This window comes from Bubalus kerabau, chromosome 16, assembly GCF_029407905.1.
Source record: "Bubalus kerabau isolate K-KA32 ecotype Philippines breed swamp buffalo chromosome 16, PCC_UOA_SB_1v2, whole genome shotgun sequence".
Lineage (NCBI taxonomy): Eukaryota > Metazoa > Chordata > Mammalia > Artiodactyla > Bovidae > Bubalus > Bubalus kerabau.
Window position 1 is genome coordinate 72,931,556 of NC_073639.1, and position 288,358 is coordinate 73,219,913.

The 288,358-nt window shown below is 43.8% G+C and overlaps 3 protein-coding genes, 1 long non-coding RNA gene and 1 other non-coding gene across 19 annotated transcripts; 2 read left to right on the plus strand and 3 right to left on the minus strand.

Annotated features, from left to right (window-relative positions):
- Window positions 1–10,225: 10,225 nt before the first annotated feature.
- Window positions 10,226–142,540, plus strand: MTMR3 (myotubularin related protein 3). Of its 6 annotated transcripts, XM_055549460.1 has the most exons (23): window positions 10,226–10,472; window positions 77,561–77,640; window positions 80,740–80,792; window positions 83,828–83,913; window positions 92,600–92,689; window positions 93,096–93,212; window positions 98,935–98,967; window positions 103,078–103,160; window positions 105,138–105,304; window positions 116,120–116,216; window positions 118,008–118,121; window positions 122,731–122,936; window positions 123,455–123,586; window positions 124,948–125,059; window positions 128,377–128,572; window positions 129,333–129,518; window positions 132,438–132,608; window positions 133,805–133,950; window positions 134,704–136,105; window positions 137,201–137,311; window positions 137,768–137,856; window positions 138,580–138,606; window positions 140,440–142,540. In XM_055549460.1, exons 4-23 carry the CDS (start codon window positions 83,911–83,913, stop codon window positions 140,609–140,611), a joined length of 3,654 nt encoding a protein of 1,217 aa, XP_055405435.1. In that variant the 5' UTR covers window positions 10,226–10,472; window positions 77,561–77,640; window positions 80,740–80,792; window positions 83,828–83,910; the 3' UTR covers window positions 140,612–142,540. The 6 variants fall into 6 exon arrangements, with proteins under 6 accessions (XP_055405435.1, XP_055405434.1, XP_055405437.1 ...); XM_055549459.1 differs by lacking the exon at window positions 77,561–77,640; XM_055549456.1 differs by lacking the exons at window positions 10,226–10,472; window positions 77,561–77,640; window positions 83,828–83,913; window positions 98,935–98,967 and adding an exon at window positions 10,763–11,063.
- On the minus strand, window positions 139,270–171,606 carry LOC129629506 (uncharacterized). Of its 7 annotated transcripts, XM_055549471.1 has the most exons (8): window positions 171,387–171,523; window positions 154,896–155,044; window positions 152,992–153,155; window positions 151,932–152,036; window positions 151,489–151,629; window positions 150,140–150,309; window positions 149,546–149,652; window positions 143,600–143,983 (listed from the first exon to the last, which is right to left on the minus strand). In XM_055549471.1, the coding sequence occupies exons 3-8, from the start codon at window positions 153,030–153,032 to the stop codon at window positions 143,804–143,806; spliced, it is 744 nt and encodes a 247-aa protein (XP_055405446.1). In that variant the 5' UTR covers window positions 153,033–153,155; window positions 154,896–155,044; window positions 171,387–171,523; the 3' UTR covers window positions 143,600–143,803. The 7 variants fall into 7 exon arrangements, with proteins under 7 accessions (XP_055405447.1, XP_055405446.1, XP_055405444.1 ...); XM_055549469.1 differs by lacking the exon at window positions 151,932–152,036 and having other exon boundaries at window positions 151,489–151,720; window positions 171,387–171,606; XM_055549472.1 differs by lacking the exons at window positions 143,600–143,983; window positions 151,932–152,036; window positions 154,896–155,044 and adding an exon at window positions 139,270–139,403 and having other exon boundaries at window positions 151,489–151,720; window positions 171,387–171,601.
- Window positions 171,607–171,704: 98 nt separating this feature from the next.
- On the plus strand, window positions 171,705–239,082 carry HORMAD2 (HORMA domain containing 2). 4 transcript variants are annotated; one of them, XM_055549464.1, is made up of 11 exons: window positions 171,705–171,849; window positions 183,188–183,275; window positions 188,587–188,728; window positions 190,564–190,627; window positions 191,182–191,218; window positions 194,082–194,102; window positions 194,827–194,853; window positions 201,157–201,224; window positions 204,163–204,314; window positions 204,489–204,742; window positions 238,101–239,082. In XM_055549464.1, the coding sequence occupies exons 2-11, from the start codon at window positions 183,225–183,227 to the stop codon at window positions 238,203–238,205; spliced, it is 921 nt and encodes a 306-aa protein (XP_055405439.1). In that variant the 5' UTR covers window positions 171,705–171,849; window positions 183,188–183,224; the 3' UTR covers window positions 238,206–239,082. The 4 variants fall into 4 exon arrangements, with proteins under 4 accessions (XP_055405439.1, XP_055405441.1, XP_055405438.1 ...); XM_055549466.1 differs by lacking the exon at window positions 238,101–239,082 and adding an exon at window positions 236,636–237,710; XM_055549463.1 differs by lacking the exon at window positions 238,101–239,082 and adding an exon at window positions 223,574–223,723.
- Window positions 239,083–257,388: 18,306 nt separating this feature from the next.
- TRNAG-CCC (transfer RNA glycine (anticodon CCC)) lies at window positions 257,389–257,460 on the minus strand. Its single transcript has one exon. It is a non-coding gene; the product is annotated as a tRNA-Gly (tRNA).
- Window positions 257,461–258,991: 1,531 nt separating this feature from the next.
- Window positions 258,992–261,108, minus strand: LOC129629936 (uncharacterized). Its single transcript, XR_008703398.1, has 3 exons — window positions 260,786–261,108; window positions 259,955–260,538; window positions 258,992–259,104 (listed from the first exon to the last, which is right to left on the minus strand). It is a non-coding gene; the product is annotated as an uncharacterized LOC129629936 (long non-coding RNA).
- Between the last annotated feature and the right edge of the window lie 27,250 nt (window positions 261,109–288,358).

Sequence of the window (288,358 nt, forward strand, 5' to 3'; positions counted from 1 at the left end):
CCTATACTTGCTCCAGTTGGGTGGTTCAGCGAACAGGTTGGGTCTCTTTTGCCTCTGGGTCTTTGTATGTGCTGTTCCCTGTTCCCGAGCCATCCTTTCTCTTGACTTTCACCCAATTAATTCCTTCCTTTCTTTCCAGTCTCTGTGTCAGTGTTACCTGGACTCCCATAAGAGTGGGGTGGGTTCTCTACTTAACTGCAACTGTAAATCCTGTATCTTCTCCATCAGAGTACTTATTTGCATTCTGTTGACTTTGCTGTGTCAATCAGACTATATAAGTCCCTGGAGAGCAGGGACTGGTTTTGTGTTGTTCAGTGTTGCATCTGCAGAGCTTGGCATCATGCTAGACAAAGGGGGTACTCAACAAGCATTGCTAACAAACAAGAAGATCCGCTGTGAGGACTCCCCTGGTGGTCCGGTGGTGAGACTGTGCTTCCAACATAAGGAGCACAGGTTCGGTCCCTGCTTGGGGAACTAAAATCCTGCATGCCATGAGAGCCGCCAAAAAAAAAAAAAAAAGATTGAGTGTGTATACTTTTTGCTTCTCAGACACATTGGATAAACTGAGGCAGCTTGGCAGACTCTTTAGCAAGTCTGGGAATGGAACCGAGATTTTTTGACACCGGGTGAGAGATTCTTTTTCATACCCTTAGACCGCTTCTTAAATAACTTAATTCCTTTCCAGCAGAGCTTTCGCAGCCTTATTCTTGTCTTTCTTGTCATCACCTTGGAGGCGAAGACTGTTTCGGAGAATTATTTTATAACAGATGAGATCTCGGGGCAGAGGAAAATTTATCTAACTCTCAGGGGTAGGAGAAATGTGTGTCTTTTGGACCTTGAATTTAAATGAGCCAGCAAATCCCTGCTAATTCTCTTCCCTTGCTGGGTCCCGTCTGCTTCATTCTCAACAAAGGAGAAACCCAGCCTGTCACCCATGATTTATGCGCTGCTGTTTGCTCTCTTCCCCTAGAACATTAAACACCCTGAGCAGAGGGGGAAGAAGAGGTAATCTCAGGATGCCTGGCTGTCAAAGAATGTTTAGGGGCAGGCTCTCTGCTCTGGTGGGAGGTGGGAGGAGGCTGAAATGTTAGGGATAAAAGAAAAGACCAATGGGGCTTTTACATAAAAGGAACAAGGGAGTCTCTGTTTGCTCCAACCTTTGCGAAAACCATTGGCCTCTGAGCTGAGAGACCTGGGTACTTGATTTACTTGTTTACCAAGTGCCTTTGGGGAAGACTTGCCTCTTCCTGGGTCTCAGTTTCCCCGGCTGGCAAGGGAAGGCCTGCCTAGCTTGAGCTCCCACAGCCTCAGGAAGCTGGGGCGAGCTGATGTTTGTTGCGTGGAAAGAGGTGTATGGGCAGCTCCATGGTTAACCACGTGGACCCCTGCTCCCCCTCTCTCTGGCTCTGTGGCTCTGGGTGAGCTCCTCAACTCTCAAAGCCTCATGTGCGTGATGGGGTTGATCTCCTGGCGCTTCCTCGTTGGGTTGCTGACAGCTAGAGCTCCCCGCAGGACTGGCAGGGAGCCAGCATTTAATAAGGGTCAGCTATTACTGGGACTGTTGCTCCTGAGATGGTCCCTGGCCGTGGTCAGAGTGTCCCTCCACCTAAGTTCCCTGCTTGGGGCCTGTGGCTGGTGGGGGCAGGGCCTCCCTGGCAGCACTTGGAAACTCTGGGCAGAAGGGAGGAGGAGCTATTTTCAGTGGATTCTGGTTCTATTTGTGGCTTTGAGTTGGCCCAAGCTGCGGGGAAGCTTTGGGCAGAGCAAGCCGGGCACTGAGGGAGGTGTGTCGTCTTACAGCTGAGATGGTAGGGAGAGGAGGAGGGATGAAGAGGAGACGGAGGGAAGGTGCCCCTCCTCTCCTATGGTTCCCTCCCCAACACCCCCTTCTATCTTCTCCTTGCCAATTTCATCTTCTCCTTGCCAATTTCACCTTCTCTGCCTTCCCTGGGGGGAATTTAGAAGGGGCAATTGGCCTTTTCAAGGTGGATTTAGTTAGTAACACGAAGTGATCCATCAATCTGGTTAACACAGTGTTCCTGACCAGCCGCATTGATTTTCTTAGGCTGAAGTGGGATTCACATCCCCAGCAGAATTGTGCGGTATTTATTAAAACCTAAGTGGTGTCTAATGCTACCAAACATCTAAATCATTCATCAGAGTGTAGAGAAAGCACTCTCATTTCCCCATTGGACCCTGGGGCATTACCTGTTGACACCACCCCCCACTCCCCTCCCAGCAGGCTTTTTAACCTCTCTGGGCCTCAGTTCCCTCATTTGTGAAATTAATGGGGTGGGGGAGCACAGGAGGGGCTTGGCAGGGAGACTTGGAGCTCTTGAATCCTTTCCAGCTGCACTTCTGTGATTCTCTGAAGCCATAATTAAACAAGGAGAAGCTGAATCCTTTAATCAGAGGATGGTTGGTAGGACTGGGAGGCTCCACAGAGAGGGTGACATGCTACTCTGTCATTTTCTGGATGAGAAAACTGAGGCCCTGAGGGTGGGGTCAGGTCAGACAGTGAGTCAGTGGCTCAGCTGGGTCAGGAATCCAGGCCTCTGACTTCCTGTTGCAGCAGGCCTTCCCAGCACTGCACTGCTGGGAGGAGGACTGGAAGCACATCGATGCACCTGCTCTTTTATTTAACTCCCACCATAATTCATTTTCCATATGACATCACCCACATGGTAAGGTATGGTGGCAGGTCTGCCCTCATTAAAAACTGTATCACTATTTCAGTGTTCCCCAACGACCAGTCATTTGAGTGCTATCCTCATGAATTTTTTTACATCATCAGATTTGATTAATATATATGTTGCATTTTTCTTTCTTTTTTTCCTTCAATATTTGTTTATTTGGCTGTTCCAGGTCTTCCCTCACTGGCTCAGAAGTTGAGGCATGAGGGCTAAGTTGCCTCTTGTGGCATGTGAGACCTGAATTCCCTGACCAGGTACTGAACCTGAGTCCCTTGCATTGCAAGGTAGATTCTTATCCACAGGACCACCAGGGAGGTCCCTACATTTTTCTTTAAATCAGTTCCTCACTTTACATGAATAAACTTAGCCTCATCCTAAGCAAAGATACCTGTTATACTGAGTTTGATCTGCTATGTTTTCCCACATATATATTAAACATAACTATTTAAGTTAAAAAATTCATGTACTGACTAAAGATGTCTTTGCAGTTGAGAAATTCCAATGAAAATGGCAGTGGTTCTCAACCTTGTTAGTTTCCTTAAAAATAATTGAGGACCCTGGGACTTCCCTTGTGGTCCAGTGGCTAAGACTCTGTGCCCCCACTGCAGGGGCCCCGGGTTTGATCCCTGGTCTAGGGAGCTAGATCCCATATGTAGCAACTACAGATTGAGCATTCTGTGTGCCACAGCTAAGACCTGGCACAGCCAAATAAATAAATAGTATTTAAAAAAATTATTGAGGACCTTGAATAGCTTTAGTTATGGTTATGTTAATTGATATTTACCTTGTTAAGAATTAAAACTGACAAGATATTAAATTACTTGTCATTTATTAAAAGATACATGATTTAAAAATAATATTACAAACCCAAGACATGGTAATATAAATTACACATTTTCATTAAAAACTACTCTATGTTCCAGAATGAAAAATTTAGTGAGGAGAATGGCATTGCTTTACACATTTGCAGGTCTTATTAAGGTTTGACTTAAGAGAGGAATTCTATATCCTCCTATCTGCTTCTGCATTCAGTCTATGTCAGTTTGTTTCTGTTGAAATACATGAAGACTGTCCTGTCTCATACAGTTCAGACAGTTGTGGATATTCTTTTTTTGATACTACACTAAAACTTGAGGTAGTTTCTTAAAGTTTGGTTGCATAAATTCATTTGAATGAAACTTTTATACTCAGTCACACTAAACTCTATTGGTTTGTCCTGTACTTTGAATAGATCTTTTATTCATGCATGATTGGGTAACATTATGCATTGGTCATTTGGAAAATATTGGTTCACTGGGTTATGCAGCTCTTCCAAGTGTAGGCATAGTTTATTATGCAATATCAAAAGTTCACTTTTGTTACTATTACTACCCATCTAAGCAGAAAAGACATTAGGACATCAAGTACATGGTGGGACTTTCAAGTTTTCCAAAATTCCAAGGAAGCTCCAGTTTTATCACTGACAAAATAGTTGACTATTTTACTTAACGGGACAAACCCATTTCATACATTTTTGAGAAAACGTTTGCCAAATATCCAAGTCTAAATAACTGTATTTCGCGTGTTTGACCATTCCTTTCACATAAAGTGAAAGTCACTCAGTTGTGTCTGACTCTTTGTGACCCCATGGACTATATAGTCCACGGAATTCTCCAGGCCAGAATACTGGAGTGGGTAGCCATTCCCTTCTCCAGGAGATCGTCCCAACCCAGGGATTGAATCCAGGTCTCCTGTATTGCAGGCAGATTCTTTACCAGCTGAGCCATCAGGGAAGCACAAGAATACCAGAGTGGGTAGCCTATCCCTTCTCCAGTGGCTCTTCCCAACCCAGGAATCGAACTGTGGTCTCCTGCATTGCAGGTGGATTCTTTACCAACTGAACTACTAGGGAAGCCAGCCTTTCTCATAAAGTAAAATTTGCTTTTTAAAAAATCTTTCTTTTTCCCCCTAAAAAAGGCTACATCAGTGCAACTCATTGCGGAAGTGCTTTCCATTGAGACAACCATCCTACTTCTGCACCTAGCAAAAGTGCTGTATGTGTGGGAATGAACAGCGTAAGTGGTATGGAGCTCCATTCTAGAGCGATGTAAAGTGTTTCAGGACTGAACAGTGGTGGCAGCTGCACAATATTGTGAATGTACTAAATGCCACAAACTGTTCACTTGAAAATGTTTTTTATGTTACATGAATTTCACCTCAAAAAGAAAGTGAAAAAAGGTGCTTTGTGCATAATTTTTATTCATCATAATGTTAAAAAGACCTGTAGTCAAAGGTCTAGAGTTAATAATATTGACGTTTTGTTTTTGTGCTTTTTTTAACTGCTTTGTCAAGGACATTCTTAAGTGAAATCGGTATTTTGTTTACTATCAGTGTTTACCAGTTCACCACCAGTACATTCATGAACAATATGATGGCAACCAGTATAAATGGTGTCGCTATCTTAAATTGTGCCAGCAATTCTACCACCTCTGCTTTTGTACCATCAGTGCATATGTCAACATGGTAAAAAAGGTAAATGAGTTCTTAGCTTTATTATGAAAACAGTTTTAACCCATCTGGGTCCCTGAACAAGTTTCAGGGCTCCTGAGAACCCATGCACCACACTTGGAGAACCACTGATCTATGCTGAATTAGAGTTGAGCTGAGAATCCCAGGGATCGGGGAGCCTGGTGGGCTTCGGTCTATGGGGTCGCACAGAGTCGGACTCGACTGAAGTGACTTAGCAGCAGCAGCAGCAGCAGCTAGCTGGGTATGGAAGCCAATGAGATGCTGAAGGGTTACTGAGAGTTTGGGGATAATCTTCTCAAAGCGCTCACTGAAGGGGAAGTGACTTTTATCATTAAGCAGCAGGACCTAGCGTTGGGAAGGCTACATTTTAGGGGGTTGAGGGATTTCTGCTTTCCAGGGACCCTGTGTGACCCCGGGAAGCCTCCATCAATCAATCTTTCCATCTGTTCTTAGACTACTTCAAAGAGTCACTGAGCAGCTGGAAGAACATTTTCAGCTTTAAAGATAGCAGCGGGGAAAAGAGGCTGAAAGGGTAGCAGGAGGAGGGGAGGACGGTCAGGTGGGGTAGCAGGGGCCTCACATGGGAAATAGGGCAGTGAAAAGCTGTGACTGAGCCTGGATCAACTTTCTCTTTTCTTGAATTAATCTCACAAAGTATTATCAGCTGAAGCCGACAATAAATCTCACCCATTTGTTTGGCTTTTCATAAGTAACAAAGTTTTCAACGTTATTACTTTAAAGAATCCTTACACACCAAGTGAGGTGAGCAAAGTGATGATTGGGACCCCATGGAGCTGATGAGAAAACCGAGGCAAAGAAAAAGGAAGCTAGAAACAAGTATACAGAAGCACCAAGATTCAAATGTAAGTCCTTAGACTCAGAGCAGCTTCCTTTCTATTGTTTCTTCTTAGGCTCTACTCCTTGAAGTGTTTTCTCAAGGCCACACAGCAGTTTTTCTTTTTCATTTGGAGACAATTTACTGAGGTCTGCTGCCTTAACAGTAGAAGGTGGGTGGTAGTGGGAATGAGGTGAAGAATGGAGTTTAAAAGCACACTCTAGAATCAAATTGTCGGAGTTCAAATCCTGATTTATACCTCCTCATGTGTTCCAGAAAAGCATCTATTTCTGCTTTATTGGCTATGCCAAAGCCTTTGACTGTGTGGATCACAATAAACTGTGGAAAATTCTGAAAGAGATGGGAATACCAGACCACCTGATCTGCCTCTTGAGAAATTTGTATGCAGGTCAAGAAGCAACAGTTAGAACTGGACATGGAACAACAGACTGGTTCCAAATAGGAAAAGGAGTTCGTCAAGGCTGTGTATTGTCACCCTGTTTATTTAACTTATATGCAGAGTACATCATGAGAAACGCTGGACTGGAAGAAACACAAGCTGGAATCAAGATTGCCGGGAGAAATATCAATAACCTCAGATATGCAGATGACACCACTCTTAAGGCAGAAAGTGAAGAGGAACTAAAAAGCCTCTTGATGAAAGTGAAAGTGGAGAGTGAAAAAGTTGGCTTAAAGCTCAACATTCAGAAAACCAAGATCATGGCATCCGGTCCCATCACTTCATGGGAAATAGATGGGGAAACAGTGGAAACAGTGCCAGACTTTATTTTTCTGGGCTCCCAAATCACTGCAGATGGTGACTGCAGCCATGAAATTAAAAGACGCTTACTCCTTGGAAGGAAAGTTATGACCAACCTAGATAGCATATTCAAAAGCAGAGACATTACTTTGCCAACAAAGGTCCATCTAGTCAAGGCTATGGTTTTTCCTGTGGCCATGTATGGATGTGAGAGTTGAACAGTGAAGAAGGCTGAGTGCCGAAGAATGGATGCTTATGAACTGTGGTGTTGGAGAAGACTCTTGAGAGTCCCTTGGACTGCAAGGAGATCCAACCAGTCCATTCTGAAGGAGATCAGCCCTGGGATTTCTTTGGAAGGAATGATGCTAAAGCTGAAACTCCAGTACTTTGGCCACCTCATGCGAAGAGTTGACTCATTGGAAAAGACTCTGATGCTGGGAGGGATTGGGGGCAAGAGGAGAAGGGGACGACAGAGGACGTCCAGAGACGTCCATGCCAGAGACGGCTGGATGGCATCACTGACTCGATGGATGTGACTCTGCGTGAACTCCGGGAGTTGGTGATGGACAGGGAGGCCTGGTGTGCTTCGATTCATGGGGTCGCAAAGAGTCGGACATGACTGAGCGACTGATCTGATCTGATCAGCATAGGGAGCATAACAATACCTGGTCACAGCTCTGCTAAGATCACATTAGAGCTACATGTCAAGCATTCATATAGCATGAGCACGCCTTAAGGTTCAATCCATGAGAATGAGGACACGCAAATAGTGACTCAAAGTGCACAAATATCTCCTACGTCCTATAGACTAGTTGAGGATTTCTTCCTGCTGCTGCTGCGGCTGCTAAGTCACTTCAGTCATGTCCGACTCTGTGAGAGCCCATAGATGGCAGCCCACCAGGCTCCCCCGTCCCTGGGATTCTCCAGGCAAGAACACTGGAGTGGGTTGCCATTTCCTTCTCCAGTGCATTAAAGTGAAAAGTGAAAGGGAAGTTGCTCAGTCGTGTCCGACTCTTAGCGACCCCATGGACCGAAGCACGCCAGGCGGCAAACGGCGATACTCTTGCCTAAAAACCGGTCCACGTGCTATGCCAAAAGTCGGTCCTCTACTTTCGGATTCTTGGCGACTGTGAGATTGGCTGAGTGAATGCTAACACTCTATTGGCTGAGTATTTGCCACGAGCTACTTCATGGGGAGCTAGCCAGCCTGTGGGTGGCCAGTCCTGGAGTCAGGTGCTAGTTTCCATCCAATAAGAGACCATCAGCTATAGAACCCCAACCTTCAGCCTTGGCCTGAGCGGAGGCCTAGGTAGCAAAACGTATGCTCCAGAGGAATGAACTTGACGGGAACCTTATTTTATTGGACAACAGGAGAAACAGGTGGGAAAAGCAGTTTTTTGTTTGTTCATTAGTTCTTTGTACTTACTCTTTCCTCTCTCATTCCTTAAAGGCTATATAGTCATATAACAGGAAAGTGAAAACTGGATAGCAGAAATATAAGTAAAGTTACAGATTTGAGGCAGGAGGAAAAGTCACTATTAATGCATGGATCTGAGGGGCCAACATTAGGCCACCATTGAACTTCACAATTAGCATTGGGCTTTCTGAAAGCCAAGATAAAAAGATACAGGATCATCTGCCTAATACTAATTATCAGAAACGAAGGGCACCTGTATCTTTGAGTCTTGTAGGCAGAGAATATCCTGCTGTATCAGTAACAAAGGATATTGTGACCGTCTACTGCTAAAGTCACTTCAGTCGTGTCAGACTCTGTGCGACCCCGTAGACGGCAGCCCACCAGGCTCCCCTGTCCCTGGGATTCTCCAGGCAAGAACACTGGAGTGGGTTGCCATCTTCTTCTCCAATGCATGAAAGTGAAAAGTGAAAGGGAAGTCGCTCAGTTGTGTCCGACTTTTAGTGACCCCATGGACTGCAGCCCACCAAGCTCCTCCATCCATGGGATTTTCCAGGCAAGAGTACTGGCGTGGGGTGCCATTGCCTTCTCCATGTGACCGTCTAGCCATCAACAATTGGCAGCTGCCTCCCCTAAGCTGCACCTTGATGGGATTCAGGGGGCAAAATCCACAATACTAGCGCCCAAAGTTATGGTGCGTTTTGAAGGAATGATTTCAATGAGCCCAGATGGCTTGCATCTTCCCATACATAAAAAAGGGCTAAATTCATTAACTTGAGATGTCTGCTTTTTTCTTAAATTAACAGTGATCTTACGATGTTCTGACTACCTGATTTTTGGTGTAAAAATTCCTGTATATTCAGCTCCTCCCTTACCTCTTTGGAACAGTCCCTCAGAACTATCAGAAAGGTTGACTCTCGGGCTTAAGTCCTCCGTATGTTGGCCAAATGAAGCATAATTCTCAGTTTTTAGGTTGTGCAAAGTTTTTTCTTTTTTTAGCTGACAGAGTAAAGCAAAGCCTTTCCTAACTTTGAACTCTTAAATTTCTTACCTGGGATTTTATTTCAGGCAATGATGCCACAAAGTTGGCAGTACAGCTTGGTGGGGAGAGGAGTTTTTGTTATCAGTAGGATTGGGTTTGCTTTTTAAAAATTTTTTAGTGTATCTTATCCTAGACTGAAATTTCTTCAGCTGTAAAATGGTGATAATAACAGTATCTACCCATTTAAGCTGTGAAGATTGAATTGGATGTGTTGTATTGAAATTAGCTATTAATCCGAGAAAATTTCCCGCTATTTGTCATGACCAGTTCTAGGTGCTGGGGATAAAGTGATGAACAAAACAAATAAGATCCTTATCTTCAAGTAGCTTTTACTTAAGAATAGGACAGAAAGACAACAAACATTAAAAACAAGGATAAATAATTGCAGAGTGCTGTGGGAAAAAACAATACAACAAATGCAAGGATAGATTTCATTTGACTGATTCAGCCATTTTCCAGAAAAGTCAAAGACAAAACGTTAAAATGCTAATCTTACAGGTGAATATGTTAGGGTCTGAGGGAACTCGGTCCTGGTTTGTAGATTTGTTCTACAAGTTATTGTGTACGCAGAGTCGGACAGGACTGAGCGACTGAACTGAACGCATTACAAATTTTTCTTTTTTGCTTGTTTGTTTGAAAAGACTTCTTTTACCTGAGCTTTGGTGGAAGCAGTGTGAAATTGTAGAACCTTGAGCACGCTACATTTACTTGCATCACATTAAATTAGTTTTATTCTGAGCACAATTACAGGTGAAAGATACTACCATTGTTCGAGCATTGTCTTGCCCCTGGCCGTAGAGCTAGGAAAAGATGCCTTGCCCAAAGGTTGACTTCCTCGCCCATTCCCAGATCCTGTTTCTGTCTATTCCAGCTGGAGCGTCCCAGCTAACCCCTCGCCCGTTGCGGACGTACGGCTGATGTGTAGCCCCGCCCACCACCGGGGCGTGTCTACCGCTCCAGACCACGCCCCTTGCTCCGACCGCCGGCAGAAGGCCAGAGCGTGCGCGCGCGTCCCCGCTCGCGGCCCGGCTCGGCGTCGGGAGCGCGCTCTGTGTGGCTGGTGCCGCCATGTTGTTGTGGTTGTGAGAAGGCGGTGGCGGAGGCGCAGCCGGTCGAGACGCTCCAGCGGCCCAGGCGCTGCCCCCCGCCGGCCCTGGCTGGGCGCCTCGAGGGGTGGCGGAGGCCGTGCCGTGACGGGCCTCGCCATGTTCTGCACCCCGGTAAGGAAGCCCACCCCCCCGCCCCCCCCGTCTACTCCGGGGGTGAGGAGGAGCTGGAGGAGGGGCCGTCCTCGGCCCCGGCGCCGCGGCTGTCACCCTCTGAGGAGGCGGCGACCCGCGGGGGGCTGGGGACGGCGTGCGTGGCCCGAGGAGGGTGGCCCGGACGGCGGCCACGGCCGCCAGAGGGAGGCACGGGGAGCGGGAGCGCCGCGGCGGGGCTCGGCCCGGACCCTCGGCGTGGGGGAGGCGGGGTCCGGCCGGGGCGGCCTTTCCGGACCCGGTGGGGAAGGGCCCACGGGGGCGAGGGGTGTGAGGCGCTACCCGGTAGCGTCCGGGGAGATGCCCGCTGACTTCAGGAGGTGAGCGTGCGGCCCTCACCCCGACCGGGTCCGTGGGCGTCCTCTGCGGCGGGAGGTCGGAGGTCGGGGGCCTCGGAGCCCCCGGGGCGAGCGGAGCGGGCCCGGGACTTGTGGGAAGGAGGAGTGGCCGCCTGACTAGAGCAGGGCATGCTCCTGAGCTGGTCCTGGCGTGGGAAGGATGGCTCGGAGGTGCTTGAGAGAACTCAGCACTGGTCAGACTGCCTCACGAAAGGTTAGAGTGCTTTCTCAGGCGAAAAATCCTGCCGCTTAGGACCCCTAGGATAGTATTGTTGGTTGTACTTTGGGCTGGAAAACTTGCCTCAAAACAGTAAGGGTGAATTTTATGGCCATTTTAATAAACTCCTCCGGGGTCTGATAACCTTACTTGTGAGTTTTGCACAGGAGCTTTGTGGGGGGTAATGATATCCAGGTGTTGTCTCCAGACTGAGGCCTAAATTCTTACCTGTTTTAGTATCTTGACATACACTTTGTTGTATGACAGTGTCTGCTTCCCCCCCCCCCCCCCCCCCCCCCCCCCCAGCGAGGGAAAAAAGTGGGCTTGCTCTTGCAGTTGAGCTTCACCTTCGTTTCTCATAATGTGGGCGACGGTGCCATCAAGGCCTGCGTTGAACTGTGCGGGATGATTTTTGTTTTGGGTATAAAATAGTTGGGATTTATAGGTGTAGAGGTGTTGGGGACCTCCCTCTTTCACATCTAAGGCTGTTGCAGGAGGGCAAGAGACAGGATGCATGTTTTTTTTTCGCTCAGAGACCAAGTGAGGGGCACCAGCGTGTGTTGGTGTCCCAGCCTTCCCTTCTGAGGCTTGTGACCTGGGTGGGAAGAAAAGCTTAGAGAAGGACACTGTTTGGAGTAAACCCAGTACAGTTTGTGATATTTAACTAAATTTGGAGGGTTCCAGAATTGTAGATTGGCTCCGTATGAAGGCTTCTTTCAGCTCTAATTAACTCCCTTATTTTCAGGTGGCCCAGAGCTGTTCACGTAACCAGTATGCCTCTGTGGCCCCACTTGCAGTTAGTTAATAGCAAGCCATAGGAGAACCCAAGTTTTCCCAGTTTGTAAACCAGGTTTTCTAGTTTGGTGGTTAACTAATTAAATACCAGTTGTCAGAAATAGTACGGACTGCCTGAAATGCTTATTCCAGGCCTCACACGGGACCTGGTGAATAAAAATCTCTGAGCCTTACAAAGCTCCCTGAGTGATTCTAGTCAGCCAGGTTTCTGAATGTCGGCTTTAAGTCACCTCTGGTATTCCAAAGGATTTCCAGTAATTACAACTCCTGAGAGTGTTTTTAATTGTTTATATAATTTGAGAGGTATGGAAAAGAGGGGAGCCTGAGCATCTCTTAAAATACAGTGGATTTATGTACGGGAAGCAGATCGATTGCCAAAAATTATCTGTGCACATCTTCAGGGATGTGCTTCATAAAATTAGAGGTATATCCAGAGATATAATGAGCAATCCAGAGGACAGAAGCAGAGAGGGAGAGGCAGAAAGTCTGCTTGTGGGCCATTGAAGAGCTCCACTGAAGCTGCTTTTCAACATCACTGTTGCCCCTAAACTGTCTGATTGAGGTTTCTAGTAAAGTGGGGGTAGGGCAGGTGAATTAGCAGTCACTTGAGACTAGGGTTGTGAACCAGGAAGGTTTACTATGGATTGTGAAAAGTTCTTGAAATATGCCTAAGGCCTTGAGGAGTGGCAAAGTCAGTTCTAAAGTCTGATGTAGTTCTGGTTAACACTTTCGGTTGGTAAAGTGGAGTGCTGAGTTACCAAAGGAAGTATTCATATTTCAGAGGGGGTGTGGTAAGGTTTGTTATAACTTTGGAGGAGTTGGAAGAAAATGTTACAGTCGTAGAGAGCAGTGAAGGAGTTTGGTCAACATCCTGTTAAATCATAGTGTAGTACTGTTAGGGAAGCACACCCACCTGTCCACTACAAGAGCTGGAGGCCTTGTATGGTTTTTTCTTTGGTATCTGGAGTAGTTATCATAGTTCTGAGCATATACTATGCCCTCAGGTATTTGTTGAGTAAATGGATAGTATTGAGGTGGGAAAAAGAACAGTTTTGGTGGTTGATGACAGTGTTTGTTATTAAAAGCTATTTGATAATTTGCATTGAGTTAGAGTCAGATTTTTTAGTCCTTGTGGTTTGCCTAAGAGATTCTGTTTTCTAAAGACTGTCATTGGACACTATCCTGTCCCTAGTTTTGGGGTCTTAAATGTTCCTTGGTTTTTTATTTTTTAGATTGTGTTGTTAATTGACTGCTGCTGGGAATGTCACTTCTCTAGACCTCCATTTTCTTATCCGTAAAATTAAAAGGTTTGTAATTATTGACCTAAAGTAGTTTCTCCAGCCTGATTTTGCAAATCTTTATTAATTTGTAATTGTTATTTAGTATTAGTCTCATATAGGTAGATGAACCTTCTGTTTTGGATTCTGCTTTTGACTTATGGATTATAGACATTGTCCAAAACTGCTCTGGAAATTGCAAGCATGTTGCAAGTGTTATGCAGAAACAACATGCTTATGCTGTTGTAATTCACTTAGTGTTGAAATCAAAACGGATTTCACATAGGGAACTTCATAATTGAGTGTGAAGCCACAAGAGTAAGAATGGTTTGGTGCAAGTTTGTGTAATTTCTGTGGTCAGTTGTTTCTTACAGACCACCCAATTCTGTAATTTTCTATGCTGAATTTATATGTAGTTTTATAATCAGTCAAACTTAAGAAAATATGAGATCAAATCCATACCTGATTGAACTAGGATTCCCAATTTTAGAAGCTACCAGAATTGCTAACATTGTTATTTTTCATTTTAATTTTGTGCTTTTATCTTCACTTTTGCATCTAGAACCTTAACATAACTTTCAAGTTCATATCAGACATTTAAAGTGAAGACCGTTGTAGCATGACAGTGGTTGACTAGTAAGTCCTGAGTTCAAGTCTGGGTTGTGCTTCTCATTAGCTGTGTTTTCTGGCAAACCACATAAGCCTTCTGAGCTTCAGGTCCCTCATTAGTAAAAGGAAGAAGAGCAACTTCTCTGTGTATTTCACTGTGTCAGTGAGGATGAAATGGAATGGTGTATATGAAAAGCAGTCTAAAAATGTCAGTGGATGATGATGGAGCCCTATTGTATTAGAATCCTGTTTTCCTGGAAGAGTTGATTTGTGGAGCAGTGGTAAATCTGGTATTTGCTGTCAAGTGCGGAATTTAGTAATATCACTGATAAAGCAACAGAAAAGATTTCTGTTCTGTACTCTTTGCTTGGAGAAACCTTTGAGCAGCACTTGCATCCAGTCTGCCAATAGGAATAGTCAGTGTTTCAAGAAACTTCAGAGGGCCGAGATGTCTTAAATTTGTGCCAGGGTTTGCAGGCTACCCACTCCAGTATTCCTGGGCTTCCCTTGTGGCTCAGCTGGTAAAAAAAAATCTGCCTGCAATGCAGGAGACCTGGGTTCGATCCCTGATTTGGGAAGATCCCCTGGAGAAGGGAAAGGCTACCCACTCGAGTATTCTGGCCTGGAGAATTCCATGGACGGTATAGTCTCTGGGGTCGAAGAGTCGGACATAACTGAGAGACTTTCACTTCACTGGCCCTTATAGTAGATTTGCTGGATTTCACCCATTTTGTTATGTTGGCGTGGAGGTGGAAAGTGATAGGGTCAGGGAGTTTGGCATATTCTGTGTAATGTTTTAGGGCTGTGTTTTCTAAATGGCAGGTGGCAACATAATGAAATCAATGTGGTTTCTAAAAGCACATAGAAAATGGTAAAAATAATTATTGATTTGTGAAACTTTTGTTTTATTATACATTACTTATGTTACTATATGTGTACTGTTGTCACATAAAATGTAATTTTATAATTACAGTCCCCCCACCCCCCCAACGCTGCTCTATGCAACTTTTGGGATCTTAGTTTCCAGACCAGGGATTGAACCGGACCCCTGCAATGAAAGCGCAGAATCCTAATCACTGGATCGTCAAGAAATTCCCAAATGTATTTTTTCTTGAGTTGTAAAACTTGGAAGCAATTGCTTAGGGACACAGTACCCGAGCTTTGCAGTTAGGATGACTATAAAATAGTGAGACATAAAACAAATGAAAAATCACAAGAAAATTGTGAAGTTTGGTTAAATTTAAAGCTGTTTTGTTAAAGGTGAAATACTGTGTGTGTGTGTGTGTTTGCACGCGCGTGCACACGCAGTTATATCCGACTCTGTGACCCTTTGGGCTGCAGCCCACCAGGCTCCTTTGTCTGTGGGATTTTTCCAGGCAAGAATACTGAAGTGGGTTGCTGTTTCCTCCTCCAGGGGATCTTCCTGACCCAGGGATCAAATCCACATCTTCTGCTTGGCAGGCCGATTCTTTACCACTAAGCCACCTGGAAATCCACAAAATACCTCATAGCTTTGTTATAAATTGTTGACTTAATGAACATAGTTAAGACATAAACTTATGCTAATATTCTAACTCTTTTCCCTTAAATGGACTGTCTGGTAATTACAAAGATATTGTCTCATGGTGCGGATTACTACATCCAGCATCATCATGTTGGTTATATGTCCAGACCTAGATCTGTTACATACCTATTTGTTTCTTCGTATGTTTCAGTTCAGTTCAGTCGCTCAGTCGTCTCCGACTCTTTGCGACCCCATGAATCGCAGCACGCCAGGCCTCCCTGTCCATCACCAACTCCCAGAGTTCACTCAGACTTAGGTCCATCGAGTCGGTGATGCCATCCAGCCATCTCATCCTCTGTCGTCCCCTTTTCCTCCTGCCCCCAATCCCTCCCAGCATCAAAGTCTTTTCCAATGAGTCAGCCCTTCGCATGAGGTAGCCAAAGTACTGGAGTTTCAGCGTTAGCATCATTCCTTCCAAAGAACACCCAGGAGTGATCTCCTTTAGAATGGACTGGTTGGATCTCCTTGCAGTCCAAGGAACTCTCAAGAGTCTTCTGCAACACCACAGTTCAAAAGCATCCATTCTTCAGCGCTCAGCTTTCTTCACAGTCCAACTCTTACATCCATACATAACCACAGGAAAAACCATAGCCTTGACTAGATGGACCCTTGATGGCAAAGTAATGTCTCTGCTTTTGAATATGCTATCTAGGTTGGTCATAACTTTCCTTCCAAGGAGTAAGCGTCTTTTAATTTCATGGCTGCAGTCACCATCTGCAGTGATTTGGGAGCCCCAAAAAATAAAGTCAGCCACTGTTTCTACTGTTTCCCCATCTATTTCCCATGAAGTGATGGGACCAGATGCCATGATCTTCGTTTTCTGAATATTGAGCTTTAAGCCAACTTTTTCACTCTCCACTTTCACTTTCATCAAGAGGCTTTTGAGTTCCTCTTCACTTTGTGCCGTAAGAGTGGTATCATCTGCATATCTGAGGTTATTGATATTTCTCCCAATAATCAATCTGGCAATCTTGATTCCATCTTGTGCTTCTTCCAGCCCAGCATTTCTCATGATGTACTCTGCATAGAAGTTAAATAAGCAGGGTGACAATATACAGCCTTGAGGTACTCCTTTTCCTATTTGGAACCAGTCTGTTGTTCCATGTCCAGTTCTAACTGTTGCTTCCTGACCTGCATACAGATTTCTCAAGAGGCAGGTCAGGTGGTCTGGTATTCTCATCTCTTTCAGAATTTTCCACAGTTTATTGTGATCCACACAGTCAAAGGCCTTGACATAGTCAATAAAGCAGAAATAGATGTTTTTCTGGAACTCTCTTGCTTTTTTGATGATCCAGCGGATGTTGGCAATTTGATTTCTGGTTCCTCTGCCTTTTCTAAAACCAGCTTGAACATCAGGAAGTTCACGGTTCACATATATCTGAAGCCTGGCTTGGAGAATTTTGAGCATTACTTTACTAGTGTGTGAGATGAGTGCAATTGTGCAGTAGTTTGAGCATTCTTTGGCATTGCCTTTCTTTGGGATTGGAATGAAAACTGACCTTTTCCAGTCCTGTGGCCACTGCTGAGTTTTCCAAATTTGCTGGCATATGTTTAGCATGATTTTATTATGAGAGATAGTAGGAAGCTTTCCTGATTTCATTTATGTTCTAAATTTATTTTCTTTAGCTAATGCTTCTGTAATTTAGTTGCAGAAGATACATAAAACTATTTTTCTGAAATATTCATAGATTGATAATGTGGCAAATGTAAGGAGTTATAAGTATATTGATAAATCCTAGCATTTGAAAGAATTGATATAAAGACAGGATGGTTTACTTGAAATAGGGTCATTCTTATTTTTTTGTTCACGCCTCTCATGTTTCTATAAGATAAAACAAATTTATAATTGTAAAGTATTTAGACTGATTACACAAACCACATGGGGCAAAGTAGTGTGTTTATAAAAAGCTTTAGAAGTCTACAGAGCAATAATAAGGAGTTTTAATTTAATTTCATTTTAAATTTCAAAATGAAGTTTTTATTTTTGATTATGAAAGCTACAGTACATATTTGTGTGAGTGTGTGTGAAACCTACAAAAAAATGGAGATAATGTAGGGGAATGAAAGAAAGTAGAGCTGATCCCTAATCTCATTTAGATGTAATGTTTGGTGTTTTTCTTTTTTACTTATCTACTGAAATACTTAAAGAAGAGCAACTTCCCATGTCCAGTTGATGTTCCCTTAATGGGTATTCAATATTCTGTGATATGGGTGCAGCATAGTTTACAGCAATTCCCGGTTAATGGACATTTCAATTTTCCCGCATAGAATCATAAAACAGAGCTGTGATGAACTCTTTTGGACTTTTTTTTTTTGGCTGCACCAGATGGCTTGAAGAATCTTAGTTCCCTGACCAGGGATCAAACCCGTGTCCCCCGCAGTGGAAGTGAGTAGCCCTAACCACTGTATTGCCAGGGAAGTCTCTCGTTTGAGCTTTTTAAAATACAATTATGCTGCTATTTTCTCAGGCTAAATTCCTAAAAGTGGGCTTATCTGGCAAAGGGTGGTTTTTTAAATTTCAGTATACTCAGGGTATCCTCTAAATAGGGTGCTATTTTAAAGTCTCGGCAACAGTAGTATCATTGCTACTGCTGCTGCTGCTAAGTCGCGTCAGTCGTGTCCGACTCTTTGTGACCCCATAGACGTTAGCCCACCAGGCTCCCCCGTCCCTGGGATTCTCCAGGCAAGAACACTGGAGTGGGTTGCCGTTTCCTTCTCCAATGCATGAAAGTGAAAAGTGAAAGTGAAGTCGCTCAGTCGTGTCTGACTCTTAGCGACCCCATGGACTGCAGCCTACCGGGCTCCTCCGTCCATGGGATTTTCCAGGCAAGAGTACTGGAGTGGGGTGCCATTGCCTTCTCCCTGGACAGTCCCATGGACAGAGGATCCTGGTGGGCTGCAGTCCATGGGGTCGCTAAGAGTTGGACACGACTGAGCGACTTCACTTTCTCTTTTCACTTTCATGCATTGGAGAAGGAAATGGCAGCCCACTCCAGTGTTCTTGCCTGGAGAATCCCAGGGACGGGGGAGCCTGGTGGGCTGCTGTCTACAGGGTCGCACAGAGTCAGACACAACTGAAATGACTTAGCAGCAGCAGCTTGTTGGTGGGAATTTAAAACAGTTTGGAAATACCTTTTCCTTTGTTCTTTTTTCATCATCAGCCCTTACCCTCTACAGCTTAGCTGTGGAAGGAGCAGGTGAAAATGGAAGGGCAATGATAGAGACTACTTAAAAATTATTGAGTGTTAATCCTCAATCCTTAACTATTTAATTTACAAATAATATATATAGTAACTGGTTATAGTGTGTCTTATAAAATATAGAGAAAAAAATTAACGAGGATGAGAATTAAAGTTCAAGTATCTTTCTCCTTTACTGCAGTGGAGCATCTTGGGTACTCCTTGGGTGTACTAGGTTCTACTTTGGATATAACTGCTTTAGACACTTAAGATGTAATGTTGGGCTTTTATGGTTGACTATTTCAGAGCTTTTCCACTAGTTCTGCAGGTGGTCCAGCCTAGTTGGATTATGATAGTCTTCAAAGTGGCCCGTGCTATCGAGAGCCATGTCTGCAATAAGGGCAAACATAAACCTTGCGCATAAAGCACCAGTTGAGGCGCTTGTCTTTGTCTTTGTTGAGGTGCTTGATTTGAAAAGGGCCAATCATGGGATAGGAAGCAGTCTCAATAAGTAGCCTACTTCTCTTAGAGATGAAGAACTGATATTCTGTAGAGTATATTTTTAAAAGTCTCTGCTTTATGGAAAGCAGTTTGGTTGTAACATTTTTGTTTTCTAAGAGCTTAGGTCTTGGAGACTGAAAAAGATGAATAATTGCTACATACTAGCTTTCCTTTGCTTGCAAAATACCACAATTAACCTGTCACTCTTTAACTCCATTTGGAAGAGCCTGAGTCAGTAACTTAAAAAATGCTTTCTTGGGCCAAAACTTTCTCTGAGTCCTGGATTAAAAGGTGACTTTTTCTTAAAGTTTGAATATGTTCCTGTTTTTAAAAAATTTAAACTTTTTATTTTGTGTTGGAATATAGCCGATTAACAATATCGTGGTAGTTTCAAGTGCACAGCACAGTGAGCCAGCCGTTCATATGCGTTCATATGCATGCGCCCGTTCTCCCCCAAACGCCCCTCTCGTCCAGGCTGCCCTGTGACACTGGGCAGAATTCTTTGTGCTTAAGTTCATAAGTTACTTTTGATTTGCCCCTCTCCTCCCTGCTGCTTAGTTACGAAATCTGGAAATGGTGCTTTTACCCTACAAAAATGAGTCTCCCTCTCTCTTCCTATCATGGGGAGTTTAATTTCAGTAATTTTATATGGATGGGTCATTACTGGAGAAAGATGATATTGAAGTCTTTGAGATTGTGAAAAGAGCAACTTGTGATTATTTTTTGCCAGTTAAAAGATAATTTATATTGAAGGTGATTGCTGTATATAGTATTTTTGGGAAAAGGCCAGGTATTCCTTTTTACCTTAGGTAGCATGATTTATAAGGTGCTGTCACAGACATCTTAGATCCTCATAAGGGTTTGAGAGCATCATTTAATCACAGGTAGTATTGTGACTCCTTTGAGGCCACATGCCTCAAAGGAGTGTTTGACATCGTGTTTAAAGACTGTAAGCCTGAAGAAGTAGGTGGTATTTAGTCACTAAGTCATGTCCAACTCTTGCGACCCTGTGGTCTGTAGTCTGCCAGGCTCTTCTGTCCTTGGGGTTTTCCAGGCAAAAATACTGGAGTGGGTTGCCATTTCCTCCTCTAGGGAATCTTCCCCACACAGGGATGGAACCCTCATCTCCTGCATTGGCAGATGGATTCTTAACCACTGAGCCACCCAGGAAGCCTGCAGAAGTAGGTACTGATGGCTGTTCTCCTTCACTCCTCAGCATTTCATGTACTGCCTGGTATAAAGGAAGCTATCAATTTTATGGACTGTTTAAACTCTTACCTATATATTTACACGTGTAAATAAACTATAGTCTTGTGAAACCAACACATCACTTTCTGTAGTTAGATCGTTCCTTCATCTGATGTGCACAGAAAACATTTCTGGGGGAGAGGTCATTAATTTTACATCAGCCTTTCAGATATCCTCTTACTTTCTCTTCAGGATAGATGCATGGTGACAAAAAAGTCTTGATGTAATTCCTTTCATTGTGTGGGTTCCTCCTACTGGCAAGACTCGTGTGTGTGTGTGTGTGTGTGTGTGTGTGTGTGTGTGTATGTGTATGTATCTGTATTTATATAGTAGCTTGCTATTTAAAAAGGAAACATACTCAGTTTTTGTGTGTATAATGGTTCTTCAAACATGGACTGCAGGGTTTGCCATAGTGTGAATGAAAAGGAGCAAATATAATTTCTGTCACTTATCTTATTCTCTCCAGTTCCCTGTACCTGTGGTTTGGTTTATTCCGAAAAGGCTGAAAAAAAATTAGTCTTCTGAAGAAGTTAGTATTTTATTTCCCCTTTGATCTGCTGAACTTAAAATCATGTTTCATAAGTGAACTAATATACTTTTATACATAAGAGAGACTCTATAAAGACAAGAATGGAAATACTAATAGTGATTAATTTCTGGCTGGAATAGTGACCATTTTCTGCCTCATATTCTTCTGTAGTTTTCCAGTTTTCTGTAATGAACATGTGTTACTTTTTTTTTTATTACTATTATAATTAGGGAAAACCTGCTATTTTAAAGTACATTTTAATGTCCTTAGTTTTCATTGGCTGGCTTATGAAGATTTAAATCATAGCATTAAAAAAAATGGGTTGTGGACTTCCTTAGTGGTCCAGTGGTTGAGACTCCACACTTCTACTGAAGGAGGTATGGTGAGGAAGTTCCGCATGCCATGGGGTGTGACCCCCCCCCCCCCCCCCCCCGCAAAAAAACGAACATTAATCGAGTCCAGTTCCTAAGGAGAGTGGCAGCTGTAGGAAGCAGTATGGGAAAATGGGGCAGGCAAGCCGATTTGAACTTTCTTACTGTAAATTCCACTGTGGCACTGAGGCAGTCTGGGCGTTGGTCACAGTTAAACACAAGACCTCCACCTGATATTTCCCTTCCTAATGAGCTGATGGAGAATTATGAATGATATCTTGAAAAGTCAGATACTGTGAACTTAAACACAGAACTCGGCCAGAATTCCTAGTTTTCCTGCTGACTTGCCATGTGGAGTAAGAACTGTAGCCCTGTGTGTATTTAAAAATATTAAATGGGAAAAAAACCCCAAATAGGATTATAGCAGCTCAGATGTGATACTGATTTTGCACATGTAATTTGAACTGGAAGATACTTAGATAAATGACTTTTATTTTGACAGTTGGGGTTTTGGTGTTAATGTATATAGCTGGGAGTTGAGCCACTGTAAATTTATTTACTCATTCATCTGTTGATACTCTAGGAAGATCTATATAATATATCCAGAGTTTAAGTGATTAGGTAAAGCCTATCAGCTTTTGCTGTTTATTGAACATTATAGTAACTTCAGTGCTTGTGTAGATAGATGATATATCATTCAGAATGTTAGATTTCTGGGGTAGAACATTATTAACTGTCTGCCCTTACTTTATTCTTTTAAAGAATAAGATTAAAGTTCAAGGGCAATCAAGGTAATAAAGGTAGATACTAATATAAATTTATAGGCTTTTTTAGTTTAAAATTTTATAATAAAGATATATAGGTTTATTAAAAAAAATATCTTGTAGAAGTTGATTAAGCCCATTTTTCTGTTCCCAAATCCCACAATCTTGGCTTTCTTTTTTTAAAAGAAAATTTAAATATTTCAAAAATTCAGAAGAATATGGAGAATAATTTAACAGACACCATGTGCCTAAAAGTTGATTTAGATTTAATAGATGTTGATATCTTGTAAAATTTGCCTCAAAGAGGTATTTATATTTGTTTTTAAAAAGCAAAATATTACATCGTTGGAGTCCTTCCTGCATTCATCTTAAATCCTACTTCCATTATCCAGAGGTGGTTTTACCATTTTAGGCCATCCTGTGCTGTTTTATTCTTCCTACAGATGTCTGTGTGTGTTTGACATATAGTATTATTGTGTTTCAAATCCATATAGTACCTTAGTGTATATATTCTGCTGTTTGAAAAAGCTTGAAATTTATCTATGTTAATATATGTATGTTTGCTTAATAGCTATGTAGTACTCAGTTGTATGAATAGACTGCAATTTTAGTCCCATATTGTTTGTTTTTGATTAATATACAGATCTTAAAATTTCCTTTTAATATGATCAGGCTGTACATGGCTGATTTACAGTTTTTTTCTCAATGTATTATAAACATCTTACCCTATCGCAAAATCAGTCAGTTCAGTTCAGTTCAGTCGCTCAGTCGTGTCCGACTATTTGCGACCCCATGAATCCCAGCACGCCAGGCCTCCCTGTCCATCACCAACTCCCGGAGTTCACGCAGACTCACGTCAGTGATGCCATCCAGCAATCTCATCCTCTGTCGTTCCCTTCTCCTCCTGCCCCAATCCCTCCCAGCATCAGAGTCTTTTCCAGTGAGTCAACTCTTCGCATGAGGTGGCCAAAGTACTGGAGTTTCAGCTTTAGCATCATTCCTTCCAAAGAAATCCCAGGGCTGATCTCCTTCAGAATGGACTGGTTGGATCTCCTTGCAGTCCAAGGGACTCTCAGGAGTCTTCTCCAACACCACAGGTCAAAAGCATCCATTCTTCGGCGCTCAGCCTTCTTCACAGTCCAACTCTCACATCCATACATGACCACAGGAAAAACCATAGCCTTGACTAGACAAACCTTTGTTGGCAAAGTAATGTCTCTGCTTTTGAATATGCTGTCTAGGTTGGTCATAACTTTCCTTCCAAGGAGTAAGCGTCTTTTAATTTCATGGCTGCAGTCACCATCTGCAGTGATTTGGGAGCCCCCAAAAATAAAGTCAGCCACTGTTTCCCCATCTATTTCCTATGAAGTGATGGGACCAGATGCCGTGATCTTCGTTTTCTGAATGTTGAGCTTTAAGCCAACTTTCTCACTCTCCTATTTCACTTTCATCAAGAGGCTTTTTAGTTCCTCTTCACTTTCTGCCTTAAGAGGGGTGTCATCTGCATATCTGAGGTTATTGATATTTCTCCCAGCAATCTTGATTCCAGCTTGTGTTTCTTCCAGCCCAGCGTTTCTCATGATGTACTCTGCATAGAAGTTAAATACACAGGGTGACAATATACAGCCTTGATGTACTCCTTTTCCTATTTGGAACCAGTCTGTTGTTCCATGTCCAGTTCTAACTGTTACTTCCTGACCTGCATATAGGTTTCTCAAGAGGCAGGTCAGGTGGTCTGGTATTCCCATCTCTTTCAGAATTTTCCACAGTTTATTGTGATCCACACAGTCAAAGGCTTTGGCATAGTCAATAAAGCAGAAATAGATGTTTTTCTGGAACTCTCTTGCTTTTTTGATGATCCAGCGGATGTTGGCAATTTGATTTCTGGTTCCTCTGCCTTTTCTAAAACCAGCTTGAACATCAGGAAGTTCACGGTTCACATATATCTGAAGCCTGGCTTGGAGAATTTTGAGCATTACTTTACTAGCGTGTGAGATGAGTACAATTGTGCGGTAGTTTGAGCATTCTTTGGCATTGCCTTTCTTTGGGATTGGAATGAAAACTGACCTTTTCCAGTCCTGTGGCCACTGCTGGGTTTTCCAAATGTGCTGGCATATTGAGTGCAGCACTTTCACAGCACCATCTTTCAGGATTTGAAATAGCTCAACTGGAATTCCATCACCTCCACTAGCTTTGTTCGTAGTGATGCTTCCTAAGGCCCACTTGACTTCACATTCCAGGATGTCTGGCTCTAGGTGAGTGATCACACCATCGTGATTATCTGGGTTGTGAAGCTCTTTTTTGTACAGTTCTTCTGTGTATTCTTGCCACCTCTTCTTAAGATCTTCTATTTCTGTTAGGTCCATACCATTTCTGTCCTTTATCGAGCCCCTCTTTGCATGAAGTGTTCCCTTGGTATCTCTAATTTTCTTGAAGAGATCTCTAGACTTTCCCATTCTTTTGTTTTCCTGTATTTCTTTGCATTGGTCGCTGAAGAAGGCTTTCTTATCTCTTCTTGCTATTCTTTGGAACTCTGCATTCAGGTGCTTATATCTTTCCTTTTCTCCATTGCTTTTCACTTCTCTTCTTTTCACAGCTATTTGTAAGGCTTCCCCAGACAGCCATTTTGCTTTTTTGCATTTCTTTTCCATGGGGATGATCTTGATCCCTGTCTCCTGTACAATGTCATGAACGTCATTCCATAGTTCATCAGGCACTCTGTCTATCAGATCTAGTCCCTTAAATCTATTTCTCACTTCCACTGTATAATCATAAGGGATTTGATTTAGGTCATACCTGAATGGCCTAGTGGTTTCCCCTACTTTCTTCAATTTAAGTCTGAATTTGGCAATAAGGAGCTCATGATCTGAGCCACAGTCAGCTCCCTGTCTTGTTTTTGCTGAGTGTATAGAGCTTCTCCATCTTTGGCTGCAAAGAATATAATCAATCTGATTTCGGTGTTGACCATCTGGTGATGTCCATGTGTAGAGTCTTCTCTTGTGTTGTTGGAAGAGGGTGTTTGTTATGACCAGTGCATTATTAGTCTTTGCCCTGCTTCATTCCGTATTCCAAGGCCAAATTTGCCTGTTATTCCAGGTGTTTCTTGACTTCCTACTTTTGCATTCCAGTCCCCTATAATGAAAAGGACATCTTTTTTGGGTGTTAGTTCTAAAAGGTCTTGTAGGTCTTCATAGAACCGTTCAGCTTCTTCAGCATTACTGGTTGGGGCATAGACTTGGATTACTGTGATATTGAAGTGTGCCCTGGAAATGAACAGAGATCATTCTGTCGTTTTTGAGATTGCATCCAGGTACTGCATTTCGGACTCTTTTGTTGACCATGATGGCTACTCCATTTCTTCTGAGGGATTCCTGCCCGCAGTAGTAGATATAATGGTCATCTGAGTTAAATTCACCCATTCCAGTCCATTTTAGTTCGCTGATTCCTAGAATGTTGACATTCACTCTTGCCACCTCTTGTTTGACCACTTCCAATTTGCCTTGATTCATGGACCTATTTACCTGTTTTTTAGGACTGTAGTTTTTTTAAACTTCTTATAGACACAAGAGAGTTACCTACCCAGTCCTTTACTGATGGACATCTAGGGATTTTTTTTTGGGGGGGGGTACTTTTTCCCCGTATTGCAAAAAGTGCTGTCTCTGATGGATATTCTTGTGCTTTATACTTTTGAACAGCTGTAGGGTAATTTCTATAGAAATAATTCTGCAGAGTAAATTTTGGGGGAGTAGAACTGCATGCAATAAATATTGATGCTAAACCAGTATGTATATTTGTAACTTTCTTACTCCTGGTCTGTTCACTTAGTTTCGTTCAAAATTGGGTGCTGTGTAAGAGGCGCTGAGCTGGGTAGTTTTGCCATATAAAACAGCTAACATGTTAAAGTTGCATAGTAGAAATGAGGAGTTCAAGCTTTACTTAGGTAAGGCACAAAGAGCTATGTTTGGGAAATAGTTTTTGTTTTGCTAGCACAGAATAGAAGATTCAAAAATAAGTTTGTAAAGTGCTAAAAATTGAAATAAAATATTAAAGTACTTGAAATTTCTTTTACTCTCTGTACTGAGCCCTTGCAGGGAAGAGATGTCTTGTGGCAGTGTGCATAATTGAGAACAGGCAAAGATTGGAAAGCAGTGAAAAATCTGTCCTGTACTCAGAATTAGGTAGTAAGGACCTGAATTAAGGTGGTGGCAGGGTGGTAATTTAGCTTGCTAACTTAAGCATTCTTAGTTGACAGTCTGAAGGAAATACACAAATACTTGAATGAACTAGTTGAATGGGAAGTTTAGTGGCAGGGACTCAGAGTTGGTGGGTTTTGGGCCTCAGAGAGTAGTGATGGTACAGAAATGTAGAACTGGGAGGGGGAGTTTGGAAAAGGACAGAAATGAAACCCTTGACACATTTAACTTTGAGACCAGGGAATATTCAAGTAAAAATGTCTCGGAGGAGCTCGGAGATAAAAAATTTGAGGCAGGAAGAAAGGTAGGTCTTATCTGAATGAGATCTTGAACCTAGAAGAGCCAAAGATTGATCTTCTCCCACTCCCCTAAATGTGATCTCAAAATTTTAAAAAGCTGTTAAAATTAGGCTAATGAGGCCAAGGAGAAGAAATTTCCAAATGAGTGATAATTAAATTTGAGTGAGATGGAAAATAAGTTAGTGATCCATACTACTCATCCATCATCATTTTTTATTTATTTTTTTAAATTTCTCCTCTCCACCCCAAGGCCTTTTAACAATTTATTTATTTGGCTGTGTTGGGTCTTAGATGCAGCATGTGGGATCTAGTTCCCTCACCAGGCATTGAACCCTGGTGCCCTGCATTGGTAGCATAGCGTCTTAGCCACTGAATCACCAAGGAAGTCCCCATTTTCTTAGGATATGCATTCAGGATATTGTAAGGAACGAGGAGTGTGACACAAGACAGCATATATGGAACGTGTTGTTCAATATAAGTTTCTCTGATTCCTTCTGACATTTGATAACTGCTCTTCAGTACATATTGAGCACTTGAAATTTTGGCTAGTTTGAACAAGGAGCTAAATTGAGCATTTTAATTTTAAATAGCCACGTGGTTAGTGACTACATGTTGGACAGCACTGCTTATGGACTCTTTAAAATGAGACAGTGATGTAGATTCGCAGAAGGAGAGCATCTCAGGATAAAATAGAAGCATATACTTATCTAAAAATTTTGTTGCAGTGCTATCAAACTTGCATTGGAATTAAGTATTTTGGTGCAAACAAAATTTTGCAGTTTTGTATTGTTGGCTATAGTTGACAACTCTTTTTTATATAAAAGAGCAAAATTATTTTTAAGAGACTTAGAGTCTGCAATTTCTTCATGATGTCCCCTCTTTTTCTTCTGTCTTGCTTTTTAAAGCTTATAATTCAGTTTCATGGATGAAAGGATATTTATTGAGATATTTTGGATTTCTGTTTTCTCCTATTAAAAGTAACTGAAAGTTTCTTAGAACTCTCACTGGGGGGAGAGAGTACTAGTTATCCTTTAAATAAACCAATACCTTAGATATTTTATGGCTTGAGGAATGGTTTGCTTTCAGAATGATTGGTTTAAATTGAATATTTGACGGCAGTGAGAGAACCCTTTTTACTCCATGCTCTTCTATGCTCAGTTGAGTCTGACTCTTTGCAACCCTGTGGACTGTAGCCTGCCAGGTTCCCCTATCCACGGGATTTTCCACCAAGAATGCTGGAGTGGGTTGCCATTTCTTCCTCCAGGGGATCTTCCTCACTCAAGGATGGAACCCGTGTCTCTTGCGTCTCCTGCATTGGTAGGCAGATTCTTTACTGTTGTACCACCTGGGAAGCCTAAATGCACTTCGTCTGCAAGAAGAAAAATTAAGTGTATATGGAAGAACCCACTCACAAGGCAGTGCTAACTGTGTGATTTCATTTTTATAAAGTTACCAAAAAACTCCTGATAGATGGCAACAGAAGTCAGAATAATGGTTATCTTTGGTAGTGAGCACAGGGAGACTGGGGGGTTGCTAGTTATGTTCTGTATCTTGATCTGGGTGGGAATTTCATGGTTTGCTTTATGAGAATCATTGAGTTGTGTACTTAAAATGTATATACTTTTTTTGTATGTATGTAACACTTCAGTTTTAAAACTTTTAGCACCTCACGTAATTTTAGCGAATATAGTTTTCTTCAGCTTTTAAAATTTTCTTCTACCTCTATTCATACATGAATACACTTAATGAAGAAACCTATTTTATCTTTTCAAATTACAACGTTAAACATGTGGAAGGGTTCATAAAACAAATGTATAGCTTAATGAATTTTTAAAATGAGTAATATTGGAGGGACTTCCCTGGTGTTCCAGTGGTTAAGACTCCAGGCTTCCACTGCAGGGGGCAGAGGTTCAGTCCTTGGTCTGGGAACTAAGATCCTGTGTGCCTTCCTGCATGCTGTGTTGTGGGGCCAAAAAGTACATTGGAGGGTTTGGTTTTGTTTTTGAGTGTGTCATACCTGTGTGTCTGTAAGAAGGGGAGGGATTGGTAGAAGGCCAGAATGTTTGAAGAGAACAAAGTTTTGAGGACTCTCAGAATACCAGATCTGTGCCTTGGCTTTGTCTTCACTTTGCTATCTCTTTGGGCAAGTTACTTGACTTAATTTGGGCCTCAGATTTTTCTATACAGTAGGGATAATACCTAACCTTTGCAAGGTGACTGGTGCAACTGAGGTAAAATTAATAGGAACATAGAATAATATTATTAGGCCTTTAGGCCATTAAATTTTGGTCTCTGACGTCACAGAACAGAATTGTGATATGAAAAGAAAATGATTTGTACAAGGACACACAGTGATTAAGATCATTCATTTAGATTGGCTTAAAAATTTGAGACTTCTAAGTATGCCAGACACTATTCTAAGCAATTTGTATGTATTAAGTCATTTAATTGTCTGGGATTATTCCCAGCATGTGTGTGTGCTAAGTCTTTTCAGTTGTGTCGGACTCGGCGACTCCTGCCAGGTGGCTTTGTCCATGGAATTTTCCAGGCAAGAATACTGGAGTGGGTTGCCATGCCCTCCTCCAGGGGATCTTCCCGACCCAGAGGTTGAACTTGAGTCTCTTTCCTGCATTGACTGGGGGGTTCTTCACCACTGGTGCCACCCGGGAAGCCCCAATTATTATATTTAATTATAATTATTCCAGTTTTACTGACGAGGAAATCAAGGCAAAATGGGGTTAAGTAACTTGAGAGGTAGTTGAGTTCTTTGCCGTATTGCCCAGTTAAGTGAAAGCTCTTAAAGATTTTAGGCAAATGTTAAGATCTTTTAATAATCTTTTGCAGGTTTTGTAAAGTAAAATTTTGGGTTTTTGAACCGAAATTAGAAAAGGAACCTTATTTGTTGTGACTATCCTGATTATGGAAAAGATTGATATTAATATTTACTGTTTGAATTTTATTCCCTCCTTGACAAAGCTCATTTTCTTCTTACAATGCCTAGGATGTAAACACTAGTTTTCTTTTAAAAATGGATTTGTTTTTTAATCCTCAATCAGTTTGTTTGTGCCTGCAGATACCGTTTAGATTTGTAGGCAAAATGTTAATGGAAGGGAGCTATCAGACTCGGAGGCAGCTCTAACATGGTTTAGTGTTCTGCTGTTTTGGTATCTGGTCCCTGTTTTTCATAACTATAATACAGATTCTGTCACATCTGTGGTTTGAAAAAATTTAAGCCATGGTTTTTTAGTATAATAATAAAATTTAAAGTATAATCTGTATACAGGAAAAGTCACCCTTTTTGAGTACTGTTCTGCAAGTTTTGGAAGCATGTGGTCAGTACTCTCATCAAGATATAGAAGAGGTCCACCGTCTCAAAAATTCTCCTGGTCTTTCAGTCGGGGGACTCCCACTTCTTGTCTTTGGCAACTCAGGATGTGCTCTGTCACTACAGTTTTGTCTTTCCCAGAGTTTTATGTAAATGGAATCATGTGGCATGTAACTTTTTGAGGTTGGCTGCTTTTATTTAACATAATGCACTTGGAGACATGCGTAGTTTGTGTATCAGGGATTACTTTTTATTGCTGAAGCATCCCATTGTATGGATGTATCCCAGTTTTTATATTCATGTTCCAAGATCATTCAGGTTGTTTTCAGAGCTGGTATAAACATACTCACACACATGTATGTGTGTGCCCGTATTAATGTGTTTTCTCATGGTTAAAAAAAAAACCTGGTGCCTAGAGGTTTTTTAACTTTACTATGGAACTTTAAAAAGCTTGTAATATTCACAGAATTTTGTTATTTTCTTAGTAAATCCCTCCCAAAATTTCACTCTTAGAATGAGAGTAATTTGTTATATAAATAACCTTACAGTGTAAACTGTAAATAGTATTTTTAAAATTAAGGAAATAGGCACATGTACTTAATCACTGGGTATATTTACTTATCAAACTCCTTAGTGCATAATTTTTTTTTTTAAGTTTATTTTTAATTGGATAATTGCTTTACGATGTTGTGTTACTTTCTGCCGTACAGCAGTGTGAATCAGCCATAGGTATACCCATGTCCTCTCCCTCTTAAACATCCCTCCCACCTCCAACCCACTGCATAATTTCATATTTTGTTTTTAGTAGCTCTTGAATTGTGAGCCTTTGACTTTCTTTTGTTCCTCTAGCTAGCAGAATGGTTATATAATTGGTTGTGAAAAGTCTTAAGGAGAACAGGCTTAGCACTGTGGACTCCCCCAAGATGACTGGAAATACTAACATTGATGGCCTATTTCATGTGAACATGTCTTGACACTTACAGTTTATGGTTGATTAGCTACTTGAATTAAATTATCCTCTTTGTGTAGTGACTGACCTTTCTTTTTCTAATGGTGTGAAGCCAAGAAAAAGAGGTAACGCCTTTTTACCTTGGAAAAGAAATTGCAGGCAATTTTTGCAAATTACTATTGAGGTTCCAGTTCTGACTCTTCAGAGGACTACAGAGACCACAGGTGGTATGATTGAGCATAGTATGTGTGTATTTCTTTTGATTAGTCTCAGGGTCTCAGTTTGAGCCTTTCAGAGACTGACTGAGGTACTTGGTATACAGAGCTACAGAGCTTCTTTCAGCAATGTACATTTCTTCTGAGCTAGAAACTGAATGTTGTGTTTAGAACCAAGACTTATTGCACTTCAAATGTGAACCTTTGGTTAAGGGGATATCTCACGTGTGGGCTATCGTTTTCTAGCTATTTCCTGTGGAAATATCTACCTGGAGATGCCCAGTCTTGAAAGTAATGAGGGTTGAAAGTAACCATTCCTCTTTTGTGTGTGGTGGTTTGATAGGGGCAAGACTTAGGCTCTTCACTTTTCCTGAGACTGCAATATTGGTGATTCATGTTGAGAATTCCAGAATAGGGTTGCCAGAATTAGAAACACAGGAATATGGAGGTAGCAACTGTTATGGAATCAGTATTACAAATAAAATTTTAATTAGTTGTATTAGTTGCACACTGAATTTTCACTGCTACCTTGTGAAGTAGTCAGGGCAGGTGATACTATTAACTCTCCCTTAACAGGTGAATAAATTGTGTGTAAAAGCTGTCATTACTTGTCTGAGATTGCACTGCTAGTGAGTAGCTGAACTAGAACTTCAACCCAGATCCTCTGATACCAAGTTGGATGCTCTTTTTACTTTTCCAGTTGAGTTGGATGAAGAAGAGCTCAGGCTTAGGTTTGAGTCATGGTTCTACCACTAGTACTCTGTGATCTTAGACAAATTTAACTTCTTGCTTCAGATTTCTCAATTTTAAAACAGGGATAACAGTCTTCTTGGGGCTTTTATTAGATTCAGCAAGTGCTTTTGACAGCTAGCGCTCCATAGGCCTGTTGTGATTGTTGCTGCTGTTGCTGCAGTAATAACCCTGCTCCTTTCCCTGAAAGCGTTGTAACTGTCCAGCACTTTCTTTGGAGCTACGAACTTCTGCATTCCTGCTCTGTGGAAGTACTTCAGTTGCGCTGCATACACCCTTCCCCCATTCCCAACAGTGTTTTACCTTCTTAAAACTAGAATTCCAAAAATTTATTAGTGAGTTCCTCTAAAAAGGTACAAAAATAGATTTTTCCCCTTCGAGATATTTGTTGAGCCTTCAGAGAATTCCTGGGTATCTCAAACTTTCTTTACCTTGATAATTCTTCAGCTAGCTTACCTGATACAGAGAAAAATAATTTTTCCTTCCTCAAGAGCATAAAAAAACTTTAAAATATACCCATTTGCATAACAGCTACTTAAACCAAGTTACCAGGAGATTTTACAGGACATTTTTGGACACTTGCACTTAAGAGAATCTTTTAACATGATACTGTATAAACCTGCTTGGGTTATTCCTTCTTTTACTGAGATATGTGAGTGGCTTGCTTGGATATGTATCTGTGTCCTTTCTTTGATAAATACTTGAGGGAGCCTTTTGAAATGCAGTGTTTTGGCCACCCTTGCAATTCTACAGAAATACGGTTTCATGATAAAGTTAACAAAAAGCACATTGGCAGCAGTCCAGAAGCTGACTCACCAAGGAGTAATGATAGACTCTTTGAAGGGAATGGCCTATCCCAGGGTCCTATTTCAAAGCTTCATACTAGGATACCATCAGTGAAAGTCAGCCAAGAAATCAAGATGAGATCTTACTTGTATCTACTGGGAATAATGATAGGAAAGATTTCCATAGTAGGATGCAGGTAAGATTTTTCCCTGATGTTGTAAAACTTGGGGATGGACAACAAGGTGAGGATACAGAATGGTGGTGACCTTTGTGGGGCTGTGGTGCTATTTCCTTTTCTGGGACTGGATGAGAATAGTCTTGTCATGACTTAAGGTTAACTTAAGAAGCTCAGTGCTGGATCAGTTTTCTAGAGCTCAGGGAATATACTTAGCTCAGTAGTAAGCACAAGTATCATGTTCATGTCAGACACTGTAGCTACTGTTTCCTACTTGAACAGACTCGAAGAAACTGAAGCAAGACCAGAGTCAATTCAGTTTAGAGGAGCAGACCCTTGGCCTACTAGCACTGCATATTTTAGGAGTAAAAATGCTCTGAAAGTGGACTTGCTTCAGAGGCATGAAGTATCTGAATTATCAGCTGTCTCTGTGACTTGGGCAAGGTGACTTATGTTCTTGTGCCTTAGTCCCCCCCTTTGTAAAAAGGGATAATACGTTGTAGGGTTGTTTTAAGATTAAATGACTAATAAATGGTGAAGCATGTAGAAGAGTTCTCTTATGTGTTGGCTACTAAAATTGTTATGAACAAAGACCTTCTCCCTTACACTATTTGCAGCTCTCTATTTTTGTTATTTTTCATAAACAGTATGACCAGTAGAACTTTGTATTAAGGAATTTCTTTATCATAAATAAATTTGCTACTTATTAAAAACAGAGTACCATTTTATTCCCTCAAATTGAGCCTGAAAGATAAGAATTAGTAGAGTGAGCCTTTTTCTGTGTCTTATAGGTACTCAGATATTACTAAATGTAGGTCATCGTTTGAATTGAATTCTGAGTGCACATGCAGTTATGTAGAACAGAAACAGCTTGTGTAGGACTGGAAATGCTGGAAAGATAAAAACTGTAGAAGATAGCAAACTGTGTTGTTTAAACTGTATGGTGGATCAGCAAAGAATTTGGGGTTGCTGGGTTTTCTTTATAACAGTCGGTTGTTGTGAAATGATTAGCCCTGAAACAAAGTAATTTAAAACTTAGAATATGCTGCTGCTGCTAAGTCGCTTCAGTCGTGTCTGACTCTGTGCGACCCCGTAGATGGCAGCCCACCAGGCTCCCCCATCCCTGGGATTCTCCAGGCAGGAACACTGGAGTGGGTTGCCATTTCCTTCTCCATTGCATGAAAGTGAAAAGTGAAAGTGAAGTCGCTCAGTCATGTCCGACTAGTAGCGACCCCATGGACTGCAGCCCACCAGGCTCCTCCATCCGTGGGATTCTCCAGGCAAGAGTACTGGAGTGGGGTGCCAGTGCCTTCTCCGTAGAATATACTAGGAAATTTGATTCCTTTTCACTTAAAAAATGTCTCTTTAAGGAAGGAAGCTGGAATTCCCCAGCAGTCCAGTGGTTAGGAGTCCACTGCAGGGGGCCTGGGATGGATCCCTGGTCAGGGAACTGGGATCCTGCAGACTATATGACACAGCCAGAAAAGGAAGGACGCATTTCTCCAGAGATATTTAACTCCCCAAGTGTTGTATGATTCTTGGCTGTTGCTGTGTTGATTATATGTGAAAAGTGAAATCGGTTAGTCGTGTCTGACTCTTTGTGGGCCCCATGGACTGTAGCCTACCAGGCTCCTCCATCCATGGGATTCTCCAGGCAAGAATACTGGAGTGGGTTGCCATTTCCTTCTCCAGGGGATCTTCCTGACCCAGGGATCGAACCCGGGTCTCCTGCATCGCAGGCAGATGCTTTACCTTCTAAGCCACCAGGGAAGTCCGGTTGACTATATGATCACCAACAAATAAGCGTCTCAGATTTGTGCCATCAGAGAGTGAATTTTTAAAATGAGATTGTTTTGTCTTTTGCTAAACTATCATAAATATATATATATGTTTGCTCATTAAGTGGACCTTTTCCTTCCCCCTCTCTGTGTTTGGACTTTTTTGTAATTTTAGGTCAGTGATCTAGAGCCAAGGGTTAGATTTCCTTATTTTATACATTTTGGGTTATATCTGGAGGATTATTGCTAATTCCTGCATTGTGTCCTTAAGCCAACACTTGATTATACTAGTAGTGAAAGGAGTGGGGTTTTCATTGGATTTTTGTTTTTGAGATCCTTGCATTTGAGTTGTGAAATCAAGATAACTTATAGAGGCAAGTTGCTGCTTTTGATTTATTCAGCAGGATTTCTCATTACTCATTTTCTGTTGCATTAAGGGTTGAGCACGTGTTAGACCTGGCCAATTTTGTGTCTGTATCACTTGTAGTACTGATTGGCATTTGACACAAAGGGCCAATAGGTGTTCTTTACTGGTATTGTTACACAGATGACAGGAGCAAGCTGTCAGTTTTCTGGATTTGTGAAGCTGAGACTGCCTCTAGTGGGAGGCAGGAGGTTTCCCTGCAGTGGGAGAGAATGAGACCAAATGGGTCAAGAGGAGCCTGAGATAAAAGAAGCGGATCCGGTGGCATTGAGACTTTGAGGCCCTACTGCCTGATGTTCATTCTTTTTGTTTCTGTACACCACTTTCATATCCTTCTGTGAGCCAGGCAGTTCTGACTTAAAAAAAAGAGAAAAGTTTATTTTTGGCTGTGCTGAGTCTGTGCTGGGTCTTTGTTGCTGTGCAAGGGCTTTCTCGAGGTGAGGCGTGCTGGGACCACTCTCCAGTTGTGGTGCTTGGGCTTGTTGCGGAGCACAGGCTCTAGGCACGAGGGCTTCGGCAGGCGTGGTACTTGGGCTCAGTAGTTGTGGCTCGCAGGCTCTGAAGCACAGGCTCAGTAGTCAGGCACAGGCTTAGTAGTTAGTTTCTCAGAAGCATGTGGGATCGTTCCAGATTAGCAATCAAACCCATGTCTCCTACTTGGCAGAGGGACTCTTTACTACTAAACCACCAGGGAAGCCCAGGCAGTTCTGATTTTAAGTTAGCTTGAGTTTCTTTCACTTAAAAATTCTGATCAATATATCTAATATTAGTCCAATAACGTTTAAAGATAGTTTGGACTTTAATCTCAGGGTAAGCATTTAATATACATAGGTAAATTCAGTTTGTATATAAAACGATATTCAGAATCAGTGAAAATGATGACGTATTTTCAATTGTGTTAGGATGGGTATAGAATGGATCAGTGTTCTTTTCTGTTTATACCTGTACAATGTAGAGGTTTCCTTTAAAGAGATTATAACCATAAGTAGTAGAGCAAAGATAGAAATTAGATTATAATCATAATTTCGCTCATCGTCATGAATATCCTCTCTTGTTTTCTCAAAAAGAGGCCATGGTAATTGTATAAAGGTTGCAGAAAGAGGGAGGAGAGAAAAATGAAAAGTAGAACAGAATAAAGGAAGTGAAAGATAAGCTTCATATGCTGAGAATAGTGAACCACTAGTGATTGCTGTGGGTGCCGTGGACTGCCTACTTCTGAGTTCGATGTTAGACTCCTGTGAATGAATTGGTGACAGACATGAAAGGCTGAGGTTAGGATTCATGTGGTTGTTAAGTATCCAGAGCAATTTTCTTGTGTTTTAAAATAAGCTGTTGGCATTATGTTTCCTTACAAAACCTGGTTCTTTCATTACTTGGCCCTAATTGCTTGATTGTAACATATAAGGGGAGAATGAAAGATACAGTTACTCAAAACTTTGTTTGAGAATTGTTTTGGAAACCTTTGAATAATGGGATTAATGCGCAAGGCACTGCAGTGAACATGAAGAACTTGAAAATAATCTATTCCCAAAATAAACTTGACCACTGGTGAGAATGTCCTAAGCCAAGTATTTGAGAAGTCTATGCTACACTGTCCAACTTTTAGCCTAATCTGTTTTAGCTGGCTTGCCCCAAGTAAACTGAAACTTCCTTTACTGTTCACTGTGGGTTAAATGCAGTTCCTGGAGCTTCATCGAAATGGTTTCAGTTATACAGATTCTCATGGTCATCCCTAAAGCGTACATTCTGTGTTTTAGATTTACAATAAAAGGGTTTGTATCCCCAAACATGGTTTCACCAGTAATTGATAATATGATTTGGGGGCAAGACATTAACTTCTTAGAGCCCTATTCTAAGATTTAGGAAAAAAACTTGCCTTATCTAGAGCATATGTTTATACCTCTGACTTGTTTTTGCTGCTGAGTGGGGTCAGAGGGAGGCTTCAATGAGGTATAATGCACAAAATTCACTTTTTGTTTTTGCCCTGCTGCATGGCATGCAGTATCTTAGTTCCCTAACTTGGGATCAAACCTGCATCCCCTGCAGTGGAAGTATGGAGTTTTAACCAGTGGACTGGCAGGGAATTTCCAAAGTTGACTCATTTTTAAGTATATAGTTTGAGTTTTGAAAATTGTATACAGTCATAAAAATACTTTCTTATTACTCCAGAAAGTTTGGATCACTGTCCTTTCCCATCCCTGCCTGTGGCAGGTACTAATCACTTTCAATAACTATGGTTTTGCCGTTTTTCTAAAATGTCGTATAAATGGAATAATATTAACGCAGTACATGCTATTTTGTGTCTGCCCTCTTTGATTTAACATAATGCTTTGAAATTCACTCCTGTTGTTAAAAGTAGTATTAGGCTGTTCTATTTAATTGTTGTACAGTTGCTTAGTTGTCTTCAATTCTTTGTGACCTCATGGACTGCAGCACACCAGCATTCCTTGTCCTCTACTATCTCTTGAGTTTGGTCCAATTCATGTCCATTGAGTTGGTGATGCCATCTAACCATCTCATCCTCTGACGCCCCCTTCTTCTTTTGCCTTCAATGTTTCCCAGCATCAGGGTCTTTTCCAATGAGTCAGCTCTTCACATCAGGTGGTCAGAGTACTGGAAATTCAGTATCCATCCTTCCAATTAATATTTAAGGTTGATTCCCTTTAGGAGTGACTGGTTTGATCTCCTTGCAGTCTAAGGACTCTCGAGTGTTCTCCAGCACCATAATTCAAAAGCATCAATTCTTCGGTGCTTAGCTTTCTTTATGATCCATCTCACATCCCGTACATGACTACTGGAAAAACCATAGCCTTGATGAGACGGACCTTTGTTGGCAAAGTAATGTCTCTGCTTTTTAATATGCTGTCTAGGTTTGTCATAGCTTTCCTTCCAAGGAGCACATCAGATCAGATCAGTCGCTCAGTCGTGTCCAACTCTTTGCAACCCCATGAATCGCAGCACGCCAGGCCTCCCTGTCCATCAAGCGTCTTTTAATTCCATAGCTGCAGTCACCGTCTGCAGTAATTTTGGAGCCCAAGAAAATAAAATCTGTCACTGCTTCCATTTTTTCCCTTTCTGTTTGTTAATTGTAGTAGTATTCCATTATATGGATATTCCACAGTTTCTTTGTTCACTAGTTGTGGATATTTGAGTTTCTAGTTTTTAGTTAGATAATAAAGTTCCTTATGAATGTATGTATTATTTAGCTAGTAATAAATAAAGTTCCTTATGAATGTATGTTATAGGTCTTTGGGCATTTGTTTCAGTTTTTCTCATTTAAATACCTAGAAGTGGACATTACAGAGTCACACAGTGAATGTATGTTTATAACTTTATAAGAAACTGCCCAACTGTTTTCCAAAGTGACTACGCTGTTTTTCATTCCCACCAGCAGTGTATGAGAATTCTAGTTGTTCCACATTCTTTTTAACACTTGGTATTGTCAGTCTTTTGGAGAAGGAAATGGCAACCCACTCCTGTACTCTTGCCTGGAAAATTCCATGGATGGAGGAGCCTGGTAGGGTATAAAGTCCATGGGGTCGCAAAGAGTCAGACACGACTGAGCTACTTCACTTTCACTTTCATTGTCAGTCTTTTTTCAGCCATTCTTGTGGGTCTGTGGGCTTCCCAGGTGGCTCGGTGGTTAAGAATCTGCCTGCTAGTGCAAGAAATGAGTTCGATTCCTAGGTCTAGAAGATGCCTTGGAGGAGGAAATGGTAACCCACTCCAATATTCTTGCCTGGGAAATCCCGTGGACAGAGGAGCCTGGCGGGCTGCAGTATGTGGGGTCACAGAAAATCAGACATGACTTAGCACGCATGCATGTGGGTCTGTAGTGACACATTATTGTAGTTTTACTTGACAGTTTTCAGATGAGTAACACTGATCATCTTTCCATGTGCTTATTTGCTATTCATTTATCTTCTTTGAAGTGTTCTTTAAAATCTTTTGCCCAGTTGAAAAATCAGCAATTTTTTTTAAGTTGCAAGAGTCCTTCATCTTTTCTAGGTTGTTGTTGTTGTTCAGTTGCTCTAAGTTATGTCCAACTCTGCGACCCCATGGACCGCAGCACTGCCAGACTGTCTCCTGGAGTTTGCTCCAGTTCACGTCCATTGAGTTGATGATACTGTCTAGTCACTCTCGTCCTCTGTCGTCACCTTCTCTTGCCTTCAGTCTTTCCCAGCATCAGGATCGTTTCCAGTGAGTTGGCTCTTTGCATCAGGTGGCCAAAGTATTGGAGCTTCACCATCATTCCTTCCAGTGAATATACAGGATTGATTTACTTTGACATTCACCACCAGATACATCAATAACTGAGCATTGGTTCTGCTTTGGCCCCTGCACTTCATTCTTTCTGGAGCCATTGGTGATTGCCCTCTGCTCTTCCCCAGTAGCATATCTTTTTGCCTTTTCATACTGTTCATAGGGTTCTCGAGGCAAGAATACTGGAGTGGTTTGCCATTCCCTCCTCCAGTGGACCACATTTTGTCAGAACTCTGCACTATGACCTGTCCATCTTGGGTGGCCTGCACAGTATGGCTCATAGCTCCATTGAGTTACTCAAGCCCCTGCACCACCAAAAAGCTGTGCTCCGTGAAGGGGATTTTCTGGATATGAATCCTTTATTACAGATTTTGCAGATCATATTTTGTGGAATATGTTCTCATCATTTGTGGTTTTTCCCTTTTCATTTTCTTAATAGTATCTTTCAAAGATTGGAAATTTTAATTTTTAAGAAGTGTTATTTGCTGACCTATTATACTTAATATTCTTTACAGCCTATCTCAGGAATCTTCTGTAGGCCTAAAGTCACTAATATTTTCTTAAATTTTCCTTCTCCAAGTTTTGTGGTTTTATGTTTTACATTTAGGTTTGTGAAACTGAAGTGTTTTACAACTTGAAGTAGTTAGTCTGTTTAATGAATGAGCTAAGGGTTAAGGGTCATCATTTTGTATACAGATTTCTAAAATTTCCTCTAAGCAATGCTCCAGTTGCAACGCACAAATTGACGTACTAGGTCAGATATTTTCGAATTTCTCTTGTAATGTCTTTTCTTTGCTATGGATTATTTAGAAGTGTGTTGTTACTGATTTCTAATTTAATAACCTTGTGATCAGAGAACATACTCTGTAGGATTTCAGTCTTTTGAATTTGAGATTTATTTTGTGGTGAGGTGCATTATGGTGAATATGCTGTGTGTCCTTGAGAAGAATATGTATCCTGCAGGTAGACATCGGTTTTGGTTGATAGCATTGTAGGTCTTTTATATACTTAAGTTTTTTGGCCTGCTTGGACTGTCAGTTACTAAAAGAAGAGTGCTAAAGTCTCAGGCCACATCTGTAGGTTCAGGTCTGTCAGTTTCTGCTTCATGTTTTTTGAAGTTCTGTCTTTAGGTGCATATGTAGTTCACAGTTGTGATGTGTTCTTAGTAAGTTAACCCTTTTATCATAATGATTTGTCCTACTTTGGTATTATTTGCTCTCCCCGAGGCAGCTTGGGTAAGGAAAGCTATGACCAACTTAGACAGTGTATTAAAAAGCAGAGACATTACTTTGTCAACAAAGGTCCATCTCGTCAAGGCTATGGTTTTTCCAGTAGTCATGTATGGATGTGAGAGTTGGACTATAAAGAAAGCTGAGCGCCGAAGAATTGATGCTTTTGAACTGTGGTGTTGGAGAAGACTCTTGAGAGTCCCTTGGACTGCAAGGAGATCCAACCAGTCCATCCTAAAGGAGATCAGCCCTGGGTGTTCATTGGAAGGACTGATGTTGAAGCTGAAACTCCAGTACTTTGGCCAGCTGATGTGAAAGGCTGACTCATTGGAAAAGACCCTGATGCTGGAAAAGATTGAGGGCAGGAGGAGAAGGGGATGACAGAGGATGAGATGGCTGGATGGCATCACCGACTCAATGGACATGAGTGTGGGTAAACTCTGGGAGTTGGTGATGGACAGGGAGGCCTTGGCGTGCTGCGATTCATGGGGTCGCAAAGAGTCGGACACGACAGAGCGACTGAACTGAACTGAAAGGCAGCTTTATCTGACATGAGTATGGATAGCTCTTGTAGCTTTCTTTGGACTAGACTAGAATTTGGATGGTCTTTTTCCATCAATTTCAAGCTATCTGTGTCTTTTATTTACAGTGTGTTTCTTATAGTTTCATATAGTTTTTCATTACTAAAGTTTAGTCTGACAATGTGTGCCTTTTAAATGGGATCTTTAAAAAGGCCAGTTAGCATTTAAGTATTGTTATTGTTGGACTTCCCAGATGGTGAGAGTGGCAGTCCACTCCAGTATTCTTAGGGCAGAGGAGCGTGGGGGGCTGCAGTCCATGGGGTTGCAAAGAGTCGGACATGCTTGAAGCAACAGAGCACACATTGATCCTGGTTAGTTTAAGTTTTGCCTAAACTTGCTCCTTGTTTTCTGTTGTGGGGATCCGAGTGATACATGATTATTTTGAACTAAAGGCATTTGATATTCAACAATTCAGAAAGAAGCCTTCTTGGAGTTTCCTTTATCTCTAAACAGAAACTTCTGGATTGAGGCTCCCATAAATCCTCTCTCCAGAGAAATTTATGGCCATGAAGAAAAATGGGTAAGACCACCTTATACTTGCATAAACATTATCTCAAACTTTCTTCTGTTTATTCCTCTAGAAATCTATATGTTGTTCCCCATGGAATTCTTTTCATCTCCTACATTTTCTTTTAAATTAAGTACATAAGCCTCTGTCTTTCACTGTTTAAAGAGTCACTTCTTTTGTGCACTTTTCATATTGTTGTTCGGTTGCTAAGTCATGTCTGACTCTTTGTGACCCCATGGGCTGCAGCATGCCAGGCTTCCCTGTCCTTTACTGTCTCCTTGAATTTGCTCAGACTCAAGTCCATTGAGTCAGTGATGCCATCCAACCATCCCATCCTCTCTCACTGCCTTCTCGTCTTGCTCTTTGCCAGCATCAGAGTTTTTTCCAGTGAGCTGACTCTTCGCATCAGGTGGCCAAAGTATTGGAGCTTCAGCTTCAGCGACAGACTTTCCAATGAATATTCAGGATTGATTTCCTATAGCATTGATTGATTTGATCTTCTTAATGTTAAAGGGACTCTCAAGAGTCTCCTCCAGCAACCTGTGATCAGTTCTTAGGTGCTCAGCGTTTTTTATAGTCCAACTATCAAATCTGTACATGACTGCTGGAAAAACTGCAGCTTTGACTATATAGACCTTTGTTGGCAAAGTGATATCTCTGCTTTGTAATATGCTGTCTAGGTTTGTCATAGCTTTTCTTCCAAGGAGCAAGCGTCTTTTAATTTCATGGCTGCAGTCTCCATCCTCAATGATTTTGGAGCCCAAGAAAATGAAATCTGTCACTGTTTCTGCTTTTCCCCATGTATTTGCCATGAAGTGATGGGACCAGATGCCATGATGTTAGTTTTCTGAATGTTGAGTTTTAAGCCAGCTTTTTCACTCTCCTCTTTCACCTTCATCAAGAGGTTTTTTTAGTTCCTCTTCAATTTCTGCCATTAATGTGATATCATCTGCATATCTGAAGTTGTTGATACTTCTCCCAGCAATCTTAATTCCAGTTTGTGCTTCATTCAGCCCTGCTTCGCATGATGTACTTAGCATATAAATTAAATAAGCAGGGTGACAATATACAGCCTTGATGTACTTATTTCCCAAGTTTGAACCTGTCTGTTGTTCCATGTCTGGTTCTAACTGTTGCTTCTTGACCTTCATACAGGTTACTCAGGAGGCAGGTAAGGTAGTCTGGTATTCCCATCTCTTGAATTTTTCACAGTTTGTTAGGATCTGCAAAGTCAAAAGGATTTAGTGTAGTCAGTGAAGCAGAAGTAGATGTTTTTCTGGAATTCCCTTGCTTTTTCTGTGATCCAGCAAATGTTGGTGATTTGATCTCTGATTACTCTGCCTTTCCTCAACCCAACTTGTACATCTGGAAGTTCTCAGTTCATGTACTGTTGAAGCCTAGCTTGAAAGATTTGGAGCATTACCTTGCTAGTGTGTGAATTGAGCACAGTTGACCATTCTTTGGCATTGCCCTTCTTTGGGATTGAAGTGAAAACTGAGTGTTTCCAGTCCTGTGGCCATTGCTGAATTTTCCAAATTTGCTAACATATTGAGTGCAGCACTTTAATTGTATCATCATTTAGGATTTGAAATACCTGAGTTGGAATTCTATCACCTCCACTAGCTTTGTTCATAGTAACACTTCCTAAGGCCCACTTGACTTCACACTCTAAGATGTCTGGCTCTAGGTGAGTGACCACACCGTTGTGGTTATTTGGGTCATGAAGACGTTTTTTGTACCGTTCTTCTGTGTATTCTTGCCACCTCTTCTTAATGTCTTCTGCTTCTGTTAGGTCCTTACTGTTTCTGTCCTTTGTCGTGCCCATCCTTGCATGAAATAGTCCCTTGATATCTCCAGTTTTCTTGAAGAGATCTCTAGTCTTTCCTATTCTGTTGTTTTCCTCTATTTCTTTGCATTGTTCACGTAAGACATTTTTTTATCTCTCCTTGCTATTCTCTGGAACTCTGCATTCAGTTGGGTATATCTTTTCCTTTTTGCCTTGCCTTTCCTTCTTTTCTTTTTACAGCTATTTATAAGGCCGCCTCAGACAACCACTTTGCCTTCCTGCATTTCTTTTTCTTTGGGATGGTTCTGGTCACCTCCTCCTATACAGTGTTATGAACTTCTGTTCGTAGTTCTTCAGGCACTCTGTCTACCAGATCTAATCTGTTGAGTCTGTTTGTTACGTCCACTGTATAATCGTAAGGGATTTGATTTAGGTCATACCTGAATGGCCTAGTGGTTTTCCTACTTTCTTCAATTTAAGACTGAATTTTGCTATAGGGAGCTCATGATCTAAGCCACAGTCAGCTCCAAGCCTTACTGTGTAGAGCTTCTCCATCTTCAGCTATAAAGAATATAATCAGTCTGATTTCGGTATTGACCATCTGGTGATGTCCATCTTTTGGGTTGTTGGAAGAGGGTGTTTGCTATGATCAGTGCTATATCAGCTAATATCAGTAGCATATTGGACACCTACCAACTGGGGGGCAGGGGGGCTTATCTTCTGGTGTCATACCTTTTTGCCTTTACGTACTGTTCATGGGGTTCTCAAGGCAAGATGCTGAGTGATTTGCCCTTCCCTTCTCCAGTGGACGACGTTTCTTTATTCCAATTTTAGTATATGTGCTGCCGAAGCGAGCACACGACGTTTCTTCAGAACTCTCCCCCATGACCTGTCCTTCTTGGGTCACTGATTAGTGACTGCTCATTCTGTTCTTGTTCTAACAATATAATATCCCAATGCCTTTAGAAAAGGATTTTCTGTTGGTTTTCACCAGCTAGAATTCATTAGAATTTGGAAATAACTCAAGAGGACTAGCCTCTTAAAAGCCCACTTTAACCTTAGAAGAGGAAAGGTGATTCTAAGTGGCTTTTTTTCCCCCGCACTTGAGGGTGGCATTATGTTTTCATATTTATTGCTTAGCAAAAAAATTGTGTGTCCAAAGGTATCTCTTGTGGCTGGGTCATTATTTAGGACTGCAGGCATCAATTTTGCTTTCTTAGTAGTAGTATTCTCTACTCCCTCAGCATGTGAGAAAAGACCATTCATACAAGATTTTAAAAGTTGTACTGGGATTTGCATTAAAAGTTGCAACACATAGGTAGTAGACTTTATAATTGTAATGTGTAATTTTCACCTAAGTAGGGACCATCTTTGTTCACCAGAACTGTTATTTCTCGGGAACAAATATTGGTGTCAGTTTTAGCAGTGCTTGAGGACTGGTGCTGGCGTTTAAGCACTGACAGAAGATGCCATTTTGTCATCTTTATTTCCTGTCATTTTGTCGTCATTTTTTAGTTCAGTTCAGTTGCTCAGTCGTGTCCGACTCTTTGCGACCCCACACCAGGCCTCCCTGTCCTTCACCAACTCCCAGAGTTTACCCACACTCATGTCCATTGAGTCAGTGATGCCATCCAACCATCTCATCCTCTGACGTCCCCTTCTCCTCCTGCCCTCAATCTTTCTCAGCATCAGGGTCTTTTCCAGTGAGTCAGCTGTTCGCATCAGGTGGCCAAAGTATTTGAGTTTCAGCTTCAACATCAGTCCTTCCAAAGAACACCCAGGACTGATCTCCTTTAGGATGGATTGGTTGGCTCTCCTTGCTGTCCAAGGGACTCTCAAGAGTCTTCTCCAACACCACAGCTCAAAGGCATCAATTCTTCAGCCCTCAGCTTTCTTTATAGTCCAACTCTCACATCTATACATGACTACTGGAAAAACCATAGCCTTGACGAGACGGACCTTTGTTGACAAAGTAATGTCTCTGCTTTTTAATATGCTGTCGAGGTTGGTCATAACTTTCCTTCCAAGGAGTAAGCGTCTTTTTAATTCCATGGCTGCAGTCACCATTTGCAGTGATTTTGGAGCCCCCCAAAATAAAGTCAGCCACCATTATTACTACTAGATAAAAGAAAGCTATAAAAATATTGTGCATTATTTAATACTTTTTGCTTTTGTTTTACAATTTTTAAAGTCTCGGTAAAAAGTCATTTTATAGGTAAATTGACATATTGAGTCTCCGATAGGTGGATAGTGAGATCTTTGTGTAGCTTGAAGACAGCTTATGAGTAAATAATAGTTGGTAACAGTGGGATTTGAATAAGTGGCAGAGGATCATTTGATATGGAAATGTTGCTTACTTGAAATTGGAAAATACTTTTTCCCATCTGAAATCATCAGATGTCGTATTTGGCTAAAGCAGACCATTCAAGTGATTCATTTAGCAAAGATGAGTAAATACTGGTGTTATGTGGCATGAGATAAACCTTGAAGGAAGTGTTGGAAGCATGAACTGTATAGAGCTGTTGAGAACTTTCTTTAGAGCTCTATATATAGCGTGCTCTTTCTATGTATATATATATATAGCTCTTTCTTACACTAACCTTCTGATGTATGCCAAGATAAGGTCTTACTTCTTCTTGTATTGAGAAATAAGTCCATGATGTTAACCAGGCATCTTTAAATTGATCATATAATTTAAAATAACTTTCATGTAGTCTAGGTAACTTGGAACTTTAAAGGTTTTCATTTTGATAGCAGTTTTGAGTTCTCTGAAGCATTTTCTCTGCCTTGAAACATCTTCCTCTTTATTATCCTTGTTTGTTTTCTCTACAGGATTTGAGTGAGTGAAGTCACTCAGTCCTGTCCGACTCTTTGCGGCCCCATGGACTGTAGCAGCCTACCATGCTCCTCTGTCCATGGGACTTTCCAGGCAAGAGTACTGGAGTGGGTTGCCATTTCCTTCTCCAGAGGATCTTCCCGACCCAGGGATTGAACCCAGGTCTTCCGCATTGTAGGCAGACGCTTTACCATCTGAGCCACCAGGGAAGTCACGATTCCCTGATCAGGAATACGGGATTTGGCTTAGGTTTATTACTATAATAAACATTTACCAAATGCCACCTATTTACTGACACTGTTATGTCCTAGGCCTGTGGATACAGTGGGAACCAGAATGACCTCATTCAGTTTGTAGCCTGTAAAGGAAAGGAATAGGAATAGGAGTTGGGGGATTATCTTTTTTGTTTGTTTGTTTTTTAATAAAGTCTTCAAACTGATGAATGATTAGGACAAGTCTCCTGTCTTTTGTATACTAGGGGTTTCAGCAGAGTCAGTCTGGAAGTTCTCAATCGGCTGTTTATTTAAAGGGACTATATCATGTCATACGTTAAGAGTGAAGGGAATTTTAACTAAAATGATGCTACTGGTTGTGGATACTAAAAGGTAGAGGTGCACAGTCATATTTGCTTTTAAGAATACAAAGAATGGATAGTTGCTCTGTACAGTTAGTTTTCTTATTTCTTCTCTTCCCATAAGAGACAGTTTGTATCATGCTAAAATCTAGAATTATAGTTCCTGATGTTTGGGAAGATAGTGTCATATGGCTGCGTAGTTTTGGTGGTAGTCTCTGGGCAGCTGATTGTTTGCTCAGTCTGTGTTTCCTGTCCTTTTCTCTTTTACCCTCGGCGTGAAAACAGTTTGCTCAAAGCCCCCCTTCCTAATTCTTTTAGCATAGCACATTGCTATTCTTTATACGAGCAGTGTGCATACTAGAAAGTGAATGACATTATCTTGCCATGGATTTCTCACTGACACATTTGGTTTGAAGTGGTTTAAACTGCTTGATTTTATGTGTGTTGACTGCAAAAGCTAGCCAAGAAAGGAGGAAGGAAAGTTTTTATCAAGAGGTTAATAAAATTATTGTTGTAAAACAGTGATATATGCCCAGTAAGAAATTTGGCTCTTGAAAAATAATAAGTGTTTCTGGACTACCAATTTATATTGGCCTTTGGATGTTTCCAATCTTGGTTTTAATTTGTAGGAAATATTTTTCTAGGTTAAATTCAATCCAGTATAATTATGTTTATAATTTATTTCAGATATCTGACTTTATTAGGATACTGGTTGATGACTTTATGCTTGCAATTTATTTCACCTGTGCTTTTCTTATTCTTGAAGACAGGTAATTTGCTTTAAAATTGGAGAACTCGAGAAGTGGGGTCAGAGAGGGATGGACTGCGGGTTTGGGATTAGTAGTTTCAAACTATTACGTTTAGAATGGATAAACAACAAGGTCTTACCGTATAGCGCAGGGAAATATATCCAATCTCCTGGAATAAGCCACAATAGAAAAGAATATTAAAAAATGTATGTATGTGTATAAATGAGTCACTTTGCTGTACAGCAGAAATTAGCACAACATTGTAAATTGACTATACTTCATTTAAAAACATTCAAAAAATGCATGAGAACACTAAAAAAAAATTAGAAACTCAGTAGTTCAGTTTTTTAAAACATTATTAGGTTACATACTATGTTAATTTAGTGACGTATTTATGCTAATTAAACCATCTGTAATAGGCTAGAGAAAACATTTTGTTGGAGTCTATGTAAAACTAAGCCCAGTAAGTTCATGGCTAATCTTAAGACTTTAGGAATACAAGGTTCTTAAGCTGAAGTCTGAATGTGGGAATTTAGTTAACTTAGTTTTCATGCTGAATTTGTCTATTCATATACTTTTTTAAAAAGAAGCTGCAGGGTTTATTGTTTTTGTGTGGTGTGTGGGATTTTAGTTCTCTGACCAGAGATTGAACCCATGCCACCTGCATTGGGAGCTCAGAGTCTTAACCACTGGACACTGGGCAAGTTACAGTGGTCTATTCAGTGTTGATTCCTGCTGGTATTTAGAATATTCTGGTATTTAGAATATCGGAATGTTGTATTAGATTCATTTGGATATTTATTTTTTCCATCTACATAACAAAAAGGAAATGGCTGTTATTTAAACTTCTTGAATGCTAGGAAAAGAATCCTAGAGGCAAAGGAAATCATGTCAAGACCAGTGTGGTACATGTATTAGGAATAAAGATTTTTTTTTTTAACCTCATGTGTAAATAATTCTCTAGCATAGGGATTGTTCAGACTTTGATTTAAAGCACAGATACGAAGTGCATTTGATCTAAAGATTGTTGCTTAACCCATGGAGCCAACTTTGGCTCATCAAAACGGTGTCAGAACTGTTCCAACAGGAGGCGTGTCTTCTCTGCAAGTATGAAGCCAGTGATTTGTATCCACAAAGCAGCTTTTTGCCACCACTGTCATTGGGTGAGGATAGCAGTAGATTCATATGAAATCATTATTTTTGTTAGAATGTGATGGCGTGAACATAATTTCTACTAATTTTGTGATTTTTCTGCCAGAGTACTGAGGTGAATGTCCTTGAAGTCCAGTTTCTTTATAAGTGTCTGTATGTAGTGATAATAATTTCCCTGGGAATTGGAGTTCTTCTCTGCTTTTAGCACATCCTGGGCAAACCAAGTAATAACCTCACTGATGCCTCACCTTCCTTGCTCTTGAAAGATGCACATCCGTACAGGTGGGAGAAGGAACCAAGCTGTGGGCAGAGGTGGTGGGCAGGGGTCACAAGTCCAGGCTCAGTTTTTCCCCTTGTTTCTTAATGCACTGTACATTTCTCTCTACATCTTAAGCTTGCTTCAGTTATGTCTTAGAGACATTTGCTTATTATAACGTTCCCTATATAAACTTTGTTTTGTTGTTTCTGTCTGTTGCAGTGAAGGTTTTTCTCTCTCTCTCTCGGTGCATGCGTGACTACTTCTCAAATTTATCAAGAGAAATAGTTACTGGGTTGTATGTTATGCATGGCTATAGTTTTACCACACTGCCAAAATGGTGTTCAGAGGAGCTGTAACAGTTTTGTCCTACCAGAAGTGTATGCTAAAGTAGTCATTTTCCATGCTCATTTCAGAATTTGAAATTAAATAGTATCTTTTTGCCAGTCTTAGAGATGGAAAATAGTTATTGTTTTCATTTGTATATTTCTGGTTATCTGAGGTTGACCATATTTTCATATTTGTTGAACATTTGCATTTTCCCTGTGATTTCCTGTTATCATTTGTCTAATTTTTTCAGTTGGATTATTTTCAATCCATATGGATTATAGGAGCTTTTAAAAAGAATATGCTCAACTATTTTCAGGGTATTATAATCTAATCTCTCTGTTAACCATAGATTAGTTTTATAGACTTTAATATAAATGATCATTCCCAGATCTTTTATGTCGATTTCTGAACTTATGATTATATTCACTTTGTTATTAAGAAAGGGAACTTAGAAAATACTTGAGTTGTTGGCTAAAAAAATTTTGAAGTAGAGTTGAGTGGTTTCTGAGTAGTTACTTGGCAACTTCACTGTTTAACTAGAAAAAAATTTTTTTGTTTTAAATTGTGCAGTGGAAACACTGACACAGCGAGGTTAACAGTACTTGAATCTCTGAAATGAGATATAGCCCAGTGGAAGGAAGATAGCAGTAGCTGATCTCCCCTTATCTGTTTCCATACTTGCCTCTTAAATGTTAGTTTTGTGGTTCTCTTTACCATTACATACATTGATTTTGGTTTATATTGCCCTGTACATGCAGATATTGTTTTGAATAAAGGACAACATCCAGAGTGTAGTGTTTTAGTTTTTGCCAAAGCTATATTAAAAAAAATTTTTTTTATTCCCATAGTCCCCCCAAAAGGGGAAAAAAAAACTTGCAAGTTTACTTTTTCAAGCAGGCTAAGACAGAATAGGGGAGGATGTCTAACCTGATTTCTAGCCTTTTTGTAGCATAGTTTATGTTACAGATTAGTCAAGATTAAATGTTATTTGGTAGGAGCTCCTGAGCCATCTCTTCCTTCTTCCTTGCATGTGCCTTGATCTCATTGTGCACCCTTTTCTTAAAGTTCTGCAGTGTTTTATTTTTTTCTTTTTCAAAGATATCCATCTCAGAGCTCCACTCATGTTAACAAAGATTACAGGGACTGGTTAATGAATCTGAATGCCAGTGCAGTATAAGTTAGTCTGTTGCATTGTAGATTTTGTATTTGAGCCAAGAACTTCTCTGAAAGTACTTTTGGTTTTAATTAAAAAACAATTGAGATATGATATGCATGTAATGAAGTTTGTAACCCTAACTTTTGGCAACTTCTTAACCTATGTAACTACACTCGGATTAAGATGAACATTTGCAGCTCTTTCATTAAGACTCCCTCCCACCCTTTCACAGTCAGTTATGTACCCTAAAGAGATAACCAACAATTTTGACTTCTGTTACTGCACTGCCTTTACTTTTGTGTTTAATTCCTTGGTAAAAGTTCTTTTTAAATTGTTTCTTTTGTTTGGTTGTAAATTTAATAGAACATTGGCATGGTGGACCTAACTTGTTAGTAAAGTTATAATCAGAGATTGCTTGGAAGACATGGAAATGAGCAAGGCAGATTATGTGATTCATATGATTCATAACATCATTCTAGGGCAGTCTTATGCAGCCTTCCTTGTGTTCAGAATATACAACCTGTTTTCTTGTTTGGATTTTGTTTTTATCATATGAGAAAGAATGATGAATGTTTGTGTACCTACAGACTATTTATTAATCTTCTTTCACATTTGTGGCAAACTTAAAAATTTTTTGCTTTGATATTATTTCAGATTTAGTAAAATCTATGAAAGTAATATGAGGAGCTTACCAGTGTCCTTCATCAATTGTTTACACTCTGTTTCATATGTTTTATCATACTCTTGTTTTTTCTTTTAACCATTTGAGAGTAAGGTTGAGGCACTGTGTCCTTACGCTTCTTTAGGGTTTATTTCCTAAGAATCAGGTAGAGAATATATTCTTATATAACCACAGAGCAATCTTTTATGGGTTCTTTTTAAGTTTAATTTTGGGGACGATTTTATATCTGAGTTCCTGGATGTACCTCGCAGTTGGCAAAATACTCATGTTACGTCCAGTTCCTTTCAGTTCAGTTCAGTTGCTCAGTCGTGTCCGACTCTTTGCGACCCCATGAATCGCAGCACGCCAGGCCTCCCTGTCCATCAGGGAGGCCTGATGCATGGCATAGGCCTCCCTATACCATCAGAATTTTTAGTATGTTTTAACGTGTCTTGTAGTTGTTGCTTGTTTTGCTGTTAGTCAAGACATTTTGACATTTGAGAATCAAAATCTGTCTCACTCACTTCTGCTTATATTTTATTGTGGTGTTGTCAGCAGGTGTAGTGCATTCCAGCATCTACACATAATTTTTTAATTGAGAGGTGCTAATCAGACTTTCCACAGTTAATTGTGATCCACACAGCCAAAGGCTTTGGCGTAGTCAGTAAAGCAGAAATAGGTGTTTTTCTGGAACTCTCTTGCTTTTTCCATGATCCAGTGGATGTTGGCAATTTGATCTCTGGTTCCTCTGCCTTTTCTAAAACCAGCTTGTACATCAGGAAGTTCACGGTTCACATATTGCTGAAGCCTGGCTTGGAGAATTTTGAGCATTACTTTACTAGTGTGTGAGATGAGTGCAATTGTGCGGTAGTTTGAGCATTCTTTGGCATTGCCTTTCTTTGGGATTGGAATGAAAACTGACCTTTTCCAGTCCTGTGGCCACTGCTGGGTTTTCCAAATGTGCTGGCATATTGAGTGCAGCACTTTCACAGCATCATCTTCCAGGATTTGAAATAGCTCAACTGGAATTCCATCACTTCCACTAGCTTTGTTCGTAGTGATGCTTCCTAAGGCCCACTTGACTTCACATTCCAGGATGTCTGGCTCTAGGTGAGTGATCACACCATCGTGATTATCTGGGTTGTGAAGCTCTTTTTTGTACAGTTCTTCTGTGTATTCTTGCCACCTCTTCTTAATATCTTCTGCTTCTGTTAGGTCCATATCATTTCTGTCCTTTATCGAGCCCATCTTTGCATGAAATGTTCCTTTGGTATCTCTGATTTTCTTGAAGAGATCTCTAGACTTTCCCATTCTGTTGTTTTCCTCTATTTCTTTGCATTGATCACTGAGGAAGGTTTTCTTATCTCTTCTTGGTATTCTCTGGAACTCTGCATTCAGATGCTTTTATCTTTCCTTTTCTCCTTTGCTTTTCGCTTCTCTTCTTTTCACAGCTATTTATAAGGCCTCCTCCGACAGCCATTTTGCTTTTTTGCATTTCTTTTCCATGGGGATGATCTTGATCCCTGTCTCCTGTACAATGTCACGAACCTCCATCCATAGTTCATCAGGCACTCAATCAGATCTAGTCCCTTAAATTTATTTCTCACTTCTACTGTATAGTCATAAGGGATTTGATTTAGCTCATACCTGAATGGTCTAATGGTTTTCCCTACTTTCTTCCATTTTAAGTCTGAATTTGGCAATAACGCCAACAGAACTGGACATGGAACAACAGACTGGTGCCAAATAGGAAAAGGAGTACATCAAGGCTGTATATTGTCACCCTGCTTATTTAACTTATATGCAGAGTACATCATGAGAAACATTGGGCTGGAAGAAGCACAAGCTGGAATCAAGATTGCCGGGAGAAATATCAGTAACCTCAGATATGCAGATGACACCATCCTTATGGCAGAAAGTGAAGAGAAACTCAAAAGCCTCTGATGAAAGTGAACGAGGAGAGTGAAAAAGTTGGCTTAAAGACCAGCATTCAGAAAAGGAAGATCATGGCATCCGGTCCCATCAGTTCATGGGAAATAGATGGGCAAACAGTGAAAACAGTGTCAGACTTTATTTTTGGGGGCTCCAAAATCACTGCAGATGGTGACTGCAGCCATGAAATTAAAAGACACTTGCTTCTTGTAAGAAAAGCTATGACCAACCTAGACAGCATGTTCAAAAGCACAGACATTACTTTGCTGACAAAGGTCTGTCTAGTCAAGGCTATGGTTTTTCCAGTGGTCATGTATGGATGTGAGAGTTGGACTATAAAGAAAGCTGAGTGCCAAAGAATTCATGCTTTTGAACTGTGGTGTTGGAGAAGACTTTTGAGAGTCCCTAGGACTGCAGGGAGATCCAGAGAGTCCATCTTAAAGGAAATCAGTCCTGAATATTCATTGGAACGACTGATGCTGAAGCTGAAACTCTAATACTTTGGCCACCTGATGCGAAGAGCTGACTCATTGGAAAATACCCTGATGCTGGGAAAGATTGAAGGCAGAAAGAGAAGGGGGTGACAGGATGAGATGGTAGGATGGCATCACCAACTCGATGGACATGAGTTGGCGCAAGCTCCGGGATGGACAGGGAGGTGATGGACGGGGAGGCATGGTGTGCTGCAGTCCATGCGGTCGCAGAGTTGGACATGACTGAGCAACTGAACTGAATTTTTTTCTCTTGATGCCTAAGTTTCAGTGTTTTATTGTATGTTGTCATATTGGTAGAGTTTGAAAAATCTTACTGTTTTAGGGAAAACTCGATTCAGGTGATCATTCACATCATGGGGAAGTGTCTATTCTGGTATTTTAGAATATAGAAAGATACTAGCTCCTTGATTTGGGGCAAATTACTTAGTCTTTTGGAGATTTGGAGTCCTCTCTCTGAAATAAGAATCAGTTGTCCTACCTCAGCAGCCCTATGAAGATTAACTAGGATAATGTATGAAAAGTCCACAGCTCAGTGATTGGCACATAGTTCAGTAAATGTGTGCATGCCAGGTCACTTCAGTTGTGTCTGACTTTTTGTGACCCCATGGATTGTAGCCTGCCAGACTCCTCTGTTCATGAGATTTTCCAGGGAAGAATTCTAGAATGGGTTGCCATTTCCTTCTCCAGGGAATCTTCCCCATCTCTTAACGTCTCCTGCATTGGCAGGCAGGTTCTTTACCACTAGCTCCACGTGGGAAGCTCCCCAGTAAATACTGGCTCTTAAATATGAGGATAATGGTGTTTATTCAGAATGTGGTTTTGTTTAACAAAATGAGATATTCCTTTAGACTAGTTTGACTAAGGCTATATTACCTTATTATGATAGTATTAAATCAGAGCTCTGTGTTCAACATTTTAACTGTAGTTCTGAACTGTATGATTGATACTTCTGTAATTAAGACCTTTTAAGAGTTATTTATGTATATTAGTTTATTCTCCAGTAATTCATGTATTTGCTTGGTCAGGGGAGGTAATTAAATTTTGAGAGTTCAAGAAAGATCATTAGTGTGTGTGGTATAAGGAGTTATTGATACATACCAGGGCATTAGTATTAAGCTAACGTGTGTGATTACTAAGTGCCAGATACACTTCTAGTTGCTTCTGTGTATTAGATCATTTCCTTACAATAATACTTTGAGATATTGTTGCTGTCAGAAGCTTATAAATGAAGAGTGGCCTGTTCAAGATGACAGAACCAGTAAACGTCTGAGTTAGGTTTTGAGGCAAGGTTAGTTAGGTTGACTCTGAAGTTGTGTGGGAAGGCCTAAAAACTAACTTTATAAAAGTTCTGGAGGCTTTGTTTAAAACAAGAGATAATGCAGAGATACTACCCATTCAAGGGGGAACCGTTATTCCTTTGCTCTGCCGCAAGCTGTGGGGAGCAAACAGGAAAGCAGGAGAGGCAGTGTTAAATGTGGATTTTTGCAAAAAAAAAAAAAAAAAAGGAAAGATGCCTTTCTGGTTAGGTTTACTGTCTGGTTAAATAATCCTTTCTCTCCTGTACTCATTCCAGGGAAAAGTATAGAAGCAGAAGACAAAACTGTCTATCCACTCTGAAACCCTTTAAATGTGATTGTATCTCTTCTTATTCTATAGTCTGCAATTATAATTGGAACAAGATTAGATTTGAGAATAAAAGATTCTTTAACTTCTGTGGTTTTGTTATAGTACTCACCCTAACCCCCTGATAAATCTTCTTTAAAAATCAAATAATTTGGGTATACTTGGGAACTTTTAGGTAATTATAGTCTCATTAATACACAGATCACATGGACCAGATTCTCTAATCCGGTCAGCTTTTTGCTTCCTTGCCCTTATATTTGCGCTATTGTGCTGGTGTCCATAACAACACAAGCTCACAGCCCAGCAATGCAGGGCAAGTAGACTTCCTTCCTACCGTGCAGCTTTTTCCTGTACTAGATAGATGCTAGTCCAGAGGTTGGTGAGCTCAGGAGTTTAATGGAAAGACCTGATTCCTGACTTTCTCCTGTTAGATTAGATTGCCTCAGTGCTGAAGTAGAAAGTTGGTAGAAAGCAGTGCTCGGCTTGAGGATATCTAACAAATGTTCAGCTTTAGAGTGAATGGGTTTCTTGTTTTAACATCTCAGAGACTGTTAATGGCTTCAGTGTTACTATTGAATAATAATCTGTAGTAGAACATTATTTAGTGACACAAAAATTTCAACTTAATAGCCATTTATTTGCCTTGGTAAATTCTCTGCATTTTCCCATAGTCTCCAATACCTGTTTCTATTCAGTTTTCTGAGTTAATTTCTTTAAATAGAATATAAAATTGTATTATTAAAAAATGGCCCCCTTCATCCTTTGCATTGGAGTTTTTAAATGCTTTTTTAAAATATATATGTTACGGATGTGGCTGAAAGACATCCTGATAATTTTTTTTTTTTAATTTAAAGACATATTTTGTCCCCTTTCCAAAAACTTTGGTCAAGCATCCGTGAGTACAGTGGAAAAAACAAAGCTACTTCTTGATAAGTATTGTAAGTGAGGATTAAGCTTCTTTATTATACACCTTCTTATTCTGTTGCCTTTTTTCCTAATCATTTCTACTAAGTTTTCAGCCTCACCCTATTTTGTCTTCCATGGATTTGGAGTTTTAATATCCTTATCAGCAGGGCTGAATCTTTTTTTTCCTGAAGAGAGTGCTGACACTTTAAATAGTTGTAAACGTCAGATGTTTGAGTGCCTACTGATGCCAGGTTACCTTTTCGGGAGACTTCTTTCTTTACCACACACTGTCTCTCTTATTTTGTTTGTTTACTTTTGTTTGCTTGTTTACTTGTTCTTTCTTAAAACTTTAAAGACTTTTTAAAAATAAAATACTGGTTTTTAGAATATAAAATTTTGTGAATAATAGCACCCCATATATAAATTTTGGGTGTCAGTGAAAGTGAACATTGCTTAGTTGTGTCCGACTCTTTGCGACCCCATGGACTACCCAGTCCATGGACTTCTCCAGGCCAGAACACTGGAGTGGGTAGCCTTTCCCTTCTTCAGGGGATCTTCCCAACCCAGGGATCAAACCCAGGTCTCCTGCATTTCAGGTGGATTCTTGATCAGCTGAGCCACGGGGGAAGCCCATGTTAGTGAAGTACACATCAAAATGGATTTCATAAATGTGTATAAAAGGGCTAACATCATTGAATGGTGGAATAAATTAATCAGTTATGATGCTTCAGTAGATATAGACTTTTTTGAAATCTAAGTCTGTGATTCGGAACCATATGTATAGTTCTGGGCATAATAAGGAGGAAGAAAAATTTGTGTTAGTTTGTGAGCCCAGAAGTAAATTTTTCTTGGTCACTGGAGTACTGTTGTTTGTAAATTCGTTTCCTCTTTTCCCATAGAATTGTGGCACAGGACAGAATTTCAGAAATTTAAGATCCCCCCCCCCCCCCCCCCCAAAATTAAGAATCTCAGAATGGCTACAACGTAGCATTAAACCAAGTGTGCGTGGGTTGCAGACCAGGGAAGCTGGCCCTGGCCTGAGTAATGTGTTCAGTTCTCCAACAGGTGACTTAGAACCTGCATCTTCTAGTTGGGAATGCGTAGTTGTATATTTTACTGTCTTTATTTGGTGGAAATATGTCTAGAATTTAAAATAGCCTTAAAATGGTTTACATTAGTTTTATTTTATAATGTCAGATCAGGTTAAGGAATGTCACAGTTCTAATGTTCACTACAAGTTTAAACAAAAGTCTGCATCTAAAAGACGGGAAAGGGACTTTGGTCCTAAGTTGTGACTTGAAGTCACGTGCTTACCTCACTCCCGAGATACAACCTTATAAATCTTTTCAGGCATGCTAATTGAGGTTAGCTAAAACTACTTTTAGCAAAAGCCACATGATACTGATACTTTTCCTGTTGAACTACATAGCCTTAAAATCTAAGGATACAATTTTTAAATTAAAGTTTTCAAGGTAGACATTATTCTGGGATGATTATGTGTATGGAGGTATATCTTGGCTACTATTTTATTCAGAAGAATAACAGTTGATGTGGACTTTTAGATGGTGCTGTACTTTTGATGATGATACTGTATTTTTAATAGGTGAAAAATATTGATGGGAGTTGAAACTAGAACTCCCCTTTTTCTTCCAGATGGGAAATTGGAACTTTCTCAAAGATCCAACGTTTCTTTAATTGTTGCTTGTTGCCAATAGACTGCTGCTGCTGCTGCTGCTGCTGCTGCTAAGTCGCTTCAGTCGTGTCCGACTGTGCGACACCATAGACGGCAGCCCACTAGGCTCCTCTGTCCCTGGGATTCTCCAGGCAAGAACACTGGAGTGGGTTGCCATTTCCTTCCCCAGTGCATGAAAGTGAAAAGCGAAAGTGAAATCGCTCAGTCGTGCCTGACTCTTAGCGACCCCATGGACTGGAGCCCACCAGGCTCCTCCATCCATGGGATTTTCCAGGCAAGAGTTCTGGAGTGGGGTGCCACTGCCTTCTCCTGCCAATAGACTAGTGAGTGGTTAAACAATTTTCTTGATGAAAGATGCAGGGTAGCTGATGAAGCCGTCACATAGCACATGCCTTTGATCATGTCGTGAACTTGATCTCCTTGGAGGCAAGTTAACGTCATGGAAATTTCAGTACCTTAGAAGAACCTCAGACTTGACCCAAAACACTAGTCACCTGTAAATGTATGCTCTTTGGTTATAGGGGAGGTCAGGAGTTCATATGCATAACCTCAGAAAGAGTCTGGGGACCTTGGGAGGATGGTGCATATGAGGTGGTTGGTTTTTATTTAAATGTTGTCAGGTTCAGCATTTGTTAAACTTAGTTGTAAAGTCCTTTTAATTTGCAAATTTTAAATTAATTAAAAAAAATTTAAATTTATTTTTAAATTTAATTTTTTAAAATTTAATTAAAATTTTAATTAAATTTTTAAATTTAATTTTTAAAATTTAAGTTACAGTTTACTGCTTTTGATGTACAGTTCCATTAGTTTTGATAAATGCATACAGCAGTACAACCAGCACTACAATTCGGATACAGACCAGTTCTGTTGCCCCAGAAGTGTCCCTCATATTTATTTTTTTTATTTAAACCCTTCCTCCACCCCTCACGTCTGGCAGCCACTAATCTTTTCCCTGTTCTCATATTTTTACCTTTTCCAGAATGTCCTGAAGGTGGGATCATAATCATGTAACCCATGGATGTACCTATTAGAAAGCTTTTAGAGATGTTTGAATAACTCAGGCATGTGTATTTACTTTTTCAACCACAAATTGATGAAATCTAAATACAGATCATATATTTCTTATAAAAATATACAAATTGATTCTATTTGTTCACACTTGCTTAAACCAACACAAAATTAATGTAGATAAGATACCATATACAATGGCAAAGATCTGTGTACATATTAAAATTACTTATAAATTAACCAAGTGTATGACCTTTGCTAAAGACACTACTTTTGGATGAGGATTAGAGCCTCTGCTTTAGGATACTATTTCAGGATTTTTTTTAACAGTTAAAATAGATTTTATTTAGTGAAATACACAGATGGAAGTGTGCAGTTTGAGTTGCAATAAATATTTGCAACTGTGAAGCAACTGCCTCAATCCTAAAATAGAATTTATGCATTGCATTATAAAGTTCCCTTTTGCCCCTTTCTGGTTTCTTCTGCCTAAACTACTGTTCTTGTTTGTCACTACAGATGAGTTTTATCTGCTTTTGAAATTCATTTAAATGGAATGGTATAGCATTCTTTTGTAACTTGCTGCTTTGAGTCAACATAATACTATTGAGTTCATCCATATTGTTGGAAATATCAGTAATTTATGAAGTGAAGTGAAGTTGCTCAGTCGTGGCCGACTCTTTGCGACCCCATGGATTGTAGCCTACCAGGCTTCTCCATCCATGGGATTTTCTAGGCAAGAATACTGGAGTGGGTTGCCATTTCCTTCTCTAGGAGGTCTTCCTGACCCAGGGATTGAACCTGGGGCTCCCTCATTGTAGGCAGACGCTTTACTGTCTGAGCCACCAGGGAAGTTTAAAATTCATTTATTGCTGAGTAGTATTCCAGCAATATTTCTATTCCAGTAGAAATACACCACAGTATATGTGATGACCTGTTACTGAACACAATTATGCGTTCTTTCCAGTTTGGGGCTATTGTGAGTAAAGCTTTGGACATCTGTGTCCAAGCCTTTCTGTGACCACGTGTTTTTCACTTCTCTTGGGTTAATACCAAGGAGTGAAATTGTTGGGTTATAGGATAAATGTACATGTAACTTAATAAGCCGTTGCCAAACTGTTCTCCAAAGTGGTAATGCCAGTTTACATTTCCATGAGCTGTGTATGAGTTCCAGTTAACCAAAATCCTAGCCAGCATCTGCTCTTGTCAGTCTCTTTACTCACTCTACTGGGTGTGAGAGATTATCTTATTGTGGTGTTTTTATGTGCTTTTTGCGGATGACTGATAATGCACATTTTTATCTGTTTATTGGCTTTTTATATATCTTTTGTGAAATTTCTGTTAAAATCTTTAACACATTGAAAATTTTTTCTATTACTGATTTGTTAATTTTTTGAACACTTCTTAATTTTTAAAAATTTTTATATTTTGGCCACAGTGAGCAGTATGCAGGATGTTAGTTCCCTGACAGGGAATCGAATCCATGCCCTTTGATTGGGATTGTATTGGATTATCAATTCAGACTGAGAGAATTGATAATCTAGGCTTTGTGATTTATTTTGGTCTTCTTTACTGTCTTCCTTATAATCCATCTTTGATGGATTTAGTCCTGAGCGCTTGATGCTTGATATGTTTTGATGTTGTTATTTACATACATTATATCTTTAATTTCCCCCATTTTATATAAATTTTTCTTTTAGTCTTGCTAAATCTTTGTAATCCTATGCTTTATATATTTCTACATCAAACTTCAGGTTTATATACTATAGAATCATTGTTTTCTTAGCTTGAACGTATTATCTTTATGAAAGGTTCTATTTCTAGTAATGCTTCTTTCCTTAAGTGAAATTTGCTCAGTTGTTTCTGACTCTTTGCGACCTCATGGACTATACAGTCTGTGGAATTCTTCAGGGCAGAATACTGGAGTGGGTAGCCATTCCCTTCTCCAGGGCATCTTCCCAACCCAGGGATTGAACCCAGGTCTCCTGCATTGCAGGTGGATTCTTTACCAGCTGAGCCACCAGGGAAGCCCAAGAATACTGGAGTGGGTAGTATATCCCTTCTCCAGTGGATCTTCCCAACCCAGAAATTGAACCAGGGTCTCCTCCATTGCAGGCGGATTCTTTACCAGCTGAGCTACCAGGGAAGCACCCTTTCTTTAAAGTCTACTTTTTTTTTTGTATAACCCTAACCCTAACCCAGTTTTCCCTTTGTTAATACTTGCTTGACATCTTTCTTCATAATCTGTTTTCCAGATTTTTTGTTTCCTTAAATTTTCAGTTGTGTGTTTGTAACAGCGTGTAGTTGAATTTTTTCTTCTGGCTGCGCTCTGTGGCTTGCAGGATAGTAGTTCCCCAACCAGGGATTGAACACAGGCCACTGAAGTGAAGGTGCTTAGTGCTAACCACTATACTACCAGGGAATTCTCTTGAGTTGGAATTTTAAATTTGGGGGCTGCTGAGTTGGTATAACTCAGTTACTCTTCAGTTTCATCAGATTACCCCCAGGACAGATGCCAACCCAGATATTGAACTGGACTCTGAATCTCAGTTTTCTTTTATGTCTCAGGGAATTTGATTTTGATAATAGCTCATTGTCTGTTTAGGTCTTTGCTTTGAAGAGAATTTTAAATATTTTATCTAGCTTTTTAAGTTGTCTTCAGTATGACTGGTGATTTGAAGTATTGGGTGGTGTTGAAAGTATTTTAACCTTTGAGTTTTCTGCTTAGGAGTCTATGATAAAATTTTGTCTGTTCTCATTCTTTCCAGCTAAAAATTAGAATTAAATAGGTAGACTTTAGTGAGGGTTGCCTTGGGTTATGGAATTGGGGTTAGGGATGCAATATGAATCGATGTGTTAGAGGTGAAGATATAACTGTAAAATATTATGTGAAATTTGTCAGTCACATGCATTTTTGTGACTTCATCCTGGGATGAAAGCTGCTTTAACTTACCTGATACACTCCCATTGGTTTTATAGTGAACTGCAAGAAGGCTTGTTCCTTCTGTTGCCTGGTTGAGAAGCATTAGAATAAAGAATGGATGCAGGAGGGAGTTCTTTGGTGGTACAGTGGTTAGGACTTAGCAGTTTCACTGTTGAGGGCCTGCGTTGGATCCCTGGTTGGGGAACTACAGATCCCACAAGCTGTGTGGCCCAGCCAGTAAATAGATACATAAATTTTAAAAAAATGGATGCAAGAGAAACATGCAGCAGTGTTGGAATGAAAACCAGGGATGAAGGATCCTCAACAAACTTTGAAGCTCCTTGAAACTGCCATTTCATCCCAGTGTGATAATCTGAAATATTTTATAATGTATTTTAAAAATCTTAGCTCTGTTCAAGGTTGGATGAAAATGCAAGATGAATTAGAATTCTAAAGAAATCTTGAGTGACTCTTGGGCGAAGAGTTGACTCACTGGAGAAGACTCTGATGCTGGGAGGGATTGGGGGCAGGAGGAGAAGGGGATGACAGAGGATGAGATGGCTGGATGGCATCACCGACTCGATGGACGTGAGTTTGAGTGAACTCTGGAAGATGGTGATGGACAGGGAGACCTGGCGTGCTGTGATTCATGGGGTCGCAGAGTTGGACACGACTGAGCGACTGAACTGAACTGGGTCTGCCCACTGGGTGACAAAAGGAATAATTTTAAAAACAGGCTGCCAAAACATTAGGATGAAAAGAATTTAGAAAAAAATTTCTAACTGATTTGAATGTATGGGAAAGGTTAAAATCAGAGACGTACTAGATAAATTAGGGGTTAACATATTTTTCATTGGGAGGAGGACATGATTAACCTAAATTTATGCATCGGTATCATGGTATAAAGATCACTTGATTCTTTTAATACACATTATCCCCTGGAGCCCAGTTTTCTTTCTCTCTCCATCTCCTGCTTCCATTCCTCATTTTTCTTCTTGCTTGACTGATTCAGACACTGCTGGGGTGTTGCAAACGGGTGTTCAGACCTCAGTGGCTTGATGTTAAGTACAACGAGATTAATGAGTTCTATTTTTTCTTTAAATGTTTACTTAGAAAAAAATATAATCTTTTTCTTTTCTCTCATTTCATCTCTAGGCCTCTGGGAATTTATACAACTCAGTAGTCCTCGTAGTCCAAATGCTGTTTGTTGTTGTGAGTCATTCAGTCATGTCCGACTGTTTGTAACCCCATGGACTGTAGCCGCCAGGTTCCTCTGTCCATGGAATTCTCCAGGCCAGAATACTGGAGTGGGTAACCTTTCCCTTCTCTAGGGGATCTTCCCAACCCAGGGATTGAACCCAGGTCTCCCACATTGCAAGCAGATTCTTTACTAGCTGAGCCACCAGGGAAGTTGGTTTATATAAATGCTTTATCACAGGGCATAAAAATTGGCTGTAATTGCCCTTATTAATTGGTATAGTTTGGATTTAAGCTTTTCTCACTTTTGAAATGTTTACTTTTCTCTCATTTGCAATGAACGAAGTGTAAATTGTTCTTATTGCTGAAGTCACTGCTGTCTTTGATTAATATTAAACAGATCTTCATAAAGTAAATATGAGTTCTATATGAATTTATTTCTGGAAATCAATTTATCTCTGGAAATCAATTAAGTAAGAAGATATTTGACTTTTAGTGTTCATAAAATTGAATGTTTTATTTATTCTTTGAAGCTGTAACTTGAGTATAGTAGAATTTGATTGCTTAGAAATTTTCTAATTTCTAATGTGAGTTTGAAAGAAAAAATGTGGTATGATTTTTACTGTCATCTCATGAAAAATTAATTCAAATGGGTATTTTTGTCAAGCAATGTGCAAAACATTAAAACTAAATTTTAAGTATACAGAAATAGATGGGGAAACTGGAAACAGTGTCAGACTTTGTTGTTTTGGGCTGCAAAATCACTGCAGATGGTGATTGCAGCCATGAAATTAAAAGACGCTTACTCCTTGGATCCCCTGGAGGAGGAAATGGCAACCCACTCCAGTATTTTTGCCTAGAGAATCCCATGGACAGGGGAGCCTGGCGGGCTACAGTCCATGGGGTCGCAAAAAGTCAGACATGACTGAGCGACTAATACTAATACTAGACTCCTTGGAGGAAAAGTTAGACCAATCTAGATAGCATATTGAAAAGCAGAGACATTACTTTGCCAACAAAGGTCCATCTAGTCAAGGCTATGGTTTTTCTAGTGGTCATGTATGTATGTGAGAGTTGGACTGTGAAGAAAGTTGAGCACCGAAGAATTGATGGTTTTGAACTGTGGTGTTGGAGAAGACTCTTGAGAGTCCCTTGGACTGCAAGGAGATCCAACCAGTCCATCCTAAAGGAGATCAGCCCTGGGTGTTCTTTGGAAGGACTGATGCTAAAGCTGAAACTCCAGTACTTTGGCCACCTCATGCGAAGAGTTGACTCATTGGAAAAGACTCTGATGCTGGGAGGGATTGGGGGCAGGAGGAAGAGGGTACGACAGAGGATGAGATGGCTGGATGGCATCACCAACTCAATGGACGTGAGTTTGAGGGAACTCCGGGAGATGGTGATGGACAGGGAGGCCTGGCGTGCTGCAATTCATGGGGTTGCAAAGAGTCAGACACAACTGAGTGACTGAACTGAACTGATCTAACAGCATTCTTTGTTCAGTTGATTCAGGAAATAGTAAACAGAATGATTTATATTTGAGTTAAAGTAATGCCCTAAATTGGGGGGGGGGAACCCCACACACAAAAACAAGCAAACCCTGATCTACATTAGTTAGTGATGATTTTGCTAAGAAAATCAGGCGGAATGTTTGAATCATCTGATTTTGTTATTTAGGACTTTGGGTTGCTGGTAATAGAAACTGAATTAGAGCTTAAATAACCCAAAAGAAAGGGGTGGCTTTATTGGCAGAATAGTGGAGCCGCTCACATGACTGAAGAACTGTGGCAGGCAGCTTGGGGTCTCTGAGGACTGGGAGTTGGGATAGAGTGTCTCAGGTATTCTAGCTTTGCACCTCTCTAGGCACTGATGTGATTCTCCCAGGTTTCTCCTGGTTCATGGCTGCATAGTCCAAAGTCTCTTGTTAGCTGTCTCAGTAATATTTTCCATGGTGCCTGCCCATTGGCCAAAAAAACAGCTCCATTTGTTAAGTAGTTAAGAACAAGCAACCTAAGTATTTATTTCCTGACAGTTTAGTTATTTGAAAAATTGATTGATGCAGTTTGAAGGAGAATATTTTGATTTTCCATGTATGTGGCTGTTGGATACTGCACAGATTCTCAAGCCTTAGAATCAGGTCAGACATTATACCTCTATTTCCTGTTCCACACTGATTGTTACATGGTGCTTGCTTTTTATCATAGCAGCTGCTAAATCTCCTGCTTCTTAAAGAAATGATGTCACTGAAAGGAATGTTTTGTGAGTTAATGTTGAAATTATGAATGACCTCAGATAGTCATTTGTGTGGTCTACTAGATGTCAGTTATTGCTGTTTCCTTAAAAACTCAAAACCGTCCTTACTGTTTTGAACTCACTGTGGTAGGTCCAGGGTGACTCGGTGAACTGATTGTCGTTGAAGAGGAGTCTCATTGGTTCCCCCTTGGATCATGTTTGGATCATGTGGTTGACAGAATAGGCTGTGACTAACCCTAACCCTGGGTTACTCACCCAACTCCTGTGCTTAGAAGGGCATAATATTCCATTGTATGGTTATCAGTTTACTTATTTCCAATTGTTTAAAAATTATAAACAGGGCATAAATTAACATCTTCTATATCATTGACTGTTTCTATAGCATATAGATTCTGTAAGTCTCACAACACTTGAAAAAAGTTTTTATGAAATTAAAAACATGATTATTTGTGCTTTAAAATTATCTGAGTAATTGAGGATCAGAGACCTAAACCTGAGAGCTAGAACTATGGCACTTTTAGAAGAAAACATAGGGGAAAGGTTTCATGACATTGCATTTGGCATGATTTCTCTGGTATGACATCAGAAACACAGGCAGCAAAAGAAATAGGAAACACTATCAAGAGAGGGAAAGACAACCCAAAGAATCAGAGAAATTATTGGTAAATTACGTCTGATAAAGGATTAATATCTAGGTTATATAGAGGATCACAACGCCATAAAACAACCCAACTAAAAATGGGCAAAGGATTTGAATAGACATTTTTCCAAACAGGTTACACAGATGGCCAGTAAGCACATGAAAAGAGATGAGTATAACTGATCATTAGGGAAGTGTGGAATCAAAACCTCGGGAAACCACTTCATACCCATTATTAGGATAGCTGTCATCAAAACTTGGAACAGTATTGATGCAGGTTTGGAGAAATTAGAATCCCGGTGCATTGCTGATGGGAATGTGAAATAGTATAGCTGCTGTGGAAAACAATCTGGTGGTTCCTTAAAACATTAAACAGAATCATAATAGGATCCAGGAATTCCATTCCTTAGGCATCTAAGCAAAGAAGGTAAGTCAGGGACTCCTAAAGATATTTGCACATCAGTGTTCATAGCACTATTCATGGCAGCTGAAAGGTAGCAACAGCCTGAATGTTCGTCAGTGGATGAGTGTATAAACAGAATGTGGTGTGTATGACAGAGGGAGATGCTTAATATAAGTTGCTGCTGCTGCTGCGTCGCTTTAGTCGTGTCCAACTCTGTGCGACCCCATAGACGGCAGCCCACCAGGCTTCCCCGTCCCTGGGATTCTCCAGGCAAGAACACTGGAGTGGGTTGCCATTTCCTTCTCCAATGCATGAAAGTGAAAAGTGTAAGTGAAGTCGCTCAGTCGTGTCCGACTCTAGCGACCCCATGGACTGCAGCCTACCAGGCTCCTCCATCCATGGGATTTTCCAGGCAAGAGTGCTGGAGTGGGGTGCCATTGCCTTCTCTGCAGTATGTTAGCTGCTAATAAAAAATGCTTAACAGCTGCCACAATTGATGCATTAATGTGAAATTATATTTGTTTTGTTTGAGAGTATTTTCTCACCTTGTTCTTTCTGTCACTTAAATTATTTTTTAAAAAAGTTGGACTTAATTGTTCCAGGTAGTATACCAAATAGTACTTCTATATTTTTTGACTCTGTAGAGTCAGCTGTGCATGTGGGTGCAGTACTGTTGAGGATCTTTGCCAATGATTATAAAGCATTAAATATATATGATGGAAAAATTATCTTGGCTTCAAATTGGAAGAAACAGCTTTATAATCTCACCTCTGTCAAGAAAAAGTTGAGAAAAGGAAAGGGAGTCGAATTTTGGGGGTAGAAGCAGTTATTACACAAAGAATGGAACATGAAAAGGATGCATTAGGAGTGGCTTGATCAAAGAGTCCTACTTGTACAGTATTAGCAATGATAACCTCAAACCTCTTTAGGAAGATTATTTGTGCTTTAAGAAGAGAAATTTCATTGATGGATCAGAACATTTTGAGTAGCTCTTGAGGGAACTTGCCTCTGCATTTGAAAGAGGGAGAAAGAGGAGGAGGAGGGTGAGAAAATTGGGGGAGGGAAAGAAGTAGACCTAGGCAAAAGAGAATAAACGTTAAATCATGTATACTTGGAAAAATGCAGTGAAGGTTTAGTGGTTTGAATTATTAGTGAAGCTCTAGGGATCTGGTTGGTGGAGAAAGGGCCAGTCTGGGTATAGGAAGAAACATAAACAATGGCAAGGAATTTGGAATGAACATAGAATGTCCTAGAGGGGAAGAATAGGATGTTCGTTTGTGGGAGACCTTGTCATTAAGAAGAAAGATCCTCATTTTGGGGAGGCCTTGTTGAGAGGTATGTACTAGATCTTGACAAGTACTGTGAGAGTGTCCTGAGAGTTGAGAATGTGGAGAAAAACGGTTAATATTGCTTGGCTCCCTCAGTTATTTCTTCTTGGTTAGCCTCAAGTGCCTACAACTAAAATTTTTGCTTCAGCAAAATCACATTATTTTTTAAAAAAATTTTGGACTTAGAAAGTTTATAATGAATAATGGAAACGTATACATCTGTCAGTCCCAGGGGTTTCTTCTGTATGAAGAAAGGCAGGTAGAAATGTTGGATTTATGGTAAGAACTAGAATTAGAGGTTTTAAATGGGCATGGGTGTGCTTGAAACATTTATTCAGTGGCTAGTAATAGAAGGCTCTGGTTAATTTCTCGTATTGACTTAAATTGTGCCTTTTTTTTTTTTTTTAAATCCAGAAAGCAGTCATTGAGCATCTTTCTTGTCCTCATCAGAATTAGTATTCATTGAACACTGATTAGAAAACATATTGATGTTATCTCCATTTTACAGATGAGGAGACTGAGTGAACTTCCCAAAGTGATTCAAATAAGTTTGGAGCCAAAATTCACATCCAAAATGGTCTGATTCCAGAACCTGTGTTCTTACCTAGTAATCTGTATTGTAATGCATCTTGTTAACAGGTTGTGTATGGCCCTTGAGTTCAGATGTTGAGTAGGAAAATTACCTATGTAGGTAATCATAGTCTAGACAAATAGAAATGTAAATAATTATAACGGCATGTAGTGAGCTCTGTTATAAAATAGAGCTATGTTGAAACTGTACATTGAACTCTGAAGGGAAAACTTTGATAATGAAATTACTGTTTTCAAACCAAATATTGAAGGATATGTAGTAAAGTGAAAGTTGCTCAGTCATGTCCAACTTTGCAGCCCCATGGATCTACAGTCCATGGCATTCTCCAGGCCAGAATAGTGGAGTGAGTAGCCTTTCCCTACTTCTCCAGGGGATCTTCCCAACCCAGGGATCGAACCCAGATCTCCCACATTGCAGGCAGATTCTTTACCAGCTGAGCCACCAGGGAAGCCCAAGAATACTGGAATAGGTAGCCTATCCCTTCTCCAGCAGATCTTCCTGACCCAGGAATCGAATCAGGGTCTCCTCCATTGCAGGTGGATTCTTTATCAGGTGAGCTACAAGGGAAGCCTGGAAAGATATGTAGGATTTATCCAAATGGATTAGGTGGTATGTGTAAACGAGGCAGAAGTAGTAGCAGTGATAGAAGCTCATGCATGAAGAATCTTAAAAAAGCCTCAAGTTGTTCATTCTGGGTGTGTATGCCATAGGACATATCTTTTTTGAGCAGGGACATTTTATTAAAATGTCTGTTGACAGGATGGTTATGCCAGGTAATGTTTGAAAGAGGAATTGACCAGAATCATTTCTTAGCTGGTGATTTTGTTTCTTCAATAATAAGGTCTAAATAAATTTAATTCAATAAATGCTTGAGAACCAGTTTGCTAGACCAGTACTGGTGGTGTGAAATGGAAAGATGAAAACGGTGCATTTCAGAGAAGGAGATGGTGGCAGATGCTGTTGGAAATAGTGTCAGATAGTTTCCAGCCTTGAAGACCTAGGCTGACCAAGATTCCCAGTGGAATATTAAGAAAGAAGATACGGTGTGGAGAGGGAAGGGAGGCCAGTGGTGGCTTCTGTTTGGAACATGTGGAGTTGGAAGTGCTACACTGACAGTCCAGAGTAGGTCTGGTATTCTGCTACTGTGCCAGCAGTTGCTGTCAGGGTTGGGGAAGTGGTGGAAGTTTTCAGGTAGTAGTAGCAGAAACCTTGAGAGAGAGAGGCTGTCGTTTCTGTGGGGGAGAACCGGATGTTTGAGGCCCTGCTCAGGCCTGCTTTGAATGGATTCAGACTTTTAATGGACGGGAAAAGTAGGTCTTATGAAGCAAAATGAGAGAATAAAGCAACTCGAGGAGAGACAGGTAAGTAGCAGTTTGTATTATGAAGGATTTGAATTAGCATATAGTGAGATATGAGAGCTTCCCAGGTGGCTCAGTGGTAAAGAATCTGCCTGCCGGTGCAGGAGACACGGGTTCAGTCCTTGGGTTGGGAAGATCCCCTGAACTAGGAAATGGCAACCCTCTCCAGTATTCTTGCCTAGAAAACTCCCTGAACAGAGGTGCCTGTGGGCCATAGCCCGTGGGCTGCACGGAGTCAGACACGATGGACACACATGCACGTTATCAGGACACGCATGCAGCGTCTCCCAAACATCTGCTTAATACATTACTTATGTGAGGGTTTTTTTTGCAGTATCTGTATACCAAATGGTAATTCATTTTAAGATCAAGTTTTTTTTTCCTTCTTTGGTGATGTGTAAGTTTAATTATGTACCTGAATTCAGTGGCATTTCAGAGTCAATAGAATGAAGAATGGTTTTTCTAGTGTTCATTAACACAAGTATATTTTTTAAAAAAGGCATTTATGTTACATCTAAATCATCTTCTCACATATCACCAATAGTATGTGTACTATACCATGGAAACAATTGAAAAAATACCTATATATTGTAGAATATAAGTTTTAGGTTAGATGTTGATGTTGTTCAGTCACTAAGTCATATCCTACTCTTTGCAACTCCAAGGACTGCATCACACCAGGCCTCCCTGTCCTTGACTGTGTCCCAGACTTTGCTCAGACTCATGTCCATTGAGTCGGTGATGCCATCCAACCATCTCATCCTCTGCTACCCCCTTCTCCTCCTGCCCTCAATCTTTTCCAACATCAGGGTCTTTCTAGTGAGTCAGCTCTTTGCATCAGGTGGCCAAAATATTAGAACTTCAACATCAGTCCTTCCAAGGAATATTCAAGGTTGATTTCCTTGCTGTTCAAGGGACTCTCGAGTCTTCTCTGGCACCACAGTTAAAAAGCATCAGTTCTTTGGTGCTCAGCCTTCTTTATGGTCCAACTCTCACATTCATATATGACTACTGGAAAAGCCGTAGCTTGGCCTATATGGACCTTTGTCGGCAAAGTGATGTCCTCTTTTAATACGCTGTCTAGGTTTGTCATAGCTTTTCTTCCAAGGAGCAAACATCTTTTAATATCATGGCTCCAGTTACCATCTCTGCAGTGGTTTTGAAGCCCAAGAAAATAAAATCAGTCACTGTTTCCACATTTCCCCCATCTATTTGCCATAAGTGATAGGACTGGAAGCCATGATCTTAGTTTTTTACAAGTTGAGTTTTAAGCCAGCTTTTTCACTCTCCTCTTTCACCTTCATCAAGAAACTCTTTAGTTCCTTTTCACTTTTTGCCAGTAGAGTGGTATCATCTGCATATCTGAGGTTGTTGATATTTTTCTTGGCGGTCTTGATTCCAGGTTGTGATTCATCAAGCCCAACACATTGCATGATGTGTACTCAGCATATAAGTTAAGTAAGCAGGGTGACGATATACGGCCTTGATGTACTCCTTTCCCAGTTTGGAACCAGTCCATTGTTCCATGTCCAGTTCTAACTGTTGATTCTTGACCTGCATACAGGTTTCTCAGGAGACAGGTAAGGTGGTCTGGAATTCCCATCTCTTTAAGAATTTTCCACAGTTTGTTGTGATCCACACAGTCAAAAGCTTCAGTGTAGTCAATGAAGCAGAAGTAGATTTTTTTGTGTGTGGAATTCCCTCATTTTTTCTGTGATCCGGTGGATGTTGGCCATTTGATCTCTGGCTAGGTTAGATGTTGAAGAGTAAATCAATAGAAAAGTGTAAACTCTTCCCAAGGTCTTTATATTTCTTTGCATTTTAGCATATGTGTGTCCTGGATAAAAATGAAAGTAGTACAGGATATGTTGTCCATTCATTCATAGGCCTGATATTTACCACAGAGCTTGGGTAATGCATTATTTCTTAGACCTTTTTTAGACTTTAGTTTCATTGAACTTCAGTTCCTTTAGTTTCATGTTGGAAAATGAAAGAAACATGAGTGGCTCAGATTGATCTTGAAGGTGTGATATTCTTAGTAGTTATGTTCACATGCTTATTGGAAACTTGAGAATTCCAGTTACTTGTCTGTGTGGATTTTTTTTTTTGCCCACACCATGCGGCATGCACGAACTTAGTTTCCAACCAGGGATGAATCCGAGTCCCTTGCGGTGGAAGCTCTGAGTCTTAACTGCTGGACCACCAGGGGAGTCCTAGTACTTACATTTTTTTGATGTATAAGCAATATACTTAGACTGCCCACTGTGTTTAGAATAGGTTGATATTAGGCTGTACGTTTCAGCAGTTTTTAATTTTATTTTAGATAACTATTTTACTAATACCTGTATTTTAATGTGTTTTGTATAAATATAAGGAATTTAGCCAATGTGCTGTTTTAAAAAGCCCCCATCCCATTTTCTGATTAATGGCTTAAACGAAATGATAGCTTAAGAATTCTTAAAATTCATGGTTTGGTTTGTGTCTTCAATTTGAACCTATGACTTGTCTAAGGTTTTTAGAGTGGTTAAGTGCAGTTATTTAAGAAGAATCCTCTTTACTTAATAAGACAACTTTATTTCTTATTAGCTTACGACTTTTGCTCTCCTTTTAAGTAAAACATTTTCATGAATTCTACTTTTTGACTTTAGCTGAAAAAGTTTTTTCTCCCTATATATATTTCAATGGCAGTTACATGTTTTCCTCTGTTTACATGAAATAAATGTTACTAGTTTAAAAGGGTGGGTTGTTTTCTGGGCATCTGTTGAATTGTATTGGTCCTAAAAGGATTCTTAAGAAGATGGTGTTCTGGTTTTTTGGCTATTTAATAATTGAAGAGGACTGCTTCAGAAGAGTGGGTATTTGAGGTCACCATTTTAAATAGAGCCCACGTTGTCGTGTGTGATTGGTTATGAGAGGTTATTTGGGTCTTCACTGGCTTGTTTTCAAAAATATGAGTAGCCCCCTGCCTAATTGCCAGAAGAATATCACTTGTAGCTCAGATGATAAAGAATCTGCCTGCAATACGGGAGACTTGGGTTCGATCCCTGGGTTGGGAAGATCCCCTGGAGGAGGGCATGGCAACCCACTCCAGTATTCTTGCCTGGAGAATCCCTATGGACAGAGGAGCCTGGTGGGCTACAGTCCATGGGGTTGCAAAGAATTGGACACAACTGAGCAACTGAGCACAGCACACATATTTTAACTGGACCAGGGTAAGAGTGGATTCTTTTTGTTGCACATATAGCCTCCACTCTTGGAATTTTGTCTCTCTTCTCTGAATATGCCTGTTGGCTATCTGGAGTTGGACAGTTTATAATTGAGATGACAGCAGTTAAAATTAAAATCTGTTTCTTCTCTTTATTATTAAGTTGTATGCTTGAAGGATGGATTCGCATTTTCATTCAGCTTTCTGGTCCTTGTCCATTTTGTTGCCTATTACTCTGCATAAAGCTAAGTAGAGGAGACCACAACTTTTCTGAACAATCTGTTTGTAGATGGAGAGAAGACCATTAATATTCCTGTATATTGGTAAACTGATAAGCAGTATACAGATTAGCTAGGTTTGGAATGCTGATAGCTATTTTTTCAGTTCAGTCGTTCAGTTGTGTCCGACTCTTTGAGACCCCATGAATCCCAGCATGCCAGGCCTCCCTGTCCATCACCAACTCCCGGAGTTCACCCGAACTCACGTCCATTGAGTCGCTGATGCCATCCAGCCATCTCATCCTCTGTCGTCCCCTTCTCCTCCTGCCCCCAGGCCCTTCCAGCATCAGAGTCTTTTCCAATGAGTCAACCCTTCGCATGAGGTGGCCAAAGCACTGGAGTTTCAGCTTTAGCATCAGTCCTTCCAAAGAACACCCAGGAGTGATCTCCTTTAGAATGGACTGGTTGAATCTCCGTGCAGTCCAAGGGACTCTCAAGAGTCTTCTCCAACACCACAGTTCAAAAGCATCAATTCTTTGGCGATCCACTTTCTTCACAGTCCAACTCTCACATCCATACATGACTGCTGGAATAGCCATAGCCTTGACTAGATGGACCTTTGTTGGCAAAGTAATGTCTCTGCTTTGCAATATGCTATCTAGGTTGGTCATAATTTTTCTTCCAAGGAGTAAGCATCTTTTAATTTTCATGGCTGCAATCGCCATCTGCAGTGATTTTGGAGCCCAAAAAATAAAGTCTGCCACTGTTCCCATTGTTTCCCCATCTGTTTGCCATGAAGTGACGGACCAGATGCCATGATCTTAGTTTTCTGAATGTTGAGCTTTAAGCCAACTTTTTCACTCTGCTCTTTCACTTTCATCAAGAGGCTCTTTAGTTTGTCTTCACTTTCTGCCATAAGGGTGGTGTCATCTGCATATCTGAGGTTATTGATATTTCTCCCGGCAATCTTGATTCCAGCTTGTGCTTCATCCAGCCCAGCGTTTCTCATGATGTACTCTGCATATAAGTTAAATAAACAGGGTGACAATATACAGCCTTGACGTATTCCTTTTCCTATTTGGAACCAGTCTGTTGTTCCATGTCCAGTTCTGACTGTTGCTTCCTGACTTGCATACAGGTTTCTCAAGAGGCAGGTCAGATGGTCTGGTATCCCCATCTCTTTCAGAATTTTCCACAGTTTATTGTGATCCACACAGTCAAAGGCTTTGGCATAATCAAGAAAGCAGAAATATGTTTTTAATTCCAAATTTTTCTAGAATTGGTGTTGAACATCCCAAGTACCTAGGCCTAATAGGAAAATCATGTCATTTATACATGGGCGAACTCTTGACTTCCTATGGTAAGTTGACCTTCAAACTAAGTTGCTGTCTTCCTAGAAAAGAAACCTCTTATCCAGCTTGAGGGCAGAGGATTGGTGTAAAAAGGGTGGGGTTTGGAGAGTGTTCTTGCCCTTTTAGGGCTGGGTCCAGAAGCAAAGCATATTGGAATAAACAGTGTGAATTTGTAGATTTCAAAATGACATTGGTAGTTGAATTTTGCATAATATTTTAGTTGCCTTTAACAAAAGTAAGTTTTTGTTCTTTGCTACCTAGCTCATGATTAGTGGTCTTTTTCTGTTGGGGTACATAAGAAATTGGAGCTCATAATTTAAGCCTTATTAAAAAACCTTTTGAGAACCTATTGTAAAACTGCTCATCTTCATAGGTAGGAGTTGGTCATTTCGGTGTTTTGTCCAAGAAAATGTAGTTATAATTTTATTCTTTGACTTGTAGGAGGCATGGTCAGAGTCTGCAGGCTCTGTTGAGATAATCATATGATGTTTTAAGAGGGGCAGAAGTCATTATAAGGTTATAATTAGAAAATTTTAGTTTCCATGAGGTATGAATTTCCTGAGTAGGAATCTTTTTTAAAAAATGGAACATTTGTCCTATGATTGCCCATGAGAACTTCAATTTGGGACAGTGTAGGGAGAAAGGGGGACTGGGGAAACAAAATTACTTCTTTCCTCTTCAGGAAAAGATAACTGAGAGCAAGTGGCAGGACATAAATGACTGTGCAGGAATTTATTTTCTCTTATTAATTTCCCAAAGGTAGGCCTTGGAACTCGAAGAAGGCAATGGCACCCCACTCCAGTACTCTTGCCTGGAAAATCCCATGGACGGAGGAGCCTGGTAGGCTGCAGTCCATGGGGTCGCTAAGAGTCAGACACAACTGAGTGACTTCACTTTCACTTTTCACTTTCATGCATTGGAGGAGGAAATGGCAACCCACTCCAGTGTTCTTGCCTGGAGAATCCCAGGGACGGGGGAGCCTGGTGGGCTGCCGTCTCTGGGGTTGCACAGAGTTGGACACGGCTTAGCAGCAGCAGCAGCAGCAGGCCTTGGAACTAGTCAAAGAAACAAAAGTCAAGAAACAATTTTCCAACACTGGAGCTGGTCTTTCTGATCTTTCCATAACAGTTATAAATATTGAACTACCCCAGCACTTAGATAAAATGATCTTGCGTGTCTTTTAATTAATTTCTAGTGATTTGAATGCCTGGACTTTCTCTGTCAATAACCAAAACTTAAGTATTTGTTTTCTGATAGTTTGTTTTTTCTTTCTTAGGTGTTAGGGAACATCTCTCCATTTACCATGGTGAACGTAAATGTTGCCTCACAAAGCTAAATTTAAAATTCTTAATTTCAGTAGTAAAATACCTACCTTGTGACTTTTGGTGGAGGATAGCGTCAGAAGATAATACTACAAATTACTCATAGAAATTTATAATTCTATTAATAATTTAATATATCTGAGTAATATGAAGTGGATGTTTTCTTTATAGAAGTGATTGTAGAGCAAGTCAAAACAGTAAAAAAACTCTTGAAGTTATTTTTACCCTTTTTAGTAGATTGTATTGTATCTTCAGTTTTAATCTTTTCTGGTCACCACCAGAAAATGTCTTCACTGAACTTTTCAGGTCTACTATATCCTTCTACTTTTCTGTATATTCATTCTATTAATTTTTGAGAGTTTGATATTGAAACTCAAACTAAAAATCTTCTACTTAAAAATAATTGTAATAGTGGAACTATATGTAACTTTGTTCTGTATTTTCCAGGTTTCCTGTAAATGTGTTATCATACTTGCATAATTTAAAAAATAGAGGAAAAAAAGAAAATGTCTTCACCAAAACATCATGTATGAATTTAAAAAAGACATTATGTATGATTTACTCTTCCCCTCATCCTATCTTTTGTGTAAGGAGTAAGTTTAAAAGGGAAGCACTTATAAGAAATAAGTGATTAAAAAAAAAAAAAATAAGTGATTTTAAAAGGTACAAATCAAATTTGCTAAAGTTGATTTGATCACAGTTGATCTTTCTGAGAAGGTGGTCAGGGCTTCCTTTTGCCTTCTTGAGATGTGAAAAGCAAAAAGGTACATCTGAAATGCAGTCAGATCTTAATATATAAAAACACTAGAGGACAATTTCTTTGCTTTTGACTTCTCACATTTTGGGGTCCCATTTGGAAAAAGCAGCTGTCAATGTTTGTCACTTAAGTGAAGACAAATGATCTTAAGTATTGATCAGTAACTGAAATTCTGTGTGTTGCAGCACCTCCTTTGAGAAATGTATTCGGAACTTTTCCACATTTGAAAAAAAAAAAACACACCAAAACTGATAGAATGAACCACACTCTTGTACTACTAATGTATTCACAGAATTATACAAGATTGATATTTGGTTATTATCTATTGAAACAGAACTTGTTAGAGTGAACATTGCCTTATATTGCTGGTTCAAGAGACTTACTGCTCTTTGATACAGAAATTAGATTATAACAGAGTTCATCTGACCATTTCTGAACAACTTACTGGATTTTTGTTTTTCAAGAAGATGGTTGTTTTTTTGCTTAGGGAATGATAATATTTTAACTGCTTATCTGCAGCCTGCAGCTGGCAGAGGAATGCATACTCTCATCACGAACTTGTGTCTGGATCCCTGAAAACACACAGATCTTAATGTTTTTGAAAGAGGTGGGAAAGACATAGAGCATCTCGTTTGGAAGTGTCACTGCACCAGGACACTGACTCAATTTTACATTTAGTTGTTTTTTTTCACTTTTTAAAAAACACGATCCTTGTAAGTAGGGGGGAAAAGTCCAAGTGAGAGCGTTCAGCCATGCCTTTTGAACTGTTTCTTGGTTTTTATTATCATTTATAGTTGACTTCAGCAGCAAAAGTTTTAGAAAGCTTGAGGTTTGGGATATTGTACGAGGAGTAAGACCAAACCACAGTAGTTTTACTCAGCTGATAAGTTTTGGGATTTACTAGTGATTAAATCATTTCCCCACCATGGAATAATCTCCCCAACATGCCATGGAATCCTAGTTTGGGAAGGTCATGTCATCCATCAGATATCCAAAAAGTTACTAGGCATAAATGAGGAAACACTGAGAAATTGAAAAGCTCGCCCAAAGTGGTAGCAGTTGTAAAGTCACTTATTAAAAATTACCATCTCTTAATTACTTTATTTTGCCTCCACACTCAAGTTTTACTGTCAGTGTTTCTTACTATGCAATACACGTGCAAGAAAAGCCATTTCTTTCACATACAGTGAAAATAAGAGTCTTTTAAAATTACTCAAAGTTGTCTTCTTAAAGTTTTGAACTCTTAATTATTCTTGCATTTGAAAGTGAGACAGGTCTGTGGGGAAAAAAATGTTTCTTTTTTCTTTTGAAGTTAAAACATACTGTAGCCCAAAAAGTGCTGCTTGAGTTACCCTTTCTTCCCCTGAATCTCACCCCCCCACCCATATTATAGGAGGACTGACTTTGAGTCTCTGTTTTCCTTGTGTATTTGGTTTAATCTAATTGGTTTTTGTAGTTTAGATTCCCTTATTTTATTACAGAAATGGTCCAGATTGGTGTGCCTCTTTGCCCTGTTGAAGCTGATACAGTAGCGGCCTAAGATGATGACAGACTCTTCCATGTAGGTGTCCATCCTCATTAGCCTTCTTGGGGCCTCCATGCCCTTCCTCTTAATAATTTCCTCATTATCTTCCTGAAGGACCTTGTGTACAGTAATGTCTTATATTTTGGTATTTAATAATCAAGTATGTCTATTTTTTGTTTAGTTTCCTCTTAAAATAGATAAAATTCAATCCATAGTATATTACATGATTGTAAACAGTTTACCCTCTTAGATCAGGTAACTTCAGCAAGTTCCCCGCCCCTCCCTTTTAACACTACTCCCCAGGTGGAACATAAAAGTGACCATCACCAACTCTTACTCCACATTGCTGCCCAGGTTGTTCATCAGTGCTGTTCATCAGTGCTCAATGTGCTTAAGAATCCATGTTCTTAGACGCATTAGGTTATTGCTTAGATTTAACATAACCACTTTACATTCTACCTCTTCAAATGCATGGCTGCTATCACGGGATACTGCCTGGCTTCATGAGACAGTAGCTTGTGGCACCAGAGAGCTTCCTTCAGACTTACTCTACATGGCCTTTATCTGGCAGATAATCTGAAGAGCCATGGGCAGTTTTTAAAATTTGGTTGGCAGCGTTTCACAGCGGCATACTTGTTTCCAACTAAGGGGGTGTTTGGCTGTGGTATGAGGAGTCGTTGCTGGCCGTGAAGCGGACCTGCCTGAGCCTCTTGTTGAGTCATCCTGTTGTTTAGTCCAAGTCTTGGAGCTTTACACCTCTGGAACCTTTACACACTTTGGTATTAATGGACTTATCCTATCTTTGACAGAATACATTACCAAGTAATTTCTGAAATTGTCAGATGATTCTTGTAGTAGATAGTAATTTCTTGGAAATAAATGGAACACCATCAATTCATTCTTACCCCTAGATTTGACCTGTCTCCTGAATCTAATCCCATTTTACCCCTAATTACTGGCTGGACATATATTTACTTGTGAGGCCACCTTTAAAGCCAGTATATCCTATCTGGTGTTGCTTCCTTGGAAGCTGCTCTTCGGTTCTTAACAAAACCATTCTTTTTCTACTTACCACAGGGCTTAGAATTTTGCAGTTATCTTTGCCAACTTGCTCTGCCTCCTTTTCTCATTCCTAATTAATTACCAAGCTTAAGCAATTAATGTTTTCCACTCACTTTGGTGGTGCCTCTGTGCTTTTACTATCATTAAGATATTGGGCCCTTAGCAGTTAATATCTGATCTACTAGTCTGGAAACATCGTAAGTGACTTTTCCCCTCCAAACCATCCTGCTTGCTGCTTTCTCATACGACCACTTTCATGTTGTTATTCTCCTGCTCATGAAGCTTTTGGTTTTATGCCATCGAGTGAAATCTAAACTCGTCAGCCTGGCATCAAGGCCCACAGTGTGCGCTGTCTTTCTAGTCTCATTTCCCTGAAGGTGATTGGTATTCTCGCCTACTTTCTGTTGCTCAAAAATGTGTCCTCTTCCCACTGTGGCATGTGTATCCATCCTCACTTGGCTTACCTCCCCTCTTTCTTTTTATTTAAATTCCATGTAATCTGTTAGACTAAGTCGTTCTCCACCTCCTGTGAAGCCTCCCTGGTTGTCTCTTTCTCTGAACTCTGAGCACTTGCATGTCATTGGAGTTACCCAAGAAGTATCAGAGTACTACAACATTTACAGTGAAATGTCTCATCGTTTCTTGCATTTAGTACTTACTTGGAATGTGCCATCATATACTAATACATTGTCTTATCTGGTTGTTTTTTAACAGCTAAGGACAAAGAGACCCAGCATCTGTTCTTTTTGACAAATGTTTTCTTATTATCCTAAATAAAGTTCATAGATGATACAGTGTACCTACAGACATGATTTTAAAAAATCAATAATAACCTTACTGTAGTATAAAGAAAAAAATGAAAATAATTGTAATTTGTATTTCAATTTTCAAATACTAAGCAAAAATTATGCTTTAGCAAGAAAAGTTCCTGCAGATTTAAAACCTTTAAACTTTCCTGCTCTACTGTGTTGTACCTCATTAAACAACAGAACCAATATTGATAGTAGTACAATTTGTATCTCAAGTTGCGTATTATGAATAGCCTTAATTCCTGTATAGCATGTTGTTAATATGGCTCTGCCTGAGTTATAAAATTTAAAAGTTACTGGGAGACAAAAATACTACTTGTAAAGTGGTTAGAACCATTTATATTTACATATTTAGCCTCTTATATGGTTCTTGTATATAAAGTGTTTTCAGAGGTTATGTGAATAATGCAAAATGTTGACTGACTCCTTGATTTTAGGACTTTGATATTTTGTGCAGTCTTGTTCATATATGTGACTTTATGTCACATAAACAGATCGAAAGGGTAAGTTGTCTGCAAATACTGAGAGAAGTCTTTACAAAGGAAATCCGCCTGCAATGTGGAAGACCTGGGTTTGATTCCTAGATCAGAAGATTCCCCTGGAGGAGGAAATGGCCACCCACTCCAGTATTGTTGGCCTGGGAAATCCCATGGACAGCGGAGCCTGGGGGGCTACAATCCATGGGGTAGCTAGAGTCGGACATGACTTATGATTAAACAGTAGATTGACAAGGTCTTTTATCTCTGTAAGGGTCAGATGTTGCCTCTTTGTGACAAGAGGTTTTTGTGTTTAGACTACACTTTCCCCTTCTGATCTTTTTTTCTTACACAAAAAGATCCCTTGGTAGAGAAGCCAATAATGTGTACAAATTACCTTCAACTACCAAGTCCAAGTCTAGATCTCCTGTGATTTTCTTAGTTTTTGAAAGTACTTGTTCCTTTAGTGGCAAAGATTTACCTGAGAAGCCATCAGAAAAGTACATACAAAGTACATACAAAGAGGAGTATTTGTAGGTTCTGGGAAAGTTCTGTCTGTATGGTTCTGCAGTTTCTAAAGGCATGCTAAGGCCTGAATTGGCCCATTTTGCACAATTAAATATTCTAAAGTGTGGTTGACTAACTAGTTCACTTTGTAGCAATTTAAAAAATAATGTATTGTCATGGCATTCCAGCTTGTAGAGAAAAGTTTAGTGGGAAAATCTAAGTGGCTTAACTTAATACTTAGGATATTTGTCATTGTTAAACTACTGGTTTTTCTTCTGCAGATTTTCTTGTGAAACCTTCAAATAGAAAAAGTTCTTCAGACAAACTTCATTTGGTAAGTTTGTTCCCCCTACCCTTCACCCTCTACAACACTCGGCTGTTTTTAGGCAGCAAAAGACAATTGACAGATTAATTTTGGGGCCCTGTTTGTCTGTGAGCATTTAGGTGAACTCTTGTATATTCACTTTAATGTTAAATCTTAAAATTTGGTGGTCTCTCCCCACCATCAGGACTCAAGCCAGATTACTTTCCCCATATGTAATTGTGCCATAGTATAATACACTATACCTAGAAACTTGTATTAAAGTTGAGATTAAATGAGTTGTAGCCTTAATCATTTGTTTAAAATAGTTTTACACATGATCTTTTAAATTGCAACTTGATTCTTACTTTGAGTTTTCTTAAATTGTTAAATTTGTTTGAAAATCAAGGCCTTGTTACTAGACTTCAGTTCAGTTCAGTCGCTCAGTTGTGTCCGACTCTTTGCTACCCCATGAACCGCAGCACGCCAGGCCTCCCTGTCCATCACCAACTCCTGGAGTTTACCCAAACTCATGTCCATTGAGTCGGTGATGCCATCTAACCATCTCATTCTCTGTCGTCCCCTTCTCCTCCTGCCCTTAATCTTTCCCAGCATCAGGGACTTTTCCAGTGAGTCACCTCTTCATATCAGGTGGCCAAAGTATTGGAGTTTCAGCTTCAACATCAGTCCTTCCAATGAACACCCAGGACTGATCTCCTTCAGAATGGACTGGTTGGATCTCCTTGCAGTCCAAGGGACTCTCTCGAGTCTTCTCCAACACCACAGTTCAAAAGCATCAATTCTTTGGTGCTCCACTTTCTTTATAGTCCAACTCTCACATCCATACATGACTACTGGAAAAACCATAGCCTTGACGAGACAGACCTTTGTTGACAAAGTAATGTCTCTGCTTTTTAATATGCTAACTAGGTTGGTCATAACTTTCCTTCCAAGGAGTAAGCGTCTTTTAATTCCATGGCTGCAGTCACCATCCGCAGTGATTTTGTAGCCCCCCAAAATAAAGTCAGCCACTGTTTCCACTGTTTCCCCATCTATTTGCCATGAAGTGATGGGACCAGATGCCATGATCTTAGTTTTCTGAATGTTGAGCTTTAAGCCAACTTTTTCACTCTGCTCTTTCACTTTCATCAAGAGGCTCTTTAGATCATCTTCACATTCTGCCATAAGGGTGGTGTCATCTGCATATCTGAGGTTACTGATATTTCTCCCGGCAATCTTGAATTCAGCTTGTGATTCATCCAGCCCAGCGTTTCTCATGATGTACTCTGCATATAAGTTAAATAAGCAGGGTGACAATATACAGCCTTGACGTACTCCTTTTCCTATTTGGAACCAGTCTGTTGTTCCATGTCCAGTTCTGACTTGCTTCCTGACCTGCATACAGGTTTCTCAAGAGGCAGGTCAGGTGGTCTGGTATCCCCATCTCTTTCAGAATTTTCCACAGTTTGTTGTGGTCTACACAGTCAAAGGCCTTGACATAGTCAATAAAGCAGAAATAGATGTTTTTCTGGAACTCTCTTGCTTTTTCGATGATCCAATGGATGTTGGCAGTTTGATCTCTGGTTCCTCTGCCTTTTCTAAATCCAGCTTGAACATCTGAAAGTTCACAGTTTACGTATTGTTGAAGCCTGGCTTGGAGAATTTTGAGCATTACTTTACTAGCGTGTGAGATGAGTGTAATTTCAATCTAGTCTGTTCCCACCCTACAGCCAGAGCCATCCTTTACGTCACCTCATACCACTCTTCCAGTAACAACTGTATAAGGCTCTGAGCCCTGCTACTTTGATGGCCTTTGTTTTCTCACTTTCATTGATCATAAAGCATTTGCTTTGGATATTGAATCCCAGACTTCCAAAAATATGCTGTATTTGTGGAAGTTTAGTGAACTAGAAATGCTGGCTTTGTGTGTAATGTATCTACTTTATATATATATATATTTTTAGAAAGCTACTTATTAAAGTGATAGTGTTCTTAGTAGCCTGCGGTTCTTGTTCGGTATTCCTCCCCCACTGTTACAGTTGTTTCTGAAAACGAGGTAAAGGTATTAGCACAGTTTGAGTTTTCACTGAGCGTAGGATATTTGGGTAAAAGACTTTTTTCTTTCATATTTTGTTTACTAAATCAGTTTGGTTCCCACAGATGGGGAGATCCATTTTGAATTTATAGAATTTACAAAAACATGCTATATAATATTGTAAGAATTATATTGTTGTTATACTGTATTTGCATTCGCAGGTTGGTTTCAATTATTGCTTTATTATTTTCATCTAAGGTTTATAATATTTTTCATGTTGCTGTCAACTTTAGGAGCATAAGCTTTCGCAACTGTTTTTGCTCAAATAGGTTACGGCAAGGATGATTTTCACAGCCCTTTAAAGGAGTTTGGATTTGACTAGTGGGTTGGCTTGGAGAAGGCAATGGCACCCCACTCCAGTACTCTTGCCTGGAGAATCCCATGGACGGAGGGGCCTGGTAGGCTGCAGTCCATGGGGTTGCTGAGAGCCGGACACGACTGAGCGACTTCACTTTCACCTTTCACTTTCATGCATTGGAGAAGGAAATGGCAACCCACTCCAGTGTTCCTGCCTGGAGAATCCAAGGGACAGGGGAGCCTGGTGGGCTGCCATCTATGGGGTCGCACAGGGTCGGACACAACTGAAGCGACTTAGCAGTAGCAGCAGCAGTGGGTTGGCTGGGTGATTCTCAGGTTTTTCTTGGTTGACTCTGGTCAAGTCTTTTGGTCCTTGTATATGCAGTTCTTTTAATTAGGGTATGGCCAAATGGGAAAGTGGGCTTCCCAGGTGGCGCTAGTGGCAAAGGACCCCCCACCAATGGAGGAGATGCACAGGATGCTGGCTCCATCTCTGGGTTGGGACAGTCCCCTGGAGGAAGGCATGGCAACACACTCCAGTATTCTTGCCTGGAGAATGTCATGGACAGAGGAGCCTGGCAGGCTATAGTCCACAGGGTCACACAGAGTCAGACATGACTGAAGCAACTTAGCACACACATGGAAAATTACCAATTTTGTCCTTTCCCCCCCCAAGTTTCAGGCATAAAGGAAAGAAAAGTCTTGTCAGGATACTGAAGAAGGGACGGAGATCTCTCCTCCTAATCTGGGCCTCCTGTCATGGTAAGTACAAAGAAATAACAAGACAACTGGACTTGAACTCTGTCCTGACAGTTAAGTGAATACTAGTAAGTTTATAGTTACCTGTCCTCAGAACTCTTTTGTCTGTTTTCTTTTATTGTTTACTTAGTATCACTAGTAATAATTTGAGTATTCTAGTGTCTTAGAGCAGTTTTGCTTCTATTCACTTTAATCGTGTGAGTTAGATATTGTCTCTTTTTAGTCAGGTAGTATAAATAGATTCAAGACCAAATGTTTCTTGGACTTCAGGTTTTTCTTGCTTTTCTGGGAAGGAAGATACAGTAAGAAGCTTTTCTCTGTGTGTATGTGTTGCGTTGTGGAGAATTAATATGGTCATACACATATTCTTTATGAATTTTCCTTTCTGGATTAAAGCAGTTCCCTGTCTTCCCATTTTTTCCTCTTTAACATTGTTTTTATCCCAAAGAAGATGAAGTAGCTCTGCACAACCCCTGCCTGTGTCTGTGTCTAAAATGAGTGTATTTCAGTGACTTGTGAGCCATTTAGGACCCACTTTAGGCAGAGAAGTGGGAGCAATGAGCCAGCTACATTTCTATCAGGCCCGAAAATATGTAAACAGTGCTTCAAGGCTTAAGAAAGAAATGGTCCTCTGTAATATTGTCCTGTTTCTACCTTGGTGATGTTAGCTAGATCCAAACTCTGTCATGCTGGCACACAAAGAAGGAATTGAAAAGGCCGTGTTAATTTCAAGCATCATTAGGAACATGGGTGGAAAATGCCTTTCAACATTAAAAACAAACTAAAACAAAAAAAACTAGTTGTATAGAAGTGTCATTAAAGTGAGAAAGGTAACTGCTGTCATTTTTAACCTTTGCCGGTTTTTTTCTTAGTTTATGGGCACAACAGCTTTCTGATGTATCCTATACCCAAGTACTGATGAGCTTTTCTTTATAGTGTATTATTTTATTGGTTTTCACGAGTTTTTAATAAATTGAAGAGGTGTTTGCCTAATATTTATATGATATATATGCCAGTGCTAATGAGTCTCAAGTGGCGGGCTTATGAAAGCAGCTCTGTTGTGTACTGAAGGGTTGTCCTTCGCTGTATCCCGCACAGCTACAGCGGCGTGGTCCTTGCTCTGGTGCCGCTGGGGCTTCTGGTGCACTGCAGACAGTCTTCCTGGTGTGCTCTGGAGATACGTGTGTGTGTGTGTGCGCGTGTGCGCGCGCACGTGCAGTGTTCAGGGAGCCAGTGTGACCATGTGTTTAAAAAAAAACTCTTTCATTAAGCAGCTTTATAATAAGTTTTTAGAAGTACTCATTTATAATTCTTGTATTCTTTCTAACTAGTGTATGTGCCTATGTATAGTTTATGTAGTTGGAATTAAAACATAATTAAATTTCTGTTTTGCTTATTTCACTAAATGCATTAAACATTTTTCTTCGACTTGTTGGACTTCTAATGATTTTTTTTACTAGCTAACACTTTGCAAATTGTTGAACCATTGGTTTAAGTAGTATTAATTCTGTTTTAGCTATTTGTTTACGTGTTCTTAATCCTTATTTTTCTGTGTAGAGAATTCAGAAGCACTGATTTTTCTTGAATATCATCCTTTCATACTTTTAAAAAATTCTTGAATGAGATTGAGATCTTTTGGGGAGGTTAAGCATTAGGAAAATGTTTTTGTGTTTCATTATGGAAAATCTCAAGCCTATGCAAATTGAAAATAGTATGATGAACCCTCATAAGCCCCACATAGGCATCAGCCAGATGCAGTAATCAGTTCATGACCACACTTGTTTCTTCTGACTCCCCACCCCCACCTCTTTGGATTATGTTGAAAGAAATCATAAATATTATATCAATAAAAATTTTTATTTTTGATGACTTTTAATGCCACTCTTAAGAATGGTAACTAAAATTGACAATGAGACTGATAATCACTTTAAGCTTTTACATTTGTCAAATGTTTCTACACATATGTGACTCTAAAGAGTAGTTTTTTTTTAAATCCTGCAACGTTTATATATAAATTTAGTTTATAGACATTTCCACTGGTTAGCTTCTACTCCCCATGTTCTTTAAATATTTATCTTTAATGTTGACTTCCCCCTGACTTATAGACTGACCTCTGATACCTGCATAGTTTACCAAGTAGCAGAAGTTAGCCTGGAACTGTGGTGACTGATCTCCTTTCAAGATTTTATAGCAACTCCACATGGAGCTGGTAGGGATTAAAAAGTATGAGATTCCACTATGCCTGGTGTTCCTCAGCGATATCAGGAAATTTACCATGTGGATTATATTCTCTTAAACTACTGCTTGTAGCTAGCCCAGGGGAAATTTGTTTTCCAGCCTCTTAACAGGTTAACACACCTGCCAGACTTTTCTCTTCCTTGCCTTCGTCTCCTTCCAGCTCTTCCCCCATCATCCATCTCAAGTTTGGCCTCCCTTTTACCTATGAAACTCAGTAACTATAATAAATAAGTCAGTTGATTCAGCTTATGTTTAGCTAAGTAATATTTTTACCATTCTTCTTGGAAAGTCAGTAGTCTATCCTCAGTTCAGTTCATTTGCTCAGTCATGTCCGACTCTTTGTGACCCTATGGACCTCAGCACGCCAGGCCTCCCTATCCATCACCAACTCCTGGAGTTTACTCAGACTCATGTCCATTGAGTTGGTGATGCCATCCAACCATCTCATCCTCTGTCGTCCCCTTCTCCTACCCTCTTCCATCTTTCCCGACATCAGGGTCTTTTCAGATGAGTCAGTTCTTCACACGAGATGGCCAAAGTATTGGAGTTTCAGCTTCAGCATCAGTCCTTCCAATGAATATTCAGGACTGATTTCCTTTAGGATGGACTGGTTGGATCTCCTTGCAGTCCAAGGGACTCTCAAGAGTCTTCTTCAACACCACAGTTCAAAAGCATCAATTCTTCGGCACTCAGCCTTCTTTATAGTTCAACTCTCAGGATTAGGATTAGTCTATCTTAATCCTGTAGTCTATCTTAATCAGTAACCTCAGATATGCAGATGACACCACCCTTATGGCAGAAAGTGAAGAGGAACTCAAAAGCCTCTTGATGAAAGTGAAAGTGGAGAGTGAAAAAGTTGGCTTAAAGCTCAACATTCAGAAAACCAAGATCATGGCATCTGATCCCATCACCTCATGGGAAATAGATGGGGAAACAGTGGAAACAGTATCAGACTTTATTTTTCTGGGCTCCCAAATCACTGCAGATGGTGACTGCAGCCATGAAATTAAAAGACGCTTACTCTTTGGAAGGAAAGTTATGACCAACCTAGACAGCATATTCAAAAGCAGAGACATTACTTTGCCAACAAAGGTCCGTCTATTCAGGGCTATGGTTTTTCCTGTGGTCATGTATGGATGTGAGAGTTGGACTGTGAAGAAGGCTGAGCACCGAAGAATTGATGCTTTTGAACTGTGGTGTTGAAGAAGACTTTTGAGAGTCCCTTGGACTGCAAGGAGATCCAACCAGTCCATCCTGAAGGAGATCAGTCCCGGGTGTTCTTTGGAAGGAATGATGCTAAAGCTGAAACTCCAGTACTTTGGCCACCTCATGGGAAGAGTTGACTCATTGGAAAAGACTCTGATGCTGGGAGGGATTGGGGGCAGGAGGAGAAGGGGACGACAGAGGATGAGATGGTTGGATGGCATCACTGACTCGATGGACGTGAGTTTGAGTGAACTCCGGGAGTTGGTGATGGACAGGGAGGCCTGGTGTGCTGCATGCAGTCCATGGGGTCGCAAAGAGTCGGACACGACTGAGCGACTGAACTGAACAGAACCGAAATGATCTTCAAGAGAATAAAAGTGTTCTGTTGTAGTTGTTTAGTTACTAAATCTTGTCCAACTCTTTGTGACTTCATCATTTGAAGCCCGCCAGGCTCCTCTGTCCATGGGATTTCCCAGGTGAGAATACTGGAGTGGGTTGCCATTTCCTGCTCCTGCGGATCTTCTGACCTAGGGATTGAACCTGTGTCTCCTTCATTGGCAAGAGTGTGCTTTACCTCTGAGGAACCAGGGAAGCCCCCTTATGTGTTTCAGTTCAGTCGCTCAGTCGTGTCTGACTCTTTGCGACCCCACGGACTGCAGCACGCCAGGCCTCCCTGTCCATCACCAACTCCTGGAGTTCACCCGAACTCATGTGCATTGAGTCAGTGATGCCATCCAGCCATCTCATCCTCTGTCATCCCCTTCTCCTGCCCCCAGTCCCTCCCAGTGAGTCAACTCTTCACATGAGGTGGCCAAAGTACTGGAGTTTCAGCTTTAGCATCAGTCCTTCCAAAGAACACCCGGGACTGATCTCCTTTAGGATGGACTGGTTGGATCTCCTTGCAGCCCAGGGGACTCTCAAGCGTCTTCTCCAACACCGCAGTTCAAAAGCATCCATTCTTCGGCGCTCAGCCTTCTTCACAGTCCAACTCTCACATCCATACATGATCACTGGAAAAACCATAGCCTTGACTAGACGGACCTTTGTTGGCAAAGTAATGTCTCTGCTTTTGAATATGCTGTCTAGGTTGGTCATAACTTTTCTTTGAAGGAGTAAGCGTCTTTTACTTTCATGGCTGCAGTCACCATCTGCAGTGATTTTGGAGCTCAAGAAAATAAAATCTGTCACTCTTTTCCCATCTCTTTGCCAGGAAGTGATGGGACCAGATGCCATGACCTTAGTTTTCTGAATGTTGAGCTTTAAGCCAACTTTTTCACTCTCCTCTTTCACTTTCATCAAGAGGCTCTTTAGTTCTTCACTTTTTGCCATAAGCATAGTGTCATATGCATATCTGAGGTTATTGATACCTCTCCTGGCAGTCTTGATTCCAACTTGTGCTTCCTCCAGCCCAGTGTTTCTCATGATGTACTCTGCGTATAAGTTAAATAAGCAGGGTGACAGCATACAGCCTTGACATACTGCTTTCCGGATTTGGAATCAGTTGGTTGTTCCTTGTCCAGTTCTAACTGTCACTTCTTGACATGTATACAGATTTCTCAGGAGGCAGGTAAGGTGGTCTGGTATTCACATCTCTTTCAGAATTTTCTACAGTTTGTTGTGATCCACACAGTCAAAGACTTTGGCATAGTCAATAAAGCAGAAGTAGATGTTTTTCTTGAATTCTGTTGCTTTTCCGATGATCCAGCGGATGTTGGCAATTTGATCTCTGGTTCCTCTGCCTTTTCTAAATCCAGCTTGAACATCTGGAAGTTCACGGTTCACATACTGTTGGAGCCTGACTTTGAGAATTTTGAGCATTACTTTACTAGTGTGTGAGATGAGTGCAATTGTGCGATAGTTTGATCATTCTTTGGCATTGCCTTTCTTTGGGATTGGAATGAAAACTGACCTTTTCCAGTCCTGTGGCCGTTGCTGAGTTTTCCAAATGTGCTGGCATATTGAGTGCAGCACTTTCACAGCATCATCTTTTAGGGTTTGAAATAGCTCAGATGGAATTCCATCACATCCATTAGCTTTGTTTGTAGTGATGCTTCCTAAGGCCCACTTGACTTTGCATTCCAGAATGTCTGGCTCTAGTGTTGTGATCACAAAATCATGATTATCTGGGTCATGAAGATCTTTTTTGTACAGTACTTCTGTGTATTCTTGCCACCTCTTCTTAGTAGCTTCTGCTTCTGTTAGGTCCATACTATTTCTGTCCTTTGTTGTCCATTTCTGTCCTTATATTGCCTTTCTGTGTGTGCAAAATTCTCTTGGTAGCTCTCATTTTCTTGAAGAGATCTCTAGTCTTTCCCATTCTATTGTTCATCTATTTCTTTGCATTGATCACTGAGGAAGGCTTTCTTATCTGTTTCCTTGCTGTTCTTTGGAACTCTGCATTCAAATGGGTATGTCTTTCCTTTTCTCCTTTGCCTTTCACTTCTTTTTTTTTCATAGCTATTTGTAAGGCCTCCTCAGACAACCCATTTTGCCCTTTTGCATTTCTTTCTTGGAGATGGTCTTGATCACTGTCTCCTGTACAGTGTCATGAACCTCCATCCTTAGTTCTTCCAGCACTCTATCAGATCTAATTCCTTGAATCTATTTGTTACTTCCACTGTATAATTGTAAGAGATTTGATTTAGAAGTCAAAGCTGAGAAACCCTTAAAATGTTCATAAATTCATTTTTATACAATACCAATTTTGCATAACATTTTTAATGCAAAGTAATGTTTTTCTCATCCAGCAGTAATTAATGTAAAAGAGTGATGTTGTTTTACATTTTTACAGTTTTTAAAAAAATATTTGGCTTAATAGATGATAGCTGGGTTCTCATATCTACTTCTGCATCCATTTTGTTACAGTGTATTTTTTGAAATAAATGAAGTAAATCCAGCCTTACTCAGTAGTTAGAAAATGAAAGAGTACTTTAATAGTTTTTCCAGGTAGTTGTGTTCTTCTGTTACACATCAAAACTTGACAAGTGTTAGTTCTTTGAAGGTTAGTTGCAGTGTGGAATTTGAAGTCATGTCAGTGAACTTTTTGTATTATGTTAAAACCATCCGTTGTCTTGCACTTTAAATGGATCTTTTATCCATGCGTGATTTTGTAACATCATGAACAGGTCATTTTGAAAATAATGAATAGTGAGAAAATGAGTAATGCACGTCTTCCAAAGGTAGACATATTTTGCAATAAAATTTCTTTTAAAAAATCACACTTGGTAGTATTGCCACTGGGCATATCAGAAAAGTATTTGATACTGGAAAGCTGTAAAGTTCCTTGTGGCAGATGATAGCCTCTCAAAATTCTAATTTTCTCATTAAAACTTCATCACTGGCAGCTGATTGCACTTGAAGAAAAGATCTACTGAAGTCTGAATTACCATAGTTTGTCAGTTGCAAGTGGTGCTCATTCATTTGCAAAAGAAGTTGCTAGTTCAGCTTGTAACTGAAACAGTTGCACAAGTGCTTTACCTTGAGACAACCATAATACTTCACTGTGCAGCAAAAGGCTTTCATGTGTATTTTCTCTTTATTTATTTATTAATATTTTATTTTATGTATTTATTGGACATGCAGCATGTGGGATCTTAGTTCTCCAACCATGGATTGAACCCATGCTCCCTCCATTGGGAGCTTAGAGTCTCAACCACTGGACCACCAGGGAAGTCTCTATTTCCTCTTTAAAAAAGAAAAAGACTTAAGGGTTAGAATGTAATAAAATTGATCATTTTTCTCCTACTTGTTACCAAGGACATTCAAAGTGCCACTGCTAGATTATACTAAGGGGCCACTGAGTCTCTCTGTGCTGTTTGTACAAATGTCAGTGCAGAGAAAAAAGGCTTAGTATTATTACAGGCTTAGTATTAAAAAAAGTCTTAGTATTATTGTGACTGTGGTTTTGACCTCATAGAGGCCCTAAAAGGGTCTCAGAATCCACAGATCACATTTGGAGAACCATTCTATTAGGGTTTATGTTTAAAATTGCTGTTGCTCTTATAAAATTTGCTGTGTAAATAATTTCATCATAATTTACCCCTGGACTTTCCAGTAGATTGCTTTTCCCCCTGATCTTTGTATACCATACAAATTTATAATGTAAAAGACTTTTGATGTAAATTATGATGAGTTCAAGTGCCATTTAGATTATAATTTATTATCTTTTGAGATTGCCTTAATAGAAATAAATATGTAATACAAAGATTAAACTAGGGGTATGGTTCACACACATGTTTTCAGTTTGAGGATTCAGTTCTTCAGTTTACATTGAGAAGAAAACAGCTTTGTTATGGAAAGTTCCCATATAACCAGAGTAGACACTGAGGTATAGTGAACTCTCACTTAAAGTTCCATGTATTAATCCCCTCATAGGACAGTTGTTTCATTTATGCTCCATTCACTTCCTTGTTACCCTTCCCCCTCCAAATGTTCTGAGTCAAATTCCAGACATTGGTCACATCATTTAATTCTTTTTTTTTTTTTTTTAATTTTATTTTATTTTTAAACTTTACATAATTGTATTAGTTTTGCCAAATATCAAAATGAGTCCGCCACAGGTATACATGTGTTCCCCATCCTGAACCCTCTTCCCTCCTCCCTCCCCATTCCATCCCTCTGGGTCGTCCCAGTGCACCAGCCCCAAGCATCCAGTATCGTGCATTGAACCTGGACTGGCAACTCGTTTCATACATGATATTTTACATGTTTCAATGCCATTCTCCCAAATCTTCCCACCCTCTCCCTCTCTCACAGAGTCCATAAGACTGTTCTATACATCAGTGTCTCTTTTGCTGTCTCGTACACAGGGTTATTGTTACCATCTTTCTAAATTCCATATATATGCATTAGTATACCGTATTGGTGTTTTTCTTTCTGGCTTACTTCACTCTGTATAATAGGCTCCAGTTTCATCCACCTCATTAGAACTGATTCAAATGTATTCTTTTTAATGGCTGAGTAATACTCCATTGTGTATATGTACCATAGTGCATCTTTAAAAAATAAAGGTTATAACTTAAGAGAAAAAAGCCACTGTATCTTAGCTTCTCCTAAAAGTAATATACTAACAACTTACTAATGCTTAATAGAAATGTTCTTAACCTCTTTGACTTTCTTTGATATTGGTGTGTTTTCCATTTCGAGGCACCTGGATTTTCATTGTGATTATGCTATTAGATATGGCAGAAAAACCAAACATGGAGTAGGAGCTTTGAAATTATTTAAACATTTGGGTTTTTTCCAGGATGAAGAGACTCAGCACAGCCTTGAGTGCATCCAGGCCAATCAGATCTTTCCCAGGAAGCAGCTGATCCGGGAGGATGAGAATCTTCAGGTAATTCCAGGCCACTTTTGTTTGTGAAACAAGTATTAAGCATCATAGTAACAATGTAGCAGAGCCAGTGGATTGAAGTAATGGACTGCATATAGGAATACATATTAGAGAAATGTATTTTTTCCCTAAACCACACACATAATAGAAATGTACGCTGGAGAACATCTCTTTTAGAATGACTTTCCCACTGAGGTGTGGTCATCTCTGTGTCATTCCTTCTTTAGTCTTAAATGTGAATAACTAGGTTTTTTGCATCTTGTGGGTGTAAACGCATCCTCTTTAGGTCCCGCACCCATTTATGTCTTGTCTTGAGTGACAGTATTTATAGTCCATTCACCTGAGCTGTGTTTAAAGGCTTTGCTTTACTACTTCAGGACTCTGAAGCGTTTCTTCTTCCACTTTGAAGGTCCCTTTTCTTGAACTTCATGGAGAAAGCACAGAGTACGTGGGCCGCGCTGAGGATGCCATCATTGCCCTTTCTAATTACAGACTTCACATCAAGTTCAAGGAGTCTCTTGTTAATGTAAGTGCTGTAAGCTGTTTTTCCACTAAAGTAGATGGAGAAGGGAAGTAAAAAACCTTAAGTTTCTCACAAGAGCAATGTGATATAGAGTTTAGCATGAAAACATTGTGTACTCTGCTTTTTTCTCAGTTTAAGCACTGGGGACACTACGTTAGCAAGCAGCTCTTATGCTTGATTAAAATGATAACATGTAGTTGTCAGCTGAGGTGTCCATTGTTTAGTAACACTGCATGATTTGCAGTTGGTAATGCTGTATCATTAAGATTTGTAATGGTGCAGAAGCTGTGTAGGCTTTTATTTCTCAATATTTAGTAGTTACCGACTGCCTCAGTTGGAGAGAACTTCCTGGACCTTAATGTCAAATGCTAACAGAGTTTTGTCAGAAAAGTACAGTGGTGATAGCAAACATCCTTCACCAGCAACACAGGGAGATAGATGACTCTACACGTGGACATCACCAGAGGGTCAGTACCAAAACTGGATCGATTATATTGTTTGTAGCCGAAGATGAAGAATCTCTGTACAGTCAACAAAAACAAGACTTGGAGCTGACTGTGGCTCAAATCATGAGCTCCTTATTGCAAAATTCAGTCTTAAACTGAAGAAAGTAGGGAAAACCACTAGGCCATTTAGGTATGCATTAAGTCACTTCAGACTTGTCCGACTCTGAGCAACCCTATGGTCTGTAGCCCACCAGGCTCCTCTGTCAAGGGGATTCTCCAGGCATGATTACTAGAGTGGGTTGCCATTTCCTTCTCCAGGGCATCTTCCCAACCCAGGGATCGAACCTGCATCTTTTACTTCTCCTGCATTGGCAGGCAGGTTCTTAACCACTAGCACCACCTCCTAAATCAAATCCCTTACGATTATCCAGTGGAGGTGATGAATACTATAGACAGAGGTTTATAACATTGTACAGGAGCCAGTGACCAGAACCACCCCAGAGAAAAAGATATGTAAGGAGGAAAAGTGGTTGTCTGAAGAAGCTTTACAAATAGCTGAGGAAAGAAGAGAAGCAAAAAGCAAAGGAGAAAGGGGAAAGATTTACCTAACTTAATGAAGAGTTCCGGAGAATAGCAAGGAGACATAGGACCTTCTTAAATGAACAATACAAAGAAGTAGAGGAAAACAACAGAATGGGAAAGACACGAGATCTCTTTAGGAAGATTGGAGATAGCAAGGGAACATGCGAAGATGGGCATGATAAAGGACAGAAATGAACCTAATAGAAACAGAAGAGATTAAGAAGATGTGGCAAGAATACACAAAAGAACTATACAAAAAAGTTCTTAATCACCCAGATGACTACAGTGGTGTTGGTCACATCACCTAGAGCCAGACAGCCTGGAGTGTGAAGTCAAGTGGGCCTTAGGAAGCATCGCTATGAACAAAGGTAGTGGAGGTGATGGAATTCCAGCTGAGTTGTTTAAAATCCTAAAAGATGATGCAGTTAAAGTCCTGCACTCAGTATGTCAGCAAATTTGGAAAACTCAGCAATGGCCACAGGACTGGAAAAGGTCAGTTTTCATTCCAATCCCAAAGAAGGGCTGTGCCTAAGAATGCTCAAACTGTCGTACAGTTGTGCTCATTTCGCATGCTGGGAAGGTTATGCTCAAAATTCTTCAAGTTAGGCTTTAGTACATGAACCGAGAACTTCCAGATATACAGGTTGGGTTTAGAAAAGGCAGAGAACCAGAGGTCAAATTGTCAACATTTGTTGAATCATAGAGAAAGCAGGGCTTCTCTGGTGGCTCAGTTGGTAAAGACTCCGCCTGCAATGTGGGAGACCTGGGTTCAGAAGATCGCCTGGAAGAGGGCATGGCAACCCACTCCAGTATTCTTGCCTGGGGAATCCCCATAGACAGAGGAACCTGGTGGGCTGTAGTCCGTGGAGTTGCAAAGAGTTGGACATGACTGAGCAACTAAGCACACAGATAAAACAAGGGAAATTCTAGAAAAACGTCTGCTTCATTGACTATGCTATAAAGCCTTTGACTGTGTGGATCACAACAAACTGGAAAATTCTTAGAGATGTGAATACCAGACTGCCATAACCTATCTCCTGAGAAACCTGTCTATGGGTTAAGAAACAACAGTTAGAACCCTATATGGAACAGCTTACAGGTTCAAACTTGGAACAGGATTATGATAAGTCTGTATATTATCACCCTGTTCATTCAGTTTGTATGCGGAGTAATCATGTGAAATGCCAAGGTGGGTGAATCACAAGCTGGAGTCAAGATCGCCAGGAGAAATATTAACCGTCTCAGAAATTCAGATGATACCACTCTAATGGCAGAAAGCAAAGAGGAAGTGAAGAGCCTCTTGATGAAGGTGGAAAAGTTGGTTTAAAACTCATCATAAGGTCATGGCATCAGGTCCCATCATCTCATGGCAAACAGAAGGGGAAAAAGTGGAAACAGTGACAGATTTTATTTTTGTGAGTTCTAAAATCACTGTGGATGGTGACTGCAGCCATGAAATTAAAAGACGCTTGTTCCTTGCAAGGGAATGTATGACAAACCTAAGTAGCGTATTAAAAAGTGGGAACATCAGTTTTCCAACAAAGGTCTGTATAGTGAAAGCTATGGTTTTTCCAGCAGTCACGTATGGATGTGAGAGCAGGACCATAAAGAAGGCTGAGCACTGAAGAGTTGATGCTTTCGAATTGTGGTGTTGGAGAAGATTCTTGAGAGTCCCTTGGACTGCAAGGAGATCAAAACAGTCCATCCTAAAGGAAGTCAATCCTGACTATTCATTGGAAGGACTGATGCTGAAGTACTTTTGCCACCTGATGGCAAAGAGCTGACTCATTGAAAAAGACCCTGATGCTGGGAAAGATTGAAAGCAAAAGGACAAGAGGGCGGTAGAGCATGAGATGGGTAGACAGTATCACCTACTCTGTGAACATGAACTTGAGCAAACTCCAGGAGGTAGTGCACACTACCGTAGCGGCTCAGATGGTGAAGCTCTGTCTGCAGTGCCGGGGACCCGGGCTCCCTCCCTGGGTTGGGAAGACCCCCTGGAGAGCGAAATGGCAGCCCACTTCAGTATTCTTGCCTGGAAAATCCCATGGACCACGGAGCTTAGTAGGCTACCATCCATGGGGTTGCAAAGAGGAGGACACGACTGAGCGACTTCACAGGAGATAGTGTAGAACAGGAAAGCCTGGCTTGCTGTAGTCTATGGGGTCACAAAGAGACCCAACTTAGCGACTGAACAGCAACGTCAAATGATGAGATGTACTTTGAGTTCAGTGCAGGCTTCTGTTACAGGATGAAGTGACTCTCATCTAGTCTTAGTGGTATAAGGATAGATGTTAAATAAAATATTTATTTGCATAATATACTGTGTATTGCTGAAGAGAGGGAAAGCTCTCAACTTTTGAGTGCGTTTACCCTTTTCAATTAAGAGGGTATCCTCAGTGAACTGGGTCTTCCAGCACTATTGCCATCCTTAATATTTTTCAGTAAACTTGTCTTTCAGCACAAAAATGCCAAAGTTCATGTATTCTAACCAAACGAACGCTGCCTTCTTTCCTCACTGAACAGTGTTGTGGCTCTTTGTGCTTTGGTTCTACCACAAAGACGTGTACTATGACATCTTATAAAAGCTCATGACTGTCCCTTCATTCAGATAGTGTGTTTGGGAGCTCATTTTGGGATTCTTAGAAAGTTGTTTTACTCAGCCATCCAAAAGTTACCCAATTCCTTCATCATATTTTTCCTTGTCAAGACTCGAATGGCTGACATTTTCTTTGTGGTTGGCATTTATTGTTTTAGTGTTGATTACTGTTCTGTGCAGTTAAGCGTTTACATCTAGGAGTCACTATGGCCTGAATTCCTTCTGGCCTGTAGATTTGTGCTATGATCATAGCTCTTGTCTTAGTTTTCTGTCTATCAGCTAAAAATACACACTGGATTCATCAAGGCAAGAGGCATATTGTGCTTTCATACCATGTACCACTGTTCAGAAGGGTCTGTTTGGAATTGAGTAGCCCTGATAAGAGGGGACAGGATGGAATCTCCTATAACATCCCAGCAACCAGACCCTACTAGCTCCTGTGGAAGTAATGACAGCAATATTTAGTAGAATTACCCAATTTAATTTGTGTTTAAATGTCTAGAATTGGTGAAATTTAATTAAATTGCATGTGGAGATAATGTAGTTTTGTATCATTGCATTTTTTCATGCAGTCCCGTTTCTCAGCTTTTTGGCTTATGGCCAAGTATTTCAGAGACTGTTTTTAGATCTGTTGGGGTAAAGGATCTGTTGGAGAGAAAGCATGGATTGGAGCATGTCATTCACCAACCTAAAGGCCTTCAGTCTTTCTTGATTACTTCTAAAATGAAATCACTTAACACGGTGTCACCCTAAGTGGTGTGATCCTTGGTCCTTTACAGCTTTTCTGTCTCCCCCTCTCTCCCCTTCTCCCCTTTGTATTAGTAAAACCACCCTCTTTGGACTCAGACATACCTTATACCTCTGAGTTCTCTCTCCTCCTACCCAAGGAACTTTTCTTCATCTGTCAGAACCCAATTCAGGTGATGATATTCTTCTGTGAAGCCTTTCTCAGTCCCAGTTCCCTCCCTGACAGTTTATTACCCTCTCTTCTGGCTTTTTCTGTGTCTTGAACACAGTTTGACAACTTTTACCAGATATGTTGTAATTTTTTGTTTGTTCATCTTTGTATCTTTAGAATCCAATGTGTTTACTTGTGCCATAGTATTCAGTAAATATTAAGTGAATTGGAATTAATAATGGGTTTGAAATAGATATTAGACCATTTTAAAATCCTCTCTGGGTTTAAAGCTCATTTTAAGTCATCTTTTTCTCTAAGCCTGCATCATCTTTTTCTCTAACAATAGCTGTATGAGTAGGTTGCTTACTGGAATTGTTGGTCCCCCAACTGTGATTGAGATACAGTGCTTAAGAAAACTTACCCTTGTTTTTAACTTGTGACCCACTTCTTCACTGAAAAGTGTTTTCCATTTAGCATGATAACCCTCTAAGGCACAGAGTCTGCTTGTCACTTTTTTAAAAGCCCAAGATAATGGCTTTGCACTGAAAAATGGTTGTGCAAAAGTATTTTGTAGTTGCACTGATTTTAAGTAATTCAGATTGGGAGAGACTAGGACTTCTTTGTACAAATAAGTTAATGACATCACAGTTAGTGCTGGGTTCCTAAAACCTGTGGTTACTCCGGGAAACCATGGCTCCTCCTATTCTGGTCCTTCCTCAGCAGATGAGTATTTCAGTAAAATCTGTGATATTAAGAGACCCCTCCCGTAAAAGTTACTATATCTAAATCAAACATATCAACCATCAAAACGCAGATGCGTCAGTATGTATCGTGGCATGCTCCAGTTTGCATCATTTTGTGTTTTCAAATGAACACATGTAACTCTTAAATGACTTACACCATCAAGCTTGACATAGCTGTCTGATACCATATATTCTCTTAATCTCACAGCACATTGAAATACATCGTTACTGTAATGCACATTCATTATATCAAGTTTCCAATTTCTAGGGTAAAGAACCTCTAGTATAGTTCAGTTGTAGCATTTAAGGTATGAATTGCTCCTATTCCGTGCTTTTCCCAAACTGTATTTTTACATATGTATAGGTATATTTCTTTGCTCAGCTAATTTACAAACAAGTAAGTGTTCAAGTGAAGATAATGAAATTTTAAAACGATTTTTGTTGTGTAATTCAATAGACTGCCTCTCAGTCTGCTGCTTCTGAAATCCCAGTAAGTAGCATGAGAATTGTAGGTGGTTGTTGCACCTGTGCTTGAAACAAACTGGTTTGCGTGTCAGATGCTCCCCTTGCAAATCAGCAAGTGTGTCCTCTCTGCATGAGTCCCTTTCCTCCTATCAGAGACAGTTCTACTGGTTTTGTACATGAGGACAATTTGTGGGGTGCGGTAAAGCCCCATAGTCCCATGAGCAGATGGAATTGTGACTTTCAAAAAATGTAAACTGAATTTCAACCAGAAGTAAAGACAACATTAGTATTTGTTGACTGGTATTTCTAGACTGGTCTGTTAATGCTTCTTAGGAATAAGCTGGAAGTGTACCTGGAAACACCTTCCTTAGCATTTCCCCCATTTTTTACATTGCCTAATTGTTGTACATTGAAAATCTTTGTTACTCTCCAAGCATCAGAAGTAGGTTATTGTTAACAATGCCCTTTGGTCTTAGCATTCATAAATCAGAGGAGGCTTCTGAAAACCCGTGTTGGAAGAGTACGTTGTAAATACCAGAAGTGAGTAATAAAGAATTTGAGTCTTCAACCTGTGACCATTTTCTTCTGACTGGTTTTTAAATCGTTAGAACCCAGATAATCCACGATGTGTTATATAGATTTTAGGTTAAGACTCATTAAATTATTTTTACTCTGTTACTGCCATTTTTACTTGCCATGTGTATGCAAGGTTAATACTTCCCCATTCAGTCTATAAAAAGGGCATTTGTTATTAAAAAGTGTACATTATCCCACTTTTAAATTTTGGTGCTTAGTAATTCACACACATACAGACCCAGAATGAATTATGGTAAATACAGTAGGAAATAACATAAAATTCCTTCTGGAACGAGTACTGTGACTCTCTTATGCATGTCTATTATGTTTTTAAACTGCCGCTGTCCTGCTCTTTTGGATTGATGCTCTCGTGAGTTTTGGTGTATGTAATGTAACTTTTGACCTTTAGAGGAATTGATTAACAGCACTGGAATGTGTTTGATGTATTTTAAGCATGAGTTTGGTGGGTTTTATAAGGAGAAAAGCATTGTAATGGGAGAGAGAATTGCCTGGCAAGTAGAAGGCAGAGAAGAAAGGAGCAAAACAAGGATGAGTTGTTGCAAAGCACTGAGTCATTGGGTTAGGGAGGATATGATTGTGACTTCAAATTTCTTAGAATTGCCTCTGTAGAATCTTGGTAGGTTTACATTCTGTTTGCCGCTTAAGATCCCTGGTGAAGAGGCTGCTTAATAGTGAAAGAAGAACTAAGGTAGGGCTCACACAGAAGGGAATGGCATCCTAGAGGAAGAACGGAGCACCATGGATGTTGGCAGGGCCCTGAGCTGGAGGGCAGTCACAGATTCTGGTCCTGGCTCTGCCACTAGCTTTAGTGGAGTGTCTTAACCTTCCCGAGCTATCAAATGGTCTGCCTCATGAACCTGTATTTCTTTGCTTTGGGGTATGTCTAGTGACAGAAATGGTAAGGATCCTTCTCATATGTGAGGAAAGTTGAGAAACCTGAATCCGTGGACGTGCCTTTAAAGAAGTAGAGAAGCTTATATTTTGGTTGGCTGTATGAAGAGGAAAAGCCAGCTAGCTCCACCTTTTTCAAAGGGAAGGCAATCTCGAGGGTGGGGTGGGTGCATTGAAGAGTATCATTGAGATGAAAGGGGAAGAAAAAAGAGCTGTTCATTTGATACAAAATCAAGTGTTTCTCTTTTATGTCCTTGTTCTTGCTGCATATTAAAGTTCCTTGCATGTGATAATCTGCGTGATTATTAAAATCTGTATTCTGTATCTATGACTTGAATACACATGGTTGTTTCTTGTGATTTGGTAGGATCTGTATACTAGCAACCAGTGTTTTTATCCTTCTTTCTTAAGTTTGCAGTATTAAAATATGTGAAAAATTATATATTGGAAGCATGTAGGTAGCAAATGTTTTGCATGCTCTGAGGGGTTGCATCTTTGTATTTCAGAAGTCTGAACCTAGCTAGGCTCTTGGGCTATATCTAGTCCAAATAGTAGGGATGTAAAACTTTTATTCTTTGTAGCAAAATAGCACAGGCTGGTCCATTCCCTCCAGCATCTGGTAATAATGTTAGTTGGTTTTCAGGTTTTCTAGCTATAAGGTAGGGTGTTGGAGGGGACATGGAGCAAGTGATTGCTGTGAGAGCCTGTGGATTTGTAAAACTCACTCTCACTCCACCCCAGGCTCTTCCCATTCCCTGTGCCTGGACCTTCCTAAGCTGGGACCACCAGAAAGCACAGGCTGGTGTGGTGGCATGTGGGAAGGTTAGAGGATTGTCCAAGGAAGTCGGTAAGAAGGCAGAATTTTGGTTGATAAAGTTTTAGAAAATTGAAATTAGAACTCAGGCCTCTGAATTGCCAGTCTGGCATCTCTTTTTCTCTTTTTGTTTTTGGGGGAATATTGGGGGAGAATGGGGACTGTAGGTTTAAAAAACAAAAAACCTAACATGAGTGTTACAGGATATGCAGAGGACTGGCCTGAGGAAAAATCAGTGTCCCCGTCTGATCTCTTAATCTCCTATTCCCCTTCACAGTTTATCCCTACTGATAGGTTGTTGTTTTTCCTTCTTAGATGTACAGGTCTTAAAAGAATTTTTAACTGCTTCAGCTCCAGTTTCTCACAGCACCTTGGGGTAAAGGACTTAAAAACAGAGGGCCAAAGATCCTTTTTCTTTCTCTGAATACAGGCAGAAATTCTTAGTCTTTCTCTTACTTCTGGTCCTATTATAAGGGAATTTTGTAGATAAATCTAGAAGGCTCTACTCTGAGGTAGAACTCTCAGCCATTACTTGAGTAACACTATTTTGTTTTTTTCTCTTTTTGAATCCCTGCCCCAGTTTCTTTTTGTTCTTCTGACACGTCCATCATACGGGCTTCTTCTCGATCTCCACATCCTTGTTCTGAGAGTTCCCAGCCGACTCTGGCGACCACGGTGGGGCAGGGTTTGCCGGAAGCCTGCTTCTGAAGTGGGCTCAGCTTGCAGCAGGGCCGCCCTGTCAGGCAGTGTGCTCTTGTTTCTGTCTGTGCTGGAGGAGAGTGCCTCCTCCTTCTCATGCAAAATGCGAATTGCCGGAATGCTCCTTGCAGCTCCCAGAGCCACATTTTGATTGGGCTTGATACAGCGTAAAAAGATCCTTTTTCAATGAGTAAGAGTATCCACTACAATTTTTACCAGGTTCTCTTTAGAAGTTTTGGAAATTGGAAGTTTTTGAGGTCAAGGGTTGAGTCAGGAAAAGTTGAGGGACAGAAGGAGGATTCTAACGACAGCTTGAGGATTTATCACCCTCTTCAGATGCTTTCCCTCCTATCTGCCTCCCTTCTCTGATCCCTGTCCACTGTCATACTGATCTTGTTTCAGTATCCGATGACCAGATTGGCAGGGAGAGAACCATCCCAGCTTACTTGTACCTTGAGCCCTACTTGGCAAACAGGGCTCCTCAGCTTGTCTTTTGAAACACATTAAACCTACCCGATTAGGCCACTGTGAGAGCTGTCCCTCTTCTGCTGAGCAGAGCGCTTGACCAGCAGCTCCGTCTGCTGTCTTGGGTTTTCTGTGCTACCGCAGGCAGTTCAGACCTCCAGTCTTTTTCACGTTGCTGCTTTGCTGACACAAAGGCCCAGGCCCACCTTGTCGTTTGGGATAGGCGACAAGTATAGTCCCACTAGTATCTTGATCTGCAGCTCTTTTTTGTCAACAGGACAGGATTAACTGTTCTGATTCCCTTCAGCTTCTGTGTTACCACAAATCACAGCTAGCTGTAGCATCGTAAAGTAGTACTTTGAGAAAGGAGACTGTAAGTTTGTTGCCGGAGAGATGACACATTTCTGTATTTCCTTGTTCTTCTAGATGCGGTGCCTCCTCTTTGTTTGTTGTCCTTGTGCTGTGAAGTGACTTGAGGGCATTGATTAGAGACTGAGGAAGGGAAGCCTAAATCACCGAGTAAATCACTTGAGTGCTGTTGATTCAGATGAATATGCAGTTCTGTGCTACTTTCTCCTGTAGAACTCGCTGATCACTCTTGGACACATTGCAGAACCGCAGGGGCAATGCCTTTTTGACTAAGGGAACTTCATCTTTTTTTAATTGCAGATTCCATTGCAGCTTATAGAAAGTGTTGAATGCCGAGATATATTTCAGCTTCATTTGACTTGCAAAGACTGCAAAGTTATCAGGTATGTGACGTGTTTATGCTGTTGTTTAGTGTGGAAAATACTTTTTAAAGGGTGGATTCATGATTTGATAACAAAAACTGCTTTTGAGGGTCAGCCTAGTTACGAACATTTTCTGAGTAGTTAGTCCCTGAAATATTTTATCTTCAGGCTGCTTTGCTACTGGAAAGATATGTTTTCTTTTTTATTTGGATATAACTGTAAATTTGCAAAATAAGTACAAACATAAAAATCGTAAAGAGCACTAGTACTGTTAACATTTTACCCCATTTGTGTTATTTTTTGTGTGTGTGAGAAATTCTTGTTCTGAACAATTTGAAAGTAAATTATGTAATTATGGCTCTTTGCCCCAAAATACTTTAGTGTGCTTTCTTAAGAATAGGGGTATTTTCTTACATAACCACAGTATCATGATCAACTTCACAGTTTTACACTCGTAATACTTTTATCCAGTCTGCTACACATGTTCTAATTCTGTCAGTTGACCAGATAATGCCCTTCATAGCATTGCCCCTACCTCATTCAGAACAAGATTCAGTCAAGGTCACATACTGTATTTAGTTGCCATGATTCTGTACATTTCTTTAATCTGGAATGTTTTCCATCACCTTTATTTATCTTTTTGGCATTAGCACTTTGAAGAAAACAATCTTTTATTATAATAGAATGCTTATTTTGTGTCCAGTGTTTCCTCAGGAATAAATTGAGGTTGTACATTTTCAGCTGGAGTACTGTAACGTGAGGTTGTGTCCTCTTCAGGATATTGTATTACAGCTGGAGGCAAACAGTGCCCACCTGTTCCTTACTAGTGATGTTAGTTTTGATCATTCTTTCAAGGAATCACCCACTTTCTGTGTAATTCCTGTATTTTCTCCATTGCAATTGATAGCAGTCTGGGAGGCACTTTAAGACTCTACAGATGTCCTGCTGCTCATCAAACTTCTTCAGTGTTGGCTTTATCTGATCTAATCTTCATTATAAGGGTTGGAAAGGGATGACTGAAATGCATTTTAAATTTAGTAGCTCTCCCAGTTTTTAGCTCCCCCAGCTTTTGTTCTATTTGTACGACCTATTCTAGAGTGCCAGTAAACATCGTGTGTGGGCGTGTTGATAAGTCACACTAGTTGGGGTAAGAGAGAGGTTTAAGTGACCTCCTTGTTTGTTTTTTTCAAATTTTTATTGGAGTATAGTTGATTCCTCCTTGGTTTTAAGGTAAATATTTAAGTTGCTTTTTAGCCATTGAGATTTGGCTTGCTTTTGATAGATACTGCTTATAACTTACAGTTTAAAAAGCTTGTATATTAATTACTCAATTTTAAAGACTGCATTTGAAAAGATTAAGTATTTTTTTACACTTTGAATTATTTCAAATTATTTTAATCTCCTAGTTATATATATGCACTGAAAATTGCACTTGATAATAGAATTGTTTGGTCTCTACATGGTCACAGCTGAGAGTTTCAGTGTAATGTATCTTATTTTCAATCTAAAGTTGCTGATTTAATTGCTAAGTAGATTAATTTTGAAATTATTCCCTAATTGGCTAAAAGTAGTACTGTGAACTGTTTCTGAGTTTGGCATGATATGTCATAACAAAACAAAAACTGAACATATTTCTTGAGAGGGACAACCATAAAGCTTTGGTAGGAGAAGTGGAATGAAACCCCATTCCTGGAAGAGGGACTCCTGTTTTACTTTAATAATTTTCGCTGGTCAGTCTCAGAAGAGATTTTATTAATCTTGAAAAAAAGTTTTTCCACATGTCTAGCTTTCTTCTTCTCGACATTTTGCATCATTGACTAAAATTTGTTCGATGTGTTTTTTTCAAACTATAAATCATAAACATTAGACCACCTCTAGACTAATGCTTTTAACTGTAATTATTTCACTGTGAGTAGGCACTCTTGAAATGGTGGCTTCCCTTAGGTTTCATTGTCAGCTGTCTTCTGATTACATTTGTACTTGTTTGGCTTTACAAAGGTGTCAGTTCTCAACCTTTGAGCAGTGTCAAGAGTGGCTTAAGAGACTGAACAATGCAATACGACCACCTGCTAAAATAGAAGATCTCTTCTCATTTGCATACCATGCTTGGTGCATGGAGGTCTACGCCAGTGAAAAAGAGCAACACGGAGACCTGTGCAGGCCAGGTAGGCCTTTCTAAATGTGCAGATGGTGGCTTTACTGAATTACTGCTTGAGACACCCTTACATGAAATGAGACTCCTAAAATTGACATATTTATTAAGCAGTGTACTTTTCACAGTGCACCTAGCATGTGCTCATCGTTCTTCTAAGCTCATTATGTTTTCTACTTTTCACGGGAAAGAATTGACATCCCAATTTACTGAGCCTGACTAAAAGTACTGAGGGTATGGGTGTTATGGAAACCCACTGGAAAGGAGCCATGAGTGTTGTTTGTGAAGACTTCACGTTAGAAGTGGCATTTGAGTAGGCTTTGAAGATTGGAAAACTGTTATTGATGATAGAATGGGGAAAAGAATTTTAGAGCAAGTAGCATTAACGAAGGTAGAGGTTTGAGGTTAGGCCACAGAAGAATGGATTTCAAAGTGACCTTTTGCTGTCTTTGAATTTTCAAGACCTAGATTACCTTTTGTAGGTAATCTAGGAGTCTGGGTTCCAGACTTCCTGACTCCTTATGAAATTTTTGTCATATTCACCATGTTTCTCTCTCGGAAATGGCTCTGACCAAGTTTATGTCGTTTCTCTGTGTGTAATTTTCTAGAAATTGTGTGTTGCCATAAATAGAAGTTTGCTGATCTAGCACTGAGTCTTAAAAGATATGTTCAGCTTGAAAACAATGACTTGAATTGCTAGGCTGTGAAACGATGTGAGCTTCCTTCTAATACAGTTTACTTTAGAGATTTTTTTTCCTTTAAACCTGAATTTTCAATCCTGAACCTTCAATCTTAACTCCTGCTCTGGGTTGTGTTAAACATGGGAGGCTAATCTAACTAAGCCTGTATCCTTTTGTTTCCTGTCTCATTTACTGGTCAAAGCTTTTGGTTCATATGTTTAATTAAATCATAGCAAACATACATATTTTTAAAGGTTCTTTACGATATACTTTTGTTTGACCCTCATGACCTTGTCAAACGGTCAGAGTAGCCTGGTGTTGCTGTTTTGGGAGCCAAAGAAATGAAGACCAGAGGCGAAGCCTATTGCACAGTCCCACTCAATGAAACTATGAGCCGCGCCTTGTAGGGCCACCCAAGACGAATGGGTCACGGTGGAGAGTTCTGACAAAACGTGGTCTACTGGAGAAGGGAATGGCAAACCACTTTGGTATTCTTGCCTTGAGAACCCCATGAACAGTATGAAAAGGTAAAAAGATGTGATACTGAAAGATGAACTCACTGGGTTGGTAGGTGCCTGATATGCTACTGGAGAAGAGTGGAGAAATAGTTCCAGAAGGAATGAAGAGGCTGAGCCAAAATAAAAACAACACCCAATTGTGGATGTGGCTGGTGATGGAAGTAAAGTCTGATGCTATGAAGAACTGTATTACATAGGAACCTGGAATGTCAGGTCCATGAATCAAGATAAATTGGAAGTGGTCAAACAGGAGATGGCAATAGTGAACATCGACATTCAGGATTCAGTGAACTAAAATGGACTGAAATGGGTGAATTCAATTCAGGTGACCATTATATGTACTACTGTGGGCAAGAATCCCTTAGAAGAAATGGAGCAATCCTCATAGTCAACAAAAAGAGTCTGAAATGCAGTACTTGGGTGCAATCTCAAAATGACAGAATGATCTCTGTCTGTTGCCACAGCAAACCATTGAATATCACAGTAATCCAAGTCTGTGCCCCAGCCACTAATGCCAAAGAAGCTGAAGGTGAATGGTTCTATGAAGACCTAAAAGACCTTCTACAACTGACACCAGAAAGAGATGTCCTTTTCATCATAGGGAACTGAAATGCAAAAGTAGGAAGTCAGGAGCTACCTGGAGTAACAGGCAAGTTTGGCCTTGAGGTACAAAATGAAGCAGGTAAAAGGCTAACAGAGTTTTGCCAAGAGAATGCATTGGTCATAGCAAACACCCTCTTCTAACAACACATGGCCATCAGCAGATGGTCAACACCGAAATCAGATTGATTTTATTCTTTGCAGCTAAAGATGGAGAAGCTCTATACAGTCAGCAAAAACAAGACCAGGAGCTGACTGTTGCTCAGATCATGAACTCCTTATTGCAAAACTCAGACTTAAATTGAATAAAGTAGAGAAATCCACTAGACCATTCAGGTATGACCTAAATCACATTCCTTACGGTTATACAGTGGAAGTGACTAATAGAGTCAGGGATTAGATGTGATAGACAAAATGCCTGAAGAACTATGGATGGAAGTTCCTAACATTGTATAGGAGGCCATGATCAAAACCATCCCCAAGAAACAGAAATGCAAACAGGCAAAATGGTTGTCTGAGGAGGCCTTACAATTAGCTGAGAAAAGACAAGAAGCAAAAGGCAAAGAAGAAAAGGAAAGATATAAGCATCTAAATGCAGAGTTCCAAAGAATAGCAAGGAGAAAGATAAGAAAGCCTTCTTAAGTGATCAGTGCAAAGAAATAGGGGAAAACAATAGAATGGGAAAGACTAGAGATCTCTTCAAGAAAATTAGAGATACCAAGGAAACATTTCATGCAAAGATGGGCACAATAAAGGACAGAAACAGTATGGACCTAACAGAAGCAGAGGATATTAAGAAGAGGTGGCAAGAATACACAGAAGAACTACACAAAAAAGATCTTCATGACCCAGATAACCACAGTGGTGTGATCAGGCACTTAGAGCCAGACATCCTGGCGTGCGAGGTCAAGTGGCCCTTAAGAAGCATCACTACAAACAAAGCCTAGTGGAGGTGATAGAATTCCAGCTGAGCTATTTCAGATCCTTAAAGATGATGCTGTAAAAGTGCTGCACTCAATATTCGAGCAAATTTGGAAAACTCAGCAGTGGCCACAGGACTGGAAAATGTCAGTTTTCAGTCTAATTGTAAAGAAAGGCAATGCCAAAGAATATTCAAACTACCACACAATTATACTCATCTCACATGCTAGCAAAGTAATGCTCAAAATTCTCCAAGCTAGGCTTCAACAGTACATGAACCAAGAACTTCCAGCTGTTTAAGCTAGATTTAGAAAAGGCAGAGGAACCAGAGATCAAATTGCCAACATCTGTTTGATCATAGAAAAAGCAAGAGAATTCCAGAAAAACATCTTCATTGACTACGATAAAGCCTTTGACTGTGTGGATCACAGCAAACAGTGGAAAATTCTTCAAGAGATGGGAGTACCAGACCACCATACCTGCCTGAGAAATCTGTATGCAGGTCAAGAAGCAACAGTTAGAACCAGACATAGAACAATGGACTGGTTCAAAATTGGGAAAGGAGTACGTCAAGGCTGTATATTGTCACGCTGCTTATTTAACTTATATGCAGAGTACATCATGCAAAACGCGGGGCTGGATGAAGCACAAGCTGGAATCAAGATTACCAGGAGAAACATCATAACCTTAGATATGCAAATGACACCACCCTTATGGCAGAAAGCGAAGAAGAACTAGAGAGCCTCTTGATAAAAGTAAAAGAGGAGGCTGAAAAAGCTGGCTCAACATTCAAAAAAGGAAGATCATGGCATCCAGTCCCATCACTTCATGGCAAATAGATGGGGAAACAATGACAGACTTTATTTTTGGGGGCTCCAGAATCACTGCAGATGGTGACTGCAGCCATGAAATTAAAAGATGCTTGCTCCTTGGAAGAAAAGCTATGATCAACCTCAACAGCATATTAAAAAGCAGAGACATTACTGACAAAGGTCCGTATAGCCAAAGCTATGGTCTTTCCAGTAGTCATATGTACGGATGTGAGAGTTGGACCATGAAGAAAGCTGAGCACTGCAGAATTGATGCTTTTGAACTGTGGTGTTGGGAGAAGACTCTTGAGATTCCTTTGGACTGCAAGGAGATCAAACCAGTCAATCCTAAAAGAAATCAGTTCTGCATATTCATTGGAAGGACTCAAGCTGAAGCTCCAATACTTCAGCCACCTCACGTGAAGAACTGACTCATTGGAGATGACCCTGATGCTGGAAAGATTGAAAAGGCTGGAGGAGAAGGGGACGACAGAGCATTAGATGGTTGGATGGCATCACTGACTCGATGGACATGAGTTTGAGTAAGCTCCGAGAGTTGGTAAGGGACAGGGAGGCCTGGCGGTGCTGCAGTCCATGGGGTTGCAAAGAGTTTTTTGGACACGACTGAGCAGTTGAACTGAACTGCAGGGCATTGACAGAGCCAGAACTTGAAAGCAGTTCTTAGTTATTGGGAACTGATTGTAAGATGTGCTGTGGATATGAGGTGAAAAACAGGCAGCTGCCCTTGGGGAGCCTCAGGGAAAGTCTTAGGAATCTGAGCCTCCCACAAGCCTGGTCAGCCAGGGGAACCCACAGTGGTTCCCACAAATCACCGACAAGGGGCCTTGGAAGGTGATGAAAATGTACCTAAGCACTCTCTCACTTCACTTCTTTATCTGTTCCATCTTTCTTTTTCCTTCTCTATATGCCATTGGTTTTTTTTGTTTGTTAATGGGTCTTTTCAGGTTTTTTTTTTTTTTTTTGAGTTTTTAAAGTAATTTTAAATCCAATTAATTTGTGAATTTTACATGTATATTTGCTAAATTTTTAGCCATTACATCTTTTTTTTTAAGTTGTTTTTATTTGGCCACATCACACGGCATATGGGATCTTAATTCCCTGTGAAAGTCGCTCAGTCATGTCTGACTCTGCGACCCCATGGACTATACAGTCCATGGACTGAATTCTCCAGGCCAGAGTACTGGAATGGGTAGCCTTTCCCTTCTCCAGGGGATCTTCCCAACCCAGGAATCGAACCCAGGTCTCCCTCATTGCTCTGACCAGGGATCAAATCTGTGCTTCCTGCAGTAGAAGCACGGAATCTTAACCACTGGACAACCAGAGAAGTCCCCATTACATATTTTCCTTTTTTTTTAATGCACATTTCTCAGACTTTATTTTTTGGCTGTGGTGGGTTTTCATGATTGTGCCTGGGCTTTCTCTAGTTGACTGCTCTTCATTTCAGTGCACGGCTTCTCCTTGCAGTGGCTTCTTTCGCTGTGGAGCATGGGCTCCAGGCGTGTGGGCTTCCGTAGGTGTGGCTCGCGGGTTCTAGAGCACAGGCTCAGTAGTTGTGGTGCACAGGCCGAGTTGCTCTCTGGCATATGAGATCTTCCCAGACCAGGGAATCTGGGTGCAAGGCGGAGTCTTGTTTTTTTCTTTTAATATTTATTTATTTTTGGCTGTACAGGGTGCTTGTTGCTGTGCAGTCTTTCCTCTAGTAGTGGCCGGTGGGGGCTACTCTGTTGCAGCGTGCAGGCTTCTCATTGCTGTGGCTTCTCTCGTTGTGGAGTGTGGGCTTCGAGAATTCCAGCACCTGGACTCAGTAGTAGCGGCTCCCAGGGCCTGGAGCCCAGGCTCATTAAATGTGGTGCTGCGGGGTCAGCTGTTGCATGGCGTGTGGCATCTTCCCAGATCAGGGATCGAACCTGGGTCTGCTGCATTGGCAGGTGGATTCTTTAATCACTGAGTCACCAGGGAAGCCCCCCAGTACGTCTTAAGTATTGTTTAATCTCTGCTGTCTCCTTGGATAATGAAGTTATCGGGTGCACCTTGTTGTATTATGTTAAGTTATTGTGTGTACCTTGTATTATGTTATATAAGAACTTTGATTTATTTAAGGCTCTTAATTCCAAAAGGCATTCCCTAGTTTTGGGCTTTAGTTAACAGTATTTAGTTTTAGTTAACAGTGTTTAGTTAAGAAGGCTTGAATTTCTCCTAACCTGTTTCTCTCACAACCACAGACTGTAAATTCCTCATCGTTAGGTGATTCCTTATTTCCTTGATAATTTAATTTCTTTAGGATTTGAGTCAACTCTTAGAATATTCCTAAGATGTACCAGGTCAGAACTTAATTCCTGTTTATTATTTATAGATGGCTTTGTCTTGAGGTGAGATGATTTTAGTTCCCAGACCTTTCTTTCCTTGAAGATATTTGGTATTCGTTGGCCACCAGGACATCCACAGTTTCCTGTTTTTTTCATGGGTTTGTGGATGGAGGCATTTGGGGGGGCAAAATACTGATTTAGGGACTAGAAAACCGGAATTCAAACCTATACTCTACCATTTAATTTTTAAAACAGCGCCGGGCAAGCCATGTGTCCTCTCTTTACTTCAGTTTCCTGTGTTCTTCAAAGTGTGGGACATATTTCTTCTTCCTGCCCAAGCTGATCTGTATATTCTGAAAATCAGCTCTGTTTCAGTTCAGTGAATGCTTGAGTGCCTCCTAAGTATCATGCTTATGAAAACATTTTGGAAAGTATGAATATATAAAATGATACCATTGTAACTGATTGGAACTGACTCTAGGATTAAAGGTTGTATTTTGTTTTTAATATGTATGTTCCACACTGAAGTCAACCTGCTGCAGGTCATATGCAGTCTTACTGAACTTCAGTGACTTGGTTTGAATACGTATGTATATGTATGCCTTTTTCCTTTCATATATTTTCACTGTGAAGTACAGAGGAAAACTTGCCCTTGAAAAATACTGTGGTGGCATTTTTAGAGCCAGTCAACCTAGTTCTTCTGTCTCTACCCAATAATGTTGAGTATTGGTAGTGGCTACAGTATTACTCACCAGTTAGGAGCAGACCAGACAACCACATTCTTTTAAGTCATCTTTAGGTGAGACGGCGCCTGAGATGTTTCAAAGTCATGCTATTTTTTAACCTGCCCCAGCACATGAGATCACAGGCATAGACTCTGAAGGGTAAAAGTTAGTTTAGTCTTTCAGAAGTTATTAAAACCTTTTATGGACTCTTCTCTGCCTAGCCTATTAAGAGTAGAATGTGTCAGAGAGGAGGGAAATGGGAAAATTATTATATCATTACCTTGTATTCGTGTGAATCTTAGTTTCTGACTGTTGAACCTGTCATAATTAGCCAGCCATCCTGTGGCCACATTGCTCTAAGTCTTAATCTGTTTTGGAGGAAGTCTCCATAATGCTGTTGGAGTTCATTGCAAAACTCCTGACTCTGCTGTTAGCCCCATTTCAAAGTCTAAATAAGAATGGACTCAAGCTGTATGCTCAACATCCTTCTCGTTTTAGCTGTCTTCTTGGCGGTAGTTCTGTATGTGAGCTTTTAATCTGGAGTCTGACAGATGACTGGGCAATTGAGTTGCTAGTTTAGTAGCATCAGACCCGCCTCTCTGACCTCTTCTCTGTGAATTGCCTGATAAGCACCTTTTGATTAACCATGAACAGCACGACTCTGGGCCATATACTGTTGTGCAGCTGCCTGTTTAGATGAAGTAAAAGCCCTTGTCAGCAGTCTGCCTTCCGAGTTTGATCGCAGTCCAGTAATTGTACATCTAGACAACTGAACTGGGCCCTCAGTTCACAGAAAAGAAGGGTTCTTCTCTCCATATTTGAAAATCTGGAGGCTGTTTCTCACCTTCTCTGACTCAGGTACTGATCTTCCTCACGTCCTGGGTACGGGCCTGGCCCTTCTGCCCCAGGCCTTTAGGTTACATATGACTGTAGGTGTGAGTGAGTACTCAGAATCACCCCGGGAGCTAGACTTTTGGGGGGAAATTTTTGTAGACTGCTGGTTGATAACTGTATTTATGGTAGAGGAACTTACTGCTTTAAAGAAAAGTTTTTATTCTCATTAAAATAATTGCTGGACTGTATGTAGTATAAGAAATACAAAACGTTAAAGAGGTACAGACCTCATTTGGGGATGGGGAAGGCCCATAGGAAGGGTCGAAATGGAAATAAAAAGCAACAAATAAATTGGGGTATTACAGCATATCTGATGTTGAATTGCTGGAGATATGAGAATTCTAAGATGGGAGTTCTTAAGGAAAACCCAGCAATATTTGTGCTTGGCTTGCACTTTTCTGGCAGGATGAGCACAAGTAAACTTCTAACAGTTTAGCAAAAGCCAGTTGAATTACTCTGTGTATGTAAAGTCTGCTGCTCAGTTTTTTTTTCAAGCAATGGTTTTCAAACAGCAGGTTGTGATCCACCAGTGGGTCATGAAATCGAAGTTTTAAGGAATGAAGTATGAAATGAAACACTTAGGATAGAAAACATCAATGAGTCACACACATAGCAAGGGTCAGTATTGTTTTATGAAACTCTTAAAAAATACATTGTGTTGAATTGTGGTGTAAAACATTCTTACTGTAGGTTGTGATGGTTTGGATTCCAAGTTGATGAAGTCACTGCTTTAGAGAATACAAAGAGAATTTAAACTCATTCTTTGTTCTCAAGGAACTTGAAATAACAGATTTTTTTAAATGATGGCTACTCAGTATATGTTTGTTTGTAGCTCAGTTTCATGCTGGGAATGGGAATTCTAAACCCATTCTTGGGCAGTGGTTCTATGTAGAAAACTGCCCGAGGAGGAGGGGAGGGAGGTGGAGATGGTTACTCTTGAATTTATAGGGTTCTATTGAGGGTGTCTGGGTGTCCATTAAGATAGGGGTACTAATGTAAATGACCACTAAGTAAATACCTTTTTACATTTTTCAGAGACTTGGAACTGTATTCCAAGTTGGGAGAAAACTTGTCATTAGTTAATGAACTTAGAAGTGGCCATAGTTTTACAGCTTTTGTATTGTGATTATAAGTGAAAAGACTCCCTGTCTAGAATTCTTGATGATCACCATTCCTTACAGTTTGTAGACAGATGGCACTCCCAATTCAGATAGCTTTTTCCTGTTTGAAAGATTATATCGCTTTTAAAACTTTGCCAGAATGGAATAGATTCAGTTGATTATTTCCTCTTGCATCTCTGAACCTCATCTTTTTATAGCTCTCCTTCAGGAAACATACAATACCTAGTTTAAGCTCAAGAAGAGCAGTTTAAATGGGAAATAGTTTTATAGACTTGTCCTTCATTGAGGTAATTGCTGTTTCCTGTTCTGAAGCTCTTCTCCCAGGGAGAGCAAAGCTTTGATCACCAGGGCCGGCTGTTCTGTGCTTTTGTCACTGTAGTTTCTCCCAGACCCTGCCAGTGTTTACTTTTCAGCCTATAATGCTATATATGTTAGAGGGACTGCTGAGTGGTTTGTTGTTGTTTGTTCTTCATAAAATTACTGTTCTAGGCCTCTGTTCTCATGGAAGGAAATATTTCAGATTTAATGACTTTTATATTTAGTTCATTTCTGCCTTTGTAGCTCGCTGTCTTAAGGAAGAAGGAGCCAAATCCATGAAGGCAATTGTAGGCAGGTTATACTTGTTTTGGGTGGATGTTCTTATAAATGCTCGGCGTTCTAATTAGAAGTATGGTGTTTCTTGAGATTCATGGATACAGGCAGTTAAAGTCTTATGATCTTTTATTTATTTATTGGCTGTGCTGGGTTTTTGTTATTGCTTGGCTTTTTGTGGGGGCTATTCTCTAGCTATGGTGCACGGGCTTGTCATTGCGGTGGCCTCTCTCGTTGCAGAGCATGGGCTGTAGAAGTGCAGGCTTCAGTAGTTGGCAGCTTGTGGGTTCAGTAGTTGCGACTCTGGGCTCTGGAGCACAGGCTTCATAGCTGTGGCACAGAGGCCTGGCTGTTCCAAGGCATGTGGGATCTTCCTGGACCATGGATTGAATTCATATCTCCTGCATGGACAAGCAGATTCCTTATCACTGAGCCACCAGGGAACCCCATGATCTTTTAACTGCAATTCTGTAATCTATAAGGTTCTGAAAATCAAAGATTTTAATTTTATTTGGTGATTTGACTTTATCTGAGCTAGCTATTTGCTGCTTTATTTAACCCACTTAGTTTGAGTTATCCATGTTTTGCACTGTAAAGATGTTAATGTTTGTTTAATGCTTTTGAGATCATTAACCCAGCATTGCCAACAAAGATCTGTCTAGTCAAAGCTATGGTTTTTCCAGTAGTCATGTATGGATGTGAGAGTTGGACTATAAAGAAAGCTGAGTGCCAAAGAATTGATGCTTTTGAACTGTGGTGTTGGAGAAGACTCTTGAGAGAGTCCCTTGGACAGCAAGGAGATCCAACCAGTACATCCTAAAGGAAATCAGTCCTGAATATTCATTGGAAGGACTGAAGCTGAAACTCCCAATATTTTGGCCACTTGATGCCAAGAACTGACTCATTTGAAAAGATGCTGATGCTGGGAAAGATTGAAGGCAGGAGGAGAAGGGGACGACGGAGGATGAGATGGTTGGATGACTTCACCAACTCGATGGACATTGAGTTTGAGCAAACTCCAGGAGTTGGTGAGGGACAGGGAAGCCTGGTGTGCTGCAGTCCAGGGGGTTTCAAAGAATCGGACATGATTGAGCAACTGAACTGATAATACATATACCACCTTAAAATCCAGAAAGCTCAATTTCTGAAATCTGGCCCAGAGGGTTTCTCATCAGGAGTTACAGATCCATATTACTCGTCTTGGTGAACTTACTGATTTTATTTATTATGTATACCATCAGTCTGAGTGTGGAAATAGGAAGCTAGCCAGTATAGTGACAAGAACGTGGGTTTTGGGATCAGACAGAGCTGCCGTAATAATCTCCCCAGTCTGTTTTATCCTCTGTAACATGCGCTCAGTGATACTGCCCTTAAATTTGATAGTAGTGATTAGATGAGATAATATCAATTCCTTTTTAATGTTTTAAATTTATTTTTAATTGAAGAGATAATATTTTTGATCAGAATTAATTTCCTCATTTTTTTATAATCTTAGCCCAGCAGGAGATTTTTTTTAAAACTAAATATGGTATTTATTACAATACTTAAAAAAAAAAAACTAAGGGTACCAGTGCTTTTATTCCACCTGTTTTGCAAAATCGTACTCATTTCTTCCTTTCTCCTGTCTGTCTTTGGTCCCTAGGGGAACATGTAACGTCAAGGTTTAAAAACGAGGTGGAGCGGATGGGTTTTGATATGAACAACGCCTGGAGGATTTCTAACATCAATGAGAAGTACAAGTGAGTTGTATTTGGTCCCTGTGGCCTGTGTTCCATGACCGCTGCCTTTTCAAGAAACCCCAATTCTCATGTGGCAGAACATTTGAATTTAAAATTTTTCTTCAAAACAGAGTTTTATTTATTAAATATAAGTGCGTGATTTTCAGAGTACTTGTTGAGCCTTCTGTTTCCATTGCTATCACTGGAGTGGAAAGAGATTCTTACTTAGTAGGATCCTGGAGTTTTCCTTCCATTCCCCTCCAGGCCTCTCTTCTGGCACATGTACGTCTAAATACCTATAGGCAGGCAGTTTCTGTTGTCCTTATCACTACTCGATAAAACACTTAGGAGCTGGTTTTTACGTACTTTTACCCCAGATCATATGAAAAGGCTTAAGTCTTATTCTGTTCATTAATTCATTGATCTAAAACTAATGTCATAGCTATGATTGTGTAACTTTTAAAAACTAATGTAACCATTATTAAATATTTCCTTGGAACGTATAAGAACTTTGATAGGGAAGGGCAGTTAATTAACTATGATTTTGGTGATTCAAATTTCTATAAAATGAAAGAAAACTGTCCAGAATTTTTAAATTAACATATCCTTCTCCTCTTAAGTTTCCCTACAGCAGTTGGAGACATTAATCACTCTCTTATCTTTCCAACTGCCTCAGATTATGATAGCTATTTTCTTGGACTGTTTGTGGGTAGCCGTCAGAGCATTTCATTTTTTGCTGGAAAAACTACAGCTAATTACTATATACAGCTCTTAACATGGACCTTGGCCAAGGAGGTGTTGCCAAGAATCAGGAGCTACAGATGTGTCATACCTTGGCCTGTTCTCAGCTGACAAGTCAAAGGAGAGAATGAAGGTGGGAGGGGGTCCTCAGGGAGCCTGAGGCTGCGACAGGCTTTGCTCACATATAACCCACCTTTCCTATACTGGAGACTGCTTATCTGCCAAGTGAGCAGCTCTCACTTGGTAAAGAGCTGACTACTGGGTAATGTAATACTTAGAGGACAGGAGTATAGTGATCCAAATATTGAGTGAAGTAAGACAAACAAAACACCTACTAATATTTTCCCTAATGAAAGCAGCTTTTTTAAACACAACGCTGTAAGTCAACTGTAAGATAAAATAAAAATTAAATTAAAAAAAAACTGGCTTCCCCCCCCTCCGAGTGTAGTTCTGAAGTGTGTTTTATAGAAATGATGATTAATAGTATACTCACATCACTGACTTGGCTTAATGGGGCTGTGACTGTGTATGCATATGAGGCTGACCCACCGTGCTGCATCTGTATACCCATAGCTGCACCTGTTACCTACAATTAGGACACCTTGTCTGGTTCACATCAGACAGCATGTTAGTAATCCTATGAGGTCTCTGGGAAGTCGAAACTGTGGGCTCTTGCACTTCTTATGTTTCCCTGAAAGACTGAGGGCCAGGTAGAGTAACACAGACTTCCACCTCTGCAGTTGAACTGGGTACCTGTGTAGTTAGAAATGATCCATGTATTGGTTACAACAGTTACAGTAGAGTGAGTGCCTCTCAACTCCCTTTTTTTATTGATTGTTAAGATGGCCAGATTTCCAAAAGGCAGCATCAAGTGGAACAACCCAAGATAGTATCACTTGACGTATATAACACTTAGGGCAACCCACTCCACTAAGCAGGGCGGAACTTCAAATCTTGCTCCTTGCTGCCTTTTTAACTGTCTCTGGGGTAGCTTGATGCACACCCTTACCCTGGCTCACTTGAGTCTCTCCTCCTCTTTCCCTTTTCCCTCTTCCTCACCATCCCTGTTAGGCTGTGTGGGAGCTATCCACAGGAGCTCATAGTGCCTGCCTGGATCACTGACAAAGAACTGGAAAGTGTTGCAGGCTTCCGGTCCTGGAAGCGCATCCCTGCTGTCGTCTACAGGTGAGGAAGCCTGGCCAGGCCCAGCTCGGTCTGCTGCTGCCGCCCTGTGCGTTTGGTCTATGCTCTGGCGCTGCTAACCTGGGGGTGGGGTGGGGTTGGTTCAGGGAGCTCTCCAGGCTACTGCATACTTCCTTACTGTTTAAGTTGCTCATCCAGTCATGTACCAGTCAGTACTTCACTAGAACTCTACCTGATGATTCAATTGACACTGAAAAGAAAGTTTTGATTAAAAAATGGCTGGATTTGCTATTTTAAGATCCTTCTGACATTGTTTTTTTTAAATGTTTATTTATGTCTACGCTGGGTCTTCGTTGCTGCATGGACTTTCCTCTAGTTGAGGCGAGTGGGGTCTCCTGTCGTTGTGGTGCGCAGATTTCTCATTGCAGTGGTTTCTCTCGTTGCGGACCTTGGGCTCTAGGGCAGTGGGCCTCAGTGGTTGTGGCTCCCAGGCTCTAGAGCACAGGCTCAGTAGCTGTGGCGCAGGGGCCTTAGCTGCTCCACAGCCTGTGGGATCTTCCAGGACAAGGGATCGAACCTGTGTCTCCTGCATTGGCAGGCACATTTTTTACCACTGAGCCACCAGGCAAGCTCTCTTCTGACATCCTATGGGAAGATAATGTAGTCACTGCTTTTAGCTTCAGTTGATGACCTTTGGATTGAGAGAGATGAGTCCTGGAAAGTGAGAATGGGGGATGTAGATTTGTGATTGTCTTTGTGGTTAAAATATTGCCACATGGAAGAAGTTTGTTTTGAGAGGGAGCATTTAGAGAAGGGTAGCGCTTGGCTGGTTAGAAGACACTGGAGATCAGAGGCAGGAGAGTCAAGGGAGCCAAATTCTAGAAGGGGTGGTGGTGTGGTAACAAGCACAGGTGTTAGAACTCAAGTCTTCTCTCTGCCTTGCTGTGGCACCTTGAGCAAGTTCCCTGACTGACCTCAGTCTGTTCCCATGATGTTCTCAGTTCACAGGTATGCTCTGACATCTGAATGACTCTGTAAGACAAGGCTTCCTAATCAGTGTCTGGAGTAGATTGTATTCCTGAGGGCTGCTTTTATGATTCAGTGACTATCTAGCTGAGTTCTCACAAATCATGTGAAGTTTTTAAGAAGTCATTCCCTCATGTTTTGGAACAATTTCAGATGTCCTTGTAATATTCACAGTCCCCATTTCATTTTCCCCATTTGCGGACTTGATGGACTCTCCTTGAATTTGGGCCAAACCAGTGAGGCTTAGTTAGAAGCTCATGCCAGGAAGAAGTCCATTGAAATACTGAGGTGGTAAGAAGGGGTTTAAAACTTCTTGTGTAATTCCTAGTGAGGTAACCAGCTTGTTTTCTTAGTCCATGGAAGGCAGATTTTAGTGGCCATCCCAAAGAAGGAGAGATGTGAAAGTACACAGTTGCTTCTGGCCCAGTGAAAGTCTCTCAGTCGTGTCCGACTCTTTGTGACCCCCTGGACTGTAACCTGCCAGACCCTTCTGTCCATGGAATCCTCCAGGCAGGAATACTGGAGTGGGTAGCCATTCCCTTCCCCTGGGGTTCTTCCCAACCCAGGGATCAAACCCAGGTCTCCTGCATTGCAAGCAGGTTCTTTACTATCTGAGCCACCAGGGAAACCCATTAAATTTTCAATCTCAGTTTTCATCACTGTTGTTTTCAGACACCTCTAGAAAAGTAGGTCACCAAATTTACCTATCATTCAAGTGGTAAGGTTGACACAGGAATTAGAGAGCAGCGCAAGCTGAAAGGATTTAGGAGTCTTATCAGTGATCGGCCCAGCTCAAATAGGGAAAGCCGCCAGCTGCTGCTGTGCGGCCAGCAGCTGTGTTAGATCAGCAGCCCTGTCATTTGCGGAGTTTGCTGACTTTGAGCGTAAGGGGAAAGGACTCTCATCTCAAAGCAAGGGTCTTTCAGTGAAATTCTTCCTGTTGGTAGAGAGGCCTAAAAGTGTAGGCCGAAGAAAGACTTACAATAAACATGGGAAGCTTCTTTTCCCTTCCAGAGTTTATGCCAGAGGGAATGAGCTTTGTTAGCTCAGGTGGCAAGATGCTTCTGAATCCAACATGTGTTTACTGAATGTAGTTGTCTGTAGATCGCTAATGACTCCTGAGGTTGCTGGCCGCACTTACTTGAAAGCACCACATTGAACCAGCATCTGATCAGTGCTTTCTCCCATGGTGACGAGAGAGTGCTTAATTGGCTTTATTATTGAAGATGGAGATTGCGTTAACACGGCAAGACAGTGCCAAGGCTGCCCATCTGTAGTGCAAGTCACAGCTCTCTCACTCTGCATTGAGTGATTCTTAGAAACTTCTAGTCATGGGGCTGTCTGGTGGCTCTGACGGTAAATAATCTGCTGCAACGTAGGAGACCCGGGTTCCATCCCTGGGTCGGGAAGATCTCATGGAGAAGGTAATGGCAACTCACTCCAGTATTCTTGGCTGGGATGTCCCATGGACAGAGGAGCCTGGAGGGCTACGGTCAATGGAGTCACAGAGTTGGACACGACTTAGCAACTTTTCTAGTCATTTAGGGAGTTTGACTAATACTAACTTTGGGATAGTTTAAACATTTGTATCTTTCTCTATGTGAAATTGAAGAATTCACTGTTTAGTAGGGGACTCATCCATTGAACATCTTAAGTTTTATTTTTCCTGGTTCTGTTTTAAAATGATAGAAACACTCTAGTGATTTTTAGCTACAGTGTTCTTGTTCTCTTTCATGCTACCTAAAGCATTTAGATGACTGCAGAAGCTGCTTTTTGCAGCAATTCAGTTGTGATCTAGCTGTCATACGATGACCCTTAAAACCCAAGACCCAGGCTGAAGAGTGCCATCTATAGTTCTTCTCAAGCGTTGCTGGGAAAAATTTCGGAAAAAAAGGCTGTGCAGCAGAGGCCCCACCAGCCTATTCTGTAGAGAGCTGCCGCCCCTCAGCTCATTGGTTACCCAGCATCTATTATTGTATGCTAGTAGGCCCTTTAAGAATCACTGAGGTTTCGTTTATAGTTTGGCCGTTCAGCAGTTGACCTAATTGTTGTGTTGGCAGTACACGAGCACTTTCTATTATTTGTCTCTCCTAATGAGGGAGGATTTAAAAACAACAAACAAACTGATGATTCCAGTGGAATTTATTGTTGCCAAATTTAATTTTATTGTTTATGAGTTTTAGGATTAAAAACAAAAAACTTTCTCACATTGTCCTTTGAACAAGACATATAGATGCAATAGTCTGTTAAAAACCCATCTGTGCATAAAACATCCACATATGTTTTATGTGGATGAATGTGTATTTGGAAACAATTTTAATGGGAGTAAAGAACATTGACTATTCTCTCTAGGATATAGAATTTGGGAGATATTAAAATTTTTTGCTTACTAGCTTTTTACTCATTTATTTCTATAGTGAACTGACTACTTTTATAACATCTAAACAGCTTTATTGAGATGTCACATACAGTTCACCTTTTTTTTTTAATGTGTATAGCTCAGTGTTTTTAAGTATATTCACTGTGTTGTATGACCGTCACTACACTTACTTTAGTACGTTCTCCCCACCCTAAAAAGAAATCCCAGACCCATTAGCAGACACTCCCCGTTCCCTCCTCACACTCCCTAGCTCTGGGTTATCAGTAAATCTACACGCTGTCTCTATAGATCTTCCTGTTCTGGACACTGTATAAATGGAATCATAATGTGGTCTTTTGTGATTGACTTCTTTCACTTTGGAGCAATAATATACTCAAGGTTCATCCATGTTGTGATATGTATTAGAGCTTGATTCCTTTTTGTCACCAAATTACATTACCCTTACAACTTCTTAGCTGCTAAAATTACCTTACTAAAATTCCTAATTAGGAAAAGCTTGGATAGACAATGAGTATGATTTCTGGTCTTTTTTTTCGTGAAAAAGGATCTTATCAGAGTATGGCTTATTGATGTTTATGCTATTCATTTCCTTCTAAGAGTTTACGGAAGGATAACTGGCTCATTTAGCTATCTGCCTATAGTAAGAGCAGTTGTGACTCATGAAATCTCAGGAGGTTTTGTAAAGCAGTCCACTGTGGGCCAGGTAAATATTTCAGTCCCAAATGTGGGATCTTGTTTTGAAAAGAATCCTCAAGCCAGCCATAATTGCAAGTTGCTATGCTGGGTCCTCAGAAGTCAGGAGGAAACAGATGTTTGTCTTAGCATCCATTAAGCTTGGATATGCAGGTGTAGTATTAAAAAGCGATTAATGCTTCATTATTAAGTAGCAGAATTAGTGTGGTGTTGGTATTTTATTTTTTACCTAATTTTCCAAAAGTACTTATTCATATATTCTTTATGAATATTTTGTTTTCTGTAAGAATACACATTTATCATTTCGTTGGTTTATTCTACAAAGGTCTCTAAAATGGTATGATAATCCAGAAAGATCCAGATAGATTTCATTATTCTTGATGGTTTATAAGACTTCTGCCCTGGGAGGCCTTGAAGTTAACCCATCACATACCTGTAGTCAAACCATTCATTAAGGCATTTAAAGTCTCCTGTGTCGCTTTGTGTATGAGCTCAGAATATCCGAATGGGGCCACAGGGTTGGGTGCAGCTGTCGTCTTGTTCCCCGCACAGGCACCAGAGCAACGGAGCCGTCATTGCCCGCTGCGGACAGCCAGAGGTCAGCTGGTGGGGCTGGAGGAACGCCGACGATGAGCACCTGGTGCAGTCCGTAGCCAAAGCTTGTGCCTCCGACTCCCGATCCGGTGGCAGCAAGCCATCGGCTAGGAACAGTCCCCGGGACTTCCCCTGTGCAGGAGACCTCTCTGATGTGGAGTTCGGTAAGGAGTCCCTGGGCCTCTGGCAGCAAGTGTTTATAGCATCTGAGAAACTTTTCTTGAAATGACCTTTTTCTTTTAAGACAGAATTTGGTTTCATAGAAGAGTGAGAGTGAAGCTTCAGTTAGTGGGATCGTTTGAGGAGTCATGGGTCTTGGCAAAAACCAGAAGACCTTCTCTTTCAAACTTGGTTAAGAGCACTAGAGTGTTGTCTTTCTGCCGTTGTGACAAGATGGACTGTGCATGTGATAGGGGACCTATACAGTGTTTCCAGACCATGAGGGAAACACTGGGCTTTCATTGTAGTCATTCTAGGTAGAACCGAAGTATCAGAGATGGTAGGCAAAATAGAAAACACCTCGGGAGAGAAGTCCCATTGTATTTAGGTAGTTTGGGTTAGGTGGACTTCACTTAATCGAGTTTTTGGGGTATGGTAATAAGTGCCTGTCCTTTTTATTTTGCAACAATTCTGGGAGAGACAGGTTCATTTCGCTTTTTCTTCCTGCTCCTGATGTCCCCAGATTCTTCTCTGTCAAATGCTTCAGGAGCAGAGAGTTTAGCCATCCAGCCACAGAAGCTTTTGATCTTGGACGCACGCTCCTATGCAGCCGCGGTGGCAAACCGAGCCAAAGGAGGAGGTTGTGAATGCCCAGGTGAGGTGCACGGTGCTTCTGTCCTTGGGAGTCCAGCCCATGCCCGACTGGGTCTTAGTTCTCAACTTTGAAATGAATGCAAAGCCATGTTCCGCAGGCTGTCCTGAGAGAGCCGCAGCTCCTTGGATTCACAGTACTGCATGCTCTTCTCGTGGGAGAAATGGAGGAGGGAGTGCAGTGAAACCACAGATTCTTCCTTCCTGGTACCAGCCTTTTGGTGATAAGGAAAGTCAGTCCTCTCCCTTAAGAAGGCCTGTTAAGTTTGGAAGCTGCTGCTTTGGTGGCTTGATTTCTCAGCCTTCTAAAAGCTTTTTATTGTGTTTGACATTGGGTATGCTCATCACTGGCCCCATAGAAAAGTCCTCACATGGCTTTTACTTGAAAAACATGGGGTAGAAATTGAAGTAAATACAAAACTCTAGTGAAGCACCTCAGTCCTGACTTAGAGCACCCCTACTGTTTGCAAGGAGGGGCCTTTCTCCAAGGAGGGGCCTCCTGGGTGCCAGTTGTGGGCCGATGGAGCAGGTAGAGCACTAAGTTCCTTATTCAGGTGTGAACTAATTGCTGGAAAAAGCAGTTTGAGCACCGAGTTTGAATGCATAAATACATGGTTCTGGTAGGTTCTTCTTATAGATTCCAGAGATGCAAGTTAGCAGAGGCCCAAGAAGTAAACCTGGGGTAAGGTAGAAGAGTGTGTGTGTGTGTGTGTGTGTGTGTGTGCGCGTGTGCCCTCAGTCATTCAGTCACGTTTAACTCTTTGTGACTGCATCGACTGCAGCCCACCAGGCCCCTCTGTCCGTTGGAGTTCCCAGGCAAGGGTTCTGGAGTGGGTTGATATTTCTTATTCCAGGGGATCTTCCTGACATAGGGAGCAAACCCACATCTCCTGCATTGGCAGGTGGATTCTTTACCACTGAGCCACCTGAGAAGCCCTAAAGTGGAAGTACACAGCTTTTTTTTTTTTTTTTTTAAATTTAATAAAAGCTTCTATTTTATGTCAGTTTCTTCTTCACATGGAGAAGGGAATGGCAATCCACTCCAGTATTCTTGCCTGGAGAATTCCATGGACAGAGAAACCTGGCAGGCTACAGTCCATGGGGTCGCAGAGTCAGACACAACTGAGCGACTGACACATCCACACATCTTTTTCACAAATCCTTCCTTTTTGAAAAGATGGCTAAAAATCAAGCTCTGTTTTCATCTCATCATTAAAGGACTGGGCTAGTAGTCATCCAAACACCAGTATTTCATTAGTCAGTAGCTACAGTGGATTTGTTTTATAGCTAGTTTGCTCCTTTTGAACTTTGGTGTTGTGGATGTTAAATTCACCATATTTGTGTTCTCTCTATTGTTCTCTCCAGAGTATTACCCAAACTGTGAAGTTGTTTTTATGGGGATGGCAAATATTCATTCGATTCGGAGGAGTTTTCAGTCTCTGCGTTTGCTGTGCACTCAGATGCCAGATCCGGGAAAGTAAGACCTTGGCCTTGGCTTTAAGTTTGCAGTGCCCTTTTTTTTCTTTTTTAATGAGTTGGTGGGGTCTTGCTATTTTTTGGGTAAACTTCAGTTTTACCATGAGTCCATGGGTGGTGTTCTCCTTCCTGTGTGAAGATCATTCAGCAAAAAGGAGGAGCTGGGAGTAAAATCTAGCCTTTTGAAAGGTTTGAAAATGTGCAGCAAGGAACAGGTCTCAACCCTCAGAACAGAAGCGCCACTGCCTTACTTTTTCTGGGTCCTCCTCTTTCTCTTCTCTACGTTTTTGACTCAGAGTAACTTAATTCTTTGTTTTCTGACATCCTGTAGTGACACTTACCTCCTCTGAACTGGAGTGTTTTACCTTGAAGAGCAAGTGTATTCATCATGTTCTAGAAAGGGTTAAACTTTTAAACATGCCAGGAGATCAGCTCCTTTTACATTTGCTTCTGATTTTAAACTACTTTCTTATTTACTAAAAACATTACCATGATTTTTATTGCTTATTAAAAATGAATGGCTGGCATTTGCTGTGAGGAAGGTGAAATAACACCCCTCCCCACAAGGGAACTGTTTGAATACAAGATAAATTAGGAGGAATGCTCTGTAAAAACAAATATGGACAGATAAATATTTAAAAGCCCCTGTTTTACTATTTCAGGAAGCCAGAAATGGTGCCAGAGAAGATAGAGTTTTCTCTTTTCTGGTGTTTGTGCTAGAGCCCATAGCAGTTTCCCTGAGTTCTGTTCAGTAGATCTCATGATTGCATCAATTTTGCAGCATTCTTTGATTTATTAAATCAAATGGTGGCTGCCTGAATCACTTGTACAAACTCCTGGTAGCAAATGATTAATTTCATCATAGTTGCAATCAGCCGAGAGGGTGAAGCAGTTGTCCTTGGGGAAAAGCCTGACCAAAGAAATGATGGCTGTCTTGCCTGAGGGTCAGCAGTTTGCATCTGCTATACGAGCTTAGAGCCCAGCTAGTAGCGCTCCCTGCCCTACTGATGGCACACAGCGAGTCTGCTCAGGGTCCAGGGCACCTGCCACTGACTGCGTGACTCGAGTCAAGTGGCTTGATTTCTGTGGTTATCAGTTTGTCCTGCCTATATAAGGGATAGCGTCAGTACTCCCTGATCTCTAATATCTTCCATAGGTTAAAAGTCTTTCTTAAAAAGCTGTTTTTTAAGCTCCTGAGTCAAGAAGATGGAATTAGCCCTTGTTTGGTCTACATGAATGTCGGGGAGGGGAGTTGTAAAGGAAGAAGGAAATGACTTGTCTGTATTTGGCACAGATCATAATGCATTACCGACGCTTCCTTGTAGATAAAGAGACGCTATGGCTGTGGCGGGAGCAGCTGTAAGCCGGCCTCCTGACACTTGTTTGCAGCTGTGGAGGGCCCGGCCGGGCCTGGTTGTGTTTCTCTCTCAGATTTTGAGAACAGGACGAGGGAGTCTACAGGATCAGTGCAGTATCAGTACCTCCTCCGCTGGCAGATTTTGGATGCAGCTTCTGTGTTAGGCATGGAGACACTGACTGGGTTGTAAGGATGGGTCAGTCAGATTCAGGAGAACCGGGTTCTCATTTACTGTTTCTCCAGGGGCCAGGAGGTAACTTGGCATTTGTTCTCCTAAGTCCCACCTTTTAGTTTGCTTTTTCAAGACTGTATGAGGAATAAGAATAAAGAATCTGCCTGCAAACAATGTTTCTCAGGTATTTAATAGGCCATAGAAAGTCTTGAGATAGAACTTTTACCCACGACTTAAAAAGTAGGAACCTTCAGTATATGCTAGGCACTGCACAGGGCAAATGCAGCTGTGCCTGAGACGGTGTCTGCCCTCTTAGGAGCCAGTCTGGCTGGTAGAACAAGCCAGTCCTTGTGAAGCCAGCGCTTTTGCAGTACGTTGTCTGTTTGCCTGGAAAGGCCCCCTCTTCGGGCTGTTCCAGAAATTCATACTTATCCCCCAAGGTTTAATAGGCCTTTATAGGCTCGTCATGGCAAAAGCCTTCTCATAGTCCCCTGACAGAAGTATTGATTCCCTTCTCAGACTCAGTGTTTGAAGGCCTGGACTATGGCCTTAACCACAGATCTGATGATATTTTCGAGAAATTTGAGCTTTTTGTGGGGGGTGGGGAGTAGAATTCATGGCAGGGCACAAGAAACAAAATGTCAGTACAATTTAAAAAAACCTATTGTCATTATTCCCAAGGGGTAATTCCTGGGATCTGATACTTTTTGAAGGCCTTTTGAAAAAAGATTTTTTTCGATCCCTGCTGAATACAGTCTTCACTAAGCCCAGTAACAGTGTGCAGCCACTGGCTACTCATTTGTGTAAGTCTAAATCATTAGTTTGGGCCTACCCAGTTCTAATCCATAAACATTCAAGACTTGATCAGTAGTGGTAAGTGATGTTATCGACACTGTTTTTGGAGTGGCATCCAACTTGTATCTTGTTGTGAAAGTGTTAGTCCCTCGGTCATGTCTGTCTCTTTGCAACCCCATGGACTGTAGCCCACCGGGCTCCTCTGTCCATGGGATTCTCTGGTCAAGAACACTGGAGTGGGTTGCCATTCCCTTCTCCAGGGGATCTTCTGACCCACGGGTTGAACCGAGGTCTCCTGCATTGTAGGCAGATACTTTACCATCTGAGCCACTAGGGAAGCCACTGTACCTTATTACAGACACATATTGCTTTAAATATATTTAATTATATTATTTGTGTGTGCCAAGTCTTGGTTGCAGCATGTGGGATCTCGAGTTGTGTAGGCGAACTCGTAGTTGCAGCATGTGGGATCGAGCTCCCAGACCAGGGATCGAACCCTGGCCCCCTGCATCGGGAATGCAGAGTCTTAACTGGACCACCAGGGGAGTCCCCACAGACATATATATTTGAGTTTTCCTTTTTTTTGAGAACTTGTTAGGCAGAGTTGCTGATTATTAAATATAAATATTTTCTCTTTTCCATCTCAGAAGTGGTTGCATTTTTTTCTTTAGGAGAAAATTCCAGAAAGAACTAACTTTACTGCATAGATACAACTCTTTACAGACTGAAAATTATTCATTCTCTCTGGGTAATTAGCAGTAAGATTTTGGAACAAAAGGTGGCCCTGTTAATTACTGTCCTATTTCTAAGGCTTTCCTGTGTTGCATGGTAGGGCCTGGGCCTAATCCTTGTACATACTTTATAAAGACACAGATTTTCTGTTTATTTGGAGGGCAATGTCTATGGGAATTGCTTTTCAGTTTGAGGGTATTTGGCATGATCCAGTGTCTCATAAAAACCAGCATTTCCTGTCCCCTTGTGTTTCGTTTTTCAGTTGGCTCTCGGCTCTCGAGAGCACCAAGTGGCTCCACCACCTGTCTGTGCTGCTGAAGTCGGCGCTCCTGGTGGTGCACGCCGTGGACCGCGACCAGCGGCCTGTGCTGGTGCACTGTTCCGACGGCTGGGACCGCACCCCCCAGATTGTGGCGCTGGCGAAGCTTCTGCTGGACCCTTACTACCGAACCATAGAGGTAGGGCGGAACGCTTCAGGATCACCAGGGGAAACCGGGCAGGGTTTTAGGGTAAGTCTTGGTTGAGGTGGTTCGGTCCAGTCAAAGTGGAATTTCTATGGTTTAGAATCACTGCTCCTTTACCTTGAGCTAAATTGTGGTAGTACCTACCACAGTGCCTATCCCTCTTAAAAGGGGGTGGATTGTAGATAACAAGGTACTAAGACATATTTTCCTTTGCAGAATATCTACATGGAAAAGTTTTGGCTACCCCGGAAAATGGGGTTTCTGTAGGAAGGATCTTGACGTGCTTTTTAGGATAATGGGTCTAGATATCACCACAGTGTTCTGTGGAGAAAGAACCCTATTGTGAAATATCACCTGTTGGGTTAGAGAGACAAGAAAAACCTTTAAGGTACCCTAAAATATATGTAAGTCTGGGATAGGGAAAGATTTTACAAACAGGATTTCATAAGTGTAACATGAAAGAAATTTAAAAATAAGATATGAAGGGGACAAAAGTGTGACTAAAGTGAATGAAGCACTAAAAATGCAGTCTTAACAAAGACTTCGACGCTCAGTTACCACCCCTCTGCTGACTATGGAGTGGAGGCGGGGGAGTTGGGAAACCGTCCTCAGTATGTGTCCTGTCGTTCAGCCGTGGGGCTGGGTCGGGGCTCCTGATGGGCTGAGTGGATTCCTGTTGGTGACCTTGGGTTCAGGACAGTCATGGTTTGGTTGGACAAGCACAAACGGGTCTCTCCTGGGTGCTTCCCTGCAGGGTTTCCAGGTCCTTGTGGAGATGGAGTGGCTGGATTTTGGCCACAAGTTTGCTGACCGGTGTGGTCATGGGGAGAACTCGGATGATCTGAACGAGCGTTGCCCAGTGTTTTTGCAGTGGCTTGACTGTGTTCATCAGCTTCAGAGGCAATTTCCATGCTCTTTTGAGTTCAATGAAGCATTCCTTGTGAGTCTTTGCTTGTGATTCTTCATTTTGGGGACCTTCTAAATTCATAGGGGTATCAGTGTATGTGTTAGTGGGCCAGTTTTCACATTAAACAGCATCCTTTCTAGATTTAATTAAGGGGCTCTTCTTACCTTTTTTATTTAAAGAAAAAAGGTGACACAGGTGTTTGTTCATTTAATGAATCCATGTGCACTAAGTTTATGTAAAGTCTTTGAGTTGTTCCAAAGGTAGCTTTAAAAATGGATAATAGAAGCACTAAACAGTAGTTAAAAATAGAAACAATAGGTTTTCGTCTGCACCCTCCAGTCAATCATACCAACCCGCCTGGGTCTGTTCCCCACTCTCTGCTCCCGTCCTTTGAAGGAGGACACACTGGCCTTGCCCTCTTCCAGCCTCCCTCCACCTGGGCACCAGCTTCCATGCCCTCCTCTGCTCAGCTTCGTGGCTTCAGCGTTCCTGCTTCCCGCCCTCTGTCGGCCTGTTCCCGCTTTTCTGGATCACTGCCGTCGGCGTACAAGCAGGGTGCAGTGCCTCCTGTCTCATCACACCTGTGTCTGGATCCTGCATCCCCTCGAGCTGCTACCTCATTTCTTATTTCTTCACAGCAGAGCTCCTCAGGTCTACTACATTTACTCTCCCAAATTCTTCTCCCCTTCTCTCTTAAACCTGGTTCAGTCAGGTGTTCACCCCATTTTACCAGAGCTGCTCTTGTTAAGGTCACCAGTGATCTTCACGTCGCTAACCCAGTGATCAATTTTCAGTCACCTTTTAAAAAATTTGCAGTATAATTGATAGATAACATTTTGTTAGTTTCAGGTATACAGCAGTGATTTGATACTTGTATATATTGCTAGTTAGTTAGTTCAGTCACTCAGTAGTGTCCAACTCTTTGCGACCCCATGAACCGCAGCATGCCAGGCCTCCCTGTCCATCACCAACTGCCGGGATCTGCAGAAACACATGTGCATTGAGTCGGTGATGCCATCCAACCATCTCATCCTCTGTCGTCCCCTTCTCCTCCTGCCCTCAGTCTTTCCCAGCATCAGGGTCTTTTCAAATGAGTCAGCTCTTCGCATCAGGTTGCCAAAGTATTGGAGTTTCAGCTTCAACATCAGTCCTTCCACTGAACACCCAGGACTGATCTCCTTTAGGATGGACTGGTTGGATCTCCCTGCAGTCCAAGGGACTCTCAAGAGCCTTCTCCAACACCACAGTTCAAAAGCATCAATTCTTCGGTGCTCAGCTTTCTTTACAGTCCAACTCTCATATCTGCTAGAAGATACTGCAAAATCTAGTATTAACATTTGTCACCATGCATAGTGATAAAGTTTTTTCTTGTGATGAGAGCTTTTAAGATGTGCTCTCCTGGCAGCTTTTAGATACACAGCACAGTACTACTCACTCTCTTACGACCAACCCCCTGACTTAGATCCCCCTAACTCACGTCACATCCCGCTGACTTGTTTTATAATAGGAAGTTTGTACCTTTTGACTTGTCTTCATTTTCTTTGGTTCATCATTAATATTTGGCATATTTGAGTCACCCCTTTCTGAAACACTTTCTTCAGTTGACTTCTAGCACACACTCTTAGTTCTCTGCTTCACCAGCTGCTCCTTTCTGTCTCCTTAGCTGGTTCTTCCTTATCCCCCACTTTGGAATGTTGGAATGCCCCAGAGTTCAGGCTCCTTCTCTAGGAATTCATCCAGTCCTTTGGCTTTAATTGCTATCTGTGATTCCCACGTGTATAGTCTTCAGCCTAGACCTCTGTCTCTACTTAACTCCAGGCTCTGATACCCACTTGTGACTGCTCAGGATCTCCACTTGAATGTCTTAATGATATTTCAAACTTAACATTTTCAGAACTTAGTTCTTAATATCTATATCTCCCCACCTCAAAACTGATCTTCCAGAAGTCTTCCTTCTCACCAAATGGCAACTCAGTCCTTCATTTCATTTAGGGCAAAGCTTTTATGTTGTCCTCAACTCCCCTTTCATATTCCACATTCAGTCTATCAGCAGATTCTGTCATTCTGCTTTAAAAATATATCTAAAACCTGATAGCTTACTGCTGCCTGTGCTGTTGCCCCAGTTGCAGACAGAGTCCAGCAGCCTCAGAGGTCCTTCTGAAACATGGCATAGACTGTGTCTTTCCTGTCGGGAAACCTCTGGTGACTCTGCTTTTCCACACAGTAAAAGCCATAGTCCCTCAAATGGCCTGCAGGGCTCTTGCAGAGGTGACCGTCCAGGCTCATTTCCTCCCGTCCTTCACCTCATGCAGTGTCCGTCCGTCACACTGGCCTCCTTCAGTTGCTCAGCAGTTGCAAGCTTGTGCTCCCCTCAGGATCATCGTGCTAGCGGTTGCCGCCGCCTGAACGGCCTCCCAGCTCCCGTCCCCCAGTGCGCATGTGCTCTGCTCTCCCCTTTTCAGCAGGTCCCTGCCACTGAGGCCTCTCACACTGCCCTGCGCGTGCTCCGGCCCTCTTCCCTGCCTTCCTGCCTTAGTGTGCATCGCACTGCTCACGCCTCCCCCAGGGCAGGAGAGCGGCCTTCTCACTGCTGCTTCTCTGCACCCATAGACACGCCTGGGCTGCTCCACAGCAGCATGTTGAAGAAGCTGTTCTGAAGTATGCGCTCAATTCAGACTTGGTGGCGCACTGACCCGCTCCTGTGCCCAGTTAACTTAGGACCTCGGAAGTTGTTTACAGGGAGGCTGAGAGGATGGGGGTGCCAATGCCCTTTTGACTCAGGAGTGATTGGTGGTCGGGGTTGTGAGGAGGCTGCAACTTGGTTCCCCTGTCTTCCCGAGTGTGAACTAAAGTGCACATCAGGGGTGTTGGGGAAGGTGGCTCTGCTGGGCTGACTTCCCCCCAGAAAACATGTATCCCTTGCTTGGTTTTGCTTCATGTTGGATCTCATAGGTGAAACTGGTGCAGCATACCTATTCCTGCCTCTTTGGAACATTCCTGTGCAACAACGCCAAGGAGAGAGGAGAGAAGCACACTCAGGAGCGGACTTGTTCTGTGTGGTCACTGCTTCGGGCGGGCAACAAGGCTTTCAAAAACCTACTGTATTCCTCTCAGTCAGAGGCCGTATGTATCCTTCAGCCTATTTTGCTCTCAGCAGCAGAGTAAATTCAGGGATGGGGACACATGGGATCCTTTTCGAGAAGCAACTGTTTTCTCAAAGCCCTCTCGGTTGTCTCTGGATAGCTTGGTTCCATTTTTTCCCAACCACTCTGTCTCGAGAAAGGCCTGTTTTCTGGTTATGCTTTGCCCTGCTTCCAACTCCTCTTTGTTCGGGGTGGTTTGACCTAACACGTGTCTCTACTTGGCCACTGTAGATAAGAGTCTTTTCTAAGCGTCTCTGCCAGAGTTTAACTTACTCCCAGCATCTCCTGACAAGTGGAAGAGGCACTTAGGTCATTCCCTGGATGCCTGACAGCTCAGAAGGCGCTGCGGGCCCCCCACACCTTCCCAGTGTCAACAGGCGGTGATACCCACTGCAGCTTCTGCCTCAGTGTGACACTGGCATGTCTGTCTGATTGATTCTCCGCTCACATGGAGAACTGGCAGCTCCTTTAAGACTTTGTTCCTCAAAGGAACACCTTCTGTTAAGCAGAGAAAAGGAAGCATGTACATCTGTGCGTTGGTCCATGGTCTTGTTCCTCGTGTCAGAATGCATCTTAAATTCTAAGTCACAAGGAGGCCAATCTGAGGTTATATTGATTTACTGGACTATTAATGAATAACTTCTTACTTCAGTTAAGTAGTCCAAGGAAGGATTGAAGCTAGCTGCTTCTCTGTCTCCTGTGCCTGCTGGACAAGTAACAGTATGGAAGAAAGTTTCTTTCCTTCCTTTCCACATGATTAATTTAGATGATCCTATAAAACAGGTTTGACAGTGTGTTCTGAAGCCAAGCTTTGTACCAGGGAACAGACAATCACCATCTAGCAGAATGACTCACTTTCTTGTGCAGTAAAAGCAACAAATTAAGCTGAGAAAAGCCAGTCATTCAGTAAAGGTGACCTAAGAAATAACTAATGAGAAATGGATTTTTGAAAAACATTTTTAGATTTTCATGCCCGCAGAGGCTCTCGGGTGAAAAATGTCTACCGCCTGCTCTTGGCCCCAGATAAGAGGTGCATTCACTCACGTAATGGCTTTTGGAGATCTTGCAGGAATGCTGGGCATTCCTGCTTGGTGCTTGCTCTTCCCCTTGTTTCTAGACATTTCTGACAGACCTGTGGGAACTTGTTTAAACCCGTGCCCCCCACTCTCTCCTCAGGTGCTGTACCCTGTGTGCCACGTACGCAACCTGATGCTGTGGAGTGCAGTGTACCTGCCCTGCCCGTCCCCGTCCACCCCCGTGGACGACAGCTGCGCGCCATACCCAGCCCCAGGCTCCAGCCCCGACGATCCGCCCCTGAGTCGGTGAGCCTGCGGCTGATGCCGAGTCCTCAGGTCCTTTGTGGGTGTATTCCTGTGTTGGGGTGTATGTAGGGGATGGTCGGACATTTTGACATTGTCTGGCTTCACACAGCTTTCTTAGCGCTCTTGAGCTTTTCTTAGGGAAGGTGTAAGGGTTTTGGGCTCTGAGGCTCTGGATAGCTTGAGCCTCGTCCCTGAAGAGTACTGGGCACTGTTTCCACTCTGTTCTTGGGCAGTTTCTCAGTGATGGAGCACATCCTCTGGGTTCCTGTGACCCTCTGGCTTGAGTTGCAGCCACAGCTTTGTGCTCCTGCCTCGCTGCTGTGACTTGTCATCTTGCACTTGAAAGGCAGATTTTATCAGATGATAGTCTGCTTTGCAACCTATGAATTAGCTTTATTGAATTCAGACTGATGAATAATAGAGTAATTTAAAATATTATACTATCAGAAAATCAGCAACGCTACCTTCCTTTGCCACTAATTGAGAAATGCAGAAGTATCATGAAGATTGTCTTTCTAAACCTGTGTTTGGTGTTAGTTTATCTGTATGTGTTCAGCATGGGGTGCCCGAGAGTAGAAGGTCTCACCCTGGAGCTCTGCCTGCCTGCAGCCTGAGCCTTATTCCAGATATGCCACGGCTCCTTGAGTAGCTGTGATGGAGCCAGTGAGGAAATGACTGCCCGTTAAAACCTGTTGCTCTGACTTGCCCCAGAACAACCTCAGATCCTCATTTCCCCCAAACTCCTTTCTTTAGGCTACCAAAGACCCGATCATTTGACAATCTGACCACTGCCTGCGACAACACAGTGCCTCTGGCCAGCCGGCGCAGCAGTGACCCAAGCCTGAACGAGAAGTGGCAGGAGCACCGTCGCTCGCTGGAACTGAGCACCCTGGCCGGTCCTGGGGAGGAGCCTGTGGAGCCTGACAGCCTGGGGAAACCGACCAAAGTGCTGGGTGGTGCCGAGCTGTCTGTTGCAGCTGGAGTAGCTGAGGGGCAGATGGAGAACATTTTGCAAGAGGCCACCAAAGAGGAGAGTGGGGTAGAGGAGCCTGCCCACAGTGGGGTGCAGGAGGTCAAAGAGGAGGCTCTGTTGGAAGAGGGGAGCAGGGATAAGAGCCCCGAGGGCTCAGCCCGTGAATTTGATCAGCAGCCGGAGGTGGGGGAGGCTTCCCTAAGGAGTCATCTAGGCACTAGCCTTTCTGGGCTCTCGCAGGGTGTTCCTGAGCAGGGTGGGCACAGTGTTCTCCCCAGTTCTCTCCAGGAGCCCCCCAGGGAAGAGGGTTCCCAGGAGGTCCCTGTGGAACCGTCTCAGATAGGAGCTACAGCAGAGGACAGGGAGGAGGCAGTCCTTCCCGTCTCAGCAGATGTGGCGGTTGACTCTGGTACCTCACAGTCAAGTTCTCTGCCCTCCCAAGTTTCATTTGAGACCAGAGGACCAAACATGGATGGGTCTGTGGACATGTTAATGGAAGATAAAGTGAAGTCAGACAGCGGGCCCCAGGGCCATCATAGACCTGGCCCTGTCCACAGTGGCCGGCTCGGTGGCAAGGACGTGCTTCCTCCAGCCGTGGAGCCCAGGCCTGCAGAGAGAAGCCTGGCGGAGAGGCCCCAGCTGGGGCCTGCAGTGCACAGGACTTACCCTGGCGGCGCCCGGAGCCCAGCGCATTCTCCTAGTGCCTTGCCTTTAGCCGAATGTAAGGAGGGGCTTGTGTGCAATGGTGCCCCAGAGACTGAAAATAAGGCCTCGGAGCAGCCCCCAGGGCTTAGTACCCTCCAGAAGTATCCCACCCCCAATGGACACTGTGCCAACGGGGAGACCGGGAGGAGCAAGGACTCCCTGAGCCGCCAGCTGTCGGCCACAAGCTGCAGCTCTGCCCACGTACACACGAGGAGCTTGCACCCCAAGTGGCTGCACGGCCACTCGGGGAGACCGTCGGCCGCTGGCAGCCCTGAGCAGCCTTCCCGCAGCCACCTGGACGACGACGGCATGCCCGTGTACACGGACACGATCCAGCAGCGCCTGCGTCAGATTGAGTCGGGCCACCAGCAGGAAGTGGAGACCTTGAAGAAACAAGTCCAGGAGCTGAGGAGTCGCCTGGAGAGTCAGTACCTGACTAGCTCCCTGCGCTTCAACGGGGATTTTGGGGATGAAGTGGTGAGTACACCATGGTGCCTCCGTAGCTGCACAGGAGATGGGCACGCTGTGCCGAGCGCCTTCTGTCCGGATTTCAGAAGCAGTCGGAAGGGTTTAGAGTAGCCCTGGTGAGAGGCTGGAGAGCGCCCGCCAGGTGACCAGCAGCGCGATGCTTTTTCTGTCCCGCCTGCGCACCCTCCACGGGCATCCTGTCCACAGGAGAGGCAGGAGAGCGTGTGCACTCAATGTGTGGCTAGTCAGTTCTCTGCGCAGAGAGGGTCAGGCCGTGAAGAGCGTGAACTGGCAGAATGACATTCGTCCAGCAACACCAGATACTCTGGTCCAGTCACAGTGCCTGTCCTACCCCAGTAGCTAGTGAGCAGTTAGTCCCCACCCCCCAGTAATGTGAGCTGTGGCTTGGAAGGTTTAGTTCTTTTTAAACATATGTGTACCCATCTTGTGGCAGGTGATGGATGGTAGTAGAGATGGGAAGGAGGATTGGTTTTTAGCACAGTTGGGAGTTAGTGCAGATGGGCCTGGTGACTGGAGGGGGAGGTACCTGAGGGGAGAGTCTCGGAGACACTCTCCTTCCTGGTGGGTATGGCTCCGCGTGATTAAGAACAGGTGTGAGTCTGGCTCTGAATCAGTCAGCGTACATTAAAGGCGGGCTCATCCAATGACTTCACTTCGAACTGACTTGGTTTTTTCATTTTCCCAAAGAGTCCTTCAGAGAAAGGAGGACACGCCCAAAGCACTGTTTCAGCACACAGGTGTCAGTGACAGGGTTAGATTGGCGGGTCCACTGGAGCAGCCGACATGGAGTTCCACCTCCACCCTGGTCACCTCGGCCTACCCACTCCCTGGAACCCGAGGCCTGCCCCTCCACTCCAGAGTCACTGCACCCGGCCTTAGATCTGTGTGTCTCTCTTCCAGCTGAGCTCAACCCTGTCTCTGCACCTGCTCAACCCAGCTCTCGATGGCTGAGGCACCTAGAGATTCAGCAGCCCTAACACCCAGGCCCGCCCACATTCCCCATGCTCCCTTCTTTGCCAAGCTCTTTCTTCTTCTGGGAGGAGACCAGGTTCATTCTGTTCAGCTGTGTTTGTTTGCCAACAGACTTCAATTCCCGACTCGGAAAGCAATCTGGATCAGAACTGTTTGTCTCGCTGCAGCACAGAGATTTTCTCTGAAGCCAGCTGGGAGCAGGTGGATAAACAGGACACGGAGGTACAGGCTCAGCCCCTGTTCTGAGTGCCACCCATGCAACTGTTTTGCGGTTCTTCTCCACCCCCATCGTCTGTCCCCCCTGCCCCAGCCAAGGGAAGACCTCACCGCACACTCACCCTCTCTGAGTCTCAGCACCTATGAATTCCCGTCAGATCTGGAGTTTCTGAGCCAGGGAAACTCGAGCCAGCCCTCTCTCCTCAGTGCCTCTGCACTAGAGCCTTGCCCGCTCTCACAGCAACCAGGCTGCTCTGGCTGCCTCTTGATCTCAGGGGAGTTTGGAGTCCCCTCGAGGGGAACGATTTGGACGCCTTTCTTGTACTGCTGACATCAGGCCTGATTGGCTGCTGCCACTGGAGCCAGTGTGGTCCCTGTGACTCTTGCTGCCCCAGCATGGCTTCATTGGCTCCAGCTGGATGGCCCATCTCCTGTCACTGACCTGGCCCCGATGTTTTACAGATGACCCGTTGGCTCCCTGACCACCTGGCCGCCCACTGCTACGCGTGCGACAGCGCCTTCTGGCTTGCCAGCCGGAAGCACCACTGCAGGTGCCCCTGGAGGGAGTGGCGGGGCGGGCGGGGTGTGGGGGCCGAGGCTGGGGCAGAGCCTGCGGACGGGGATGCGGGCATCTGGCTGGCAGACCCAGGGGTCTTCAGAACCCTGGCCCACCTTTTGTGCCTCTGAAATCGGTGTTTACAGAACTTCATTTGGTGTCTGTCTTCCATTTTAGGGTGATTGTGAGTAAGTTTTGAAATGTACAAACGATGTCCCTTTTTGTTTTTTCTTCCTTGATGGTGAACAACAGCCATTTCCACCCAAACCACCACTTTTTATTCCTAGAGTGAAAGTGCTTCCCATGCAGCATGGCTGCTGTAAGCAAAAGAGCTTTCCTGCTGTGGGCAGGGAGCTTCATTTGCCTGCCCCTTGCCCTGCTCCCTGACCTCATACTCCTTGGGGGTGGGGGGCTGGTGGGACTGGCTGAGAACGCAGTTTTCGGTCCACAAGGCTCTTCTTTCTGGGCTGCAGAGTGAGTGGCTACAGATGCTTTGCTCCAGGTTGGGGGGGTGACTGGAGAATAGTCAGTGTTCCTGGGATAGGGATTTGATCTGAATTGTGGCAGAGCTCATCCGCATGAGCGGACCTGGTTTAAAATAGAACCACCTCTCTGTCCAATGATGATGCTTCCAGGACTGTGTATCTCCCCGCCCTCACCCCAAGCCCAGATGTCTTTAGTTGGCTTCTCTTCTGAGCTCTCTCTCCCCTCCTTGCAGGGACACTGATCGTGTTGATCAAACGTGGTGAGCATTTGCAACAGCTTGTCTGTGGTGTCTGCACATCTACAGTAACTTCTCCACACTAACGCTCCCATTCCCCCTCTCTGCACTCACTGGGTGAAGCTTGGGTCCGGGAGCACAGGCAGGTGGGCTGGGGGCGTGGGGGCAACACAGCCTCTGGCTGAGACCACTGGAGCTGGTCAGGCTGTAGCCAAGGGTGCACCTGCTGACCGCACAGGTCAGGCAAGCCATCTGGCTGATGGTAAGAGGGGTGCTTCAGCAGGGGCTGGTCTTGTGAAGTGGCCAGTAGAAGGGGTACTTAGTTTTGGGTCAGTCATTCCCTGAGATTTCAGAATAGTACTGGCATCACTACTCTTTTTTTTTTCCCCCTTAAAAAAAAAGAGCCCAGGACGGAACAGAGGTGGTCTTCACAGAGAACTGCTAGCATTGAAAACTGCAAGGCAAGACCCCATGTGGCATCCATCAGGATTGCCTGAGAGAGGTCAGATAGACAAGCTTTAGCTCATCAAATTCATGTCAGGCCTTTGAGTTGAATTCCAGCAGGTATGTGAAATAAATGTACACATTCAGAAATAGATTGAGGCAGTTTCTCTCTGTAACCACAGGTTCTTACTGATACATGCTTTTCAGAAACAGTTGTGAATTACTCACTGCATTCCAGAGGATGAAGTCTTGTGTGTTGGTTTTCCTTCTTTCTTTTCATTGCCCCTTTCCTTTTGTGGTATTCTTTCGTCCGCAAAGCGTATTCAGCATTCTCTTTCGTTCTTAAGTGGTCCTTAATCCAGCAGTGGGTTTCCTGTCTGAGGAGCATAAAGGAGAAGGTCGTGAGTGATGCTGGCTGAGGAGGAGCTCCCCTTTAGCTTTTGACCCCACGTCATTGGAGGGCTGCATCAGACTCCTTGGAGTCTCCTGTTGGGCTTATTGGGGTTGATTTTAGGGCCTCCCCAGAGTGGGGCTGTAAGGTGAGCATAACCTCAGCCTCTGCCAGTTCCCCTTCCTGGAGGCCATGCAGGGCATCTGTTTTGGTGTGCAGACACCTATGCTGCACACACGCGTCAGAGCTGGGCTTTCAAACGGAGGAAGGGTAAGAGGTCAGGGTGCATTCAGGCCTTTAGAGAGCGGATACTCCCTGGAGATGCATGCGGGCAGCAGAGTGACCCACGAGTGGAGTGACTGACCCTTGTCTAATCGGGGGTGTGTGTGCACGCGTGTTCATCTGCATTGTCCTCTCACCCTGAGCATGTGGCACTGGTTGCTCGTCTCCTGGCTTCGCATGCCGGCTGCATAGCAGTCCTAGATGGCAGCAGCCTGTTCTGTGTTACTGCCTCTGAGCCTTTGGGCACGGGCTCCTCACTCCCCAGGTGGGCTGGAGGTTTCTCTCATCTGAGCGGCTCGGAGACCAATCGAATTGGTCCCTGGCCTCTCTATGATCTCAAGCTACACAGAGGCCATTGCTGAGGTGGGTGTGGCCACAGGGTTTTCCTGGACCAAGACTCAGCCATCAAGCTAGTAGCTGCCTTCCACCCTGGGCCCATTTGCTTTCATGGATCTCTGTTGAGCAGTGTCTTCTGACACCTGGTAACCTTGAGCCATAGTGGTAAGGCAGCCAGGTGTCCTGGACCCTAAAGTGAAAGTGGTGTGCGACTGCTCGGGAGGGCTCCCTTCCCTGCCTGGTTTCTTCCTGGGTCAGACCCACCGGACTGTTTGGTGTAGAGGAGTCTCCAGTCTCCAGCACATCTGAGTTGCATACAGGGAAGTTCTGTCTTCTGAAGTTGGTTTCCCCAGCCTGTCTCTGCTGCTGACACTAACACTGTTTTTGTTTTTTCTCATCTCAAGGAACTGTGGGAATGTATTCTGCTCCAGTTGTTGTAACCAGAAGGTTCCAGTTCCCAGCCAGCAGCTCTTTGAACCTAGTCGAGTGTGCAAGTCTTGCTATAGCAGCCTGCATCCCACAAGCTCCAGCATTGACCTTGAACTGGATAAGCCCATTGCTGCCACTTCAAACTGAAGCTCCGTGACCTGGGGCAGGCGGAGGCCGAGCTGCTCCCCTGACAGGCCCACGCAGCCTGGGCAGACCTAGAGGCCCGTGTGCTTTGGAATGGGGGCGTGAACCAGCTGTGCAGAATGGCAGCCCTTTGAGGTGTGCCGCTGGGTTGTGCTTTGAGTCCTCCCTTCCCATCCCACCCCTGCGTTTTTTTTCTCTACATTTTCTATCCTCCTCCTGCCTCCAAAAAAGAGAAAAGTACCCTGGTTGTCTTTAAAAAAAAAAATTTTTTTTTGACGGAAGAGCAGAGGTTGCCAGCTGTCAAGCAGTGCTGAGCGGTGCTTTGTTCTTCAGGATGGTAGGAGGCTGGTTGAGTCAGGAGTGGAGGCCTGAGCTAGACCGCGGGGAATAACGCCGGTACTGCCATTTGTGACCTATCCTCGTTACCACCACATCAGAGCTAAGGGGAAACCTTTGCTTCTGAGGATGCCAAGAGCATCTGCCCTAAGAGCAGTGCCCCCGTGCCCTCTCCCCTGCAGAGGGGCTGGGCCAGTCCCCCCACAGGCAGAGGAATGGGAGTGGGGTTGGGAGGGGGCACCCTCCGGAGGCCCTGAGAGGGTTGGCTGTGGGTGGTTGACATCTCCTCCTCCACGGGATTCTCGTTATCTTGTTAAGGGACCCAGGTGTCTGGGCTCCCCTCACTGTCAGTGGTCGGCCCCCTCAGCCAGGCCAGCAGCGCTTCCCACCCTTGGGTGCCAGGTGTCAGACTGGCCAAAGCACAGCACCCCGCTGCTGCGGTCAAGGCCGGAGTGCGTGCTGAGCCCGGGAAGTGCCTCAAAGCCCCCTCCCAGGCCTGGTCCCCCAAACACTCGCTTCCTCGGCCAACACAGGGAAGTCCAGACTCGGGGTTCCCGAGCTGCCCCACTCCCAAACAATCCTGGGCCTCCCCCTTGAGGGGTAGAATCGGTCTTTCGGAGTGCAAGCGTCTGGAAGAGGGAGTGTGTCCCACAGAACCAGCCTTCCTCCACTGCCCCTTGGAGCCCAGCCCTGCTGCTGTGCTGCTTGTCAGCCGCGAGGGGCAACGTCGTGTCTGCGGGGTTCCTTAGAGAAGGGACATAGCCCATCGGAGATGCAAGGCACCTCTCCTCAGCAAGCTTTGATGTGGCCCTCAAAGAGCCTTAAATCAGGATTTGTGGTGGAGGTGGGTACGGAGAAGGGTGGAGCAGAGTTTAGGTTTGTGCTTTGTGATCTTGGTGTCCGTGTTTGTGCCTGCCCTCCCTCCCCGGGGAAGGGCCATGCTCGGCGCTGTGAAAAGCTGCTAACCGGTAACTGGGCGGATTGTGGTGAGCAGTGGGGGTGCGGCCTGGGAACTCTCCTGACCTTTTGGGAGCAGCTCCCTGGCTAAGGGAAAGTTGTGTCTCAGGAAGGTGGCTCCTGTGTGTGCCTGGGTGTAGCTAAGACTTGGTCCGAAGCCTTCCCTGGAGCTATCAGTCCAGGCAAAGCCAAGGGCACCTGAGCACGGCTGACTTTCCAGTGGCAGCAGGCTGCTCAGAATTTGCATTGAGTGAAACAGGGTGTAAGTTCTCCTCCATACTCTGTGTGGTCAGGCCTTGCAGGTTGGGAGAAATCAGTCTAATTGAAGATTGTGCAGTTCCTAGTGACAGGTGCCAAGAGGTAATGATTACGGGTTTCTTGGGTCTGATGTACAGTGTGAATAAATGCTTGCAGCTCTTAGCCCTTTTTTGATCAATGAAGCACTTTTTTATTAATATTTTTCTTTGTATGTAAAGGAGGAACCGTAACTCTCCGTAGCTGTACATATAACCTTTTTCTCCTAAAGAGGAGTTGATCGGCGCTCCTATATTTTTCATTTTTTGTCAAAGCAAGAAGTAAATACTTTAGAACTGTTAAATATATAAATAAAGTGAATAAAGTTTAGTGTTCCGCATGGTAGCGTTTGCTAGCACGTTCTGATCTTTCTCCCTGTGGTTTATTCCCCTTCATCCCATTTCCCTCTGACACCGAAGCAATTTGAGGTGCTGCTGAGAAATTGAACTTCGATACAGGAAAACTAGATTTCTTTTTAGCTCTAGACCTTGGCAAGGAGCCTGCACCACGATACCCACACTGAAGCACAGTTCCTTGATGGTTTCTGCCCCCTATGGTCTCCAAAGTTAAAAAGGCAAAGCATTGTAACAGTCGGCCATTCTTCCTTATCCGAAGAACTGAGTGTCAACAGTAATTAAAACTACCTCTGTCCTCCAGGCTTTTTTTGCTGTTACTCTGTCAGCCAGTGCTCCGGCCCCTCAGCCCCACATACCAAGGAGCATCGGCAGTGCCTGCAGCAGCGGTGAGCACCGAGGTCTGCATACAGCGGAGACTGAAGGGGGTTTGCGGGAGGGCGGCCAGAAAGCACCTCGCCTCTGCCTGACCTTGGCAGAGACTCCTCGGGGCAGAGGAGACCAAACTGGGTGTGAGTGGACCCTGTGCGTAACTAGAGGCCTCCTGCCCCCTCCCACAAGAGGGAGGAAGCTCCGCCTCTTAGATCTGCAACCAGTCAGGAAGGCCATAGCTTCCCGTCACTTCCTGACTCGCTCCTACTCTTTGTAGAGGGATTTTCTTTCCCATGTCACTGTTGGGCACCCTTCCTGTCCCTCGGGCCTCTGAAGGACGTAACGTGGTGCAGTTCTTCCCAAGGGAGGGTAGGTACCGATTAGTGCCCAACTCTGGGGTCACCAGCCTTACATCTGAGGTGAGTTGCGTGCTCTTGACAAGTGGCCTGCGATGAGCGACCTGAGAGCCTCCCAAGGTCACTCTCTGGATGTACTCACTGCTTAAAGTACACACACACTTAAAAACACTCCAGCTGGTTCCACTCTGAGATCTGTGTGCGCCATGTGGCAGGTGTGTGCGGGGGAAGGTGCCACTTCAGCAGCCTTCAGTCCATCAGGGAGCTGAGTCTGGGCTTAGACCACTTTGTGAAAACCTGAGTGTGTGTCCACACAGAGCTCCTGTTCCTGAGGGCTAATGCTTTAGCCCTTGGTAAGTTAGAAATACTGGCAGAGTCTAACAAAGCTGTTGGGGCCATAGATGGGGAACTGCTGGCGTTAGGAAGATGGAGAAGACCTGCACAGTGTGGGCAGAAGGCAAGGAAGTGCCCCATGAGGGAGGCTGTACGTGGAGGAATTGGTTATCCGAGGACACGGCCAGTCTTCCTCACTCGGAGATAGTTGATCTCTGAGCCCTGGAGCTCTGAAGGTGACCTTGAGGTGCCAGGTCATCGTCCTCATCTCCAGATTTGCCTTTCCTGGGTCTCGTAGTATTTCCCTTCTTTCTGTACTTTGGTCTCCATCCCAGTCGAAAAAATGATAGTGTGCAGTGATCCACTACGACTTCCTAGTAAAGGTGTACAGAAAATTGATTTTGCTAAAATGCTCATTGTTTATTTCTATATTAGCAAATGATATTCTAAAGAAATACTGTGGTACATTTAAAGGGGAATGAACAGAATGCTCCCAGAACATTTGTTAAACTTCCAGCTATTTAAAAAAAATAAAAATGGGAGTAGAGAGTAAACCCTAGAATACAGTTTTCAGGCCACTTGGCTTGATACACCTGGCTTGGCCCACAAGGCTGGGTGATACCCTGCCACTGAAACCCTCCTGTGTAGCGGTATGCCACGTGTGCTGAGGGTGCGGCTAACAGCAGATGACGACGGGCCTGGGCTGTGCAGCAAAATGACTGACTCTCCACTTGGAATTTGGAAACCATGGCAGGGGTCCAGCTGTTTGATTTCATCATCTAAGAGCATTTGTTCTAAGTGGAGCTCACTGATGAGCTATCTGGAGGGCAGGACTAGAATGTGAGAGGCAGCGGCTCCGCTCCCAAGCCTCTGACTCCTTGAGACGGTCTCCCTGGCCCCGGTACACCGCGGCAGTGCCGCCTGCGTCCTCGCCCTTGTTTGGAGTCGTCTGCTGCCTGTTGTGCAGATACCAGCTGCCTCGCTGGTCAAACGGGGCTCTTCTAGGTTAGGCAGTTGGTCAGAGCTATGAGGGGAAAGGGTACCCTCTGAAGTAGGAATTAACAAAGGTTTCAAATGCTGTTGTATTTTATCACTGTCTTTTCTATCATATCCATGTTCTTAGCTTCTGTTAACACTGCTCACGGCAGTTGGCATTTCAGTTGTATTTTCAGTGAAATTTTACATCGGCTTTCAAAACTGACTTAACTGCTTCCAGACTGGTGTTAAGATTTTTTTCTAAATGCAAAACGTAACCCAAGGCTTGGATCCTGGCTAAATACCCTGTTGCTGCTGAAAGCAGCACCTGCTACTGCAACAGCCTTGACTCTGCTGTAGACTGAGTGAGTGTGTAAACGGAGGAGGTAGCATTTTCACCCGCAGTTGTTCAGCCCCTTGCACTGTGCTTCGCTAGTCAGTCGTGTGGCCAGTGTTTAGGTGCCGGGAGTAAATCCACTCTTCCCTAGTCTGTTCAAGAGACACGGAGGGGACAGCAGGAGTCCACGTTTGTGTCTCAGAGGCCTGGGACTTGAAATCCTGATGTTAGAGGTGGGTAAGGGATCTTAGGTGGGTAGATTTGTGGTTTTCGTGCTCTTCTGTGGGGAGCGAGCCTCCAGCCCTTTTTAGTATTGGGCTTCCACCTAAGATCTGATTTGAAGGAAGGTTTGGATGATTAAAATTACTGATTTAATCCACCCTCCTGGTTTTATTTTTTACAGTGGTTCTTGTTGGTCATCTGTTTTAAGAACAGCAGTGTGTCCATGTGAATTCCAAACTCCCAAACTATCCTCTCCCACCTCACCCCACCCTTCCCCTCTGGGAACCAACCACTCATTCTGTTTCTCTCTTGTGAAGTTTTGATTTGCATTTCCCTAATAATGACTAATGCGCATTTTTTATGTTGCTCTTGGCCGTCCGTATATCTTCTTTGGGGAAATGTCTGTTTAGGTTTTCTGCCCATTTTTTGATTGGGTTTTGTTGTTGTTAGTGAGTTGTATGAGCTGTTGGGTGACTAAGACTAATCCCTTGTGGGTCACCTTGTGATTCCCTTTGTTGTGTAAAAGCTTTCACGTTTAATTGGGTCCCCTTTTTGTTTTTATTCCCATAACTCTGGGAGATGGACTGAAAAACATATTGCTGCTATTTATGTCAAAGAGTATTCTGCCCATGTTTTCCTCTAAGAGTTTTATAGTATCTGGTCTTACATTTAGGTCTTTAATCCATTTTGAGTTTGTGATGCTTTGTTGAGAAAAATGAGATTCAGGGAGCAGCAAAGATTCATCCAGGGTTACCAGTGAAAGCAAAATGTAAATAAAACATTCTCTCCTGATGCCTTCCCCTCAGAGCTCTTGGGCTTCCAGAAAGCAGCCTTAGATAAATAGTTATTCTAACCTGGTTCTCTTTGGATTAGCCAAATCAGAAATCTTGGAGACGAGCCTAGCAGTCACTACACAAAGGCTTAAACTGTAAGTCCTCCGATCCCTGGTACCAAAATCAAAAAGTTTTGACATATATAATCCAGTTTTTTTTTTTTTTCTTTTAACCTTTCAAGTACCTAAGAACAATGTTAATAGAATGAACTAAATTCAAGTCATAATGTCTTAAAATCAGTGGGGTGGCAGGGGTCAGGGTGGGGAAGCATTTCTGACTAATGCAAGTTGTGAACTCAGTGTCCAATTCATACCTGTTTTTATTTGGAATGGTATAGAGGAAAAAGCCTGATTTTTATCTATGTAAGTGGAAATAGTTACAGCTTGTCTGCAGTCTCTGGTTATGGACAAAACTGAAGTAGATGCTTGAAAAAAAGGATTAATAGAGGACTATCCAGGACCTGCTTTCAGCCCTTATCTTCCATACATCAGGTGAGAAACACCCAAAGGTTATAATCGCTAAAATTACACGTGGTGACAGCCACTAACACCCAGGCGTGGTGACCCCAGCACCGACCCAAGAAGCCCTCACAAGCACGAAACCGGAGGCCTTACCTGAGGGCTCCAGCAGCCTAAGCCATGCGTGCTTTGTCTCTGAGCGTACCTGTTATGGATGATTTTCACTATTTAATATGACACTTGGAGTGAGGGAGTGCAGGGAGCCTCTGAGGTGCTGCCATAAAAGCCAGTTTCAAAACCAGTTATTTGGTGTAAAGACTCTGGGGTTTCTGAGCCCACAAGCCTGGGCCAGCTGAGCACCTCCTCAGCTGGAGTGGAGCACTGGCCCCAGGGCTGGGTCGATGAGGAGGACCTAGTAAGTGCTCCCTGCCCCTCTGTCCATGAAACAAGGTGACTTTCACTGCTGGAGGACATTGGGAATGATCAGAGCCAGGCAGGCTCCTGTCTCACCGGTCTTAAAACTTGAAGACAGCTGGCCCTGCCCTGGGTCTTCCACCTTACAGAGGTGACATCCTGGTCTAAGTTCACTTACAGTATCGTGTGACTGTCACTACTTGAAGACGTCAGAGCTCATCTATGAACTTTAAACACTGATGTATTTTAATGGATGCAGGTCTGCCTTAGGGGTGCACTGCTGCCTTAGAATCCTATGAAAGCAATGGGAAAGAGGAGCCAGAGAAAAACTGCTTGTTGGAGTTGAGGTGGCCTCAGTTTGCTGAACAGCTGGCGAGGTTTAGGTTTCTGACTGAAGACTGCACAAGCCAGGAGCTACACAGAGCAGCTGGTTCTGCAGGCTGCGCAGCAGGGGAGGGAGAGGGGGCCTTGCCTCTAAGCAGCGCAGATGTCTGAGGCACGGGCCTGGGCCAGGCTGTGTCTGCTACTTAGCAGGTGAGCCTAAGGTTGCAAGAGAGTGACGACCTTACCTTCAGCTCACCCTCCTTGCCATCTCCAATGCCAGAGGAGCCCATACTTAAGGCTTCATCACCCAAATTAAAACAGACTGAGTTAATTATAAATGGCTCCCCTACTGTACTTTGCCTGTTGGACAGTCATCCCCTAGAACTGGAGGTCTTTCAAGTCCCCCTTAGATGCTGGTACCCGCTGACACACACTACTGGGGCGGCTCCCAGTTTTGAAGTTCCTGCCAGCCCTGGGGACCCGACCTGGGTGCCATTTCTGTTCTTTCATTTGACTTGATGGACCAGCCAGCTGCTGCCTCAGACGTCTGTGCCCAACATGTGTGTTCTCTGGGGTCCCCAAGGACCTGCCGTGCCTGCTGGCTCTTCTGCTGCTGCAGCTGGCCTTTGGGGCTGTGCCAGACTGTCCTGTCCTTGCTCCTGTGTGGTGCTGGTGTTCCTGACGTTCAGTTGTTGGCTCTGCTTCCACACATGCTTCCTTGGAGACTTGTATAAATCAAGGTACTTTATTAACAGTTCCATCCATGTCTCTGCCAGAAATGCAGTGAAGGCCGTCTTCCCCAGGGGCTCGGAGAAGGTGTTAAGGCACCAGCTGTTCCCGAGCCAGCGTGCGAGGCTGCCTCACGTGCACACCCTGTGCAGCCCGAGGGACTAGTTCTCAGGGCCTAAGACTCTGCTCACCCAGTCCTGTCAGCTGGAAGGAGGGCAGAGCCAGGAGGCCTGCAGCCTGGGCCTGTCGCCAGTCCTCTGCGTGCCGGGTCTAAGGCGCGGGGATGGCGCAGTTCCTTACCAGTCAGCCTGCGGCAGTTGCGAACCTGATGCCACTCTGCCTTCCTCGCCGCCACGTCCAGGTAGGAAGTTAACCTCCTCTTTCCAGATGGTAGCTGAATTCCTCCCCAAAGCCTTGCCTGCCTTAGGAAGTTCTGAGCCACACTAGGCAGGAATGAACCTTGGCAGCTAAAGCCACTGCCCACAGCTCCTGTGCGCTGCCTGAGGCAGGGAGGGCGAGGGGGCGAATCCTTTGCTTCTCCTTACCTGGACATCTGGATCACCCTTGCCTCTCATGTCCTCCGTAGCTCTGCCCTCCAAAGCCCTCTAGACTTTCGGAGATCGCTGCCAAGGCCTGAAAAGCTGAGGACAAGAGCCTGGGTGTCTGAAGTCACCTGTTTGCCCTTCATCTCTGCGGCCCTAACTGAAACCTCAGCTTACACTTTGCTTCTGACAGCTCTGGATATACCAGCTGACTTGCTCTTTTAACAACTAATGAGACCGGTGGTTCTGCACAGCCTTCTTCGGTGCCTTAGATGCATCCCTATCCCAGGAGATAATGTGGCATTTCTGTCTCTGGCACTGCCGTCTGTTAGGGAAGACTAGGCAGATAAAAGATCCTCATTATCCAGAAAGAACTGGGACCTGGAAAGCCCTTTTAGAGTTAACCCACTGTAGACAGAGACCAGAGTTTCACATGGTAAATAGTGAAAAAGGCTTGACTGGAACAAGTATCTATTAGTAGAGTGTATTTGCAACTATGAGCTAATTCTTGAGTATTTTATATATATATATATATTTCCATCCTAAAGTTATGTGACTGTACACAGGACATGGTTTCATGTTTGATTTCCATAATACAGTCAGCCACAAGGGTGGTTTTTAGTCAAGGCCTTCTCCGGTTTTCCGGAGAGCTTCTCTTCAGCCCTTTGATAGTCAAACTGCCTGCCATGCAGCTCTTCACTTATTCCTGGACCTTGTTCTGAGTCCTCACTGGCCAGGGGCTGCACTCGTTAGTAAGTGGCAGCAGACACTGACTCCATCGGGCTTGAGACAACTCGTAGCCTGAAGAAGCCAGAGCTGGGTGTCTGCCTAGGCCCATGCCTGTGTAGGTCTGTGCTGCCCTGATCCAGAGATGGTGGGACCTGTGTTCTAGCTCTTTCGGTGATTTAGGCTGTGGCTCTGACCACTCCAGTCTGTTCTGATTCTCCTCTGTGGGGAAGTTTGTCTGGTTAACCCACAAAGCTGTAGAGGAACCAATGAGGAAATAGTCGTGTTTTACAAAGTTAATTGCCATGCAGCCTGGGGGGGTAGCATCCTGAAAGCGCACACTTGAACTTCTGCTCTGCCGGAGTCCCCCCTATACCTGCTTTCCCATGTCGTCCAGAGTTGGAGGGGGCAGGAACCCTTCTTGTTTGCTAGGCAGCCAGCCTGCTCCAAGGCAAGGAACGTCTCTTGCCTGTACCTGCCCAACTGGAGGAAGAAGGGGGACGTGTCGGGCTCTCAGTGCTCACAGGATTCCTGGCCACCTCTAGCCAGGGTGGTCCCCAGTGTGAACTAACAAAGATCCAGCCTCTGTCGGGGGGGAGTGTGACCGGGGACAGCTTCTCTGGCTGGGTAGCCCTGCCCGGGAGCCAAGCCATAGGCCACCGTGCTGGTGCCTCACCTCCATTCTGGGCAGTGGCGACCCCTGAACTTCCCAAACACAAACTTCTTGATGTCTGCCCATTTTTGGAAAGGAGAGCCACCAGAGGTGCCCCTAGGGAGCAGAGTAGTGGGCTCAGACAGCAGGTACAGAAGGTGGGGGGAGTTGAACCCCTGCCCTCAGAGGGGAGCTGCACTCCGTAGTCCGAGTAGGGGTAAACTTCCGGAGGGGCCCTCTGGCACCCTTTCCTCCACAGCACCGCCCACCCCACTCCCACAGCCCTCTCTGGGCCGGGAGTCCCTCCTGCCTGCCCACCGCTGTGCCCACGGCTGCTCCTGCTTCTCCCCCGCCGCCTCTGCTCCAAACCCCCGCCGCCCCGGCGAGTCCTCCAGGACAGCCTCACCCGAAGGCAGTGAAAGCACACGAGCCGGAAACAGCGCAGTGTCCGCCAGCGGGGCAAGGGACAAACAGGCTGAAATGCTCCCCTGCAGAGCATAACGAAACAAGAGTGAAGGAGCTAGTTACATACACAAACACAGGCACAAGTCTATGTAACACCAAATGGGAGAAAAGGAAATCATCTGCTGAATGATTCCATTCTTTAAAGGTTCAAAACCAGGCAAAAGTGTTATTTCCGGTGCAAAGACATGATAACTACAAAAGCCAGGGCCCTGGACATCTCTAGAGGCTGGAGAGGATAAGTGACCTTCTGGACAGTGGTGGGTTTCACGACTGCTCATCTCATAACTCATCATCCTCTGCAGATTTTTAACGTACTTTTCTAGTCAGTCATGTTATTTTACAAAGGTAAAACCACCACCCAGTCCCTCCATACCTTGGGCTTCTCAGGGCATCGACCCCTTGGTGTGCACACCTCTCCCGTGATCGGTCAGCCTCAGTGGGGAGCTGTCAAGGCCTGAGAAGCAGTGTTGGCTCAACCGCTTGGGTGGCCCTGGGTCCATGAGCGGAGGGCCGCCGTCATTCCCCCCGGGGGTAGGCTTGCCCCAGCCTGACTGCGTTCCCAGGGAAGTGTATGTCAGTCTGGAGCACTGGCTTCCTGGCTGCAGCAGCCTGGCCCTGAGTGGGTCTTACCTGACCCGAATCTGCTGCTCATGAACAGGATCTGCTATGATGAGTTGCCCCAGCACCCTAGGTCTAACTTAAATCAGGTGGGGTACTCTTGGTTTCCACTGTTTATATAATGTGGTCATCTGTCCACTTAGCTGGAGTTGGTGGGAGAACATTACAGGGACCTCCCCACGCCTGGAAACCTTTGATTATGTACAGGGAGAGCAGTCACATAGCAAAAAACAAACCCCTACTTCATGTCAGGCACCTCAGTAGCTGAGGCAGAGAAAGCCAGAACCCTGTATTCACGGAGAAGACTGTTGACAAGACGGGTAAGTGAGAGAATGCTGCGGAGCAGTCTAGGGGTCTGTGGGAAACTGCAGCGAGTCAGGAGAGGTCCCTAGGGAAGCAACGTGTAAACCAGGGTCTGAGGGATGAAGAGGGAGACAAGAAGCCAATTCGCTGAGCATGTACTATGTGCTAAGCCCCTTTTGTCCAGACCACCATTGTTTAAGATAGGTGTTATCCCCGTTTTACAGATGAGGCAGCTGAGGCTCAGCGAGCTGAAGAGCCCTATCAAAGGTCGCTCAGCTAACCTGCAGCAGGATGCAGACTCAAACTCCAGTCTGGTGATCCAAAAGCCAGGCAGTGAGGTGGCTGCTGTCACAGACAAAGCCAGAAGTGGTGGTGGCCTCAGTGGATCCAGAGAGAAGCAGACGTGCAGGCCCAGCAGGGACCTGGAGGGGAAGTGACAGGACTCGGCGAGCACTGCTGAGGCAGAGGGGCAGGACGTGCTGCAGGCTCCGCCTTGACCCGCTGGATCATTTACTTTGGCGGAGGATGAGGGGAGGGATAGAGGTTTAGAGGGGAAAAAAACATCATCTAAATTTGATATAAAATAAAACCGGGCTAATCCCATGCCTAGAAACTCCCTCTCCACGCCGCAATCCCAGTGTTCTCTCCACCCGTTCCCACCCCTCCTCCCGCTATCCTAAGGCCCCCAGTTCTCTTCTGAGCCTCCACCCTTCTACTACCTCACCTCGGGCAGGTCAGAGCTGGGAGGCCCACCAAGAGGATGCTGGCCCTGGCCCCCCGGGCTTTGTTCAGGCCTCTCCTGAGGCTCCCTCCGCTACAGAGGCTCTGCCTGGGGAGAAGCTGCTTGTGTGCTGAACTCCTCAGGGTGGAGTCTTCCCCCAACCCCTCCCCCCACCACTAGGACCCAGAACATTCTGTGTGCACAGCCTCCACAGTCACACAGGGCTCAGAAGGGCCTTGTCTTGGTCTAATGCGCTTCTACTGCAGTTCCAAATATATTCCTACTGTCTATAATAAGGGGCCCAGTTTTCATTTTGGATTAGGTTCTGACACTAGCTGTCCTGTCCCTGGATTGTAATGATGTAGACCCTGAGTGGCAGACAGCCTTTCCCAGCTCTGGGAGTGAACCTCATTTCTAGCTAGGAAGGCCCACTGTTTTAAAGCAGAAGGAAATTAAAAAAGAGCTCTTTGTTTCTATGAAATACACAGTTTTATGTGCAGTTTTATGTTTCTTCATGGGTAATAACTTAGGAGGGAACCTTGGGAATAGAATACAGAAATAACAAATTCTGGGCTATTAACCGTGGTTAATTGTTTCTTTATAGCCTAGTGTGGAGGCACATCTGGGTTGCTTTGCACTCACAGTCACAGGTAGGGAAGGAGGTCTGCTTAAGTATAACCTAGCAGCTGGTGCAGAGAAGGCAATGGCACCCCACTCCAGTACTCTTGTCTGGAAAACCCCATGGACAGAGGAGCCTGGTCGGCTGCAGTCCATGGGATCACTAGGAGTCGGACATGACTGAGGGACTTCACTTTCACTTTTCACTTTCATGCACTGGAGAACGAAATGGCAACCCACTCCCGTGTTCTTGCCTGGAGAATCCCAGGGACGGGGGAGCCTGGTGGGCTGCCATCTCTGGGGTCACACAGAGCTGGACACAACTGAAGTGACTTAGCAGCAGCAGCAGCTGGTGATCCCAGCCTGGCTCCCAAAGCAGACACTGCCGCAGGCCTCACCTCCAGTTAAACAGTGTTTCTCACAAGCCTAATCATGGACCACTTACCTGAGCTCCCTTCGGCTCTCAGATGTGGAGGAGGTCCACATGTTGTCCAGGCGTCCCGCAAAAGCAGCCTTTGGGGTGTAACCCACCCTTGTGCCCAATAAGCTGGATGAATCTGCCACTCAGGCTCCAGACAGCTGCAGGTCATTGCTTACTTTAGTAAACACCTGTTTAAAAGAAAAAATGAATTGAAAAAGTGTTGGACACTTTGCTCAAGAAAGGTACAGAAAGGTTCCCCTGGCTAGCTCTATGGGCCTGCCCGTCCTGATGAGCTAACGGATGAAGCTACCAGACCGCTGAGAGAGAGGCCCTCCCGAGTCACTCCCCCAGAGCAGTAACACGAGAGACGGGACGAGCACACAGAAGAGAAAATCCAGCCCCAAGTTCCTTTTCTCAGAGACACAGCCAGTATCAATCCAGACTGGCTACGGAAGGCCTTCTGGAATGTACTCGGTCATCCCGTCACCCTCTGTTGCGCTGATCCATGTACATGTAATTCATCTGTCCCGCCCCAGGAGCGTGGCTGACCTCCTTCAGTTCACAAACCACAACCCAGATTCCTTGCTCTGACAGCAGCTGGCCTCCCAGGCATACTCAGCTGTTCTTCACCCCATGGACCTTCTCCCCTTAACTCTTCTCATCCGTCTCCTCTCCCTCAACTTCCACATTTCTGAGTGCCTGTCCTTGCTAGACCTGGGGGACATGGAGGGAGGGAAATAAGCCCAGTCCCCAGCCTGAGCTTTCTGCCTAGTGAGTCCATGGGTTACGCAGACCTTCATAGTAAACCCTGAGAAGGGCTGTGATGGGGCTCTGAGCCCCCATCAGGACGAGGCTCTGGTCTCGGCATCAGGAAGGGTTTCCCTGAGGAGTGTGACTTCTGTGGATAGAAAGAGGTGGTAACCAGGCACCAACCGGGGGCAGGAGAGGCTGCAAGGAGGGCACGCTGTGGCCAGGCCAGCAGGGCTGTGGGCCCGGAAGTGAGGCCCTTTGCAGGGAGGCACTGTAAGGCCGGTGGGGCTGAAGAGCAGGGGGCACAGAGGGAGGTGGGCTTGGCTCAGACAAGCCAAGTCTGGGCTCGAAGAGGATGGTCTATGTCCCTAGAGCCATGGGAAGCCTCTGAGGGGTTTTCAGTGGGGAGAACCCCAGAGTTGTGTTTTCAAGAACCTTCAGGAGCAGGTACAGGGCCTTCGTGCTCAGGGTGAGAAGGAAGCAGCCATACCATAAAGAAAAGTATTTGCCCTGCAGAGAGGGGAGAAATGCACGGGAAGGACGACCATGCCACCTGCTGGAGGGTTTGCGTGCTCAGAGGGAGGTGTGGGCTGGGGCTGGACGTGGGAGAGTGAGGCAGAGCGACAACGCAGGCAGGGGATGGGCACATTCTCGCTCACCCCCAAGAGAAGAGGTGGCCGAGGACTGAGCCAAAGGCCAGGGAGAAGAAAGGAGCTGGCAAAGCAGTCCAGGAAGGACAGGAAAAAGGAAAGCAAGGCAATATGCTGCCAATCTATAGTGAAGAAAGTATTTCAGGAAGCACCAACCCTGGAGGATAAACAGAAGCCAGCCTCATGGAGAGAAGAGAAAAGAAAGGCAAAGAGAACAGGAAGCCCACAGCCCAGAGGGCAGAGAGCCTGGAGCTCTGGGAGCTGGAGTCAGGGAGGAAGCCTGGAGGCTGGCGGATCAAGAGGGGCCTCAGTAAGGAGTTTGGACACGATCCTGAGGGCCAGTGGAGGGCTGTTAGAAGTTTCTTTTTAATTAGAATCAAGATTTATGCTCCTTGTAAATAAAACAAGATGAACCCCCCGCACAAAAAAACACACAAAATTCTAGCAACAAAGGTATATGTTAACAAGTGAAAGTTCTGCCAAATGCCCCTCCTTCGGTATTATTCCAGAGCTCTTACTGCCCCTCACCAACATCGTTAGTTATGTGCGAACAGGATTCAGCTACATACAATCTCTGCACCTTTCCTCATTCGGTCAGCAGCCGTCTTGAGCATCCGTCTGGGCGGATCCACGCAGACACGCCCGTGGGTCTGAACGGCTGGACCATCCGCCACGGCCTGTGGATGGATGTGCTTCTGTTCTGGGTGCTCATTTTCTTTAGCCTAAGCTGGCCGTGGAGGCGCCTAAGGAGAGGAGTGTTCCCCAGGGCCCTGCGTCCCGGGTTGGTTCCGCATTAAGTACCTGGCTTTGGGGGTGACGTGGCCCCTCCTGGGCCTCAGTTTCCCGGTTCACTGTGTGCTGGGCACTATCATCTCATAAAACAAAGTGGGTGTTAATATTTCTCATCGGTTGAAGAGGACTAGAGGACTGTCATGATTAGATTTGTGCTTCAGAGAGATCATTCGGGTTGCAGTATGAAGAACTGCTCGCTCTTCTCATCCACATTTGTAAAAAAGGAGTCTTAGTCTGTCAAGGCCTAGTTCAGTTTCCTCTTCCAAAGGTGCTCTCTCGAGCACACACAACCTCTTAACTGGAATTCTCCTCTACCGGTTCTCCCCTGGAACATAAAACCCCTGGAAGTTGAGAATCGTGTTTTTCATCTTTGCATCCTCCATAAGAGTAAGTCTATACAAGGACTTAATAAATCTCAGCGGAGTTGTCCATGCACTAAAGAAATCATTTTGGTTGACAAATAAGTGAGCCACTCAATACTTGTTTGGGACCCAAGCCTCCTTTTGATATGGAGTTTTATCCACAGGCCTTGAGATGCGTATGATTAAGCACTGCAGGAGGTATTTTCCTGGCTCTGAAAGGCTTTGACCTGCCCTGCCTGGAGTGCTGATGTTGAATGAGACTGTCTGGAAAGATGCCCTAAAAGCCAGCCAGGTGTATTGTCCCTGAGCTTTAAGAAGATCCTGCAATTCGGAAGCCTGAGAGCTTCCTTTTCACCTTGCACAATACACTGAGAGCTTTGCCTTCACTGGACTATTGCTGTATAGGAATGAGTGACCTGCTTTTTCTTTGCTTTGAAAGTTTTGCTCATTAAATACAGTTTCCTTAGATCCATGCAGTTTAGTGTTAGGGAAATAAAAAGCTTGTATTGAACACCTGCAACTTGAAGATCAGTTCTTCTGTTTCATAATTTAAAATAACTTACAAAAATGGAAACAAATGGGATTTAATTAAACTTAAAAGCTTTTGTATAGCAAATGAAACCAAAACTGAAATGAAAAGACGACCCACAGAATGGAAGAAAATGTTTGCCAACAGAGCAACCAAACCAAGGGATTAATCTCCAAAATTTACAACAGCTCATGAAGCTATCAAAAACACAACCCGATCAAAAAACAGTCAGAATCTAAACAGACATTTCTCCAAAGAAGATATACAGACGGCCAACGCCTCATCACTGCTGATTACTAGAGAAAGGCGGATCAAAACTGTGATGAGGCTACCACCTCATACTGGCCAGAATGGACATCGTTAAAAACTCAACAAATAAGGAATGCTGGAGCGGGTGTGATGAAAAGGGAACCTCCCACAGTGCCGGTGCCAGCGCAGGCTGACACAGCCACTATGGAGGACAGCATGGAGGTTCCCTAAAAAACTAAAAATAAGAGTTGCCATATGATCTAGCAAGCCCACTCCTGGGCATATACTCAGACAAAACTATAATCTGAAAAGATACATGCATATCTATGTTCACAGCAGCACTATTTATAATAGCCAGGTGATGCAAGCAACCTAAATGTCCATGGACAGATGAATGGATACAAAAGATGTGATATGTATATTATAATGGGATATTACTTAGCCATTAAAAAGAATGAGATAATGCCATCTGCAGCAACAAGGATGGGCCTAGAGGTTACCCTGCTGCTACTGCTGCTGCTGCTAAGTCCCTTCAGTCGTGTCCGACTCTGTGAGACCCCAGAGATGGCAGCCCACCAGGCTCCCCCGTCCCTGGGATTCTCCAGGCAAGAACACTGGAGCAGGTTGCCATTTCCTTCTCCAATGCGTGAAAGTGAAAAGTGAAAGGGAAGTCGCTCAGTCGTGTCCGACTCTTAGTGACCCCATGGACTGCAGCCCACCAGGCTCCTCCATCCATGGGGTTTTCCAGGCAAGAGTACTGGAGTGGGGTGCCATCGCCTTCTCCAGAGATTACTCTACTGAGTGAAATAAGTCAGAAAGACAAACACCATGTGATGTCACTTGTATGTGGAATCTAAAATACAGTACAAATGAGCACATCTGCAAAACAGACACACACAGAACCGACTGTGGTGGTTTAGTGGTGGATGAGGGAGGAAGGCATGGGGAGCGTGGGACTAGCAGCTGCGAACTATTTTATATATATATATATATAGGATGGTTAAAAAAACAAGGTCTTACTGTATAACATAGGGAACTGTATTCAATATCCTGCAATAAGCTATAATGGAAAACAATATGAGAAAGAATATATATATGAGTCACTTTACTGTACAGCAGAAATAACACATTATAAATTAACTATACTTCAATAAATTTTTTTAAAAGAAATCAATAACAGGAGGTACTGTGAGAAAATCACATATATGTGGAAATCACACAACACACACTAAAACAACCAAGAGGTCAACGAAGAAAATTAGGAAATTCAAGGAAAATTGGGAAACTCTTTGAGATAAATGAAAACAAGAACAGAGCGTATCAAGTTACTCAATGCAGCTAAAGCCTAGATGGAAAGTTATGGTTATAAATGTTATCCTTAAAAAAACCTCTAATTAATTATTAACCATACACCTTAAGAGGCTTCCTTGGTAGCTCAACTGGTAAAGAATCTGCCTGCAGTGCAAGAGACCCCAGTTCGATTCCTGGGTCAGGAAGAGCCCCTGGAAAAGGGATAGGCTACCCACTCCAGTTTTCTTGGGCTTCCCTGGTGGCTCAGATGGTAAAGAATCTGCCTGCAATGCAGGAGACCTGGGTTTGATCCCTGAATCGGGAAGATCCCCTGGAGAAGAGAATGGCTACTCACTCCACTATTCTGGCCTGGAGAATTCCATGACAGGAGCTTGGCGGGCTACAGACCATGGGGTCACAAAGGGTCGGACACAACTGAGCAACTAATGCTTTCTATATACTAAGCACATATACCTTAAGAAACTAAAAAAGATGTGCAAAATAAACCTAAAGCAAGCAAGAGGGAACAATACACATTCTAGCAGAAATAAATAAAGTGCTGCTAAATCACTTCAGTCGTGCCAGACTCTGTGCGAACCCACAGACGGCAGCCCACCAGGCTCCCCCATCCCTGGGACTCTCCAGGCAAGAACACTGGAGTGGGTTGCCATTTCCTTCTCCAATGCATGAAAGTGAAAAGTGAAAGGGAAGTCGCTCAGTCATGTCTGACTCTTTGCGACCCCATGGACTGCAGCCTAGCAGGCTCCTCCATCCATGGGATTTTCCAGGCAAGAACACTGGAGTGGGGTGCCATTGCCTTCTCCGGGATAAGTGGATAGTCACATGCAAAAGAATGAAGTTGGGTCCCTACCTCACATGATATATCAAAGTTAACTCAAAACGGACTGAAGATCCACATGGAAGTACAAAATTCTTGGTGAAAAACCACACTTGTATATCGTCATCACCTTGAATCGGCAATGACTTCATAGATAGGAGAGCAAAAGCACAACCAACAGAGAAAAAACAGGTTGTATTTCATCAAAATTAAAGGCTTTTGTGATTTGAAGGGCATCATCGAGACCATCCACAGAATGGAAGAAAATATTTGAATATCATGTGTCTTTCAAAGGACTTGTATCCAGAATATATAAAGAAGGCTTCCAACTACTGTAAGAGGAAAACCCAATTTTTAAATGGGCATAGGATTAGAACAGACAGCTCCCCCCAAGAAATACAAAGGGCCAACAAGCACATGAAAAGATGCTTCCCACGAGTCAATAGGGAAATGCCAATCAAAACCACAGTGGGCTCTCCCTTCCCATCCACGAGGGCGGCTTGAGACAAAAAGTGCCTGGGGAGATGGAGAGGCCAAGGCCGAACTGTGGGGAAATCAGAGCCCTCAGGCGCTGTTGTTGGGAAGTAAAGCGGTGCAGCTGGTGTGCAGAGAGTTTGGCAGGTAATCAAAAAGTTCGTATCAGGATTATTTTTAATAGCAAAAAGGTGGTAGCCCGAATGTCCACTGGCGGATGAACGGAACGGCGAACTGCGGTGTGCCCGTGCGGTGGAGCGCCATTCAGCCATAGGGAGGAACCGAGCACTGACGTGCAGCGCAACGTGGACGACTATCCTAGACAGACGCCAGACACCAAAGGCTGTACGCTGTCGGATCCCATTTATGATGGCAGTCAAATCCATGGAGGCAGTAGATGGATGGGGGACAGAGGACGGGGAGGAATAGGTGGTGAATGACTGCGAACAAGCGTGGGGCTTCTCTCGGGGTGACAGACATGCCTTGGAATTAGTGGTGATGGCTGCACAACTTTATGGCCATGCTAAGACCTACCGATTTGTATGCTTTAGAACCGTACATATATGTAAATAAAAATTACATTGAAAAAAGATGGTTGGAGTTCAGGCCAAGATGGCAGAGCAGAAGGACCTGAGCTCAGCTCCTCTCATGGGCATGCCCAAATTACAACTGTTTACAGAGCAACTACTGCTGAGGAAGCCCAGGACCTAGATACAAAGCAGGAACCACGTGGCAAGATGGGTAGGAGGGGTGGAGCGGTACAGCCAAGACCCGTACCCCTGAGTGGGGGACCCACAAACTGGAAGATAAGTACTACTGCAGAAGCTCTCACCAAGGAGCAGCGGGTCTGAGCCCCACACTGGGCTCCCCAGCCCTGGGGTCCTGCCCCAGGAAGATGAGCCCACAGAACATCTGGCTTTGAAGGCCAATGGGGCTTACTTTGGGGAGTCCCAGAGGACTGTGGGAAAGAGAGACTCCACTCTTACAGGGCGCACACAAAATCTCACATGCTCCAGGCCCTAGGGTAGAGGCACTGGTGGGTGAACACCAGCCTCAGGACCACCGCAGCCCTGCAGCCTGCCGTGGCAGGACCTAGCCCACCTATCAACAGGCCAGCATGGGCCCTGGGACCACCTGGGCCCCTGCTGCCCAGCCACAGGCCAACACCAGCTCTGAGACACTGTGGGCCTATCTGCCAGCCACCCTGGGGTCTGGTCCCCAGACCCGTGGGCCAACACAAGGCTTGGGACACCCCAGATCCTGTAGCTAGCTGTGTCAGGAAATGGCCCTGTCTACCAGCAGACCCACACAAGCTCCAGGATCCCCAGGGCCCTGTGGCCAGAGCTCTGGGAACTGGATCTGCCCACCAGTGAGCCAGCCCGATCCCCAGTAACCCCAGGCCCTCGGCTACACCGCCCAGCAGTTCAACACCAGCTCTGGGGCCCCTAGGCCTTGCATTCAGAGCCCACAGGACCTAGCGCTGCCTGCCAGTGTGCAGACACCAGGCCCAGGACCCACTTCACCCACTGATGGGAAGCTCCAGCACGGTGCCCTGGGCCCTGACCTCGCCCGCCAGCAGGGGGACACCAGCCCCAGGATGACCACAGCTCCACAGCCTGCCTTGTCAGGACCCAGCCAACACCCCAGCAGCAGCTCCGGGACCCCCACCCCAGACCCCCTGCCCACCAGCAGGTCAGCTCTGGGACGCCTTGGGCCTCTCAGCCAGCAGCCCTGGAATCCATTCCCACCCCCCAGCAGGCCAATACCACCTCCATGGGACCTCAGTCTCCTCAGTTAGCTATGCCAGATCCAGCCCACTCACCACTGCCCCAGAACCAGCTTTGGGACACCTCGAACCCACAGCCAGCCACGTAGGAACTGACCCCACCTACCAGAGGGCCAACACTAGATCCAGAAACCCGGGCCCCACCACCTACTGTCCCAGAACCAGGCTCTGTCGGTGGGCCGGCACTAACCCTAAGACCCGCCAGGCCCTGCCAACCAGAGGCCAGCAGCCTCCTCCCCTGGCAGGGCCTGGCAACCTGACTGGACCGGGGACCTGCCACGCCCACCGTGCTGCCCATGATAACAAAACTACCTGTGCAGCCTACACGGGGCGCCCCTAGAGCATGTGGACCTGGTGAGCAAGGGGCGCAGTGCTGGGACACAGAGGACGTCGCCCACAAAAGGCCACTTCTCCAAACTTGGGAAACAGAACCAACTTACTAGAGACACAGAAATAAAACCAGCAAATTCGGCAAAATGAGGCAACAGAGGAACACGTCCCAAACAAAGGAAGAAGATAAAACCCAGAAGAACTAAGTGAAATGGAGACACAGGCAATCTACCTGATACAGAGTTCAAAGTAATGATCATAACAATGGTCAAACAACTCAGAAGAATGGATGAACACAGTGAGAAGTTGAACAAAGAGTTAAAAGCTATAAAGAAGAACCAAATAGAGCTGAAGAACACAATACTTGAAATTTAAAATACATTAGAAGGAATCAATAGATTGGAAGATACAGAAGAATAGATCAGTTGAGATCACTGAAGCTGAACAGAGAAAAGAACAGAAAGAAATGAGGCCAGTTTCAGAGTCCTCTGGGACAACGCCAAGCATTCTAATATTTGCATTACAGAGATCCCAGAAGGAGAAGAAAGGGGTGGAGAGTATATCTGAAGATACAAGAGCTAAAAATTTCCCTAACCCAGGAAAGGAAACAGACATCCAAGTCCAAGAAATACAGGATAAACTGAAAAGGGATCACATCAAAACACACTGCAATTAAAATGGCAAAAATGAAAGATAAAGATACTATTAAGAGCAGCAAAGGGAAAGCAGCAAGTTATGTACAAAGGAAATCCCATTAAGTCTGCCAGCTGGATTTTCAGCAGAAACTCTGAAGACCAGAAAGGAGTGGCACTATATATATAAAGTGATGAAAGGGAAGAACCTACAACCAAGAAAACTCTATTCAGCTAAGTTTTCATTCAGGATTTGATAGAGAAAACAAAAGTTTTACAGACAAGCAAACACTACAAAAGTTCACCTCCAAACTAGCTTTACAAGAAATGTTAAAGGGACTTCTCTAAGCAAAAAACAAAAGGCCACAACTAAAAACATGAATACAGAAATCAAAAGCTCATTGATAACAGGAAACACACAGAAAAGGTAGTCAATCAATCACATACAAGCTAATAGGAAGGTTAAAAGACAAGCAGTAAAACCAGTCTATGTCCACAATAAGTATTTAATGGGTACGCAAAACAGAAAGATGTAAAATATGTCAAAACCAGTAATCATGGGGGAAGGGGAATGTTAAGGAGGGGCCATTAAAATGCATTTGAAATTAAGAGATCAGCAACTTAAAACGATCATGTATACACACAGGTTGTTACAAACAAACCTCATGGCAGCCACAAACCCAAAAATAATAGATACATGCACAGAAAAGATAAAGGAATTCAAACATCAAATCATAAAGGACAGTCATCAAATCACAAGGCAAGAGAACAAAAGAAGAAAGGAACAAAAATGAACTACAACAACTCCAACAAAACAATTCACGGCAGCAACAAACACACATCTATCAATAACCACTTTAAATGTAAATGGACAGACAATTCTAATAAAAAGACACAGAGCAGTTGCACGGATGAAAAAACAAGACCCATATATACATATGCTGCCCACAAGAGACTCACTTCAGCTCTGAAGTGGAGGGGAGGCAAAAAGGTACTTGGTGAAAATGGAAATCCAAAGAAAGCCGAGGTAGCAATACTTAGAGCAGAAAAAATTGACTTTCAAACAAAGACTGTAATAAGAAACAAAGAAGGGATCAACCCAAGAAGAAAATGTAACAATTATAAGTACCTACGCACCCAACACAGGAACACCTAAATACACAGAGCAAACAGTAAGTGCTGCAATTCATGAGGTCGCAGAGTCGGACACGACTGAGCAACTGAGCTGAAATATTAAGTGGCATAAAGGGAGAGGTTGACAGTAACAATAATTGTAGGGGACCCTACTTACATCAATGGACAGATCATCCAGACAGAAAATCAATAAGGAAACATGACCTTAGATGACGTACTAGACCAAATGCAATATACATATATATATATATGTATAGAAAACATTCCATCCAAAAGCAGCAGAAAACACATTCTTTTCAAGTACATACAAAACATTCTTCAGGAGAGATCACATGCTAGACAACAAGTGTCAGTAAGTTCAAGAAAACTGAAACTGCATCAAGCATCTTTCCAACCACAATGCTATAAGACTAGGAATCAACTACAAGAAAAAACTGCAAAAAAATGCAAACAGGTGGAGGGTAAACAATATGCGACAAATATATGACAAAGGTCCATATAGTACAAGCTGTGGTTTTTCCAGCAGTCATATAAGGATGTGAGAGCTGGTCCATAAAGAAGGCTGAGCACCAAAGAACTGATGCCTTTGAACTGTGGTACTGGAGAAGACTCTTGAGAGTCCCTTGGACTGCAAGGAGATCAAACCATTCAATCCTAAAGGAAATCAGTCCTGAATATTCATAGGAAGGACTGATGCTGAAGCTCCAACACTCTGGCCACATGATGCAAAGAGATGACTCATTGGAAAAGACTCTGATGCTGGAAAAGACTGAAGGCTAAAGGAGAAGGGGTCGCTAGAGAATGAGACAGTTAGATAGCATCACTACCTCAATGGACATGATCTGAGCAAACTCTGGGACAGGGAAGCCTGGCATGCTACATTCCATTGGGGTTGCAAAGAGTTGGATACGATTTGGTGGCTGAACAACGAACAATATGCTACTAAACAACCACTGAAGAAATCAGAAAAGAAATTTAAAAAACACCTGGAGATGAATGAAAATGAGGATACAACAATCCAAAATCTGTGAGATATAGCAGAAGCAGTTCCAAGAGGGAAATTTATATTTATACAAGCCTACCTCAGGAAACAAGAAAAATCTCAAATAAGCAACTGAACTTTACACCTAATGGAATTTTAAAAAGGAGAACAAACAAAACCCAAAGTTAGTAGAAAGAAAGAAATCATAAAGAGCAGAAAAAATGAAATAGAGACTTAAAAAACAATAGAAAAGATCAGTGAAACTAATCTTATCTTTGATAAAATAAACAAAATGGATAAACCTTTATCTGCTGCTGCTGCTAAGTCACTTCAGTCGTGTCTGACTCTGTGTGACCTCATAGACGGCAGCCCACCAGGCTCCCCCGTCCCTGGGATTCTCCAAGGCAAGAACACTGGAGTGGGCTGCCATTTCCTTCTCCAATGCATGAAAGTGAAAAGTGAAAGGGAAGTCGCTCAGTTGTGTCCAACTCTGAGCAGCCCCATGGACTGCAGCCTACCAGGCTCCTCTGTCCATGGGATTTGCCAGGCAAGAGTACTGGAGTGGGGTGCCATCGCCTAGACTCATCAAGAAAAAGAGGGCCCAAATCAATAAAATCAGTAATGAAAAAAGAGAAGCCACAATCAACACCACATAAGTACAAAGGATAAGATTACTGTGAACAACTACATGTCAACCAAATGGACACCTAGAAGAAATGAACAGATTCCTAGAAATGTACAGTCTCCCAAGACTCAACCAGGAAGAAACAGAAAACATAAAAAATTTACCAGTAATTAAATTGAATTAGTAATAAAAAAAAAATCCCAACAAACAAAAGTCCAGGACTAGATGGCTTCACAGGTGAATTCTACCAAACATTTAGGGAAGAGTTAATACCAACCCTTCCCAAATTATTTCAAAAAATTGCAGAGGAAGGAAAGCTTCCAAACTCACTCTATAAGGCCAGCATAATTTGAACATATCCCAGTTAATCACTTGGATATTCAGGGTGCTTATAATAACATATGTGCATTCACTCAATGTGTTTACTGAGTAAGTCCTATATCTAGTCCCTTCTCAACAAATAAAGATTGGTGGAGGGAATATCCACAGCTTATTGATGAAGTCACACTTAGAATTTCTCAATGCCTCTTTTAACTACAGTCTTTCTCTGCTGTGCACTGAGGTGACCCAGGTTAACACAACCCCTGGCAAATATGAGAACATGACTTCAGAGGAATCTGGCTTTCTGGTATAGCTTTTCTAGGTGTAAGTTACAGCAAACCTCTGAATGCTGCCTTCTTGCAGTTCTCTCTCCCTTTCATTTTTAAAGCTCTGTTGGTAATTTACTGTGTGATATCTTACCCACTTTCCAGCTGTTTAACCTTTCTCTTGGCAGGAAGCAGTTGCTTTTTGTTTGTTTAATGAGAAGAGATGTTAGAAAGGCCTGCCTCAGATGTCTTGTATTACTGTATTCAGTTCATGCTAAGATTGTAAGTATCCTGAATCTTAAATTAGGGATCTTCTCAGTCAGAGGCTATTAGTACTTACATATTTGCATTAGGTTAGTATGAACTAAAGGAAGGGGGAAAAAAGCCTCTTATGGGGCTGAGTTGGACGATGTTCTCATAGGACTCCTAAACCAATTTTGGTAACTGTCATTTTCCGCATCAGAACGTAGAAAGGGCCACACATAGTGTGGCAAATCACCTCTCAGATCATGTACAGATGTACCAAGGTGCAATAACAGAAAGGCAGTTTAAAAATCTATTTCCTTTGAAATCTTTTCTATTAAATGATAAACATTAAGAAGAATAAAACCATTTTACCTGTCAACAAAGTTCATAGCAGGAAACAGAACTAAGTAGCCAAACAGAACATTTCTATAATGTTTGAGCATTCAACACCTTCCCCAGGGCACTCAGGCAGGCAGCAGCCTGTCACCATACAGCCCCTGTCATTTCCTCTTCCAATTCATTAAGCCCCAGGCTTTCCCCAGAAACATACAACCCACGTGGAGATTCCTCTGCCAGTCAGAAAAGATCAATTCAAAGGATGCAGAAATTGATACGCCACTCTAGAGTGCATATGAACGCCATAATCAATTGCTGCCTACACATGGAATTGTGTTTTAGGTTGATAGCGTGTGGGCAAAAGCAGCAGGAGCATAAGTTTAGACCTTATATTCGGGGTTTCTTTCATACTGACTGGCTTCTCTGTGGCTGCCAATGAATGGATCAAGTTCAAAAGCTAAAGCCAAGTTGCCAATTTTTTTATCTTTGCTTCCTCTCTTAAAAAATACAATAAATAAGTAAGGATATAGCCAATTTACGCACACAGGCTTGATGAAAAACTTCAATCATTTGTCTCTCTTTCCTTCTCAGTGATACTTAAAATTCTAGGATTTCAGAGTCACATTCACAAACACTTTTATAAAAACCACTGATTCCCCCCACCTCAAAAAATCAAGTGGCTACTGTATGCCCCAATGGAAATGAGGATAATAGCCTAATGCAGAAATGAGAGGGCTCAAAACAACCTAGCTGGCATACTCCTCTTAACCGTGAGTGAGGCACCTGGGATGCGGAGGCAACACCAAGCTTTCAGAAGCTTGTTGCTGACAGGAGTGGAAAGACAAGCTCCTCCATCTCCCTTTCTTTCCTGGTTCTAAAGTCGTGGGCAAAATGTCTGCCTTTATTGTTTTGAAGTGGCCAAAACCACTGCCATAAAATGTGCAAAGCAAATTATATATACACATTCTCCTCCTAAAATGCCACCTCATTTGTGAAGCTGTCTTGATTCCCCATTCAGAATGCAGAGCTCCCTTCTCTACATGCTATAATTTATACCTCCATTAATGTTTGCAAACTATTTTCTATATGAGTAATGTGTTTACAGGTCTCCCTCTCTTACCAAACTCCCTCTCTCTGAAAAGTTCCACAGCTCAGGGACCAAGTCATTATGTCTCTGCTCCCTACAAGGCCAAGCAGAGTTTTTTATAAATGGTAGGAGCAAAATAAATGTTTGATGAATGAATAAATATGGTGGTGTCAGACTTATGATGGCTAGAAGTTATGATGATGTTAAGAGCAGTTACTCCCCCACCTCAATGTCTTTTCTCTGCATTTGGCATCATGATTATGTACACTGAAGACGGAGAAAGATTTAGAGATTACATTTGATATTCAATATGTCTATTTTGATCATGCTCAAGCAAAAACTGTCTCTTGGAAAAATTTCCAGTGTTTAAACTGGTTTTGGTGGGAAAGTTTCAGTCAGTCAGACAAAAGGCAGCTCTGCTTTCCGCGATGGCAGTGTGCTGCCACGCACCAGAAAACAGCCGCAAAATACTCACAGCTGAGAGGGCTCCACAGACTCTACTAGGCAGCACGCCAGGTGCTACCTGCACAAACTGCCAAGAAGAAAGAAGGAACCCTGAATGGTCTTTGGGTCTCAAAAGCGGAAGTCTACCTAGACACAATGCGTGACAGCTGATTCAGGTACACGGAGTGAAAGGAGACACACTTGTCTAAAGCGAGAAAGGTCAACTTGAGGCAATGAAGAGCCATCTCAAAAAAGACTTTCCCCCTCCATTTTCATCTGTTTCACACGTTATTTTACTACTGGACACGGGATTTGGCAAAACTTTAACAACTGATTATTTGTAAATTTCTAAACAATGATCAATTTCTCCTACAACAAACGTTTTTTCCTTCCAAAACAAACAAGATACTTTGCTTTGACAGGGGCAATTTCCAATCTCTTAGCACTGAAAGGCATAAAAGAAGATGGAAAATTGTTTGAAATACCATATAGCACTTTTGAGTTTATCAGGCCATTATCCCAAGGGCTGGATCTAATCAAAAGATGAAGAGTACAAGCTCAAAAGCTTAGCTGACAAGAAGCAAGTCTTGGGATTTTTGTGTTTAAGCTGTAAGCCAGGTTCTCAGAAAAGTAATCAGAAACTAGACTGGCTGGAAATAAGAAAGCGCCTTGAAGTGAGAGGTGTGATACCATGGGTTGTAGCTGTGACTTGGTCTCTCAAAAACCCTGGCGACCTTGAGCAAATTACCCAAACTCTCATCTGTAAAGTTCCTTCATAATTTCTAAAGCCCCATCAATTTTTTTCATTATTTTAAAAAATATTTAAAATATCTTTTATTTATTTGGCTGCATCGGGTCTTAATTGCAGCATGTGAACCCTTTGTTGCGGCATGCAGAATCTAGCTCCCTGACCAGGGATGGAACCCAGGCCCCCTGCACTGGGGCATCTTAGCCACTGGACCACGAGGGATGCATATGTACATGCGAGCTCAGTCATGTCCAGCTCTTTGCAACCCCATAGACTACAGCCCGCCAGGCACCTCTGTCCATGGAGTTTTCTGGGCAAGACAATGGGAGTGCGGTGTCATTTCCTTCCTTCTCCAGGGCATCTTCCTGACCCAGGGATCTAACCTGTCCCTCTTTTGTCTCTTGCATTGGCAGGCAGATTCTTCATCACTGCACCACCTGGGAAGCCTAGCATGATCCATTTTTAATTGTCTAATGTTGTTCCTTAAGTCATCTATTAGTTCATCCAACAATATAAATACTTATTGGATACCTTCAATAAATATAATAAAGGACAGTTTCTGTCCCCAAAGAGTGGTTAAGTCAGTGAGGAAAGTGACGGCTTCACCCACAGCTGCTAGGTGCTCATTTATCCATTTCAGTTCTAAACAAAGGTCACGAAGGAGCGCAGAAGGGACAGTGAATGGAAAGGAGTAGGAGAAACTCCATAGAAGCTCTTGGGAGGAAAAGAGGGTCATTTATCATTTCAGTCCATCAAATGTATTGAGTGATTACTGTGTGCGAGCCACTGTGCTGGGCACTGGGGATCCTGTGGGGACCTGAAGAGATGAGACCTTTAATGAAGCTTACTTGTATTCTTGGTGGTGAAGAAAGAAAAACAGGTTAACACATAAATGAGATCCAGATTGCACTTAGTTCTAGGAAGAAAACAGTGATAATGAGAGAGAATCGGCATGAGTCTGTGGTGTGGACTTCACCAGCACAGGGAAGGCTCTTTGGACATAGTGGTGATCAGCTGACCGAGACCTGAAGGCAGGTGGGAATGAGCACAGCCAGCACGGCGGGGCTAGCAGCCCAGCTAGAGGGAAGCAGGAAAATGCCTGGACCGCAAAGGGCTAGAGCAGAGAGACCATCTGCGTGGTCGGCTCAAAGAGCAGTTACTTTTGGAAAACGTGGAATTAAAGCGGAATGGCTGACCCTTGAACAACACAGGTTTGAACTGCATGGGTCCATCTACACGCTGAGTGTTGCCAATAAATACTCTAGTAACTCTACGATCCACAGCTGGCTTAAACTTCAGATGCGAATCTCAGATGAGGGCTGCTGCTGCTGCTGCTGCCAAGTCCCTTCAGTAGTGTCCGACTTGGTGCGACTCCATAGACGGCAGCCCACCAGGCTCCCTGTCCCTGGGATTCTCCAGGCAAGAACACTGGAGCGGGTTACCATTTCCTTCTCCAATGCATGAAAGTGAAAAGTGAAAGGGAAGTCGCTCAGTCGTGTCCGACTCTTAGCGACCCCATGGACTGCAGCCTACCAGGCTTCTCCGTCCATGGGATTTTCCAGGCAAGAGTACTGGAGTGGGGTGCCATTGCCTTCTCTGCAGATGAGGGAGGCCGACTACAAATTTATACTCGGATTTTTGACTGTGAGGGCTGTCAGTACCCTGACATCCCAGCTGTTCAAGGGTCAACGGCAGTTCTCAACTAAGCGTGATTCTGCCGCCCAGGGGACATCTGACAATGTCTGAAAACATTCTGAGTTGTCAAACGATTTGGATTTGAGCCGGGCGGGTACTACTGCTGAGACTGAGAAAAACTGCACTGAAGAAATTAACTGCCCAAAGATGGGTTTTAGTCATTATGTTATAAACTCACAGTTTTGCCAACTTGAATCTTTTTTTTTTTTTTTTTTTAACTGTGGAAACAAATTAAAAATAGGTTTCAAGGGGACTTCTCTGGCAGCCCAGTGATTAAGAATCTGCCTTCTAATGCCGGGACACAGGTTCGAACTCTGGTGGAGGAACTAGAATCCCACATGCGGCGGGACTGCTAAGCCTGCCGACCGCAACAAAAGATGCCACAATGAAGATGGCACGTGCTACAACTAAGACCAGACGCAGCCAAAGATAAATGAAATAAATATTAAAAAAAAAATAGATTCCAAGCGACCCGCCACTTCATCCACTCTCTGAGGAAACCCTACTGCAGAGGTTCGAGGGGCTCTGTGACCCGCTGAGGAACTCCACAAGATTCTACGTGTGCAGCTGAACCCGTGGGAACGGGGCCTGAGGGGATGCACCCCACTGCTCACTGGGGTTACCTCTGCGCAAGGGACGAGGTTAAGGGCAGTGTAAGAGGAGTACATGTTAAGTGCTTTATTTCCAAAATTACCAACGCATACTATATGCAGAGTACATCATGAGAAACGCTGGACTGGAAGAAACACAAGCTGGAATCAAGATTGCCAGGAGAAATATCAATAACCTCAGATATGCAGATGACACCACCCTTATGGTGGAAAGTGAACAGGAACTAAAAAGCCTCTTGATGAAAGTGAAAGTGGAGAGTGAAAAAGTTGGCTTAAAGCTCAACATTCAGAAAACGAAGATCACGGCATCTGGTCCCATCACTTCATGGGAAATAGATGGGGAAACAGTGGAAACAGTGTCAGACTTTATTTTTTGGGACTCCAAAAATCACTGCAGATGGTGACTGCAAGCCATGAAATTAAAAGAGGCTTACTCCTTGGAAGGAAAGTTATGACCAACCTAGACAGCATATTGCAAAGCAGAGACATTACTTTGCCAACAAAGGTTTGTCTAGTCAAGGCTATGGTTTTTCCTGTGGTCATGTATGGATGTGAAAGTTGGACTGTGAGGAAGGTTGAGCGCCGAAGAATTGATGCTTTTGAACTGTGGTGTTGGAGAAGACTCTTGAGAGTCCCTTGGACTGCAAGGAGATCCAACCAGTCCATTCTGAAGGAGATCAGCCCTGGGATTTCTCTGGAAGGAATGATGCTAAAGCTGAAACTCCAGTACTTTGGCCACCTCATGGGAAGAGTTGACTCATTGGAAAAGACTCTGATGCTGGGAGGGATTGGGGGCAAGAGGAGAAGGGGACGACAGAGGATGAGACGGCTGGATGGCATCACTGACTCGATGGACGTGAATCTGAGTGAACTCCGGGAGTTGGTGATGGACAGGGAGGCCTGGCGTGCTGCGATTCATGGGGTCGCAAAGAGTCGGACACGACTGAACGACTGATCTGATCTGATCTGATTAAAAATAACGCAAAGCAGGGTCCACACAGGGAAGAACTAGAGATGCCCTCCGGCGCGAAACCTCTGTGGCCTGGGTGTCCACCGCCCTTCGTCGTCGTCAACCCGCTCTCTCGGGCGCTTGCCTCCGGTCCCCTGCGCCGCCCCCACGCGGGCCCCCTGGCCTCTCTGGGGCCCCTCGCTCCGGGCCTCGCCCGACATGAACCCCACAGTCCCTCAGGCTCCAACGCAGGACCCTCGCTGCCCGCGAGATGCTCACCGCCGCTCTCTCACCTCAGCCGGCAGGCATCTCCTCGACTGAAGGTTTACCGCGCGGAGCGGCCCCGAGCCGAGAGCCCCGTCGAGGTGCGTGTGCGGCGCCTCGAGCTCAGCGCGGGTCCCTCAAGCCGGAGCGAGCCCTCAGAAAAGCGAGAAACGCCGCAGAACCGACGCCGCGCCGGCGGCCTAACGGCTCGGCTCCCGGGCTGTGAACCACCGCCCCGCGGGGCACGCGGACCCGGCGTGGGGGGCGGGGCTAGCTGGGGAGAGCCAGTCCCCTGTCGCCCTTATTTGCATATGCATGAGACAGCGCGAGGCCGGTCTCTCAGGAGAGCGCGAGAATTAATGAATTATTCACGAAGCGTCTTGTCTCGCCCCGCCCAGGAAGGCCTCGTTGACTATTCACAAGCGCCGGAGGCGAGTTTCAGCCAGAAAAGGCGGTTGAGCCCCAGTCACCGGAAGGCGTCAACCGGCTGAGGTGAGAGCCGCCCAAACGCGAGGAATACGGAGAAAAACGGGCGCTTTGAACGTTGTTAGTTCTCCTAGGGTTTTTTGGGGTTTTTTTTTTTTCGTTTATTTTTACCTGAGGCTTTAACTTTGATTTGAAAGTATTTCTCTTGAGGCCTGAAGTACTCTGAGTAGCGAGAAAGTCGGGGCTGAGAGGAAGGACAGAGAAAACCCCCCAGGTTCCGTTTTCCCCCAAAAGCTTGATGATGAAAAATGTCACATTTACTGAGAGGTCGGGGCGGGGTTGGGGGGTGGAAAGAATTGTACTGGAAACACATTTCCACTATCAAGGTAGCTTTTAAATGAGATATCGGTGGAAAAGAAGGAATCAGTTCTGGGCGGGGGCGGGGGGGGGGGGCAGTGGCGGGTAATCGGCCCCCAAAACAGACCGATACCTGCGTGTTGCAACACGCAGTCGGATGGGGAGCTTTGAGGGATTATCTTCTCGATCGGGTTTTCTCCAGCCGTGGAGGCGTTTTGCCAGAATCAATGGCTGGCGCAGCCCAAGAGGGGAGCGAGGAGGGTGTGAGTCCCCACGGGCTGACCTCCAGCTCGTCTTTCGCCTTATCCAGGATTTGCCATTTAATCTCCTGGACTTTAGTTCCCCAAACAGTGCAGAGTGTATCTTGAAACTCAAGACTAGCCAATCACCAAAATGTTTTCAGTTGTGCAGAGCACTGGACTCGGTGTGCAATAGTACATCGTGTACTTGGCTGATGAAATCGAAGAAAAAGTAAAGGAGTTTTAATCTAATTAGGATAATCTAATTTGTCCTCCACTGGGCCATAAATCTCTTGAGATGGGAACAGTATTTTACATCTTTGTAAGCCTACTCAAAGATTCGTGCATGGTAGTTGCCCAGTAAATGTTGAATAGAATGAATAATTGAAGTAGCATGAAGAAGATATTAAAAAACCAAAAGAGCATGAACAAACACCCAGTTAATACGGTGGAAACCATTTACTCTGAGTGAGCAGGGAGTAGGGGAATTAACAGGACCAAATGGGATTTGTTAAAATAGAGAATAATAATTTGTGGGACCAAACTCTGTGAAACCTCTGAGTAACAGGGTGAATTTTGGCAAACAAAGTCCCTTTGCTGGATTTTCCTAGTCTTTGTAGTTTTTTATTTTACATTTAAATCTATGATCCATTTTTAATTAATATTAGTATGTGATATCAGATTTAGGTTGAGGGGTTTGGGGATTTTTTGGTCTATGGATGTCCTGTTGTTCCAGCACTATTTGTTAAAAAGACCACCCTTCCTCCACTGAATTGACTTTCCTTTTCTTTAAACCTGAAGGGATTGGGTTAGTTGCAGAGAATGTCTCCTCCTCCTTCCAACTTTATGGTGCAAGCCCATTTATGTTGACATGTACTTCCTTTGAGTAAAGCCATCCTTCATATCATATACATGTAAGGAAGGTCATCTAGCTGCATTTTAGAATCCAGGTATTGGATATTATTCGTTTGCTCGAAAATGGATTTTCTTGTTTAAAAAAAATGGTTTTGAAAGATTGGGAAAGCTGGGTGGAAACCAACTGTTCCTGTCTTTGGGCGTGTGTAATGAAGCTTTGTTTCTTTGTGTGTCACTCAGAATGCCACCTCCCCTTCCACACGCACCACCCTCCTCCCACCCTCCTAGGAGGCTTAGGCCTTCAGAAACTAAACAATAGCTGGTTAATCTTTATCTGAATCTTGGATTCACACATAAAAGGGTAAAGTAGTTATTGTGTCTCCATTTTAAATAGGGCAGTTGACACGTAGGTCAAGAGGTAAACCCAGAGTGAGTCTTTATCTGAGAAAACACAGAAATTTTCCCTTTCTCAAGAAGATCATAATCCTCGTCAGAGCAGACATATCAAGCATAAGAATGAATGGTATTGAGGCCCAGTGAAGTTTCAGATGTGTGAATCCAATACACAAGCAAAGTGTAAGACAAATGTCAAAGACATTTGAAAGTTAGAGTTCTGTTCTTAAAACTCACAGGTTTGAAATCTCTCTTAGGTTTTTAGATAATGAGTCAGAACTAGGAGATAAAAAATCAGAATAATTCTCTGAGAATACATGATCTATGGAGTCATAACCTCCTGGGGCTGTCAGCTGGTAAGCTTTCAAAATTCAGCAGAGTTTGTACTTGAATAGGAGACCTCCATAAAACACCTGCTCAAAGGGAAAACAACAGTTGCAACAGAATAGTTAGAAGTTGAAAGGAAACTGGCTATTTAAAATAATTATTTAGATCTTTTTTGCCTTCCTGAAGCCAGCTTATTTTAGAACATGGAAAAGAGACACTACCATGCTTAGAAACCAGCAAGAAAGCCCAGCAACTAGGAAGGTGCTGGTAGTGCATTATTTTGGATGCAATGAAAGCAAGGGAATTTAATTGTGCTGAGTCACTGTAGGAAAACCCCTAAATTATGAGTCAGATTTTCTTGATTTTTATTCTCAGTTCTGTCACTAAGTGGTTGATTGACCTTGACTTCTCTGGACCTTGATTTTTTTCATCTAGAAAAATAAATGTCTGGACTAGATCATTTAAAGTTCCTTCTGCCTCTAAAATTCTATAATTCTTTTCTAGACCCTTAATTCTTCCTTGTCCCGGTATTACTTCTCTATTGATTCAGCATATATTTTTTTTAGCACCTACCTACTTTATTCCAGAACTGCATGATGCAAATCATTGCAGATGGTAACTGAAGCCATGACATTAAAAGATGCTTGCTCCTTGGAAGGAAAGCTATGACAAACCTAAACAGCGTATTAAAAAGCAGAGACATCACTCTGCCAACAAAGATCTGCATAGTCAAATCTATGGTTTTTCCAGTAGTCATGTACAGAGAGAGAGTTGGACCATAAAGAATGCCGAGTGCCGAAGAATGGATGCTTTCAAACTGTGGTGCTGGAGAAGACTCTTGAGTCCCTTGGACTGCAAGGAGAGCAAATCAGTCCATCCTAAAGGAAATCAATCCTGACTATCCATTGGAAGGACTGATGCTGACGCTCCAATACTTTGGCCACCTGAGGCAAAGAGCTGACTCATTGGAAACGAGCCTGATGCTGGGAGAGATTGGAGGCAAAAGGAGAAGGAGGCAGCGGAGGATAAAATGGTTAGATAGCATAATCAACTCAATGGACATGAATTTGAGTAAACTCCAGGAGATAGTGGAGGACAGAGAAACCTGGTGTGCTACAGTCCATGGGGTCGCAAAGAGTCAGACCACTTAGCAACTGAAAAACAACAACCAACTTTATTCCAGTACTGCATGATGCTAACGACTCCAGAATGATCTAAACTAGACACAAAAGTTTATATATGATTCCACTTATATGAAATAAATGTCCAGAATAGGCAAACTGATAGAGATGAAAAGTAGATTAATGGTTGCAAGGAGTCAAGGGAGGGGAAAATGAGGAGTGATTGCTAGTGGAAATAGGGTTTCTTTTAGGGTAACAAAAATCTTCTGAAATTAGATAGTAGTGATGTTTGCAAAACTTCATGAATATATGAAAACCTACTGAAGTATACCTTAAAACAAAACCTTAAAAAATAACGAACTAGGCAGATACAACTTTGCCCTCATGTTATCTCACAGCAGGGTGGGATGGTACATAAATGCAAAATGATACAGTATATATTACAATGTGCACATAACCGGGACTTGATGGTGAACCAGGGATGGTGAATTTGAGAAACTGACACTAACCCCATGTCTAGAAGGTGAGTAGGAATTGGAAAGGAAGGAGGATATTTCAGGCAGAGGGAACATTGCAAAAACCTGAAAGCTGAGAGAATATAGATTAATTAAAGAAGATAAAGTTCATGGGGTTGCAAAGAGTCAGACCTGACCAAGCGATTAAAACTTGTTTTGGGCTTCCCTGGTGGCTCAGTGGCAAAGAATCTGCCTGCAATGCTGAAGACCCGGGTTCAATCCTGAACTGAGCGGCTAACACTTTCAAAATAGACAAGGGACTTCCCTGTTTGGGAAGAATCTGCCTGCCAATGCAGGGGACATGGGTTTGATCTCTGGTCCAGGAAGATTCCACATGCCGCAGAGCAACCAAGTGCATGTGCCACACACAACTACTGAGCCCATGTTTACAGCCTGTCAGCTGCAATCGCTGGTGCCATGCACCTCGAGCCCATGCTTTGCAAGAAGAGAAGCCAGCACAGTGAGAAGCCCACACACTGAAACTAGAGGGTAGCCCCCTCATGAGCAATGAAGATCCAGAGCAGCTAAAAATAAATAATTAAAAATTTAAAAAGTAGATAAGAATAGCTGATGCATAAAAGTATAAGGGAAAATAGTTAGAGGTGTGGCTAAGGAGGATTGAGCCCGATCTTGAGAAGTTTGGATTTCATCCTGAGGGCACCGGGGGCCCACTGAAGCATTTCAGTCCAGGAAATTACAGAGTCCCGTTGGTAGTCTAAGAATACTTTGGCTGCAATACCAAGAACAGACTGGAGATGGGTAAGGCCAATGACAGACTGGTGGTTGAACAAATGCAGGCGAAAGATGAAGCTGATCTGATCTAAAGCAGAGATGACAACCATGTGCATAAAATGAGGAGTGGACGCTTGAGAAATATTAGGAGACTGGCTGTAGGAATGAGGGAGGGAACAGAGCTGAGTCAGAGTTTTTAGGCTTGAGCAACCCAGGTATTTGATGCTTGTCATCCACTCAGCTGAGGTACAGAAACCGGTTTAGGGCAAAAGGATTCACATTTGGATATGTTGGGAAAATCCAACTGAAACTGGTTCATAGTCAGAGGTACAGATCTGCAACTCCCCAGCAAAACCTAGGTTCGGGTATACATATAAGAGTTGTTAGAATAGATATAGTAATGGAAATAGTGAGAATGTATTTGTTTGCCCAGGGCGTGTATTTAAAATGTTAAAAACACTAGGACAGAACTGTGACGAACACCAAAAGTTTAAAAGGGGGCAAGGAAAAAAGCCTGAAGACAACAATGAGAAGAAACAACGGCAGGTGGGAAGAAAACAACGAGTTCAGATACTAAAATCAGATTTAAAACTAAACTTGCATATAATGAAATGTGTATTGGACAGTGTTCCAAATGCCTTACAAATAATGGCTTATTTAGTCCTCACAACAAGCCTGGGATGTAGATACTATTCAGTTCAGTTCAGTCGCTCAGTCATGTCCGACTCTTCAAGACCCCATGAATTGCAGCACACCAGGCCTCCCTGTCCATCACCAACTCCCGGAGTTCACTGAGACTCATGTCCATCGAGTCAGTGATGCCATCCAGCCATCTCATCCTCTGTTGTCCCCTTCTCCTCCTGCCCCCAATCTTTCCCAGCATCGGAGTCTTTTCCAAATGAGTCAACTCTTCGCATGAGGTGGCCAAAGTACTGGAGTTTCAGCTTTAGCATCAGTCCTTCCAAAGAACACCCAGGACTGATCTCCTTTAGGACGGACTGGTTGGATCTCCTTGCAGTCCAAGGGACTCTCAAGAGTCTTCTCCAACACCACAGTTCAAAAGCATCAATTCTTCGGCGCTCAGCCTTCTTCACAGTCCAACTTTCACATCCATACATGACCACTGGAAAAACCATAGCCTTGACTAGATGGACCTTTGTTGGCAAAGTAATGTCTCTGCTTTTGAATATGCTGTCTAGGTTGGTCATAACTTTCCTTCCAAGGAGTAAGTGTCTTTTAATTTCATGTCTGCAAATACCATTTGCAGTGATTTTGGAGCCCCACAAAAATAAAGTCTGACACTATTTCCACTGTTTTCCCGTCTATTTCCCATGAAGTGATGGGACCAGATGCCATGATCTTGGTTTTCTGAATGTTGAGCTTTAAGCCAACTTTTTCACTCTCCTCGATTGCCGGGGTCCAGCCCCGGTGGATCCAGGGAATTCGAAGCGGGGACGGCGTCAGCGAGGATCAGGAAACAACTGCTTAATTAAACTTTAATTAAGGATATAAAGAGTAATAGAATAAGGATAGCTCAGTGAGGAAATTCAGTGGAGAAAAGAGGCTGAAATAAGGATAGCTCAGTGAGGAAATTCAGTGGAGAAAAGAGGCTGAATAATTCAGCCAGAAGGTGAGAGAAAAACGACATGGGGAGACCAAGTTTTGGTGAACAAGGCCCGCACTTTATTTTTCAAAGTAGTTTTTATACCTTAAGTTATGCATAGAGGATAATGGGGGAAGGGGTAGAGTCATGCAGCAAGCCAGACTTTCTTCCTGCAAACTTATCATATGCAAAAGCTTAGGTGATTTGCGTCATCTTCTGGCCCGGAGGCCTGTTAACATTTTAAGACCCTTTCTTCAGAAAACTTAATTTTCTCTAAAAGTGATTGGTCAGGAGCCACCCTCCAAAAGCATTAGATAAAGTTGCATTCCTACAGAGCAAAGGTGTGGTGGGCTATAACAAGAAAAAGAGTTAACTCAAGGGTCCCAGGTTACAAACATTAAAGCTACTACTTACACCAATTATATTAATCAATACACTGCCAGGGACACAGCAGGTAAGGGATATGGAGACTTAGCAGCAAACATTGGCCCAACAAGTGAAAATCCCTTCACCAATACAATTTCTAATCAATCTTTTAACTGCTCAAAGGAATCTGTGTTTAGACAGTTTAGAACATCTCATGCCTCTCACAGTTGGGAGGCTCTGAGCAATCACATGTGGCCGGAAAAACCTATTCAGGCAGGCTAGAGGATTTCCAAAGGAGTTTGTAGGTTGAAACACTGTCACACCCAGGAATTGTTAACTGGAGTTGTAAGCTAACTCTTTTTTCAGAGAGAGGTAGTGGGGAACAGCCCCTGTAAAGTCAGAGGTGTAGGTGAAAGCACAAAGCAGAAAGTAGGCAGACTCTGGTTTTGGGGGTAGATGCTTGAGAATTTCCAGGGGGACTCCTGAGGCTCGATCCCGCCTTTGCGTATGCCGAGCCTCCTTCCTCATGACTTTTGCCACGGGAGGAGTTCCTCACACTGGCTCCTGGCAGTGATAGACTTCCAGTTGAGCTATTCCAGATCCTGAAAGATGATGCTGTGGAAAGTGCTGCACTCAACGTGCAATATGCACTCAGTATGCAATATGCCGGCTCCCGGCACTCGATGAAAGTAAAACTTTCATCAAGAGGCTTTTTAGTTCCTCTTCACTTTCTGCCATAAGGGTGGTGTCATCTGCATGTCTGAGGTTATTGATATTTCTCCTGGCAATCTTGATTCCAGCTTGTGCTTCTTCCAGCCCAGCATTTCTAATGATATGCTCTGCATAGAAGTTAAATAAGCAGGATGACAATATACAGCCTTGATGTACTCCTTTTCCTATTTGGAACCAGTCTGTTGTTCCATGTCCCGTTCTAACTGTTGCTTCCTGACCTGCATATAGGTTTCTCAAGAAGCAGGTCAGGTAGTCTGGTATTCCCATCTCTTTCAGAATTTTCCACAGTTTATTGTGATCCACACAGTCAAAGGCTTTGGCATAGTCAGTAAAGCAGAAATAGATGTTTTTCTGGAACTCTTTTGCTTTTTCCATGATCCAGTGGATGTTGGCAATTTGATCTCTGGTTCCTCTGCCTTTTCTAAAACCAGCTTAAACATCTGGAAGTTCATGGGTCACGTATTGCTGAAGCCTGGCTTGGAGAATTTTGAGCATTACTTTTCTAGCGTGTGAGATGAGTGCAATTGTGCGGTAGTTTGAGCATTCTTTGGCATTGCCTTTCTTTGGGATTGGAATGAAAACTGACCTTTTCCAGTCCTGTGGCCACTGCTGAGTTTTACAAATTTGCTGGCGTATTGAGTTCAGCACTTTCACAGCATCATCTTTCAGGATTTGAAATAGCTCAACTGGAATTCCATCACCTCTACTAGCTTTGTTCGTAGTGATGCTTTCTAAGGCCCACTTGACTTCACATTCCAGGATGTCTGGCTCTAGGTGAGTGATCACACCATCGTGATTATCTGGGTCGTGAAGATCATTTTTGTACAGTCCTTCTGTGTATTCTTGCCATCTCTTCTTGATATCTTCTGCTTCTGTTAGGTCCATACCATTTCTGTCCTTTATCGAGCCCATCTTTGCATGAAATGTTCCCTTGGTATCTCTAATGTTCTTGAAGAGATCTCTAGTCTTTCCCATTCTGTTGTTTTCCTCTATTTCTTTGCATTGGTTGCTGAGGAAGGCTTTTTTTATCTCTCCTTGCTATTCTTTGGAACTCTGCATTCAGATGCTTATATCTTTCCTTTTATCCTTTGCTTTTCGCTTCTCTTCTTTTCACAGCTATTTGTAAGGCCTCCTCAGACAGCCATTTTGCTTTTTTGCATTTCTTTTCCATGGGGATGGTCTTGATCCCTGTCTCCTGTATAATGTCACGAACCTCTGTCCATAATTCATCAGGCACTCTATCTATCAGATCTAGTCCCTTTAATCTATTTCTCACTTCCACTGTATAATCATAAGAAATTTGATTTAGGTCATAACTAAATAGATACTATTAGTGACTGTATTTTACAGATGGGGAAACTGAGGCAAACATGTGCATGAAACAATATGGCAATTGGATTGCAGGCTGGGATTGGATCCTAGGCAATTTGGCTCCGCAAAAGTTCATGTGCCTAACCACTATGCTGTGTTTCCTCTCCAGATAAATACACGTCCTGATAAACACTAAAAGAGCCCTGAAAAGCTGGATTTACTGTCTTCATTTTACAAAAAGGATACTGAGGCCCAGCAAGACTAAGTAATTTGACCAAAACATAGAGTTGCTAGGTAGTTGAGCAGAATTCGAACCCAGGTTCCGTAACCCCAAAGGCTTTCTCCCAGATTGCACCAGCGGTGCAGTTCATTTCCTCTGCACACACAAGACATAAGTGTACGGAAACTAACTTCACTGATTTTATACATGTTAGTTCCACAGACAAGTACCCAATGCTTAATAGTGATTAGCTTTGAATCCCTTCTCAAAAGCAAGTATCCTGGAGGTTTGAGCTTTCAGCGATAATATCAAGTAAAACCAGGTTATTCATATAGTCCAAATACATAGATGTAGTAAATGCATTGTGTTCTAATAGCCTGATACTATTTTCAGGACTTGATTTTCTAGAAATGCCATCAGAATACCTTGCCATCATAGAGAAATTATTTAAAAACCTACCAATATAAAAAGCCACTTGAAATCATTATTCCCTATTATTTATTGTCTCTAATAACTACCCCAATGAAGTGAAGTGAAGTGAAGTTGATCAGTCGTGTCCGACTCTTTGCGACCCCATGGACTGTGACCTACTACACTCCTCCGTCCGTGGGATTTTCCAGGCGAGAGTACTGGAGTGGGTTGCCATTTCCTTCTCCAGAGGATTTTCCTGACCCAGGGATTGAACCCAGGTCTCCCTCACTGTAGGCAGATGCTTTCCCATCTGAGCCACCAGGGAAGTGATAGTTTATCTTGGCTTATACTGGGTCAAAACTGGAGTGTAAACTCTTGTAGTTACTTATTTTTCCCATTTTATTTCTTGAAGTTGTAAAGGAGACAGTGATCATGTTGAGTCAGTTTTGAAGGTTACACTCAAAAATGAAGGTTATAATCTGAAGTCAACAAAAGACACCTTGGAATCTTTAAGGACCAAAGGACTATCAGGTGGTTGTCAGTCTCGTTTAAATCTTGTAAAAGAGTGTCCCCTAGTGCTGCTCTGAAGAAGTAAATTGAGAGAAATTATTACCTGTTTATAATCTCTATCACCACCTTGTGGAAGTGTCCTTAGATAATTCTGCCGTCTTTTATTTGCAAAATCTTCCAGAATCTTGCATTAATTTATACACAAAATCAAATCACAGGCTATCCTAGGTGATCCAGAATTTAAGTGGTTTATTTTACTAATATTTTGGTCAGAACTCGATAAAATCTTGAAAAGAAACTACAATTAAGTCCTTTAAAAAGAAAAAGGGAAATTTGCGTCTTTTTTGTTAGTAAAGTGATGTAGTGAAAACTATGTATTTTTAAACATAAATGCTTTTTTATTGTGGTAAAATGTTCATAACATAAAATTCATCATCTCAGTCACCATTGAGTGTATAACTGAGCGGCACTAAGTGTATTCACAGTGTTTGTACAACCTTTACCACGACCCATTTCTAAAAATTTTACATCATCCTGAATGAAATTATGTACAAATTGAGCTCCCCATTCCTTCCACCCTCTAGCCCCTGGTGACCTCTGTTCTATTCTCTGTCACTATGAATCTGACTCTATTCATACAAATGGAATCATGTGATAGGCATCCTTTTGTGTCTGGTTTATTTCATTTAGCATAATGTTTTCAAATTTACCCATGTTGTAACATATCATAATTTCATTACTTTTTGATACTGAATAACATTCCATTGTATATACCATATTTAAAAGCCCATTCAGCTGTTCCTGGACCTTTGGGTTGTTTCTGCCTTTTGGCTATTATAAATAATACTGCTATGAACATTGGTGTGTGTCTGTCTGAATCCCTCCTTTCAATACTTTTTGGGCTTCCTTGGTGGCTCAGGTGGTAAAGAATCTGCCTGCAATACAGGAGACATGGGTTTGATCCCTGGGTGGGGAAGACCCCCTGGAGAAGGAAATGGCAACCCACTCCAGTATTCTTGCCTGGGAAATCCAATGGACAGGAGCCTGGTGGGCTGCAGTTCATGAGGTCACAAAGAGTTGGATACAACTGAGCGACTAACACTTTTTGATACTTCTGAGTTTAGAAGTGGAAGTGCTGGATAGTATGGTAAACCTATTGAACTTTTTGAGGAACTGCCATACTGCCTTCCACAGCAGCTGCACACTTTACATTCCTACCAGCAGTGTACGAGGATTCCAGTTTTGCCCCATCTTTACCTACACTTGTTATTTTCCATCTGTTTGAATAGCCATCCTAATGGGTATGAAATGTAAACTTTAATTTTTGAGTTGACTTTGTAAATCAATTATACATGAAGTTAATTCAAGAAATACTTTTTAAGCCCCTGTTATATAGAGAGCACTATTAACACTCTGAGGGAATAACAAGGATGAATAAAATACATTGTTGAACCTTTAGGGGATTTGTAATTTATTATTCTCCTCCAAATGTATTTGGGAACGAGTAAGTCAACTTATATTTTCCTTGGGTGGTTGGAAAAACTAATCCAGAGAGATATCTTACTCTAATTTATATAAAATTGGTAGTGGAGATGTTTATTAAACTGATTTCCCAAAGAATACAATCAAATGCTAATTATACAGTTGTTTGGAAGATTCGCAATAAAAGGATTATGTTAGGCAAGGTCTCTAATTAATTTTTTTTTCTACAGGTTAGATTTGTTAAAAGAATCCTGATACATTACTATCATGGCCACTGTTCAGCTCTCTCGCTCTATCAGAATTCACAAGACATCTAAGGTATTTATTAAGAATTAAAAGAAAATCAATGACTATTTAGTGAGTTAATTCAGAATCATGACTTTAATCTTTGGTGTTTTTTAAAACAGCAGCTTTATCAGTTAATTGGCACATAATATCCTGGCAGAGTGTGTCTACATTTTAACTGGCTAATGGATTGAGGATGTTCAGGAAATTAGAATAGATTCCTACTAAGTAACTTCCTGGGTGCTTGTTTCATGTTTATATATTTAGACTTTCTAGAGTAAAAGAGTTTTGTGAAATTATGAGTCCAGAGAACTACCAGTTGAGGAAAGAGTTCTAGATGTCAGGCTCGAAGCATCTTCAGATGAAGGTTCATCTCATGAGACATTCAAAAAACAAAGATCATGGCATCCGGTCCCATCATGGCAAATAGATGGGGAAATAATGGAAACCATGACAGACTTTATTTTCTCAGGCACCAAAATCACTGCAGGTGGTGGCTGCAGCCACAAAATTAAAAGATGCTTGCTCCTTGGAAGAAAAGCTATGACAAACCTAGAGTATTAAAAAGCAGAGACATTACTTTGCCAACAAAGGTCTGTATAGTTAAAGCTACCATTTTTCCAGTAGTCATGTATAGATGTGAGAGTTGGACCATAAAGAAGGCTCAGCGCCAAAGAATTGGTGCTTTTGAGCTGTGATGTTGGAGAAGACTCCTGAGAGTCCCTTGGATTTCAAGGAGATCAAACCAGTCAATCCTAAAGGAAATCGATCCTGAATATTCATTAGAAGGACTGATGCAGAAGCTGAAGCTCCAATGCTTTGGCCACCTGATGTGAAGAACTGACTCATTGGAAAGGACGCTGATGCTGGGAAAGATTGAAGGCAGGAGGAGAAAGGGACGACAGAGGATGAGATGGTTGGATGGCATCACTGAGTCAGTGGACATGAGTTTGAGCAAGCTCCAGGAGATAGTGAAGGACAGGGAAGCCTGGCATGCTGCAGTCCATGGGGTTGCAAAGAGTCAGACACTGAGTGACTGAACAACAGCAAGAGTAAAAGAAATCAGAAACAAAAAAGAGATTTAAAGAGAAAGGTTCTTTGTTAGACATTCACTTCCTGACACAGTTAGGAAGCTTCTGATACACACTGTGATGCAGTTACAAGAACTGGAGGAGAGGGCACTGAGAGCAGCTAGGACCCTGGGGGAGCACGCTGGGGCCAGGCAGCCTTGCTGGGCTCACCTGGGCAGTTTATCTTGTCCTATGACAGCCGTTAATGAGCCATTCAGTTATTCATTGAGAGCTCAGTATTACGTAATAGATATGTAACACTGTGTTCTTTTCTGAGAGAATGAAAAAAAAAAAAGAATCTTCATGTTCCAGAAGTTTATAATCTGGTTGGGGAAATGACTTACAAGAGGTAACTCAATATACAGTGCAGTATATGCATTAAATATTTGTGACGAGTAAAACAATACAAATGATAGAAATTTAGAGATTTTTGTATAGACTGGAATGGTTTGTATATTCCTCAGGAAGGAGACAAGATTTAAGGTGGGCCTTAAATAACGAAAGGGATTAGGATGGAGGAGAAAGAAGAGAATTCCATGAGGAAAAACTAGCATATGCCATGGCTCAATTAAGTAATGAGCATGGCACGTTTCAGAGAGTAACAAAGAACCCATCCCCACTGGAGTGGAGCTTCATCATGTCAGACAGAAGTAGGAAAATTAACTGAATAGGAACTTTGGGGACAAATTAGTGTGGATCTTAAAAACCAGGCTAAGGAACTTATGCTTTATTCTGCAATCAATGAAAAGTCAGCAGTTTTACCAGGACAGTTGAGTAAATTGCTGTTTTAAGAATATTAAGCTGTAGCAGAGGTAGGAAGGATTGAAGCTGAAGGAGAATTAGGGCAGAGAGAAAGCCGTCATCTTTCTGGCTTGAATTCAATATATCCAACAAGCAGACTCCTGATCTCATCGGATTTCCTAAGTGTGCTTCCTTCCTGGGGTGAAAATGCTTAGCTGGGTAGATGGATTGCAATCAGTTTGGCAGTTATTTTTTGCGCTGTCAATTAACAAATTGACCTTTTGATATAAACAGATCTTTGTAGTTTGGACTGCATGAACTACTTCTCCCAGCAAATTTCAAGTGATTGTATGATTTTGCTATTTTTTTTTACTGAAAACAACAATAACTACTATAGAAGCTCACATTTATTCAGCACTTACATGTGCTGGGCACTGTGCCAAGGGCTTGGTATTATTATTTCAATTGAGCCTTGAAATAAGGAGAAAACTGAAGCTCAGAGAAATACTATAACTTGCCATACAGCTGCCCTAGTGGCTCAGATGGTAAAGAATCTGCCTGCAGTGCGGGAGACCCAGGTTCAATCCCTGGTTCGGGAAGATCCACTGGAGAAGGAAATGGCAACCCACTCCAGTATTCTTGCCTGGAGAATCCCATGCACAGAGGAACCTGGTGGGCTACAGTTTATGTAGTTGCAAAGAGTTGGACACGACTGAACAACTAACACACACACGTAGCTTGACAGCTGAGCTTTAGAGCCCATGGGGTCACAAAGAGTTGGACACGACTGAGCGACTCACATACACATAGCTTGACAATTGAGCTGTCAAACATTACATCATTAGCACACTTTCTTATTAAAATAACTTACAATAGTGTTTTCTATTATTAAGCCACAGTATTTTCATGTATTAGACATTTATGAAAATGTGCATGATACCTCTTAAAATATTAGACCAGTTGAGCTGAGAAAAAAATTCCTGGAGTGTAGAAAAATAACAATCCTAGAGGCCTTTTCCAGTCCTTGATCTTCATTACTACAAATGGCCCTTTTGATTCCATATTTAAAATAAATGTCTTTATATTTTTAGATTATTTAATTTTACAGATGGTTATTAAGTATTTTCACTAAGTTTTGGCATGTTTTCAGTAAGTTATTATATATACATGTCATGCCAGCTATTACCCAATTAACCCCAAAGAACCTTAATTTCTCAGAATCTATAGGTACAAAAAGCAATTTTCTGTAAAATTTTACACACGTACATGCAGACACGTGCACATTCCATATCAAATTCCCTTTAAACTGTGATCTTTCCTACTTCTGCTGTAGCTTAATATTCCTAAAACAATTATTCTGCTGACCCGATCAAACCTGCTGCCTTTCCACTGGTTACAGAATACAAATAAAAAGCCTTAGGCTGGCTTTAAGATCTCTATTAATTTCTACCCACCCCCCCCAAATTCCTCTCATACATGCAAGAGTAATAATTATATCTTTTTAAAAACTGAATATAATGTGATTTGACCAAAAGGATGAACTGATAATTCATTTTCACTATATAGTGTACCCAAGAAGCAGCTTAAATTGCAAGATCATGTCCAGAATGTCCAGAAGACATTCTAGAACCAGATCTAGATACAGAAAAGCTTTTGGGGCGTTCTCTTTCATCTAAAGGCGTATTCATGGGTAGTACCTGCCTCCAAGTAACAGAATTACTAAAACTGAACAGTTGAAACTGCATACCATAGTTTAAAGACCTCTGAATTTGAACAAGGTTATTGGAGCTTTACCATCCTGACTTCTAATAACATGGATTCATTTCACCTGCTTTTGTACTTTATATAAGAGCACTCATGCAGTAGTACTCATTTGTACCAGGTTTCCTGTGCTCAGCTTCATGTGTGAGTCACCTACATTGCAGAACTTTGGCTTAAGCAAAGCACAAAAGGTGAAAATACGTGGTAGCAGAATAGTCGATGAAGAGTAGTTTCATGTGGCTAAAGAGTAGGGTGCATGGGAGAGAATGAAGGAGGGGAGGGCTGGGAGATGAGGCAAGAAAATTGGGCAAAGATAAGGTTTTGACAGTTCTCAAATGCCACACTTGAGCTCTATCCTGTATGAACACTGGGAGTGTCCTGATAAGATTTGTATTTAAAGTTAATGATGACGGCAACATGAAGGACAGATTGAATGAAGAGAACGATTGGCAGGGAGGTCAGAGGCTACTGCAGTAATAAAGGGGAGAAATGAGCACGTCCTGAGCCAAGTCAGCGAGAAGAGAAAGGAGAAAACGAGTCACTTCTAGAATTAAGAGTACTGTGTTATTGGATGGAGAAGGCAATGGCACCCCACTCCAGTACTCTTGCCTGGAAAATCCCATGGACGGAGGACCCTGGTGGGCCACAGTCCATGGGGTCGCTAAGAGTTGGACACGACTGAGTGACTTCACTTTCTTTCACTTTCATGCATTGGAGAAGGAAATGGCAACCCACTCCGATGTTCTTGCCTGGAGAATCCCAGGGACGGGAGAGGCTGGTGGGCTGCTGTCTATGGGGTCGCACAGAGTCGGACACGACTGAAGCGACTTAGCAGCAGCAGCAGCAGTGTGATTGGATATAGAGTAATTAAGAGTACTGTGTGATTGGATATGGAGTATGGAGGGGGGCGAGAAGCCAAAGGTGACTCTACGTCTGGCTTGGATGGTTTGACTCGGTGGACGCGGATTCATTTGTTTGAGATTGAAACTTGGGATCAGGTTTCAGTCAGGGTGAGAGAGAGAAACTGAGTTTGAGAGGTCTACGAAGTGGTCTGGGCATAGATGTTCGGAAAATAGACATGGCAGTCAAGCTCAGAATAGAAATAAGGACACTTTCTCTGTACTGGCTGCAGATGAAGCAATGAGACTAGACGAAATGACTCAAGAACAGAGAGCTATGGAAAGAGAAAAGACTGAAGACAGAATTCTGGGGTGTGAGCCACATGCAGAAAAACTGAAGAAAAAAAAAAAGAGAGACTGAAATAGCTATGGAGGATAGATGGGGAAAAAAACAAGAAAATAGTGTTATGGAAGCTGAGAGAGAGAGTGTGGGTAAAAGTGTCAGGCACTGCAGTAGAGGCACATGGTATGAGGGCTGAGATGAGGCCAGCGACAGGATGTGCTTGGAGACTGGAGAGAGGAGTACAGAATGGAGGGGCGAAGGGTGGCTTGCAGCGCCTTCTGAGGAGTGTGTGAAAGGGAAGATCACATCATCAGAGGAAAACTCCCAGTTTTGCCTCAAATCCACAGATCATTGTAAAATAAATTATATTAGTCTTGACTTACTTGAATAGCTGTCTCTACCTTTCTTCTCTCCCTTGCCAGTGAAGATCTAATTTAAAGCAATATTCAAAGCCGTGTTTCCTTTTGATTATCTCAAAAGGTATCAGACTTGAGGTCTTGAAAAGTCTTTCCATTTTGCTTGAGGTAATGATATGATGGGCTGAATATATTAAAGAATACTAATCTTTTTCATTTTTTCCTCCCTCCTAGAAAACAGTTTTTCCATCTCAAATCACTAATGAGCATGAGTCACTGATAATGGTGAAGAAACTTTTTGCTACTTCTATCTCATGTATAACGTATCTACGAGGCCTATTTCCAGAGAGCTCTTACGGAGAACGCCATTTGGATGGTAAAGTCTAACTAAATGGTTACTTTGGCTGGTGGAGCCCTTTCCCTCTGTTTGGCAGGAGTAAAACTTTAATTTCTCATGGAGTGTGCTAATTCCAGGTCATGGGCCTGTTTGTCAGGATCAATTTGCTAATTCATTTTCCATTTTAATTTCACTTTGTGTAGTGGTTTTACTTGTAGGAACCATTAGTTCCTGGCCAGATACCAAATGACAGGCTGAAGAAAAAAGAAATCTGTATGGACAAGCCCAGTAATTCTAAACTACACCTACAAAAGCAGCAGCCAGGTTGAAATCTATGTGGGTACTGTACATTTGCACTATTTTTTGTCTCAACTTTGAGACAGACTTCCCCATTGAGGAACTGTAATTGAGAAGTTTTTAAAAATTCTTTCTGTTAGCATATAGAAATAAGCTCGAAAAAAATGCATACCCATCCCAAACCCCTCTACTGATTGACATGGAGATGTCAACAATTACTATTCCAATCAGTTCTGTTCTTTTCTCAATGTTCTCTCTTTTCTAGTTTTCTTCCTTTTATTTCTTATGTCCTTAAATTTATGATCTCATTTCCTTGTATTACAAGCTGTTTCTGTCTCCTTTCCTTCTCTTAAGAAGAATGTACCTAGGACTCTTCAGTTTTTCAAAAACCTTATTTTTTTAAAAAGCTAGATTATGATAACCATTCAGAAAATCTTGCTGATTTGTCACCAAAGTGGGAAAGTATCATTTGGAAAATAAATATAGAGGGCTACAAGTTTCCTTGTAAGATGCTATTTTTCAAAATCTAATTTTACTTTGTTTCTCACATCTGTATTTGATGATAACTTAGGCCTCATTCCAATTTATTTTTTCTTAAACACCATTTGCTTCTCTACATGAGCATCAATGAAATCCATGTGTGCTATAAACACAAAAGCATATTTGTAATTGTGACAGCCTCATTTGTGTTATGCTCTTCTGGTCAGGATAGAAATCTGTAATAGTGAAAATGTTTATATGCAGCATATAGTTGCCGTTTCTCCTCTTGTTTGGAATATAGAATTGGAGAAAGACACGTTTGGGGTAATTAATTAAGCACCTACTGTGTGCCAATCACTAACCTATGCATGGAGGGCAATACCATTGTTTACAGCTTTATTTTTTGTGATAGTTTTAATGGAAGTTATATATGTTCCTCTCAGTGTTTGTACTTAAAGTAGCACATGACATTAAAATGCCCAATAATAATTTTCATATCCCTCAACAGCAACAGAGGTAACATCAATTTTAGAATAGGAAAACACGATGAAAAGGTGAAGTGATTTATACAAAGTCATAAATGAATCAGTAATCGATTTTAGACTAATCTAAACCAAAACTTTTAATGCTTTTCTTATTCTTCCTTCCTATAGTAAGGTGGTTGAATTTCAGATGGAAATTAATATCTGAGAATAACCCATGAAAACATTTTTTATCCTTTTTTTCCCCCCACTGAGAGAGAAATACCAGAGAAGTGATTTGAGATTGAGGTGTATATTTTAAATTGCTTGATATAGCTGGTCTCAGTACTACCTTATGATAACTTAAAATTCAGCAGAAGCTGAAGTGACACAAATTGATTTCACAACCAACTCAGTTGTGTATATTGTAGAAGAGGGGACTGCTAATCTATAATAAAAATGGGAACTAAGCCAATTATCAACATAGGATTTGTTTTAAAATTAGATATTTAGAGATTCAAAATGTTTTTATAAACTATGAAACTAAGTAAGTTGTATAAATAAAATCATGAAAGGAAATACCCTTACTTAGCATGGACAATTTTAGTACAGCAGACTATGTTTCTATTTTTGTAGACCTCAGTTTAAAAATCCTCCGAGAAGATAAAAAATGTCCTGGGTCACTGCATATTATCAAGTGGTAAGTAACTGAAATTCCACCAAAGTTGAACAACAGTATTTTTATTATAGCTGAAATTACCCATAAGACTTTATTTGGTAAGATCATTTCCTTAAAACTATTGCCTTCTTCCTTTCTTTCTTTCTTTTCATGTATTTTTTTTTTTTTACAACTTCCTAGAAATGTGTAACAGTTATCCAATATTATTTTAAGGTACTGACATTTAGTTTTTTTTTTTTTAAGAATACAGACTTTCTTCATACAAGGAAGAAAAATATCAATCAAAATTTGATTACTTATCAAATACATGTCAGTGTGCTAAACATTACCGGATGCAAAAAGAAAAATAAGATGTGGTTCCTACCTCAAAATTGCTTACCTATTATTTATTATAAGTACTGTTAATACATTAAAACATACTAGGAGTTTCTAGAAAATGATTAAATGGGTGAAAGGTGAGATGGTTATCAACTTAAAGTATTTCAAAGCAAAAAAAGTAAATTAGTTTTGTACTTGGGATTCTCTTTGGCTTTGCGTCTGATCCAAATTGACATCAAGCATTTATTTCTTGACAGGATTCAAGGTTGTTTTGATGCTTTGGAAAAGAGATACGTAAGAACATCTTTAAATTTATACCAGGATCAAAGACTCACCCTTTATCCCTTTAAAAGAAAATTTTAGCCTTTATTTTGTTGTTGTGTTTTAACAGCACACCAGTTCCTACATATGCCTTCATTAACCAGTTTCTTTTTACTTTACGTCTCTGTCGTCCTGTTGATGTCTCGTTTGCATCAGTTAGAATTGACACCCTCAGTTTTCTCTTTTACATACTCATATCTTTTTGACCACAGAATTTCCTCTGAAGTCACTGGAAGAGATCCACAGGATGTGGGACAGGGGAGACAAGAATCTGGCATTTAGCACATTGAGTGGCGATGCAATGTGCAGATATGAAAGGAAAAAATGGAATTGAATACTTGATTTTTATTCTGTGTTAGTTATTTCATTATCTATGTTTGGCACATGTATATAACCTGTTCCCTCAAAATAGCTAGTATTATAGCTTGAATTGTTAAAAATGCAGCCTGAATTTTAAGTGCATCAGATTTTTCTCACTGCCCAAGACAGCTGTGAAGGGTATAAAAATTAGAAGCTCCAGTCTAGTGGAAGAGACAATTTAATAGATGAACTTTGGCCACTGCTTCCTCCTTTTCCCCATCTGTGTCTTTTTACCCCTTCTCAATTCCTATTTCTTTAAGAAAACTTAAGGTGAGTAAGCCTTACATTGGATTATTTAGTTGCACTGATACACTTCCTTTTTCATTGAACAGTTATTACTTATGAGTTATTCAACACTGACCAGGAGGTTGAGGAATGCAAAAATAAAACAGACATGAGGTTGTGCACACACAGAGCTTGTAGACCAAGGCGGAAGATGAATGACATTCATGTGCACAACTGAGGATCAGCTAGTGAACGCTGGTGTAGCTGCACCTTTTGTTAAAATACTGAAGTACTGTATATCCAGCGCTAAATAAATGCTTCTCTGAGGCCCCACACGACTCCCACCGTGTCCTCCCCCTCACCCCACCAGTCTCTGGGGAGTCTTGGATCTCCCCAGACTATTCCACAACCTGGCAACTAAAGGGCTGACAGCTGGCTCAGGGGGAGCTTCCAGGAACCCAGCCGAAGGCTAAGCTGGCACCTTTTCTGATTGCTCTCTACCTGTGCCAGGTTGGGCTATTAAATTTGGAGTTTTTTCATATCAGTTTGATATTTTTATCTAAAAAATCATCTTTATCACAAGTATAAATAATCATAATATTCATTAGAAAGTGATGCAATGCCAAAGGCAAGATATTGATCATGTGCAAAGGAAGTATGGAAAAGGTGGGATTACAGCCAGTGAGAGGCAGGAGGGAAATCTTTGGGAGAAAATTACTCCGAGATTTGAAGGCCCTTAGTATTTAGATGGGTTGAGAGGGGTAGAAGGTCATCACCAGTACACCAAACAGCACTCATTCATTCTCCTGTCCATTCATCGAGCAACATTTCTTGAGTGTCCATCATTGAGGGGCAGTGCAAAGTAGTTAAGAGCTCAAGGCTTGGAAAAAGCCAGCCTGAAGTGAATCTTAGTTCTGCCACTGAATTCCTGTGTCTTGGCATGTAACCTACCTCTTAGGGTTTCTTTACAGTAATATTAGAACCTACCTCAGGGTTGTTTGAGAATTAAATGAGTTAATAATCCAAGGCAGCAGTTTTCAAATGTTAGCTTGCATCAGAGTCACCTGGAGGGCCTGGTAAAATACACATTGCCAGGCTCCACCTCCAAATTTCTGGTGTGAGAATTTTCATTTCAGACAAGTTCCAAGTGATGCTGAGACTGCTGGCCTAGGGATCACACTTTCTAAGGCATCACTCTCACCATTGTTCACCAAGTTGAAGCCACACAAGGATTCTAGAACATGCTAAGTGCCTTCTACCTTTGTACATATTATTTTTCCTGCAAAAGTTTCTTCCCTACCCCACACCCTTTATCTGGCTAATTCCAATTTATCCTTCATGTCCCAGCCTAAATATTTACTTCCTCCAAAAGGCTTTCCTTGACAAGCCCCGGCCCCCTGCCACCCTTCTCCCAGCCTAGATTGTCCATCTGTTTAATGTTCACAATCTAACTGCTTCATAGCAATTAACACACTTGTGATGATGTACCTATGTGTGTGGGGGTTTTTTTGTCCTCTCATGCTGGTATGCATGTTCCCTGAGATCAGGGGCCATTTCTACTTTTGAATGAATGAATGAGCTATTAATTAAATAATGTAAGTTAGAGTTTCACTGGGTAGTCTTAAAGTCAATTGTATGCAGTAACCAAAATGGCCACACAGCGTCACTAAAGTTTTAGTCCTTTGGGTGAAATAGGTGAATAATTTGATAGGAAGTTATAGTCCTGAAAATTTTCTCATCTGTATCATAGTGTTTAAAACCTGGTAATAGACTTGATTCTGTCTCTGTATCTATGTATTCTATTATTCTTTCAAACAGAGAGAATCTGATCTGTAATGTATACGTAGGGAGGGCAGGGGTTTTGTAGAACTCATATCAGACTTCAGATTTATAACTCTAGTAGATTCCTTTCAAAGGGCAAAATGTTTTAGAGATGCTTATGGCATATTTAACTCTTATAATGAATTATTTTGTGTATCTTTTCCCTCCCAAACTAGAATGTAACTTATAGAGAGTAAGTATAGTTATCTTTTTTTTTTTTTTATCCTTCCCCTCCCCAGCAGAACCCTGGGTATGTAATAGACACTCACTTGGATGAATGGATAATTAGTATCCATTTCTCTGACCTTCTGAATTTTTTTTCTACTCCAATTCTTGGAACCTCTCTGACGTCATAGTTTAACTAGACTTCATTGAAAAAAACAGTAACACAGGTGTAAGTGTGTAGTAACAGTTTTCTTTTCTCTTACAGCTCCACATGGCAGTACTGACAGTAAGTACACATTTAAGGACTAGGCCTCTGCCTCTGCTTCATTGTCTTTTGGCAAGTGAGAGGTTAAACAGTGTACTCTCTCCCATCCTTCCTGAATTTCATTGTCTGTCCTATGACATTTTGGAATTAAAAAAAAAAACTCTATCAAAACTTTTACTAAAATGTCACAGTCTATATATTTCTTTGGCATATTATAATAACTGAGGAAATATATAGGATATACTATCTGTTCTATCTACTAGCTATCAGAATTTCATTTTCTGAGTTACTTTACAGACTCAAAGTTCCTTGTTTTTGAAGTTTTGCAGATTTTTTTGAAGTTTTTTATACTGCTGGGTATAGCATGGTATATGTCATTAAGAACAGAAAGAAAATGAGACAATACTACTGAGAGTCTTAGGTATATAAATTATTTAAAAAATTTAAAACCATAACCAATTATTTAGAATTTATTTGTAGCTCAGTTACAGTAATTATAAATACCTGGCTATCAATTTCCTTATAGTCAATGTTCATGGAATACTCTAAAGTCTATGTTCACAAAATTAGAGCTTATTCCACCTCTACCTTGAAATATATATCTCAAGATATATATAATCTATGCATATATGTATTTCAGTACTCGATTAATATAGCACAAATTGAACTCGTCACATAGCAAATGTATTCTGTGAGGAGTAATCTAGTTTCAGAAATTAAATGCTGTTTATTTTTCCTTAAATAGCTTTACACAAATCCCAAGGAACCTGAGGTAAGAACACATAGAGATGGGCAGTATATGTATATTTAAATATGTTTACCTGAGTTGAGGCCATAGATTATGTCACTAGACTACCAAATGAGCAAAGTAACTCATAGTGAACTCTTTCTGTGTGTTTTATTATAAATGTCACCAATTCTTTATTATGCGATTTAAAAAAACTACCTAGCAGTACTGGGGAAAAAACATTGAGTGGAACTGAAGCCTATTCCCTAACCCCTTAACAGTGAGAATCTGATTTATGAAGACCGCATTTCCTTTTCATTTTGACTAATGCTGAATCCTTTCTATTTGTGGTCTTTGGGGCATAAACATGCTAAACCTTTTTTTTTTTTTAAGACTAACTAAATTCTCCCCCTCTGACCTTCTCATAGATTTCCCAGCTTTACCTTTTTCCTTCTCTCTGTAAATTTCTTCCCTCTGCTTATTGAATCCTACTCATCCTCAACGCCAACTTGTGTTTGAAACTTCATCTGAAACTTCCATGAGAGCCTCTTTGATTATTTTGTTCACACTAAGTTCTTCCTTCTCTGAATTCCTTTTTCCAGCAGGACCTCACAATTCAACACTCTTGATTCCTATAGATTACTTTATCTTCCTAGCCAGACTGTGAATTCTTGAGGACAAGGTCCTTGTCTTCTTTTTATCCCCCAGAGTGACTGTCATCATACTGAGTACACGCTGGTCACCTGTGCTGCTTTGAACAGCAGCCGAGGTCACAGCACAGGAATGGAGGGAGATGCCCTTCCTCCTTTCTTCTCATTCTGACCTCTATTTTCCTCTCAGCTTTCTTTCCTCTTCCCCTTCCCTTGCTTTCAATTTTCTTTCCCTAAGCCTATGAATTTAGCCTAAATGGTGACCTTCACAACTAAGCTGAGCATTATTTTAGCCTTTACTATCCACTCTTTGGCAAGATTATAGATAGCTGTTTGAGCAAGGCTGAAGAAAACTGGTGCATGCAGGTGGGTAACAATTCCTCAGTGCCCAAGCTACCTCTGTATATCTCTATCTCTAGTTTAGTTTTCAGGGTTTTTTTCCCAGTACATTTGAAGAGAAGTTTCCCAAAGTAAGATCTCCAATAAATTGTTAATAAATTGGTCATTTCCTTCATGCAATAAATTACTAAGTTTTCTTCTGCATGTGAAACTCCAAGTCTGAAATTTTTTGAGGCTTTTTGAGGTAGTACTATGCTTAGGAAATTGGGCTTATCTACAGAAAAATATTACAGAGTAGGAAGAAAACTGTTAAATGAAATTTGATGTAGGCAGTATATATAATAAAGTTAGAAAGCAAAATCAGCTTATTATATGATAAGTTCTGAGCCATCATTTATGACCCAGAAAAAATATTCTGAACTCTTACATATTGTTTCCTATAGCAGTGATCCCTAACCTCTGTGTTCATGGAACACTTGATTACTAGATAATTTGGTGGCATGTTTAAGAGGATTAAAAGACTCAAAAAGACTCCACACATCTCAGCAATAATTATGGTATAACTATGGCACAGCGATGCTCATAGCCTGAGAGTATCCATGGGTTACACTGTTTCATGATTGCTCTTTAGCATCAAGTCACTGATAGAACTATTTATGTCTTTGATCTCACTCTTTTATATACTCTCAAAACAACATTCTCACATAAACAGTCTTATCTAATATGGTACCATGTTTCTTAACTCATATTGGTAGAAGCATAGCCTCCCCTAAGCAGAATTGCACAAACAATAACAACATTAATATTTACCTGAAGCAAAAAAGCATGTTACACATGGACTAAAATTTGCAGTGCTCCTGTGAAGAGTTGTCATGGTACACCAGTTGTGAACCTCTGGCTTAAACAAGTGTGCTTATTCTGTCCAGAGACCAGCAGAGTTGGGGGCATTGCACAAAGCTGTGGTGCTTCTGCACCTGAGGTTTTGTCCTGGTTGCTCCATCTCAAGAAAGATGAACTGACAGAAGTAACTAAAGCAGTGAAGAGAGACAGTGTAGCTTCTCTGCAGATTCATGCTACAGAATGGGTGGAGGGTATTAATAAGATGTGTAACCTAACACATGATAGACCCCTAAAGAATTACTGTATTTGAATAAAAGACACTTGCTCCTTGGAAGGAAAGCTGTGACAAACCTAGAGAGTGTAAAAAGCAGAGACATCACTTTGCCAGCAAAGGTCCGTATGGTCAAAGCTATGGTTTTTCCAGTAGTCATGTATGGATATGAGAGTTGGACCATAAAGAAGATTGAGTGCCAAAGAACTGATGCTTTAGATTGTGGTGTTGGAGAAGGCTCTTGAGAGTCCCTTGGACTGCATGGAGATCCAACCAGTCCATCTTAAAGGAAATCAGTCCTGAATATTCATTGGAAGGACTGATGCTGAAGCTGAAGCTCCAATACTCTGGCCACCTGATGTGAAGAGCTGACTCACTGGATGGGGATGAGAGGATGAGATGGTTGGGTGGCATCACCAACTCAATGGACATAAATCTGAGCAAACTCCAGGAGATAATGAAGGATAGGAAAGCATGGCATGCTGCAGTCCATGGAGTTGCAAAGAGTCGGACACAAGTGACACAACAACACAAATCTTAGCGTTGCACCATCTGGTCTTCTTTGTGACTATTAGAGGTGGTCAACACCACTTTTAATAGATCATTTCAGGAACTGAACTACAGATGGTCCCTGTTTCTAGCCACAATATACTTTTGGAGACGTTTTTAATTCTGTAAGATGAAATCCAATTGAATGTGAACTCTATCCTGGCTGACTATTCATTAAGCAGGTATTAATTAGGTTCCACTTAGGTGTCTGACACACAGGAATTAATGGGATACACAAGGTCCCTGCTGTCTGGAAGCTTACATTAAGCTTATGAAAGAGGGTAAACAATAAACAAGTAAACATAAGTTAGTAACAGTTTCAGATACATCATAAGGCTATGAAAATAAAAGAAGGTGGTATGCTGGAGACTGCCAAGTGGGAATGGAGGAAAAAAGATTGGAGAGCAGTCCCTGGAAGGTCTCCCTGAGGGGCCACTGTTTGAGCTGAGACTAAGTGGCCAGGAGAGCCGCCCTGTGCAGGATCGTGAAAGGCAACAGCATGGGACTGGCATAACAATACAGGAGTTAACACTGCAGATATCAGAGTCAGATCCCAGTTCTACTGCTCACTAGCTTCATCTGTAATGGTGTAGTGCCTGCTCCCAGTCTGGCTATGTAAGAATGAACAGATGTAGAGCATTTAGGGAAGTGCCCAAGTATCATGATTACTGTCATCAACTGGAGACAGCATACCCCAGAGGGCAGTTGTGTGAAGGCCTGAAGGCAGGAAGGTATCTTCATGGACAGAGAGGCTGCCCTGGGCCTGGAGCTGGGTGAGTAGGGTGGAAGGAAGAGGCAAAAGAGAAGGTCAAAGAGGTCGGCAGGGCACAGATGAGTCAGGCCAGTGGACCAAGGTAAACCGGATTTTATCCTGAGGGCAGTAGGAAACCATTAACAAAGGAGCAACATGGTCTGATTTGCATTTTCCAAACTTTTTCTGGCCATAGAACAGAGAATGAATTTGGAGGAGGAAGAATAGTTTGGAAGCAAGCAGATCAGATGGAAAGAGCTGGTCTTGGCTTGGATGGGGTGAAGAGAATGGAGGTGAAGAGAACCAGATGGCCTGGGGATGCGCTTTGGAGACAGGCCTGAAAAGTCTTGCCAGTGGGTTGGAACATGGAGGGAGAATGAAAGGCTGTATATGTTGCTGTTGCTCTGGTCCATGTGGATACATTCAGTATGACTAATAGAAACTAATGGTGAGCAGCTTAAAGGCTCATCTTTATTAGGCAACACATTAATCTGAAAAGCAGGAGAATGTTTTATGAGGTGTTAAGAAGAGACTAGTGCCTGCTGTAAATATACCTTCTTTGATCAATCAGACACAGATTGAAGTTATTAAGCATGAGTATCTTCTGTAAAACAATTGGACTTTCCTGGTGGCTCAGACAGTAAAGAGTCCGCCTGCGATGCAGGAGACCTGGGTTCAGTCCCTGGGTCAGGAAGATCCCCTGGAGAAGGGAATGGCTACCCACTCCAGTAGTCTTGCCTGGAGAATGCCATGGAGCTAGAGATTCCATGCAGCCTGGTGGGCTGCAGTCCCAGGGGTCGCAAAGAATCAGACACAAGTAACACACACAGTGTAAAACAATTACAAACATGACTCTTTTATCAGTTGCCCTACAGACCAAATAAAGTGTCAATTTTTTATCAACCACTATGGGATCTACTCTTGATACAATTAAAAGATAGCTTGGAGCATCAAAAAGCTAGAGCTGGTTGGGAAACATGGGCGGGCAGGAAGAACAGGCACTGTTTACCTGACAGGGCAACTACACCCTCATCCACGAAGAAGGGTGTTGTGTATCTAGCCTGTCTGGAGAAAACCTGTTGCTGTAGGCTCCTCCAGTCTCATACATCTCTGCTACTGGACTCACAAAGCAGCCTTCTGATCTTGGTTTGATTTCTCACATAGACTGTTTTGCTAGAAAATTTTTTTTATCTTAAAATTAACTCCATTACAAATTAGTCTTTTAAGAATGTAAGCAGCATGAGCCAGTATCCCCAGAACCAGCTGACTGTGATTAATGGGACACCAAATCTCAGATAGAAACAGGTAACAAGAACGTTGTGATTTTTTTCCTCATCAATCTAACATTCCCATTCCCACACTGTCAAGGAACAAAACGCTGAAACGATGAAGGAAGTCTTTTTTGTGTTCTGACTTAAACTCACAGCCTTTGCCTGTCTGTCTTCAGCGCCTTCTCCAGCTCTGTGGAGAGATTACTGTTGACTCTCTAGCAACGAAGGGGTTGGGGTGGCAGCCCCATGCAGTGGAAGGCCATGCGTAATTCATGGCAGGCCCTCCTTGCACAGAGTTCCTCTGTATCCTTGGTTCTGCATCCTCTGGATTCAACAATCACATATCACATACAGCTGTAGTATTTACTATTGAAAAAAAATCCATGTTTAAGTGGGCCTGCATGGTTCAAACCTGTGTTGTTCAAGAGTCAACTGTATGTGTATCTGGGTCAAATGTTAGCTTCAACTGCTAGGCGATCATTTTATTTTAAATGGACTACATCTCTCACGAGGAAATATGTTCCTCTCTATTTCTAGCTTATTTATTTATGTTTGTCTCTATTTATAGCTGGCAGATAGCAGTGGTTTCTAGTTTTTAGTGCAAGATCACGAAAGTAAAAAAAAAAGATCTGATACCACAGACTCTGGTTCTTTTTCAAATTTTTCTAGTTTACCTGCTGCCATTATAGTCTTCCCTGAATTACTACCATCTTAATTATTTCATGGTTCCCACCTCTCTGAACTCTTAAAATAGCCAAGGTGATCTTTAAAAAATGCAAATCACTCCCATGCTTAATACCACTCACCATTCACTTCCTGTTTACTTGGAATAAAGTCCAAGCCTCTTAGTTACAAGGCACCACAACTTCCTCTACAACCTCATCTCCTACACTCTTCCCTTTGCTCACTCATCATCAGCCACTTGGCCTCCTCTGTAATCCTGAAGGCGGCTTCTTTTCCTCCTCTAGAGCGTTAGCCTCGCTGTTTCTTCTGCCTGGGGTGCCCTGTCTTCCCCCACATCTGCGCAGGACTGACCCTTGTCAAGGAGGCTCAGCTCAAACATTACCTTATTAGCGAGGGCTTCCTTGGCCCTTCCCAACCCAGTCAGCACTTCGCCCTTCCGTCCTCTGTCACAGGCTGTGCTTCATATTGTCCACAGCACTTATTACTACCTGAAATTGTTGTTCGTTTACTTATTTACTGGCCATTTCTCCCACAGTCTGTATACTCCGGAAAAACAGGGACCTTTTCTGTCACGTTCACCACAGTGACTCCAGTGCCTGACCCAAAGTAGACATTCAATAAATATCTGTTCCATGAATGAATGGTTTCTTAGCTGGTTCCACTGTTATTCACCAAAGCCAGGTCAGACACTTGACTCTGGACTTTAGTTTCTCCAGCTTTAAAGCAGTAACAATAGACTATGCCATCTAACTCATTTTTAGCTTGGAGGAGAAAAACTGTTATCTTTTTATCTGGAGATATCACTCCTGAATAATGTCAGGCTATAAAACAAACAGGTATGTAGGAGGTATAGAAGGTAAACAGTGAAGGTGTATACTGTTACTAGATAAGAAAACACCTGTAACACCTGATAAGTAACACCTGTTACTAGATAAGAAAATGCAGAGATTTTCTGAAAGCAATTTCTTTCTTTCTTCCCTTTGATATTTCTAGAAAGTGACTGAGATATACCAGTTCAAATTCAAATACACAAAAGAAGGAGCCACTATGGATTTTGACAGGTAGAATCTGTTTAATGAATATAAGAAATACATAGGATTGAGGTAAACATATACCTCTTGAGGCCAGAGATAGGCCTTACACTTCCTTGTAACTTCCCCAATAATCTTACAAAAAACTTGCTATTATAAAAAGGGAATGTAATAATTGTTTAAATTTCTGAAATCCATGGATGAAGGTGGTGGGAGAAGAGGCTTCCTTTGCTTCTTTCCCTCTTCTTGTAGGTGATATTAGTAGGTCTAAAGGCAGTTAAGTTTCGTGGTCAAGAGTCCTAATTCTTAAGGCAGAAAGATCTAGCTTGGATCCCCAGCTCTGACATTTCTGGTCATATAATTTTGGACAGAATATTCAGCCTTCCCAGATGTTAGCATTCTCATCTGCACAGTGGAATTAATAATATCTACTTCATATGGGTGCTGTGATTGTTAAATTATAATGCATGGGTAAAGCTTTACCGGTTCCTGGCAGGTAAGAAGCACACAGTAAATGGTACCTAGTGGTCACGGTGGTGATGGTGGTGGTCTTTATGGTGGCTGCTGGGTAGCCCAGCAGTAGAAATTATATTGATGGGCTGTGCATGTGGTGTTGATTGAAGAACTCTGTGAGGCTCTATCTAACCACTAACCCAAAGCTTCTGAACTGCTATGCCAAGAAAGCAATCCTTTCTACCCTCAGAACAGCCAGATGGGGACTGGGATAGGCGAAGCCCCTGCTCTATTTACCTGTAGACACAAATATTCTCATCTGCTTACCCCCGTATGTCATACGAATATAACTATCTATATTGTATCCTTGTATGGAAAAGACTGGAAAGCACTGCATTTTCCTATCAAGTCTAAAATTTTCAGTTTTAGGTGTACTAGTGGATTAAATAGCAAGAACAAGGACAGTTGCTTCAGAAGGTCCTCAGTACGCATGGAGATGTTTCATTCCCCTCCCAGCTTTTGGATTCAGATAGAGCTGAGTATTCCTAATGAGATGGAATAGAAGTGGGGCGGGTGGAGGATGGAGAAAAGCCCTGGCTGGCAGAGAGCTCCACCTCAGAGGCATGAGTCTCTCTGAAAGGAATGACTCTGAAGAGAAATATGGCCTTATTCTCAATTTTCCATACGATGAGCTCTGTCTCATCACTTACTACAAGTTTTACAATTTCTCTCCAAGATTCACACCCTTATAATCCTCTCCCTTGTAAAATTTCCAGACAGCACTAGGATGTGAAGAGGAAGTAGGTTCTAGGAATAAGAATTAAGGCACTAAACATCATTAGCTAACATCTGTGTAATACGTTACAGAGTGTTCAGAGCTTTTCATGTATATACTCTTACATAAAACAGCTGCCTTTTGCTCTCCAAAATTCAAATCTAAGTGCCACTGACAACCAGATTAATCTCTTTTGTCATGAAGGAGCATATATCTAGAGGTGAGCAGTATAACAGAAATGACCAAATCTTTCTGCTACTCGGGAACAGAAGGTAATGCATACTAGACCAAAGCTGGGCCTTTGCTCGGGTGACTGTTAATACAAAATTATCTTATCACCTCTTACATAGTAAAGATGATTTTCCTTTTAAAAAACAGTACAAGGAAGTCTTGAGTATGATTTTACATGAAGCGATTTCATGACTGATGTATACTGGAGGATCCCCTGAACTTCATGGCTATCACCCTTCCCTCTGGTTACTTATTTCAAACTGGCTAGATCCTGGCAGACAAAACTTTAAGTTGTTCAGAACTGAAAAAGGAGCAAATGTGTTTACTTAATAATGTTTGTTTTATGAATTCATACTACCTCTAGTAGTTCAGTTACTAAGGATTATTTTTCAGTATTGCGTACTTACTACGTGAAAGGCATTGTACAAATATATTGTAGTCATAGTCCTTCCTGGAAACTACTCAAATGTGAGACTAATCGGGGGGAAATTTTTGGAGAGAAATAAAAAATGTTTAGAGTTGGAAGGTAATTTAGCCCAATTTGTTCATTCACTCAATACAACAAATGTTTATTGAGTACTTACTGGGGTTGGGCACCAAACTTAGTACTGTGGAGATGAAAAATGCAGCCACTCAGTCTAGAGGGCACAGATAGTTATACACAGGGGTGAGGTGTAGGCATGACCAGAGAAGACTTCCTGAAGAGATGACACATGGGTGTCAGGAAGACAAGTGGGAAAGCTCAGTATAAGCAGAGTGAACAGCATACACAATGCATGGGAGTAAGAAGGAATCGGGGACTAGTTACAGATGAAGGTGGAGGTGAGGGTGTGGCTGGTGAAAGGCCATTGTACACACACTGTTCTCGAATTTCATTGAAAAGTAATGGATACAATATAAGAAACTTAAGAGAGTGACACGAGTGGATTTTCCTTTTAGGAATATGTATTAGGAGTGGTGTGGAGAATGTTTTGCAGTGTGAACAAGAAGGAAAACAGGAAGAATAGTCAGTCATGGTGATAATCCATGCAAGAGTGAGAAGGAGATGCCTCTGAGAGATACCCAGATTGTACAAAGGCCAGAGATGACGACCAATTTAATTTGGAGAGGTGTAGAAACATGTAAGCTTATCTCACAAAGGAGCTAACTGACCTGGTGTGTCTAAGTGACTTGACCGGAGTCATTCAGCTAGTTAGCAACAGAGCCAATATTAAATGTCAAGTCCATTGTTCTCAGTATTAAATTATGCGGTCATTTATAAATCAAATAAAAAAAAATCAGGTCACATTTAAAATGCCTTAAGGGAACTTGCTACTTAAGAACCCCTTTGTACATACATTGCAAAAAGTGCAATAACTCCTTTGATTTACATTCTAAAATAGTCTCAGGAGTGTCCTGTGTTTAGTTTATATTTATCTGCTCATACAGTAAAAATTTTTGTTCTTTTTGAAATAGATTTTCAATATTATATGTGATTGAAAAGTGTGCTGTTTTCTTATGTGATTCCAGCAGTAACACAAGCTTCGAAAGTGGGACAAACAGTGAAGATATTAAGAAAGCCAGTGTTCTGCTGATCCGTAAACTGTACATGCTGATGCAGAACCTTGGACCCCTTCCTAACGATGTTATACTGACTATGACACTCCACTACTACAATGCAGGTAGGTGCAGACCTCTAGTCAAATCCCCTTTAGTGCTGAAGTAGTATTTTGGATAAACAGAAGGATTTTGGCAAGCCTTGAAAGAGATGGCTGTTGTTACACATAAAAGACTAACCTGACTTGTTCTCCTGAACCTCACAGTTTTCTTGGTTTTCTGCCCTCTCCATTTTGCAGTGACCCCAAATGATTACCAGCCCCCTGGCTTTAAAGAAGGAGTAAGCTCGCACTTCCTGCTGTTCGAAGGAGAGCCTGTAAACCTTCAAGTGGGAATGGTCTCCACTGGCTTTCACAGCATGAAAGTAAAAGTCACAACCGAAGCCACCAGAGTGTCTAATCTGGAGAGCAGCCTCTTCCAGGAGAGCGGCACGACCGAGATCGCCCATCAGGGTCTCGACTGCGATGAGGAGGAGGAGGAATGCAACACTGAGGTAAGGCAAAGCCACAGTGCTCCTCTGCTGCTTCGGTTAGACCCAGCTGAGTGTTTCGGCTCCCGCACAGCTCGTATCACAGTATAACCGTCCAGTGGAGTGTGCTGGGTATAAAAACGAAAACAAAACTAGCCCCTGACCTCAAGTCTTTATTCTAAAGAAGCACTATCTTCAAGAAGGAAATATACTTTGTTAAATGAAACTGTCCATGGCTAGGAGGGAAAAATAGACCTTCTGTTGGGCTGGCCAAAGATTTTGTTTGAGTTTTTCCATAGTACCTTATGCAAAACCCAAATGAACTCTCTGGCCAACCCAATAATATACTTCTTTTTACAAAAAGTACCCATGAACTTAGAAAATTTGGGATTTTCTTTATCTTAAAAGAGCATATTAAACATTTAAAAATATTCTAAGTGTTTATTCATACTCACTGGAAGTATAATTAAGTTCTTGATGACCAGGGTACAAGTGTTACGGATAACCATAAGTTAGAGTGCATTCGTTTTCACTGCTGTAGGATATTCTACTCTTGATAGACATTCTTTCTCTTTGTAATTGTTATAAACATTCATGTATACACCTCCTTGTACACATATGCAGGAGCGTCTCAGAGGACTATTCCAAAGAGCCCTAGGGCTTGCACATGCTCAGCTTTCTTAGGTAGTGACAAACTGTTTTCCAAAATGGTTGCAGCAGGCTGTGCTCCGGCACCAGCGGAGGGCTGCTTGCCATCCTGGACGACACTGAGTATTACCCATGTTCATGGTTTCTGCCTAACCGCTGGATGTAAATGATTTGATTTTGATTTGCATTTTCCTGATTATTAATGAGCTTAAGCATCTTTTCATGTGTATTGGCTGTTGTGGTTTTTTATGTATATAAAGTAACTATTCAAGACTTTTATGCATTTTTCTATTGGGTTATTTATCTTTTCCTCATTGATTTAAAAAATATATCCTAAATAATAACTTGTTTCCATTATTTATGTTACAGTATTTTTTTTTAGGTTTGTGGCTTATCTCTTCCCTTTCTTTAAGCTCCTTTTTGCTAAAGAGATGTTCTTAATTTTAACGTAGTCAAACTTTTCCTCTAACATGTGCTTTTGGATATTAAGAAATCCTTCCTTATCTGAGGTCATTTATGATACTTTGTTTTGTTATAAAAGTTTAAGGTTTTTCTTTTTTACAGTTAAATTTTTATTCTACTTGGAGTTAATTTTTATTTGTGGGGTCAGGTAGACCAGACTCCTTTTACATTTTAAAACCCAAGTATAATACACATATAGAAAACAACATACATCATAATATATATCTTGCACAAATGCTCAGTCATATCTGACTCTTTGCAACCCCATGGACTCTAGCCCACCAGGCTACTCTGTCCATGGGATTCTCCAGGCAAGAATACTGGAGTGGGTTGCCATGTCCTCCTCCAGGGGATCTTCCCGACCCAGGGATCAAACCTGCATTTCTTTATGTCTCCTGCATTGGCAGACACATTCTTTACCACTAGTACCACCAGGGAAGCCCATATATCATAATGATACAGCTCAATAAATACTCACAAACTGAACCTAAGGACTGGGACGGCAGGTAAGAGAGAGTGCCACTTTCAGTACCGCTCCCTAGGTATCTTGCTTGCCTCACCCTATTCCAGCCCTACTGAAAACACATGTGAAATCACCTCCCAGATCAAGAAACACAATAGTACCAGCACTCTGAGAAAACTCATTCCTGCTTTGCAGTCACTGCTCTAGTCAACAGGAATCTCTCTCTCCTGGCTTCTATTAGAATAGATTAGTTTCTCTTGTTTTTTATTTTGTAGATGTGGAATCATGGAGTGTGAGACATTTTTTCACTTCTTCAAGTATTCTGAACATGTTTTTTAGTAAAATATACACATTTCTGGTAGGAGTAGATTTGCTAGGAGTAGAATTGCTGGGTCACAGGATATGAGTGGCTTTAATAGATACTACAAAACAACTTCCAAAGTGCTTGTGTCAACTTACACTTCCATCAGCAGGTTTTGGTTACTCCACATCCTCACCAACCATTGGCATTTTCCATCTTTTTAATTTTAGCCATTCTGGTGGGTGTGTAGTGGTATGTCACTGTGGTTTTAATTTGCAGTTTCCTGATGACTAAGGAAGATGAGCACCTTTTCATATGTTTCTTGGCCATGTTGGATGTCCTCTTTTGTGAAATTTCTTTTTAAGTCTTTTGTCATTTTTCTGTTGGGTTCTGTTGGGTTTGTCTTTCATTCTTATGAATTTGTAGGAGTTCTGAATATATATTCTACATAAGTCCTTTGTCAGATACATGTATTGTGAATATCTCTTCAACTTTATGAATGGCCTTTTTACTGTCTTAATGGTGTGTTGTGATGAACAGAATATTAATTTTAGCATAGTTTAACTTATCAGTCTTTTCAGCTGTCTTTGGCAGTTTTTATTTAAAAAATTTTTTCCACTCTAAAGTTTACAGAGATGTACTCTATATTTTTCCTCTAACAAGAAGAAATAGCTACAGAAACAGAGGTGAATTTTAAAATTACAAGATACCTCCATGAATAACATCACACCAAAAATATAAATAACTGACCTTTCTCCCCTGTCTTCAAGTATTCATATTTTGGTATGATATTATTCATGGAGGTCTAATAATTTTAAAAATCACTTCTGCTTCTGTAGTTATTTCCCTATTTTTATATCTGGTATTTATTTGTGCCTCATTTGTTTTTCTTGGGTTATACTGGCCCAAATCAGTACTTTTTTACTTCTCTCTTCAAAGTCATCTTTTGGTTGTACTGATCTCTTCTATGGCTTTGTTTTTCTATTTTGCTCATGTTTTGCATTCATCTTTGTCTTCTTCTATTTCTCTGGTTTGGTTTTGTCTCCCTATTCCAAACTGACCTCTCCATCAATATGCAGACATATTTATTATACTTCAAATTGGTGAATACTTCAAATTCACCATCAAATGGAATTTCAACTTCTAACCAAACATGCTCTTCCTCCTCCCAGGTTCCTTATCTTTGTATTGCATTAAATCTTTACCAAACAGCTTGATCAGGAATGTGTTCAGCTCCTATTTTCTTCTTACTTCTCACATCCTTTTGGTTACCATTTCTGTTTTGTATCTGAAATACTTCAGACCATAATTTGGTCATGGATCAGAAATGATGAAAAGAGACAAACTTGAAATTTAAAAATTCTTAAATGATAAGAACTCTTAAAACCAAACTCTACTTGAGAAACAGGACACAGAACCCAAGTAAAGAGACCAAGGAATCCCAGGACAAAACAGGTTTATGTAGCACTGTCTGAAAAATCCTATTCTAAATGTGTCTTTATCATTTCATCTACTTTGGCCACATCTTCAGGACAGGTCTTCCTTCCTCGCAGGCTGTTTTGAGCTTTAGGCCTTAGGTAGTAAGGTCCACAACACAGTGTCTGTCACCTCACAGTACTCTGTGAAGTGGGGCCTGTTCTCTCTGTTGCAGTCAGCTGGGTAGATAGCAATAGTCATGTACCCTAGAGAGAGACTCTTGGACAAGCTTCTTCTTTAAAGAACTCATCTATATGGTGAAAATAACCTGTGGATATAGAATTTTTTTAAAAATTTTATGCTAAGTTTAAATCCTGAGGGAAAAGTACTTCTAATACAGGTAGTTAACCCAGGCTTCTTAAATGACTCTAGTAATTACTAACACATCCAAACAGCTATAAAAAGATGGCCAGCTAATGTTGTACCATGTCAATTGTAGAGACTGATGTTCTTAGTTTATTAAGCCATTAAAGCTTTTGGGGGGCTTCCCTGGTGACTCAGATGGTAAAGAATCTGCCTGCAATGCAGGAGACCTGGTTCAATTCCTGAGAAGGGAATGGCAACCCACTCCAGTAGTATTGCCTGGAGAATCTCATGGACAAAGGAGCCTGGTGGGCTACAGTCCATGGGGTTTGAACGAGTCAGACATGACTGAGTGGCTGACACTGGTGGCTCGGTGGTCAAGAACCCACCTGCCAACGCAGGATACACGGGCTGCACCCCTGGTCGGGAAGATTCCACGTGCCGCGGAGCAACGAAGCCCGTGTGCCACGACTACTGAGCCTGTGCCCTAGAGCCCAGGAGATGCAACTGCTGAGCCCGCATACTGCAACCACTGAAGCCCACTCTAGAGCCTGTGCTCTGAAACAAGAGAAGTCATCGCAATGAGAAGTGTGTGCACCGCAACCAGAGAGAAGCCCCCACTCGCCTCAACGTTAGAAAAGCCCCAGCAGCAATGAAGACCCAGCACAGCCAAAAATAAGTAATTTAAAAAAGAAAGCTCTTTGGGAATTTGTATTTTTATCACTTTTTAAGTGGGGATCCACAGGTGGTAATTTTCTAATTTTGTGAGCTCTTTATGAGTCTTTGTACCCTTAGAAGGGGTTGCTTTTTCTTCTTGATGAATTCCACAAAAGAATACACATAACAATATATGGCTTACCTGAATGCATTTTTTTTCCCTGTGTGAAGGCCATTTCTTACCTTTTGTGCTAACACATTGGATTTAAGTATAAATGATTGGTTTTTGAGAAATTAGAATGTAAAGTATATTTGTGCCCAAGTAAATGGTACCATTTAAGTGTGGACTAGAAAGATATTTTCTGAAATTCCTTAGAATTGCTATGTATTTTAGTTAGTGGACTAAAACAAGAGCCTTTTCACCCAAAACCCTATTTTCTCCCACTGCACTCTTAAGTTTTGAATTTTTGAGGTATAGGCTGGTGATTTTCATATCATTACATCTCATGAAGCATATATGCCTTGTCTGATACAGTGTGGTGTTGGCAAGAATATCTTAGATTCTTGGAAATGGAGTTGATTATTGAAAACGTTGGAGGAGGCTCATTATCTACAGAAAATATTCAGACTTCAAAACCACACATCATTCTCTTTATCACAGGGCTATAGTCCTTTTCACAAAGTTTCTTTTTGTCTAATAGGACATTTTTTTTTCAACTAATTTTTCTGTTCTGCATTACAGAATATAATTGTTATCCTCTGTTAACCATGAAAAGGAATGAAAGTTGGTTGACTTTCCCATCAGTCATATAAGTCATCTTTTTTTCATATATGAATCACTCTTTAACATATCAGAAAATTATTTCCTTCCTGTTGTGAGTAGGAATATCCACTCTGATGAGCTGTGTATGTATCACTTTTACATAAAGAAAAAAAGAGTATATTGATAGATGTTGTTGTTTAGTCTCTAAGTCATGTCTGAGTCTTTTGAGACCCCATGGACTGTTGCCCGCCAGGCTCTTTTGTCCATGGGATTTCCTAGACAAGAATAGTAGAGTGGGTTGCCATTTTTTTCTCCAGGGAATCTTCCCAACCAGGGATCGAACCAGCTCCTGCATTGGCAGGTGGATTCTTTACCACTGAGCCACCTAGGAAGTCCATATTGATATATAGGGGTGTGTGTGTGTGTGTGTGTGTGTGTAATAGCAGAAGAAAAGCATAGTGAATAGTCTTAGGTAGTAACACTTTGGATTTTACTATTACTAAAGCCTAGCCTAAAAGAAGTAAGTTTTGTTGCCGTTGTTGTTTTTAAAGGAGTAAGACTGAGAGTGTTTGGTTTAAAAAAGTGCCTGTAATAACCTGAAATACAATGTTATCATTATACTAAAACCAGTGTAATACTAGGTTAGGAGCAATCTTCTACTGTTTGGGAAAATTTGTGAAGAGTTGGGATCAATTTTTCTTTAAAGTAAGGCATCTGGGTCTAGGCTTTTCTTTGTGGGTAACTTTAAACTTATTAACTCAGTCTCTTCAGTTGTATAAATCTATTCAGATTTCTATTACTTCTTGAGCCAGTTTTGGTAGTTTGTGTCTTTCTAGGAATTTATTATTTCATTTATCTCTACGGACATATACAGCAAATGACAAGGGATTTATATAGTACCTCTTTATAATGCTTTCTTATATTTTTGTAAAGTCAGTAGTAATTTTTGCTGTTCTAATTCAATGGCTTCCCTGGTGGGTCAGATGGTAAAGAATCTGCCTGCAATGCAGGAGACCTAGGTTCGATCCCTGGGTCAGGAAGATTCCCTGGAGAAAGAAATGGCTACCCACTCCAGTATTCTGGCCTGGAGAATCCCATAATTTGAGTCTTCTCTCATTTTCTTGGCTATAGGTTTGTTGATACTGTTGATCTTTCAAAGAAGCAGTTTATGGATTCATCAATTTTCTCTATATTTGTTTTTGTATTCTCCATTTCACAAATTTCCAGTATAGTCTTTATCTCCTTTCTTCTGCTTGTTTTCAGGTTTAGTTTGTACTTTTCCAGTGTCTTAAGTTGGAAATTTAGGTTCTTTGAGGCATTTATACCTATAAATTTCCCTCTAAGCACTGCTTTAGCAATATTTTTGTTCTATCTTCAGCAACTAAGCACAGCACAGCTCATGGTTGCTTTACAATGTTGTAGAACAAAGTGAATTAGCTATATGTATATATATACTGTCTTTTTTCCTTCCTCCCATCCTACCCACATTCCACCCATCTTGGTCACCACAGAGCACAGAGCTGAGCTCCTGTCTTACACACGGCAGAGCACATACATCAATCCCAGTCTCCCAGTTCATCCCACCTCTTCCCTGCAGCCCAGGGCCACACATCTGTTCTCTACATCTGCATCTCTGTTCCTGCCCTGCACCTAGGTTTATCTGTACCATTTTTCTAGATTCCACATATTCATTAATATATTTGTTTTTCTCTTTCTGATTTCTACAGCAAGATCTTTTTTGACCCAAATCCTAGAGTAATGAAAATAAAAACAAAAGTACACAAATAGGATCTAATTAGACTTAAAAGCTTTTGCACAGCAAAGAAAACCATAAACAAGACGAAAAGACAGTCTGCAGAATGGGAGAAAATATTTGCAAACAAAGCAAATGACAAGGGATTTATCTCCAAAATATACAAACAGCTCATGAAGCTCAGTATCAAAAAAACAAACAACCCAATAAAAAAAAAAAATGGGTGTATCTTCTTTTTTATTCATCTCAAATAATCTTCTGACTTCTCTTTTGATTTCTTCTTTGACCTATTGGTTATTTAGGAGTATGTTGTTTAATTTTCACATATTTGTGAGTTACCCAATTTTATTCTGTTCTTTATTTCTAATTTTATACCACCGTGGTCAGAGCTAAAACTATAAAACTTCCAGGAGGAAACAAAATGTCCAACAAAATGTTTTTAAGCAGTTCCCTGAAAACACTAACGATAAAAGGAAAAATATTGATATATTGAGCTTTATCAAAATTTAAAACTTCCCTTCCAGAAAGATATTGTTGAGAAAATGAAAAGGCAAGCTAAATACTGAGTGAAAATAGTCTTGCTATTTAAATCTGTCAAAGAACTTGTATTCAGAATATATGATTTTTATATGTACAGATTATATTTATACAGATTATTTTCAACTCAAGAAGACCAACCCCATTTAAAAAAAATGCCCAAGAATATGAACAGACACTTTACCCAAAAATATGTACCAATAGCCAAATAAGACATAAAAAGATACTTTATGTCATTAGTCATGACAGGAAATGCAAATGTATAACCAAAATGTGATACTAGTCTACATTCACTAGAAGGACTAAAATTAAAATTGAGAATACCAAGTGTTGTCAAGGATGTGGATCTTTTGGAATTCTCATATCTTGCTCGTGGGTATGTTAAATGGTACAGCCACTTTGGAGAACATTTTGTCAGTTTCCTATGAAGTTAAATATATGCTTACTATGTGGTACAGCAATCTGACTCCTAGTTATGCAAGAGAAATGAAGACATATAATCACAAGAATCAGTTCAGTTCAGTCGCTCAGTCGTGTCCGACTCTTTGCGACCCCATGAATCGCAGCACACCAGGCCTCCCTGTCCATCACCAACTCCCGGAGTTCACTCAGATTCACGTCCATCGAGTCAGTGATGCCATCCAGCCATCTCATCCTCTGTCGTCCCCTTCTCCTCTTGCCCCCAATCCCTCCCAGCATCAGAGTCTTTTCCAATGAGTCAACTCTTCCCATGAGGTGGCCAAAGTACTGGAGTTTCAGCTTTAGCATCATTCCTTCCAGAGAAATCCCAGGGCTGATCTCCTTCAGAATGGACTGGTTGGATCTCCTTGCAGTCCAAGGGACTCCCAAGAGTCTTCTCCAACACCGCAGTTCAAAAGCATCAATTCTTCGGCACTCAGCTTTCTTCACAGTCCAACTCTCACATCCATACATGACCACTGGAAAAACCATAGCCTTGACTAGACGGACCTTTGTTGGCAAAGTAATGTCTCTGCTTTGCAATATGCTATCTAGGTTGGTCATAATTTTTCTTCCAAGGAGTAAGCGTCTTTTAATTTCATGGCTGCAGTCAGCATCTGCAGTGATTTTGGAGCCCCAAAAAATAAAGTCTGACGCTGTTTCCCCATCTATTTCCCATGAAGTGATGGGACCAGATGCCATGATCTTCATTTTCTGAATATTGAGCTTTAAGCCAACTTTTTCACTCTGCTATTTCACTTTCATCAAGAGGCTTTTTAGTTCCTCTTCACTTTCTGCCATAAGGGTGGTGTCATCTGCATATCTGAGGTTATTGATATTTCTCCCGGCAATCTTGATTCCAGCTTGTGCTTCTTCCAGCCCAGCGTTTCTCATGATGTACTCTGCATAGAAGTTAAATAAGCAGGGTGACAGTACACAGCCTTGATGTACTCCTTTTCCTATTTGGAACCAGTCTGTTGTTCCATGTCCCGTTCTAACTGTTGCTTCCTGACCTGCATATAGGTTTTTCAAGAGGCAGGTCAGGTGGTCTGGTATTCCCATCTCTTTCAGAATTTTCCACAGTTTATTGTGATCCACACAGTCAAAGGCTTTGGCATAGTCAGTAAAGCAGAAATAGATGTTTTTCTAGAACTCTCTTGCTTTTTTGATGATCCAGCGGATGTTGGCAATTTGATCTTTGGTTCCTCTGCCTTTTCTAAAACCAGCTTGAACATCTGGAAGTTCACGGTTCATGTATTGCTGAAGCCTGGCTTGGAGAATTTTGAGCATTACTTTACTAGCGTGTGAGATGAGTGCAATTGTGCGGTAGTTTGAGAATTCTTTGGCATTGCCTTTCTTTGGGAGTGGAATGAAAACTGACCTTTTCCAGTCCTGTGGCCACTGCTGAGTTTTACAAATTTGCTGGCATATTGAGTGCAGCACTTTCACAGCATCATCTTTCAGGATTTGAAATAGCTCAACTGGAATTCCATCACCTCCACTAGCTTTGTTCATAGTGATGCTTTCTAAGGCCCACTTGACTTCACATTCCAGGATGTCTGGCTCTAGGTGAGTGATCACACTATTGTGATTATCTTGGTCATGAAGATCTTTTTTGTATAGTTCTTCTGTATATTCCTGCCACCTCTTCTTAATATCTTCTGCTTCTGTTAGGTCCATACCATTTCTGTCTTTTATTGAGCCCATCTTTGCATGAAATGTTCCCTTGGTATCTCTAATGTTCTTGAAGAGATCTCTAGTCTTTCCCATTCTGTTGTTTTCCTCTATTTCTTTGCATTGATTACTGAGGAAGGCTTTCTTATCTCTTCTTGCTATTCTTTGGAACCCTGCATTCAGATGCTTATATCTTTCCTTTTCTCGATTGCTTTTCACTTCTCTTCTTTTCACAGCTATTTGTAAGGCCTCCTCAGACAGCCATTTTGCTTTTTTGCATTTCTTTTCCATGGGGATGGTCTTGATCCCTGTCTCCTGTACAATGTCACGAACCTCCGACCATAGTTCATCAGGCACTCTATCTATCAGATCTAGTCCCTTAAATCCATTTCTCACTTCCACTGTATAATCATAAGGGATTTGATTTAGGTCATACCTGAATGGTCTAGTGGTTTTCCCTACTTTCTTCAATTTAAGTCTGAATTTGGCAATAAGGAGCTCATGATCTGAGCCACAGTCAGCTCCCGGTCTTGTTTTTGCTGACTGTGTAGAGCTTTTCCATCTTTGGCTGCAAAGAACATAATCAATCTGATTTCGGTGTTGACCATCTGGTGATGTCCATGTGTAGAGTCTTCTCTTGTGTTGTTGGAAGAGGGTGTTTGCTATGACCAGTGCATTTTCTTGGCAAAACTCTATTAGTCTTTGCCCTGCTTCATTCCGTATTCCAAGGCCAAATTTGCCTGTTACTCCAGGTGTTTCTTGACTTCCTACTTTTGCATTCCAGTCCCCTATAATGAAAAGGACATCTTTTTTGGGTGTTAGTTCTAAAAGGTCTTGTAGGTCTTCATAGAACCATTCAACTTCAGCTTCTTCAGCGTTACTGGTTGGGTCATAGACTTGGATTACTGTGATATTGAATGGTTTGCCTTGGAAATGAACAGAGATCATTCGTTCATTTTTGAGATTGCATCCAAGTACTGCATTTCGGAATCACAAGAATATTGGAACACAAATGTTCACAGAAGCTTTATTCATAATAACTCCTAACTGGAAACAACCCAGATACCCAACAACAGGTCAAGGGATCAGTAAATTGTGGTATCTTAGTACAAAGGATTAGCAGTAGCAATAATAAGAATAAAGAATAAACAACTGTGCAAAACCGTGAATGAATTTTTAAAAGTCAGATAAGAGTACATACCATATGATTTCATTTGCATGAAATTCTAGACGCAAAACTAATCTAAAATGAGAGGAAACAAACCAATGTTTCCCTAGGTGTGGAGGTTGGGTGGGATTTAGCGCAAAGAAGCATAAAGAAACTTTAAGGTGATGAAATGCTCTTGTGGTCACAAGGATATATACATTGATCAAGCCTCCTAGAAATGTATAATATACTTAAAATAGATGCACCAGTATATGTGTGCTGTGTGTGCTAAGTCGTTTCAGTCATGTCCAACTCCGTGCCACCCTATGGACTGTATCTCTCCAGGCTCCTCTGCTCATGGGATTCTCCCGGCAAAAATACTGGAGTGGGCTGCCATTTCCTTCTCCAGGGAATCAACAGTATATATAATAGTATATAAAGTTTGTCTCATTACAGTTAAATTTTAAAAAGCAGTGATCCATGGTATTAATTATTACCATTAAAGCCCTGTTGGTAACTGTTCCACATTGGAACGAACCTAAGTGTCCCTCACTGAAAGACTGGCTCAGTAAGCTTTCGTAGACCAAGCAAATGAGGCGCTACATAGCCATTAAGAACATGGTAGAGAAGGAAAGGGCTTCCCAGCTAGTGCTAGTGGTGAAGAACCCACCTGCCAATGCAGGAGACATAGGAGATGCAGGTTCAATCCCTCGGTCAGGAAAGTCTCCTGGAGGAGGGCATGGCAACCCACTCTAGTATTCTTGCCTAGAGAATGCCATGGACTGAGGAGCCTGGCGGGCTATGGTCCATAGGGTCACAGAAAGTCAGACAGCAACTGAAGCGACTTAGCACAAATGCTGAGAAGTAAAATTATTGATCTGGAGAAAGTATTTGTACCTTTTTTGGTAAGTGAAAGTAAGATAAAACAAGCCACCTAATACTTTACCAATATGTAATATAATTTGGGTTATATCATTAATTTGCAGTAGATTCTTTCATCTATATAATTCTACAACGAGCAGAGTTATGCAGTAAGTCATGATTGCTTTTCTTGCATAAATTTTTGCTTTTCCTGCACTTAATAATTGATCATTTGCTTAGCTTTTTCTCTACTTATTCCTAATTCAGTTCCAAACTTTCTGCAAATTATCTAGACCTGCACTGTCCAAAATGGTAGCTGCTCACCACATGTGGCTATTGAAATTTTAATTAAATAAGTTTAGCTACTCAGTCACCCACTTCAGTGCTCTGGCTAGTGACTACTGTGTTGGACAGTAGAAATGCAGAACATTCCATCGTCTCGGAAAGACCTGCTGACAGCGCTGCTCTAAGACGCCTCTCAGATATTCAGATACAGGAACTCCGTCCTCACTGAGAAGTTTCTCCTGGAGCTTTTCACCTTTGACCAAATCTGCACGACTGCTCTGCCTGGTGCCTGCCTCTCATGCTGAATCTCCCTTCCGTAGCTTCTGGGGAATTCTCTGCCTCTCCTGTGTTAGACCTTTTGTTTCCTGATTTGTTTTTCTCCTTTGTTTCTGTGGAGCCTGTCCTTTAATAACTTCCTTAGAGAGGGGTGATCGGTGATAAGTTTTTGAGATCCTTCAAGCCCTAAAAATATTATTTTACTGTTATATTTGTTTGTCCAGAAATAAAGATCTAGGAGGACAATTATTTTTCATGAGAATTCTGAGGCATTGTTCCTCAAAATATTATAGTTTCTGGTATTTCTGTTAAGAATTTCCAAGTCATTCTGATTTTGAGCTTTTGTCTATTATCTGTTTTGTTTTGTTTTTTTCCTGTCTGGAAGCTGCTTCCTCAGATTTCTGAAATTTTATTAATTATTTTAATTAATTATTTATGTTTGTCGCTCTGGCCAATTTGAGTCTGGTAACTTGGGTGCTCCTTCGGTTCTGGGAAATTCTCTTGAATTATTTCCTTGATGAAAATTATGCCTGCTCAAAACTCTCTACTCTTTCTTTGTGGCTCTCCTAGTATGCTATTCAGATAGCAGACCTCCTGTATACAGTTACTCTATTTTGAACAATCTTTCCTCTACCATTTCCGTGTCCCTGCGCCCTCATTTTGTGCTCTCGGGGCTAACTCTCAACATGTTACCAGATCCCGCTCTTCTGTCGAGTCTTTGTTTGTGCTATTGTGTCTCTGTTTCCAAGAGCCTTTTGTTGCTGTTCTCCGGGTGTTCCTCCTTACAGCGACGGCGCCTGCTCCTGTTCACGCTCACAGAATGGTCTCTTACCTCAGAGGACATTGATACTCTAGATGCAGTTCTTCCCTTGGCATGTCTTTGTTTCTTCTGTTTGTTTGCTGTTTCCCCCTCCACCCTTGTTCGCCTTCCCGACCTCTCTCCCCTCAGAGGCCAAAGACGGCTGGCAGTCCTTGGTTGGCTGCCCATGCTTAAAAGTGCAAGGACTAGAAAGCTCTGAGCTCGTGGGCCTTCACTGTAGAGTGGCACGATCAGGCCTCTGGGGGAATGCTCAACATCTGTATTTTTAAATGCTTCCTCTTGGTCACTTTTCTCAGTCTGTGTTGGTCATCGGTGTTTGGGAGCCAAACAGAGATGGAGGGCTGAGCCTCTGTATGTTCACTTAATCCCCGTTTCCGGCACCACAGCCCTGCCTCAGCTGTGATTGAGATCTCACTACCTTCTGCAACCTTATTCAGGGACTTTCCAGTTTTATGCCTGGGTGGGCAACTGTTTGGTTTTGCAAAGTTGAAGACGGGGTCTGAGGAATCCAACTGCTTCATAAATGTCTTTTACTAGGTCTTTAGTTAGCTGCAGGCTTCCCTCATAGCTCAGTTGGTAAAGAATCCACCTGCAATGCAGGAGACCCTGGTTCGATTCCTGGATAGGGAAGATCCACTGGAGAAGGGATAGGCCACCCACTCCAGTGTTCTTGAGCTTCCCTTGTGGTTCAGCTGGTAAAGAATCCATCTGCAATGTGGGAGACCTGGGTTTGATCCCTGGGTTGGGAAGATTCCCTGGAGAAGGGAAAGACTACCCACTCCAGTATTCTGGCCTGGAGAATTCCATGGACTGTATAGTCCATGAGGTCACAAAGAGTCAGACACGACTGAGCAACTTGCACTTTCTTTAGTTAGCTCCAGGTGGCTTGCCTGGAAAATTCCATGGACTAAGAGGCTTCTCAGAGCCTGGTAGGCTACAGTCCATGGGGTCGCAAAGAGTCGGACATGACTGAGCGACTTCACTTTACTTTAATTTTAGGTGGCGCTAGTGGTAAAGAACCCGCCTGCCAGTGCAAGAGACAGAAGGGATGCAGGTTTGATCCCTGGGTCAGGAAGATCCCCTGGAGGAGGGCATGGCAACTCATTCCAGTATTTTCGCCTGGAGAACCCCCATGGACAGAGGAGCCTGGCAGGCTACAGTCCATGGGATCTCAAAAAGTCGGACACCACTGAGCAACTAACACTTTCACTCCCCACCCTTCTCATTCCTTATTACAAAAGTACCTGATGCTGCAATTCTTTAGATCCTGTACATGTGGGTAGTTCTCAGTTAGCCCCACTGCTGGTTTAAGTTACCAGCGACATTAGTTACCTCTTATCTGTCTGCTTTCCAGCTTCCAAACTCTCATTGCTGTTGTTTTCTCTCTTATTCTTCCAGTCCTTTGGGGTTTCTACTCTTAAATCTCTTTACTGTCACTCTAGTGAGGTTTGGGGAGGAAACTAAATAAATATTGATGGCGTGTCAATGTACCATTTCACCCAGAAATCAGTAAATGTACTCCTCAAAAAAAAAATATCTCAAGAATTAATTTTTAGGACCAGCAATGCATTTTTTTCCTTTAAGCATTTTGGTTTGAAGAATAATGGTTTGGTCTAACTTGCTTTAGACAGGACTTCTCAGAATTGATGAAATATTGCTAAACAATTTTAACATTAAAAACACTTCATAATACTATAAAGCTACTTTAAAATCACATTTAAAGTATTTAAGTCTGAGTGGTCTTAAGAAGAGAATATTAGCTCATAGTCTCCGACTTGGAAATAAATATCTCAAATGTGTAGAAGGCCACTGAATATAATAATGATATTATCTGAAAATATTTTCATGTTTTAAATTTGTCACGCATACTCTGTCTTTTTGGAGCTTCTTGCCAGGACATCCATAGTCTCAATTTAGGGGAAAAGATATTAGTAAAAGATAGTTTGAAAGTCCACCAAGATACTTTCCTATTAACTTAGAAGAACACACAGAGATAAATTCTTCCACTTGGTTTTGGGAGCTTTGTGTCACAATCCTGACTCTGTTCAAAAGCAGGACTTTGACATTCTTGCAGTAGAAGGTGAGGAGGAAAATTTGGATGAAGCTGTCCAGACATTAGGTAGAAGAAAGCTTCACGTGATCCTGATCATCCTAGTTAACTGTGCTCTTTCCATACCCAGTCTTTCACGAGATGCTGTCCATTTACTGCGCCCCTTCTCACTCGCTCTTTGAATCAGAAAATGCACTTTCTCCCTCTTCTTCACCTTCCTTCACTTTTTCTAATAATGACTTTTCCAATAAGAGATCTCACAGTCTTTCCTCTTTTAGTTTTCATTCTTCTTGACCTGTTTTATGATGTTGACTGTATATTCTCTTTTAAATGTTCCTTCTTATTCCTGTGACATTACACTGTTCTCACTCTCTTCCACCCTCCTGAGCTGTCATCCATTTCTGTTACTTTTGTTCCTTCTCCCGCCTCTAACTGTGGGCAAACCCCAACCTGTCCAAGGTCCTGACTCCATACTCTTCGATGTCTACATACTTGACTCGGGAGGATTCATCCATTCTCAGGGTTTTGATCATCACATGTGTACTGTTGGCTCCCAAATGTCTCATCTTGTGCCCTGACCATGAGAACTGAACAGAGCTTCAGTTCTGTATCTTTAATCTTCTATTGGGCATTTCCACCTTGATGTCCCACTATCATGTCAAATCCAGAATGCTCATCTTTTTATTCCTCACTGCCCTCTCCTTCCCACACCCAAAAGAGCTTTCTTTGTCCAATTTCCCTGCCTCTCAGCATCATCTTCATCCTCTTAGGTACAGAATCTTGAGATCATTTATTTAGTCGGATATCAAAATTTCCCCAAGCTTTCCTTTTCCAGTCCGTTCTTACTGCCAGAACTTGAGTCCAGGCCTTCATCCCCTTGTACCTGAATTGCTGCCACAGCCTCCCAAGCTCTCCCACCGCCTCCTGCTCCGTCCCACATCTTCTTTAAATGCAACTCTCATCATATCACTTCCTTAATCAAAATATCTCATGATTCCCATTTCCTACTACATCAAGTCTAAACACCTCTACCTGGCTTTCAAGATGCTCACGATCCGCCTCCACGTTACCTGTCTTATTTCCCACTATTACCCAACCCCTTCCCCCTTCCTTGAGTCAGTTTTCTCACTGTCACGAGAACAAGCCAAGTTCGTTTCTGCCTCCATAACTTAACAAGTAATCTTCTCTAGCTTGGAATGCCTTTCTTCTTTCTATTGACCTAAATCATATCCACCTTGCAAGAGAGTTACCTGCGCTTGCTGTGCCCACTTCCCTTTCTCTTTTCTTTGCATGCCACGGTAATCAGGCCTTCATCCCCACTCCTCCTCCACTGCCCAAGACACAATTATTTTCCTATCATGAATCTGAATTCACACCTCTACCACCAGTTCCCATCTAATCCCATAGAAATTCTGGTTTTATCTCTTTCCATATTTGTAACTTCTTTCTCCATCAGTAAGAAACCTGGGCCCCATTATACTTAACATATTACTTACGGTATCCATCCCCTCGAGTGTAACCAAGCTCCCATCCTCGCCATCTTCCCCACACACGTATAGGTACCCATGTCACCCTGCTCAGGCTCTGACGCCCCAAGAGTCTCCCATACCTGTGAGCCATCCCCACTCCATTCAGCCTCTGACTGCTTGCGCCAGGCCTGTCCTCCATGGGGACACCCTCCTCACCCTGCCCAGGCCCTGATACCCCACCCCATGCATGACCCTCTCTGGCTTTGCTACACCCGACACTGGCATGAGGGCCGAACTGCTCATTGAGGAAGAACCACTAGGGTCAATATTTTATTTAGAGAAAGCTTTCCAATTCATTTCTGTTTCCTTTCTCCTAAAAAAGTACCTATTGTCAATATCAATCAGTCTGAAATACCACAGAAAGCAGTGGACAAAGAAACCGAATCATTTCTAAAAGAATATGCAACCCACATCAATGTAAAAACAAAACACCCAGCTTTTAAAAAAAGACATACTTCTTCACATTCTCCATCTCCTGCTCAAACAGTTTGGTATCACGGCCACAGCCTCAGAATCACTGTCAGGTGCCAGTGCTCTTGGTAAATTCATGAACTTTACATTTTTTGAAGATGGTGGTTTCTGATGCCTGAGGTGCAAAATTAACTTTATCTTTTAAAACTGAGAAATAAAAATATTTCGTCACCTTACTGTCATTCAGTTAGACCTCTGCAAGATCACCCTTGATAACCAGTTCACAGAGACGAAGCACTGACAAGGAGACAGAAAGTAGTCATCAAAGAGCCTGCAGACAGTCCCTGGAGACCACAGCTTTCCCAGGACAGAAATACCCAAGTCTGCCTCCAAATCCTTTAAAGACATAAACTAACCATTCCAAGAAGCAGCTTTCTCATTCCTACTCTTAATCCCAATTTTCTTTGTCTGAGAAAGGCAAATTTAGCCCTTCTTCTAAATCAAGATACAATATGACTGGACTTTTGTTTAATTCTAAGCCAAAACATTCCCAAACTCCCACTGCATTCTTGGGAAGCCCTGCATGCTGCTGAAGTGCTCCCTCGGCCCGTGTCTCATTCCTTCGGGGAGTCGGCTTGTTCCATCTGTGCCCACTCAGAGGCCATGGGAAGGGGGCGCAGCCTCCATGGGCACTCCCCCCAGGTGGGTCCAGATTAGCTCTATGGCCCACTCACAAGGAAGTGAACAAGGCTCCTCTGTGGGTGTCTGAGCACACGTTACCAAACTGCTGGTGACCTCATGAGCCAGAGAAAGCAGCTCTCACATTGTGGACTAAGCCTAAATATTCATACTACTTTATATTTATGTAGTGTCTTTTTTCCAAGGAGCTCCAACCTCTTTACAGACATTATGTCATTAATCCTCAAAGCATTGCTGTTTGGTCCATGGCAAATATGATCCCCCTCCCTTTTTTTTTTTTTTTTTTTACTGTGATGGAAACTTGCAAGTCAGTGATGGAACCCAGCCCCCTAGTTCTGAGTCTTTGCACCATACCGTGAAAATAACCAGATGAATAATTTTTCAAGCTTGTTCATGGCTTCTTGGGTGGGATTTGAGAGGATGTCTCCGTTTGTATGCTTTTCAGTGTTCAGCGCCACTGTTGCACTTATAAGAACACTACAGGTTTGCAGCTGAAATTTGAAGTGGAGGACTATTATTAAATATATAATTTCACTTATCACTCAGAGATCCTATATACTTCTCATACCTCAAGAGAAGGTAGATTTTTAAAAATTCATACACCAGTTTAGGGCACATTTCATCTATAGCAACCACATATTCACCAAAATCAGGCAAAATCAGTCAACTAGACACAATCAATTAATATTGAGTGATTAACATGTACCAGATACTCTGCCAAATGTTTTCAAATCCATGATCTTATTTTACATATATAATATTCCATGAGAACCTGTTAGATTAAGTCTTATGTGTATGGAAACACTCCGAGTGGGGCAAGAAAAAAAAAAAAGGCACTAATAGAAATATGGCCTCAGCTGCTATATCCCTTCCATCATCCCCCCAACACACACCCCCCAAAGAGCTCTATTAACTCCAATTCCCTTAGTGGAAATCCCCAGCGTAAATATTTCCACAAAAAGGGAAAATGTGGGTAAACTCTAAAAACCACTAGGAATTAGCTCAGTACCTACCCACCAAAAACAAAAAATACCCAGCCCCAACAACTTAAAAAAGATCAGTGCCTGCATATTCACCAATGAATGCAAAACACAGAGAACAGGACACAACTGTATCTAAGATGACAAATATTTGATTTCACTTGGCTAGATGCATCCTAACCAGGAATATTCGAACCAGGAACTATGAACCATGCTGGCATAACTTTAAATGTGCACAGAAACTTTTTCCACATTGTTGTTTTATTCTCTCATGTGACCCACTGTCATATGGTTTTTCAAGTGGGTAGATGTCTTTACCCTGCTGGATTTGACAATGGCCATGAAAGGAGACATGCTGAGGGGAATCAGGAAAACTCTTCTGAAACTTTCAACTTTGAATCATAAAACCTAAAAGCCTCAGAATGACAATGTATGTGCCAGACGCCCTGCAACAATAATACTATTCCACCCTGCTCTCTGGCCGACTTGATTTGAAATAGCCTTACATTTCTGAATAAATAATATTTGAGACCGAGCAGCCCTACCCCATCATGGAAAATCTTTATGCGTTGGAAAATATGCACACTATGCCATATTTTAGGTATATAATCTAGCCACATTCTGTAGCATAGCTACACTGCAGTTTATACTCAACAAACTTGCAGTTTTAAGAAAGCATATTCATATTTCTAAATATCTGATTTCTTCTTATCATAGAAAATATTAGCCCAAAGGAAAATCTTGTATCCCAAGTAAAAATTTAGTGATGGGGAAACTTAGGAAGTGGTCGCCCAAAAAGTGACGTTTGCCCTCATAGGGTTGCCATGCACGGTTATGTCGACTATGTTGCACAAGTCCAGGAGCTACCGAAGTCACGGGCAGCGATGTGAATGGCGCCCCCTGGAGGCGAGCAGCGCCTGGCAGCCTCGATTTTAATTAATTAGTAAAGCTTTTGAAAATGAGTGTTTTGTTTTGGTTCTGAGTCCAGTCGTAAGCTGCTGGGGGACTTATTATTAATCCCTATATTTTTGTGCGTGTGCAAGTTCTGAGTGCTTCCTCCCCATATTGGTTTTTAAAGGCTTCCCTACTGACTGAGCTTCAGCACGTGGGTCTGGCATTCTCCCACCTCTGGGTTTTCATGAGTCAGGGAAAAACGTGTGCTGTTTTGAGAAGACGCTCATCAGACATGCTCAAGCAGCCCTGGGCTGATTGATGAAGCCCCTCCCGCCGTTCTCTCTCTCCCTCTGTGTACTTACAGCATCCTGCTTGCATCTTGATTTAGCCCTCACTTCTCCTACCTGTGGGAGATGCTGGTTAGAGCTCATTGTCCCACGTCTGTGTTCCTCACTACCGTGCAACGCTCTGCTGCCTGAGCCTGCTGCATCATCCCCACCTGGACACCTGGGACCTGAATCTGGTACTCAGCCTGCTACCTGAGCCTCTGCTTGCCCGACCCTCATTCTTACCCTCCTACAGTCTGGCTCTCTCACTTCCTTTAGTCAGGAGGAAAACATGGGGTCTCCAGATGGGGAAGATGACTGATAACTGGAGGCAGCGGGAAGAAAGCGCACTTTCACGTGCTATGAGACCAGGCGTGACCCTGCAACGAGGTCGGTGACCTGGTCACAACCCTTCACTTCCTCAGCGGTCCAGGCCTGACCCAGCTCTAGTGAAACAACCTGAGGGGATGATACCGTGAACTTTTTTCTAGCAGTTTAAGTTTTTTAGCAGTGCGTGCGTGCTAAGTTGCTTCAGCCGTGTCCAGCTGTTAGCGACCCCATGGATTGTAGCCCATCAGGCTCCTCTGTCCATGGGATTTTCCAGGCAACAATACTGGAGTAGGTTGCCATGCCCTCCTCCAGGGGATCTTCACAACCCAGGGATTGAACCCGCATCTCCTGTGGCTCCTGCATTGGCAGGCAGGTTCTTTACCACTAGCGCCACCTGTACAGTTAATTTCAAAATGGAAACAGCACAGTTTCTGGGAAGTTGTCCAAGAAACTGGTGGAGGTTGCCTTCTAGACAGGGCCCTGAGTGGCAGGGAGAGGCTCACTGTGCACCTTTATTTTGCATTTTGAATTTCATACCCTGTGACTGTACTAGTTATTGCAAGAGATAAATAAAATCCAGAAAAAGGAATCAGGCAGTTAAATGACTAGATGTGAACTGAACTGATGCCATGCAAAGTTCCGTTAATTATAGGAAAGGACTCAAGTATATTAGCAAATGTAGGTCAGAAAGAGAGGTATGATTATTTTCATTTTCTGTTTAAAACTTGGAAAATGTTTCACTGCTGAAAAAGCAAAATACAACTTAAGGTTAGGTGGCTGTTCCTCATATAAAACCTGTCCACACCCTAAACACTCAACTACTACTTTTTAGTTTTGTTTTTTTTTCCCTTTGTTTCTTCAAGTGAACTCAGGGCCAGTTTAGAGTGAAAATCTGACTTCTCAGTGAAGGGATCTTTGCCATTCTGTCTCCACCTTGTATGCAAGAACTGTTTCGGGGGTGCCAGAGCTCCTAAGTGTTGTCAGCTTCGCCCTCTCTTTCCTGCCAGCAGGAGCAGGCAGTCATGACCCAGGGTCTGGACATCACACCGATAAGAGCTCTTCCACCTCAGACAGTCCTCACAGCAGAGTGGCCCTTTTCTGCCTGTTTTACGGGGCCCGTCTCTATAGAGTCATTTCTGTACTTACGGTTATACTCTATTTCTTTCAACACCTGCTGAAGCGCTTTTCAGAGACTCAGACTCAAGCAAATGACCTACATAGCGAGTCTATGAGAAGCGGGTATCATTTCCAATTCTGTATCTATTATCTGTTCATCTCATTTTTGAAGAATCAGCAAACCTATGTCAAGTTTAGCACATCTAATAACATCATCATGTCATCGCCTGTACATTTCCTCCTACATGCTGCAAACTGAAAACAACTGTTTCATTTTTATAATTACTTCAAGTATGTGCTTGAATGTGTTTATATGTGTTTTATATTTCTACTTTAGTTACCACAGAATTAATAGTTAATTACTCAGGCATGTGGAAGTAGGAAAGTAGCTGACATTTTTCTATTGAAAAGTATCTAATAATAGTTTAGAACATTTTGCAATTGTAAAAGGTAAACCACAAAATTTTTAAGGCTTTTAATGTTCTTTTATGACTTTCCCAGTTTATGAATTAAAATAATGTAGTAAAACTTTCATCACCTTGAAATAAAGGAAAACAAAGAGATAAAGATTGTTGATTATAAACATAGCAATTAATAAAATATATAGTTTTAACAGAATAAACAAATACTTCAAATTTTTAATGCAACTAATTATATTGGGTAGGCCAAAAAGTTTGGGCTTTTCTGTAAGATGTTTCAAAAAACTCAAATGAACTTTTTTGGTCAACCCAATACAATTTACACATGAATACATTCTCATAGATAATTTAACAAACACCAATAAAGATAGTCCTATCATTGACTTTGAATTTAAAACACACACAAGGTGTGCTGTCCAGCGTGGTGGCCAGGAGTTACATGTGGCTGTGAACCACTTGAAATGTGCTAACTTGGGTTGAAATGTGCTGTACGTGGAAAATACATACCAGATTGTAAAGACATAGTATAAAAAATGCAAAATATCTCAATTTTATATTGATTACATATTGAAATAATATTTTTATATACTGGATCAAATAATTATTAAAATTTAATTTCATCTGTTTCCTTTTACTTTTTACAGTGTACCTACTAGAAAATTTTATATGTGGCTTGTAATGGTGTCTTGCATCTATTTCTACTGAATAGCACTATATGCACATATAGGAATGTATGCATATATGGTATATATACATACACATATATACATATATGCATATACTTATGGATATTTTAAAAGCATAAGTGGGATAATGGCATCTTTTCCTGAAACTTGCTTTCTTCACTTAACGTATGTCTTAGAGATTTTTCCTTGTTAGTATATTTAGAAAACCCTATAAGTGGAATCATACACTAGTTGTCCTTTTGTGACTGGCTTATTTCACTTAGCATAATGTCTTCAAGGTTCATCCATGTTGTAGCATGTGTCAGAATTTCCATCCTTTTTAAGACTAAACAATATTCCATTGTATGTATACACTGCATTTTGTTTACCCATTCATCCATCTCTGGACATTGAGATTGCATCCGCTTTTTGGCTATTGTGAATTATGCGGCCATTAACATGAGTGTAGAAATATCTGTTCAAGTTCACACTTTGAGTTCTTTTGGGCGTACACCTAGAAGTGGAATTGTTGGGACCATATGGTAATCACCCTTTTGACTACATGAGGAGCGCATACTGTTTTCCATAGCAGCTGCACCACATCACATTCCCAGCAGCAGTGCATAAGGGCTCCCATTTCTGCACGTCGTCCCCGGTACTTGCTATTTTCTTATTTCTTACTAATAGCCGTCCTAATGAGTATGAAGTGATATTTCACTGTAGTTTTGATTTGCATTCCCTAATGATTAGTGATGTTGAGAATCTTTTTCATTTGCTTTTGTGCCACTTGTATATTTTCTTTTTTGCCGGCTTTTTAATCAGATTGTTTTGTTGCAATTGTAGTTTTTTATATATTCTGGATGTTAATATCTTACAAGATACGACTTGCAAATATTTCCTCTTATTCCATGGGTTGTCTCGTCCATCTCTTGGTAGTGTTCTCTGGTGCACAAAAGTTTTTAATTGTAATGAAGTTAAATTTATCTGTTTTTTCTTTTGTTGCTTGTGTTTTTGGTGTCATGTCCAGGAAAGTCTTGCCCAGTCCAATGTCACGAGACTTCCCCCTTCATTTTCCTCTGTGGGTTTTATGGTTTTAGCTCTTATGTTTAGGTCTTCAGTTCACTTTGAGTTGATATTTGTATGTGGTACAAAGGTCCAACTTCATTATTTTGCACATGGATATCCAGGTCTACCAACATCATTTCTTGAAAAGACTTTCCTTTCCCCACTGGGCATCCCCTCTGTCAAAAATCAATCTCCATTGGGCATCCCCTCTGGACATCCTTGTCAAAAATCATTTGACTATATATGTGAGGGTTTATTTCTGGACTCTATTCTGTGTCTTGGTCTGTATGTCTGTCTTTGGGCCAATACAACATTTCGATCACTGTAGCTTTGTAGTTGTTTTGAAATCAAAAGTGTGAGGCCTATACCTTTGTTCTTCTTTTTCAAGGTTGTTTTGGCAATTCAGAGTCCCTTGAGATTTCATATGATTTCTAGAATGAAGTTTTCTATTTCTGAGAAAAAAAAAAAGTCACTAGGATTTTGACAGGGATTATATTGAATCTGTAGATTGCTTTGGGTAGTATTGACAGCTTAATGACATTAGGTCTTCCAATTTAGGAACACAGGATAACTTTCCATGGTTTTACCATTTTATATCTTGCTTAAAAAGGTCTTTGCAGGAACTCCCCTGGTGGTCCAGTGGCTGAGACTCTGCGCCCCCTAAGGGGCCCAGGTTCAATCCCCCATTAGGGAACTAGATCCCACATGCTACAACTAAGACCCGGCATGGCCAAGTAAATAAACATTTTTTTAAAAGGTCTCTGCAATGCTAAAGCTATAAACGTGTTTTTCCATATTTTCTTCTAAGTTCTTCTATTGATACATTTTCTTCTAATAAACTAATTTTAGTTTTTACGTTTGGCTCCCTAAGCTCGCTGGATTTTGTTTTTCCTGGTGTGAGAGAGTCTTCCCATTGTGTTGGTGTTGAATTGCTACCCTTCCCCTGCTAATCTGAATGCTGCTTGTATCATAAATTAAAACCCTAGGTAGTTTGTTTTTAGCCTTGCTATTGTATTTTACTGTTTTGATTCATATGTCTATTCTTATTGCCATTGTGTTTTAATTATTCTATGTTTGCAGCCTGGAAAACCAACTCTTTCCCCCACCTCATAGTTCTTCTTTTTTAGTATTTTAAAGATTTTTCTGTATATTTTCACTTCTAGACAACCATTAGAATCATCTTCAGTTCCAAAAGACATTAATGGGATATTGATTGGGGTTGCATTGATTTGATAAAGTAATCTTGGAAAATTGTGACTTTTTTACAATAATGGGTCTTTGCGTTTTTGAGGAAATTTTATTTTCTAACTTCACTACTGTCACCACAGTCCCTAGGAAACTTGTCTGTTTGGGTCGGTCGCAGATTTGTCTGTTTGGGTCGGTCGCAGACTTGTCTGTTTGGGTCGGTCACAGACTTGTCTGTTTGGGTTGGTTGCAGATTGTGACGCAGTTCTGTGCAGGAGAGCTTCAGTGACGGTGGCAGTGTTCTGTATCTGTGGTGTCTGATACGTGGTTATTCTGCACTTGAATTGAGCACCCACAGGTGGCTTCTGAACACTTGAAATGTGACTAAGGCAACTGAGGAACTGAATTCTAAATTTTAATTAATTTTGGCTAAATTTAAGTGGTCACGCATGGCTAATGGCTGCCATATTGACAGTGCCGCTTTAGGATGTGTGAATAACTATGTAATTGAATACTTTTGTAAGTAGTTCAGATAGATAGCAAAAGACACTATGTAAAGCATCCCATGGAGTCTAAAAATCATATTAATACAAATTCATTCCTAAAGAACTTAAACCCTGTTATAGGTAAAGGACAAATTGTTTATAAATATTAATGCTGTCAGGAAAACATACTTACAAAAAATGTGCTGTGGGTATTTGCTCAAGAAAGAAAATTCTCATCAGATTAAAGAAACAGGAAAGACTTTGTGAATGAAATACTTTTAGAGATTGACCTTGAAAGAATTACTTAAAACCTAAGAGAGTAAGTATTAATAACAGAAGATTTCTGTCTTCTGAAATGTGGAAGAAATAGAGAAGAGGGGAGAGAATGAGGTGTTTAGGGGGAATAACTGTGTTATATTCCTAGGGCTGCTGTAACAAAGGACTACAAATCTTGTGGCTTAAAACATCAGAAATGTATTCTCTCACTAGAGGCCAGAAATCCCAAACTCAGTCACTGGGCCGAAAGCAATCCATACTCCTCTAAATGATCTAGGGGAGAATTGGTTCTCCGCTTTCTCCAGCTGCTGGTGGCCCTGGCATTCTTTGGCTTATGGCCACATCACTCCAGTTTCTCCCTCAGGGGTCACACGGTCTCTTCCTCCTCTGTCAGTGTTCCAGTCTCCCTCTTCTTCCCTCTCATAAGGATACACATGCTGATGGGTAGGGTCACCTGGATAATCCAGGATAACCTCTTCATCTCAAGACCCTCAGGCATACCTGCAGAGACTGCCCCCCTGCCATGCCTTTTTTGCCATATAAGGTATTGTTCACAGGCTCCAGGGACTAGGACATGGACATCTTTTGGTGGCCCTTCTCAGCCTACCACAAGGATCCAGTCTGGCTGGAGTAGGAATGACGACAGCCACCAGGCGCTGAAGGACTTGCACGTGGGAGATGGACCAGGCGCTCCATCTGTGCTGTTTCACGTACTCATTGCAAGAGAGCTGTGTAGGCATTAGGAAATGAGAGAGGAGTCTAGGGTGACTGTGTTTTCCACCTTTGATGACTGGGAAATGGTGATTAACAGAAATTGAAAAGTCAGGAGGAAAAATTGGTTCCAAAGGAAGATTGATGAACTCAGCTTTGGCTTTTCATTTGAGGTCCCAGCAGGCTGTGCCCAACAATGGTCAGCCTCAGACAGAAACCGAGGAGCCCTACCCAGAGTTCTGATGGCTGGGTTCTCCTACCTTTGTTTCCCCTTTGGGTTGAAAGCAGATGATAAAAAGTACTGAATTTGAAGTCAGGAGACCTGTGTTCAAGACTTCCACTTACTAAATGTGTGAAGTGGACAAGTCATTTCATTTCTCTGAGCTTCAGTTTTTACATCTGTAAGAGAGGAATAAAAAGCCCCTCTCTGTCCTCACATAGTTGTCGCAAGGAATAAATGAGATAGCATTTGTGATGTTTTTAGCAAGTCTATTGTAAGCATTCAAATGGTTGTAAAAAGAAGAGCAAAATGTTTAATATGTCAAAGTCACATTTTTTCATTTGAAGGTGCTGTATCTTAAAGTTACCTGGATCCTAAGCAGTAACTATTAGTTTTGAAATCCCATCAGTGGCTCCTTTCCACTCTCCATGCTTACACCATGTAAGTGTCTTCAGTGCCACCCAAGACAGTTGACTCCCTTGCTAAACAGACGACCTGAACTCTACTTCATAGAACTGACTAAGCCCAGCAGGAGCGAATCATTCAACCTCCTGCCCCCCTGTTTAAAGAGGTACCTGTACCTACAGCCACTTCAACCACCGTCCTGCCGGAGCTCGGGTAACGGCCTTTCTTTGATGTGAAGTGAATACACCCTCCCTGTGCTCCTGACATGGTGCCCTCCCTCCTCCTGGGCTCCAGATCACCCAGCCGGGGCCCTGGGGGACATCTGCATTTGGAGAGCTCACCTCCAACACAGAATCTTGGAACCAGAGTCAGTTACTTCTCTGCCCACCCTCCCAAGCTTGCTTCTACCACCCACCCCCTCAGCTTCCTCTATTTCCCATCTTGATTAGTGGCATCATTGATGATTTTTGTCATTTTGTTTTACTCCTTTCTTTCCTTTGCCATCTCTGTGCCCATCACAATGAATGGCAAGGATGTGTCAGGGTCCAGGTTCAGACCCTCACTCTCTCTCTCCTCTGCCCTCTGCCCCCATTGCCCACCCCGGTCTAGCCTCACTGTGGCCCTTGTTCTCCCTTGGATCAGTTCTCCTGAAGTAACCTTCCTGCTCCTCGTCTCACTGCCCCCGGCTCACCCCTTACACTGCAGCCATCAGGACCTTTCCACAACACACCTGCTCTAGGGCTCTTTGGAGGCACTCCACGACAGCACAGAAAGTCCAAACTTGGGAGAACGACATTGCCTGGCCCAGCCCACCACCCTATGCCCTTTCTGTTAGTCCCGCCGAACAATTCCCAGTCCTCCAGGGGCATTCTGCTTTCTATCCCATCCCTGTGCTGCTTTTGTCTAGAATGTTCTCTCTAATGCCATCTGCCTGGTGAATGTCTGCTCATCTTGCCATTCTTAGTTCAGGTTTTACATGCTCTCTGAAGCCTTGCCAGGCCTCCCCAGGAAGAGCTGATAAGATCTTTTTGGAACCTTCACCGTGCCCTACACAGGACTCGATCATTTCATCTGTAGCCAGTTTGTTTCCCCACCATAATCTCTTGGAGGACATGAAGTATGTCTTGATCAGCTTTGTGTCTTTCGTGCTTAGCACAATATCTGACACAGAGAAGATGCTCCAAATATTGGCTGAGTAAATGAATTCATTATGGAACTTTTAAAGCCACATGATGCATTAGAAAATGTACAGGAAGGAAGAACTGATAGAATAAACTTTTTAGAGATTAATGGAAATATGTGATTTCTAAGGAGACTACATATTTACTTCCCAAATAGAGATAAACGTGGTCCAGAACCCTAAGTCAGTGAGCAAACTCTTCATAAATCCCAGGAAAATGCGAGACACTTCCCAACACATCAGAGAGCTCACAGCTCCACCGGAGCTGGAGGTCAGCATTCCCTTTAAGAATTTGGTTTCTTAACCACTCATTCATCACAATGTTAACAACAAGCTCCATTCATGCTAATAGCATTTATTGGATAATCACCGTTGATCCACCTTTCACTGTGCAAAAAAGATACATTTAACATCCTGGCTATATAACTTAGTTATAAGAGAGCAAACCCTCTCTGAACCATAAATGTCCTTGATCTGGAAACTTCTAAGTCCAGAGATTCCATACTTCACACTTGATTTTATACACACACACACACACACACACACACACACACACACACATCTATGCTGGCAAGGACTGACTTTCTAAACAGAGAACATTCTGCCAGATCTGGCCTGGCAGATGGTTGTGAAGTAATAAACAGAATTTTCTGCACCGTCACCCCAGGCACAAAAAGTTCTCACGGTATTTCCTGGTTGTCTGGGGCTGCCCCCCGGCTCTGTTCCCCAGACAGATCAACCTCCTAATGCAAAGCACGGTGCCCTGACTGCTCTTTCTGTATTGATACTTATCTGTCTTCTTCCCGAAGCCTGTGAGAAGACCATTTGATAAGTTAATTTACACTAATATCATACTGAGTAATAATTACAGGGGAATTTGCATTTTTAACAGGAGAGTGTTGATATGTAACGCCTCACCCTAAGAGCCAATCTAATAAAGGGACATTTCTCACTGTTGCATGCCCCTTCCGTGTCTTTTCACACCTTAGTGCTTTAAACATGCTGAATGAACCTTCCACCTAGAGTGACCTCGCTTACGCACTTTCCGCATCTCCAGTGCAGTGAACCCATACTTTAAGACCCATCTCAGTGTTTCTCTTATGCTTAGGGGCCTTCTCTAAATTCCCCAGGTTGAGCTGGTCACTCCCTCTTGACTTTTTATAAAACTTTGCATACTTGCTGTCTCAATGTCTTTAACTTTTTATGCATTCTTCAACTGACTTCAAGGTGACGTCTGCCCCCCAAACTCCAATGCAGCTAGTAACTTCCCTGTCTAAATCAAGTAGGCATATTTCAGTCCTTATCATCCTTGACTTCTCAGCAACCCCTGACACTACAGGGGAAAAAAAGCCTTCATCACTAATTTTTTATCTAGTCCCTCTTCTTAAACCTCTATTCCCTTGGCTTTCTTTGTAGGACAATCTAGACTTCTCTGTCTCTTTCTCCCCCTTCTTTGTTGGCTCTCTTTCACCTAATCTCTAAGTGCTGGAGTTCCTTATGGCTGTATCCTGGCCTCCTTTTCCTTCTCACGCTCTGATCTCTCAATAAGCAAACTCTTCCACACCCACGGCATTAATTAGCCTCCATATGCTGATGACTGTCACATTTACATGTCCAACCCAGACTTCCATCCCGAGTTCCAGTCCATACATAGCTGCTGATCCCCTATGTCTACTTGGGGTTTCTCAAGTACTCCAAACACAGCAGGTTCAAAACCTTCATTGTTCTCTGCCTGAGAGAAGAGTCCCTCCATCCCTGAAGTTAGCTGAACCAGAAACGGGGAGTCAATGTTGACCTCCCCACCTCTCCTTTACCACTGTGTCCAGTGGATCATCCTACCGACTCTACCTTCTCAATACTTCTCTCACAGTTGGCGTCTCTCCGGCATTGGTGCCCAGGTTATCACCCGACTGCTCCAGCAGCGTGCCTCACCGCCCTGCATCCACTCGGCGCCTCCACACGCCTTTCTATACAGCAGGCAGTGTTGTTTGAGGATAGATTCATTCATTCATTCATAGAAAAAAAATGTATTCAGACCCTACTATATGCTAGTTGTGACCAAGACAGGCAAGTGCCTAATCTCCTGGGACTCAATTAACAGCATATGATTGGGGTACCTAACTTAATAGGAATAGGGTAGGGAAAGCTTTTTGAGGAAATAATGTTTCATCTGAAGAATGAGTAGGAATTAATTAGGCCAAAAGAGGACTGGTGGAGGAGAAAGAGCTTGTTGAACAGATGAAACATCGTGTGCAGACGTCCAGAATCAGGACAAAGCTTTTGGCTTAATAATTTCCTATGGCATCTCACCACTTTTAGGCAAAGTCCAGAGTCCCTACCTTGGCTTTTCATATACCATCGGTGGTTCTGGGAAAAAGAGGGGCCACAGAGGGGCTCTAAGACCCTGACGGCAGCTCTGCACTCATTCCTTAGGAAAATGCTCCTCCCCCCAACTCACACATACACACACACACACACACACACGCATCCACTGTGATGGGCCATTTGCCATTCGTGGGGGCTGAGAAAACTGAGCGGGCAGAGAGTGAGAGACAGAGTAGAGGAGATGCAGCGGATACTGCTGGACACAGCCAGGCCCTGGCAGGTGGCGACTCGAACTGGGGATGTCCAGGGGGTAGCAGCCCCCACAGATGGCAAACGGCCCATCACAGCGGATGCGTATGTGAGTTGGGGGCAGGAGCATTTTCCTAAGGAATGAGTGCAGAGCTGCTGTCAGGGTCTTAGAGCCCCTCTGTGGCCCCTCCCTGGAGAAGGCAATGGCCCCCACTCCAGTATTCTTGCCTGGAAAATCCCATGGGCGGAGGAGCCTGGTAGGCTGCAGTCCATGGGGTCGCAACCAGTCGGACACGACTGAGTGACTTCACTTTGACTTTTCACTTTGATGCATTGGAGAAGGAAATGACAACCCACCCCAGTATTCTTGCCTGGAGAATCCCGGGACGGGGGAGCCTGGCGGGCTGCCGTCTATGGGGTCGCACAGAGTCGGACACGACTGAAGCGGCTTCTCGGCGGCAGCAGCAGTGGCCCCTCCCTTTCCCAGAGCCACCGATGCTGTACCAGAAGCCAAGGTGGGCACTCGGGACTTTGCCTAAAAGTGGGGAGATGCCATAGGAAATCGTGAAGCCGAAAAGTAACATGGCCGGATTGTAAAATCTACAGGGCAAGGGTTTTTATCTCGTTTGTTCACTAATGTGCCCCAAGCACCCAGAACAATACCACGCACAGAGCTGGCATTCCATTAGTAATTGCTGAATGAATGAATGAATGTCTATTATGTTGTACTGCCTTATTTTGCAATCATGTGCTTAATGTCTCTCCCTTACAAGATTCAATCCTTGAAAACAACTGTGTCTTATGCACTCTTGCATTACCAGAGACACGGTATTAGTGCCAGCACCCGGTGACAGAGCAGGAGCAGAGTGTGGGAGCAGACACCAGAGGCCAGGTCCAGAGTGGGGCGAGTAGGGGCCATGTGAGAACTGCAATTGGCCAAGGAAGGCTAGAGCAAGATGGAGCTGCAGAGATGGGCCAGGGCCATAGAGAGTGTGGGCTTTGTCTTGAGAACAGTGGGAAGTCACTAACCTGGGTGATGAATCAGGAGAGCCATGTAGTCGGATTTAACCAGAGACTACTTAGGCTCCGGAGTGGGAGAGTGGATTGGAGAGGCAGGAAGAGTGGGAGTCTGAGATCCAGGAGTTGGGAGAGATGATACTGGCCTATGGCAAACCGGAGGCAGGGCAAGAGAGAAAAATGGATGGATCTGAAAGATATTAAGGAGGTAGGCTCAACTGGAATTAGTGATTAGTTAGACTTCAGGGTGAGGATGATGGAGTAGCCGTGGATGAATCCCAGGTTTTCAACTTGGACACCTCCAGTGGAATGCTTGCCTGGGTGGCTTTGGCACCAACGATGCAAACTCAGCGAGCTGGAGCACACCTGAAAAACGTTTCTCAAATGTTGCCTTGTATGGATAAATTTGTGGGTTTGTATAGTTCAGAACACGGACTACTTATCGATGTTAGGAAGCATCCCGACTGATCACATGCTTGCTTTTGAACCCACTAGTTTCCTATGAACCACTGGACTTCCCAGACCGCGCTAGCTGCCTTGTATACATTATGAAGATGTTTCAGTGAACTCGCTGCAATGAAAGTAAAGCCCTGAAGCTTGTAATAGAACTCTGGTTGACTCGAGCAAAGAAGAAAAAGAGAACAAAACTATCAAACCAGCAAGCCAACTTGGACACCCATCTTCTCTTCTTCCCAGTGTAACCTGACTTGACAGAAGTGGGGATGATTTCATTTGAATGGAAAGCATGCCCACGCAGCATTTTTAGAAAAGCTAGATTTTACCAAGTACTTTTTCTTACAGCTACACTGAAACAAATTCACCTCCCAGATAAAGAAGTCATTTTTTGTGCTTTGGGTTTTTATGTTGCTATTTTCTTACCTTTAGGGCAGACCTTTCAAGCTTTTGTATATCTAAGCAAACCAGTTACTTGATGAGCAGCTCTACTTGTTTTCTCAGAGTTTTACTGTTCCATATAGCCAGTGTCTTGGTTTAAGCCAAAGGGAATTTGTGGTTTCTGAGATCAGAAATTCAACTACTTTCTAAAATGCAAAACTGGTGATGAAATTAGGTGTTTGTAGAACCAATCTTTGGTTCTAAATGATACTTAGCTGCTTTACTGATACTTCCATTATTTTGTAGTAAAAGCATGTCAACAATAATAACCTGTACCTATAACAAAAGAAAAGAATAATGTTGGAACTTCTACTAGATATTCTGACAAGTCTTGCTTAAAAATATGTATCTTATTCCATTTTCCTCCAAAGAAAGGACAGAGAACATGGAAAAACCTTTCCTCCCATCTAGTGGCTGGAAAATATAAAAATGTCCTCCATGCTGGTCTTGGAATTCCAGGCATTAGGGATTGTCTGACATTGAGTTGTTCGCTCGGTTAAGCAAAAATAAATTCTAAAATCTTTACCAAAGCTGAGCCCAGTGGAGAAATATATATCCATGATGATTCACTAACTGAATTCTCTTTAGTCAGTAACATAATTCTCATCAAGCAGAAAGAAGGTCATGGTCCCACCTTGTTAATCTGAACCTATAGTTAAAAAAAGGTAAGACTGTATGATTCTGCTCACTGAAAAGGTGACTTGAATTATATTTGCCTCTAAAGCTATATCAGTGCCCTAGATCTCTCCTGACCCTTAATGGCTCCTTGTTGGCCCCACCTCTTGACAGCGCTTTTTCTCAAGAGCTGGATGTGCTGAATTCACTAAAGAGAGCCAAGAAACTGTCCCTGAACCTGGCTGCCTCCAGGGGCCTCAGCTCCTGAAAGCTGGAATGCCAGGCTCCGCTCCTGGCAGCTGGGCCTCCGAGCAGGGCTAGCCCAGCCCGCAGGAAGGCAGGTTTGGATCCGTTATGCTGCTCAGGGGATTAACGCTTGGTCTGTGTTGTGTGCCTTGAGCAGATATCAGAATCTCTGCTGAACTGTGCCTCTCTCTGGTGATTCTCACAGATTCAAAAGATGAATTTCATGTGCAGTCAGCAAAGTTCTGAGAGATCCAGAAAGAAGAGGAAGGTCAGCGAACCAGTGAAAGTCTTCATCCCTGACAGAAAGTGAAACTTGGCTGCCTTTGCTACTTTTATTCTAAAATAAGTTCATTTTGCAACAAGTGTGCATGAAATGTTTTAGTAGGAAAGTAAGTTTCTATCACCAAAGCCCTTTACTAAATGTGTTGCTCAACTTTCTGTGTTAATTCACTAAGTGCTGAATGACCGGGTAGGACATGGGTTCACTTGGCCACAAGGAAACGAGGTCACCAGGACTGCTTGGGGCCAGCATTACTTTGAGGTGGAGTTGGAGATGAGACACCCTTTATAGCTGGAAAAGAACCACAGCAGCTCTTTGGAAGAGAAACAAACTGTCCTTCTCAAAGGAAAGAGGATTTTCTTTGCATAATTCAACTCCCCAGGTACTCAGACAACCGCAGAAGGTTTTAACTTGTTGTAACCTGTGTGCTGGAATCCCTCTGCAGTTCATTAGAATTCCCACAGAATCGCATAGCATGTGTGAGGCGGTGCTGATCCAGGTGTGATTTCTGGGTTAACTTCAATCACGAGGTTAATCAGCTAAGTGTAGTCTCCCTGTAGAGTTCCCCAAAGCCAGCCCTGCACCCTCTTCTGCAGGCCAGCCCGAGATGGGGACAGGCTGCAATGCAGGAGCCTGGTCCCCTTCCGAGAGCCCCTGTGACACACTCCCCCCACCCCAAACTTCAGCTCATCGGTCTGTAACCTGCAGATAATACCCCCAGTCCTCCCGTCATTCTGGAAGAATTCTGATAGACTTAACGATTAGCATCAGATGAATAATAAATGTCAGTGTTATTTGAATTATTTATATACCATGAAATTTAATAACTTAATTTAAATGGATAAGACCAACAAGTTAAATGTAAGTATGTGTGCTTTCTGGTTAAATAAAATCAAAACACAAGGTATTTTTTGGCTCATCTAGTTTTCTTCATTCAGATCAGTGTAGTAAGGATATCAGAACCTGGAGTGCTTGTTGAAAAGCAGACTCCTAGGCCTGCCTCATTTCTATTCATCAGAACCCCAGGGGGCCCCTCTGGAGAGCTCCCTGGGTTCTGATGCACTTGAAAGACTCAGAACCCAGGACAGACCTCTGATCTGGGCTGAGTGGAGACCCTCAGGGGCCAGACGTGCACTCAGCCAGCGACAGCCTGTGGTTGTCACACTCCCCTTCAGGAGGCTCTCCAACTTCCGATTGCCCACAGGCAGCCCCCCAACTGGGGTCCTGAGTTGGGCTGTGGCCCCGAGGCCTGCCAGGGAGGAGCGAGTTCCCTTCCCCCAGCACGTGGAGTGTCCTCCCATGAGCTCGCCCTGCCGCTAGGAGGAGGAGGAGGGGGAAGGTACGGGCTTATTACATCCTTGATAGAGCTGGAGCCTGAGTCACTGTAACTTCTCTTAAGAGAATCCTATGAAGAGATTAGCTGTCTAGTAGAGGGATTAGGTTTGTTGTGTGTCTCCAGAGCGCAGAGCGTAGACCAGACTGGCAAAGGCTATAGGAGGCCACTCGCGCTCAGTGCCAGGAAGAGCAGAACTCCACAGGCTGGCAAACTCCGACAGGGCAGACCCTGTGAGGCCGAGAGCCTGCCACGGAGCCTCAGGTGTCTGAACACCAAGCAGCTTCGTCAGGACCCCAGGGGGCTCTGACTCTCAGAGCAGACGAGTTATAGGCAGCAATTAGTCAATCTGGATTTCAGAGAGAACCATTTTGTTTAAAAGAGGAGTTTAGCTCTCAGTCTATAATTTTCATAAACTTAGCCTAAGGTGGGAGATCCTTTAAGTCAAAGTCTAGAGCCTGAATCTGTCTAGATGGTCTTTTAGTGCTTTTATTGTCTCTATTAACACCCCTCTCCTGCAGTGGATGCCAACAGGCGGGATGTGTGTGTCTGATGGAAAGAGGGAGAGAGACAGAGAGAGAGTGTGTGTGTCTGTGTCTCAGCAGCAGAGAGAAGGTGCTGGACCCATGCCCTGGCTGGGCACATCAAGGAGGCGTGTTGTCAAGAGGATCCGAGAACCATGAAGACGTGAACTCGCTGATTTGACATAGCAGAGCTCAGATGTTCAGTCAGCTATCAAGATGGGAGGGTGTTCAATTCTATTTGCTGGATAATTTGTTGGGATGGGGAGAGGAAAAATTTTTTTAAAAACCCTTTTTGTAGCTTATTCATTTCTGTCCTTAATAATAACGGAATGAATAACCACAAGTTCATCAGAAGCTAGAAGTTCGGTGAAAAGAAGGACAACTCAGACCCCAGCTGGGGAGCCTAAACCGCAGCGCTCTCGCCATTCCCTCACCCCAACAGCGCTGGCGCTTGCAAAGATCTGCTGCAGGTCGCCTGGAAACTGGGATGTCGTTAAACTGAAATCTATGCAGGGGAAATTTGACTTGGGCTGCCTGCGGTTTTTCTGTCTTTACAGAAAATTGGTCTAGCTGGAAAGAGGGTTGGTGTAGCTCACGACTGCCACCAGCCTTTGAAGTCAGGCACCAACGCCACACCTTTTCCCTTCTCAAAGGTCCCTCTGGCGTCAGGGTGCTTTCTTCTCCAGCTCACCTCTACCAGGAAGAGACTAGAAAGATTCACCAGTGTCAAAGTGACCTTCACACAGGTTCAGAGTTGTGTATGTTTTGTTCTTTTACTTTTAATGGGAGGATAATTGCTTTACAGTGCTGCGTTGGTTTCTGCCATACACCAATGTGGATCAGCCACAGGCATACATATGTTCCCGCCCTCTTGAACCTCCCTCCCACCCCATCCCACCCCTCTAGCTTGCCACAGAGCACCAGGTTGAGCTCCCTCTGTTAAGCAGCAACTTCCCACTAGGTGTCTATTTTCCACATGGTAATGTATATATTTCAGTGCTACTCTCTCAATTCATCCCACCTTCTTTTGTCCCTGCTGTGTCCATAAGTCTGTTCTCTATGTCTGAATCTCTATTCCTGCCCTGCAAATAGGTTTATCAGTACCATCTTTCTAGATTCCACATATACGTGTTAATATATAATACACAATTCTTTTAAAAAAAAAACACTAATAGAGCCAGTTCTCAGGGTGTCTTAACATTGTTAGTTCATGGTTTCAAACCCAGTAGTACTGGATCTTTAGAGATTCCCAGTAAGTTTCCGGGTTTATAGTAAAAATAATTCTCAGTGGTGGTGACCCTCAGTCAGAAGGAAGACCCAGATGATAAAATGAGACCCGCACTGTACTCGTAAAAGTCAAGGCAACGAGCAGCCCTGCCTCGGCATGGTCCGAGATTCTGGACAAACGAGGAGATGCCTCTGTTTGTTCCAAATGTATCCTCTTCAGAAATTATTAGCGCATATATATGTGTGTTTTTTAAAGGTAATATTTTCAATGTGGTTGTGTGTTTGTGTAACGAGGCCCTGGCTGAGACTTGCTATGTAGTTTGCAGCTTCCGTTAGGATGAGGGCCTTAATTAGTGGGCTCTTTGGTTAGGCAATGGTAAAGCCAAAATCCTACCCAGAAATGGAAAGACCTGAGGTGCTAATCGACTCACATCACTTCCCCTGGGTGACTCCATCTCTACAAACAAGGAGTGTCAAAGTCGTTGAGACTAACTCTTGGAGGTGGCGGACTCACGGTTACCAGTAGCCGACTGCAGGGGAGGCAGAGGGTCTACTGACCCCTACAACCCAGCCGGAAGTTGGACATGAGATCTGCTCAATAGGACCCCCTTGGGGACAAGCCTCCCTAAACACTTTATCCAGTCCTAACTGCGCCACGAGGTTCAGCTGTGAAAGGTTTCCCTGAGACGGGAGTGGTGAGGCAGCGGATTCAGAGAGCCAGAAACACCCAAGACAGACTGGTGGGGCACGCGCCATTCCTCAGGGGCTCAGATACTTAGGGACAGAAAGCTGGTGTAAGAGCGGGGTTCCTCGCTGGGTACTGCAGGAACTCCTGAAGGCGGGAGAAGTCGGGCATCTGGATTCCATCTGAATAATTATTGATCAGCTCCAGGGTAAGCAGACAAATTTAGGTTTTCATCTTTCTTTCAGCAAGGTTGTTAAGGAAAAGGCTAGGGTGTGGCTGCCGAACCTGGCTGGCATTTTTTAGGCTATTTCCCTGCTCCAGCTCGGGTTATTCAGGATAACAGTGGCACCTACCTAGTGACTTGTGAGGATTAAGCCAGGCAACTCAGGCTAAGTGTCCAGCATGTATACAGCTGGTGCTCAACAGGTGCTCATCACTCGTCCTATTTTTAGCTCTTGGCCTGTCCCGTTGCTTCATGTCAGGAGTTTAGGGTCCCAGCACAGCTTTTTGTCTACCCCCGAGATCCTGCGTCAACACCCGAGCCACCCTTCCCTCTCCTTTCCCAAACCCAGACTCTTTCCCGCAAGACAGTCTGATGGGAGGCAAGCTTCAGATGAAGCTCAACGGGCTGCCCTCCCCACATCTGCATTTTAAAACGGAAGCTTGTTGGTAAGAAAGTGAATCTCACATTGGGAACGCGACATGAGAAGAGACTGGATAAACAGGTCAGAAGAATGTCTAAGGAGAACTTCACAGCTGTCTGTAAACTGTGAGGCCAAGTCGGGAGATGAGGGAACCACAGACCCAATCTGGGTTGTTTCAAAGACAGAGCACAGACCCAGTAGGAAGAGGCTGCAGGGAGGCAGGTGTGGGATCCACAGCTGGAGGACTTTCTCCTTCATGCCACAGAATGGCGCCTGGCTCAAGGATGTAATCTTTCCATTATTAAAACTGTCAGCCCATGACTCTTTCTGGCTGTAATGAGTTCCCCATCACTAGAAGTGTTCAAATTGAGTTGACCAGGACGTTGCTCTTTGGATAAGAATCAAATCAAATGAGGGGACTTCCCTGGCGGTCCAATGGCTAAGACTCTGTGCTCCCAATGCAGGGGCCCCTGGTCAGGAAACTAGATCCCACACACTGCAACTTAAAGGTCCCACACAGTGCAGACTGAAGACCCCACATGCCACAGCTATGACCTGGTGCAGCCAAATAAATAAAAATAACTTTTAAAAAAAGGAAGAATCAAGTAAATACTGAGAATATCAAAGGCTCTCCAAGCTGTAAAATTCTATTCTATGACATTGTTATTAAAGGTAGAATTTCAACAGAGATGGAGCAAAGGAACATTTTCTAAATGCTTTTCCCAAAAGACAGTAGATTGAAGTGGTTAAAGCTGAGGGTTCTGCTGCCATACGTCTCAGCAATCCCACTGTTGGGCATACACACCAAGGAAACCAGAATTGAAAGAGACACGTGCACCCCAATGTTCATCGCAGCACTGTTTACAATAGCCAGGACATGGAAGCAACCTAGATGTCCATCAGCAGATGAATGGATAAGAAAGCTGTGGTACATATACACAATGGAATATTACTCAGCTATTAAAAACGCATTTGAATCAGTTCTAATGAGGTGGATGAAACTGGAGCCTATTATACAGAGTAAAGTAAGTCAGAAAGAAAAACACCAATACAGTATATTAACACATATATATGGAATTTAGAAAGATAATAACAACGACCATATATGTGAGACAGCAAAAGAGACACAGATGTAAAGAACAGACTTTTGGACTCTGTGGGAGAAGGCGAGGGTGGGATGATTTGAGAGAATAGCACTGAAACGTATATTACCACATGTGAAATAGATGACCAGTCCAGGTTTGATGCATGAGACAGGGCACTCAAAGCTGGTGCCCTGGGACAACCCAGAGGGATGGGATGAGGAGCGAGGTGGGAGGGGGGCTCGGGATTGGGGACACATGTACACCCGTGGCTGACTCACGTCAATGTACAGCAAAAACCACCACAATATTGTAAAGGAATTAGCCTCCAATTAAATAAATTAATTTTAAAAAAAGAAAAAAAAAGCTGAGGGTTCTGGAGTTTAGACACTGCCTGGGTTCAAACCCTGGTCATCCTGTTTCCGAGCTGTGTGGCCCTGGGCAAGTTGGCTGTGCCTTAATTTCCCCGTGTGTAAAAGTGGGGGCCATGATGGTGTCTCCCTTCAGAGTTATCGTGAAAACTGAGTGAATTGATTCAAGTAAAGCCCTTAGGAGAATGCCTGGCACAGAGAGAGTTAATGCTTCAGACACATTAGGGACAAGGTATTATCCCATGCCCTTGCCACGCTGCAGCTTTCTGCGTCTTTTCAGTATGTGGAAGAAGTCCCTCATACCATAATTGACCCTGACCTTTTTTTTTCCGTAAATCATACGCCAGGCCCGGCCACTGTAATTAACCCGGGCCCTTTCTATCTCCTGTAAGCAAGCTTTCAGGCTGAACAAGCACACAGGGCCTGTGACGCACCGCTGGTGAAGGATCGCACGGGAGAAACACAGCCCTGGACACCTTCCCCTGCTGCCTGCCTGGCAAGTGGTGGGTGCCCGTAAATATTTGTCGAACGGACAGACGAACTCGGCAGGGTTCTTGTTAGGGTTCTTGTTATTGCTTACGTTTTATCTATTTATCTTTTTGATTAGGTTAATTCATTCACGGGATTGAACATTCAAAAGGAACAAAAGGCAATAGAGCGAGACACATCCCTCACGCCCTGTCCCGAGGTCCCCTCCCCACCGGTGACTAAGATAAGCACTTTCTCATATGTCTTTCTAGAGCTATTTTAAGGCATAAACAGGTAAACCAAGTAGCACGTCTGTTTCTTTCCCTCCTTTCTAAACAAACGGCCACATACACCGTTCCAGGTGCGTTTATTGACACGGTCACAGAAGCGAGGGCGAACACGCGCACACAAAGGGGCGTTGGAGAAGAAATCGCTCAGAGACGTAGAATCAACCGGGCAGACTCTGCATGAGCGCAGACGTCAGGTGGTCACACGGCCTGGGCTGATACATGGAAGGGGGTGATCAGGGAAAGAATGGTCTGAGTTGTTTTTTTTTTTAAGTTTACACCAGGGTAACCGCCACCACAATCAAGATACAGAGCCTTTCTGTCACCCCCAGAAGTTCCTTCATGTCCCTTTGTAGCTGGGCCCCACCCTGGACCCACACGCCCACCCCTCTGCTCTGTCAGAGTTTTTCGGCTGCTGTGTTCCAGGCCTGCGTGCTGCGGTGCGACCTCCACTCAGCTGAGCTAATCGCGGTATTAGTCAGCATCGGTGGGGCTCGCGCTGGGCCGGGCGCTCTGCTGAGCACCCACCCACTCATGCTCATTCATTTAATCCCCCCACAACCAAAGGAGGCAGGCCTGCTGTCATCTCGATTTCAGACGAGACGTCTAAGACACAGAGAAGCAAAACCACTTGCCCGAGGGCACACAGGCGTTGTTGTTCAGTCACTCAGTCGCGTCCCACTCTTTGCACCCACATGGACGATAGCATGCCAGGCTTCCCTGTCCTTCACGATCTCCCAGAGCTTGCTCAAACTCATGTCCATTGAGTCGGTGACGCCATCCAAGCATCTTATCCTCTGTCGCCCCCTTCACCTCCTGCCCTCAATTTTTCCCAGCATCAGGGTCTTTTCTGAACCCAAAGCAATGTGAAAATAATCAAGAAAATACTCAGACTCCAGCAGAAAGACTTCATTCCTTTTTTTTTTTTTTTTAAATATTTATGTATTTGGTTGCTCCAGGTCTTAGTTGCAGCATGTGGGATCTAGCTCCCTGGCCAGGAGATTGAACCCAGGGCCCGCTATGTTGGGAGCATGGAGTGTTAGCCACCGGACCAGCAGGGAAGTCCCAAGAAAGATTTCATTACTATTTAACAAGATCAAGGCGGGTGGGGAGTGGGGGGAACCCTGAATTTTACGTTACTCTAGAATGGATTTGTCCAGCAGCCTCAAGTGTATTTTAAGTGGCTGGTGGCCTTTCTTCACAGGCATCAGTCAGCGCAGGCAGCGTGCACACTCACCACGCCGCTCTCTTCTAAGAAATTACAACATTGAGAACTATCTCTTAATGTTAAAGAGCTGGTGTGGTCAGGGTATTACTGAGAAGACAACTATCTCTGACTATCTACAGGTCCAAGAACATGCATGTCATTCTGAAACCACAAGGAATGTGGTTAAGTCCCCCGGTCACATCTCTCCACAAAGATTGATCTGTTTCACTGTTGCCTCCAAGGGCTTTTCTCCTGGACTCAGATGTTAATTCATAATGATGTCTGCTAATGGGCCTTCCCTAGAGAGGCGCCTATTAAAGGAATTAATTACACTGCAGGTTCAGAAACTTCCTGGCACATAATGAAATGGCTCCCCAGCTGAAACAGTCTGAGAAAGAAACCACCGTTCTAAATCCTGAGGCCAGTTCCTATAAAGGGAGAGGCAAGTTTGCTCAGATAACTGCAGATCCTGGGAAAAACAGGATAGTGAAATGTTAGCAATGAAACCAAAGTTCACTCACTGATGTGAGTGTGTGCTAAGTCGCTTCAGTCGTGTCCAATTCTTTCTGACCCCATGGACTGTAGTCCGCCAGGCTCCTCTGTCCATGGGATTCTCCAGGCAAGAACACTGGAGTGGGTAGCCATTCCCTCCTCTAGGAGATCTTCCCAAACCAGGGATCAAAGCGGAGTCTCCCGTCTCCTGCATTGGCAGGCGAGTTCTTTACTACTCATGTCACCTGGGAAGCCTTTACTCACTGATGGGGTTTCATTAAATGTAGATCACATTTTTCTAAAAATTTCTAGTTCTTTATTACCTCCTCTTATTTGAGACCTATGCTTGCCACTTACAAATATTGCCAATTAACCTTACAATGCAATTTCAATGTGCTTTCTTTTTAATAAGAAAATAGTTCTCAGGACTCCTCTGGTGGTTCAGCAGCTAGGGTTCCCCACTGCCAATGCAGGGGACTCAGGTTCAACCCCTGGTCAGGGAACTAGATCCCACATGCTGTGACTAAGACCCGGCACAGCCGAATAACTAAAAATATATATTTTTTAAAAAACCCAGTTTTCTCCACTTAACACAGAATAAGCGATAGTGGACCTAGGATTGGGAGGACGGATACATGTGTATGTGTGGCTGAGTCCCTTTGCTGTCCACCTGAAACTGTCACAACATTGATATTCAGCTATGCTCCAATGCAAAATAAAAAGTTTAATAAAAAAAAAAGAGAGAGATGAGGGACTTAGGATGGATTACGCTTCATTCAAACTCAAGAGAAGGTGGTAGAATTACCCGCTCTGGAAGTCTAGATAGGTTTCAGCGCAGCCTAAAGCCTGGGGAGTAGATTAGATGACTTTCTGGTCTCTCTTTCCTCTGTATGGCCTGTGTCACACAGTCCAAATCTCCGGAAACGACGACAGCAGAAGAAAGAGATAACGGCAGATGAACTACAGCGCTGGTTACTGATGAGCCACCAATTTGTTGGTTTCTAGGTAAACTGAGGTGGGGGCAGGGTAGCGTGATGTGCAGCATTGACTAGAGATCCTGTCAAAGTCGGTTTTCATCGTAATCTTGGTTCTCCCTATATTTCTGGACAAGGCCTTTATCCCCTCTCTTCTTCTGTTCCATTAGCAGCAAAAAGCAGACGGCGCCCACCTCGGGCTTTGGACCACCGAGAGGCAGAAGCAGCGGTGCTGACAGGCGACTCTAAATGCAGCCTGGCGCCTGGACGGAATTCCTCAGCCTGGCCTCGGGGCAGTTTGCGGGGAGGGAGGGCGAGCTCTCTTGGGGGCCCACCTGGAAAGATTGAGGGCAAAAGGAGAAGAGGGTGGCAGAGGATGAGATGGTTGGATGGCATCATCGACTCAATGGACATAAGTTTGAGCAAACTCCAGGAGATAGTGAAGGACAGGGAAGCCTGGTGTGCTGCTGTCCATGGGGTCGCAAAGAGTCAGACACGACTTAGCGATTGACCAACAACTAGAGAAAGCCTGATCCTCACAAGTCAGAAGGGACCACACCAGTCCTCTGGCCCCTCCTCCAGAGACTGAGGTTACTGTTGAGCAAAAGTGAGATTTATCTGAACCTAGTCTATGGTCAGCTGTAACATAGGCTTTACTTGAAATGAACTCAACCATAAGGATGGAGCCCAGGGGAAAGGGTTTTTTAAAAATTATTATTGTGAGTGAAACTCATTTACAATTACAGTACAGAGAATGGTCATTTGCATGCTTTAAACTCTCTAGCAGATAATGGTGACACGCTGTGCTAAGTGACTGAAAAGTTACAAGATGATTAAACACTGTCTGGCAATTGCTTGGATTTTTAAGTGTTTCTTAGAATGGGCAAGCTACATAAAACCTAACCAAGTTCCAGCTAAAAGGCTAACAGTTCTGATGGAAACTGTTAAACCAATTCTGCAAAAAGAGACAAACAGCTTCAAACTGCCAGGTATCAGTATTATTGTAATATTCCCTTTATCAAAAACCTATAACTGAAATTTATAGGTAAGAATTTACAGTAAGCAGCAGGTACTTGGAAACTTGTCAGTTAAGATTTCCCATTAGAGAAGAGATTCTGCTGTAAGCTTTTTAACCCTCTAATGTCAGAGAGAAAAAAAAACAAACTTTCACAATTAGTTTCTAAGGAAATTATATAAAAGTCATAATAACTAAGAGGAAAAGCTTTAGATTGTCATTTCCAATAGGACACAACCTCCTAAAGAAAACACACCCTGGTGGGTTGTTTTCAGAAGACTGAACATAAATAAAAATCAAAATCTATATTCTTTATATATTTCTAAAGAAAATAGTTAACAAAATCACCTTAAAGTGACTTCATTTCCTGCTGCTCTCCCAACCTCCTCAAAACTGAGAATATAACAAATATTTGCATAGGTTTATTATTCACATTTAATCATGAATAATTCACTTTGTACAGACAGCTGGGTAAACAAGAGTTTTGGAGTTTCCTTTTTCTAGAATATTTTCCCCTTGGCTGAAAGGAAACAGCTTCAGTGTGGTTTGACATGGTTTCCAGTGCCATCCTGTCCCGTCCCCTGAGCAGGAGGGATCCCCTGTTTCAGGCATTTTCTCTTTTTTCCTTTCTCTCTTTCCGTCAGTTCTTAGGCTACAGTTCACAACCATACACACACACATATATATATATATATCATTATTATTATGAAATGAAAAATGAGCTCCACCACTCAAGTCTGTGGTCGGCAAAACATGTGAATGGTCACAGATGTGCTTTTGGGTGGATCCTCTTCTGAGTGCTGGGAAAAGATCTCCCCAGCTCATTCTGCCTCATCATTAGCTCCTTCACCTTCTCCTATCAGTTCATGAACAATTTCACAATTATTTGACTATCTGCCACAAAGCCGGCTCCTATTTCCCTCTGCTCCTCCCAGGCCTACGTGAGGAAGTGAAGCACGTACGACTGTGCACAGGTTTACCCAGGGCATTTCAATCTGGGCAAGGGGGCATCATTTACCAAAGGTCAAGGATCCTTCCAGCTCTGTGGACGTCACCAGCCAAACTGTGATAGTCTAACTTGTGGTTTAGGAGACAATTAGGCTTGCCGTCACTCGGCTATGACCGATGGGGGGCTGTGGTGGGGAGGGGGAGGGGAGGTCACAGTATACCCTTGGGAAATCCCTGCTCTTTGTCACGACCTGGCAAAGAGCTTTGAGAATCTTAGCCACCCAGCAAATCCCACGTGTCCACCCTAACTGTGTTAGTTGAGGGCAGACACAGGCCTAGGGTTATATGTACCCTCTCTTCAGCAGTCGGTGTCATAAAGCATGAATGCCATGGCCGAGAGCATTCCAAAGAAAATTAGCCACAATTCGACTAAATTAGAAAAACGGTACTGATGAAAATAATGATGAACCTATTTGCAGGGCAGCGATAGAGACATAGAGAGCAGACTTGGGGGAGGGGGAGGGGCGGAGACGGTGGGACGAATGGGGAGGGTGATACACAGTACCGCGTGAGAAATAGACGGCCGGCGGGAAGCTGCTGCATAACACGGGGAGCTCAGCCCGGCTCTGCGATGACCTAGGAGGGTAGGGTCGGGGCGGGAGGGGCACTCCAGAGGGAGGGGACACGTGTATACACTACGGCTGATTCACACTGTTGTACAGCAGAAGCTAACGCAACATTGTAAAGCAATTATACTCCAATTATACTCCAATTTAAATTTAAAAGAAAGTAAAAATTTTCTTCATTGAACAAAAGTGCTAGACATGTTCTAAGCGCTTTACACACACAAACTCTACTTGCTATAACCACCTTATATAATAGGTACAATCCTTACCCCCATTTTACAGATGAGGAAAATGAGGCACAGAGAAATCAAGTAATTCATTGAACGTCAGGAAGTGGGAGGGCCAGGACTCAAAACAGGCAGTCTGGCTCCAATGTCTGAGCTTCCACTCACCATGCTCTGCTATGGGCATAAATCCCTGCTTACGGTAAAGAGTTTAGAAAGAGAAGAAAACATGAAGAAGAGAACAATTACTCCTAGTCTCCCCACCCATTTCAGAGTATTTCCTGTGTGTGTGTGTGTGTGTGCATGTACGAAAGCATTGAACTTAGTGGAATTTCTCATCAACTCCCCTCTTTCAATTTTCTGTATCTTATGAACATTTTCTCCCATGGAAAGATATTAATCTGAGTGAACATTCAATTTCCTGAGTCTACTTTGTAAATACCCACCAGTCAACTTCGGAAGCACTTATGATTGGAGGTCGGTGGGGGGCAGGGGCTACCCAGGTGGCACAGTGGTAAAGAACCCACCTGCCAATCCAGGAGACACAAGAGAAGAGGGTTCGATCCCTGGGTCAGGAAGACCCCCTGGAGAAAGACATGGCAACCCACTCCAGTATTCTTGCCTGGAAAATTCTATGGACAGAGGAGCCTGGCAGTCTACAGTCCAGGGAGTCGCAAAGAGTTGGACACGACTGAGCCACGGAGTGCACACACACATATATGACTGGGGAGGGGGAGGTCGGGGGCATCTGGTTGAGAAGAGGCCTTATTTCCCCCAAACACAAAGAACTTCTCTGAAAATGGACTCAGCATGGTTTCTTTTAAGTGACCTGGAAAAAAAAAAAAAACGTGTTGTGTCTGGAGACATAGCGTGACTTTTCCCTTCAAAGCGTTTTGTGTTGTGTCCACTTCATATTGTTCAGTTTCCTCGGGGCGGGGCACGGGGAGCACGTCTGGGTTCACAGAGATATGCAGGCTAGTCAACAGGAAACCCGAAGTCCCTGATACAGCACGGTGGCCTCTAATCACAGCCCGGCCTGGCCGCTTTCTCTGACAGGTGTTGCAAAAATAATAATAAATGCTCGAAAGAACCATTTGCCTGGTAAACAGAGCTGTTATTAAAAACTGGCATCATATACCAAGACACTGAAGAGCAGTCTCGGAAGCCAAGACGGTAGTGGCCACTGCTATGACATGGTGACAGCGTTTGGCCGAGTCACATGCCATCCCGTCAACAGCCAGAGAAGTAAACAGCACAGCGATGGGCTGACCTAACCTCAAAACCTCTCGGGAGCACCAGGAAACTGGCTTGAAAAGACCGTTTCTCTTTACCCCCCTCCTTTTTAATTGAATTTCTAGCTCTAATTACAACGGCAGAAACAGAAAATATTCTAAAGGGGAAGTCAAAGAATGACCCGTTTCTGAAAAAGACAAGTCACAGAGTCGTTAGAGACACAGCTGCACCCACCCTCACGCTTTTCTTGAGCTGTTTTGCCCACCTACAGATGAGGCTGCTGAGAGCGGGGGCCCAGGGCCAGGATTTTCAGAGAGCCCTCACTGGGAATCACTCTCGCATGCACATAAATTTCCCCAATAAGCACCTTCTGGAGTTTGCATACAACAGAGTTAAACACTTCGGAGCTTCCTGTCCAATGTTCTAACTTGAGTTGTGCAACCAGAAAATCAGGTAAGCATCTTGACTGCTAGGTCAGACTTGGCTTTTTCTGGAAACTAGATCTCACGAACTTGAGCCCCTAAACCCACTGCCCTGTCTTCCCTTTAAAAGATATTTTACCCATAGTCATTGGTCCTAGGTCCACTTGGAGCTAATGAGGCAGGAGCTGTCTGAAATGTAAGGTGTAATACTAAGCAGCCAAAGGGAGAAAATGAAATTTTTCTTTGACCCTAAAACTCAGGTCAAATCTGTTTCCTCTTCCTTTCCATTGCGAGTGTTTTGAAAACTAGTTCTACTTCTTTCGGTCTGAGTCTTCTCATCCCAGGGGAATGACAAGGCACTGGGACAGGAAACTAACCAACTCTTCTAACCATCAGCCTGGCAAGGATGGAGGGTTCCCACTTCTCCCAGATTCCACAGAGCCTCCTTCAGGGAGGGGTTGATCTGGGAGAAGTGAGAGGTGAGGACCAGACTAATAACCTGTCCCTGGAGAGGACCTGAGCAGATAAAATAACCAAACCACAACTCAGGACCACACAGAACTCGCCTTCTCATAAGATGTACAGAGTACCTCTAACATCTGTTGTTTCTTTGAAGTTCCGTAACTATCTCGAGGTGGAGAACGACTGTGGCCTGCAGCCTGGAGAGGTTGTGTTGGCTGGCCTGGATCACAGCATTCACCTGGGACCTGAGTGTGGGGCCTGCAGGGCCTTCACTGGCCTTCCTCCCCCAACCCTCTGTCTGCTTGGTCCACACCTTGTCCAGCTCAATGCAGCGCCTTCCCTACAGTTGAAGGCTGTCTTCTTAAAAATATACATTTATTTATATTTAATAAATATAAACCCGACTCTTCTGGGTCTTAGTGTTGGCATGCAAACTCTTAGTTGCAGCAGTGTAGGGTCTAGTTCACTGACTAGGGATGGAACCCAGGCCCCCTGCATCGGGAGTGCAGAGTGTTAGCCACTGGACCACCAGGGAAGTCCCGAAGGCTGTCTTTCAGTAAGGCACACTGATTAATTAAATGATTCTGCTCAACAGTCAACATCTGATCTTGGTGGCTGTCTACTCCATCCTGAAGGCCCCTCTGCTAGGACCCCGGAGGCAACAGCACACCAGGCCCCCGTCCTGGACAACCACGTGGGCCATCAACTTAGGCCTTTTCTCCCATGATTAAACCCACTCGCTCTGAGCCTCATCTCTCCAAGTCCCATGTAGGGGGCAATTTGTGCTAAGAGGCTATAATGTCCTAATACCCCACTGGGAGGTTGGGACTGACATATATACGCTACCATGTGTAAAACAGGTAGCTAGCAATAAGCTTCCATAGAGTGCAGGGAGCTCAGCTTGGTTCTCTGTGATGACCTAGAGGGGTGGGATGGTCCAAGAGGGAGGGGACATATGTATACATATAGCTGATTCATTTTGTTGTTCAGCAGAAACTAATACAACATTGCAAAGCAACTATATCCCAATTAAAAAAAAAACAAAACATTCTGATACCCCAAACCCTTGCTGACTGTGTGTGCTCGGACAAGCAACTCAGCGGGCAACCCCTCCTCCGGAATGTCACCAGCAAAATGGAGATACTAGTGCTTTACAGCCGAGGATCGAGTGAAGTCACAAGTCAACGGAATTCCTTCTCTTCCCTCAACCTGTCTTTCCTTCCTAAAGCGAATCTCGGAGCACCGCCCTCTCTCACTCAGATCACTGGTAGCATCCTCTGACCCGTCTCTCTGCTTCCAGACAAGGCCCCACCACGCATTCTCCACCCCGGCTGAGGCAATCCTGCCAGAGAATAAGTATGAACAGATTTACCCTCCCGAAAACCCCCAGCGGCAGCCCAGGGCCCCAGAGTCAAGTCCGGGCTCCCGGCTCAGCCCACGCACCTGCAGCCTTGGCCTGTGTTCACCTCGCCAGCGTCCTGTGCTCAGAGCCCAGCGGGGACCACGCGCTCCTCTGCCTCCAGGGCTCTGAGCAGGCTGTTGGCCTACGACATTCTCCCCGTGGCCTCTTTCATTCCTATCCCTTTTTTAGCATCATTTCCTCGAGGAAGTCTCCCTGAGTGGACTCCGATACTTCCCCTGCCGTCCTGTCTGTCTCCCCATCCTGGCATCTAGACCATACCGTCACTGCCTGGCTGCTCACCCCTGGCTTGCTCGTAGCTGTCTGGGGGGCCCCCAGCCCTTCTCCTGACCCAGAACAAGCAAGAGAGCAGTGAATATTCATCCTGAAAACTTTCCTGAAGCATGTGATTTCTTTTAAGAGTATTCTACTCTTTCTTGAAAATATTTGCATTTCAAAATGCCCACCCTTTCCTTTGCATCTCAGAACGCCCTCAGCCTTCAATGCCTTATGCCACATAAAAGAGTAACTTGGGAATATTAAGTCTAGCCAGTGAATATAGTACTTTTTATTCTAAAGGGAGAGGGGGGCCTCATATAATAACAATAAATTAGGGTTAATACTTTTATGGTGTGAGCTTCATAAAAGTGGTGCAGTGGTAAAGAATCTGCCTGCCGATGCAGGAGATGCAGGGTCAGGAAGATCCCCTGGAGGAGGAAATGGCAGCCCTCTCCAGTATTCCTGCCTGGAAAATCCCATGGACAGAAAAGCCTGGTGGACTACAGTCCCTGGGGTTGCAAAGAGTCAGATACGACTGAGTGACTGAGTATGCACCTCTATGGTGTATTCATACAAATATCTCAATTTATTCTTAAAAAAATTGTATGGATTGGATTCATCTGTTACAGGATATTTTAGTTATAATTCTGCAACTGCAAGTGGCAGGAACCATCCTCAGTTTGCTTAAGCAAAAAAGAAAAAAAAAAAGGAAAAAAGGAGGAGAGTTTGTTTTATTTGTGCAGGGGTGGAACCCCAGGCTTACAGACAGAGCTTGGGAAGGAATTCTCAGGCTCCACTCCCAGAGACCAGATGCAAGGAGTCTGAGATCTTCCCAGGAAGCCCAGCCAGTTCTGATACAGGAGCTCCTCCAACACCCTTTCGCAGGAGCCACTGGGCCCAGGTCACTAGCTGCAGAGCCAGAACGGAGACCCAGGTTCCCTGATATCCAAGTCACGGCTTTCCCCACCACACTCCACTGCCTCTTCAACTCTCCATTTGTTAAAAATAACAAACTTCACTACTTAAAAAAAAAAAATCAAATGATAAGGAAGGGCTAAACAGAATGTGGTCTATACATACAGCGGAGTATCATTCAGCCTTAAGAAGGAAAGAAATTCTGACATGTGCTACAACAGGGACAAACCCTGAGGACACTATGCTAAGTGAAATAAGTCAATCACGAAAGGACGCACGCTGTGTGATTCCGCTTATATGAGGTACTTAGGGCTGTAAAAACCACAGAGGCCGAGAGTAGATCGTAATTTTCAGGGGCTGCGAGAGAGAGGATGAAAGTCCTTGCTTACTGGGCATGGTTTCAGTTGGAGACGAGAAAGTTCTGGAGATGGGAGCTGGTGTTGGCCACGTAACAGTTGTGGATGTACTTACTGCCACAGGACTGTATACTCAAAAATGGTCGAGAGAGTAAAATTTTAGGTTCTGTATCCTTTTACCACAATTAAAAAAAAAAGGAATCAAACTTTTCTCTGCCCCACAAGCAGATTTGGGTCAGCCCAAAAGTTCATTCGCGTTTTTCTGTAAGACGTTACGCTTTGTGGACGGGAGACACTGACAGGTCAGCTGGCTTCTGGGCCAACAGGAGGGGAGGCCAGACTCTCAGCAGGCTGTTCACTTAGAAGGAAGCAACAGTGACGATCCACACAGCTTCCGGAGTCTGTGTTCTCTCGGAAAGCCTTATCAGTTCAGTAATTCCAGTTAATCTACCCAGACAGCGTAACTACATTTCATTCTGTACGGCATACAACAGCGCGCTCCTATTTCGGTGTCAGTGTTTCAATAAAGTTTTGATTAAGGCCAAAAAAAAAAGAAAATCAGCTGGCTTCTGGATATAGGTTTGGATGTGAAGTTCACCCACTGCTTTAATTGTGTCTTCAGCTACCCCCAGAACGGTCCTCTCTCATGCTGCTGACTCTGAATGCTGCCAGGAAGCTCTGCGTTGGCACTAGCTCTCGCCTCAGCCTGACACCTGCTCAGGGGGCAACAACGGTCCTGGGGTCCTGGAGGCTCACAAGGATCTTGTGAAACAAGGGAGGGAAAAGTAGGGCCTGGAAAGAAACTCCAGAAATGGTCACAGTGGTCTTGAGCTCACAAGAAGCGATTAAGCCAGGGAAAGTGTCAAGATGGGAAACTCTGTCCTTTTGTTGAGAACTGCTCTAGGTTTGTGGTGTCCTAGGAATATGGATGAGGGTGGTGAAGCCAGGAGTGAAGATCCCTGAAAATGGGCTTCCTCCTGATATCGGAACGTCCAGTCACAGAGAAGTTATAAGAAAGGCCAGGGCTTCCTTGATGGCTCAGCGGTAAAGGAATCCACCCGGCACTGCGGGAGACACAGGTTTGATCCCTGGTTGGGGAAGATCCCACATGCAGTGAACAACTAAGCCGTGAGTCACAACTAATGAGCCTGTACTGTACTTTGAAAATTAGGGTTAGGGCTGTACGCCTGGGGCCCGGGAGCCGCAACTCCTGAGCCCACGTGCCCAGGAGCCCACGCTCTGCAGCAAGAGAAGTTACCGCGATGAAAACCCCATGCAGCAACGAAGACCCAACACAGCTAAAATAAATAAATAAATTTTTTTAAGGGGGTGGTGGGCAAAGCTGGAAATCCACATAAGTCCTTACTGATAGCTGGGAACCCAAATTCCATTCTTAGTGGGAAAAAGGGATGTAAATTGCCTTGAGCAAGAAGAGAGTGAGGTAGGAGGGGAAAGGAAAAGGGGAGAAGTCGGGGCTGACCCTGGGATGAGTTTTCTCTCTCTGCCCAGAGTTCACATGGTGGTCGTAAGCATCGGGCAATTTCCCAAATATTTGGGGAAGTTACTCATGAAGGAGAAGCCACCTCCAGACAGCCAGTTGGGAAATGTGGAGAGTCAGTGCCTGGGTGGTTTTCATACTAATCCCAGATTTATTAAGGTCAGAAAGCAAGCATCAGAAAGGGTTTGATAATCAGAGTCATCAGTGTTTTGATAGAAAGGAAATTTCTCTCTGGTCTGAGGGAGTTGGCTGTCTCAAAGGGCTGGGATGAGGGAGGGCTCCTTTAGTGACTGGAGGGGCAGAATCACTCCCTTCTAAGCCCCCTCCCCTGAAGGGTACAAGGTGTTCCATTGCAGTTGAGAGGGAGTGGACTCAAAGATCTGAAACAGCTAACTCCCCCTCACCCCAACCTAGTCCCCAAATATGGTGTGATGTGGCATCAGCACCTTCACCAGATTCTTTTTTTAAAATGTTTATCTATTTGACTGCGTGGGGTCTTAGCTGCACCATGCAAACTCTTAGTTGAGGCATGTGGGATCTAGTTCCCCGACCAGGGATTGAACCTGGGCCCCTGTGTTGGGAACACAGAGTCTTAGCCACTGGACCACCAGGGAGGTTCCCCTCTACCAGATTCTGATGCTGCTGGCGGTGGGGGGGGGGGGGGGGGCGGTGCAGTTTAAACAGGAGGATTTCATTTATGGAAATTAAATTGTTTTAGATCTACAAAGGTAGTTCAAGAAACCCTACTGGAAATCTTTTTGTAAATCTGTTTCTGAAAGGCAGAAAATATTTTGCATGTGGCTCTGATTTTTGATTCATCTCCTTTGCCTGTGCAACATTCAGGATGTTTTAAGTGTTGTATTTGGACCATCTGTCATGACCTAATCTTGATTACCCAGACTGTTACATCAACCAGGTTGGTTTCCCTTAGTTGATGATCCAGTAAGTCTATGGCTTCCTTGGAATTTTACAAGATACTACATTTTTATTCTAAAAAAAAATTGTTTTTCAAACACACTGGAAGACCACACCACCTGGCTCTAGAGCACAGCTTAGGCTGAAATTCCAATAAAGGGCTAATCAGTAGGCGTAAGTGGAAGCTGGTTTTCAGTGGTCAACTCAAGCCATACACCTTGCTGGGAGAGGGCTTGGAGTGAGGCCACGCTGAGCATCATGAGAGGAAGATCCGAAAGTCTGCCCAGGTGGCAGCAACAAGCTCCGAGGAGGAGGGATGTGGTTAACGAATTCCACGAGGACCCAGAGCAGAGAGAGACCTGGAATGCGGAGGGGGCCCCCTCCAGCTAGATCTAGAAAGGAGGTCAGGGTTTAGATACTCAGAGCCGGACAGGAAAAACCTTTCCTACAGAGGTGTGAAGATAGAGGTGTTACATTTGAGGACAGATAATGGACCCATGTGGCAGGGTTTCCAGGAAGGTTAGATCCTGGAAACGTTACAGAAGAAATTAAGAATTAAAGGTTTGCAAACACTTATGAGAGAACAGTAATTGTTAGGAGTCACTAAGCATGGATTCACTAAGAACGAGTCATTTCCTGTTTTTTCTAGGATCACCAGACTGGTAAACTAGAGGGTGTTGTCAAGGCCATTCTTGCCATTGGCTGGAAGTCTCTATCGTCCTGGGCAGGAGTGGAACCGGAGGCCCTGAGTTCTAATGTGTATCTCATTTCAGCAGGGCGCCTGACAGCCAGGCTGAATGAGATGCTTATCAAGAGTGGGGTTTGCATGAGAGAACATTCATTCCCAAAGGCAGCTGGTGCCAGACTGATGGCTGGATGGAGGACAGGCTGCAGTATGGACAGGGGCTTCACATTTGACCCTTTTTCCCCGTCTCCATCAATGTCTGCCAACGGCAATAAGGAAACACACACAGGCTGATCTATCAGGAAAAATAAATGTATTCACTGATATATCCAAGAAAGGTCTTTGGGGACTAGAGCAACGTCTAAAACAAGCAGCAGAAATACAATAGGTATTCAGCATAAATGCTGGATCTGTGGCCAAAAAGTCAACTTCATAAGAAGCAGATGGAGAAATATGTCTTAGAAGAGTTGCTGCAAGAAGAGACCTGGGGCTTTTAGTTCGCGGCAAGTGAAACCAGTGTGATGTGCCTGGAAGACTATATTCAGGAAGCATCCAGTGTCTATATGGGGCTACCCTGACGGCACAGCTGGTAAAGAATCTGTCTACAATGCAGGACACACATGAGATGCGGGCTCGATCCCTGGGTCGGGCAGACACCCTGGAGGAGGAAATGGACAATGCATTCAATATTCTCGCCTGAAAAATCCCATGGACAGAGGAGCCTGGTGGGCTACAGGCCAAAGGGTTGCAAAGAGCTGGACACCACTGAACAACTAAGCACGCAGTGTCTATATATTCTCTGATTCAGCAAATTCTTATTTCGCCATGCAGTTTGTGCTTCAGGCACTGACTGAGTTGGGCAGTAAATATACCAGAGGACCATCCAGGTGAGGTACCTACCCACATATGGTCCATAGTTTTCTAGGGCAAAGAAGCAAACACACACAGATTTGCTGAAACTTGTGACGGACATAAACTAAGGTCGGAAAGAGTGTGATGAGGGATGTACTTTTCCTGGGGTGGCCAGGCCAGGCCAGGCCTCTCTGGGAAAGTGGCATTGAAGCCAAGACCATATGAAGGGGAAGGGGAGACAGGGAGATGGAACATTCCAGGCAGGACAAGGGGTGCATTGGCCATGACCATGGAAGGAGCTCGCTGTCTTTCCAGAACTGAAAGCCCAGTGAGGCTTGTCCATATTCGCGGCTGCCGACGTCCATTCTCCCATTCCTCTCTGGGGATGGTACCGCCTTTCCCAGCCTCCCTTGCAGCCGAGTACCTTGGGCTGAGTTCTCAGCAGTGAGATGCTAAGAGGTGGTCTGTGTTGGGACCAGGGATCCTAAAGAGGTGGACACACCTCCTCACTCTCTGGGTTTCCTCCTGGTTGCATCTGGGACCTGGCAGCCAGGCAGCCTGGACCCCATGGAACTGCGGTGCCCCAGCTGGAAGGGCCCTGGGTCCCTGAATGACTGCAGAGAACCGGGCCACTTGCCGATACCTGGATCACTCACCTCACCCAGGTACTCGAGACAGAGAAAAAACATCCTCTATTCTTTAAGTCACTGAGTTGCTGTCACGTCTCTTGGCTGACCTATTACAGAAACAGGAGGCACACCCACGGGTGCACGTTTAGAACACTGCATTTGGTTCAAAGTCTCACTTTTTTTTCGTAAGGGGCACTGACCATTTGAAGCATGTAAAGCACAACAACATTTAGGAATCCAAAAAGCAAGTCAACGAAAATCTGTTTAAGACACCACAGTTGTTTAGTCTGGAAAAGAGGTTTCTTGGGGGTGGCACGTCTTCAAGCACTGTGAAGGAGGAATGAAGCTGGAATGGAGTAACTCCTACAAGGGTGATGGGCGGTTCAGATTTACTCGACGAGGCAGATTCTGAATCAACAGAGGGGAGACGTTCCTAATGACCAGGGATGATTTGGAAGAGGCCAGATGGCTTCAGGATCCGAGGTTTCTCCCTGCCGCTGTGTCCCAGCAGGGATCAGCTGCCCACCTGCCCACCTGTAAGGAGGTGTTTACAGGACTGATTCTGACAGCCCACACTGGTCATTCGATGCTTGCACTCGCATCAGAGTAGCCTTTTAAGGAAAGCCAAGAGTAAAGAATTCAGATTTTCATGACTTTATTCTTGAGATAATCCAAAAAATATTTGGGGACTAGCATTTTTTTTTTTTTAACTTATCTTCGGAGATGAATGATCCATTTAGCCCAAGGAACTCAAAGTACTTTACACCCTTGTCTCATTCAGGCTTGTCACATATCTGAGCTGCTGTGTCAGGGGCAAGACCATCAAACCCCCCCTCTCAGATAAGGAGAAGGACTCACAAAGAGGGCCAGTGAGTTGTCCAAGGTCACAGTGAGTCACGGGCGCGGTGGTAGGGCAGGCTCCTCACCCGAGGTCTCCCACGCTGCTCCAAGCCCATGCAAAGGAGACCCTCAGCTAGGAAAGTCTCCCACGGACAGGAGGAACCAACCTAAACAGTCTTTCCGGAGTTGGAAATGACCTGAGACATTCAATCAATTTCATTTTGCAGGTGAGGAAACTGAGGCTCACATGAGGTCACCTGGACTGAGGCAGAGCTAGGACTTAAACCCAGTGCCCAGGATCACATCCTGCCTACTCACACATGGCCCGGGAACAGCCCCCTACACAATTACCTGGAATCAACTGGGTCATCACCATTAGCTCTGCTGTCTGGAAATCTAAAGGCTCGTATTGGCTTTGGCCACCAAAGAGAGGAAACATTCTGCAATGCTCGAAGACTCACAGCGGAGGGGGGCAGGGAGCATCATTTGTGCCTTGTATTACCAAGTCCAAAGGCAAAACATATGTTTCCCATTTGTCCTGGGATGGGAAAGAAAAACTTTTCCTTTCGCTTAATCTCGGTTTAAACAAACAGAGAGACTGCCCTTTTTGTAAACTCACCCAACGTCAAATATTGTTCACTCGCCCAGCATCGGCTTACTAAGCCACTACACAGCGCCTTTGCCTCATGTAATCCCCTCATGAGAAGGCACTTCAGCTCGAAGAGGGGGCCAGTAAGACAAGACACGTTTCCTCTGATGAACTGAACAAGAGTCAGCTGATGGGAGTCAGGTTTCCAAATCTAGAACCTCTGGTTTCAGCCAGAGACCCGAGGCAATCTGGCTTCAGTCGTGACTCAGGGTTCGGGTAGTGAAAGCAAGCACGTCATGTGATGTAAGAAAATTCCCCCCCATTCCCCCACCCCCTGGCATCCTCCTCCCCCAGGGAGCTTGGGCCGGGCGGGGGGTGGAGGGGGGTGGGGAGTTCAGTCTGGGAGCCTCCAAGCAGCTGTTGCCCAGGCACTGGGTCCCATCCCCATTGCAGTGGCAAAGGGAAGTACTCAGTTACAATTACTTTCCTGTTGGCCTATGAGCTCGGATAATTGCTTTGCAATGTGTGTGTGTGTGTGAAGGAGAGAGCCTCATAAAGTAAACCAAGAAACAGAAGGGCCAGGTCTGGCCTAAAGAGAAGCGTCAGGAGAGGGAGGGAGGCTGGTGATGCAAGCCTGCCTTTGAAGTCACTTTGTTTGTGAAAAGTCTGCTGTGCGCCTCTCTTAAGGAAACTCCGCTGGAATGAGGTTCCTGTGCATGTGGGGTTTAGGGCTATTGTTTTTGGCTCCGATGTTCACCTCAAGCCCTAGCTAGGACATGTATAAATCCCGTAACAACAGCCTGACATGAAATTGCTCACCCTCGCATTGCATCAGGGGACTTTTACTCAGGCAGAGTTTGAATGCCTCATTGTTTAATAGGACAGGAAGTTTACTCTTGATGCAAATGAGGAATCTCTTTTTTTTTCCTCCTTACCTCCTTGGAAGATTTTCACAGAGGCCTGTCCTGTCATCCCTCGCTCCTTCCATGGGAGCAGCTGCACCCAATTTTCTTCTCAGAGTCGGGTTTTCTTAGGACCGGAGGACCAGTTTGAGGCAGGTTCCTCCGTGAAGGGGACACTAGGAGATGGGCCAAGGGCCCCCCAGGAACACAGAAGGGTGGGGTCTTCTGAAAAGGGCTGGATGTTTCTCTTTTCAGTTTCTTTCATCCTGATCTCCACCTTGGTTGGTTTCTTCTACACACAGAGAGGGAAGCCCCATCCCCAAACCTTTTCAGGTTTTTTTTTTTTTTTTTCTTAAGCTTAAGCACCTGGTGACCAGCTCACACTGTGGTCATCCTCTGGCATCCACAAGAAGATGCCTCATTCAGAACCATGACTCCCACCTTCCACTGGAGCAAATCTCTAAGATAGAAACTTCTAGAAAAAGCCTTTGGGGGTTCCCCATCTCTGCATACTCTTTAGGCAAATTCTCCAAAAGGCATTAGAGGATCCCTCTTAACTTCTGCTGATGCCCCCGACCAAGAGACAGGCCAAAAGAGACCCTCAAAGAAAGAAAGGGTTCACTACTTTCAGTCAAAGGAAACCAGATCAGGATCATGATGGGTGAATGACAGGAATGTTGACCCAAAGCCCTAATTTACTTGGTTCCGTATTTCCAGAATCTCTTTTTCCCCCTATACATCCAAAAGAAAATCGTTCATGGGAAGGAGGGAGGAAAGAAAGGAGAGAGCAGGAAAAAGAAAGAACTCGCATGCTACGAGCGTATGCCCTAGGGAATAGCCGAAGGTTGCAATTCCATTGCAATTGTCTTCTGCCCCCCAACTTCATCAGCATGTTCCCAAAAGTCACAATGCTGCCTGACAACATATATGCTAGATTTTGTTTGCTTAAAATGACAGGGTTTTTACATGTCTATATACACGCATGTGGGTGTGTTTTCACTGTACCACATCAAGTGCAATTAAGCAAGAAGGAACCACCTCACTCCTGGCCAAGCTCTGTTCTCTTGCTGGCTTTCACCTTGGTGTCACCTGCAGAGCCTGAGTGTCTCCCCTCCAGATTCTGATTTAATCAGGCAGTGCTGTGATCTGGACGCAGATTTGTTTTAAGCTCCCCAGGTCACTGTGGGGCGCATCCAGGGTGACCATCCACTGACCGCGGCCAGCCCCCGCGCAGCCTCCCTGCACGGGCCCACAGTCAGCCACACGCCTTGCACAACTTCCCTCTTACTCAGGCACTGGCACTTCTCTCTGTGGTCCTCACCCTGGCTTCACCCCATCTGGGATCTGGCATCCCCTGTGACCATCAACCATGGCAAAAAAAAAAAAAAGTTCTGGAAATGCCCACGAGCATAATTTCACATTAGAAGTTACTCCTTCACACTCCATAGAAACGACTGTGTTTGTAACACATCTGGTCATTCTTACATGAGGAGGTGGGAAGCACCAAGCTATGTTCGGTGGCACTAACAGCCTGGCGGCACCGTTCCTTGGCGAGTGCACGCCCCAGCGTCCTTAGTGGGCAGTGAGAATCCATCCCGTGTGCGGCACACATCACGATCTGTCGCCAACCTTCTGGGCTCAGGGCCTGGCACATCAAAGAGGCTCAGCAAACTTCTGATGAAACAGAGACGACTGAGTCTGCAGATTCTGGGTGCTTCCCCAACCTAATTTAGGTCTGGAAACTCAAACAACTGGGTTGAGAAAAAGATGTCCTGGTGATTACAAAACCCCATCTCTGAGAGCACAGCAATGGACAGAACCAGCCAGGGAGATGCAGCGATGATCAGCAGATATGCAGAGATTTCACCCTCCCTGCCTCTCCCCGTTTCCAGCTCTTTCGGGGGGCGGGGTGGGAGGAAGAGCCTCTCCTGTCTTCACAAGGCCTTCTTCCCCATGAGTGCATCTGCACATCTCCAAATCTCTTTGTAAGGATGCCAGTCGCTGAATCTGGGGCCCACCCGACCCTAATATGGGCTTCCCTGGTGGCTCAGACGGTAAAGAATCCACCTGCAACGCAGGAGACCCGGGTTCGATCCCTGGATCCGGAAGATCACCTGAAGAAGGAAAAGGCAACCCACTCCAGTATTCTTGCCTGGAAATCCCATGGACAGAGGAGCGTGGTGGGCTACAGTCCCTGGGGTCACAAGGAGTTGGACCAACTGCGTGACTAACACTACTCCAATGCGGCCATCTTGACTGGATGGCATCTGCAAAACCCCTACAAGGTCACACTCACAGGTGCCAGGCTTAGGACTTTAACCTCCTCCAACATCCAGTATGCCGGTCTCCGATCAGGCTACACCTAGAATTTGGGGTCCAGCTCATGAGCCGTATTTTAAGATGTTCAGTGTAAAAACTGCTTACATTTGTATGATATGAGGAGCAGTTATAGGATCTATATTCAGGCTAGATCCAGAAAGCATTAAGAAGAGTACATGTCTAGAAAACCATAATTTGAAAAGATCCAGGCACCCCAGTGTTCACTGCAGCATTATTTACAATAGCCAGGACACGAAAGCAGCCTAAATGTCCACCGACAGAGGAATGGACACATAATATGTGGTATATAATGGAATATTACACAGTCATCAAGGAATGATCGGATGCCATCAGCAGCAACATGGATGGACCCAGAAATTGTCACACTGAGTGAAGTCAAAAACAAATATCATATGATATTGCTTATATGTGCAATTTTTTAAAACAGAGAAATGAACTTATCTAAAGAACAGAGATAGAATTACAGATGTAGAAAATTTATGGTTGCCAAAGGGTAACAGGTGGGGGGGATTAATTAGGAAATTGGGATTACTACTATATATATAGTAGGTAAGTTGTAAGAACCTACTATATAACACAGGGAACTCCACCCAATACTCTGTAATGGGAAAAGAATGTTTAAAAGAGTATATATGTATATGTATAACCTATTCACTTTGCTGTACACCTGAAACTAACATTATAAATCAACTGTACTCCAACAAAAATTTTAAAAGAAAAATAAAAGAGGAGTAAATGTTTGTGATCAAACCAGTCAATCCTAAAAGAAATCAACCCTGAATATTCACTGGAAAGATCAAAGCTGAAGCTCCAATACTCTGACCACCTGATGCAGACCCAACTCATTGGAAAAGACCCCGATGCTGGGAAAGATTGAAGCCAAAAGGAAAAGACAGCCACAGAGGATGAGATGGTTGGATGGCATCACTGACTCAATGGACTTGAGTTTGAGCAAACTCCAGGAGATAGTGGAGGACAGAGGAGCCTGGTGTGCTGCAGTCCATGCGGTCAGAAAGAGCTGGACTTAGCGACTCAACAACAGTATCTTTGCTTTCCCTTAGTTATGGCTTTTGTGGTACACCTAATCTGTACTGATTGAGGGAAACACATTTTGGCTCAATAGAATTTTACTCAAATATCCCAATGATCTTTGGATGAAGGCCATCTACCAAGAGCTGTCGTCTACCCAGCCGTGAGTTACCACATCCTTCATTCATCGGATAAACTTGTACCAAGGCCCATTATGCAGCCATGCAGCAGGCTCCTGGCCAGACGTCTGGGGCAGCGACAGGTCTTGCTCTCAGTAGGCTTACTGACTAGTGACTCCAAAAAGGTCCAGGCCACCTGGGTGGGCAGATGCTTAGGGTGTTACCCAGAAGGTTCTCTGCGGAGAGGGTGTGGACCACCGCATCCCCTCAGAGCTAAGGCACTGCAGTCTTGATGATCCCTGAGAGGAGAAAGAGAGAGGAAATTGGAGGTTTGGAGCCCGGAGTGCGGGGGCAGAATGAGTGAAGAAAACATTTTAAAGGGTTTCAATGAGCCCAAGCGGTTTTTCCTGGTGGAACACGTGCAGAGAAGCAGGTTCTCTCGCACCATCACGCAGAGGAGGGTTTTTATCTCGTAAGCCGGAGGCTCCCTCTCCCCACCCACCCTAAGGAGCAGACACTCAACAAACAGCCCAAACCCACCAGGGCTGCTAGAGCTCAGCAATGGGGAAACGGAACCCCTCTCCGCTCTCAGCAGACAAAACAGCCCGGGCCCTGGGTGCTTCCCCTATGCCGGGACTCCCAGCCCCGAGGAGCAGAGCGAGAAGCTCTAAATCAAGTGTTTTCAGCAAAACCAGGGCCCCCGGGGTGGAAGGGAGAGGCCTGCGCTCTCTGCGGCTGCTCCTCCATAATGAGCCTAAACAAAACCGGTGCCAGGGAAGTTAATCTGCGCTGAGATAGGGCAGCCACGCCCGGGGTGGAGCGGGAGCCCTGGACCGGGCACGGCGGGCCCAAGAGCTGGGCCCGCAGAGTCCAGCCGCTGGCCAAGGTAAACCTTCCTGTGCGATGCCCAGGGTGGGCGGGCCCAGCCCTCCAGGAAGAGAAACCCCCTCTTTGCCTGCATGCTGCCCTTTGACCACGTGAGAAGATAAATACTTTAAAAAAAGAAAAAAAAGATCTGTTCTCGGTGCTGGGAAGCGCCTGGTACAAAACACCAAGGAGGTCTCGCAAAACAAGGAAACCATCTGGTCGCCATTACAGCGCTCCGCCCCGCACTGTCCATCCGCGCCCAGCTTTCCACGCATGCGCAGACGTCCTCACGTGTGTGCGCAGCCGCACTCGGGACCACACGTCCTCACACGCGTATGCATACGTACACACGGGCGCACATACCAGCCTGCCAGCGTTCACCTTGTTTCACCCTGCCACACACATTCCCACACACATTCTCACACATACAGACACATGCCTTCACACAGATATGCATATACATCCACACGGGTGTGCACACATCCACTTCACACAGGACACACATGTGCACCGTCGTATACAAACTTGTGTGCACGCACATCTTCGAACACAAGGCACACGTGGCCTCACCATGCACACAGTGTATTCTCACACATCCCTGCATCCACAAACATCCACTGTGCACACACATACACAGACCCTCAGTCTTCATGCACGTATGCCCACTTGTATGTGCACACACACCCTCACACATAAATACACCTTTACACAGAAACACACATGTGGGTACACATGTTCATACCACAACATGTCCTCACATGCAGCAAAGGTTCACACCCATATGCGCTTCCCCGGACACACACACATACACACACCCTAATATAAACACACATCCTCTACCATACAGTACAGGGAACTCTGCTCAGTGTCACTCGGCAGCCTGGATGGGAGGGGAGTTTGGGGGAGAATGGAGTCATGTGTATGTATGGCCCAGTCCCTCCACAGTGCACCTGAAACCATCACAATGCGGTTAATCAATCATGCGTGCGTGCTCAGTCACTCAGTCGTGTGCGACTTTGTGACCCCATGGACTGGAGCCCACCAGGATCCTCTGTCCATGGGATTTCCCAGGCAAGAATACTGGAGTGGGTTGCCATGCCCTTCTCCAGGGGATCTTTACTATCCAAGGATCATACCCATGTCTCCTGCATTGGCAGGTGGATTCTTTACCACTGAGCAACCTGGGAAGCCTGTTAATCCGCTATTCTCCAATATAGAATAAAAAGTTTAAAAAGAAAAGAAGAAACTAATAAAGCGTGAAACAAGTTAACAAAAACAAAGAAAACACACCTTCACACTTGGACGCCACTCACCCTCATGTGCACACACCCGTGCTTTGCTGCTGCTTCCCTGGGCCTCCAGCACATCCAGGGGAGGACCAATGAAATCCTAGTACTGAAAGCAGGTCATGTTGTTGCTGGTAAAAGGGGCATTTTATGAGGTATCTGGCTATCCCCCGGGGGGGCCCTCCCTTTGTGAAGTCTGGCCAGTTGGAGGAAAGAGAAGCTGCAAGAAAGGAGATCCAAAGGAGCGGAACCTGAAAGAGCTCCATGGCTGCTGCCTGAAACATCTGGAAATACGGGAACGGGCATGAGGAAGACAGCCCGGCGCCAAGCCACCTCCTGGCAGGGGCACCAAGAGCCGCCCCAGGAGCTGGAGCTCCTCTCTGAAGCCGCCCAGTGCAGCGGCTGAAACACCGAAACGTGCTCTGAATTCTCTTCCCACCAACCACCACCACCTGCACTCAGTTTCTCGGTCTCTAAGGCGAGAGGCTCAGGGACAATGACCAAGCCCATACGTCTGGGGAAAAAAATTGTAATATCATGAGTGCCAGGCACCTTGCTGTGTTCTACACTCGCATCATCTGGTGGTTATTAGTATGCCAATTTTACAGGTAGGATAACTGCTCAGAGAGGGTGTCCGCCTTGCCAAAGATCACGTAGCTGGCGAGGGGACAGGTGAGGATTCAAACCCAGAGCCACTTGTCGCCTAACCTCCGTGCTCTCCTGCCAAAGAGGAACAAGTGTTCATCTGGCCGGCTCTCTGCCGCCCACAGGAGCCAGGAAACCCTGGGACTGAGCCGCCGGAAATGGATGACCTCAGCCAGCCTTCTTGTTTCACAGACGATGGGAAAAGTGGAAAGGGCCAGGGACTGGCCCAAGGTCTCGTCCTGCGACCCATTCTCATTCCCGGACTTCACTCTCCCCGGCAACCCCCGGAAGGAGCTGGGGAAAAACCTTCAGAGATATCCCTGGGGAAGACAGCTGGAAGGCAGGGCGCGCCAGGGCTGTAATGGTGTGGTGATGAGGTGGTGACGATGGGACTGTTTCCCCCTTTTGAGAAATGCTCTGGCGTCAGACAAGTCCTGGGGGGCGGAGGTAAGAGGAATTTGGCAGGATCTGGTGAGAAGGCATCTGGAGGCCGATGTGAGTACCAGAAAAGCCTCTGCGGGGCCAGTGTGCGCTCATTCCTGAGCATGTGCACAGCCCTCTGCTCCTGGAAGCTCCGCGGGGACTGGGGAGAGTCAGAGAGTGGTGGCTCTACCCACGATCCCAGGCCAGGCAGGGACATTCTCCCTACCTGTCTTGCAGCCTTTGTCCTGAAGGGCCAAGCGGGGCCCCATTACACACTTGCCCGCCCGCCTGCGAACAGTCTCACGTCATTGCCTCGAAGGGGTGGGGGTGGGGGGGAGTCCTAGCACAAGTCACCATTGTTAAGCAATTCTGTCCCGGACTGTGATCAGCGTCTTACCCACATTCTTGCTTCATCTTCACCACCGCTTGGTGGAGGTGGAACCAGTACTGCCTTCCCTCTCCCACCGCATTCCCACTCCAGGACGCTGAGACCCAGAGAGGTTTCATGAGGTCTTCCAAAATGATAACGATGGAGCCAGAACTCAAATGCTGAGGTAGCCGAGGTCCCGGCCCAAGTTCCCGGCCACGACGTCGCGCTGCACCTGTTTCACTATTTCCTGGCGCCTCGAGGGATACCTGAGCATCCCTTAAGCCAAAAAAAAAAGCTTGAATCCGGGCCATCGCCCCTTCCCACCCCCGCCCCACTTTCCCTTCTGAACTGGGGGGGCCTGGTCGGAGGCAGACCCCAGGAGATTCCACCCGTCCCCTCGCGTTGGCCTCGCTCACCCACGGATGAGTCAGCTGGAATTTTTGGACACCCCGGGCTCACAGCCGCGGTACCAGGAGCTGTCAGGGGGCTGGAATGCGCGGAATGCGGCTCCCTGGGCTCCCGCGTGCCCCCGCCCCGCCCCGCCCCCAGGTTGGCAAGGTGAATGACACAGTGTTTGTCAAGGGCTTGGGACGACAGGTGCACGCGAACATGAGGACAAAGACCGATTCTTTTCCGCAGGGCTGCAGCCACAGTTCACGTCCCTCCCACGCACGTCCGCGTTCCAGGCCCGGATGCTCCGCGCCCCGGGCTCCGGCGAAGGGCACTAAGCCACTGATTAGGAAGAGAAAAGGAAAAAAAAAAGTCCCGGCTTCTCGAAAGACTGAATGTTCGACCCCTGCCTGAGTCTGACTCGGCCCTGCCACGCCACCAAGTACACGACTTGGAGTTTGTCGCCTACCTGCTCACAGGCCTCGGCGCGCGCGTTAAGGTGGTGGAGAAGGCGGCCGCAGCCCTCCCCTCTCCAGTTGCTTTCTAGAGGCAGGTTGAGAGAAGAAACGTGTGAGCGTGTAATTACAGAATGGGATCAGGTGAGGAGGGAGACAAACCAGGTGCAGGATGGAAATGGGCAGGCGGTTCCTTTAAAATGAAATCTAACCCTTTAGGGCTGCGGCGGGCTGGTTAAAGTTGTCACGTGTGTCTGAGGCCTTAACTCCTGCCAGCCACCCAGAGCCCTTGTGGCCCGCCTGTCACTTTGCCCGGTGGATCCTGGGTCACCTTCTGAACTCTCTGACTGCCTGGTGAGCCCCTCGGGGGCCAGGAAGCCTGGTCGTATCTCACACTCTGGAGACTCATGGGAATTCCGTCTAACGCATGTGGCCCAGATCCCTTTGATTTCGAAGCCAGGCACTGGGGAGACACATAAAGAATACTTCTTGAGGGGATGGGCGTCCCCACACTCCAGCTGACTGTAGGAAGGACAGGAGGAAGAAGGGCTGTCAGCAAAGTAATCATGCTCAGGAAACTGTCCATGCCGGAAGTCAGCCCGGGAGCCGCACTGGACCCAGAATGTCCACGTCACACACACAGGCTGGTGGACTCAGAAAGGCCACATCACACATACAGGCTGGTTAGGAGAGACGAAGGGTTGAGGGCAAAAAACTGACTGATCAGCCTCTCCTCCGGAAGTTTGGGCCCTCAGATGTTGCCTCGATTACCTATCGCAAGGAAGAAATGCCAGAATTCACCCAGGCCCTTGCTGACGCAGGGCACTAGAGAGAGAGAAACCACTGGGCTGATTATCTTGGCTTTATCCTCCACATCTGTTTCAGCTCAGCATCTCTGCTTCTCATCTTTAAAGAGATGGCTGCAACACTAGAGAATCTCAGAGCTGGAAAAGGGTCTGAGAGACCTCACATCTCACCTCCTTCTTTCGGAGATAAGAGCCGTGTCACTTGAGAGGCCGTGACTCACTTCAAGGCCACACGGCGTGGGGGGTGCGGGGTGGGGAGCTGGGATTGCAGCTCTCCCTTCCCAGGCCAGAGCTTTTCCCAGTTCTCCAAGCTGCCTCTCGGATCCGCCAAGTTGTTCCCACGCTGGCCTGGTTTAGGCCTCATTAGTAAGAAAAGCTGGCTGTGGTCCTTTCTCATCCCCCTCCCCGCCTCCCCCCACCCCACCCCCCGCCTCTTGAAAAAGGAAGGAGATGCTCTTCCAGAACAGAGCCAGGATGGTTTTGCTTGCCATCTGATGTCTGGGAGTGCCCATGCCAGGCTCCACTCCAGGGGTACAGCTCCTTGCCCTCACATGGTGTCATAAAAGAATTCACCCTCCTGCCAACCTTGAGCATAGAAGGCCGTTTCTCAGCCGGGACTCAAGCCACCTTGAGGGCCAAGACATCAGAGAGACTGTGCTCGGCTCTTACCAGCTGTGTGCTCCTTGGCCAAGGTCTCTCCTTGGAAGGCAGGTGCTCCCCAAGGAGCCCCAACCCCATTTCCTGGCCAGTCACCTTCACCCAAGCCAAGTCTAGAGTCTCTGGAAGGTGCTCCACATCCATTCTGGAAGGGAGGACTATTCCCACCTCCAGTCCTTTTTTTATTTCTGGCCACACTTCCAGTAGTCATGTACGGATATGAAAGTTGGACTATAAAGAAAGCTGAGCGCCGAAGAATTGATGCTTTTGAACTGTGGTGTTGGAGAAGACTCTTGAGAGTCCCTTGGACTGCAAGGCAATCCAACCAGTCCACCCTAGAGGAAATCAGTCCTGAATATTCATTGGAAGGACTGATGCTGAAGCTGAAACTCCAGTACTTGGGCCGCTTGATGCGATGAACTGACTCCTTGGGAAAGACCCTGATGCTGGGAAAAATTGAAGGCGGGAGGAGAAGGGGACGACAGAGGATGAGATGGTTGGATGGCATCACCGACTCAATGGACATGAGTTTGAGTAAGCTCCGGGAGTTGGTGATGGGCAGCGAGGTGTGCTGCAGTCCTTGGAGTCCCAAAGAGTCAGACACGGAGGAGCAACTGGACTGACTGACACTGCATGGCTTATGGGATCTTAGTTCCCTGGTGTGCATGCTAAGTCGCTTCAGTTGGTTGACTCTGCGACCCTATGGACCATTGCCCGCCAGGCTCCTCCGTCCATGGGATTCTCCATCCATGGGATTCTCCAGGCAAGAATACTGGAGTGAGTTGCTATGCCCTCCTCCAGGGACTCTTCCCACTCAGGGATGGAACTCCCATCTCTTGCGTCTCCTGCATTGACAGGTGGATTCTTTACCACTAGCGCCACCTGGGAAGCCCCTTAGTTCCCTACCAGGGGTCAAACCCGGGCCCTTGGCAGTGAAAGCACTAACCACTGGATCACCAGGGAACTCCCCCTCCCTACTTTTTTTTTTAACAGATGTGGAAATCCAGGTTCAGAGAGGTTAAGTTACCTGCCCGTGGTCACCCAGCTAGTGAGGGGCAGAGTCAGAATTTGAACTCTGGTTCCAACCCATCTCTTTCAGTGGCACCCCTCCACGTGCCCCAAAGGAGCTCGAAGCATCTCAAGACACCCTTCCCGTGCTCAGAAGTAGTCCCCCCTGGCTTGCCTGGGTGCCTGAAACCCCCCCACTGGAGTCATCTGCTGCTGACCCCAGCCTTTTAAGCAGGAAAGGCCAGGGATGGACAGGGGGAGGGTATACAAAGGTTTGATCAGGGTAGGACCAACCTGGGCCCCAGGGGCCAGGGCTTGGGGGGCAGGGGAAGTGGCCCAGGAGAGAAAAGGCTGACTGGGGGAGGCGGGGCCCAGAGGCTGGCAGGACAGGGCATGAGGGAGCACCAGTGGGGATGAGGGAGGCTCCCTCCAAACCCCACAGGGCCAGCTCTGGGGCAGGGACTGGCTTTGGAGTGGAAGGGCCCAGCGTGACTGGGAGGCATTAGTCAGCGGTGGAGGTTTATGAAAGGAGGAATTGTCCGGAGCCTCCTTACTCACCAAGCCAACTGGGCTGTCCCCAGAGAGCGGGAGCAGGGCCGGTATCAGAAGGGGACCGGGAACTCCGAGCTGCTCACTGCCCAGGTTGAATGGCCCCAGGCATCGGGGGCCACGCGCGGGGGCCCTGCCCGGCCTCACGGCCTGTGAGTCACAGCCCTCGGCTGGCGGGCTGAGTGTCTTCATTGTCCTCTCGGCCAGGGGACAGCGGGGCCCAACTCCCTCCTCCTGGGAGAAAGGACGCCCTGGGCTGATTCACCAGTTTATCACCCTGCTGAGGGTTTATCACCCCTCCGTCTGAGGCCCCCAGCATATTCACCTCCCATCCCTTCTTCAGTCTTTCAGTCATTCTTTTTCATATTGTTGTTTTGCGTCAATCTTTATTTTTCCAATTTGCAAAAGTAATCTATTGACTGTTATTCCGCCTTAAAAGGGGATGAAATACTGACCTCGCTACAGCGTGGATGAATCTTGAGGACACTATGCGAAGTGAATAAGCCGGCTGCAAAAGGACAAATTCTGTATGAGTCCGTGCATGCAAGGTTCCTAGAATAGTCAAAATCTTCAGGACAGAAGTTAGAGTAGAGGTTGACAGGTCAAGGGGAGAAGGCAGCAGACTGTGCTTTAAAGGTGCAGAGTTTGAGTTAGGCAAGGTGGAAAGTGTTCTGGAGATGGACTGGGTTGATGGTTGCAAAACAAAACTGATGTACTGAGACCATACACTTAAAAATGTTTAAAACCATAAAAGTTTATATTTTGTATATTTTATCACAAAAGCAAAAATTATCTATTATTCAAACGATACAGAAAAGTAGAAAAAGTAGAGACTTCCCTGTTGGCTAAGATTCCGAGCTCCCAATGCAGGGGGCCTGGGTTCGATCTCTCGTCGGGGAACTAGATCGCACCCGCTGCAACTAGGAATCTGCCTGCTGCCACGAAGATTGAAGATCCTGAGTGCCGAGACTAAGACCTGGCTCAGCCAAATAAGTAAATGAATTAAAAAAATGTTTTTAATGTAAAAGGTAAATGTCCTCACCCCAGCCTCTGGAATATTTCAGACTTACTTCTGTTCCTGTACAATCATAGATGTGACTTTAAGAAAAAGTCAGTGTGTGATGGGAAGGGTGCCCGCCACACTCCTGGTCTTTCTCCCTTTGAAGGACACATGCATCTCACTAACCCCAGGTGCCAGCCCAGCGCCAGGTGGCAAGGTCGATAACCACCATCTGGCAAGAGCTCAGCGGTGTCTCCTGTGGGGCTTAAACCCTAACACACATGAACTCACTTCATCCTTCCACCAGCGTGGTGAGGAAGGGGTAGTTCATGCCCTCCTCAAAGCCCAGTTCATAAATGAAGACTCAGAGGCTTTGAGAGTTGAGGGATGTGCCCAGATCGCATCGCTAGATGGAGGCAAAGCAGGAGGTATTTCCCCCCTGAGCTGTTAGGTTGTACTATAGACAGAGATGGGCCACAAGCAGAGTGATTGTTTGTAGCAGGGGTCCCCAGCCTCCAGGATGAACTGGGGTGGGGCTGAGGTCATGACAACAGGAATAAAGTGCGCAGTACATGAAATGTACCTGAATCATCCTGAAACCTCCCCCCCCACCCCGAGTGCAAATTGTCTTCCACGAAACCGGTCCCTGGTGCCAAAAAGGCTGGGGCCGGCGGGTTTACAGCACATTTGCTCACTTCATAGTAATCCCTTAATTTCTGGCTTCCCTGGGGCAGGGCTCCTGTGGTCTCTCTCGCTAACTGGCCCTCCTCAAGCCCTGGAACACAGTAGGTGTTCAACAAATATTTGCAGAGAGGCTAGTTCTCATTCATGTCTCTGTCTGATCATCCCCCACAGCCCTGTGAAGTAGATAATTAGGAAATCTGATGGCTGCCGGTCTTACTCATCCGGCTAGCAGGCAAGATGGTCACACGGCCGGGCTGGGCCGCTAAGGTGGAGCCCCAGGCTTCTGGCTCCCTTCCCAGGCCTTTCCAATTCAGCTGTTGAGGCCTGGGACCCTGATGTTACAGAACAAGGATAATTAATTGGGAGCAGGAACACTTTGAGTCATAACCAGCAATAATAATAATAATAATTGCAGTCATACTCATTGCAATCTTTAACTCATATAAACCTGTATCAATAGCACCGATGAGGCACTAATGTTATCTCAGGGCTTCAGTTAGGCCTGGAAGTTCAATTGTAAGTGCCTCAACATCGGACACAGCTCAGAGGCGGCGGAGCTGGGATTCAGGCTCCAGCCGGCTCCAGGGCCCAGAGGCCACACACCACTAAACACTTGAGAACCGATTAGCATCGTCAGCTGGACCCACGGCACAGCCAGGCTGAACTTTGGAGAGAGATAGGGCCGAATCCCACCCTCATTCATTCTGTTGGTCAGCAAGCCTGTGCTGAGCCACACCCGTGAGCTCGACCAAGTGTCTGTCCCCAGGGCTTGACCTGACCAGGACGGAGGCTCGCCCCACCCCAGCAGAGCCTTTGGCCTGGTGGGAGAGGCCGATGTCTTAATTACATGGCTAATTGTCTCATCAGAGCAAAGATGAGTGCCACTCGAAGGGTTTGGGTTCTACCAGCCTCCTAGGGCACAGGCCTGGCCTGGGGGAGCTGACATCTCTGCTGAAATTTGAAGGGTGGACCGGGATCAGGTGAGCGGAGTGGGAGAGCTTTCCAAGCAGAGAGGGCAGTGGCGTGGCTCTGACTAGAACAAAACTGCTGTGGCTGGAGCTGGTGAGAGAATGGGAAGGAGTAGGGGGGTTAGGGGTTTTGGGGGCGTGGGGGCCAGCACCTGACTCCTCCCCTAGCAACTCGGGCTCCTGTAATCAGCTCACTGGCACTGTTATCCTTAAAGAGCAAGTGTGAAAGGGAACATTGAAAATTCCCATTCCTCAGGTCTTCCCTGGCAGTCCAGTAGTTAAGACTCTGCACGTCCACTGCAGGGGGCTCAGGTTCGATCCCTGGTCAGGGAACTAAGATCTCTCCGGAAAAAAAAAAAAAAAGAAGTTGCCATTCCTCCCCAGTTGGTGGGGCTGGATGGGTCCTCCCATAAGCATCGATTCCACTCCCCACTGCGCATCTGCACGGCTGTTTGCACTGGACACCATGCTCTTGGTCCTGTTTGACCCTTGTGACCACGTGGAGGGAGCAAAGGTGAGCAGGGCTCAGACCCCCACGCCACCCCCACACAGCAGAGGGAATCTAGGCAGGAAGAAGGGCCGTGCCTCTGGGTTGGCAAGGCAGGGGAAGCCCAGGGGGGATGGAATCTGAGCTACACTTGGACCAAAGCTTGGCCCTCGGGAAGGGAGAGCAGGTTGAGGACTTCGGGAACACCTCAGATGGTTAGTTGGGTGTCCCCCGGGGGCTGGGGCCGACAGAGCTGAGGCTGGCGCGTTAGTGAGGGGATGGTGAGCGGGTGTGCAGGGGGGTTGGGTCTAAGGACCACTGCCTGGACGATCACGGTCAACATAGCCACGACAGCCACACGCCACATCCTTCAGTGAGCCCTGTGGAGCAGATCCTTGTGACGATAGCATTTGTTTGGAATTCTGTTCTAATTATACACACAAATGATGTACAATGTGGGAAAGAGCGAATGCAAACACACACCACGGGGAAAGTGTCCAAATCATTTGTAGCACACGCACCCCCACCCCCACCCACCCGGATAGCCCTGGTCAGCCCAGCAGAGCACACCCTCTGAGCCTGCTGTTTGTAGGCCGAGTGTTGGGAGGCGGAAGCCTGGGGAGGTGACGGGCCTGGGGCCAGACGCCGGGATGGCTTTGGGAAGAGGGTGAGGTTCAGACGGACCCTGTAGGAGGGGCAGGGTCTGAAAAGACCAGAGGGCTTCCAGGCCAGGGGACGGCAGTGCTGAAGCACAGGGCTGAGGGGCTGGGTAAGGCACGTGAATAAATGGCACCTTCCCGCGTGCCAGCCTCTCCTCTCACGAATATCACGTGTGACCTCACTGGATCTTCCCACACCCTGTGGGGAGGAGGCAAGAGAAGCCCCATTTTTAGGGCGAGCAAATGGAGATGTGGCCATGGTCCTGACTCAGGGCTGGCTTGGTCTTGAGCCCAAGGAGCCAGGAAGGGGATTGGGGGCGTGCTGGGGGAAGAGATCCCCCTGAGCTCCACGCCCGGGACCCTGGGGTGCTGACCGTCCTCATGGGGAAGGCAAGGGAGCTTAAGCACCCGGGGCAGTCGAGGCCAGCGAAGGCAGGGGTGGGAGGCGCCCTTGGGTTGTCCGGTCCCGTGCTGCGGCGGCTTTATCAGGGCACTACAGGCCCTGACTATCACCCTGCCCATCTACAGTCCAGCTTCCCGAGCAGGGCCTGCGACCCTGGAGGTGATAAGGCAGCCCTGATCACGGGGCTCTAACCGTCGAAGCCGCTGCAGAGCCGATGGCTGGCTGGAAGGGAAGCCCCTCCAGGGTCTTCTGACTGCCTATCCAAGCGACCCCCGCCCCCAGGGACTGGGGCAGAACCTGAGGAGGAAAACTGCAGTAAGAAGGATCCTCCAAACCCCTGCTGAGTGTGCCTTTTGGTTCACAAAGCGCTTCTATATCCCATTCTCAGCACGAAACAGAAGGGTAGGGCCTGGGAGCCAGGCTGGGGTGATCCAGGCCTCAGATCACCCCTTTGCTGGCCTGTAACCCCCAGACCTCACCTCTCTGAGCCTCAGTTTCCTCCTCTGCCCAATGAAAGCAGCAACGCCATTTCTCTCTTCCCATGGCTCATGGCTGCATGTCTGGCCAGCCTGTGGCTGCCTTGCTCCTGGCCCTGCTGCCTCCTTCCCCCCCTCCAGGGTGCTGCTTTTGCACCGCACCAGACACCCGGCCTTTGCCAGGCGGGGAGCTGACTCAGACCTCGGTCCACCAACGTGCTGCCGGGGTGGACGGGCCCAGACAGCCAGGGGATTCTTGTCCCGACTCCCCTCCGGCAGCCAGGCAGCGTTTGGCAGGCCCGGCTGGGGCCTGGGTGAGAAAGAGGGAGGCGGGGAGGGGAGCCCCCGATGGGAAGGCTCAGATTTAGCCAGCGCAGGCTTTTGTGTTCTGAAATGCCAGGCCAGGGCAGTGAGCTCTGCCAACGAGGAGACTGGCCTCCAACAATAATGTTTTTCCCTGGGTTTCCAGAAAGCATCAGCTGCTTTCTAATTCAAACCATCAGGAGGAGGTTCACATGTGCTGAGTCTCAAAACCCCGGAGAAAGAACACGGCTGCCCCTTGCCAGATAAGAGCTGGCCTGGATGGGACAGGGGAGGTGGGGTAGGGTGGGCATGGCCAAGAGGTCCCTGGATGCGAGACTGAGCACCTCCCTGGGCCCCCACGTGTCCATCCCAGACCCGCAGCTGGGATCTCCGCAGGGCTAGCTTGTCGCTGGTCACTCTAGCCATGTCCACAGGGGTCACTCCCGCTTGTGCCAGAAACTGCCAAGCGTTGGAGTGGTCACTGTATCTGTTAACTGTGGTTCACACTGACCGAGCACATGTCTGCCAGCATTTGTGCCAACTGCTTGCCAGCCACAGTCTCTGGGCCACCTGCTATTATTCCATTCTACAGACTAGAAAGATGTTCATCTCAGCCAGGTGAAGTTCCCCGGGCTTCCAGCCCTGGGGCTGCCTCCACCGCTCGCCTGCCAGGCCTTGCTGCTCGGCACACAAAAGATGTAAGACTCGCCACTTCACAACTACTAGGTTGGCAAGAGTCAGAAAGTCAGATAATGACAAGTGATGGCCAAGATGTGGAGAAATCCATCCTTGCACACTGCTGGTGGGAATGGAAAATGGTTCAGCCGCTTTGAAACACAGTCTGGCGGTTCCTCAGCTAAACACAGAGTTACCGTATGACCCAACAGTGCCACTCCTGGGTATCTACCCAGGAGAAACCAAAACACACGTCCACACAAAGACTCAATGGGAATACTCATAGCAGCGTTATTCATAAAAGCCAAAACGTGGAAACAAGCCAAAGGCACAAACACACTGTGGTCTGACCGTACAATGGAATATTATTCAGCCATACAAAGGATGAAGTGCTGATACACATTACAACATGGATGGACCTTGAAAGCATTGTGCTGAGTGAAAGGATCCAGTCATAAGTCCACATATTGTACGATTCCATTCGTGTGAAATATCTGTACTAGGGAAATCCACAGAGACACACAGGAGGTTAGTGCTTGCTCAGCATCACGGATTGGGGGTTAGGGGGAACATGTGGGGTGGGTGAGACAGACAAAAGGTCCAGGATCTACTTTTTTTGGGGGGGGGGGTGATGATCAAAAATGTCTTAAAATGGACTGTGATGGTGGTTGCCCAGCTCTGTGAATACACTAAAAAATCATTTCAATGGGGTAATTGCATGGTGTGTAAATTCCATCTCAGTAAAAATGTTTAAGAAGGAAAGGATTTATGGTGTAGCCTTTAAGGAGCTCACAGATGAGAGAAGAAAGCAATGAGAGAAACGCCAACAATTCCATTCATGACCTTAGAAAGCACAGGTCATTCCATCTGAGACTCTGAGGGCGCAGTGCTATGGGAAGAGAGGAGGACTGTCTCTCAGCCCAGGGAGCTGGAGCAAAGAGGGAGGCAATCCAGGGAAGCTTCCTGGAGTAGGTGACACTGGACTGCCTCTTGAAGAATGAGTCGGACAAGAAAGCGAGGGGGTGGGAAACAAAGTCCCAGGTGAAGGGGGCAGAAGTATACCCAGAAAATGTCCTGCGGGGCGGCAGTGGGGGATGAGCTGAGAGAGGGTTTAGGCCTGGCACGGTGGGAAAGGCAGGGGACTCCCAGCCGCCCCCTAACTCATCCAGCGTTCCCCCAGACAAGCCCTTGTCTGTCCCTGGGCCTGGATTCCAACAGACACGCTCCTGTCTCTGAAGCTGTGAGTGGGTCTCAGAGCCGGAGATGGAAGAGGGCAGACTGACGACAGATGGGGAGTCAGATGAGAGGAGGTGGCTGGATGTCAGGGCCTGGAAACAGGGGGACCGTGCTTCCCAGCCTGAGGGTGGCTGCCCGTGGGCCCCAGCCCCCACCCCAGCCCTGACCGCCCCAGGAAACGAGAAACACGGGGCCTGAGGGGAACTCGAAACAGAAACGCAGGTGTCTCTCCCTGGGCAGATTCCAAGAAAGAAAAGAAAAGTGGCTGGTAAGGGAGAGAAACTGTGAGCTTTGAAGTGAGGAAGGAAGCAGGCCTGGAGAGGAAGCGGAAGAGGAGGGGGCGTGTGAAAGAGGGGCAGGTGCCCTGCGTACGGGTGCCCTCCACCCCGGCGTGCGGGTGAACCCAGCTCCGGGAAGCTTCAGAGGGGAAACAAGCCGTGTGAGGGAGGTGCTTCCCAGAGCTGGTGCCCGCAGCCTGGCGACTTCTCACGCCGATGGGTGCCTCTGCCGCCCTCGGCTGCTGGCTCTGCCCCTCGTGGTGCTGAACTCGGGCCCGAGGGCCAGATATCAGGGCTGCGTTTTTGAATTGAGATACAGCTGATGTGCAAGATTGTACAAGTTTCCGGTGTACAACACAGCGATTCACCATGTTTAAAGGTTATACTGCATTTGTAGTTATTGAACTATGGGCTATACTCCTCGTGTTGAACAATATAGCCTCATAGCTTAATTTATTTTTCAATCTATTTGTTTATCTGGTTGTGCCGGGTCTTAGTTGAGGCCTTCAGGAGGAGAGCTGAAGCATGTGGGATCTGGCTCCACAACCAGGCATGGAACCCAGGCCCCCTGTGTTGGGACCTCGGAGTCTTAGCCACTGGGCCTCCAGGGAAGTCCCCATCGTAGCTTATTTTCTATATAACAGTTTGTACTTCTTTATCTCCTGCACCTATCTTGCCCTTCCTCCCTCTGTCTCTCCACTGGTAACTACTAATTTATTCTCTGTGAGCCTGTTTCGTTTTGCTTATTCACTAGTTTGTTTTTTAGGGTCCACATAGAAGTGACATCATGGAGTATTTAGCCTCATCTGACTTATTTCGCTTAGTGTAATACCCTCCAAGCCCATCCATGTTTTTTGCAAATGGCAAGTTTTCATTCTCTATGGCTGATTATTGAACAGCATCCCACTGGAGGGTTCTACTGCATCTTCTGTATCCATTCCTCTGTTGATGGACACTTAGGTTCCTGCTGGCTCTTAACTGCAGTCTCTTTCCCCTCAGTTTACTCGTCTGTGAAATGGGATGTTGATGGCGGCTCTCCCTCTGCTATCAGGGAATAGGAAGACCGTCACATACGTGAAAATACCCGGCCCACAATGGCAACCTCTTATCCTGTTCTGTGCAGAGTCTTCTCCTTTCTAGATCTTCCCACCTACTGTCGCCGTTGAGCATCGTGGCACTAAGCGAAAAAAGGCCAGGCTGTCTTCCTACCCACTTGACAGGAGACAAAACTGAGGCTCAGAGAAGCCACATGAGCAAGAGCATCAAGTGGCAGCAGGAGAACCCAGGGACATGGGGCTCCTCAGGTCTGACCTCACCACTGCTCTCCGCCAGCGCCTCTGGCTCCCGAGCTGGGGTGATGAGATCCTTCTGCTTTTCATAGAGACAGGAGACCACCCTGCACCCAGGTCAAGCTTCGTGATCACGTGGAGGGGCCTGAAACAGGGAAGATTTACAAACATTTGAAGGCGTCTCAGGCTGATGCTCACTTCCCAGGTGGCTCAGTGGTGAAGAATGCACCTGCCAAGCAGGACACCCGCGCTCGATCCCTCGGGAATGGCTACCCACTCCAGTATTCTTGCCTGGGAAATCCCATGGACAGAGGAGCCTGGCGAGGTCCATCCATGGGGTCACAAAAGAATCAGACACGACTGAGCGACTGAACAGCAGCAGCAGCAGCAGCAAGCAGGTGCTTGGCTTAGGCGAGCTCTGAGGCGGGAACTAGAACAAATGCTTGCAGGTTAAAGGGACGTGAGAAGGGACTTCAAATCATGGTGAAAAGGAACACTGCGAATACACCGAGAGTACGGACAGGAGCAGGCTCCCTGGCGGTGATGAGCTCCCCGCCCCTGGGGGTGATGAGGGCTGTCCTTAGCACCTGTACAACGTTCAGCAACATGTCTGCCCTTCATCCCTAATGCCAGCAGCACCACCCTCCCCGATTTCTGTGACAATCCAAAATGTCTCCAGACATTGCCATATGTCCTCTGGGGCAAAATCATGCCCCCATTGCCCCTCTTCCTGGTTGAGACGCGTTGGCTTAATTAGTTTTACCTTTTTTTTTTTTTTTTTTGACCACACCATGCAGCATGTGGGATCTTATTTCCCCTGCCAGGGACTGAACTCACCCCTGCAGTAGAAGGATAGAGTTTTAACCACTGGACCACCAGGCATGTTCTCTGAGAAGCACTGGCTTTGATGACCTTTAAGATCTCCCGAGAGCCCATGATTCCGTCATTCTGGACAAGGAGCCGCAAGCGTCACTCATTTTCAGGCCCCCCTGCAGCTGTGAGCATCTTACACGCATCACCGTGTCGTAATCAGCCGTGGTCATTCTGTCTTCTTACACCATGCTCCCCTGCTCCTCTGCCTGGCTGACCCCCGTTCCTCCCAGATCCAGTGTCGCTGTCCCTGGAGTCCCTCCCTGCCCCCTCATCTCATCTATGTCCCCCTTCAGTGTTTCAGTCCGGCTCCCCACTGCTCCCCTAAATAGCAGAGCATCTGAGCACCTCCACCTCTGTCTTCCTACTGGACAGGGGGCTCCTGGAGGGTCACTGAGTCTTGCTCACCTCTGAGACTCCACATGGCATGGGCTACACACACACACACACACACACACACACACACACACACCCCTAGGGAGAGAGGCTGAGTGTTAACTCAGTGCCTCACTAAGCCAATCCCGCCAGTGGTCAGTGGGGCTTCTGTGGCCACCCTGTGCTGCTCTCAGGAGCCCCGAACTCCCACTCCGGACACTACCAGGCCCTTTTCTTCAAAGCCGGAGGGAAGTCTATCTGGGATACCCGGGGAAGCCAAGCTAAGTCCCATCCGGGGGTGGGCAGGTCAGGGCAGAGGGTGTTCCGATTAGGTGGGAATCAAGGTGCAGGATGGTGGGAAACCCACTGCCCTTCATGGGCTCAGGCCGGGCCTGGGGGTCCAGTGATCAGAGTGCAGTTGGCCAGGTAGCCTCAGCGAAGGTGCTTAAGGCCCCAGAGGTGTCCTTTGTCAAGTGAGGAAGATTTGAACTATGTTGGTGGTTTCTGACATTTTACGGGTGGTTTCATTTCGTTTTTAGCTAAAGAACCTCCCCCCAAGGAAAAATCTCACATAATGGCCCGATAGATAAGACCCTGAGCTCTGCCTTCTCAGGGCCCAGATCCCCCTCCTCCCGAAATAGCCCTGGGTCACTTCCCTGCTCCCCACCAGGGCTTCTCAGGGCCCAGTTTGAAACCCACCAGGGTTTCTGAGGTCTTTCTAGCTCCCATGGTCTGAGGTTCTATAACTGGCCCCACCAAATGGTGAAACGCAACCAAACGTGCCAGGGACGGGGGTGGGGGAGAATGTGGATGTGACGGCCCCTCGGGGTGTCTCAGGGCCCAGGGGATGGCCTGGGACCGGCGTTATCCTCCAACATGCTGAGATGGAAAATTCCGGTCATCTGAGTACGGTGTTTACTTGTGTGGGTCTCGGGATAAACAGGAATGCACAGTACCCAGCAAAGATAAACGTATGGAACTCATTACCCCAGAGAGGGTGACAGGCCGAGGACGTGAGCACACCCAGGCAGGCCCCGCTGTCTCTGGATGAGACGCCCAGGGCTGGTCCCAGCCCGGGCAGCAGCCACGGTCCCCAGACAACAGCTGTCAGGAGGCCAGGAGGCTGCAACTCCCTGTGAGATGCTGCACAAGCGCTTTCTCAGCCCTTTGAGGTTTGCTGTGCATTCTCCCCACCACCACCCCATTTTTTTTAACTGATTAAGAAAACAAGGTTCAGGGAAGTAGCATCGCTTGCAAGTGGCTGAAGCCAGAGTTCTCACCTCCTTGACTGGAGGAGGTCGAGGGCCTCCTCCAAGTGCCCCTGAGCAAACCCGGGCTCAGTCTCCTAACCTGGATGCTGGGGGGTGTTTGACGGGAAGGCGTTTGCCTTCCCATGAGCACAAGTGATTGCTCAGGGGCGGGGATTGAGTGAGGCGCTAATGACAGAGAAATGAACAAAGACGTGGCCCCTGCTTCATCAGAAGGAAGAGGAGCTGAGGCTTTACTGTGCCAGGCAGCCAGGGTCGGGGGGTGAGTGTTTGAAGAAGGTTTCATGAAGACGGGGGTGTTTGAGCTCATCGAGAGACTGAGTAGTCAAGTGGCAGATGGAGACGGTTGGGACAGTATGCCTCCACTGGACTGCCACGGAAATCCCATAAAGTGCGCATTTCTTAGCACAGGCCAGATACTGTTCTATCTTGTACATCTGTAGAAGAAGGGAGAAGCACAGAGGGGTCCAGGAACTTGCCCAAAGCCACACAGCCAGTCTGTGGTCCTACGCTCCCCTGCTGGGGACGCCACGTGTCTCCTGATACACGGGAGTCGGTACACATTATGAGTGCCGGCTGTGGAATAGTCCTGTGTGCAGCTCTGATAACGCCAGGATAGAATGGGGCCTCAGAGACACACATAAAAGTGTCGGGGAGGGCTTCCATGGTGGCTCAGTGGGAAAGACTCTCCCCCCCAATGCAGGAGACACGGGTTCGATCCCTGATCCAGGAAGATCCCATGTGCTGCGGCGTAGCGAAGCCCTGCACCACACCCTAGAGGCCGCGCTCCGCGACCAGAGAGCAGCCCACGCACAGCAATGAAGACCCAGCACCGCCACAAATAAATAAGTAAATAAAAATTTGAAAATAGAATGTTGGGGAGACACCAGCTTCGGGGTAAAGGGGAAATGCTCACAGGAGAAGAGGCCCAAGTAGGAGTCCCAGTCAGGGGGAGTGATGTCATAGAGAGATAAAAGAATGCAAAGGATGCTCCAGGCACGGAGCGTGGAATGCTGGACGCACAGGGAAGCAGGGATAAGCACGGCGGGTCCTGGAAGCACAGGAAGTTTGGTCTTGCCGGAGAGTGAAGCAGGAGGTGATGGGGAATGAGGCTTGGGGTGGGTGGAGCACAAGCTGAGGCCGAGGACTTGATCCTGAGGGTACCAGGGAGCCACCGAGGGCTTTAAGCAGACGCTGTGCGGGCCAATTTGTGTTTTAGAAAGATTACTGGGGCCCCAGCCTTGATTCAGGGCCCTGGGGCCAGGGCTAGTGCGTCTGGGGGCACCTCTACAGGGACCCTTAGCAAGGGCGCCAGGTGCCTGCCCTGGAGGTCAGCTCCAGTCCCTGGCTTAGCAGGTGGGAGATCAAACTGAGATTTGGGGCAGAAGGACGTGTGCCTGGTTGGCTCCCCTCTGTCTCCCTTTCTGTTCAGGAAGCCCAGGTAGTGCGGAAAGTTTGGGAAAGTGGAAGAGAAGAGTCTGCAGACAGAATTCATGTGGGGTAGGCAGGCGGAGGCCTCCAGGAAAGATGCCTCACAGGACACTCAAGGAAGTGGGCAGCTCAGTGCTCCCCAGACCGTGTCCATGGAATACAGTTCTAGATCTATGGAATGGTGTACGCACCCCTCCCACCTGACCTAAAGGCTCTGAGAAGTCCTGCGACAAAGACATCTTTTCGATTTTGTTTAACACAGTGTTTCCCAAAGTTTTTGATGTGACGTCCTTTCATTCTCTGAACACCAGTGAACTTCCCCTGAGGGTGAAGAGCAGTAGATTTCACCCGTCCTCCTCCTCGCCCAGGGCCACACTGGTCCCTTGCAGGGACACCCGCCACATCTCTGAGCCTCCATTTCCTCCTCACCATCTCCTTTTGAGCAGTTGTCTTCTGTATTATGGGCTTCCCAGGTGGCGCTACTGGTAAAGAACTCGCCTGCGAATTCAGGAGACGAGCGATACGTGGGTTCCACCCCTGGGTCGGGAAGATCCCTTGGAGGAGGGCATGGCAGCTCACTCCAGTACTCTTGCCTGGAGAATCCCATGGACAGAGGAGCCTGGCGGACTACAGTCCATGGGGTTGCACAGAATCAGACACGACTAAAGTGACTTAGCACACATGCACGCTTCTCTATCACGGTGTGTGGTATGTCTTCTGTACTACATGGCCTCCTTTTAAAAGGGATCTTGTTTTTATTTATTTATTTATTTTTCAGTATTTGTTTGTTTGTTTATTTGCTGCAGTGGGTCTTAGTTGCAGGATGTGGGCTCCAGCTCCCCAACTGGGGATCGAACCCGGGCCCCCTGTATTGGGAGTTCGGAGTCACAGCCCCTGGACCACCAGGGGAGTCCCTAAAAGGGATCCTGTGTTTTTACCACCCCACTCCACCCAACCCCCGGGGTTCTAGTACCCGGCACAGAGCCAGGCACTGAATAAATACATGAATGAGAGTCTCAAATGAGACCTGACTCTTCAATCGGGCTATTAGGAAATTAAGCAAATGAATGCCTATGAGATGAGTTTTACATTAGTAAACTTTATAGCCCTGCTCACCTAAGGAACTAGTTTTTCATACACACTGTAATCCAAGGGTCTTACCCCCTACAGACTTGCCATGTGTCTAAAATTCCACCATTAGTCACTCATTTGCCTTAGGGCGCCAGAGACCCCAATTAAAATGTAAATGTGTGACTTAGTGGTGTCTCTGCTGAGCTGCCAGCACCCCTTGGCACAGCATCGTGCCATCATCATTAGTAACTTGTGCATCAGATCGATCCAGCAGAAAACCAATCCAGGTGAAAGAATTCAGAACTGAGAGGCTCCTCAATGGAAAAGGGAATAAAGCCATGTTGCTGGAGATTCTAGGGGCGCAGGGAGCACGGGTGGAGCTACTAGGCAGGTTTGACAGCTGTCTCACCGCCCCCGTCAACCACCGCTCCCCTCCAGACAGGGCCAGGTTCCTGACCTTCTAGGGTGTCCAGGCCAGGCCCTTGGAGGGGGACAAGCCAAGGCTGGGAGGAGCCTCTGACCCACTCTGCCCGGGGCTGTGGGTCGGCCCAGGGGGGTCTGAGCTACGCTGTGCAGGAAGCCCCCTTAGTGAAGCCCTCCTGGTCCCCTGGCCTGGCCACAGGGCTGACCCCAGTTTGGCCAGCTACGGGCTCGGGACAGGACACTCCTGGGAATGGGCGCAGGAAACCAGGAAGAGGGTAGCTGCTGGCCACTGTCAGAATTCGGGCCTTCCTCCATTCCCCCAGCTCCCTGCCTCACTCCACTCCCCCGAGGGGGCAGCCCTGCTGGCCGGCAGCTTCTCTCCAGACCAGAGGAGAATGTGACAGGTCCCCCTCTTAGGGTTCTGATGCAAAGGGGCTTAAGAAAACGTTGCCTCTTGGCCAGAGTCGATCCCTTCCTGCCCTCAGCGACCCCCAGGAGGCAGCAGGTGGGGAAATCGTGGGCTCCTCCTCCATCATGGTCTCCACTCATGCATCCCTTCCCATCCCCAGGTCTACCACAGCTTCCTCGTCTTCGCCTCTCCTGCTGACACCAGCCTGTAGACACATGGGTCTGATCATCCTCTCTTACCCCCAGGAGAGCAGGGACACGGGTCCAGCGGCATCTGTACATGTAAGCAGTTCATGTTTAATAACCATCCATGGAGCAAATGAAGGCAGTAAGAACTGGGCCCAGTGGGGCTACCCTGGCGGTCCAGTGGTTAGGACTCCGAGCTTCCAAGGCAAGGGGACAGGGGTTCGCCCACTGGTTGGGAAACCAACATCCCGCAAGCCGTGAGGCTTGGGCCTGGACCCAGAGCAGGCAAGGGCCTTTGCCAAGGTCACTTGAAAGTCAGCAGAGGGCCAGGTACAAAACCCTGGCCTCCATTCCCTGAGGCCAAGGCTCTTTCTGATTTCTTGCAGGTTGCAGCCACAGGGTAAATGAAAGGGCCCACCTTCCTCTGCACTTACCTTCCCACACTGCCCAGAAAGGGCAGCAGTTCCTTCATGGGCTCTAGACACACTCCCACTGCCCTGAAGCGATCATTTCCCAACTTAGGCCAGGGTTCAGCATGCTTTTTTGTTAAAGGATCAGATACTGAAACTATTTTAGGCTTTGCAGACCATTCAGGTCTCTGACTCTCATTATAGCACAAAAAGCAGCCCGAGACGATGTGTCAATCAACAGGCAAGGCTGTGTCCC

What these genes read in the sequence shown, in the direction of transcription:
- MTMR3 (XM_055549456.1), top strand. Translation starts at nt 10,979, where the DNA reads ATGCTCCTGAGCTGGTCCTGGCGTGGGAAGGATGGCTCGGAGGTGCTT. An exon ending in GTCAGACTGCCTCACGAAAG is followed by an intron (nt 11,064 to 80,739) that starts GTTAGAGTGCTT and finishes TTTCTTCTGCAG; the next exon opens with ATTTTCTTGTGAAACCTTCA. An exon ending in ATTCCTCTCAGTCAGAGGCC is followed by an intron (nt 132,609 to 133,804) that starts GTATGTATCCTT and finishes CTCTCTCCTCAG; the next exon opens with GTGCTGTACCCTGTGTGCCA.
- LOC129629506 (XM_055549469.1), bottom strand. Translation starts at nt 153,136, where the DNA reads ATGACCTGCAGCTGTCTGGAGCCTGAGTGGCAGATTCATCCAGCTTAT. An exon ending in GAGTCTGCATCCTGCTGCAG is followed by an intron (nt 150,310 to 151,488) that starts GTTAGCTGAGCG and finishes TATGCTCTGCAG; the next exon opens with GGGAGCATTTCAGCCTGTTT. An exon ending in GAGCAGCCGTGGGCACAGCG is followed by an intron (nt 149,653 to 150,139) that starts GTGGGCAGGCAG and finishes TTCTTCCTCCAG; the next exon opens with TTGGGCAGGTACAGGCAAGA.
- HORMAD2 (XM_055549463.1), top strand. Translation starts at nt 183,225, where the DNA reads ATGGCCACTGTTCAGCTCTCTCGCTCTATCAGAATTCACAAGACATCT. An exon ending in CAAATCCCAAGGAACCTGAG is followed by an intron (nt 194,854 to 201,156) that starts GTAAGAACACAT and finishes TGATATTTCTAG; the next exon opens with AAAGTGACTGAGATATACCA. An exon ending in AGGAGGAATGCAACACTGAG is followed by an intron (nt 204,743 to 223,573) that starts GTAAGGCAAAGC and finishes TGGTTTTTCAAG; the next exon opens with TGGGTAGATGTCTTTACCCT.